Raw genomic sequence first — 205,382 nt, 5'->3', positions numbered from 1 at the left:
TTCTCATAGCACCAAGCAACATTTTTTATTTCCACCATCCAACAACAAAAACACCAAGCCAACCCTGGCCTTCTCTCCACAGATAACAACCACCTCCTGGTTAATTAATAAGGACTTCAAAGGGTTCATTAGGGCTTTTCCGCCAACAAAAAGAACACTATCCTCAAGGGACAGGCTCTTGGATTTTATAATTTGCTCCCTGTAGAAAGAGGAGAGAATGAAGTTCTGACCTGGCCTGACCGCCCTTTGGGAGTGTGGGCATGGGGAGCCCCAGTCCCATGCACTTGGAAATGCAGGGGACTCAAGCGAGCGCGGGGCGCGCCTTAATTTCATCCCAAGAATAGATTGAAATCATCCTGTGTAAACCAGTCTAACTGCCTAAAAGAATGGGCATAACAGGGGCCTGCGTGCGGAGGAGCCACACCTCGGCCCCGGGCCCCTCTCGGGCTCGCTTGCCCCGCCGAGTGCCACATCAGCGCGCGCGCAGCACTTCCAGGTTCCTTAAGAGGATGGAACGAGCTGGCCCGGCGGGCGGAGGCGGGCCCCAGGCCGGCCGGAATGGCGGGCGGACCGGCCAATAGGCGACAGGTGAGGAACCGCGGCCACCAATGAGCTGGAGCTTCGGGTAGCCGCGGCGGCTGAGATTCGTGCGGGGCGAGGGAACCAGATGAGGCACATCTGGACAGCTGCGCTGAGGAACTGGGCAGCCCCTTTGCGGGGGCCCAACGTCAGCTGAGCACGTCTCCCACGTCCTCTCCTTCTGGCCACTTATTATTTATTCATTTTCCCAAAGAAGCAACCAAGGATCCAAGTGTAAAACTTTCCCCCCTCTAATGCGAGACGGGGCCAGATCCCATCCAACACATAGGTTCATTTTCATGGGGCTCTGAGATCAAAAGAACAGAAAGAACAACAACAAAAGCCGAGCCGCTGTCTGACTTAAACTGGCAAAGTGGAAAAAATAAAGTGTTGAGTAAACAGACCGAGTTGGGTAAGTTTTGGAGACGTGCTGGGTGTCTTGTTTCTCCCGCTGTGATCTCTATTCTGAGGCTTTCTGCTGTTCTCACTAGTCTCTTCATCAGGGAAAGGAAAAATACTGCTCGCTGCTACAAACGGCTCAGAGCCTTGGCTTCCTTTTCTTCTACTTTGCTGAGATTTTTATTTAATTTAACTTTTTGGTCATCTGTACGCTATTTTTAAATTTCCTGGGAACAAACATTAAATTGGTACCCTGTTGTAAATCTCTCCTAACTTCAAAAGCTGAACCTACTGATAAATTTATTTTTCTACTTGCTTTCTGTGAAAACAGACTATACATTTGTAAAGCCGAATTCTTTATACATCCTCCTCTCTCTGACTGTCTTGATAGAAGATTGAGAAAATTACCTGGCTTATTCAGATTAACAAAACTTTTGCTTCATGAACGGGATGTTTAATATTAGATTATTTAAAACATCAATTATACAGGTAATTGCTATTTCACTTACATTTGAATGTAATTGTAACTGAAATGTGTCTTTTCTATATTCTCCTATCCATAGTGGGAGGCCCAAATTCCTTTATGATTGTCAAAAAAAATCTTAAACATATGACAGACAACTGTGTTTATCAGTAACCTTGTGCTATAATTGTATATTAATCCTTTAAGTCTATCAAAATAATATGCAGAATGATCACTAGATGTGTATGCTTGCAGACTGTTCTGGTATATATTTCAGGATGGAAATGATGGCAAATATTGAGCTAGGTAAGTGGCTGAGGTCCATTCCATAAGAAACAGCTATAATTCTCTCTGTTTAAACAATGTTTCAGATTTGAGACCTTGTCATACATTATTTACTATCATGGCAGATCTGACCAGAATTGATCTTTAATTTCTGGCTTAAAAAAACAGTAGGTGGGAATTTGGTGTCATAATTGCAAGCTGCAGAGCATGTTTTTGATTCAAAAGGGCAATGCATACACTGGGTGGAACAGTTGAAGTGGTTTTCAGGGATGCAGGGTTAGAAGGAACAGTGTTGCGGAGAAACAATATAAAGAGACAGCTGGCTTGGTTCAATCCACAACCCCACTGGTGGATCTTGGGCAAGTTAGCCAGCCCCTTTGTGCCGTAGTTTCTGCCTCTGTAATGTGGAGACAGTAGTGCTTACTTCATGAGGTTGTCTTGAGGACTGAGTTAAGATATGTTAAATACTTAGAACAGTTCTGGCACGTAGTCTTTGCTGTTGTAGTGACTCTTTATTGCCTTCCTTCCCAGCTCCCCCTGCTGCACACCAGTTTTCCCAGCCACCATTCTGACCTCTGTGCTAGCAACTAGTATGCTGACCACTTGTTAGCAATGCACTGTAGAAGGCTGTACAGGAGAGTCGAGAGGGGAGTGAGGTAGAATTTATCAAGTGCTTTAGAAAGATCTAGAAAGGTCTGGGAGTGCAGAGGATGGAAAGATGACTTCTTATTATAGGATGGCATTCATGGAAAGGTTGGCATTTCTGGGGGAAAATTTTGCCCAACAGTTTTAATGGAGAGGAAACAGATCATAGAACAAGAGCAGGGGGCAGGCATTTTAGGAGGAAGAGAAAGTCTGGGCAAAGCACTGAGGCTGGAAGATGTGGCTCTATATGGAGACTGAATTGAAACGCAGGACAATCTGAGGGGTTAGTGAGCGGAAAGGTTGGAAAGGTGGGAGAGGTGGAGGATGGCATGGAGAGCCTGCTGGGGAAGGAGAGGCGTGGGAGGTAGATTGGTGGGGGATGGCAAGCTGCACTGGCAAAAGTGGAAGTATTTCTGGAATGACCCATCTCTGGAGTCTGGTCTCTACCTTTTGCCCAGCATACCCTCCCTGTCTGCTCTGTTGCTTCTGTGACCTGCCTTCAGGGCCTGCAGGCAATGGGGTAGGATGGATCAGTGAGTCTGGACCCCACTTTTTGGATTCCCTCTGTAGTGGCTGTCTTGGAGCTCTGCTGAAGTGGTCTGGCCTCCTGGGCTATTACAAGGGCGACTTCTCAGAAACAGGGCATGCTCTAAAGTCTTTGACATGGATTATTGTTGCACCTCTCCCTCCCCCCCCCCCCCCCCCATACACTGTGTGCAGAATAGCTCTTTCTCCACCCACTGACAGGATTGTCTAGTCACATGTTAATATGCATCCTTTTATAATGTACAATTATTGAAGTAGCTGAGACTTGTAATATGCACCTAGGTAGAGAGTCAGTTTGGAGATCTCTTGCTTTCTCTTCCTCCAGAGCTTATGTCAGAGTGAACCCGAGTCTGGCCCTGGTGCTGCTGCTGACCACCTGTGTGACCCCAAGCATGACATTGAGCCATTATGGTCCTCTCTGGGCCATCATCAGCAATATGACCTCTAAGTTCCCTTCTCCCTTGGATGCTCTTTCATTCTTCTCCCCCACCATCCCGGGGACAGTCTGTTGTTTGCAGATGGCTATTTGATGCATCCATGGCTAACATTTTCTCACCACTAATACATGACAGGTATTATTCTAAATGCTTTACTTGTCTCAGTTTATGTAAGCCTCTCAAGAACCCTGTGAGGGTTGGTATTTATTAGCTGAGAAGACAGAGGCACAGGCAGATTAAGACACTTGCCCAAAGTCACACAGTGAACAAATGGCAAATGCAGACTCAGTGTAACACCACAGCACAAGCCTTTAAAAAAAATCTTTATTGTTCAAAGTATTACATAGGTCCTTCTTTTCCCCCCATTTACCTCTTGCAGCCCGCTCCCGCCTCCCCGCCCGCCCCCCCCCCCCCCCCCCCCCGCCGACTCCCCAGGCCCTCACCACCGCATTGTCTGTGTCCACGGGTTATACATATATGCATACAAGTTCGTTGGGTGATCTCTTTCCACCCACCCTCCCCTCTGAGGTTCAACAGTCTCTTCATGCTTCTATGTCTCTGGGTCTATTTTTGGTCACTAGTTTATTTGGTTCATTAGATTCCACATATGAGTGAGATCATGTGATATTTATTTTTCTCTGACTGGCTTATTTCACTCAGCATAATACTCTCCAGATCCATCCATGCTGTTGCAAATGGTAAGAGTTCTTTCTTTTATATTGCCATGTAGTATTCCATTGTGTAGATGCACCACAGTATTTTTGTCCACTCATCTGTTGATGGGCACTTAGGCTGTGTCCAAATCTTAGCTGTGGCAAATTGCATGCTATGAACATAGGGGTGCACATATCCTTTCTGATGAGTGTTTTGGGCACAGCCCAAGCCTTAACCACAGTGGGGCTGCTCTTTGTGGGGGTGGTAGTCAAGAAGTCCATGGAAGAAGGATCATTGAAGGAGCAGGAAACATTCGGAGAATCACGTTGGTAAAATTTCCCTGGAGGGGCCAGAATACCATCACGAGTCTTGCTTGTGGGATGTGCTGCACATGGGGACAGGAGGCGTTTTATTTGTTTATTACTCGGAGCTCATTGTTTGTTACTCCGTTTTTCCAACTTGTTTCTACAGAACCACCATAGTCCTGGACTTACACATTGAATAGAGGTCAGTTGGATGATTATCTTCTTTGAAAAACCAAAACAGTGTATAAAAGTCAAAAGTAATGGTTTCCCCTTTATTTACTTGCGTTCTTCCCATTCCACCATTCTCTCCAGAGGTAACCTTTGTTAATAGTTTGGTCAGTATCCTTCCAGTCCTTCTCTAAGTGTCCACTCACAGGTATAGACCTAAACATAAATATAATTTTAAAATATAAATGGGACTGCAGTATTTTTATTTTTTTAAAATAGGGAAACTATGAAATGTTCCAAGGCTTATGGAAAAATGGGGCAATTCCAGGTACATATTCTATCCCAATTTCTTGGGCATTCTGGCTTCTTGTCTGATTTCTGGAGATGCTGTGGTTTTGGAATAAGAACTTCATGATGAAAGTCAATATAGGGCAATTTTAGGTGTCCTGTTACTAATCATACCCAGTCTGGATTTCACATCATTTTGGGTTGAAAAGTATTGTAATTTGCTTTTTATCTCATTCCCTTAATGTAGTCACTCTTTTATTATAACACACTGACTAAGCACCTAGACTGGAGTCAGACTGTGAGGGTTCCAATCCCAGATCTGCTTCTTACTAGTGCAGTGCACTTGGAGCAAGTCACTTTTTCTAGGAGGCTTTCTTATCTGCAAAATGGGGTTATCAATAGGCATTAAATGAGAAAATCAATTTAACTCATTTAGCGTAGTGTCTTAATCTTAGTAAAGCCTATACTAGTACATGTAAGCACTTCATTTTTTAAAATTGTGGTAAAATATGACATAACATTTGCCATTTTAACAATATCTAATTGTATAGTTCAGTGGTATTAAGTACATTCATATTGTTGTGCAACCATCACCACTTTCCATCTTCATAACTTTTTCATCAAACTGAAATTCCATGCCCATTAAATAACCGTCTATTACCCTTGCTGTCAGCCTCTGATAATCACCATCCTACTTTCTATCTCTATGAATTTGACTACTCGAGGTCCCTCATATAACTGGAGTTATACAATATTTGCCCCTTTACAATGCTCATTTCACTTAGCATAATGTTTTCAAGATTCATCTATATTGTATTGTATGCCAGAATTTCATTAGTCATGTGTTGCTTCATGATGGGGATACATTTCGAGAAATGCATCCTTAGGCAATTCCGTCCTTGTGCAAACATCACAGAGTGCACCTACACAAACCTGGATGGTAGCCTACTGCTCACCTAGGCTGTATGGTGTAGCCTATTGCTCTTAGGCTGCAAGTCTGTACAGCATGCTACTGTACTCAATACTATAGGCAACTGTAACACAAAGATAAGTATTCGTGTATCTACATGGAGACAAGGTATGGTACAAAATACGCTGCAAAAGATAAAGTGTGTGTGAGCATGCCGATGCGGGGAGGGCAGGAGGAAGGCGGTGGAGGGAGGTCCCTCTGAGGGGGAGTAGAGCTCAAAAGGAGGGATGGAGGATGTGAGAGAGAAGGAAGAGAAGGGGAGGAAAGTGAGATCAGAGATCAGAAGAGGACCAGAAAAATAAAGCTTGAGACAAGAGATAATAAAGGGAAAGGGGGAGGAGAGAAACCGAGAGAAGGAGGGAGAGAACAGGCCTGGAAGGAGAGAGGGATGAGAAACTGAGGAAGGGAAGTGAGTTTGTTAGCCTTCTCCTCTTGCTCCCTCACCAACTCTAGGCCACAGCCTCCAGTGGGGCACAGGGCAGACAGACTACATGCTGAGCCTCCTCATCTATTTAAACCACCCAGTGCTAGCAGTAAGCTCAACAGCTTAGTTGGGTCTAGCCTTTTCTTTCAACATCACAAATAAGCTTTTTGTTTATAACCCACTTAATCCTTCTGGGACCACTGTCATACATGCAGTTCCTCGTTGACAGAAACGTCATTAGGTAGCGCTTGACTGTACTTTTTAAGGCCAAATGATATCCTATTGTATGCATATACCACATTTTATTTGTCCTTTAATCTGCTGATGGACAGTTGGGTTGTTTCCATCTGTGATGGTTAATTCTTTGTGTCAGTTTGGCTAGGCCACGGTACCTAGACATTTGGTCAAATATTCTAAATATTTCTGTGACGGTATTTTTTTTTTTGATGAGATTAAAATTTAGATTACTAGACTTTGAGTAAAGCAAATTACTCTCCATACTGTGGGTGGGCCTCATCCAATTATTTGAAAGCCTTAATAGAAAAAGACTGATCGCTCTTGAAGAGGGAATTCTGCCAGCAGACTGCCTTGGGACTTGGACTGCAGCACGAGCTCTTCCCTGGGTTTCCCGCCAGCTGGCTTTCCATGAAGATTTTGAACTTGCCAGATTCTTACAGTCACGTGAGCTAATTCATAAAATCAGTCTCTATCTATCTATCTATCTATCTATCTATCTATCTATCTATCTATCATCTATCTATCTATCATCCATCCATCCATCCATCCATCCATCCATCCATCCTATGGTTCTCTGGAGAACCCTGACTAATGCGTTATCTTTTGGCTATTGTGAATAATGCTGCTGCGAACACTCGTGTACAAATGTCTGTTGGAATTCCTGCTCTCACTTCTTTTGGATATAGACCCAGAAGCAGAGTTCAGGATCACAAAGTAATTCAATTTTTTTATTTTTTGAAGAACCGCCATAGCAGCTGCATCAGTTTACATTCCCTCCAGCAATGCACAAGGGTTCCAATTTTTCCATATCCTTGCCAACACTTATTCTGTGTGTGTGTGTGTTTTAAATAATTGCTATCCTTATGAGTGTGAAGTGATATCTCATTGTGGTTGTGATTTGCATTTCCCTAATGATTAGTGACCTTGAGCATCTCTTGCATATCTTCTTTGGGGCAATGTCTACTCGAGTTCTTTGCTCATTCTTAAGTCAGGTTGTTTATTTTGTTTTTGGTTTTAGTTATGGAGTTGTAGGAGCTATTTATATATTCTCAATATTAACTACTTACTAGGTATATGATTTGTAGATATTTTCTTCCATTACCTGGGTTGCCTTTTCAGTCTGTTGATTGTGTTTTTTGATGCTCAAAGGTTTTTATTTTGATGCCATCCAATTTATTTTTTCTTTTGTTGCTTATATTTTGGTGTTACACATTTAAGAAATCTTTGCCAAATCAAATATCATGAAGATTTTCTTCTAAGAGCTTTTAGTTTCAGTTCTGACATTTAGATTTTTTATATATTTTGAGTTAATTTTTGAATATGATGGAGATAAGGGTCCAATTTTATTCTTTTGCGTGTGGATATCTAAGCCATTCACTTATCAATCATTATAATGTTCATCTTTATAAACACCATTAGCATAGGTATAGCCATAGTATAAAAACATTGATTCATTCTTGACATTTAAAAAAATTATGTCTTGCCGAACCGGTTTGGCTCAGTGGATAGAGCATCAGCCTGTGGACTCAAGGGTCCCGGGTTCGATTCCGGTCAAGGGCATGTACCCTGGTTGCGGGCACATCCCCAGTGGGGGGTGTGCAGGAGGCAGCTGATCGATCTCTCTCATTGATGTTTCTAACTCTCTCTCCCTCTCCTTTCTTCTCTGTAAAAAATCAATAAAATAAATAAAAAAAAATAGTATTAAAAAAATTATGTCTAAAGTGCTAATTTTTTCCTCATAGAATTACTCAAAATTTCTACTTTTTGTAACTTTTCATGTTTCCAAGGAAGAAAGATTATTTCTGTGTTGAAAGGGCATTAATTGTTGATAGCTTTCCTTCTTTCCTTCCTTCCTTCCTTCCTTCCTTCCTTCCTTCCTTCCTTCCTTCCTTCCTTCTTTCCTTCCTTCCCCCTTTTTATCTTCCTTTGGCTTTTAGAATTGAAAAAGTAATAATTTATGTTTGTTTAAAAAATTGAAACAAAGTATATAGAGTCAAAGGTAATGGTTTCCCCTTTATTTACCTGCTTTCTTCCATCCCACTACTCTCCCCAGAGGTAACCTTTGTTAATAGTTTGGCCTATATTCTTCTACACCTTCTCTAAGAGGTCACTCACAGGTATAGATCTAAACATAAACATAATTTTAAAATATAAATGAACCATATTATACTCACTGTTCTGCCTTTGCTTTTTAAAATTTGACAATATCTATGCACATACAAATACATACACATATACATGTGTAATATGCATACCACAACTTGTCAGTGGAAACAGGCAGATCTTTGTGAGCATATTTTGTCAAGGAGAACAGACAGTGGAGCTCAAATGGAAGCATGTTCTTTTTCTACAGAAGACCAAGTCACTTAAAGTACCAGTAGCATTGGGCTCAGATCCTCAAGCCAGGCTTGTTTGCACTGTTCCCTCTCTATGGACTGTTGGCATCTCCCTGTGAGCCATCTGACTGTTACCATTCTTCTCTGGCTTCCAGAGCTCCCAGGAGGACTCTGACACTCAGCTGCCACAGTGAAACCTTGGAAGATGAATCCTTTTTCATGTACCTGCCACCACTCTGACCAGCTTGGGCCTCGCTGGTGCCATCAACTCTCCTAGAGTGGCAAAAGGTCTGGAGGCAACTGCCTCCTTTCTTCCTTGTTGTCTAGAGCCATGCTGGCGGGCCAATTATTTGATTCTTGCTTGCCCTCTTCCTGCAAGCCAGGCATAATTCAGACTAATGGTATGGAAAATTGTTAAAGAAAGAGAGGAGCCCGGCCTCTCAGTGGTTGAGCATCGACCTATGAACCAGGAGGCCACTGGTTCGATTCAAGGTCAGGGCACATGCCTAGGTTACGGGCTTGATCCCTAGAAGGGGGCGTGCAGGAGGCAGCTGGTCAATGATTCTCTCTCATCCTTGATGTTTCTATTTCTCCCTCTCTCTTCCTCTTTGAAATCAATAAAATATATACTTAAAGAAAAAGAAAGAGAGAAAAAGGCAAAATAGAGAGATATATAGTATTAAGAAGCACATTTAGGATAGTTTAGGAGCCTGCATATCTACTAAATAATGAAAATTCAGTAATACTAAAAATGTCAGTGAAGAAGAAAAAAATCATAAAAAATTGCTTACAGCAAAAATCATAACACAGCTGACACTTGGAGATAAATGCCAGAAGATGAGAGGGTAACAAGGGGGAGGAAAAAAGGTTGTGTCGTGGAAGAATGGGGGGAACTGGGTCTGAGCTCTAGAAGCCCCGTACCTTTAAGCACATACTCAGGTGAACTGGCACCCAGTTTCTCCATCAACGGCATTGATCTTCCTCCTTCCGCTCAGCCCTCAGTCTGTGTGTACTAAGGGCATAAGGACAGACTGTGGAAGAGCAGGGTGATCTTGTTTTTTCTCCTTACTGCTTCTATGACTTCTTGGACAGCTAATTTCCAATGCACAGAGCAGACAGATGAATCAAAATCTCATCCTCCTGGGACAAATTTGGGATCCTCCTAATAGACATTTTCCTCATCAGAAAATTCCTACTTCTAAGAGAGGATTAATGAAGTAATGTATGTGGGGGCTTTGTAAACTGTAGTGTGCTCCACGGAGGTGTGGGGCTGTGTTACCATGATCATGCCTTAAAGCTCATTCTTCACAGAAAGATACAGGAACAACGGTCAGGTGTCAGCCTCTTCTCAGGGTTCTTTGCATTTCATTTTCATGGACACTTCATGCGGTAGAGGCAGGCTAACATTTTCCCCACAATATAGATGAGGTAACTGAGACCTAGAGAGGTTAAGTAACTTGTCCAAGGTCACACAGTGGTGAAGTCAGGATTTAAACACAGAGTAACTTCACTCTAGTGTCTGAAGTCTTAGCATTTATGTCCCATGTACATTCACCTCAGGGGTGAAGCAACTGTTGTTGGTTGCCACTTTTCAGAGGGTTGGTAAGTATTTGAGTCTAGTGCAGGTCAGCAGAGGTAGTGGTATCTTTGTACACACCGACCTGCTTATGCAGCATGTTTTCATATGTCTCTTGGCTTTCTGAATGTCCTCTTTTGAAAAGTGTCTATTTAGGTCCTTTGCCCATTTTTTTATTGGAATGTTTATCTTCCTTTTAAGTTGTATGAATTCCCTATAAATGTTGGAGATTAAGCCCTTATCGGTGATAACATTGGCAAATATGTTCTCCCATACAGTGGGCTTTTTTGTTGTTTTGTTGATGGTTTCTTTTGCTGTGCAGAAGCTTTTTATTTTGATGTAGTCCCATTTGTTTATTTTCTCTTTAGTTTCCAATGCCCTAGGAGCTGTATCGGTGAAGAAATTGCTTCGGTATATGTCTGAGATTTAGTTGCCTTTAGATTCTTCTAGTATTTTTATGGTTTCCCGTCATACATTTAAGTCCTTTATCCATTTTGAGTTTATTTTTGTGTATGGTGTAAGTTGGTGGTCTAGTTTCATTTTCTTGCATGTATCTGTCCAATTTTCCCAACACCATTTATTGAAGAGACTATCTTGACTCCATTGTATGTTCTTGCCTCCTTTGTCAAATATTAATTGAGCGTATTGGTTCGGACCAATTTCTGGGCTCTCTATTCTATTCCATTGATCTATATGTCTGTTCTTGTGCCAGTACCAGGCAGTTTTGAGAACAGTGGCTTTGTAATACAGCTTGATATCTGGTATTGAGATCCCACCTACTTTGTTCTTTCTCAGGATTGCTGCAGCTATTCGGGGTCTTTTTTTTATTCCAGATGAATTTTTGGAGAGTTCGTTCGAGGCCTGTGAAATATGCCATTGGTATTTTAATGGGATGTGCATTGAATTTATAGATTGCTTTGGGCAGTATGGACATTTTAATGATGTTGATTCTACCAATCCAAGAAAATGCTATGTTCTTCCATCTGTTTATGTCTTCCTCTATCTCTTTTTTCAATGTCCTGTAGTTTTCTGAGTAGAGGTCTTTTACCTCCTTAGTTAAGTTTATTCCTAGGTAGCTTAATTTTTTTGGTGCGATGGTAAATGGGATTGTTTTTTTAGTCTCTCTTTCTGTAAGTTCTCTATTGGTGTATAGAAATGCCATAGATTTCTTGGCATTAATTTTGTATCCTGCTACATTGCCAAATTCATTTATTAAATCTAATAGTTTTTTGATGGAGTCCTTAGGGTTTTTTATGTATAATATCATGTCATCTGCAAATAAGGACAGTTTTACTTTTTCTTTTCCAATTTAGATGCCTTTTATTTCTTCTTCTTATCTAATTGCAATGGCTAATACTTCCAGGACTATATCGAACAGGAGTGGTGAGAGTGGGCATCCCTGTCTTGTTCCTGTTCTTAGGGGAAATGGTGTTAGTTTTTGTCCATTGAGTATGATGTTGGCTGTGGGCCTGTCATATATGGCTTATATTATGTTGAGGTATGATCCTTCTATTCCCACCTTGCTGAGAGTTTTTATCAAAAATGGGTGTTGGATTTTGTTGAATGCTTTTTCTGCATCAATTGATATGACCATGTGGTTTTTTTCTTTCAATTTGTTTATGTGATGTATCACGTTTATTGATTTACAGATGTTGTACCATCCTTGCATCCCTGGGATAAATCCTACTTGGTCATGGTGTATGATCCTTCTGATGTACTGCTGGATCCGATTTGCTAAGATTTTGTTGAGGATTTTGGCATCTATGTTCATGAGGGATATTGGCCTGTAATTTTCTTTCATTGTGTTGTCTTTACCTGGTTTTGTTATTAGGGTGATGCTGGCTTCATAGAATGAGCTTGGAAGTGTTCCTTCCTCTTGAATTTTTTGTAGTAGTCTGAGGAGGATAGGTTTTAGTTCTTCCTTGAAAGTTTGGTAAAACTCCCCTGAGAAGCCGTCTGGTCCTGGGCTTTTGTTTGCTGGAAGCTTTTTGATGACTGCTTCAATTTCTTCCATAGTTATTGGCCTATTGAGATTTTTAGATTCTTCCTGATTGAGTTTTGGAATGTTGTATTTTTCTAGGAATATGTCCATTTCTTCCAGGTTGTCTAATTTGTTGGAGTAGAGTTGTCCATAGTATTGTTTAACAATCATTTGTATTTCTGTGGGGTCTGTTGTTATTTTGCCTCTATCATTTCTAATTTTGTTTATTTGGGTCCTCTCTCTTTGCTTCTTGGTGAGCCTGGCTAGAGGTTTGTCAATCTTGTTTATCCTTTCAAAGAACCAGCTCTTGGTTTCATTGATTTTCTGTATATTTTTTTGGTCTCTATGTCATTTATTTCTGCTCTAATCTTTATTATCTCCTTCCTTCTGCTCACTCTGGGGTTTTCTTGTTGCTCTCTTTCTAGTTCTTTGAGATGTAGAGTTAGATGATTTACTACCATTTTTTCTTGTTTTTTGAGATAGGCCTGTAGAGCTATAAACTTCCCTCTCAGGACTGCTTTCATTGTGTCCCATAGGTTTTGGATTGTTGTGTTTCATTGTCATTAGTTTCCAGGATGTTTTTAATTTCTTCTTTGATCTCATTGGTAACCCAATCAATATTTAATAACATGCTATTCAGCTTCTAAGTGTTTGAGTAAAGTCGTTTTAATATTGGTATTGGGTACAATGTTGACTAAATTTTAAAGAAGTTCTGTGTGTCCAAGATGGAGTAACCGGGCTGGATTTACCTTTTCCCTGAAATAAAAAAATATCAGATAAAATATGTGAAACAATGATTTTTGAAACATTGGCCTGCAGGCAATGAAGAGCAATGATCTCTAAGATACTGGAAACAAAAGAGATGAGCTCTAGGAATACTCCAGTTTACTGAGTGGAGAGTTTTCAGGTTGAGACCTAGGAAGGGCAGCCCAGGTGGAAATCAGAATGCCTGAGTAGAGGAGATGGTGCTAAGAGCCAAGGAAAAATAGGGGCGCTTGAGTTCATAGAACAGAGTACCAGCAATGAGAGAGTGGTGTTGGGAGAGGGGCCCACAGGTCTGCAGAATGTTCTTGTAAGTAATCAGCAAAGTACTGGTCAGCACATGTGTGTGAGGAGACTACTGGGAAGTTGGGGGATGGGGTGAGGGGAGACTATGGGGTGAGATGGAGGGGAGATAGGGAGGCTCAAGGAGGGAGGAAGCGGGAAAGGAGTGGAAAACAATGCCCTCCACTCACAGAGGGCCCAGAATATTGTCTGTTCTGTCCAACCAGACTGGAAAACTCACAATTCATGTGGTATTGGGTAGAACCATTGATGCCGAAGGAATTCAAGGGCCAGACTTCCCAGACACAAGCGGGAGTTGAGGCTCTTGTGATGTTTTCAGAAAATGAACTTTCTAAGACTTGAATGGGAGGATGGACTGTGGAAGAAGGTGTTAATGTAAAGACATTCAAACCTATAAAGAATTTTTGTGAGTTTATTTGAGCCAAACTATCGACAATTGCCAGGAAGCAGTATCTCAATGGATTAGGATAATGCTCCAGAGAATGGCGGGTTTCCATTTATTTTTATACATTGTAATCAAAGGAGGGGATGTAGGTGAGTTACAATGATGATAGGTTAGAGAGGTGGGAGAAAGCAAAGCCTGGGGTTGCGGGGGGGGGGGGGGGGACCGCTGGGATTGAATAAAAAATAAAATGATAGACACATGCAGGATAGCCAACAGTCAACAATGAACATGATAACAGTGAAAGAATTTGTGGTATCTGTCCTGGTGCCCAGGCATATTAGGTTGTGTCCCAAGGGGTCCAGAAAAGGAAAGTTACAAGTTATTCAGACATTTCAAGGGTATGTTATTGTAAATACAAAAAGACAATAGGCTCAGTTTAGGTAAAAATTGACCTCATTAGGAAAAATACCAGCCTAGGACATGACTATCCACCATAACTGCTTATAGTTAAAGTTTTAATTTCAGGCCATCCTTTGTGGTTACTTTAGGTCTTTAAGTTTGCAAGACTGCCATGCAGGCCTTCCCTGAGCTTGTCAGGTTAGCATGTGGCCTTTCCCCGTCCCCCTGGCCCCCCCATCCACAAAGGCTTTATTGGCAAGGAGTTACATTTCTTTGGTTTCAAAACTCCCTGCCCCTTAAGCCAGTCCTGGAGGAGGGCAGCTGGGAGTTCAGCAGTCAGAAACAGAGCCAATGTCCAGAGTTCCCATTCCTTGTTGTGGCCAGGTGTGGTTCAGTATTTAGGCCAGATTAAATTCTATTAGTTACCTGCTTCTAGGTGTGATTGATGGGCAATTAGCCTTTTACATTACTCAGACTTTATTGGACATGTATCTAAATTGCCTTTGTCTGGTCCCTTCCTCCATCAATCAATGGGGAGTAGACTTGGAGAATGTTAAATACAGCTTTTTGGCAAAGCTGTGTAATTAGTACATACTACCTGGTCTCCTTATTCACTCCCTTCCTGTTAAATAATAACCAGATTATTACAACAGTATCATAATTAGGAAGGTCTTGCCTCAGAAGTGGAGAATAATTAGGCCTACACTGAGCTCTGCTCCCGACATGTCTAACAAATCATTAAAAAAAAAATACCAAAAAGGATTAAACTGCATCCAAGTTACTTACTTATCCTAGAACACAGCTCAAGAATATTTATAGTGATAAAAAAAAATCCAGTGCCCAACAAGGCAAAATTCACAATGTCTGGTACTCTAAAATAGTCAGATCATTGTGTCTAAAATAGAAATACACTATTCTTGACTGTTCTGGAGATGTACTTCCATGCACATTTTGTACTGTTAAAAAGTCAAAACAGTCAAGGCTGTCAATGTAAGAACCTATAGAGCAGTGGTTCTCAACCTGTGGGTCGCAGCCCCTTTGGGGGTCGAATGACCCTCTCACAGGGGTCGCCTAAGACCATCGGAAAACACATATGTAATTACATATTGTTTTTGTGATTAATCACTATGCTTTAATTATGTTCAATTTGTAACAATGAAATTGGGGACAACATGAGGAAATGTATTAAAGGGTCACGGCATTAGGAAGGTTGAGAACCACTGCAGAATTTTAGTGAGTTTATTTGAGCCAAACTATCTACAATTGCCAGAAAGTAAAATCTTAACGGACTGAGACCATGCTCTGGAGAATGGCAGTTTTGCACCTTATTTATACATTATAATCAAAAGAGGAGCCATAACTGTGTTATGTAAAATCCATTGGAGATAGATTAGGGAGGTAGGAGAAAGCAAAGTGGGGGAAATCTCTGGGATTGGATGAAAAGTAAAATGACAGATACATACATCTTATATAGGTGTGTATAGGATAATTAGAAGTCAACAATTGACATGATAACAATAACAATGAGAGGATTTATGATCTCCACCTGGTGCATTGGTTGTGCCTGAGGAGTCTGGAAGAAGGGGCATTATCCTGATATTGCACAGGTATGTTATCTTAGATGCAAAAAACAATAGACTGGCTTAGTCAAGATAAAGATTGACTTTTGTCAGGGAACATTTTAGCTTATGCCATGACTACCTGCCATAAATAGCTTTTAGTTAAAAAAGTTTTAATTTCAGACCATCCTTTGTGGTTATATTAGGTCTTTGAGTTTGCCATTCAGGCCTTCCCCTAGCTTGCCAGGTTAGCATGTGGCCCCTTTTTAATCCACAAGGCCTTCAGTGTAACATTTTGTACATAACAAGCCAGAGTTGGCCAAACCAGGGTTTGTGTTGATACTTACCTTGGCTTTTGAGATAGCAGTCCCCCTTGGATGTCTATTATTGGCTTATTAAAATACTTTTCCTATTTTTGATCATTCCAACCTCCTCATTGGATTATGGTAAGAGAAACTCAGCTAAGAGTAATGTTGGCCAAGGACATCATGTATGCTAAGGATTTGAGCAAGGAGTAGGGGGTCATGGGTGGAACGTGAGTGGGTCTAATATTCTGAAGCCAATAGATGTCTCAGAATCAAAGGTCTGAGAGAGCAGTAGGCTTAAACCAAGGAGGCCAAGATCTGCTGACAGGTGTAAGCGGGAGTGGGCTAAGCCTTTGAAACCCAACTGGAACATTCAAGGAAGCAAGTCAGAAAGACACAGGTGGAAGAGTCAGAGCTTGATTTCACTACCAGAAGTTCAAGGTTGGGCCAGGGAGGGGTGCTCTGGGGTTATACATAGGCTTAGAGCTCTGGAGGTCCATAACTGAGCTCCAAGCTTTGAGCCCAGGCCATCTAATGTCCCTCTGAGGATGGGACAGGTTTTAATTTGGTCACCACGCATGTTTCTCTGCAGCATCACCACCCTGAAGTCCAGTCTGACACCCTGTCTTCTGAATATCTCTAGATGTTTTGCTGCTAGAACCCAAGTTTTCTTCAGTCTGGTTAGTGCTAAGCATTTTGACATTCGTTCTCACTCTGCCTGTGCAAATATATGGCTTTTCTTTATGTAACTTATACATCTCTTGGATGCTGGAAAACTATCTGTTTCTGGAAATGTTATAGCCCAGAACAGTTCTTGGGGGAAGCGCCTACTTGAAGATAATCAGATATCATTACTATCATTTGGCAGAGATTTTACTTTCTTTGGGGCATTGGGACTAAAGGATCAGTCTTTGGGAAATTGGAAGTCAGTTTGTCTTTTAAAAGAGGGGTCTTAAAATCACTTATTTTCACCTGAAAAGGAGGCTTTTGATCAGACCTCTTGGAAAACTTTGCTTTTATTCCCAATGATAATCATACTGTGGATTGGGTAACAATACCTGGAATATAGAAATGGATGCTGCCCTGACTGGTTTGGCTCAGTGGATAGAGCGTTGGCCTGTGAAATGAAGGGTCCCAGGTTCGATTCTGGTCAAGGGCATGTACCTTGGTTGCAGGCACATCCCCAGTGGGGGGTTTGCAGGAGGCAGCTGATCCATGTTTCTTTCTCATCGATGTTTCTAACTCTCTATTCCTCTCCCTTCCTCTCTGTAAAAAAATCAATAAAATATATTTTTTAAAAAAGAAATGGATGCTGGTCAGTATTCTCATAGTCACCAGGGTGTTCCCCATGGCAGATTCACTTGCAGTATTTAATAGTAATAATAATAATAATAAACAGCAAGACTAGATGGTAGATGGAGTTAAGATTACACTTTAATTTCCTTCAAATTAGCATTGATTGGAGGAGGTTCTATTCCTTTCTGGTGTTTTCCAATAAAAAAGAGAGAGAGAGGGAAACAGACAGACAGACAGACACCTGAGAGACCAGGAAAGCTTGGGTGAGAGCTTTCTGCCTCTATCTGACGAGCTCAGGACTGCCTTCTGTACTCCCCACATATCAGGGCCCATCAGCCTACCAGGGAGATGCAATCAAGACAAAGATGATGGTTTCTGGAGAGAAACACACAGATCACTTGATATTATCTAATTGTCTTGTTAACTGTGATAGGTGTTGCTGTTTTTGCCTTTCGTGTTATTTAAAGTTATTTATGCTTTATGATGGTGATGAGTGAGAGAGGGTGGGGTGAGTGGATGCACCCTGATAAATGGTCACATTCTGATTGGTTCTCTAATGGGAGTTGATTTTTTCTGCAAGAAGAGAATCAGCTTGACTATGTGAAACTGGAAGGGGCCCAGCCTTTCACTTGGTCTCAGTTTCAGTCTCATTTCCATTTCCCCACTTTTGTCTCTGTTCTTTCCTTTCATTCCACTTCCCCCCCAAGCCCAGGATTGCCCTTCTGTCAGCTACTTTCTCTAGGACCTCATCTACACAGAAAGTGCACAGGCTTCAGAAGAGGCTATGATGCGCTATCCCCCGCCCCCCTCTTTTCTGTGGGTCTCATTTTTGGGTTGGAAGTAGAATTTATGTACTACTCTAGTGATCTTTCTCCCATTGAAAAATTAACCCAGTTTTTGTAAGTTCTGAAAAAGTTAGGAATGGAAAGAGTCAATGGAGGGGATGTTTTGATTTTGAGGTATCCTTACACTGGCATGAAATTAGTTCTTGTGAAAACAAAAGGTTGGGGCTATCACTGAAAAAGTACCACTCCTACCCTCAGACATACGCCCCTACATTTTATGGAAGGCAGCATTACTCTCACAGTGAGCTCAGTTTAAGCCTCTGAATTTTCCTTTTAGTGCATTATCAATCACAGGAGGTGCTGAATCATCAGGCATATTGTTAAATTTGGGGATAGAATATTATTAATTGGGAACTTGGCAAGGCCTGGAAAGTAAATTCTCAGAAAAGTTTCAGGCTCGAAGTGTACCATTGCCCCCTCCTTGTTTGGCATATCATTACTTTACTTCTCCATGTTTTAGTTATGCTAAAAGGTAAGCGGAGGCATATTGCCCTGGCCAGTGTGGCTCAGTTGGAGTGTCCCCATACGCCAAAAGGTGGCGGGTTTGGTTCCAGGTACGTGACTGGGCTGTGTGTTCGATTCTGTCGGGGCCCGTACAGGAGGCAGTGATCCATGTTTCTCTCTCACATTGATGTTTTCTCTCAATCTCTCTCTCTCATTCTCACTTACACGCTCTCTAAAAAAAAAAAAAAAGCATATTCTCAGGTGAGGGGGGAAAAAGATAAACTGAGGCATATTAAAATTTTGAACAGTTTGAGCAAATTTTTATTCAAATTGAGTGGCATCCAATCTAGCAGATAGAAAAGAGTTGTGAGGAGCTTTACAAAATGAAATACTTTTATAGGCAGAAGAGAATGAGAAAAGGGAGTTATTATACTAGACAAGAATATGGTTGGTTATTATAAAATACTTTTCTTTATGGGATGGAAGGGGTCTTATTATAAAATTCTTTTCTTTATGGGATGGAAGGGGTCTATCAGGCTGATGACCTAACTAGTGCTGATCAGGCAATTCCTGATTAACTGGTTTAAGATTCTGTTTCCGGAAGAGACAAAACTGTAATTAAGTCTCGGTTTGGTGACATGGGGCTTAGTGTGAGCAAGTCCATTTTGGAACTGTTGCCTTGTTTTTTAAATAGTTAACAAATGATATATAGAAATATCTTCTCCTCCACTATCCCCAAACCAAAGTTCATCTGTTTGCTTTTTCCTCTGGGTATAATTTGAGAAACAATTAACTTGAGTCCACATTGAATAAAAAAAGCAATAAAAGTGAACAAGTAATTTTTCTGTGGTCTAAGTCCAGTTGGAGAAATGATGAGCAAGTTAGCGTACGTTAGCTGAGCATTTTATTCTTATGGAAAGTGCTATCATACTAGTAATTGGAGAAAGCAGTTGTTTACGTGGCGCCCTTTGAGGGAAGATTCTGTGGTTTAAATGAGCTTCTCTATTGGTCATCATTAACCTACATTTCTAAAATTAATTTGTTAGAGGAACCGTCTGGTTCATAGGATAAGTGGATTTTGATGGGAGGTAGTGGTGGGTGGAAAGGGTAGAGACTACTGGTTATTCCACTAAGACCCTGAACAGCACAAAGGGGAAAGGCCAATTAAGAATAGAAAGGGACACCCTAGCTGGGTAGCTCTGTTGGTTGGAGCGTTGTCCCAATATGCCAAGGTTGCGGGTTCAAAAAAGGGCACAAAAAAGAAGCAACCAATGAATGGGTAAATAAGTGGAACAACCAATCTCTCTCTCTCTCTCTCTCTCTCTCTCTCTCTCTCTCTCAAATCAATCAATAAAAAACAAAAGAGAAGAGGAAGAAGAAAGGGGAGGGGAAGAAGTGACTGAGCCAATCTTCTCAACACATTTTGTTGGAAGCCTGCTTGAAGACTGATTTACTCCCCTTAGCCATAGAGTTGAGTCTTACATTTTTTGTAACTAGTTCTTAAATAATCCATCCATTACTAAGTTGATGACCAAAGAAGTCTCTTCCAACTTGATAGGGTAGAGAAATCTCTTCTCTAACCAAAATTATAGAACAATTTCTGCCACCAAGCACTCAGATTTTAAAAGAAAATATTTTTATTGATTTCAGAGAGGAAGGGAGAGAGAGAGAGAAACATCAATGATGAGAGCAAATCATTGATCAGCTGCCTCTTGCACACCCCCAACTGGGGATCAAGCCTGCAACCTGGGTATGTGCCCTTGACTGGAATCGAACTTGGGACCCTTCAGGACGCAGGCCGATGCTTTATCTACTGAGCTAAACCAGCTAAGGCAGCACTCATATTTCTTACTGGATCTACCCCTGCAAGATTTATCTTTCTTGATTAATTCAGTTGGTTAGGCTAATTTTTGCCCAATCTTAAATACTAGTAAATACATAAATACATACATACATACATACACACATACTAATACATACATACTAATTACAGGGGCAGAAAGCTTTTGAGTCTCCTGGGGGAACAGGAATGTTCATGGAAGTTCAGTTCAGGATTATATCAGATGAGAGAAATTACTCTTCTCCCCAAGTGATACCTGCATGGAGTGACCCTTCATAGAGTCACAGCTTTTCAGGGCATGCTACCCAGGATGAATGAGAGAGCATGTCATTTCACATAGTTCCCCTCCAGGTGTCTGTCAACTACGCAGGGGACACATTCCCTATCTGCAGGGCCAGGCTCGTGGGTCTGCAACCTGTACAGTTGCCAGAGCCCAGTTCTGAAAGGGCCCATGCTTGGTTTAATGCTCTGATGTTTGAAATTCTCAACAATTTATAAACTAGGTGCCCCACGTTTTAATTTTGCTCTGGGCTCTACAAATCATGTGGCTGGTTCTGCCTCCACTCTTTTGGGATCCCTCAAGTGGAACAAGAATGAGAAAATAAAATTTAGGGTCTGTTTCACCACCTTCCTCCACATTTATGTATCCAGGTGAGCACCTAATGAAACTGCTGCCCATGTTCTTGTCTTAATTGATTTAATGTTTAAGCATTTTTAATAAGAGGCTTTCAGAGGCCTCTTTCCCCTCCTAGCACAATTTCCTATAATTAAAAGGGAATTGGGGTCTTGTCAACATGTGGTACTTCTGTCCTTTTGGGGAAGCATTTGCTAAATCTCCTTGGTTTGCTTTGTTTTCTGGCACCCAGATAGCACAACCTCTCATTCCAGAGGTGCACACCATACACACTCCAGTAGGTCTTATTTTTTAAAGCAAGAACTAACCAATATTCTTATTAGCTGATGAGTCCAAATGCCGAAACCAGCAGTATTGATGGAGAATATTTATCCCTGAGTTTTCTTAGTCTTATAGGTGCAGCTCAAGTGAGGGGTGCAGACTGGAGCATTTACCTATTCTCCTAGGGTGGGAGTGGGTGGGATCTGGTTGACTTGGTAGGTTGGCCCAGGCAAGAGAAGAAAAGTAATTGGTGGGCCCATTCCCTGTGGGAACCTCCTAATTTTACTGCTCTTGCACACGGGGCACCTCAGTTGGTTGGTGGAACAATTTTTAGAAATTACTAATCAGGAGGTAGACTTGGTGAGAGGGGGAATAAAGGAGTGTGAGTACTTTGTAGGTGTTAGAAAAACACTTGTGGACAGGGACTCAGTAGTCCCTCCCTGATTGCAAAGGACGGTGTCTTCTGTCTGGTAAGCATCCCAAGTGTGACAATCAGATTTACATGTCTCATGACATTAATTGCAGGGTTGTTGTGGGCCAGGTTTCTGTAAGTTGGGTGGAGGTGGAGGCCATTGGCAGGAAGAAACATGTGAGTGGGAGGAAGAAAAGAGATTTCTCTGGGGCTGTTGCAGGCCGATGCTGGTGCAATATGCTTGTGTTTCTTGAGCATTAAGCAGCATCTGCCAAGATTGTCAGCCACCAAGCAGCACGTCTTTGGGACTCGTGACCCATGATAGGTTTCTGTGAAGGCAAAAGTGTGGTGAGTTTTAATATTGTTTTTACGTATTGGCTGCTTTTGGTGTGCATATGGGTGTGTGTATATAGTAAAACTGACTGAAAGGTGTCGGCTTTCAGCCTTTTGATTTTTTTATTCTGTTGGATAATTTTCAGCTTAACTGAAAAACAAAGGCTCAGTTTTAGTTTCCTTTTTTTTCTTATCCCTTCTGCCCCAATTCTAGGTTCTTGATCTGCTGAAACCAAGACTGAAGAATGACTAGGAAGGGAGTCCAAGGTTAGTTCATCATTTCTAGAGTAACCTTTAGTGTGGAAAGAGCAAGAATTGTTTTATTCATACAGACCTATTTTGAATTCTGGCTCCACTGTGTATTTGTGATTGTGCAAATAACGCAATCTCTCTGAATTTCAGTGTTTTAATTTGTGAAATAGTGGTAACAAGGATTTAATGAGATAGTGTTAGCAAAGAGCATAGTTCAGTGTCTATCAGATGACAAAACTCAATGACAGTTGGCTACCTTTAGTTTGTCAACTCTTCCTCTAGTCCAGTGGTTCTCAACCTTCTGGCCCTTTAAATACAGTTCCTCATGTTGTGATCCAACCATACAATTATTTTCATTGCTAATTCATAACTGTAATGTTGCTACTGTTATGACTCATCATGTAAATATCTGATATGCAGGATGGTCTTAGGCGACCCCTGTGAAAGGGTCGTTCGACCACCAAAGGGGTCTCGACCCACAGGTTGAGAACCGCTGCTCTAGTCCCTTTCCCTACCATTGGAGTCATGGCCTGCCATTCTCGACTCCTATAATCATGAGTGTCCCCAGCCTGCTTATTTGATTGAGGCACAGCTAAGACTAGCCTAATTCTAATGATTCTGTGGACATTTCATTTTATATTAGGATCTAGCATTGCAGTTAAATAGGCAGAGTAGATGTGGGAAGTTATGTGTCTTTAATGCTGAATTCTACTTCACTTGATTTGTGACCTTTTCCTCCTCTGGGACCTTTAGGAATCTGGCAGTTGAAGCATAAGTTTTGCCATTCATTCTTTCCCTCCCTCCCTCCCTCTCTCCTTCCCTCCCTCCCTCTCTCCTTCCCTCCCTCCCTCTCTCCTTCCTTCCCTCCCTCCCTCCCTCCCTCCCTCCAGCACTTAGGTACTGAACCATTTACTATATGCCAGGCAGTTTTAAAAGCCAGAGATTAAGCAGTAAAGAAAAATAGAAAAAAACAAAAAAACCCTGCACTCATAGAACTTTCATTCTAATGGGGGGGGGGGGGCGATACAATGAACAAAATAAGTCAGTAAATTATATAGTGTATTAGAAAGGGATGTATTGTGGGGAAAATAAAGCAGAAAAGGGGGGTGGGGTGTTGAGGCAGTTTGCAGTTTAAATAGGGTGATCAGAAAAGGCCTCATTGAGAAAATATTTGAGCAAGGGCTTGCAGCGGTTCTCAACTTGTGGGTCGCAGCCATCGGAAAACACATATAGCATATCAGATATTTACGTTACGATTCATAACAGTAGCAAAATTACAGTTATGAAATAGCAACGAAAATAATTTTATGGTTGGGGGTCACCACAACATGAAGAACTGTATTAAAGGGTCGCGGCATTAGGAAGGTTGAGAACCACCGGTAGAGGATGTAAGGGGGAAGTGAATTTCAACGGAGTACAAAGGCCCAAAGGTGGAAGGGAACCTGGTATGTTCAAGAAAAAGCAGGGAGGGCAAGGTGGCTGGTAGGGAGTGTTGAGAGGAGAGGATGAGGAAGAAACGCTGGGCACATGCCAGGGGCTGCATCATGTAGGGCCATGTAGGCCCTGCTGAGAACTTTGTTCTGACAGATTTCAACAGGTTCATACTAGCTCCTGTATTGAGAATCGTCTGAAAGGGGCAAAGGCAGAAACAGGGAGTCTAGTTAGGAGACCATTGTAATAACGCAGGCTTGTACCAAAGTGGTGGTGGGTGTGGGGTAGAGGTTGGTGAGAAGGGATCAGACCCTGGGCGTGTTTCAGAGGTAGAGCCAGTAAGATTTCTGATGGATTGGATGTGGGAAGTGAGCGAAAGAGAGGAGTCAGGACAACTCTAAAATTTTTAATGTGAATAACAGGGAGGATGTTGTCATTAAATGGGGAAAACTGTGGGTAGAGCATATCTAGTCTAGGATGTCAGGAGTTTTGGACAGTTTTGAATTTGAGATGTTAGATATCTGAGTGGAGATGCTAAGCGGGCAGTTGGATATAGGAGTCTAGAGTGTAGGGGAGAAGTTTGGGCTAACGGTGAAATTTTGGGAGTAGTGAGCATGTGGCATAGTATTTAACACCATGAAACAAAATGAGATCTCCCAGTGGGGAGGGTAGATAGAAAACGGTTCTAAAAACTGAACTCTAGGACATTCCAATTTTAAGAAACTGAGAGATTAGAAGTCATCAGAGAAAGAAGGAAGAGCCAGTGAAGAGGAAAAACAAGGTGTGTGTATGTGTGTGTGTGTGTGTGGGGGGGGGGGCGGGTGCATATTTTCCGTATTTTCCAGGGAGGAGACAGTGCTCGGTTCTGTGAAATGGCGCTAGTGGTTTCGGTAAGATTAGGAACAGATTGGCCATCAAATTCAGCAATGTGGGGATCTTTGGTTTCTTTAATAAGAGAGCTGGAATCACAGAGAACCAGTAAAGGAGGGAAAGAACGTGGGGGAAGGATGAAGTTAGAGATCGTTAAATTGTTGTCCATCTTTCCCCACTCCCAACTCAGAAGATCCTAGCTCCTCAACTTTCCATTGTTCTCATTCCTCTTTATTTTATGTTGTCAACTCTGTTAATGTGTGTAGGCAACTTTAAAATATGTTGGAATGGGATGACATGCAAACAAGATGGGATGGTCCCCCAGATAGGTTTGTCTCCAGCCTCTGTTGGGGTACAGAGCCCGTTATAACTTCCCTCTCCATCTGGTGGTGAAAATGTGACCACATGCCTGGCCCTGAGGGTGTGAGCTCCCAGGCACAGGTGTGTTCATTGCCTCGGCTTGGGAGACCGGCCCTTCCAGGGGGATGTTCTTTGGGGGAAAAATGAAGCTTCTTTTTGTCTCCTGTAGGCAAGGCCCCAAGAATAACTGTGTCTTAGAACATGTCTTATTACAGAGGAGGGCAAATAAAACTCTGGAAATTGGGATATACTGGAGAGATTTCAGAGGAGAGCAACAGAGTGAACAACATGATGGTGCAACAAGAAACAAATCAGGGCATCTGAGGAAGCCTCTACAGTCCTGCACAGGGTGACCTACATCTCACAAGTGACTGGAATTTGGCAGGTATTTCAGGGAGGCTCTTTGCTGGGCTGGAGCCAGAGCATGGCTCAGCTGGTTTGGACATAGTTGGCTTCCATTAAGGTATAAAGAGAGCTCCCCTGCAGTGAACTGAACACAATTTCCAGACAGTGCCACTTGTTATTACCGAGAAGTGCCTGCTGCCTCCTCACCTCCCTCTTGTTGATTCACTGGGGCCTCACTACTTTTGGCTCATGAAAGCAAGACTTGTTTGGGAGCACAGAATATGACTTTTGGGTTTTCCGTTAGGGCCATGTTAAAATGTTTGTTGATGGTTTCCTTGGCTTTTTAGTTTGATGTTGTCCCCTTGTTTATTTCTGATTTTGTTGCTTATGCTTTTGGTGTCAAATTTAAAAAAATCATTGCCAAGGTGTCAAGGAGCTTGCTACTGATTTTTTCTTTTAGGAGTTCTATGGTTTCAGGTTTTATGGTCACATCTTTAATCCATTCGGAGTTGATTTTTTTGCGTGTATGGTGTAAAATACTAGTTCAGTTTCATTCTTTTGCAGGTATCTGTCTAATTTTCCCAATACCATTTCTTGAATAGACTGTCTTTACCCCACTCATTGTATGTTTTTGTTTGATTTGTCATATATTAATTGACCATATAGGAGTGGGTTTATTTCTGGGCTCTCTATTTTGTTTCATTGACCTATATGTCTATTTTTATGCCAATACCATACTCTTTTAATTACTATAGCTTTGTAAAATAGTTTGAAATTAGTGAGTATGATGCGTATAGCTTTGTTTTTTTTTTCTCAAGTCTGCTTTGGTTATTCATGGTCTTTTGTGATTCCATATGAATTTTAGGATTATTTGTTCTATTTCTGTGAAAAATGCCATTGGAAGTTCAACAGGGAGAGCATTGAATCTGTAGATTGCTTTGGATAGTACAAAAATATTAACAACATTAATTCTTTCAGTCCATAAGCATGAAGTATCTTTCCATGTATTTGTGACTTCAATTTCTTTCTTTTTTCTTATTGTTGAGTTTTAAGAGTTCTTTGTATATTTTGGATAACAGTCCTTTATCAGACATATCTTTTGCAAATATTTTCTCCATTGTCTTCTATTTCTTTTGACAGGGTCTTTTATAGAGCAAAAGTTTTTAGTTGTAATAAATCCAAGTTATCAATTATTTCTCTCATAAATTATGCCTTTGCTGTTGTATCTATAAAGTCACCTAGATTGTTTTCTAGTTTCGCATTGCACATTTAGGTCTATGATACATGTTTAGTTAACTTTTGTGAAGGATATAAAGTTTGTGTTTAGATTAATTATTTTTTTTTGCAGTGGATGTCTAGTTGTTCCCAAACCATTTGTTGAAAAGACTATCTTTTCTTCATTGTATTGCCATTGCTCCTTTGTCAAAGATGAGTTGATTATATTTATAGGGGTGTATTTCTGGACCCTCTATTCTGTTCCACTGTTCTATGTTTATGTATCACACTGTCTTAATTACTGTAGCTTTATAGTAAATCTTGAAGTTGGGTAGTGCCAGTCCTCTGATTTTTTTCTTTCAATATTGCCTTGGCTATTCTGGGTCTTTTCCCTTCCATATATACTTTAGAATTAATTTGTTGATATCTACAAAAATATCTTGCTGGGATTTTGATTGGGATTGCATTGAATCTATAGATCAAGTTGGGAAGAAAAGATATTTTGACAATATTGAGTCTTTCTATCCATGAACTTGTATATCTCTCCATTTATTTAGTTCTTTGATTTCTTTCATCAGTGTTTTGTAGTTTTCCCATAGATTTTGGAATATTTTATTAGATTTTTTATCTAAGTACTTCATTATTTTTTGGTGCTTATGTAAATGCTATTGTGTTTTAAATTTCAAATTGTACTTGTTCATTGCTGGTATATAAGAAAATGCTGGGCTTTTTCACACTATCTATGTATAATGAAATCTTGCTATAATCACTTAATAGTTCCAGAAGTGTTTTTGTTGATTTTTTTTACACAGATGATTATATCATCTATGAATAAAGATAGTTTTATTTATTTCTTACCAAATATTTACCTCCCCCCCCCTTCCTTGTCTTATTATATTAGTTAAGACTTCAAGTCCAATGTTGAAAAAGAGTGGTGAGAGGGAATATCTTTGCCTTTGTCTGACCTTAGCAGGAAAGCTTCTAATTTCTCACTATCAAGTATGATGTTGCCCTGTTTCCTTTATTATTCCTTTAATGTTCACGGGATCTTTATCAAATTTGTGGGTGCAGTGTTTCCTTTATTAACCATATTGTCCAGTGGTTAGAGCATTGGCCTGTGCACTGAAGGGCTGGGGGTTCAAGTCCCAATCAAGGATATGTACCTGAGTTGCAGGTTTGATACCCAGCCCTGGTTGGGGCATGTGCAGGAGGCATCCAATTGATGTGTGTGTGTCTCTCCCCCTTCCTCCCTACGCTCTCTAAAAATATCAATGTAAAAAAATACCCTCGGGTGAGGATTAACAACAACAACAACAACAACAACAAAAGTATGATGTTAACTTTAGAGTTTTGTAGATATTCTTTATAAAGTTGAGTAAGTTCTCTTATATTCTTAGTTTGCTGAGAGATTTTTTTATCATTTAAAATTTTAATTACAGTTGACATACATTATTATTCTAGTTTCAGGTGTACACCCCAGTTATTAGACATTACATAACTTAAGTGATCATCCCAATAAATCTCACACCCACCTGACACCATACATAGTTTCTATATTATTATTATCATTTAAAAAATTTTTTTATTTTATTATTGACAGTATTATAGATGCTGTAGAATATTAGTGAATATATTCCCTATGCTGTATTCCCCATGACTATTCTGGAACAACAAATTTGTACTACTTAATCCCTTCACCTTTTTCACTCATCCCCCCAACCTCTTTCCCATTTGGCAACCAACATAACATGCTCTGTATCTCTGAGTCTGTTTCTGCTCTGCTTGTTTGTTTATTTTATTTTTAGATTTAACTGTTGATAGATATATATTACTGCCATTTTATTGTTCATATTTTTGATCTTCTTCTTAAAGAAGACCCTTTAACATTTCATGTAATACTGATTTGGTGATGATGAACTCCTTTAATTTTTTCTTGTCTGGGAAGCTCTTTATCTATCCTTCAATTCTTTAAATGATAGCTTTGCAGGGTAGAGTAATCTTGATTGTAGGTGAATTGTTTTTTTAATCATGAATGGGTGTTGGATTTCATCAAATGCTTTTTCTATATCTATTGACATGATTTGGTGATTTTTCTCTTTTAGTCTGTTGTGATGGATTACACTAATTGGTTTTCAAATATTGGATCAGCTTTGCACACTTGTGATAAATCCCACTTTGTTGTGGTATATAATTATTTTTATACTTCGTTGTATTTTATTTGCTAATAATTTGCTGAGAAATTGTGTATCTGTGTTCATAAGATGTATTGGTCTGTAGTTTTATTTTTCAGAAATATCTGATATTGATTTGGGGGTAATGCTAGCTTCATAGAATAAATTAGGAAGTAGTCCCTTTGCTTCTATCTTCTGAAAGAGATTGCAGAGAATTGGTATAATTTCTTTATTAATTGTTTGGTAGAATTCACCAGTGAACCCACCTGAGCCTGGTGCTTTCTGTTTTGGAAGATTATTCATTACTTATTTAATTTATTTAATAGATATAGTCCTATTCAAATTGTTGTGTGTGAGTTTGGTAGATTGTGTCTTTTAAGAAATCAGTCCATCTTATCTAGGTTATCAAATTTGTGGGTACAGAGTTTCCTTTATTATTCCTTTAATATTCACAGGATCTTTAATAATATCCCCTCTTTCACTTCATCTAGTAATTTGTGTCTTCTTTCTTTTTTCCTTAGTGAGCCTGGCTAGTGGTTTATCAATTTTATTGATTTTTTTCAAAGAACCAGCTTTTGTTTTGTTTTTTGATTTTCTATATTGATTTCCTGTTTTCAGCTTTACTAATTTCTGTCATGTCTTATTATTTATTTTTTCTGCTTACTTTGGATTTAATTTGCTCTCTTTTTTCTAGTTTCCTAGGGTGGAAGCATAGATTATTCATTTTAGAACTTTCTTCTTTTTTAATATATGCATTCAATGCCATATATTTTCTACTAAGCCCTGTTTTTGCTGCAATCCACAAGTTTTGATAAGTTGTATTTTTATTTAACCAAAAATATTTCAGAATTTTAAGATTTTTTCTTTGTCCCATTTGTTATTTAGAATTATGCTGTTTAATCTCCATGTAATTTTGGGGTGTTCTAGCTATCTCTCTGTTATTGATTTCTAGTTTAATTCCATATATGGCCTGAGAGCATATATTGTAAAGTTCTATTCTTTTAAATGTGTTTAGGTGTGTTTAATGATCCCAAATGCGGTCTATCTTGATGAATGTTTCATGTGAGCTTGAGTAGAATGTGTATTCCGCAGTTGTTACATGAGTTAATCTATTGATGTCAATTTCATCTAGTTGATGGATGGTGCTATTGAGTTCAACTATGACCTTATTGATATTCTGCCTGCTGGGTCTGTCCATTTCTGGTAGAGGGTGTTTAAGTCTCCAACTAGAATAATGGATTCATCTGTTTCTCCTTGCATTTGTATCAGTTTTTGCCTCATGTATTCTGATGCTCTGTTATTGGGAGTATACATATTTAAGTTTTTTTTACATCTTCTTGGAGAATTGACCCCTTTATTATTATGCAGTGTCCTTCTTTATTCCCAATAATGTTCCTTGCTCTAAGGTCTGCTCTCTCTGAAATTAACATAGCTACTGCTACTTTTTAAATTAGGGTTAGCATAATATATCTTTCTTCATCCCTTAATCTATATGTATCTTTATATTTAAAGTGAGTTTCTTGTAGACAATATATAGTTGGATCTTTTTTAAAAATCCACTCTGACAAACTTGTATTTTAATTGATGCATGTAGGCCATTGACATCGAAAGTGATTATTGACAGTATTTTAAAAATCTGTGTTTATTACTGTTTTCTATTCATTGCCCTTGTTTTTGGTTCCTATTTTTGTCTTCTGCTCTTTTTCTGCCTTTTGTGGTTTTACTTGCAAAGCATTTTTTATAACCACCTGCCCCAAGACATACACACTCCATAGGGTCCTTCAAATCTGTGCAGCTTGATATGAGCCATTGTGGGGCTGGCCCTCTGGTGCTAGTCTTTTCTCTGCATTACACGGAGAAGCAAGCACACGGCGGTTGTCAACTGAATTTCATACCTTTGGACAATAGCAGCCTCTGCTTTCACCATTTCCTGTCCCTAAGACAATGGGACCAGAGTATTTCATCACCAAGAAATGCTTCTCACTTTTCCTGACTTGGTCTCGGAAGCAGAAGAATAATGGGAGGCAAAAATGTCGAGGTCATCATGGTGTCACTGCCAGCGTGGGACCTGGATGCAAACTTGGCAGTATCAGGGTGGGGTTCACATCAAAGAGACTCCCTAATTCTTCCTTGGCCCATGGCGGATGAGTGGTGAACATTTTGTTAGCTTTAGGAAAGGAAGATATTTATTTTCCAATCATCTCCAAATGATTGGAAGCTGAGAGCAAAGTTTAGAGAGTGTATCTCTGTGAAGGCCTTGGGTGACTTTTAATTTGGGATTTAGTAGAGCTTAAATTCCTCTGGCACCTGCTCAGCTACCCACTGGCAGTGTTGGACAGATGAAGTGCAGGTGACATCTGCATCTCTAGCTGAGGTTGTGTGTGGTGGGAATTAGCTTTAGTTTCCCCTTTTTGGTGTCTGCTGCACCCTGGCAGGGCTTATTTACATCTCAAATGTTAGCTTCTCCTTGGTAGCGCTCTTGTCGTGCAACGCTAACCTCAGCACATACACACACTCTTGTGCCAAATGGATCTGGTCGTCTGCCTACTCAGATCACATGAGAGTGACGCCAGCCAGAGCCACTCTGACCGGTGGAACTAGTCTTGCACCTGTCTGGACGAGAGCATCCTTGCCACATTAGCTCCTGCCTTCTTTCTGCACCCTGGCTCCAGTACAGCTCTGGGCCCCTTTGCTGTGACTGTGAAGTATATTTCTGAGCATCTTAGTAATGTCAGGAGAGGTGTTGGCTTTTGTTTATTGTTTCCAGATGAGTGGAAGTTTGATAGAAGCCATGACTTCCTAATTCTTGTAGATCTCTCTCAGGTAGCAACATGGTTCTCTGGTTATGTGCCTGCCCACCTCTGTCCAACCCTGAGTTCAGATCTCTGCTTAAAAAGCCAATGGAATTAGTGGCAAGAGAGTAAATGTTGGGCATGGTGGTAATGAGCCCAGCTTCACTGACAGTCACAGCCTCTTCCCTTTCACTTTCCACCTCGTCTATGAGGCTATAATGATGGAGAAATTCCATGAGAGTTTCTAATTTCTAGGGACTAATTCCTCCTTGGGCCAGACCCTGCCAGGAAGGGGCATAGGGAGGTGCCAGGCAGTGGCTGTAGGGCTGACTCTGGCCCCTGACCTGCCTCTCAGGATCAGGAAGTATGGGCTGTTTGGAGGATGAAGTATCACTTGCCTTGATTTTTTTTTTTCCAGGAGTGTGCCTTTGTTAAGGACATGGGCCTTACTCTTGTGGATTATTTTTACTTATTTTTAATGGTACAATATTAAAGTGCACTATCTTCTATCTGAATTTACAGAAACATATACAAATAGGCTGGCCTTGGTCTGTACTTGTGTTTCATTGTGTGTGTGTTTTTTAAAAATATTTTTATTGATTTCACAGAGGAAGGGAGAGGGAGAGAGACAGAAACATCAACGACGAGAGAGAATCATTGATCAGCTGTCTCCTGCATGCCCCTACTGGGGATCAAGCCCGCAACCTGGGCATGTTACCTTGACTGGAATCAAAGCCGGGAGCCTTCAGTACACAGGCTGACACTCTATCCACTGAGCCAAACCAGCTAGGGCTCATTGTGTGTTTCTTTTCTTTTTTTTTTTTTTCAAGATTTTAAAATTGATTTTTAGAGAGAGAGGTAGGGAAGCGGGGAGAGAGAAATATCAATGCGAGAATGAAACATTGATCAGCTGCCTCCTGCATGCCCCCTACCAGGGATTGAGCTCACAAACCAGGCATGTGCCCTGACTAAGAATCGAGCAACCTTTTTAGCATATGGGATGATGCCCAACCAACTGAGCCACACCAGCCAAGGGCAATACTTAATGTTTGAGAGCTCTCAGTCCCGAGAGGCTGTTGGGCCAGATCCTTGTTACTGTCATATCTATTACCCTCTACCCACTTGGCTCTATCAAGACAAAATCTTTTTGTTAAAAGGTGCTGCTCATTCATCTCATGTTGTAGCTTTCCAACATTTTTCATGTCATAGTATATATAGAACATGACACTCTGTAGATATATGAGGCAATAGGCCAGAGGTGTAGTATCAGCAGAGCATTCATTCCTAGGCATTAGGCCAGGGGTGTCTGTCTGTCTTCCGCAGGCCTTGGCCCCTCCACCCCCCCCTTCTACTCATCTGGCTGTTCTTTGGATGAGGGAATTTTTATTTTCTTCTGGCACACCTGTACCCTCCAGAAGTACTCCAGTGTGCTGCATCAGAGGTTAGAAGCTCTGGCCTAAGACCTAATACAGACCACAATTTCAGGGTGCAGCCAAGAGTCCCATCTATAAACATGTCTCAAGGTATCCCCATCGGGTGAACGTGCTTGCCCAGGGTGTTGTGAGTTAGGGAAACTAAGCTCCTGTGGTCCCTTCAGTGCTGTCACCACCATCTGCCATTCTTCCGGGGGTAAACGGATCCCAACACTGCATGTTCTCTGTCCCCTCCAGATCAGTGTGTCTGGGCTCCTTGGCTCTGTGGCCACATTCTGATGCTTAGCATGCTTCTTCCTACCCACCACATTCCTACTTATTTTACAACTAATGTGGTGGGAGCTAAAGTGAGGGCAAGTTCCAACTTCACTACCTTTTCTGCACAGGTTAGAACACTGCTTCTTAGGAAATGGTTGGAGGAACCACGGGGTACTCTGCTGATACTACCTGCTCATGTCATTGTAATCATAGCTTTGACAACTGAGTGGGGTGCAGATATTGCAAGAGTACTCTCGCTCTCTTTTAACTCTTGGGACTGTGCGGTACCAGGTATTGCTTCTTATGCTTAAACAGGGCTATGAGTATGCTCATCCATCCATCCATTCATTTATGTACTTATTTAACAACCCATTCAGTAAATTCTGGGCAGTGGGGATGTAACGATAAAAGACATAGCGCTTGCTTTCCAGAAGCTTACAAGCCAGTGAGGATGAGATGTGTTGTGATGGCATGCATGAAAAGTCCATGAGAAGCAGTGCCTTGGAAAACACAGAAAAGGGGACCCTCACGCTTGGACAGAGGGTCAGGGAGATTCCGTGGCTGAAATGAGATGACTGCTGGATTGAGTCTTTCCCCCCATCTCTTTCTTCCTTCCTTTTTTCTTGAACTGAGTCATGTGTGTTAATCAGTTGAGAGAGGGAAAGGTTCCAGACAGCAGGAAAACTATACAGAACTAAGAAAGCATAGCATATGCTTAGAGAGCTTAGCATATTTGGGGAACTTCAAATGTCACCATTGTGTATGTGTGCGCGCGCGTGTGTGAGAGCAGAGCCTTAATGGACAGCAGCAAATGAGATAATGATCCCTCTAAAATCATTATCTGGAGGAGGAAGTGGAGACTCCCGTGTTAGCCTGCAATGATCATACTTTTAAAATGGGTGTGTCTGTGAGATTCTTATAGGAGCCCTGGGATTTTTACTTTTTCATGAATCAAGTTTTTATTAAGGAAACAATACATGTGAAGCATCCTACAAAGATCTATAGTGTTCATTATGGTAGCCACTAACTACATGTGTCTATGGAATACTTGACATGTGGCTAGTCCCAATTGGGATATGCTAGAAATATAAAACACAGAAGTTTAAGACAGTACAAAGAAAAAGGAATGTAAACTATTTAATGAATAATTTTTTTCTATAGATCACATGTTTATTAGTAAATAACATTTTGGATGTATTTGATTAAATAAAATGTGGTATTAAAATTAATGTCACCTGTTTCTCCTTATTTTATTTATTTATTTATCCTCATCTGAGGATATCTTTCCATTGATTTTCAGAGAGAGCGTGGAAGGGATGGGGAGAGACAGAGAGAGAGAGAAACATCAATGTGAGAGAAACACATCCATTGGTTACCTCCTGCATGGGCCCAGGACCAGGGCCCAGGATCGAGCCTGCAACCGAGGCACACGCCTTTGACCGGAATTGAACCTGGGACCCTTCAGTCTGAGGTCTGATGTTCTTTCTATCCACTGAGCCGAACTGGCTAGGGCTCTCCTTATTTTTAAAGATGTGGCTACTGGAAATTTAAAATTACATATGTGGCTTATATTTTATTACTACGGGACATCCATGTGCTAGCTTTTGAGGACTCAGTGAAAAGAAAAACCAATGAGGGAAGACAGAAAACCACAACCAACAGTAAAAGGAAATAAGAAATAAATTAAAAAAGAAACAAATTTAAATAAACATTGTAATAAATACTGTGAAGAAATATTTCTATGGCGGAGAAAGCTAGGGGGCCTAATTTAGATTGACTGGTCACAGAGGCCTCTCATGTTATTGCTGGGACTGCAAGGAGGCCTTTCTAAATGGAGTTTCCAGGTGAAAGTGGGAATGGAGCATTCCAGGCCAAGGAAACAGACGGCCAGTCAATATTTACCGAGTCTACCAGACACCCTGGGAATGCAGAAAAGCTGTGGGGCTGCCAGACACCAGAAGGTTCTCAGACTCCTTGGAGCTTGTGGTCTGGTGAGGAGAGAGAAGAGGCAGGTCCCTGAGTGTGCAGGGTTGGGGCAAATACCGGCTCTGGGAGTGTCCTTCCTCCTCTTCTCTCCCCCTAAGACCATTATGGACCACAGTCTTGGCTATGCAGGTCCTCATGTTGTATCGCAAATCAGCGAGCTGGACAAGACACCTTAATCAGCCAATTAGTTAGGAGTCATCTTTATTGAGCGCAGGTTTAGAGCAGATTGCCTCTGTCAAATTCTGAACACCCAAAGGAGGAAGCATTCTCTTTTTATATCTTTTTTAGGTCCTTGTGTCAGTTATTTTTGTAGACAGCTTGTAACCTTGAGTACATATCATATCTAGAAAACACCTGTCATATCTATACAGACAACTTGTAACCTTGAGTATCGTATCATATCTATCCAGACACCTGCAACCTTGGGTACATATCTATCCAGACATCTGGCATCAGTAACATCATATCAGTCTCTTACGTTAGATGGCTGGCTTGCAAGGTCAGACAATTAAGCTTATCTCTTCTATTATTCAAGCTAAAAAACAAAGTTATTTTACAGTCTAAAAATAACAGAGAATTTCAAAACAGCAGAGAATTCTAAAACAGCAGTTTTCCCTAAGGAGGGATCATTACCATGCTTCACCCAGGGGCCGTCAGTTCTTCCTTAGTGTCCGGTAATGCTCATATTTGTTCCTTTTCCCTGTTCTCACTACTCTGCTCTGGCACAGACTCATCATCTCAGAAATGAGTGTCTGCATTTGCCTCTTAACCATTTTTCTTGCCTCCAGCTTCTTGCTCTCTTTAGTATCTTCTGTACACGGCTGCCAAATTAATCTTCCTGAAATACCATTCAGACCATGTAACTTCTTTGCTTCAAAGCTTTCCTCACTTCCGGATACTGGCAGAGGATCTGTTTGCCAGGAGCTGCTGCATTTCTCTCTTCCTTTTCATCCTTATGACTGTTCCTGGCGAAGCTCTGCCTACAGCAGTATTGGCAATGTCTTCAGCTGATCTTGAATAGTCTTTGACCTTCACTTCCAAACTTCTTCCCTTATTTCCCCTCCTGCCCTGCATCATCCTCTGGGCCAAGCATGCTGGAATTCTCATTGTTCTTCAAACAGGGAGTTGCACTGCCTCCCAGGGAAAAACAAGAGCCTATTAGTAGGAGCATGGGTTCCAGAGTCAGCCAGACCATGTTCAAATCCCAGCTCCACCATTTCACTAGGTGTGAGAAGTCTTTCAAAAGTTATTTATCTTTTCTAAGCCTTAGTTTTCTCCTCTGTTAATACCAAAAGACTAAGAGTAATTCGTATCCCTTGGGATGGGCAGATAAGATAACACACTAAAGGTAAAGCATTTGTAGGTGCTTAGTCCATATTAAGTCCTTAATTCATTGGCATTGTTTAAGTGAATGGTAAGCCATACTAGTGCTGATTAACAGAGATAGATACCTCCAGAAACCTATGGCCCTGCTTTCATTTTCCATCCCTAGTGCCAGGTAGCAGCCTCCTTATATCCGATGATTTTTTTTTTTTCTCTCTCTCCCTTTGATGCTGGCCAGAAACACTAGAGGGGGACACTGAATAGTGGTGTCAAGGAGCTGGATAGGGCCTCAAAGACAATCTAGTGTAGGACCTCTGAGCTCCCTCAGTGTGTCCAAGTAGATCCTGTAGAGTTAGTGGAAAAACTCCTGTCAGCCTTTGTGGGGCTTGCTGTTTTTCTCCCCTCCTCCCCCACATCTTTATTGTTGAAAGAATTACATATATCATCCCTTTTTCCCCCCATTGACCTCTTCTAGCCTGCCCCCGCCCCAGGCCTTCACCACCCTATTGTCTGTGTCTTTGGGTTTGGTTGATCTCTTCCCACCCACCCACCCACCCCTCCTTCCCTCTGAGATTCCACAGTCTTTTCCATGCTTCTACATTTCTGGATCTATTTTGTTCACCAGTTTATTTTGTTCATTAGATTCCACATATGAGTGAGATCATGTGATACTTATCTTTCTCTGACTGGCTTATTTTGCTTAGCATAATACTCTCCAGGTCCATCCATTCTGTTGCAAATGGGAAGAGTTCTTTCTTTTTTACAGTTGCATAGTATTCCATTGTGTAAATGTACCACAACTTTTTTATCCACTGGGTTTGTTATTTTACTTGCACAGCAATCTCTCTAGTTATTTTGTTTTCCCCACCAAATTGCTGATTTATCAGTTAATTAGATGTCTTTTTTGACTTCTGTCAGTGCAAAAGAGTGAAAAAGGCTTGAAGCTGGGGATATAGGAGACTGGGCCTCAACTGTGAACCTTGCATGTGTAATAGCCTCACTTCTTCCTGTGTTCCTAATCACATTTCTAGGGTCCTCCATGGAATTAATCAGATCATGTACTTTGAAGGTTAAAAGTCTCACACAATTTTAAGGTGTTATTACACAGTCTTTCTTCACTTTTTTCCCCTGAGACTTGGTGTAAGCTTAGTCCACTGTTAAAATGAGGAGGCACTTTGAGGTTCTCTCATTGGGAATATTTTCTAAGACAGTAATGCAGGTAGACTTAAGGCAAATTAGCCATAAACAACTCTGTTATTGTAAATAGAAAAAAAAAAAAGAAATTGTCTTTTGCCCAGCCGGTGTAGTTCAGTAGTTGAGCATCGACCTATGAACCAGGAGGTCATGGTTTGATTCCCAGTCAGGGCATATGCTTGGGCTGTGGGCTCGATCCCCAGTGTGGAGTGTGCAGGAGGCAGCCAATCAATGATTCTCCCTCATCATTGATGTTTCTATCTCTCTCCCTTCTTCTCTGAAATCAATAAAATATGTTTTTTAAAAAAGAAAGAAATCATCTTTCCAAACAGTTTTAGATTTTTGTTTTGTGTTTTGTAAGGTTTTTTTTAAAAAAATAAACATTAGTTTTGGATTGCAACAGACTGGTCATAACTCAAAAAAATTAAATTACAAAGAACACACTGTGCCACAGAGTCCCCTAAGTAATTAAGCAGGATCTTTTTCAAACTAGGAAGCTTTAAGTGGAAGAAGGCTTTGGTTCAAGATTGACTTTTATATTTTCAAACAAAGGCAGAAAGTGAGTTAATGTGGCTAGAATAATGTTTCTCAATTGTTTTCACACTAAGACATGGAAATTCTGTATCATCTGTTAATGTCAGTATTTTAAAATAGGTATTTAAAATATCTATATTATAAAAGGCCAGTGGCTATAATGCGTAATGACCAAACGACCGGTCATCAGGTGCTCCATGCACCTCTCGGGCCCTCCCCTGCCCCAGGATGCCGGCAGGCAGCGTCAGCAGAGCGTCAAGGGGCGCCGGCAGCATCTGCGGAGCGTGCAAGGCCTCGCGGGGCAGCGGACATGGCCCTAGATTGCAGGCGAGGCCTAGGGGACCCTACACGTGCACGATTTAATCATGCACTGGGCCACTAGTATAAATATAATTTAAAATTATATATATATATATGCTTTTGGGGGCATCATCTACATTAGAAATCACTGAACGAGAAACTTTGTCTTCCTTTTCATTTATATCTTTGGAAGATGCAGTATGCAGTAGATTGTCAACAAGAGAGAAATATAATAACTGGTCTAGAGTTAGTGCAGCATAAATACAGGGTGAAGCAAAATTAGGTTTGCAGTTGTTTGAGTGGAAAACAATACAATATTTAAAAAATAATAATGCAAGAGTAAACTCTGTTTCATGTACTCAAAACTGTGAACCTACTTTTGCCTCACCCTGTATTTGTAAAGTGAGAATAAGTGAAAGCAAGTAAAAAAGTAACTTTGCAACACCTCTTTTATGGAGATCAAAATGTCTATTAATTATCCCATTACTGTAAATTACTGTAGTATTAAAGACTTAGATGTTAGAACTGAAACTACAAAATTCCTAGATGACAATATCATCAGTAAGCTCTTTGACATTGTTCTCAGAAATATCTTTTGGGCTACATCTCCTTGAAACAAGGATAACAAAGGAAAAAATAAACATCAAACTAAAAAGTTTTTGCACGGTGAAAGAAACCATCAATAAAATGAAGACAACCAACTGAGTGGGAGAAAATATTTGCAAATGACACATCCAATAAGGAGTTAACATCAACATTATATAAATAACTCACACAACACCAAAAACAAAACTAAATAATTCAATTAAAAGATAGGCAGAGGACTTGAATAGACAGTTCTCTCAAGAGGACATACGGGTGGCCGAAAGACATATAAAAAGATGGTCAACATCACTAATCACCAGGGAAATTCAAATTAAAATCACATGAGGTATCACTTCATACTTGTCAGAATGGCTGTCATCAATAAATTAACAAATAACAAGTGCTGAAGAGGATGTGGAGAAAAGGGAACCCACTTTTGGTGGGATTGTAAATTGGTGCAGACACTATAGAAAACAGTATGGAGATTCCTCAAAAAATTAAAAATAGAACTGTAGTAGAACTAGCCAGCAATTCCACTTCTGGGTATTCATCCAAAGAAAACAAAAACACTAATTCCAAAAGATACATGCAGCCCTATGTTCTTTGCAGCACTACTAGTAATAGCCAAGATACGGAAGCAACTGAGATGTCCATCAGCAGATGAATGGACAAAGAAGATGTGATATGGACCTAGAGGATACCATGCTAAGTGAAATAAGTCATACAGAGAAATACAAATACCATATGATCTCACTTATATGTGGACTCTAAAAAAAACAAAATAAATAACAAAACAGAGGAGAAACAGACCCACAGATATAGAGAACAATCTGATGGTTGCCAAAGGAGAGGAGGTGAAGGAATAGAAAGAAGAAAATTAAAAAACATAAATTCTTGCTCACGGTAGGGCACGGATAATACATAAAGCAGCAAAATATATAGTATGGCAGATGGTGGGATGTGCTGAGAAGAGTACTGGGGGCGAAGAAATGTTTTGAGTTTTAAGTATGGTAATAAAATAAGGAGGGCTGTTATGGCTCAGTTGGTTGAGTGTTGTCCCGTGCACCAAAAAGTTGCTGGTTCAATTCCTGGTTAGGGCACATACCCAGGTTCAATCCCTGGTTGGGGTGCATATGGAGGCCACCAATCTATATTTCTCTTTATCCTCTTCCTTTCTCTCTTAAATCAATTAAAAAACATATTAAAATAAGGAGAGCTTCACTGAAAGCTAACATTTAAAAAAAAAGTAATTTACTGTGGCATTTGACTACAGGAAAAAGAACAAAACACCAACAGGTCCTCCTGTACACGAGGTCCTCAATCTGTATTTGTTAAATCTGTCTTAAGGAACAAGACTAATACAGTGGGGCCTTGACTTACGAGTTTAATTCATTCCGAGACCGAGCTCGTTAAGGAGCTCGTTAACTCAAATTACTCTGTCAACTCAATGCAAAACATCAGCCGAGAGACAGCTGGTATCTCAAAAAACTCGTTAGTCGGGACACTCATAAGTCAGGGCTCCACTGTATAGTGCCCATCACACTTGTCCACCCTTATGGCAGTCCTTACTTTGAGCCCCAAGATTTTCCTCTCTTGTTTTACTTGCTCAGAACCAGTTTTCAGAAGAACCAGTAAAGAACCGATGATTCAGTAGCTCTGGTGTCCGAATGCTAGGAATCCTGAAAAGGTAAAAGAAGCATTGGAAATTGCCCTAGACCAATGATTCTAAACTTATCAAATAAGAAAATGACCCATTTTTAACATCAGAGAATTTCCAGCTTCCCTCCCCACTGCATCCTACAATTTGATTGTGCTATACTTTTAGTATCTGTTGATTAAAAGAAAAAGACATAACCATACCAATCCAGGTGGCCTCTTACAATGGAACCTTGGCCCAAGTATCTTCAGCTTACCTGAGGAGGCCACCACCATTTTAGATGAAATTTCTTGTTGCATAAATGAGGCACAGGAGCATTAGTGATTAAGAAATAACCAATGTGCAATCCAGAAAAGCATAGGATGTTTAAATAGAGATTTGAAAATATTCAGAAGTCACAACCAAGTCGACCTGAGATCTCTTGCTCAAAGAAACATGCCAACCCCTGATTAATAGATTTGATTCTTGGGGAGGTAGAAATATTTTTTTAAAATTTATTTTTGTTTAAAACTTTTATTTTTCCATTACAATTTACATTCAATATTATTTTGTTTTAGTTTCAGATGTACAACATAGTGGTTAGATAATCATATACTTTACAAAAGTGATCCACCCAATAGAGATACAAATATTCTTGTTTATTTTCCTTATTATTTTCATGTGGCACTTTAGTGTTAATTTCATCACTAGCTTCATGGGTATTGTTGAGAAATCTCCACTCTGAGCACTTGCAATGCTCTTTACCCCAGGGAAATGCCTTCATGGGCTGCCAGATGAAACACAGGATGCCTAGTGAAATTTGAATTTCAAATAATGCATGCAATATATAGGGCATACTTCTGTTAAAAATCATTTGTTTACCTGACATTCAAATTTCACTAATATTCTGTACTTTTGTCGTCATTGTGGCTAAATGTGGCAAGTCTACCTCCACACGTTCAAAGTGGTACCAAGTACTGAAAGGGAGGAACCGAGAATGTGGGTGACATTTTTGCACAGATGTCAACAGTGGTTCCTGACGCATTTTCTGGTGATCTTTCAGGTTTCTGTCAAAGGGAGGCTCGTGTATAGTTTTCTCAGGGAGTCTTGCTGTTCTTCATGGACACACAACCCAGCTCAGACACTGGCAGCCCAGCCAGCAGTTACTCATCCTCCTTATTCCCTCAGCTCATTCTCATCCACATCCATATATCTGACCTTCTGGGGAGGGTGTGGGGACGGGTGTGTGTGTGTGTGGGGGGGGGGGGGGGGCAGGGGTGGAGGGGAGACAAGCGAAGGTAAAGATTTCTTTGGGATCAAGTAATGACTTTAAGGGTCAAATCAGGGGAGAGGGGAGAGGGCAGGTAGGAAGGAGACTTCCACTCACTCAGACCCCGCATTTCCCTGTATAGGAATCAGGGCATTTCCTGTGCAGACAGTGAGCTGTAAAACACTCCAGTTTCTCTTCTCTGAACTTGAATTTAAAGGAGGTTGGAGTTTAGATGCCTTTATCTAATTTTTTCTCACAGGTTCTCTCTCCCTTTATAAGTTAGATTCAAAAGAAAAGTTGACATTGGATCCTAATCTTTTTTTTTTCATTTTTAAAAAATGTATAAGATGGGGTATTTTAGGATTTTTTTCTCACTTCAATTATAAAATCAACAAATTTATTCCAAAAAACATGCAAAATCCTCTTTGAGGAAGACGTGGTTGCTGCAGTGCAGCTCCGTCCGCTGGCTCCGGACTCACCGGTGTTCGTTCTCCGGAGAACAAGTGGGTCAGGAAGCCGCGCCGCATACCGCATACCGGGAAGACAGCCCTGGAACCAGAGGTGGTGATTCACCGAATTAGAATCACGCTAAGCAGCCCCCACGCCAAGTCCCTGGGGAAGGTGTGTGCTGACTTGATCAGAGGCGCAAAGGAAAAGAATCTCAAAGTGAAAGGGCCAGTCCCGATGCCCACCAAGACTCTGGGAATCACTACAAGGACGACCCCCTGTGGGGAGGGGTCTAAGACTTGGGATGGGTTTCAGGTGAGGATCCACAGGCGGCTCACCGACTTGCACAGCCCTTCTGAGATTGTCAAGCAGATGACTTCCATCAGCAGTGAGCCGGGAGTGGAGGTTGAAGTCGCCAGGCTTTTTAAACCAGGCTTTTTAATAAATTGGCTATCAGGTGTTAAAAACAAAACACATGCAGAATACTACGACAAAGGCAAAGACACAGATGGTTTAAATGACTATTCACATTGAAATTCTGTCACCTCAAGGCAGACCTGTGTAACAGAATAACTTTTCATAACATGTTCTAGGGGTCAGAGTGTTTTTCTGTCTATGAGGTTTGGGGGAAAAAGCACTAAAAATTAGATTTCTTGTTGGATAGGATTTTGTTTCCTGCCCAGAAATGGGATTTTGAAGGTTCGTTTTATGAAGTTCTGTGATGGTGAATGCTAGTGTCTGCCCTCTCCTCCCCAAGTGAGACCTCAAATGTCTGGTTGGTGGGGGGGGGGGGGGGGGGGGGGGAGGGGAATATTTGAAATCAGAGGACATAAACTTAAAAATGGAGCAGTTAGTGGTAGGCTGTAACAACTAATAGAAGACAATAAGTGCTATAAGGCCGTAGCCTATGAGTTGGCATAATAGCAGCATTGCTTTGCTTCATTCAGGAAATATTTTTTAGTGCAAGCTTGGTGCTTTGGTCAGTAAGGAGCTCCTGGCTGCTGAGATGGGACTGAGTGTAACAGTGGGAGAGAAGGGCTATGGTAAAGATGTGCAGGTGCTGTGGGGCCAGGGAGGGTGCAGTCCAATGAGACTGGAAGTTCAAGATCAAGGGAAGAGTCACCTCCATGGCAAGGTCTTTCCAGCTTTAACTTCTTCCCTGTGAGTCTTGGGGTCACAGCCTTGGTTTCTCAGGACAGTTTGATTTCTGTTCTATCATCAGACCTCGTGACAAAACAAACAAATTTCTTCGGTTTGTGGGTGGGAAACAGGCTCTTCCACGGGATCTCGAGAAAAACATTTCACGGACCCACGCACGGGAGACTGTGATGTGGCATGGTTCATTTGTGATGAGGTATCAGAAGAGTCCTTCTCCTGGCTTGTGTTGGTTTTGTAGTTTTGCTTATATTTAATTTATAAATTGCTTTTATTTTTATAGTTGTCCAAATATGTATTTTTACTATTTAAGAAAATTTATAATTAAAACAACTTAAGTCAACACACTGGCTCTGAAAGAACTTTTTCTTTTTCTTAAAAGGTCTACTTATAGCTCAGGTTTGAGAAACACTGTTTTGTCCCATTCTGGCTTGCATAGAGCTTTGAGCCAACCCCACAGTCAGTGCACTTTGCCTTAAGAAGTGACCTCCTGGGGAGGGTATTTGGCATCTAATGGAGTGTGCCTGGGGACCAGGAACACTCAAAGATAAAGAGCTGTATTGGGGAAAAGGTGTTTGTGGGCCTCGTGCCCTCCCTGACGTCGTCCTAAACCACAACTGCCCTCTGTGTACCTTTCACTGGTGCCTTGTGAGCTCTGGTCAACGGAGAATGTTAGGTCATACCTACACATTACCAAAACGACTCTTTGTTAAAATAAAAGGCAAAACAAAAGCGATGCAAAGCAGTCTTCTCCGATTTTAATGGGCTGAGTCCCCTAGGGATTGTTAAAATGCAGATTCTGACTCACATGATAGAAGATGGGGACTGAGGCCCCGGCTGGTATGGCTCAGTGGGTGGAGCGTCAGCCTGCGGACTGAAGGGTCTCAGGTTCTATTTTGGTCAAGGGCACATGCCAGGGTTTCGGGCTCGGTCCCCAGTGGGGAGCATGCAGGAGGCAGCCAATCAATGATTCTTCTTCATCATTGATGTTTCTCTCTCTCTCTTCCTCTCCCTTCCTCTCTGAAATGAATTTTTTTTAAAAAAGAAGAAGAAGGGGCCTGAGAAGTGGCATTTCTATCCCTCCTAGGTGGGTAACTCCTTTGTGTTTATGTCACAGTCATCTTTCTTGACCTTTCTTAGATAATGCATAGAAAGCCCTTAGTAGAGTGTTTGATACAGAGTCAGCATTCAATAAATGTTCATGATTCTCGTAATGATAGTTACAATTAGCTTTTGAGGCACAGAGAAGGGTGGATGTAATGGGGAAGAGGACGGGGGTATAGAGGTAGACAGACTTGAGTCAGGATCCTGCTATTGCTATTTACAAGCTCTTTGACCTGGGCAAGTTAGCCTGTCAAGTCTCTGTCCGTTAATGTAAAATGGAGAGGAACATACTCTCTCATAGAATTGACAGGACTCTATACACTCCTAGAGTGGTGGATGCCCAACAGATGTCATTTTTCCTCCCTTTTGAACATAGACTTGGGGTTGAGTCTTGGTTCTTTCATGACACTATTGTGAATTTTGTTGTAATCTTTTTTTCAAGTTAAACCCTTTATTGTTTAAAGTATTACATGTGTCTCCTTTTTTTCCCCATTGACCTCACCCTGGCCGCTCCCACCCCTCAGCACATGCCCTCACCCTTCTGCTGTCTGTGTTCATTGGTCCTGCTCATATGCATGCATACAAGTCCTTTGGTTGATCTCTTATCCCCTCTCCCCTGCCTTCCCTCTGAGTTTTGATGGTCTGTTTTATGCTTCTCTGTCTCTGGATCTATTTTTGTTCATCAGTTCATGTTGTTCATTATATTCCACAAATGAGTGAGATCATGTGATATTTATCTTTCTCCGACTGGCTTATTTTGCTTAGCATAATGCTCTCCAGGTCCATCCATGCTGTTGAAAGTGGTAAGAATTCCTTCCTTTTTACAGCAGCATAATATTCCATTGTGTAGATGTACCACCATTTTTTAATCCACTCATCTGCTGATGAGCACTTAGGCTGTTTCCAAATCTTAGCTATTATAAATTGTGCTGCTATGAACATGGGGTGCATATATCCTTTCTGATTGGTGTTTCTGATTTTTTGGGATATATTCCTAGAAGTGGGATTACTGGGTCAAATGGAAGTTCCATTTTTAATTTCTTGAGGAAACTCCATACTATTTTTTCATTGTGGCTGTACCAGTCTGCATTCCCACCAGCAGTGCACAAGGGTTCCCTTTTCTCCACATCGTTGGCAGCACTTGTCATTTGTTGATTTGTTGATGATAGCCCTTTCGACAGGTGTGAGATGGTACCTCATTGTTGTTTTGATTTGCATCTCTCAGATGACTAGTTACTTTGAGCATGTTTTTATGTGTCTCTTGGCCTTCTGTATGTCCTCTTTTGAAAAGTGTCTATTTAGGACCTTTGCCCATTTTTTTAATTGGAATGTTTATCTTTCTTTTGTTAAGTTGTATGAGTTCCCTGTAAATTTTGGAGATTAAACCCTTATTGGAGATAACATTGGCAAATATGTTCTCCCATGCAAGAAAGAAATGGGCTTTCTTGTTTTGTTGATGGTTTCTTTTGCAGTGCAGAAACTTTTTATTTTCATGTAGTCCCATTTGTTTATTTTCTCTTTAGTTTCCATTGTCCTAGGAGCTGTATCAGTAAAGATATTGCAACAACATATGTCTGATATTTTGCTGCCTACGGATTCTTCAATGGTTTTTTATGGTTTCCCATATTATATTGAAGTCTTTATCTATTTTGAGTTTATTTATTTACCTATTTATTTATTGTTTTTTCTTATTTTTTTTGAGTTTGTTTTTGTGTATGGTGTAAGCTGGTGGTCTAGTTTCATTTTTTTTGGCATGTATCTGTCCAGTTTTCCCAACACCATTTATTGAACAGACTGTCTTGACTCCATTGTATGTTCTTGCCTCCTTTGTCAAATATTAATTGAACATAATGGTGTGGGTCGATTTCTGGGTTCTCTGTTATGTTCCACTAGTCTATATGTCTGTTCTTGTGCCAGTACCAGGCAGTTTTGAGGACAGTGGTTTTGTAATATAGCCTGATACCTGGTATTGAGATCCCTCCTACTTTGTTCTTCTTTCTCATTGCTGTGGCTATTCAGGGTCTTTTTTATTCCATATGAAATTTTGGACAGTTTGTTCTAGGTTTGTGAAATATGCCGTTGGTATTTTAATGGGATTGCATTGAATCTATAGAATGCTTTGGGTTGTATGGACATTTTAATGATGTTGATTCTACCATCCATGAACACGGTATATTCTTCCATTTGTTAATGTCTTCCTCTATCTCTTTTTTCAACGTCCTGTAGTTTTCTGAGTAGAGGTCTTATACCTCCTTAGTTAACTTTATTCCTAGGTATCTTAAATTTTTTTGTTGCAATAGTAAATGGGATTATTTTTAGTTTCTCTCTGTGAGTTCATTATTGGTGTATACAAAAGCCATAGATTTCTGGGTGTTAATTTTGTATCCCGCTATATTGCCAAATTTATTTATTATGTCTAGTAGTTTTTTAATGGAGTCTTTAGGGTTTTCTATGTACAATATCATGTCATCTGTGAATAATGACAGTTTTACTTCTTATTTTCCAGTTTGGGTTTCTTTTATGTCTTCTTCTTGTCTGATAGCTCTGGCTAGAACTTCCAGTACTATGTCGAACAGGAGTGGTGAGAGTGCGCATCCCTGTATTGTTCCTGTTCTTAAGGGAAATGGTTTTAGTTTTTACCCATTGAGTATGATGATGGCTGTGGGTTTGTCAGATAAGGCTTTTATTATATTGAGGTATGAACCCTCTATTCCCATTTTGCTGAGAGTTTTTATCAAGAAAGGGTGTTGGATTTTGTAAAATGCTTTTCTGCATCAATGGATATGCTTATGTGATTTTTGTCTCTCAATTAGTTTATGTGATGTATCACATTTATTGATTTGTGGATATTGTACCATCCTTGCATCCCCGGAATAAATCCCACTTGGTCATGGAGTATGATCTTTCTAATGTAATGCTGGATCCGATTTGCTAGAGTTTTGAGTATTTTAGCATTTATATTCATTATGGATATTGGCCTGTAATTCTCTTTCTTTGTAGTGTCTTTATCTGGTTTTTGATTTAGGTCAATGCTGGCTTCAAAGAAAGAGGTGGGAAGTGTGCTTCCTCTTGAATTTTTTTTGGAATAATCCGAGAAGGATAGGTTGTATTTCTTCTTTGAATGTTTGATAAAACTCCACTGTGAAGCCATCTGGACGGGGGCCTTTGTTTGCTGGTAGTGTTTTGATTACTGCTTCAATTTCTTCCATAGTTATTGGCCTATTCAGGTTTTTTGATTCTTCCTGATTGAGTTTTGGAAGCTTGTATTTTATTAGGAATGTCCATTTGGTCTAGGTTGTCCAGTTTGTTGGAGTAGAGTTGTTTGTAGTATGTATGTGTGTGTGTGTGTGTGTGTGTGTATATATATATATATATATATATATATATCTACACTAATAAAAGAGAAACATGGTAATTAGGGTACGACCGCTACCCTTTTCATTGGCTAATCAGTGAGTATATGCAAATTAACTGTCAGCCAAGATGGCGGCCGGCAGCCAGGCAGCTGGAAGCAAACATGAGGCTTGCTTGCTTCAGTGAAGGAGGACTCCAATGTTCCCCGCCTGCGCTGTTGGCCTCTGAGCTGGCAGTTTGAAACTTTGTAACAAATATAGAAGCTAAACAAAACCCCGGGATCTCAGAGCTGGAGTTATACATTGTTTCAATTATAGAATGCAAACAAACCAGCGGAAGCCTCAGAGCTAGAGCCAGAGCTAAAGCTGGCCCAGAATAAAATTAAAGAAAGAGAAAAAAAAGGAGCGGTTGGGAGCTTCAGTCAACAACTGCCAGCCTGAAAGCAGCCCTCAGCCCCTCACCCAGACTGGCCAGGCACCCCAATGGGGACCTCCACCCTGAAGGGTGTGTGACCAGCTGCAAACAGCCATCATCCCCTCATCCAGGCTGGCCAGGCACCCCAGTGGGGACCCCCACCCTGATCCAGGACACCCTTCAGGGCAAACCAGCCGGCCCCCCAGGCCTCTATCCTATATAGTAAAAGGGTAATATGCCTCCCAGCACCGGGATCAGCGGAGCCTCGAGGCCTCCTGGCACCGGATCAGCGTGACAGGGGGCAGCGCCCAAACCCCCTGATCGCCCTGCAGCTCTGTGTGTAACAGGGTGCGGCGCCCCAACCCCCTGATCGGCCCTGCTCTGTGACAGGGTGCGGCGCCCCAAACCCCCCCCCCCCCCCCCACACACACACAGGCCCTGCTCTGAGTGTGACAGGGTAGAGCCATAACCTCCCCATCGGCCCTGCCCTGAGTGTGACAGTGGCGGTGCCCCAACCCCCTGATCGGCCCTGCTCTGTGGGTGATAGAGGGCAGTGCCCCAACCTCCCCCCCCCCCCCCCACAGGCTCTGCTCTGTGTGTGACAGGGTAGAGCCATAACCTCCCCATCGGCCCTGCCCTGAGCATGACAGTGGCTGCGCCCCAACCCCCTGATCAGCCCTGCTCTGTGTGTGACAGGGGACGGTGCCCTAACTCCCCTATCAACCCTACTCTGTGTGTGACAGGGGGGAGCTCCCCAGCCCCCTGATCGGCCCTGCTCTGTGCGTGACAGGGAATGGTGCTGCAACCTCCCCATCGACCCTGCCTTGAGTGTGACAGGGGGCGGTGCCCCAACCCCCCAATCGGCCCTACCCTGAGCGTGAGTGAGGGTGGCATCACAACCTCCCAATCCGCCCTGCTCTGTGCATGACAGGGGGCGGCGCCCCAACTCCCCAATCAGCCCTGCTCTGAGCCCGACCAGGGGCTGCACCTAGGGATTGGGCCTGCCCTCTGCCACCCAGGAGCAGGCCTAAGCCAGCAGGTCGTTATCTCCTGAGGGGTCCCAGACTGTGAGAGGGCATAGGCCGGGCTGAGGGACCCCCCCCCCCCTTCCCCCCCGAGTGCACAAATTTTTGTGCACCAGGCCTCTAGTGTATATATATATATATATATATATATATATATATATATATATATATAATCCTTTGTATGTTTGTGGGGTCACTTGTTACTTCACCTCTTTCATTTCTTATTTTGTTTATTTGGGTCTTTTCTCTTTGTTTCTTGGTGAGCCTGGCTAGATGTTCATCAATCTTGTTTATCCTTTAAAAAAACCAGCCCTTGGTCTTATTGATCTTTTGTATTATATTTTTGGTCTCTATGTTGTTTATTTCCACTGTGATCTTTATTACTTCCTTCCTTCTGCGTATGCTTGGCTCTTCTTGTTGCTTTCTTTTTAATTCTTTAAGTTGTAGGGTAAGATAATTGATTACCATTTTTTTTCTTGTTTTTTAGAGGTAGGCCTGTGGAGTTATGAACTTCCCTCTCAGGACTACTTTCACTGTGTCCCATAGATTTTGGGTTGTTGTATTTTCTTTTCTTTTCTTTTTTTAATTAAATCTTTATTGTTCCTGCCCCACCCTCTGCCCTCACTCCCCACCCACTGTCCTCATCCATAGGTGCACGATTTTTGTCCAGTCTCTTCCCGCATCTCCCATTCCCCTTTCCCCCGCAAGAATAGTCAGTCCATTCCCTTTCTATGTCCCTGATTCATTATAATCACCAGTTCATTCTGTACATCAGATTATTTATTCACTTGATTCTTAGATTCACTTGTTGATAGATGCATGTTTGTTGTTCATAATTTGTATCTTTACCTTTTTCTTCTTCCTCTTCTTAAAGGATACCTTTCAGCATTTCGTATAATACTGGTTTAGTGGTGATGAACTCCTTTAGCTTTTCCTTATCTGTGAAGCTCTTTATCTGACCTTCAATTCTGAATGATAGCTTTGCTGGATAAAGTAATCTTGGTTGTAGGTTCTTGGTATTGATCACTTTGAATATTTCTTGCCATTCCCTTCTGGCCTGCAAAATTTCTGTTGAGAAATCAGCTGACAGTCGTATGGGTACTCCCTTGTAGGTAACTGACTGTCTTTCTCTTGCTGCTTTTAAGATTCTCTCTTTGTCTTTTGCTCTTGGCATTTTAATTATGATGTGTCTTGGTGTGGTCCTCTTTGGATTCCTTTTGTTTGGGGTTCTCTGCGCTTCTTGGACCTGTAAGTCCATTTCTTTCACCAGGTGGGGGAAGTTTTCTGCCATTATTTCTTCAAGTAGGTTTTCAATATCTTGCTGTCTCTCATCTTCTGGTACCCCTATAATTCTGATGTTGGTGCGTTTGAAACTGTCCCAGAGGCTCCTTACACTATCTTCGTATTTTTGGATTCTTTTTTCATTTTGCTTTTCCGGTTGGGTGCTTTTTGCTTCTTCGCATTTCAAATCTTTGACTTGATTCTTGCGCTCCTCTGTTCTGCTATTGGGTGTCTGTATAATATTCTTTATTTCAGTCAGTGTATGCTTAATTTCTAGTTGGTTCTTTATCACAACATCGAGGGTCTCATTAGATTTCGTGAGGCTCTCATCAAGTTTAGTGGCAGCTTCTAGCACATTATTGAAAGCCCTCAAAAGTGTGTTTTTTAGCTCTATATCCTCCATTTCTGTCATGTTTTTTTTTTGTCTCCGCATTTTTTATGCTTTCTTGGTGCACCCCCTTGTGGTCTTTGTGCGCAGTCTTGTTCTAGTTAACCCTTGATTGTTGTAGTTAATACTAGAGGGATTTGACCACCAGGCCGACTGGCTGTGAGAATCAGCTGTGTCTGCCACGGGAAAACTTATTTCCTCTGGAGAGGTGCTAACCTAGCCTTTGCCTGAGGCTATCCGGCTAATGGCTCTGCGCAGGGCTTGGGCGGGGCAGGATCAACAGGACAGGCGGAGGGAGCGGTTATGGCTGCTCTCAGTCCCATTCCCAGAGGCTCTGCTTCTCAGAACCCAGCAACCGCTGCAAACCTCGGAGAGAAAGCTGCCCTCACGTTCCAACTGATGCCAGACAATCCCGCTTCTCCCGTTTGAGTCTGAGTCCCTAGAGACTCGCCCAGATCTGGAGCTCAGAGTCTGAGACTCCCTCCTGATTGAAAACGACAACCACGCCCTCAGCCACCAGCCCGCTTTGTGCGTGCACCACCGTACCTTTATATTTTCCATACTGTGCCTCTTCTGAGCCTCGGTATGCTGTTGTCTTTCCTTCTAGTTGAAGAGTCTCTCCTCAGCCAGCCTTCCTGTGGTTCTGGGTGATGTCCGTTCCGCTTTTAGTTGTATTTTTGAAGTGGTTGTTTGCGGCAGCAATCTCCGGTGTTTACCTATGCCTCCATCTTGGTTTCTCCGGGTTGTTGTGTTTTCATTGTCATTTGTTTCCAGGATGCTTTTCATTTCTTCTTTGATCTCTTTGGTAACCCAATCATTGTTTAATAGCATGCTATTTAGTCTCCAAGTGTTTGAATTTTTTGGATTGTTTTTATTGTAGTTGATTTCTAATTTTATGCCATTGTGGTTTGAGAAGATGCTTGATATGATTTCAATCTTCTTGCATTTGAAGAGACTGTACCTGTGCCCCAAAATGCGGTCTATCTTTGAAAATGTCCCGTGTGCACTTGAGAAGAATCTGTATTCTGTAGCTTTGGAGTGAAATGTTCTGAAGATGTCAATTAATTCCATCTGATCTAGTGAGTCATTTAGGATTGCTGTTTCTTTGCTGATTTTTTGTCTAGAGGATTTATCTAGTGGTGTTAATGGGGTATTAAAGTCCTCTACTATGATTGTATTGCTGCTGATATCTCCCTTGATATCTTCCAGAAGTTTTTTTATGTATTTGGGTGCTCCTGTTTTGGGTGCATATATGTTTACTAGAGTTATATCCTCTTGTTTAATTGCTCCCTTTAGTATTATGAAGTGGCCTTTCTCATCTCTTGTTATGGCCTTCACATTGAGGTCTATATTGTCAAGTATAAGTATTGCTACCCCAGCTTTTTTTCCATTTCCATTTGCCTGAAAAAATTTTCCATTCCTTCACTATCAGTCTGTGTGAGTCCTTTGTTCTGAGGTGGGTCTCTTGTAGACAGCAAATATATGGGTCATGTTTTCTTATCCATTCAGCTACCCTATGTCTTTTGATTAGAACATTTAATCCATTTATGTTTAAGGTTATTATTGATAGGTACTTGTTTGTTGCTATTTTTATTCTTTATGCCTGTGTTCCTTCTTCCCTTTCTATTTCTCCTTTTTACAGCAGTCCCTCCAGCATTCCTTGCATTGCTGGCTTGGTGTTAATAAACTTCCTTAACACTTTTATGTCTGTGAATCTCCTGATTTCACCTTCAATTTTGAATGGTAGCTTTGCTGGGGATAGTATTCTTGGATTCTATCCCTTGCTTTGCATGACTTTGTATATTTAATTGTATTCCCTTCTGGCCTGATGTATTTCTGTTGAGAAATCAGTTAATAGTCTAATGGGAGATCCCTTGTAGGTAAATTTCTCTCTCTCGCAGCTTTTAAGATTCTTACTTTGTTGTTGATATTTGCCAATTTAATTATGATGTGTCTTGGTGTCTGTCTTTTTGGGTTCATCTTCTTTTGGACTCTGTGTGCATCTTGGGCTTGTCTAGATTTTTTTCTTCTCAACATCAGGGAAGTTTTCTATCATTATTTCTTCAAACAGGTTTCCTATTCCTTGCTTCACTTCTTCTTCTTCTAACACTCCTAGTATGCAGATGTTGTTTTGTTTTATGTTGTTCCAAAGCTCTCTTGGCTCTCCTCCTGCTTTTTTAAGTTTTCTTGCCAGTTGTTGCTGTGCTTGGGTGGTTTTTCTACTTTGTCTTTTAACTTGCTGGTGCAGCCCTCAGCTTCTCTTAGTCTATTGTTGAAACTTTTTTTTTTTTTTAAATATATTTTATTGATTTTTTACAGAGAGGAAGGGAGAGAGATAGAGAGTTAGAAACATCGATGAGAGAGAAACATCGACCAGCTGCCTCCTGCACATCTCCCACTGGGGATGTGCCCGCAACCCAGGTACATGCCCTTGACCGGAATCGAACCCGGGACCCCTCAGTCCGCAGGCCGACGCTCTATCCACTGAGCCAAACCGGTTTCGGCTATTGTTGAAACTTTCTACTGTGTTCTTTTTTTTTTTTCCTAAAAAAATTTATGCAGACATTTCATTTGTACACAATTCTTAACATATGTAACAAAAAATGTAAAGTCATGTAGTTGTGATTCTTTTCTAAACAGTTATTCCAGTGACTTGCCAGCTTAAAATTTAGAGGCTAACTTTACTTAATAGAGTATCAAGTACCATTATCTCCAAATGTTGATATGCTGTTACATCAAAGTCCCACTGATTCACAATTTAATATCATGTATACTACACAATCAAATTTTCAATCTTTCACAGCACATTGACAAAGTTACTAGGAAAACTGGACTACCACATCAAAGATGTTACGGATGCACAAAATTCTGACAGGAAGAGCCAAGATCAAGGAGTAGTTTTCGTTAAGAAATAATTCTACCAAAAACATGTGAATAGAAGTAATTTAAAATACTCAAGACATAGCAAATGCACAACTGACTCCAAATTGCCATTTAGTATGCTTTGTATTATAGGATATAAACACTACCCCCATCTATGGAATATGAAGCTGAAACCCAAGACAATCAAAGTCTCCCATATTCAATATCCCACTATTTTCTGGTTGTACCAAAAAACAAACAACCAGCAAATGATTTCACCTCTTAAAAAAAGCATTTACACTTTTAAAAAAATGAGATAAGGTGGAATTCCCTCCTTTTAAAAAATGTTTCTAGAGCTACTAAAAAACTTGCATTTACAAAATAGTTGATAAAAAGATTCCTCTGGATTGTACACGAAGGGAGACAGGGACCACTGATAAGACATGGAATATGACATTGTTCAGACTTGGCTTCTTTTCCTCCTGCTTCATCTGAGGTTGGACTCTCCTCATTTTTAGTTTCTCTGTTTTCACAGGTAGATCTTCTTTAGGTTCCTGGTCAGCCACTTCAGCCTGCTTTCCCTTTGCTCCCTTTTTCCTTTCATTTGCACTTTTTTGTCTGCACATTTATCCTTTCCTGCCGCCTTTTTGGGTTTCGTTTCCACTTTGCAGGAGCAGGTTTGGCTGACAACCTGGCTAACCTCCTATTGGGCTCCTCCTTGGCCACCTCCTCCACAGAGCTGACCTTCCTCTTGGGTATTGTGGTGGCAGGCCAGGCACATGCTGGGTGCCTGAGGGCAGTGGGGTGCCTAGTGGCTTGGCAAACCTGGGCTGCCTGGCTGCTGCTTTGTCTCCCAAGCCGCTCGGACCCCTCCACTGTGTTCTTTATTGCATCTATGTCATTCTTCATTTCCTCTTGATTCTTATACATGTTGTTGAATTTGTCTTCCACCCTTTTCAGTGTCCTTATAACCATTGCTCTGAATTATTTCTCTGACAAATTGCTTGCCTCCATTTTGTTTATTTCCTTTTCTATTAATTCCTCCTTTTCTTTCGAATAGGGGTTGTTTCTTTGTCTCCCCATTTTTACTGTTCCTTTGTGATTGTTTCTATGTATTAGATCAAACTGCTATGCCACCCAGATTTTTTGAATTTGTCTTTGATAGTAGATGTTTTGTGGGATCCAGTGGTGCAATATCTCTGGTCTTCTGGGATGGGTATTTTGTGATGCCCCCTATTTGGGATATTTGGGTTCTTTTGGTGTAGTTGGGTCTTGAGTGTTATTGTCTAGTTTGTGGATGAAGTCTCCTCTCTGGTGTCTGGTTATGTGGCTCTCTCTCTCTACCATTTTCACTGAACAGCACAAAATACAACTCGGCAAGGCACAACACAAAGGGAACAAAACATGAATGTACTCACGACACCGATAACCCCAATATAAGTGACCACCACTGAAAAGAGACTTGGGAGAGAGAAAAGAGCAAAAATGATATTGAGAAAGGAAAAAAGATAAGAGAGAACAGAAAAATTAGAAAAAGGAAGAAAACACATATATGTGGAGAAAACACCACAAAACAAACTGATAAACCAAAAAATGCAAATAGCCCTGACCAGTTTGGCTCAGTGGATAGAGCGTCGGCCTGCGAACTGAAGGATACCAGGTTTGATTCCAGTCAAGGGCATGTACCTTGGTTGCAGGCACATCCCCAGTAGGGGGTGTGCAGGAGGCAGCTGATCGATGTTTCTCTTCGATGTTTCTAACTCTCTATCCCTCTCCCTTTCTCTCTGTAAAAAAAAATCAATAAAATATATTTTTTAAAAATGCAAACAATGAACACTCAGAAAAAAGGGGGAGGGGCAGAACCTGTAGAGGCAGAGCTTATATACAGAAAGTAAGGTTAAGGAATTGAATGAATAGGGGAAGGTCCTTGATTCAGTATAGACGAGGTAGAAAGAGAATGAGTGGATAAGAAGAGAAAAAAATTTACAAAATTAAAAAATAAATAAAGAATAAGAAAAAAAAACAAAAAAATATTTTTTAAATTTATCTGTTCATGTATTTATCCATTTTCGAAAAAGAAGAATAGAGAAGAGAGCAGGTAAGCTTGCGTTTAGTGAGTCAGACTAATTAAACAATTAGAAGAAGAGAGCAAGAGAGGAGAGGAAACACAAGCATGAAAAAATTGACTAGCAAAGAAAGAGAAAGGAGAAGGGTGCGTGGACTTGGAGCATGGGAGAGGAAATTAGATATATGAGTAAGCCAACAGAGACTATAGTAATAATAGCACATCAATAAAGCAGATAAAGAAGATCAATTTTAACAAGGGGTAAAAAGAAAGGAAAGAGAAACTATAGCAGGAACAAGAGAAGAGAAAACAAGGATGAAAGAGGGAAAAGTGAGGAAGAAAAGGGTGGGAAAAAAAGAAAAAATAAGGTAAAATAAAATAACAATAAAAAATAAAAATAGAATGAAGAAAAATATGAAAAAAATATAAAATAAAAAAACAAAAAAATTTAAGTAAAAGATAAAATATAAAATAATAATAAAATAAAAAAGTGAAGTGTCATTCATTTCAGCTTGGTTTTAATGCCCCATGGGGGCTGGTTTAAGACCCCACTCTTCTGTTCTGTCTGCCACTTCTTACTTTCCTGTTAGGTAGTCAGCACCATGTTGAAATTCCAAGCAATCAACCAGTCCTCTGTTTGTGTCTATCTCCACAGCCTTGGCTGCAAGTAGGAGGGACCAATCTGCCCATTTTGTCTGTCTGCCTGCTGTCAATCTTAATCTCTCAAGCATCTGTTTCTGACAGGGCTATAGGTGGTGAGGGTGCTATATCACTTTCTGGTACTGAACGGCCTCTCTTCAACCCAGTCCCTGAGGACTCTTTGGGACTATTTAGAGCAGTGGTTCTCAACCTTCCTAATGCAGCAACCCTTTAATACACTTCCTCATGTTGTGGTGACCCCCAACCATAAAATTATTTTCGTTGCTACTTCATAACTGTAATTTTGCTACTGTTATGAATCATAATGTAAATATCCGATATGCAGGATGTATTTTCATTGTTACAAATTGAACATAATTAAAGCATAGTGATTAATCACAAAAACAATATGTAATTATATATGTGTTTTCCGATGGTCTTAGGCGACCCCTGTGAAAGGGTCGTTCGACCCCCAAAGGGGTCTCGACCCACAGGTTGAGAACCGCTGACTTAGAGTTTTTGTGTCCTTTATACAGCTCAGGGTGTAGGCTGGGTGTGGCTGTGTTTGCTGTCTTGAGGCTCCTGGGAGGGCTGGCTCTTCAGGAGAAAAGTCACTGCTTAGGTCTGGAGGGTCAGGAATGTCTCAGTACTAGATTCCTGGTCACCTCTCCCTGACCCACTCTTCTCCACAGCCTCTCCCCAGACTCCACAAGTCTGCACCTCCACCTGCACTGCAGCCACGGGTGAGTGTTTGTATTTGAAAGGTTCTATGAACTGGGTTTAGCAAATAAAAGCAAAGACAAAACAGAGGCAAAACAACCACATGACTGCTAGTTTCTACCCTCTCCCCCATCCCCCTCTCCCCACCACTCCCCACCCAGCACTGCATGGCTTGGGCAGCTCTTCTGGCTGCCTTTCTTGGCTCAGCCTCCCATGGCTGTGGACTTAGATCAATACTTCCCTGCTGCCAGAAGCCCTGTGGACTTCCTTTCCACAGTCAGATATTACACCTGTCCTCAAGGGACATGGACTTGGTGCCATGTAGCTTCCTTCTGATCCTCTCTGCTCGATGGTCTTGTGACTCTCTCCTGCCCAGATCCCCGATCCTACCATTCTGTAGGCGTCCTCTGCCCTTCCTGGCTGCGAATTGTCTCACCAGCTGTGTCTACTTCGCCAATTCCAGGTGGATGTTATTCGATTTAGATGCTCCTTCTATCTGCTCTGGGATAAGGCTTGAGACACATCTGCCTATTCAGCTGCCATTTTCCCCTCCCACCTGTTATAATCTTTATGAAATGCACTTCATCATTACTTTTTGAAATGAGGATAATAACTATGAGGATTAAATTAATTGGTACATGTAAAATGTGTTGGCACTATTTGATGGCTCTTAGCATCCCTCCCATTTAATAGCCTAGCACATTTTTTCTGCCCCCAGATTCAGCCTTTCAATTTATTTTTACTCACTCATCTAATGTTTTTATGTACTCCATCCAGCATGAGGAGTATATAAAAAGCAGCCCTAACTGTGCTCCTAATGATGCCCTTCCCTTGGCACATTGGGGTGGACACTTCTGGAGCCCATCACAACCGGCAGGGCACAAGAGATTGTGCTTAGTTGCCTACTGATCCCATTCTTCACGTCCTAGATACACAGAAATCACTTTGAGTTCCCGCCTGTCTTGGAATAAGTCACCCTTCCTGAGAGCTTTGAGGCATTTAAAGCAAAAACAACTTGTAACATTTATGCAGGGTCTATTAAGTGGCAGGAACTTATATTATGTCAGCTTATCCTCAGCTTAATAAGGTAGTTCTATAAATATCATTACTCTCATTTTATAGAAGGAGAAACTGAGGCAACATTAAATAATGTTCCTCAGGTCAAGCCTACAGTGGTGGAGCTTGCCTTTGTATGCAAATAATCTGATTCCAGACTCAGGGCTCTTATTCCCGGAGGGGGAATTTTAAAATGTTGATACCTGGGCTTACCCAGACTAATGGAAGCAGAATCTCCAGGAATGGGGTTCTGGCATTGATTGCTTTTTTATGAGCTCTTCAAGGGATGCTCTGGTGCAGCCCGGATTGAGAAGTAGACAACGCTATGCTCTTGAGTCTCCCTCAGTGGCTTGGGACCTGAGAGTCTGTGGAAGGCGACTTCTGTTCCTGCCCTCTTCTTCCCCTCTGCCTGTTGGTGATATTTTTTAATACTATTATTTTGTTGTTGTTGTTAATCTTCATCTAGGATATTTTCCATTGATTTTTAGAGAGAGTGAAAGGGAGGGGTAGAGACAGAGAAAGAGAGAAAAACACCGATGTGATAGAGACACATCAATTGGTTGCCTCCCCCTCACGCCCTGACTGGGGCTGGGGAATGAGCCAGCAAGCGAGGTACATGCCCTTGACCGGAATTGAATCTGTGACCTGTCAGTCCCAGGGCCGACACTCTATCCATTGAGCCAAACTGGCCAGGGCTGTTGGTGCTTTTAAAAAATATATATTTTTGTTGATTTCAGAGAGGAAGGGAGAGGGAGAGAGAGAGAGAGAGATAGAAACACCAGTGATGAGAGAGAATCACTGATTGCCTGCCTCCTGCCTGTATGCCACCTTCTGGGAATGGAGCCCGCAACCAGGCATGTGTCCTTGACTGGAATCCAACCTGGACCCTTCAGTTCCCAGGCCGACACTTTATCCACTGAGCAAAACTGGCTAGGGCCTGTTGGTGATTTTTAAAAGTTTGTATTTTTATAATTGTCAGAGGTCCTCTTTCTGACTAGCATTCCTAAGGAGGAATGGTAGGCTGAATAAGGGTCCCCCAAAGATGCCCATATCCTAATCTCCAGAAACCAAAGAACAGTCATTTTGTAGGAAAGCAGTTTTAGGGTTTCAAGAGCAGCACACCGGGGGAAGGTAAATACATGGGAGGGAGCTAACGGAGTAAGTTTTGCTTATAGATTCCTCTGATGCTGTCTCTGGGAGGAAGCGTGTAAGTGATCTTTTTTAAAGAAGAAATTCAGGGACATGTCTGTCCATTATTATACATTTAAAGCAATTACTATTTGAGATATTCTTTTCCTAAGTGTAAGACAGTCAATGAAAAAATATATATATTTGTGAAGGGGGCCTGAAATATGAGAAGCCTGGAGCTGATGGGGTCTGGTTATAGCTTAAGAAACAATTAAACAGCCTTGATGTATGTTCTTGGGACCTTGTTAAAGCTAATTTTTATGTACCAGTAGGACGTTTGTGTAGAATAAGAGCTCTCTTAAAAAATCCTTTTAGACACAAGAGTTCAAATCTTTAAAGGTATATCCATTTTAATGGATAAGCCTCTTTATGGCTTAAACCCAATCAAATAAGCCTTTATGGCTTAATCATGGACACAAGAGGTGTTTCCCAAAGAGCGAAAGATGCAGTCTCCTCAAGAGCCAAAGTTTCTCCCAAAGATACTCTAAGGCGGTAAAGACCTTCACAGTTACAGGTGGGAAGACAGCTCTGGCCTCCCACAGAGATGCCTGAGAGCACAGACCTGCTGCTCTGTGTCACTGGATGAGTTATTCTGGAAATCCTCCCAGCACAGATGACACAAAGAAAGGAGAGCTGACATTTTACGGCTTCCTTAGGTCAAATGCACAAAAGACAGAGACAAGGAAAATGAAGACTATTTCTGAGAGGCTATATGTAGCCCCAAATCAAATCCACAGAGTCACAATTTTAAAGAACGAAGTTTCACAAATTTTTTTTAGAAAAACATTTGGAAAGGAAATTTGGAAAGGGAGCGATAAGAAAAAAGTTTACCTTCCTTTCTCGGCTGGGCACTGCAAACAGAGATCCCAGATTGCTGACTTCGGTAAGAATTCTTACCTATCACTCACTGGCATTTTGTCAGTTTCCCCAGGATTCCATCTGCCAGCTTTGGAGCTGGTAGGTCATCCCTGCTGGTCTGCAGAAACAGGGGAGGCGAAACTTGACCCATCTTAGATTTTTAGCCAGGACTCTTTAACAAAAAGGCAGACTAACAAGAGAAAAACAGTATCTATCTATCTATCTATCTATCTATCTATCTATCTATCTATGTATGTATCTATCTATCTATCTATCTATCTATCATCTATCTATCATCATTTATCTATCTATCATCTATCAATCATCTATCTATCTATTATCATCTATCCATCCATTTATTCATTTATTTATTTATTTAAAGAGAGGTCTTTTACTTTTGTGTATTCTTACATATTTACTAGAGGCCCGGTGCATGAAATTTGTGCACTGGGGGGGGGGGGGGGGGGAGGTGTCCTTTAGCCCAGCCTACACCCTCTCCAATCTGGTACCCCACGGGGATGTCCGACTGCCGGTTTAAGCCCGATCCCACAATCCGAGACTGCTGGTTCCCAACCACTCGCCTGCCTGCCTGCCTAATTGCCCTAACTGATTCTGCCTGCCAGGCTGATTACTCCCTAACCACTCCCCTGCCAGCCTGATCAACGCCTAAGTGCTCTCCTGCTGGCCTGATCGCCCCCAACTGCTCTTCCCTACTGGCCTGGTTGCCCCTAACTGTCCTCTCCTGCCAGCCTGGTTGCTTCTAACTGCCCTCCCCTGCAGGCTTGGTCCCCTGCAACTGCCTTCCCCTGCTGGCCTGATTGCCCACAATTGCCCTCCCCTGCCGGCCATCTTGTGGCTGTGGGTGCCACCATCTTTGAGGGCGTGGCAGTCAATTAGCATATTCCCTTCTTATTGGCTGTGGGCACTGCCATCTTTGTGATGATGTGAGGGTCAATTAGCATATTCCCTCTTTATTAGCACTACGGTGTCGGGTGAATTTCCCGCCAAAATATAAGATGGCGCGGGCAATTATTTAGGTTTCCCGCGCAAAATCAGGGATTTTTATGATACCTATTACCCCAATGGGTATGAAACGGTTCGCATACGCAGGTAGGTATCTTTGTGAACGGCAAACAAACAAATATTTGGTAATACGCAGTTACAATCGGCCCGAGTTTACACGTTTCCCGCACTCCACCGCAAATCTATATGAACCGAGTTAAGACGGCTCCCGCGGAGTACGCGCAATTCACGCGAGCCGACTTAACTCGTTTCCCGCACTCCAAGTGTTAGAAAGGATTCTTAATTTATTTACATGTATTGCTTTTATAATTCAAAAAAGCAGTCAACATAACTGTGTAATGAGAGACAATTGATGAGGAAAGAAAAATTTAATGCATTAATTTCAGTTCAGTAAAAAATGAATGTTTATATGTCAGCACACATAAGGAGACTCTCTCCATGTATGCATCGCAGTTTAAAAATATTATTTTATTTTTTTATTACAGTTTGTAGTTAACACTTTTCTGCATTAGTTTCAGGTGTATAGTTCAGCAGATAGACATTCATAAAGGTTACAAAGTGTTCCTGAGGTAATACCCTCCTGGTTCCATACAGAGTTATTATATTGTTCACTATATTCCCTATTCTTTACCTCACATCCCCATGACTATTCTGTATCTAACAATTAGTACTCTTATTCCCATCACTTTTTTCACCCCATTCCCAACATGGCTCCCCTGGTATCCATCAGTCTGTTCTCTGTATCTAGAAGTCTGTTTTGTTTGTTTGTTTATTTTGTTCTCTAGATTCCACGTATAAGTTACATCATGTCTTTGTCTGACTTACTTCACTTAGCATAATACCCTGTAGATCTATCCATGCTGTCACAAATGGTAAGATTTTATTGTTTTTTAATGTGCCACAGCTTTTTTTATCCACTAGTCTATTGATGAGCATTTGGGTTGCTTCCACATCTTGACTATCCTTTTATATAATAAAGAGGTAATATGCAAATTGACCATCACTCCAACACACAAGATGGCCGCCCCATGTGGACACAAGATGGCCTGCAGGGGAGGACAGTTGTGGACGATCAGGCCAGCAGGGGAGGGCAGTTGGGAGGCACCCAGGCCTGCAGGGGAGGGCAATTGGGGCGACCAGGCCTGCAGGGGAGGGGGGTTGGGGTGACCAGGCCAGCAGGGGAGGGCAGTTAGGGGCAACCAGGCCTGCAGGAGAGGGCAGTTGGGGAGGACCAGAGCAGCAGGGGAGGGCAGTTGGGGGTGACCAGGCCAGCGGGGGAGAGCAGTTAAGGGCAACCAGGCCTACAGGAGAGGGCAGTTGGGAGGGAAAGGCCTGCAGGGGAGGGCAGTTGGGGGCAACCAGGCCTGCCGGGGAGGGCAGTTAGGGGCAACCAGGCTGGCAAGGGAAGGCAGTTAGGGGTGACCATGCTGGCAAGGGAGGGCAGTTAGGGGTGACCAGGCCAGCAGGGGAGGGAAGTTGGGGGCAATCAGGCCAGCAGCAGAGCAGTTAGGTGTCGATCAGGCTGGCAGTGGAGTGGTTAGGGGGTGATCTGGTTGGCAGGCAGGTGAGCGGTGGGATTGGGTCTAAAGAGGCAGTCGGACATTCCTCGAGGGGTCCCAGATTGGAGAGCGTGCAGGCTGGGCTGAGAGACACCCTCCTCCCAATGCATGAATTTTGTGTACCGGGCCTCTAGTTGTATATAATGCTGCAATAGACATGGGGGTGCATATATCTTTTCAAATTGGTGTTTTGGGTTTCTTTGGATATATACCCAGAAGTGGAATCACTGGGTCATAAGGCTGTTTTTAATTTTTTGAGGAACCTCCAAACTGAGAAAAAAAAACAGTTTATTAATGCATGCAGTGCATATCACAGGGAGAAAAAACCTGAGTGAAAAGTAACTCCAGGTGGTGGCTTAAAATTCCAGTTTATACAGCATCTTCAGCAAAGAACAAAAAATTTGTAAGGAAATGACAGGAAAGAAAAAGCAGTTTTAGGAGGCAAACTGTGAGAAGGTAGACATATGGAAGCAACTAATGAAGTAAAGTTTGTTTGCAGATTCCTCTGGTGCCATCTTTGAGCCAAGAATCTATTTTCTGTGAAAGAAGGATTTATAACCTCCCTTTAGGCAGAAAGGGGAGGGGAGTAGAGAGAGCTTTCCCTGCATTTGCTGTTTCTTAATTGCCTTCAGCTCAAAATAATTTTTATATCAAAGAGGGATATTTTAGTGTGAGGTATTCTGGTTTCTTGCATATGGTAAAAGGGATTTTGGAGATTTGATTAAGTGAAGGATTTTGGGATGGGAAGATTACTATGGGTCATCTGAGTTGCCCAATGCAATTACATGGGTCTTGGGTCATCAGAGAGAGATTTGAAGATACTGTGCTCCTGACCTTGAGGATGGAAGAAGGAGCCAGGAGCCAGGAATGTGAAAAGTCTTTAGAAGTTGGGAAAAGCAAGGAAATAAATTCTCTCCTAGAGCCTCTAGCAGGGGTGGGGAATATCTGGCCTGTGGGCTGTATGAGGCCCGAGAAATAATTTGGTCTGGCCCTGCCAAGGCATTAGGGGTGAGTTAATTAAATGTTTGACCAAATATAGCAGGCTAATTTTTTTAATGGCATTTTAAAATTTTTATTTTTTGGCAAATTAAGTTTAATACACAGATACAAAACAAGATTCACAGCTTTTACAAATCATTCAAATAGCATTGTAAATAATTTTTTTAAAGCAGGCTAATTTTTAAGTTGATAACTTTGTATGGCCCACGAATGATATAAATATCCAAATGGCCCTTGGCAGAAAAATGGTTCCTTACCCCTGCTAGGGTCTAGAGGGTGTGTGGCCCTGCTAACACTTTGATTTTACTCCAGGGAGATCCATGTCAGACTTCTGACCTTCAGAGCTGTATGCTATTAAACTCGTGCTGTACTTTTGTGGTAATTTGTTAGAGCAGCACCAGGACACTAATACAGGGGTGTTTGCTATAGAAGGAACGCTGTCCACCAGTACCCCAGATATTTGGGTTCTTCTTCTCCCTTCTACCATTTACTGACGGGACATTCAGGCAAAACATGAAATGTCTCAAGCTCAGCTGCCTCTTCTCTGAAATGGGATCAATACAACCAATGCATTCGAGGGCAACACTGGGCTGATGGCCTCGTCCACTTCACAGAGACAATCCCTGCCACAGCTTGATCCTCCGGCTCAGCTCAGCTCAGCCTGGCTCAGCGCTTCGAAGTGGAACCACTTCCCCCACTCCTCCAAGCTGAGCCTGAAATCTTGGGTTAGTTTATCAATAGCCGAAATTATGTTGTTTCTTTACTTGTCATAGTTACCGTCCAAAATCAGGAATCATTATTTCTTAGATTGGGATTTAAAAAATAACAATTACACTAAACAGTGAGACATAAATTTCCCAACACCAAGAGTCTGAGAGACAAAAGAATTTTTCTGCTGATGATTCCTCCTCTACTCCAGTCAAAATTGCACAGTGCTCAGCTATCACCATACTGTTTCAGCCTCTGCTTATGTGATTTATTTTTTCATAAGCTAGATTGGAACATGTCATCTTGTCATCACTTTCATTGTGTGATGGACACAGATTATTGTGCCTTCGTTGGTCATCTGTTTCAAAATGGGGAGATATAGACCTTTATATGATTGCACCTAGGACAAATGTATTTGGCAGTGATGACATCCAGTGGCAAGTCCTTGACTTCATGTATTTCATATTTAATGCCCTGCCCCTCTTTGTCCTTAGTAGTAATATGAAATGGCAAACTTGAAAGATGTTTATGTAGAAGGTCATGGGAATTTTGCAAACATCATTTTTCCAAATGATGTTTTGTTTGTTTTATTAGTTGCAATAGTGTGTACATTATCTTTCTGAAAAAGGTGCACATAATCTTGGATGGGCTTACTTCGATACAATAGTTAACAGCTAAATTTGTTACATTTCTTTTTTTCCCAAGAGAAAAGGAAAAATTCTTTTTATGTTAAGGGGATTTGACAAAGGGCCTTCTAACTAGTACTTTTAAAACAATTATTAAATTTATTGGGGTGACATCCTATGTAATAAAGAGCTAATATACAAATTGGCCATCATGCCCTTGCACAAGATGGCCGCCCCCATGTGGTCACAAGATGGTCACCACAAGATGGCCGGCAGGGAAGAGCAGTTGTGGGCAATAAGGCCAGCAGGGGAGGGCAGTTGGGGGTGACCAGGCCTGCAGGGGATGGTAGTTGGAGGTGACCGGGCCTGCAGGGAGGGCAGTTGGGGGTGATCAGGCTGGCAGGGGAGCAGTTAGGCGTCAATCAGGCCAGCAGGGGATTGGTTAGGGAGTGACCAGGCTGGCAGTCAGAAGCGGTTAGGGGCAATCAGGCAGGCGAGTGGCTGTGAGCTAACAGTCCTGGATTGTGAGAGGGATGTCCAACTGTCGGTTTAGGCCCGATCCCACAGGCAGTCGGACATTCCCCAAAGGGTCCCAGATTGGAGAGGGTGCAGGCCTGCTGAGGGACACCCCTCCTCTGTGCAAGAATTTTGTGTACCGGGCCTCTAGTTCTATATCTATAAAAGGCTAAGTTGACTCGCACATGCATGATACACATAAAGCTCTCACTGGTGCCAGTCGCACACATGTGTTTCAATTTGTCATTGTCAATTGTGAATTTGGTTGACATTTCTATTATAGAGAAAGGGCGAATGGTGATATTAAAATATTTCTTCTAATTAATTTTCCTTCAATGTGCATGAATTTGTCCACCTGGCCACTAATTGCTTAATAAAGTTATATGGGTTTCATAAATTTGAATGCTGTATAGCAATAAAAATGAATGAACTACAGGCAACAGGATATAGTCTCACAAACAGTTATATGGAATATATAAAACACATATAAAAATTACTGTAAAATATATATTAAGTTTAAAACTGGGTAAAACTAATATATAGAAATTAAAATCAGGATAGTGCTTAATTTGGTGAGAAGTATTGGTAACTGGGAGAGATCTCAAAAAGAAATTTTGGTTTTCTTGTAATATTTAATTTATTAAAGTTTTCGATATGCATGTTATATTTTAATAACAAGAAATTAAAATATAAGATTATATAGATTTCAAGTGTATCATTCTATAATGCATCGTCTGTCATTGTGTGTTTACTATCCAAAGTCAGGTCTCCATCTTCACCATTTATTTGACCCCCTTTACTCTCTTTTACTGCTTTCCACCCCCCTTTCCCTCTGGTAACCACCATGCTGTTGTTTATGTCTTTGAGTTTTTATTTGTTTGTCTTGTTTGTTAATTTGTTGCTTTCAGTTTTATATCGCACATATGCCTAACATCATATGTTCTTGACATTTTCCATCTGAGTTATTTCACTTAGGATGATATTTTCAACACCCATCCATGTGTTGTAAATGCCAGTATTTTGTCTTTTCTTTATGGCTGAGTAATATTCCATTGTATATATGTACCATATCTTTATCCAATCATCTATTGAAAGACACTTTGACCACTGTGAATAATGCTGCAATGAACATAGGGATACATATATTTTGAATAAATGTTTTCAAAATTTTCAGGTAGGTTGCTGGTTCATATAGTAACTCTATTCTTAGTTTTCTGAGGAACCTCCATACTGTTTTCCATAGTGGCTGCACCCATTTACATTCCCACCAGCTATGTCTGAGGGTTCCTTTTTCTTCACCTCTCCAGCACTTATTTCTTTTCTTGTTGATGACAGCCATTCAAACAGGTGTGAGGTGGTATTTCTTTTTTTTTTTATTTTATATTTTAATAATTTTTATTTCTTAAAGTATTACAAAGAGTATTACATATGTCTCCTTTTTTCCCCCCCTTGACATTCCCCTGGCCCCTACCCCCCGCCCTCCCCGCCCCGTGTATTGTGTCCATTGGTTAATTTTTTTTTTTTTTTTTTTTGTGTTTTTTTTTTTTTTTTTTAATTAAATCTTTATTGTTCAGATTATTACATTTGTTCCTCTTTTTTCCCCCCATAACTCCCCTCCTTCCAGCTCCCACCCCACCCTCCACCCTCACTCCCCACCCACTGTGTTCATCCATAGGTGCATGATTTTTGTCCAGTCACTTCCCGCATCTCCCACACCCCTTTTTCCCCCAAGAATAGTCAGTCCATTCCCTTTCTATGTCCCTGATTCTATTATAATCACCAGTTCATTCTGTACATCAGGTTATTTATTCACTTGATTCTTAGATTCATTTGTTGATAGATGCATGTTTGTTGTTCATAATTTGTATCTTTACCTTTTTCTTCTTCTTCCTCTTCTTAAAGGATACCTTTCAGCATTTCATATAATACTGGTTTGGCGGTGATGAACTCCTTTAGCTTTTCCTTATCTGTGAAGCTCTTTATCTGACCTTCAATTCTGAATGATAGCTTTGCTGGATAAAGTAATCTTGGTTGTAGGTTCTTGGTATTCAGCACTTTGAAAATTTCTTGCCATTCCCTTCTGGCCTGCAAAGTTTCTGTTGAGAAATCAGCTGACAGTCGTATGGGTATTCCCTTGTAGGTAATTGAGCCTCTTTCTCTTGCTGCTTTTAAGATTTTCTCTTTGTCTTTTGCTCTTGGCATTTTAATGATGATGTGTCTTGGTGTGGTCCTCTTTGGATTCCTTTTGTTTGGGGTTCTCTGCGCTTCTTGGACCTGTAAGTCCATTTCTTTCACCAGGTGGGGGAAGTTTTCTGCCATTATTTCTTGAAATAGGTTTTCAATATCTTGCTGTCTCTCATCTTCTGGCACTCCAATGACTCTGATATTAGACCGCTTAAAGCTGTCCCAGAGGCTCCTTACACTATCTTCACACTTTCGGATTCTTTTTTCATTTTGCTTTTCCAATTGGGTGTTTTTTGTCGAATCTTTGGTTTGATTATTGTACTCCTCTGGTCTGCTATTGGGTATAATATTCTTTATTTCAGTCCGTGTATGCTTACTTTCTAATTTCTTTATCGTAGCATCGAGGGTCTCATTAGTTTTCGTGAGGTTCTGCACAAATTTATGGCAAGCCCTCAAAATTGCGATTCTTAGCTCCATATCCTCCATTTCTGTCATGTTTTTTTGTCTCCGCATCTTTTATGCTTTCTTGGTGCACCCCCTTGTGGTCTCTGTGCGCAGTCTTGTTCTAGCCAAGCCTTAATTGTTGTAGTTAACACTAGGGGGATTTGACCCTCAGGCCGGCTGGCTATAGTAATCAGCTGTGCGGAAAACTCTGTCTTCTGGGGAGGCGCTAATCCAGCCTTTGCCTGAGGCGATCAGCAAATGGCTGTGCGCAGGCTTTGGGCGGGGCGGGATCAACAGGGCGGGCGGAGGGAGCAGTTATGGCCACGCTCAGTCCCGTTCCCAGAGGCTCTGCTTCTCAGAACCCCGGCAGCCGCTGCAAACCTCGGAGAGAAAGCTGCCCTCAGGTTCCAACTGATGCCGGGTAATCCCGCTTCTCCCGTTTGAGTCTGGGTCCCTAGAGACTCGCCCGGATCTGGAGCCCAGAGTCTGAGACTCAGTCCCGACAGAAAACGACAACCGCGCCCTCAGCCACCAGCCCGCTTTCGCGCGCACCTCGGTACCTTTGTATTTTCCACACTGCGCCGCCTCTGAGCCTCGATTTGCTGTTCTCTTTCCTTCTAGTTGTAGAGTCTCTCTTCAGCCAGCCTTCCTGTGGTTCTGGGTGATGTCCGTTCAGTCTTTTAGTTGTATTTTTGAAATGGTTGTTTGCGGCAGCGGTCTCCGGTGTTTACCTACGCCGCCATCTTGGTCGACTCCTAATTTTTTTTTTTTTTTTTAAATCTTTATTGTTCAGATTATTACATTTGTTCCTCTTTTTTCCCCCCATAACTCCCCTCCTTCCAGCTCCCACCCCACCCTCCACCCTCACTCCCCACCCACTGTGTTCATCCATAGGTGCATGATTTTTGTCCAGTCACTTCCCGCATCTCCCACACCCCTTTTCCCCTCAAGAATAGTTAGTCCATTCCCTTTCTATGTCCCTGATTCTATTATAATCACCAGTTCATTCTGTACATCAGGTTATTTATTCACTTGATTCTTAGATTCATTTGTTGATAGATGCATATTTGTTGTTCATAATTTGTATCTTTACCTTTTTCTTCTTCTTCCTCTTCTTAAAGGATACCTTTCAGCATTTCATATAATACTGGTTTGGCGGTGGTGAACTCCTTTAGCTTTTCCTTATCTGTGAAGCTCTTTATCTGACCTTCAATTCTGAATGATAGCTTTGCTGGATAAAGTAATCTTGGTTGTAGGTTCTTGGTATTCAGCACTTTGAATATTTCTTGCCATTCCCTTCTGGCCTGCAAAGTTTCTGTTGAGAAATCAGCTGACAGTCGTATGGGTATTCCCTTGTAGGTAATTGAGTCTCTTTCTCTTGCTGCTTTTAAGATTTTCTCTTTGTCTTTTGCTCTTGGCATTTTAATGATGATGTGTCTTGGTGTGGTCCTCTTTGGATTCCTTTTGTTTGGGGTTCTCTGCGCTTCTTGAACCTGTAAGTCCATTTCTTTCTCCAGGTGGGGGAAGTTTTCTGCCATTATTTCTTGAAATAGGTTTTCAATATCTTGCTGTCTCTCATCTTCTGGCACTCCAATAATTCTGATATTAGACTGCTTAAAGCTGTCCCAGAGGCTCCTTACACTATCTTCACACTTTCGGATTCTTTTTTCATTTTGCTTTTCCAATTGGGTGTTTTTTGTCGAATCTTTGGTTTGATTCTTGAGCTCCTCTGGTCTGCTATTGGGTATAATATTCGTTATTTCAGTCCGTGTATGCTTACTTTCTAATTTCTTTATCGTAGCATCGAGGGTCTCATTAGTTTTCGTGAGGCTCTGCACAAATTTATGGCAAGCCCTCAAAATTGCGATTCTTAGCTCCATATCCTCCATTTCTGTCATGTTTTTTTGTCTCCGCATCTTTTATGCTTTCTTGGTGCACCCCCTTGTGGTCTCTGTGCACAGTCTTGTTCTAGCCAAGCCTTAATTGTTGTAGTTAACACTAGAGGGATTTGACCACCAGGCCGACTGGCTGTTGGAATCAGCTGTGCGGAAAACGTCTGTCTTCTGGGGCGGCGCTAATCCAGCCTTTGCCTGAGGCGATCGGCAAATGGCTGTGCGCAGAGCTTGGGCGGGCGGGATCAACAGGGCGGGGGGAGGGAGCCGCTATGGCCGCTCTCAGTCCGTCCCCAGGGGTTCTGCCTCTCTGTCCCAGCAACCGCTGCAAACCTCGGAGGGGCCGTAGCCAGACAGTCCCGCTTGTCCCGTTTGAGTCTGGGTCCCTAGAGACTCGCCCGGATCTGTAGCCCAGAGTCTGAGACTCACTCCTGATTGAAAACGACAACCGCGCCCTCAGCCGCCAGCCCGCTTTGCGCACGCACCACCTCACCACCGCACCACCGTACCTTTAAATTTTCCACACTACGCCTCCTCTGAGCGTCGGAATGCTGTTGTTTTTGCTTCTAGTTGAAGAGTCTCTCCTCAGCCAGCCTTCCTGTGGTTCTGGGTGATGTCCGTTCCGACTTTTAGTTGTATTTTTGAAGTGGTTGTTTACGGCGGCAATCTCCGGTGTTTACCTATGCCGCCATCTTCGATCCATTCCCTGTGAGGTGGTATTTCATTGTGGTTTTCCTTTGCATTCACTAAAGTAGCACTTCCTAACTGGGGAAGGAAATGTGATTTTTCTCCTTGGGATGTTTATTAATATCTGTAGATATTTTTGATCATTACAACTGGAGGAAAGTGCTGCCAGAATCTAGTATGTGGAGGCCAGACATGTTGCTAAACTTCTTGGCACAGATAGCCCCATGTAACAAAGAATTCTTGGGCCTGAGATGTCAATAGTGCTTGAGAAATTCTGCCCTTGACCAGTGTTTCTCAAACTTTAATGTGCATATGAATCACCTGGGCTCTGGTTAAAATGAGGATTCTAACTTGATCTCATGTCCCTAATGGACAGAACTATACCTGGCACATCATGATTGTTTCATAAATATTTGTTGAAAACATGGATAAATAGTTAGAGAAATGAGGGAATGAATGATACAACAGGCAGCCAAGAGCACTTGCTGTCATTCCCATACATATCTCTGAATAATCTTAGAGGCACTTACTCCAAAGAAAACTGAATTTCCTCTCAACAAGCCAGAAACTTGTCAAAAGCTTTTCTCAGGGAATCACAGCTGTCCTCAGGTAAAAAATGACTTCCTTTCTCTGACATTTCACACTGTTCCCTCTGACACAGGGTGAGGGTTCAATGATGAGTTATTTTGGGTGGTTGCCAAGGCTGGATGTATGTTAGATGGATATAGTGAAAAACAAACAAACATGGAGGCCCTAAACCTGGCCCCACACCTGAGCCTTCCCCAAAGGAAAAGGACTCAAATAAAATAAAATTGATGTGTGTTGGTGGCAGGAAGGAAGGAGGAAGTAGAGAACCAGAATAGGTTTTCAGAGGAAAGTCAGATCAGAATGAATTTCACCAAGTAGCCTGCTGGGGAAAAGACATCCACCCATAGGCAATATGAAGCTGACGGGTCGGGGAACTGGATGCTTATGTAGTTTGTAAGTCTATGAGTTTCAGACATCAGAGATTTATTAGCTCTAGTTGGAAAATCATTTCTTTTCTCCTTATTCTTGACTCTATGGGCTTCTATCAATAATCTTCTGTCTACCACCCCTTCCACACACAGATATCCAAGCCAAGCCTAAATTTGGAATTTGATCCAGCAGTGTCTTTCTTTCCCAAGTTAGACCTCATGCTCTTGGAAGCCATTTGCTTAGAATCCTGATGCTTCTCTACTGCCTACTGAGAATGGGTTGTGGCAGGCAGAAGGGAGAAAAGGAAGGGGGAGGAGCAGTATGCAAGAAAGTGGGTAAAGAGAGGTGAGTCAGCCAAGGCCATGAGAACTGGGCTACAGAAGTTCTCTGTAGCTAGGACAAGGATTTATCCAGATGCCATTGTAAATAGAGCTCCTGACAACAGCACTCCCCTGTTAGAAGGTGTGATGTAAATGAATGTGTCAACACTGTTGATTCAGGTGCGTTCACTGCATTTTGGCCATACATTGCGTAGTAAGCTAGTGTGGGCCGCTGGGTGCCTGTGCCCCAAACCTGGACCACAATTACACAGCTTTCTCCTCTGACCAGAGAGTGGGGACTGAGTTTGGGAGTCATGTCTCTAAGGAAACAGTTCATCAAGAATGATAAATATTCTGCGTCTTCCCTGGGACCTCCAAGGAATTCAAGTTTGCTGTGAGGCTAACAGAGTGATGTCTGTATGTCACCAGATCGGTTACTAAGAGGTCGGAGGAGTTCCCTTTTCTGGACATCTTTAAATAGAAACTAGATTTTTGTATTATGGAATGGTTTTAAGGGTTCTGATACATATCTCTATTGTATCTCTTCTTTGCTCAAAACATTCAGTTGCTTTTTATTGTCCATAGAATAAAGTTTAAACTTCTTAACTTGGCATTTAAGTCCTCTATTATCTGGCTCTAAACTACCTTCCTAGGTTTTGTTTGAAAAGAAATTAAAAAGAATTCAAAAAGCAAACTAGAAATAGAATGAAACTTCCTCCATTTGATAAAGAATAGCTACACAAAACCTACAGCTAACATTGTACTTAATGATAAGAAACTAGATGATTTCTCCTTAAGATTGGGAACAAGGCCAGTATGTCTCCTTTAGCCATTCCTATTTAACATTATACTATAAGTCCTAGCTAATGCAGGAAGATAAGAAAAAGAAATATAAAGTATACAGCTAGAGAAAGAAGAAATAAAACTGTCCTTGTTTGCAGATAACATAATTGTCTATGTAGGAAACTCAAAGAATCAACAACAGCAAAAAAAAACCCAAACTACTGTTGCCCATAAGCTATTATAGCAAGGTTGCAGGTTACAAGGTCAATATATAAAAGTCAACTGTTCTTCTGCATATCAGCAATGAACAGTTGGAATTTGAAATAAAAAACATAACACTGTATTAGCACCTTCCCAAAAAAGAAAAGGAGAGAAAAGAAATATTTAGGTATAAGTTTAACAAAATAGGTACAAGATCTATATAAGGAAAGCTACAAACCTTTAATGAGAGAAATCAAAAAAGATCTACATGAATGAGGAGAGGGTCCATGTTTATGGATAGGAAGAATTGATATTGTTAGGATGTCAGTGTTTTCCATAACCTGATGTACAGACTCGATGCAATCCCAATCAAAATCCCAGCATAGTGTGTGTGTGTGTGTGTGTGTGTGTGTGTACAAACTGATTTTAATGTTTATATGGAAAGGCAAAGACTCAGATAGCGAACACAATAAATATTGACGAACAAAATCGGAGGACTGACACTACTCAGTTTCAAGAATTACTATAAAGCTACAGTACTCAGGACAGTTTGGCATTAGGGAAAGAAAAGACATTCATTTAGATCAGTGAAACAGAATAAGGAATCCATAAATGGACCCACATAAATATAGTCAAGCGATATTTGACAAAGGGGCAAAAGCAAATCTGTATAGAGAAAGGATAACCTTTTCAACAAATGATGCTGAAACAACTGTATATTCACATGTAAAATGAATGAATTAGACACAGTCCTTCTATCAATATTTTCACAAAAATTAAGTTAAAATGGATCACAGACCTAAATGTAAAATACAAAAGCTATAACATGTCTAGACGATAACATAGAAGAAAATTAGGGTGACCTTGGGTATAATGATGAGTTTTTAGATAAAACATCAAGTACACAATCTATGAAAGAAGAAAATGTATGTTAGACTACATTATAATTAAAAACTGCTATGTGAAAGACACTTTTAAGAGAATGAAAAGACAAGCTACAGTCTGGGGGAAAATATTTGCAAATTTTATCTGACAAAGGACTGACATCCAAACTATACAAAGAACTCTTAAAATTCAACAATAAGAAAGCAAATATAACCGAATTGAAAAGTGAGCAAAAGATCTGAACAGATACCTCACCAAAGACGATAAATAGATAAAAAAATTATCATATGTCAATCAGGGAACATCAAATTAAAACAATCAGTGAGAAGTCACTGCACACACATTAGAATGGTGAGAATCCTGAACACTGACAACACCAAATGCGTGAGAGGATTTGGAACAATTAGAACTCTCTCTTATTCACTGCTGGCAGGAATGCAAAATGGTACAGCCTTTTTGGAAGACACTTTGGCAGCTTCTTACAAAATTATTCATTCTCTTATTATATGATCCAGGCTTGTGCTCTTAGGCATTTATTCAAATGAGTTGGGAACTTACATACATGTAAAAACCTGCATATGAATATTAATAGAAGTCTTATTCATAATTGCCAAATCTTGGAAGCAACTAAGATGTTATTCAAGCCCTGGCCAGTGTAACTCAGTGGATTGAGTGTTGGCCCATGCACCAAAGGGCCACAGGTTGATTATCAGTCAAGGGCATGTGCCTGGGTTGCAGGTTCAATCCCTGGGCCATATGCGAGAGGCAACCAATCCATGTGTCTCTCAAATCAATGCCTCTCTTTCTCTCTCTTTCTCTCTCTCTCTCTTCCTTGCCTTCCCCCTTTCCACTCTCTCTAAAAATCAATGGAAAAATATCCAAAACAAACAAACGGTTCACTTTTTCCCTATCCTTGCTAATACTTGATACTGTCAGTCTTCTAAAATTTTGCCATTCTAGTGAATGTGCATTGGTATTTGTTATTTTAATTAACATCTCCCAAATAACTAATTATGTTGAGCATCTTTTCCTATGCTTCCTTGCTATTCATGTATAAAAGTTTTAATTTTTGATGTGCTCAAATTTATCAGTTCTTTTTTTCATTATTTTGCTTTTTGTATCTTGTTTAAAAAATCTTTCCTATCCCAAGGTCAATAGGAACTTTTCAATATTTTCTTTTAAAAAGTTTTAAAGTTTGATTTCTCACAATTAGGTTTTTAATTCACCAAAAATTTAATCTAGAATCTGGTGTGAGGTAGAGGTCTGCTTTAATTTTTATCTATAACTAGAGATTTAATTGCAAAAGCACTTTTTTCCATTGAGTGGTTATTTGTATTGTTATTTCTGACACCAACTTCTCCAAAATGTTGGGATTCCAGCTGTATTTTCTTTAGTCTCCTACTCCTGTGGTAGAAATGACTTCAACATCTCCTGTGTGTTTCTGCCACCATGAGTTTAATTCATGCTGTTCCTTATGTCTGGAGTGCTGTTCTCTTTTACCTCCACCTTTCAAAATCCTATTAATTCTTCAAGGTCCCGCTCAAATGGCCCTTCTAGTCTTCCAAGATCCTATCATATGTCTCTCTCCTGCCCCTAAATTAAAAGAAGGGGCTCAACACATAAAAACATTATTTCTATTAAACTTATTTAAGTGACATTGGTCAACATGATGATATAAGTTTCAGGTGTGGGTTTCTGTGTTACAAGATCTGTATATTGCACCATGTGCCCACCACCCAAAGCCAAATGCACTGTCACCATATATTAGGATCCCCTTCTCCCCTCACTCCCTTCCCTCTTGCAACCACCATACTTTTGTTTGTGTTCATGAGCTTTAGTTTTATATTCCACATATGAGTGAAATCATATGGTTCTTAGCTTTTTATGACTGATTTATTTCATTTAGCATAATATTTTCAAGGTTCATCCATGTTGTTGCAAATGGCAGTAAGTCATCCTTTCTTATGGTTGAGTAGTATTCCATTGTGTAGATGTACCACATCTTTGTCCAATCCTTTATTGCAGATCGCTTTGGTTGTTTCCATGTCTTGGCCACTGTGAATAATGCTGCAATGAGCATAGGGGTGCATATATCTTTGCAGACACATGATTTTGAGGTTTTCAGGTATATACCCAGGAGAGGGATTGCCGGGTTGTATGGTTAGCTCTATTCTTAATTTTTTGAGGAATCGCCAGATTGCTTTCCATAGTGGTTGTACTGATCTACATTCCCACCAGCAGGGAATGAGCACACCTCTAGTATTTTATTCCTTTATTATAAATCTTAGTTCATCTCTTTGGTATCACAGTCCTATGTGTTTGTCTTCTTTATCTGGACACACTGTTAAACCTTACATGTTGCAATGGTAGACAGAATAATGTCCCATTCTACCTGCCATGTTTAATTTTTAGAACTTGTGATGTATTACCTTACATGGCAAAAGGGATTATTTTGCAGAAGTGGTTAAGTTAATCACCTATTCCCTCAAAATTGGAGAACATTTTCCAGCTGAGTTACAGAAGCAATAGAAAATGAATATACTTGCTCACCATGGAGTCCCCAATAACTCGAAGCAGATCCTTAGATATATATGAAATACTCAATCATTGTTCATTGACTTGAACTTGTAAAGCAGTATAAAGTGGAACTATAGAATGACTTCTTTAGATTCTTACCACATCACTGATACTCATATCTAGCCTCTAGACCAGCGGTTCTCAACTTGTGGGTCGCGACCCCTTTGGGTTCGAATGACCTTTACACAGGGGATGCCTAAGACCATCGGAAAACACATATATAATTACATATTGTTTTTGTGATTAAGCACTATGCTTTAATTATGTTCAATTTGTAACAATGAAAATACATCCTGCATATCAGATATTTACATTACAATTCATAACAGTAGCAAAAGTACAGTTATGAAGTAGCAACAAAAATAATTTTATGGTTGGGGGTCACCACAACATGAGGAACTGTATTAAAGGGTCGCGGCATTAGGAAGGTTGAGAACCACTGTTCTAGACTGTTGTCAAATGAAGACCTTGCCGACGACTCAGCTCAGCTTTCCCGTTTTTTGGCAGCCCGGTCCACTCTGCCTTTGCTCATAGCCTGGTAAATACATGCTCAGGCTACACACAAAGCTTCCCCTCCTTTACATGTGCTGACGACTCCATGGCAGAGAGTCCCAGCAGGAGAAGCCCTTTCAGTGTTTAACCTATTCAAAGGTTATTGATAAAAATTGTTGGATGGGCTAATCACAGATGTTTCCTAGTGTTTGCCCTTACCTAGGGGAACGGTATGAGATTTGGAATCAGATATATAAGGGTTTTGGAATCTTAGCTCTGGTCTATACTAACTCTGTGACTTAGAGTAGGTTAGTAAATCTCTTGGCATCTCAGCTTCCACATACCTACGGTGGAAATGATACTCTCTTGAGTTGTCTCAAAGATAGGATAACTGAAAAGTTATTAGCACATACCAGATGTTCAATGAATGCTAGCTTCCTTCCCATCTCAGGTTCCACACTACTAACAGAAACAGTCCAGGCTCCTATTTACATTGAAGAGTTGGTTACAGGCAGGTGATGCCACATAGCATTTGTTCTTACTTTCCGTTTGCCTCGCCATCCATCATATTTTCAAGTTTATAGTTCTGTTTGTCATTCTGGATGTTTGGTTAAGAATTGTCCATGTGACGTAGATGGTTTTAGTTATTTAAAGATTGAGATGGGTATGGGAATAAAAGGCAGGATGTAGAAGAGATCAAAATAAAATAAGACCTTAGTAATATCTGATAAAATAAAATAACTAGAACGGTGGCACTCTAGCATGGTTATTGTCTTGTGACAGAGTCATATTATTACTCTGGCCTCAGGAGCAGCTGTTGAGCCACCCACCTCTATCCAAAATGAGCAAACACATCAGGTGCCAGGGTTCATGACACTTGACAGTTGACAAATTTCCTCTGGGGTATGGTGGTGGGGAGGTCACATTTAAATTTTTCTGTCATAGTGCCACTCTGCTTGTTTTCATATACTCTAACACTTTGGTTCTCAAAACTCAAGAATACATAAAAATTAACTGGTGAGTGCTTGTTGCAATGTAGATTCCTGGGCCTCCCCCTGCTGATGGATTCAGTAGATCTGAAGGGGGCCCAGGAATCTGCATTTAAATAACACTACAGCTGTTTTTGATACTGGTCGCCACCCAAGTCAGTGTTTTAGGGAGGTCAGGTCCATGCAGGAGCTCATTACACACTGGCTAGTTATTGAGTACTAACTAGGCGCAAAACATTATATGGGCGGGGCCATGGCCCTAGCTCACCAAGCATTTACCAGAGAGGATAACAGCTGCCTACTCTCAAGGTTAGTCATATTGTTCCTTTCTTCTTATTCCCATTCATGTTGTGCAAACCTCACATTGGTTTAGAATAATTTGTTCACTTATCTCTCTACCAGATTGTATATTCCTTGGGAGCAAGTAAACTTTATTATTGACGTATCACAATTTTTTCCCATCATCTTTTGCTATTCCTATAACTTTGGTTTTGGTCGTGACTCCAGCCCTGGCACCTGTGATAATCTCTTGCTTGAGGTACTGTACGTTAGGAAATGGACTGTCTTTATAGGACTTGTCTAACAGGCTCTATTATGTTACCACGGCCATAACCATTTCCTTTGTCTTATGTTCATCTTGATGGCCTGGAGAGAGAGAGCAACGATCACACATGCCCCACTGGCTTTGGTTCTCATAGCAGGTGGTACATGCCTGAAACTAGTGGTCATGTGGGCGGGGTAATAAGGTGAGCCTCATTGGGAAATACTCTATTGCACAAGTTTAGACAGAGAGGTATGATGCTCAAAAGGGTGTGGTCCCTAGATCCAGATTTATGCAGGAATTGTGACATTCTGAAGGCTCATCTGCTCAACTTCATTCCTGGAGACATGAGCACATTGGTTTAATCTCCAAGGAAGAACAGCTTTAGATTGAGAACACTCAGTACCTGCTTTTCCTTCTTGAGAACAGAACCATTATAAATTCTGGGAAGAAGAAAATTGAGTTGAACTTGACATTGAGGAAAGTGTGAAGGTAAGAAGAGTTTAACTAAGAAAACCTCCAAACAGTTGAAATTTGGGAAAGTGCTTGTATGAAATGCTTTGAGAATCAAAAATATTTAAAGTTACATATGCTTACGTAATACTTTGCTTTGAGTGTTAAGGCAAATAGTCAAGTGAAGTTTAAGAAGTAGTTCAAATTGTTTTGGTGTATTAGAATTTACAGATGTGTTTTGGAATATGAGTCATTAATTAAGATTTAGGAATACTTTATTTTAGTGGTGGCTCAAGGTGAAATTTTGGTTTAAGTTTTTCTCCATGGTATTCATTTTCTATTGACGTTAGCTATTTGGTTAATTTCACCAAGAAAATTGTAGAATATTTTTTTCGGATCTAGTTTCCTCTTTCTGTGCACAGGCCTACTCTGAACTTTATGTGACTGTAATACTGAGAATTAGCACCTAACACCCAATTTAGATCTTGGAAATTTAACCAATATTATCTCTAAGTGCCAGAGTTTTAAAATATTTCCCCTTTTGGGTATTGAATGAGTGTGTGTGTGTGTGTGTGTGTGTGTGTGTGTGTGTTGGAGGGGGGCAGTCAGAAGAAAAGGGGCCAATACGGGTGTCGGGAGTTGTATCTCATCTTTAACCCAGAGGATGATGTTTGGTGTCATTAGGAGCAATGGGGTTTTTGGATGGGGAAGGAGTATGCATTTTCAGGATGAACTGCAGTTAGGAGTCAGGGATTGAATCTTGTGGGCCTGGAAGAACCGTTTTCCCTTTGTGAGATTATAAGTGGTGAGATCAGGCAGGGAGGATGTTGAAAAAGTACACTTTTGTTTCCTTGCCTGGAGATTTCCCCTGGGGTTTCTGCTGGCTGTCCGGCAGGTATGTTCTGCTTTGTGGGCGAGGCATGCCCTCTGTTCTCCAAGGGGAAAGTGTCTGTTCTTTGGATTAAGATCTAATCAAACTCTGGAGTACTTGGATTTTACAAGTAATAAGTTTTGTCTACAGGGAATATTAAAGCAGGGAGCAAAAAATAGATCTATGGGTAATGGTGTCATCTAGGAGATGACACATAAGTGATATTTGAGGAGTTAAGCAACTTTTTCTTTCCACATTGAAAATGAAGTAAAAAAAAAAAAAAAAAAGAAGTAAAATGAATGTCATTTGCGGTGCCAGGAGCAACTGGTTTTGTTGGGTCAAGCAAATATAGCAAACCTGTTTATACACACACACACACACACACACACACACACACACACATATTATTGCTTTCAGAGAGGAAGGGAGAGGAAGAGATAGATAGAAGCATCAGTGATAAGAGAGAATCATTGGTCAGCTGCTTCCTGCATGCCCCACATTAGGAATCAAGCCTGCAACCCAGGCATGTGCCCTTGACTGGAATCGAACCTGAGACCCTTCAGTTCGCAGGTCGATGGTCTATCCACTGAGCAACACCAACTAGGGCTAGCAAACCTGTTTTGACTTCATTTTGTTTGGGTCATTTAAACAGAAAATGATTGGAACCATCAGATTGTTTTAGATCAGCGGTTCTCAACCTGTGGGTCGCGACCCCTTTGGGGGTCGAATGACCCTTTCACAGGGGTCTCCTAAGACCATTGGAAAACACATATATAATTACATATTGTTTTTGTGATTAATCACTATGCTTTAATTATGTTCAATTTGTAACAATGAAATTGGGGGTCACCACAACATGAGGAACTGTATTAAAGAGTCGCGGCATTAGGAAGGTTGAGAACCACTGTTTTAGATTTAAAGGTTAAAGATACATTTTATAACTGAAGTAGAAATAGGAACTAATTTTCCCTCTCACTCCGGCCACTTCCTATCCCTCTTAAAAAACCATCAACTACTTACTCCCCATTCCCTCCCTATCACATCCTAATGGCTGTGTTGAGATAGACTGGTTTGCTTATTAAAGTGAGAACTGGGTACCTTGATAGGTATAAGAGAGCCTCTCTCCTATCTGGGCCATCAGGGAGGATCCCCCAAGTGGATACAATTGAAGGGGCTACGGGAAGTCAGCCAAATTTTGGGTAGGGGATGGTAAAGCAGTAGAGGCAATAGGTCTCAATAACTAATTCATTTTCAGGGATATAGGTGGACTCTATGGTGATTTTCATATTTTGAATCTGAGCAAGTGTATGAATGGTGGTGTTAACCAAAATGGCTAACTGGGGAAAAAATGATTTTCTGGCAGCGGGTGAGTGGATATTATGATCAGTTCAAATTTGTGGTATGTTGAGTACAAGTGCGCTTTGAAACATCAGAGTAGGAATATTTTTTAAATAAATGACCCACTATCCAGGTCCAATGAGGGAGTAGAAAGAATAGATTTCAGAAACATATTCTGTAATTGCAATCAAGAAATTAAATAGCCACAGAAAATTCCAGTAACCCTCTAAGATAACAGCTGAAGAAATGTTATAGATTGTACATGAATAACAACCAAGAGAATTTTATGGTTGCTTCTTGCTTTTCAGCAGTTAGTATCCAAGTAAAATTTTTCATCTGGGTTTACTTTTGTTTTACTTAGGTAGTTTGAGGTGGGTTGAGAATAATATGAGCTTGTTTTAATAATACTGTGGCTTAGTTGCATTAGAGTAACTCATTTTAATTTTACTAGGTAGGTACTGTTATTCGTCCAATGTTACAGAAGAAAACACTGAGGCACTTAGAGGTTAAATAACTTGCCCAAAGTCATGTAGCTAGTAAATGATAAAGTTGGGATTCATCTCTAGTCAGTCTGAATCCAAAGCCTCTTCTCAGTTTTAAAAAAAAATCCTATATCTATCTATAACTATATCTCCTGTTATGTAAGTTATTTGAAAACTTTATTTAATGATAAAATTGTTTAATCATTCTCCTAATTGTAGACATAAATATTGTGTTTAATTTGGTGCCTACATCTCCAGTTATATTTTTAGGATACATTTCTAGAAGTGGGTTCCTCTGAGGCTCCTTAAAACATATCCCCAGAAGAGCTCAAATAATTTACAAGCTGCATGTATTTTTTAAAATTTCACATAGAAGTATTTTTCAGTCCCATAGTGTTGCCTAAACCAAGACAAACAGGAGAACTCAGGAACATTATGAGGAAGACGGTGGTTAGGATAATGAATCATAGAGTGTTAGAGCAGGAAGGAACTCCAGGTTTTACCTAGCCCATCTTTTCTTTTATTAATTAAGAACTAAGGCCCAAGAGGTTAAGGACATGCCCTGAACCACAGCACTAATTAGAGTCAGAGTTAGGAGAAGAACCCGCACTATGCGATCTACTGAGCTGGAGTCCCTTGGATGGTTCACATGGTTCAGGATGTGATGAAATGTCCATTTGGGATGTTGAGTAGATATTCAAGAGAATTTTATCATCTGAGTCAGTTTCACAGCCTCCTTTGAAACATCACAGTTGTGTCAGGGGGATGTGGAAGTAACCCCAAATGGTCTGCCCTGAACTAAAAGGCCCACTATCCACCCAGGGAGATAAAGAACTCTGCCGGGCCAGGGGAACACCAAAGTCCCCTTTCATGGTAAGATCTACAAGGCTGATTCTGAACTTTCTCTTCCTTATTCCATAGATGGCATCATACATTTGAACAAAGGGCTGCTCACATAATTCAAAACTTGCACAATTCAAGACTGATTTTCTATAGCGCTGACCAAGAATGGGGAACATTTCTGTTTATTATTGCTTCAACATGCAGCAATTTACAATGGCTTTGCCTTGGTATCTATCTGGGTTAACAGCTGGGTTAATCTGTTAAGCCTCAAAGTTTCAATGACTTGGCACAATCAAGGGTTGAACAAAATCTGAAGCGGGCTGGTTAGCCACCCTCTATGTTGCAGACATGCCATGTCAAGGTTGCCAAGTCAGGGGAAGAGGTAAAGGAGTCAGGTAGGCTCTTACGTGACTCAGCCTGAAGGAATAAATGCCACAGACCATTGGCCAGAACTCGAAACATGGTTCTGATTGAACTGGAGGAAGGCTGGGAAAAGTGTGGAGGAGCACACAGATATTTGATACACACTAATGGTCTCTTCCACACATTTGATTTTTGATACTTTGAAGTTACCGACTTTAAAAAATTTGTAGGCAATTTTATATCATTTCAAGTTTTAAACATAAAAGTAAAACTTTCATATTACTTTCTTTCACATATACTTAAGAAATCCTTTTGGGCTTCCTGTTAAAAACCACAAAATTTTTGCTTAATAGTTGTGAGATTTGGGTAAGTCTTTTAACTTCTCTAAACCTGTATCCCATTTTTTTTAAAGTAAAAGAAATTTTATTTTGAATAATATACATATCATTAATTTTATTTATTTTTCATAGTGCATAGTGTATGTAAATATATAAGGAAAAATAAACATTAGGGATACCTATGGATTGAAGTATATGGGTGAAGAGGACTTTCAATATACCCATGAACAGGCTTAGAAGCATCACAGGACAGTATCCATTAGAAAAGAATAGAAACCATGCAAAAATATATCCAAATCATGGTGAGTAAGTGCAGTCAGTACAAATTATAGTTTCTTAGGTATAAAAAGTTTATATGTTCTTTGGATTGAAAAAATAATATATAAATATGTGGCATGGATAATCTGTCATTCATAGGCATGTTGTAAATATTAGGTGAGGTTATCATGTAAAACACTTGGCACAAGGCCTAGAACAAGGTAAGTGTCCAAAGACTGAGAATTTTTTCTTCTTACTGGTATTATTGATGTTTCAGTGGATTTACTACTGTTGACAGTAATATCATTTCCTTGGAATCAATGGTGTGTCCATAATCATCAGAAGATAAGGAATAAGCCATGTTTTGTCTAAGTTCTGGAAATAAAAGGTTTTCATCTTCTATATGTTCTTATCTCAGTAATTATGGGGAGTTTCAAGGGCCATGCCCTCCCTGGAACCTTCTTCATCATCATGGGTATTTGGTGGACTCTGAAGTGCATTCTGAAGTATGTCTGCAGAAAGCACAAGCGGACTTCCTATTTTGGCTCCAAAGCAGTATTCTATCGAATAGATATTGTGGAGGGAATCGTAATAATCTGCATGGCTGTAATTGGTGAGTGGACTATTTCAGTATTCTGTTTTCTCCTTTTGGCTATTTTCATATGCAAAGAGAAGATTTAACATCAAATCGAGAAATTGCTAACAGTGAATTTTTACTTTAAAAATATCTCTGAACATATATTCTAATTGTTATTTCTATCTTATATAATTGTTAGAAGGTGATACTTCATATTTATACAAAGGTTTATTCCTTAATAAGTTAGTCATGGTAATTAACTTTCCTGCCCACTCAGGGTTAATTTCCTTTATAGAATTAGCTGGAGCCTCTGAAATAATTTTATACCAAGTATTCTGATGCCTGAAAGAATAAACTTCATCAGAAAGCATTTTTCAAAATGACATCAAAATAATCAAGGGCTGCTCTAGCTGGTGTTGCCCAGTGGATAGAGCGTCGGCCTGCGGACTGAAGGGTCCCGGGTTCGATTCCAGTCAAGAGCACATGCCGGGGCTGTGGGCTCAATCCCCAGTGGGGGGCGTGCAAGAGGCAGCTGATCCATGGTTCTCTCTCATCATTGATGTTTCTGTCTCCCTCTCCCTCTCCCTTCCTTTCTGACATCAATAAAAATATATATTTAAAAAAAATAATCAAGGGCTCATGGGAGAGCTTCAGGAATACCATTGTTAATAGTATGTACAAAGGGATAGGCTGAAGAAGACTTGGCTCATGCACTCATTCTTTTTGTGTGATTTCTAAATTGGAGAGGGAGGCTAGGTCTGATGACTTCTAAGGCCTTTCCATTGACTATATGATTCTGTAAAAATGTTCTATGTTTTTAGAATTTTACTTCAGTTTCTCCTCTATGAAGGGCAAAACCTCTTAATATTCCTTTGGTTTTCTTCATGCTTAATTCATGGCCATAGCGCTTTGCTATGGCCATCAAATTCCAGAACAACCATTTCCCAAGAGAGAAATTTCAATGTCAAATTCTTTAGGTTAAGAAATAAAACAGCATTTTTAAGAAAATGCAACTATGTAGCTGGCTTGACCATATGCCATGTCTGACTGTGTTTTCTCAGTTTTCCTTAACTGGGGAAAAGCTGAACCTTAGCATTTTTATGCTGAACCAAGCACAACTCCCTACTTTGTGGCAGCTACCCAGAGATACAGCGGGTAAGAAGGAAGTAATCAGCCTCTGGGGGACTGATCTTACAAATAGAATCCCAAAGCATTTGGGGTTTATTTAGTTATTAGATTAAAGTAGGGACTAAAATCATCAGTGGAGCTGATCATGAAACTAAGTAGAACTAAAATCTTTAGCATTAAAAGTCTGAAATAGCTGTTTGACTGAATTGACTATCTTTGATTAAAAGTGATTATCCCAGTGGTCGGCAAACTGCGGCTCGCGAGCCACATGCGGCTCTTTGGCCCCTTGAGTGTGGCTCTGCCACAAAATACCACGTGTGGGCGCGCACGTACAGTGCGATGGAAACTTTGTGGCCCGTGCGCAGAAGTCGGTATTTTGTGGAAGAGCCACACTCAAGGGGCCAAAGAGCCGCATGTGGCTCGTGAGCCGCAGTTTGCTGACCACTGATCCAAGCCAATATTTGAACCTCTGAAACAAGCCTAAACCACCAGTGCTCAGCTCTTAGGCAACAGCCCAGAAATAGGAATTCATGTCATTTAAAAGGTCACTAGATTGGACTAAGCAGTGGGCTATTCCTCCTGCATCTTCCTGCTTTCTTGGTCACGTTATGAAGAGACTTACTAAAACTTTAATATGTTCTTCTACAGGTATGCTTGGGGAACAGTTTATTCCTGGAGGGCCCCACCTGTCCTTGTATAACTACAAAGAAGGCCAGTGGGTCCAACTCCTGGGTTGGCATCACACTACCATGTACTTCTTCTTTGGGCTGACGGGCGTGATGAACATCCTATGTTCCACCATCCGTTCACTTCCTACCTCTTTAAGCAAGTTAATGTTGTCAAATGCCTTATTTGTGGAGGGTAAGTAAGAGTGAGTATTTTCTTGTACCTTTAACTACTTTTGGACATTTGTCTAGCCCTTTATAATAATATTCCTTTAGTGACTTGGTGCAGCCTTGGTCCACAGGATTACCAATTTGGGCCATGGTGAGCTATTTGATGCCCTAGGTGGGATGTCAAAGATTCTCCCTCCCTACTGACTCATTTAGTAAAGCTGAACAAGCAACAATCATTCAAAGTGCTTTATCCACATTTCACACCTGTCTTAAAGAACCATCTGCCATAGTTATCCCTGGGTTATCCTAGAGATTATCATTATTTTGGCTTTTAAAGGTGAAACTGAGCTCGATGTAATGAAACACGAATATCCTAAAATGAGGAGACACAGCAGAGTAGCTTCCATCACCTACTAACCAGCCTTTTTTATATTGAGATAGTAACAGTCCACCATTACATGATAAGTAGGGTCCAACAAACTCAGTCACATAAAAATATGAGGTCCTGTTTTTGATAGATGAATGAACAACATTTTTTGTTCAGTTGGTCACCCTGTTACTGTATGGGGAAACACTGCAAACAAGTGTTTAGTGATTTGTTTTCATTTATTGTTATTTGTAAAGAATGACTTGACTGTAGAACTAAAAAAGCCCCAAATTATCAGGAGGCAGTCATTTCCCAACTCCCGACCTTGCCTGCTACATGTGAAGATAAGAACTTCGGTCAATCCCTCTTTGAGAACAAGGGCTAGATAAAAGGTGGGCACCAACAACCTGAGTCTTATTATCTCGGGGTGTTGTGATGTTTTTAAGAAACATCTTTTCTTCTTCATCAAAATGGAAAAAGGATGATGAAGCTCATCGTTCCATGGGATTAAACAATGTAATTAGCTACTAATTCTTGGGAGCTTCCAGAGCATCTAGTGATTTATGTATATACTAGAGGCCTGGTGCATGAAATTCGTGCACTAGGGGGTGGGATTCCCTCAGCCCAGTCTGCCCCTCTCACAGTCTGGGAGCCCTCAGTGGATGTCCTACTGACGGCCACAGTCTGGTAGCAGAGGCTCGGAGTAGGCGTCCTGTGTGTGTGTGTGTGTGTGTGTGTGTATGTGTGTGTCTGCTGAGGCCTGCCCCCAGCCACGCCATGTAGGCTCGGAGCAGTTGCTGTGTGTGTGTGTGTGTGTGTGTCCCCGCTGGAGGCCCGCCCCCAGCCACACCGTGGAGGCTTGGAGCAGGCGCCCCTCTGTGTTGATCTCTCAGGCTCCTGGCCTCCACTGTGTGTTGTACTCTCCCTTGAGCTGTGGCCAGGGTGGGGTGCTGCTTGCAGGCCGAGCTTTCCTGCTCACGGATCGCCGGATTGTCTCGGAGACCCGGGGACAGGCTGCACTTTCCTGCTCTGGGATCACCATGGCGACCCAGGAGCAGGCCCACCTGGGGGCTGCCTGCAGGCCACACTTTCCTGCTCTGGGATCGCCATGGCGACTCAGGAGCAGGCCCACCTGGGGGCTGCCTGACATCTGCACTTTCCTGCTCTGGGATCGCCATGGCGACCCAGGAGCAGGCCCACCTGGGTGCTGCCTGTGGGCAGCACTTTCCTGCTCCCTGATCGCCATGGGGTTCTGGCTGGCAGCGGGGCTTAGGTGGCACATGGGGGTCCTGGCTGGGGGCGGGGCTGCACACGGGGCTTGGATGGCGGCTCTCGCTGTCCCGCCCTGCCTGCAGTATGCAAATTAGCTGCCATCTTTGTTGGCTGCTAATTTGCATATTGCGCTGATTAGCCAGTGGGAGGTGTAGCGAAGGTACAGTCAATTACCATCTTTGTCTATTATTAGATAGGATTTGCTTCCTCCAATAGACTGAATTCCTTAAGGCTTTGTCTTGTTCAGCTGTGCACTCACCCTAATTTCTGCTGCCCACACTCAGCATGGTTATTATTCTTCCTCCTGCATTGAAGATGCTTTGAGATATAGTTAGTTGAAAATGTCATGCTGTGTTAGAGGAGAGAATAAAGGCTGGGGGAAAGGAAAGGAGTGTTAAATTTAAAAAATTCCATTCTAGAGGTAGCGATGACTCCTAAAATGCCATTATTGTGGGAAGCTGGGAAGCAGTGGGCACCAGATATTTGGAACAAATGTGTATACGTGTAAAATTCTGTGGTGGGAAAGAGGGGAGAGAGAAACTGGTTTCATTAAAAAAGACAAACAATTTCCCCCTCTCTATCAGCTTTTATTTTCTACAACCACACCCATGGCCGGGAAATACTGGACATCTTTGTGCACCAGCTGTTGGTCTTGGTCATCTTTTTGGCAGGCCTGGCTGCCTTCATGGAGCTCTTCTTACGCGGCAATCTAACCGTGGAGCTTCTCCGTACGAGCTTTATTCTGCTTCAGGGGAGCTGGTTCTGGCAGGTGAGTTAATGTACCGGTGTCTCCACTTGTGACCTCCTCTCTTTGTTTGGCGGGGCATGTTGCTCTAGAACCCAGAGACTTCCTCCTGTGTGTTGCTGCAGTGAGAATGCGGGCTCCAAGAGCAGCCCAGGTGGGAGCAATGACAGAGCAGTGGGGAAGGAAGTGGGGGGCGCCCGTCTTCATCACACACCTGAATATGCATGATGTAGGAACTCTGAGCTGGTGCTTTTAGTTGGAAGCAATTCCTTGATGCTAAAGCAACTTACTAATGGGTAGTAAGCTCAAGAAAAATATGAAAGGCCTGAAACAATTATTTATTGAGAAACAACTAAGGGCCAGCCACTGTACAGGACATCCACACACAGTGTTTCATTATGTCCTTACAAGGACTTGTAAGTTAAGTATTATCATTCCCAACGTAATCTGATAAGGAAGACTCAAAGAGACCAAGTCACTTTCCCAGGATCACAAAATAATGAAACTGGAATCTAAATGTGGGTGTCTGACGCCAAATCTCAGGTTCTTTCCATTTTACTCTGTCAAACCCCTAACCTTGGTGTGTTGTTGAAAAATTGTATTCCAGTCAGTGAACATATATTTTATAGAGAATGAGACATCATAACCCAATATCTATATAGGGATGAAAAGAAAGTCTGGAATGAAAGGCAAATGTAGTTTAATTAGGAAAGTCTTCTTAGAAGTGATTTTAATCACCAAAGAGCAGGGATTTGGGACCATGAGGTTATTTCAGGAACTTGAATTTCCCACAAGGAATGAGAAAAAGGCACCACAGGCAAGGAGAGTGGAACATCCTGGTCAACACAGGGAGTAGGAAAGATGTGATAGTTAAGCATGTGGAGGAGTAGAAAGGCTGTTTGAGCAGAAGTTAGCAAAGAGAGGCTACATTTAAATGTTATTTTGAAGAAAGAACTATATAGGAAAAGTAACAAATGTCCTATAATGTGATAAAATTGATAATTGGTGAATTTAACAAGCTTATATACAGAAGTTTGTTTGTTTTTTAAGATTATTTATCACCTGTTGGGAATCTAAATAGAATGAAATATAAAGCATTTTAAATCTTCTGGATGGACTGTTGTACCATGTGCATATATTATTACCTATTTACAAATAAAAATAAATTAAAACAATTTTTTAAATCCTCAACTGAGGATATTTTTCCATTGATTTTTAGAGAGAGTGGAAGGGGGAGAGAGAGAGAGAGAGAGAGAGAGAGAGAGAGAGAGAGAGAGAGAGAGAGAAATATCGATTGGTTGCCTTAGAACACATCCTCAGGACCGAGGTATGTGCCTTTGGCTGGAATCGAACCCAGAACCCTCCAGTATACAGGCTGACGCTCTTTTCACTGTGCCAAACCAGCTAGGGCTAAAAAAAAGTTTTAAAGAGATAACTTCTGGTCAAGATGACACAGTGAGTTTATACGTCAATGTATCTTCTCTGTTCCAAATAAATAACAATGACAGATACAGTATCAAAACTACTTATAAAATACAAAAGAAATTAAAAGAAGAAAATAAACAAACAAAAATAAGAAAGTGAAAAAACATCCAGCTGCAATTAAATAGTATGAACAAAAACAGAGCAAGCTCCTTGTGGACCAGACACAGAACAGCACTGCACAGCAGAAGTGCTGGGCTGCAGGCCTCTACCACACAGTGATGGCTGGTGGTTTGGTTCCAGTGGAACTAAAATAAAACAAAAGGATTCCTCTTGAGGTAAGGAATAAAGTCAGGCTTTTAGAACTCTTTGTGTTGTTAATACCTCAGCCAATATCATACTCATTGGTGAAAAACTGAAGCTTTTCCCCTAAGATCAGGAACAAGACAAGGATGCCCACTCTCAGCACTCTTACTTAACATAGTGCTGGAAGTCCTAGCCAGAGCAATCAGGCAAGAGAAAGAAATGAAAGGCACCTGAATAGAAAAGGAAGAAATAAAAGTGTCACATTTTGTAGATGACATGATTCTGTATATAGAAAATCTTGAAGACTCCACCAAAAAACTACTAGAAACAATAAACAAAAACAGTAAAGTTGCAGGGTACAAAATCCATGTACAAAAGTCCACTGCTTCCTGTATACTGTCAATGAAATTTCTGAAAAAGAAATTAAAAAAACACAATTTCTTTTGCAATTGCAACAGAAAAAATAAAATACCAAGAAATAAACTTAACAAAGGATGTGAAGGATTTATATTTTGAAAATGACAAAGCATTATTCAAAGAGATTGAAAAAGACACAATGAAATAGAAAAATATTCTGTGTTCATGGATTGCAAGAATCAACAGTTATAATGGTCATATTACCCAAAGCAACACACAGTTTTAATGTAATCCCCATAAAAATCCCAATGTTATTTAAATATATATATATATATTTTGAATTAATATATGTCATCTGTGAATATAAAAAAATATATATTGATTTCAGAGAGAAAGGAAGAGGGAGAGAGAGATAGAAACATCAATGATGAGAGAGAATCATAGATGGGCTGCCTCCTGCACAACCCCTGCTGGGCATCTAGCCCACAACCCAGGCATGAGCCCTGACCGGAAATTTAATTGTGACCTCCTGGATCATAGTTCGATGCTCAACCACTGAGCCACACTGACTGGGTCCAATGTCATTTTTTAAAGAAATAGAACAAAAATCATCAGATTTGTGTGGAACCACTAAAAACCCCAAATAGCCAAAGCAATCCTGGAAAAAAAAGAACAAAGCTAGAGGCATCACACTCCCTGACTTCAAACTATACTATCTATACTAATAATAGAGGAATATTCAAATTGTCTGGGACCCCATCACAGTAACAGTAACGACTGAACAGCAGGCTGTGTGGGGCGACCAGGCCGGCAGGGGAGTTAGTGAGGGACAACCAAACAACTGAACAGCAGGCTGCATGGGGCAACCAGGCCAGCAAGGGGGGCAGGGGTGACCAGGTCGGCGGGGGTGGGGGCAGTTGGGGGTGACTAGGCTGGCAGGGGGGGCAGGCAGGGGCAATCAGGCAGGCAGGCAGGTGAGCAGTTAGGAGCCAGCAGTCCCGGATTGTGAGAGGGATGTCTAACTGCCGTTTAGGCCTGATGTGGGGATCCCCGAGGGGTCCCTGATTGGAGAGGGTGCAGGCTGGGCTGAGGGGAGTCCCCCCCCCTTGTGTATGAATTTCATGCACCAGACCTCTAGTAAAGCTATAATAATCAAAACAGTATGGTACTGGCAAAACACAGACCAATGGAACAGAATTGAGAGTCCAGAAGTAATACATTTTGAAATCAGTAAGCAGAACTCTTACAACTTTTTTTCCCCAAAGTTGTTTTAACTGTTCTTGGTCTTGTGCAATTCCATATGAGTTTTAGGATCAGCTTTCTATTTCTGCAAAAAAGGCTATTGGGGTTTTCTTTGTGTATTATTGCCATCTTAACAATGTTAAATCTTCCAGTCCATGAACATGAGATGTATTCCCATTTATTTAGATCTTCTTTGATTTCTTTCAATGATGTTTTATAGTTTTCAGTCTATAAGTTTTGAACCTCTTTCATTAAATTTACTTCTGTACAGTATTTTTTTTCTTTTCAATGCTATTCCAAGTGGCTGGAACTGTTTTTTTTCCCCATTTAATTTTGGGTTGCTCATTGCATATGGAAAATACATCTGACTTTTGTACGTTGATTTTGTAAACCTGCAAATATGCTGAATTAATTTAGTAGCTCTAACAGTTTTTCTTGGTGTGGATTCTTTAGAGTTTTTAATATTTATATATGTCATCTGTGAATATAGACAATTTTACTTCTCCCTTTGCAATCTATATGTGATTTATTTATTTTTCTTGCCTAATTGTTCTGATAGAATTTCTAGTATAATGTTGAAAAGAAGTGGTGAAATCAGACATCTTGTCTTGTTTTGATCTTAGGGGAAAAGCTTTCAGCCTTTCATCATTAAACATAGTGTTAGCTGTGGGCATTTGTTTATTTTAAAACATTTCTGTACTCTAATTTTGAAGTAACCAAGTGAAACTGCACAATTCAGAAACCTAAGCACATTCTCTGAATGTCCACCAATCCCCAGAGATGATTACTATGCATATCTTGAAATTGATCTTTAAATGTCCTTAAATTTTTTTTCAAAAATATGACCTACTAGTACTGTCTGTATTACTAAAACAGACATAAAACCTGAGTCTTCTCTGTATAGTTCAGATAATAGGAGTTGTCTTGGTTACCATTCCTCTTGGAACCAAGCATTTTGAAATGTGGCTGATTATTTTAATGTGTGCTTTTGTTTTACATTGCAGATTGGTTTTGTCCTTTATCCCCCCAGTGGAGGTCCTGCATGGGATCTACTGGATCATGACAACATTAAGTTTCTCACCATATGCTTCTGTTGGCATTATGCATTCTCCTTTATCATCATTGGAGTGCTTTATGCTTTTGTTATCTGGTAAGTTAGTGACTTTTGTTCATGGGAGTTCTATTTCTTGATATATGATCAACAAGACTTGATAGTATGAACTTAAAATTATAGGGAATTTTATTCCTTAGCATTCCACCAGACAGGGTAATATAGAAAATTATCTGCCAACACGGAAATTTCCAATAGAAAGAATAAATGTTGGCTTAAAGTTAGAATAGCTCAGCAGTATCTCTGCTGTGCCTCTGACCTATGACTCACCCTTCAACACACTCTTCTGTGCCTCCGTGCATTTTCATATGCTCTTTCCTCTTATAAATGGCCCTTCCCACACCTGCAGTGACTGAGCCCTTCGTTTGCCCAGCTGTACATCAATTATAGCACTTCCCAAGCTTGATGTCAATTTTTAAAAAATATATATTTTTATTGATTTCAAAGAGGAAGGGAGAAGGAGAGATAGAAGCATCAATGATGGGAATCATCAATGGGCTGCCTCCTGCACACTCCCTATTGGGGATCGAGCCCGCAACTGAGGCATGTGCCCTGCCTGAGTTCATAGGTTGATGCTCAACCACTGAGCCACACTGGCTGGGCTAAATTTTTTTTTTTAATGAATAGTTTGTTGATATTCAGAGAGAGAGGGAAAGAGTGAAACATTGATGAGAGAGAAACATTGATTGGCTGCCTCCTGCATGCCCCCTTCTGGAGATTGAGCCTATAACCAGGCACGTGCCTTCGACTGGGAATTGAAATGGAAACCCTTTGGTGCACTGGATGATGCCCAACCAATAACACACACTGGCCAGGGCTGGTATCATTTTTTGACCAACATGTTTGTCTCCCATTAAATTTGAGTTCCTGATTAATTTGACATTTATTCTAATACTAGAGGCCCGGTGCATGAAAATTCATGCATTGGAGGGGGGGGTCCCTCAGCCAGTCCTGCTCCTTCTCACAGTCCAGGAACCCTCAGGGGTGAGAGGCGACCCGGCCATCAGGGGAAGGTGTCGCCCCCCTCACACCTCTGCTGCTGCCACTGCTGGCAGTGCAAGCCTCAGCCGGCCCTGGCTACCTGAGCCTCGGGCAGCCCTGGGTGGCTGGGCAGCTGCCATTCGAGGCTTGCCTGCACCTCAGGCTGACCCTGGGCAGCTGGGAGGCTGAGGGCGGGTCTGGCCGCACCACACGCCTGCCACCCCCTCTCCCCTGGCAGGGCTGAAAGGACTGGGGGACTCCGGCAGGGCTGAGGGGACTGGGCGCTGCCATCTTTGTGATGGTGTGATGGTCAATTTGCATATTTCCTCTTTATTAGATAAGATTTCTAAAAGTAAGATTCTGTACATGTTTTTACAAGGACCCTGGTACAATGTTTTATGATGGGTGAGGAGCAATAGAGCCAATTGATAAAAACACATATTCCTAGTTCTGTTGTTATCTGTCTGACTTTGGGCAGATTATTTAGCTATAATAAGTCTCAGTTTTTTTGTTCACAAAATGGGGATAATTGTAGTACCTAAATAAGATCATGCATTTAAACTGCTCAGGCCATAATAATGGCTCAATGAAAGTTATTCTTGTTGTTCTTGTTCTTTTTGCTATTCTTCTTATTCTTGTTCTTCTCCTATATAAAAAATGCATAAGTATAGACTCTATAGGGAGAGGCAGATAATTGAAGTACAGTGCAATAAGTGGAAATAGTAGAGAAGAAAGCACGATTGGAACTCAGAGGCGGCCTCCTCACAATTGAGAATTAAGCTGGAGTTTGGAGGATGAGTAGGAACAGAAAGGGGTGAACATGGGTCATCTCTCCAAGGTAGCTAATGCCAAACCACAAATGGCCTGGCTGATCCTAGCTACTAGGCATGCAGCCAGCAATACCTAATCCTTTGTACCTCAGCACTGATCGAAATGTTCTTTATCTGCAGCCTTCATTATGGTAGCCATGAGCTACATGTGATTATTGAGCATGTTGACATGTTCCTAGTGTCACATTAATTTTAATTAATTTAAATATCCATATTCATAGTGGCTACCATATTGGACAGTACACATCTAGCAGGTTCCCTAGATTCCTAAAATTCAGCAGCTGCTTTTGGCCCAGTGGAGTCTCAGCCTTGCCTCCTATCTTTCTACTCTCAGACTCCTAGCTATCTACTCTTCTCTCTAGACGTGCCCTCTCCATCCCCACCCCTGTCACCTCTCCTGCTCTATGCTTCTTTGAGTTTCTGAAGTGCTGGTTCTCTGAGTAAAGAAACCATTAAAAAATGTCTCCCAGATGTCTCTGCTAGGCTTTGGGTCAGCCCACTTTGATCCGTAGTTGCCTCTTTAAGTGCTTTGGGTGCTGGGAAATTTTATCTTCTCATTGATTAATTTCTATGAGTCCTATCCAATTCCCCCAAAGATTGTGCATGAGCAGGTTGTTAAGGCTAGCTCTGCTTTTGAGTGAAACTTGGCTTCTTCCTCTGTTGTTCTAGGCTGACATGTGGGCCTCATCTCCTTAGGGGCTGGGCAGCCTCCAAGACCAATGCCAACATTCAGGGAACCTCTCTACTGCATGTCAGCTCCCTTTCAGAGCCCAAAGAAGACTACTGTCTTTTCCTGTTTCAGAAACCTTCAGACCCTTAATAATTTTCATATCCACTTACAGTTCTCTAGGAATGCCATGTTTATTTTTCAACCTCTGCCTCCCCTCCCTTTAACCTTTTGACCTTGTAGTTCCCTCTACCTGCATATCAAATCAAATGCCGATCTCTTCTACAAAAACTACTGTGATTATCCTAGCCCTTGCTTATCCCCTTCATGAGTTTTATATCGCTTTAGTCTCTACCAAACATTTGAACAATTGTGATCTATCTTGTGTGATGTTTGTGCTTAGCTCATGTTAGTTTTAACAGTTAGATTGTGTTGCCTTGATGAAAATATCTTTTTCATATTTCTCACAGTTCTTGACACACTGTCAAACATATAGTGGATGCTCAATAAACACTTACTCTGTTTTAATAGATCTGTTTCAGAGTTATTTGAATACAGGCTTCATTTGTTTGGAAATCATGTTTTATACGCTTTTCAGTTTTGTTCTCATATTGCTCTTGAAAATATAAGAGTGGGAGCTCATGTTCTGACATTTTGATATAAACTTAAGCAATAGCTTAAAAAAAATCATGAAGAGTCAGTACTGACTTTTAGTGAGGTCACATGGCAGGGTAATTCAGTCCTATAATCATAAGGCTCTTTGAAAGTCTCATTGTCAGGGTTTGACTGTGGAATAGTTTATCACTCCATGACAGGTGATAGATTTTCAGGACATTGTATGTTTGACATAGCACAAAGATTACCATGGCAGCAAAATGGATTTATGGAACCCCCAACTCTCTCCCCCACCCCCCCTCAACCCCCCGTCCAAGTCTCTGAAAAATGAAGCTATACTTCCCAGTTTCCCAAGACAAATGGTTCAAAGATTGCTTCATCCAGTCCCATGCCTGCAGTCTTGATCAGGACAGCTCACAGGAGAAACCTATCTGTTTGGAAATCTTATTACATGTTTTACTAATTTTCATATTTATTTTTAAAAATATGTTTTTATTGATTTAGAGAGAGAGGGAGAGGGATAGAGAGAAACATCAATGATAGAGAAACATCAATTGGCTGCCTCCTGCACACCCCCTATTGGGGATTGAGCCCACAACCCTGGCTTGTGCCTTCACTGGGAATCGAACTAGGAACCTTCTGATTCACAGGTTGACGTTCAACGGCTGAGCCATGCCAGCTGAGTTAACTGTCATATTTAAACACCCCTGTTCCACAGAACTATTTCAAAAGCCCTTCTCTATGGGTTGAGAAATATTGCCCATTTTTGAAACCAGACAACCAATGAGTCTGGGCTGCCTGTCACTACTTGAGCCAATTAAGCACAGACAGGGTTGAATCATATATGAGCGTTTATTCCAATACTGATGGCAGTATGGGAAAGCAGCAGGTCATCCACAAAAATCTGCTCTCCAATCCCCTATAAGCCAGCTGCTCATATTGGTAAGGACAAAGATTACATAGGAAAGTAGGAATTACAGGCATGGAGAAGTAGGTAATGGGGGTTTGGGTGAGACTCCATTTTTTTGGCAACAAGGTTGTTAATCTTTCCATGATATTATGAAGCTCTTGAATGAGAATGGACTGCATTCCCAGGTTGACACCCAGGTCCAAGGCTGATTGCCAGGTCCAAGGTTGACTCTCATGTCCCAGGGGTGTGCAACTCCCAGCCAGGTTAGAATGTCCTTTCTTCAATCAGAACAAAGTAATCATGGTTAATAAAGCATGATTAATATTCTATTTTTGACCCTAACATTTTCAGGTTGGTTTTCCAAGCAATGATTCATGTGAGCTATTTTGAAGAACAAAATATAGATGACACAATTCCAGGTATATGATAATTTGACTTCTGGAAGTTTGATTTCCAAATAGATTCTGGAAGTACAACCAGAGTCTCAGCTCTGTTCTTCCTCATGTTAATCCAGAGGAACATATGCAAACAAAAGCCCAGACACACCTTGACTGTATTTCCCTGAATTTGCCTCATTCCAGGAACTAGTAATTATTTGCACTTCATCTTCTTTCGCCATCCCTCAGTCTGTCCCCAGTGGCCATTTCTGCATGTGCCAATATCTAGAGCTACAAGGTGCAGATAGAGCCTATTTCAAGTATCTGTATATTCATCCTCACGCTTGAAGCAATAGCAGATACAATCCAGAGAGGAAGAAGGGGAAACAGGAAAAATCACTAGGATCTGTGTTAGCAATTAATTTGTAGTAAGTAGCTGTGTCTTTGTTTTATTTTCTACAAAGGTTATCAGGAATGAACCTGAGAATAAATTAACTAATTAATGCATTTCATTTAGCATGCATTGAAGTTGTACCGTGTGGAAATAACTGTGTGGGTTTTTTAAAATGACGCAAACGTTGTCCCAGATGTTAAGACGATTAGCCTTTCATGAGAACAATGCCTTGAGGAGTTGAGGATATTGGAAGCAGCATCAATTGTCAATTAATAATCAAGACAAGTGATTTTGAGTTTTCTTTGGCTCTTGATGAGTCAACAGATGTTACTAAATACTGCTCAGTTGTTGTTATGTATTGGAGGAATTAGTGTTGAATTGGAGTTGACTGAAGAATTATGAATTATCTATGAATAGGTGAGTGATATGAATTCCTGGAAGATTGCTTCAAAGACCATTGATTTATCAAATGTGTGTTGAGCCACCATATGTGCCAGACACTGTTCTAGACTCTGGTTGGGATTAGGACAGCAAATAAGATGAGGTCTCTGCTCTTATAAACCTCATATTCTAGTGCCGTGGTCGGCAAACTTCGGCTCGCGAGCCACATTCGGCTCTTTGGCCGCTTGAGTATGGCTCTTCCTAAGCCTTAGGAGTACCCTAATTAAGTTAATAACAATGTACTACCTGTATAGTTTAAGTTTAAAAAATTTGGCTTTCAAAAGAAATTTCAATCGTTGCACTGTTGATATTTGGCTCTGTTGACTAATAAGTTTGCCGACCACTGTAGGATGCAGAGCACAATGCATATTGATAGGGGCAGGCCAGACCTTCACAAGAAGAAAAAGAAAGGCAGATAATAAGGGTAAAGATGCAGACAGGCTGGGGAACTTTTTCATAAAATCAGAATGATTTTGATGATTTGGTTTATCAAGTTTGCTTATATATTCACATGTATTTCTGGAAGTTCAATATGTTTTATTGATATGGTCACAGTGCAATGTCTTTACAAATAATCCTGCACAGAGAAAACCTTTTTCTAGATCTTAATACATCAGAGAAGGGGAGAGCCTGCTGAATTTCTGCTCTTAAAAAGCTTAGTACCTTCCAATGTCAAAAATTATAACTGCTGTTTCCCCTAATCCTACAGATTCTCTTAATCTGTGAAAACAAGGGTGGGGTGCACTTCTAACTTGAACCACCATGTGCAGTGGGCAGCCTGTGGCCTGCACAAAAGCACCTCTCTGAAGGCTCCAGTAGGGGCTGCAATAAAGCCCAGATTTGACATGGGGAAGGAGATACCCTTATGCACTTCCTTTCAGAAGAGGGCTCCTACTTATTATACACAGCTGGGTGCAGACTTGGAAAAGCTTGGCTGAGCTTGGTTTCATAAGGATTCCTACAACCCAGAGATTGTCTTGTTTTAGAAATGATAAAAGTTCTGAATAATTAGGCATCTTCTGATGCGTAATCAAATAATCAGGCTGTGCATTCAGAAGCTACCTTAGATCTGTTTGCTTATTATACCTTACTTTAATAATAACAATAAAATCACCACACGATATTTAACTGATGAACTGAGTGGATCTAGAGACATGGAAGCATGGAACAGAATGCGGAATCTCAGAGGGAAGATGGGGGAAGGTGGGTGGGTGGGAGGTAATCAACCAAGGACATTGTATGCACATATCCATGGCCCTTGGACACAAACAATGGGGTGGTGAGGGCCTGGGGTGGGGGAGGGGGGCGGCCTGGAGGGGGGTCAATGGGGGAGAAAGGGGGACAAATGCAATACTTTCAACAATAAATAATTATTTAAAAACAATAAAAACAATAAAATTTTCAGGTATGTCCAAAACCAAATAAAAGTGATTTTCTCTTTTGGGGTGCCTCTTCCATTTGCACAAATAATTTGGAGTTTGTTATAAGTATGTATGGCTCTGGGTTTTTAATCTTAAACAACATAATGTGAAATGCCTCTCATTCTTCTCAGGTTGGTTAAATCTCGACTTAATAGAACCTGCCCCTCAGAAGTTGGACTCCTGAAAAATGTTGAACGAGAACAAGAATCAGAAGAAGAGATGTGATTTTGATGGGCATCTAGTCTTTTTGGATGAACTTTTCCTTTTCTTTTTTTTTTTTTTTTGCATTGTTTTTGTTCATGGTTTTGTTTCTTGATCCTTTGTTTAGCTAAGGATGATTCCTGGTGTACTGGTTGTATTTTGAATTTTGTTAAAGTATTTGAATATTAATGTTTTATTTTAGGTTTGAAATTACTTTAGATGATACGTTCATTTTGCACATCAGCCTTGGTATTCAGGGCCTGGAGTGATTCTTCCAAGGTCATCTAAAGTTTGATGCCCATGAGATGACAAACATTTGTTTTACTAGTATTTGCCTTATACACATGCTTAAGATTCTCGGGATTGCTACCATTTGTACTTGTTAAAAATGGGATTACACTTGTTTGTTTTGTTGCAATGAGAAATAAATGAATACCTCAAATCTTTATTTTTGTTATTCACCTGCACCACCTTTATATCATGAAGAAAAAGCTGTGTGACACTGAAATTCCCTTTTTGATGAGACTTGTTTTTCTGTAACACCTGACTTCTCCTCTAGGAAAAGTGAGCCAGAGTCTTTCTGAGTTGTGCACTCTTTGGGAAAAGATAAAAGGGATGATCCCTGGAACATATGGTTGCAAAGCCATAGAGACTGGGAAAGGAGAGTCATGATATTATCTACAGAGTAAAAAGTCATCAATAGCATAGTGTGGCCACCATACCTCCCCTCTGCTGAAATAGTTGAGGGGATAAGACAAGGAATAGCCTTTTATGGAAAATCTGGGTAAAAAGTCAGAGCCCTTGCATAGTCTGTGGGCTAAGTAGACCTCAGTGGAGAGTCAAGAAATCTTGTTTCTAATTCTGGCTCTCCCATTAACCGGCCTCTGGGGCTAGAGCAATCACCATGTCCTTCTCTCTAAAGTAAGGGAATTGAGTTGGATGAATCATGGGGCTCTTTCTGAATGTCACATGTTATAAATCTAGAGTCTCTGAGACAAAACTGAAGCATGGAGATAGCTAATTTTGTACAATCTCTGTCATGTCAATCTGTCATGTTACCTTTTCTGTCATGTCAATCTCTGCCATGACAGAAAAGGTAAGGAGGGCTTCCGGAATCCTTGAGAGATGACTCACATATGGAGGAAAAGAGGCAGCCTCGTGGGCAGCTGAAGGTGAAATGTGGGCAGTTAAATCCTGCAGGCTCTCTGGCATTCCAGAAGCGCTGACAAATCTAGGGGGCTGGCCCAGTGTGGTATGATCACAGTGACACTGAAGAGGAAAGTGAGTGGATTGTTTAGACCAAAGAACTGGACACATTCATTTTTTTAAAGATTAATTTGATTCAGTCATTTTTTAATTTTCCTTTTCAACTAGCAAATGTTTCTTTCTGCTTAAATTATTAGTTTATAAAAGTGATTAGAAAGGTGTGCTATCTTTGTCCCCCAGGCAAGCATTTAGGAAGGTCTACGTAGTACAATATAGAGGGTTATCATCTATAGCTCACTGTTCTTATATGCCAGTGGTTCTCAACCTTCCTAATGCCTCGACCCTTTAATACACTTCCTCATGTTGTGGTGACCCCCAACCATAAAATTATTTTCGTTGCTACTTCATAACTGTAATTTTGCTACTGTTATGAATCGTAATGTAAATATCTGATATGCAGGACGTGTTTTCATTGTTACAAATTGAACATAATTAAAGCATAGTGATTAATCACAAAAACAATATGTAATTATTTATGTGTTTTCCGATGGTCTTAGGCGACCCCTGTGAAAGGGTCGTTCGACCCCCAAAGGGGTCGCAACCCACAGGTTGAGAACCACTGTTATATGCTCTTGCTCTGAGTGTGTTAATGAAAGAACTGAAGACATAAAGATTATTAAATAAATGAATAACTAATTTCAGATATTTGGTATTCCTTCTCTACACATTAGCTTTTCTATTCACCAGTTTTCAGATACATTTATTTTCTTAATGTAATGGTTGAAAACAATTGATGTGGGTCCTTAAAGGTTGATCTTGAACAATGCAATAAAACCTCCTACATTTCTGGCATCTGAGAGGCCCACACGTCATGGTCCTCAGGAGATCATGGCCTTCTGCCCCACGTGTGTCCTCCATCTCAGGGGTCTCTTCTAGTCTGCCAAATTTGTATGACTTTGGCAACTCTGTGTTTCAAAAGAGCAAGCCATCAGAATGATGATAGGATTAAAAAGTACAAATTCGTAGTTACGGAACAGTCACAGTGATGTAAAGTACAGCATAGGGAATGTAGCCAAATAATATTGTAATAACTGTGTATGGTGTCAGATGGGTTTATTGAGGTGACCACTTCAAAAGTTATAGAAATGTCTAATCATGGGTTTATACACCTGAAACATATAATATTGTATGTCAACTGGAATTTAAAAATAAAGAGAAAAAGGAAAAACAAGAGTAAGCCATCAGCTGAAGTTACATGAAAATGGCATTGCTGGTATCTAGACCTGAGCAGGAACTCTAGGAATAATTATCATGAACCAGATTAAGGCTGGAATATTGAAAACTGATAAATGCAAATATTCCAACAGTCTTTATGAAAAAGCAGAAATGTCCATTCCTCCAGGCTCGGATGGAGAGAATATGAATGAGATGCAACCCAGTGAGCTCTCAGAGGTTCAGTTCTAAGTCCACAGTCTGGGGCTTTCTGCCTCTAGTCTGCCTGAAATCAGCAGTATTTGAACACCATTATTATAATTTTATGGAAGCCTTCACAAAGGAAGCAGTTGAGGGAGGGTGCCTTCACTTACTTTTATTTGTATTTGATCTCAACTCTTTCAAAAATCTGAGGTCTCAATTCCCAAGCTTTTTGTAACCCTACCTTTGAGGGTATTTCACACTTCATTTACTTGTATTTGATTGTGTTTAAAGAAACTCTTTATATATTCAGTGCAAAATCAACATTGGCTGTTGATGTGATACCAATTCCTCAGTGATTTCTGTAACCTCCAATCTCTTTTGCTTGGGAAACTCCAGCCTCTGATTGCATTAACTTCTAGCTCCTTGTTGAAATGGGAGGTTGGGCCATGGCCATTCTTATCCTCATTTTGTCACAATAGGGCTCATTAATCAAGGCTGTATTTGCAATAAGATAGTGCAAGAGTCACTGTGGACGACAGGAACAATCAATAAAAGCCGTGAAGTGAGGAGTTCTTCCAAAATGCAAGAAGCCAATAGATAAAAAATATAAAAGAGAAGTTCTTACACATAGAGAATAGATCCAGAAATTCTATATTCTCATTAATGTGAATTCCAGATGGAGAAAATTGAGAGAATAGAGGACAAGTATGAAGTAAGAGAAAAGAAGTTTCCCTAAATAAATAACAATAAAGAAAGATTTTTGCTTTAAGCTTGGACAGACATGCTATGAATAGAATGACTGGGTTTCTGGGCTAAACTAGTAAAAATGAAAAAAAAAATAACAAACTTAACCTTTCTATTAACAGCTCTGAGATTGGATGCCAGTATTTCTCAGCCTTTAAGGCATTAGTCTTAAAGCAAAAATGACAAATCTTTGTTCATTGTGTGTATGTGGGAGAAATTAGTGTTTCAGGACTCTTAGAATCTATTCCGAGAAGTGGGATCACTGGGTCAAAAGGCAGATCCATTTTTTAATTTTTGAGGTAACTGCATACTACTTCCCACAGTGGCTGCACTAATCTGCATTATCACCAACATGCATGAGAGTTCCCTTATCTCCACATCTTTGCAATACTTTTTTGTTGATTTATTAATGATATAAATTCTATTGGCCATCTGTATAAACTCTTTGGAGAAGTGTCCATTCAGATCCCAAGGGAAGTGCTGGAGGGGAGATGCCATCCAAGGCCCCCCCTCCAAACACCCCCCCCACCCCCCCACCCCCCCCCACCCCCGACTCCAGAGGAGGCAGACCTTACTCCACCTTATAATTCCTCCTGGGTCCTGCCGCCTCAGCCTTCCCCACAACTTCCCCGATCACAGAGGGAGGGAAATCCCCAGACTCCAGCACAGGGGGAGCGGTCTCTTTCATTCTCACCTCCGGCCACTCAAACAGAACCGCACCCAGGCAAGGGAGGGCAGCGTGGGAGACCCTCCACCCAAGGGATCTCTCCTACCCCTAAGCAGGTTTTCCTTGGACACTTTTCACCCTGTTCTCCTATCAGGCATGAAGGCAGCAGCCTGGAAGCCTACAAATCTGGTCTCAGGCATTCACTTGTGGAAGGTCGGCCCAGAAGGCCAAGTTAATTGCCCTTATTCAGGCTCTCCCATGGGCAAGAGAAAAATCAGTAATGATTTATACTGATAGTAGGTACGCATTTGCAACAGCTCATGTACACAATGCTATTTACAAGGACGGAGACTTTTAACTTCAGCCGGGAAGGACATCAAAAATAAGGAAGAGATTCTGGCTCTACTAGAAGCCATCTGGTTACCCAAGGTAGTGGCATTGGTCCACTGTAAGGGGCACCAGAAAGGACACTCTCTAGAACAGTGGTTCTCAACCTTCTGGCCCTTTAAATACAGTTCCTCATGTTGTGACCCAACCATAAATTATTTTCTTTGCTACTTCATAACTGTAATGTTGCTACTGTTATGAATCGTAATGGAAATATCTGATATGCAGGATGGTCTTAGGCGACCCCTGTGAAAGGGTCGTTCGACTGCCAAAGGGGTCGCGACCCACAGGTTGAGAACAGCTGCTCTAGAAGCAAGAGGGAACCAGGCCACAGATGAAGTGGCCCGGGGGGCTGGCCTAAAACCAGTGGGGCAACTACAGATTCTAGTGAGGCTTCCAGAGCCTGACCTACCCACCTCACCAGCCTACACGGAGAAGGAGGAGAAACTAGCCACACAGAAGCAGGCCTCCGGTAACCTGGAAGGATGATGGACTTTACTGGATGGCCAACTTTTGGTTCCCAAGGCTCTAGGTCAGCAAACTGAGGCTCTCGAGCCACAAGCAGCTCTTTGGCCCCTTGAGTGTGGCTCTTCCACAAAATACCACGTGCGGGCGCGCATGTACAGTGCTATTGAAACTTCGTGGCCCATGCACAGAAGTCGGTATTTTGTGGAAAAGCCGGTATTTTGTGGAAGAGCCATACTCAAGGGGCCAAAGAGCTGCATGTGGCTTGTGAGCCGCGGTTTGCCAAGCCACATTTGCCGACCACTGACCTAGGCCATACCAAGCTTACAGAATTCCTAAAGGATAGATACTATATCCCAACCTAGATAGTATAATAGACAGCATTGTTTCCCAATGCATTACCTGTGCTCAAGTGAATGCCAAACAGGGTAAAAGACTCCCGACAGGAATCTGGGCTGAGGGAAATTCCCAGGGAGAACACTGGGAAACAGAGTTCACAGAAGTCAGGCCTGTGGCAGCAGGGTATAAATATCTCTTAGTTTACATAGACACTGTCTCAGGATGGGTTAAAACTTACCCGACTAGGACAAAAACTGCCACCATTGTAGCTAAAAAGCTACTCCAGGAAATAGTTCCCAGAGTTGGCTTACCTGTAACTTTAGGATCGGGCAATGAACCTGCTTTTATAGCCAAAAATTTCATAGGACATAGCAAAGACATTGAATATTAATTGGAAACTACATTGCGCCTACCGGCCCCAAAGCCCTGGGCAGGTAGAACGCATGAATAGGACCTTAAAGGAGGGCCTCACCAAATTTACCTCAGAAACCGGTGAAAATTGGGCCACCTTCCTCCCCTTTGCCCTACTTAGGGCAAGGTACACTCCATACCAAGTGGGGTTCTCCCCATATGAAATTATGTTTGAGAGACCCCCTCCCATACTCCCAAAACTTCGAGGAGAAATAAAAGCTGAAATCCATAACCAATCTTTACTCAAGTCCTTACAGGCTTTACAGTCCACTCAGAAGGCAGTCCAGAAGCACGTCTGAGATGTTCTGCTTGTACCAATTTCTAATCTGGTCCATCCCTTCCAACCTGGTGACTCTGTTTGGGAAAAGAAATTTACCACCCAAGGACTGACTCCTACCTTGAAAGTACCACACACCATCATTTTGATCATCTCCATGGCAGTCAAGATTGACGGAATCCCAATGTGGCTTCATCACACTCAGTTTAAGGCAGCACAGGCAGAATAGAGTCCAGGACTCAAACTCTTCAGACCCACTAAGCTAAGACTTTCATGTGTATTGCTGTCTTAACCTCCTCCCCAACAATGACCCACAAGAGTCAATGATTTGACTCATATACATAAAACCAGTGGAAAATGAAGCATAGTAACCTCTATTTTGTAATAACTGCTGTTTGAATTTCCACTAAGCATAGATAGTCCTTTGTTCTGTGAATTAACTCTGCTATTCTTGGCTTCTGTAAACACGCTTGCTTGAATAATAGGGAAAATAAGCTCAACTATCTGACCTTGCAAGACGCTCTGCTGCCATCCCTAACTCCTCCCATGCCAGGTGCCCTCCAGTTATCTGAAATGTACTATGCTCAAGGCTACTGAGTTGTGCTGTGCTCAAGGTTACAAGCTGCCTGCAAAATATCTACATAGGACTCTTTGTAAAGCCTGCAAAGGTCTGGAAACTCCATATTTAGGAGACAAAGGGACTAGAGGGGTATAAAGGGAAAACTTCCTCCATGTTGCTTTGCTCAGACTTTGAGAGACAACTTCTCTGAGACCGCTAGTGTAATAAAGGCTCCACAATTCAGCTTACTGATTGATTGATTAATCCTCTGTTTAGCGTGCTGATTTACAACATAACAATATCAGAAAAAATATTGCTACAAGAGATGTCTGAGATTTTACTACCTATATTTTCTTCTAGGATTTTTGTGGTTCTGAGCCTTACATTTAAATTTTTAATCCATTTTGAGTTTATTCTTGTGTATGGTGTAAGAAGGTAGTCTAATATTTTTGGGCATGTATCTGTCTAATTTTCCCAACACCATTTATTGAATAGAGTATCTTTATCCCATTGTATATTCTTAACTCCTTTGTTGAATATTAATAAAAGCATGGGCTTATTTCTGGACTTTCTTTTCTGTTCTATTGGTCTTTATGTCTGTTTTTTGTTTTGTTTTTTTTAAATATATTTTTATTGATTTTAGAGAGGAAGGGAGAGGGAGAGAGAGAGAGATAGAAACATCAATGATGAGAGAATCATTGATTGGCTGCCTCCTGCACGCCCCCTTCTGGGGATCCAGCCTGCAACCCGGGCATGTGCCCTTGACCAGAGTTGAACCTGGGACCCTTCGGTCTGCAGGCTGATGCTCTATCCACTGAGCCAAACCGGCTAGGGCTATATGTCTATTTTTTTATGCCAGTACCATGCTGTTTTGAATATTATGGTCTTCTAGTATCGTTTGATATCAGGTAGCATGATTCCTCCAATTTTCTTCTTTTTCAAGATTGCTATGACTATTTGAAGTCTTTTGTGGTTTCATATGAATTTTTGGAATATTTGTTCTAGTTCTGTGAAATACTCCTTTGGTATTTTGATAGGAATTACATTGAATGTATAGATTGCTTTAGGTAGTATGGACATTTTAATGATGTTAATTCTTCCAATCTATGAACATGGTATATGCTTTCACTTGTTTATATCTTCTTCAATTACTTCTTTAGTATCTTAATTTTCTGAGTACAGGTCTTCTAAATTGTTGGTTAAATTTATTCCCAGGTATTTTATTTTTTGATGTAATTGTAAATGGGTTTTTTTGTTTGTTTTGTTTTAGTTTCCCTTTCTGATAGTTTATTATTGGCATACAAAAATGCAACTGATTTCTGGATATTTATTTTGTATCCTGATACTTTACTAATTCACTTATCAGTTCTAGTATTTTTTTTGTGTGTGTAATCTTTAGTATCATGTAATCTACATAAATGACAGTTTTATTTCATTCTTTCCAATTTGGATGCTTTTTATTTTTCCTTCATGTCTGATTGCTGTGGCTAGGATTTTCAGTATTATGTTGAATAGGAGTATCAGTGAAAACAGACATCCCTGTCTTTTTAAAAAAATATATTTTTATTGATTTCAAAGAGGAAGAGAGAGAGAGACATCAATGATGAGAGAGAATCATTGATCGGCTGCTTCCTGCACACCTCCTACTGGAGATTGAGCCTGCAACCCAGGCATGTGCCCTTGACCAGAATTGAACCCGGGAGCCTTCAATTCACAGGCCAGGCCCTCTATCCACTGAGCCAAACCAACTAGGGTCAGACATCCCTGTCTTTTTCCTGGTCTTAAGGGAAACACTTTTAGTTTTTGCCCATTGACTGTGATGTTGGCTATGGGTTTGTCATATATGGCTTTTATTACATTGAGGCATGTTCCCTCTATTCCCACTTTGCTGAGAGTTTTTTTTATCATAAACTAGAGGCCTGGTTCATGAAATTTGTGCATGGGGGGGGCCCTCAGCCCAGCCTGCACCCTCTCTAATCCGGGACATCCCTCTCACAATCCAGGACCACTGGCTCATAACTGCTCACCTGCCTGCCTGCCTGATCCCCTGTAACTGCCCCCTCACCAGCCTGATCACCCCTAACCACCTCTGCCTACTGGCCTGATTGCCTCTAACTGCCAGCCCCACCAGCCTGGTTGCCCCCAACTGCCCCCCCAGCCGGCCTAGTTGCCCCAAACTGCCCCTCATGATGGCCTGGTTGCTCCAAACTGCCCCCCTCCCCCCGCTTGCCTGGTCACCCCCCCACCGGCTTGGTTGCCCCTAACTGTCCCCCTCCCCGACAGCCTGGTCGCCCCTTACTGCCCTCCCCTGCTGGCCTGGTTGCCCCAACTGCCCCCTCCTGCTGGCCTGGTCGTCTCCAACTGCCCTCCCCCCCCCACCAGCCTGGTCACCCCTTACTGCCCCCCCGCCGGCCTGGTCGCCCCATGCAGCCTGCTGTTCAGTCGTTACTGTTACTGTGACAGCATCCTGGACAATTTGTATATTCCTCTATTATTAGTATGGTTGGGTGCTGGGTTTTATCAAATGCCTTTGCATCTATTGATATGATCATGTGATTTTTATCCTTCATTTTGTTTATGTGGTGTATCATGTTTATTGATTTGTAGGTACTGGTCTTATACCCCCAGAATAAACCCCACATGATCATGGTATGTGATTTTTTAATGTATTCCTGGATTGGCTTGTTAATATTTTATTGAAGATTTTGCCATCTATGTTTATCAGTGATATTTTCTTTGTTGTTTCTTTATCTGGTTTTGGAATTAGAATAATGCTGGCTTCAAAAAATGAACTTGAGAGTCTTCCTTCCTCTTGAACTTTTTGGAATAGTTTGAGACGGATAGGTATTAGTTCTTCTTTGAATGTTTGGTAAAATTTACCTGTGAAGCCGTCTGGTCCAGGACTTTTGTTTGCTGGGATTTTTTTGTGTTTTATTTTTTTAAATTATTGCTTCAATTTCATTAGTTGTTAATCAATCTATTCAGATTTTCTGATTCTTCCTGGTTCAGTTTTGGAAGATTTTATGTTTGTAGGAATGTATTCCTTTTGTCTAGATTTTCCAATTTGTTGGCATTTACTTACAATCCCTTGTATTTCTGTGGAGTCATTTGTTACTTCTTTTCTTTCATTTCTGATTTTATTTATTTGTGTTCTCTTTTTTCTTAATGAGTCTGATTAAAGGTTTGTCAATCTTGTTTATCTTTCAAATAGCCAACTGTTGGTTTCACTGATCTTTTGTATTGTTTTTTATACTCGACTATATTTATTTCTGCTCTTATCTTTATTATTTCCTTTCTTCTACTCATTTTGGGCTTTGTTTGTTGTTGTTTTTTTCTAGTTCCTTTAAGTGTAAAGTTAGGTTGTTTATTTGAGATTTTTCTTGTTTCTTGAGGTAGGTCTGTAATGCCATGAATTTTCTTTCAGGATTTCTTTCACTGTGCCCCATGGATTTTAGGTTGTTATGTTCTTGTTTTCATTGTGTATCTTTTTATTTTTTCCTTGACCTCATTGTTAACCCATTCATTGTACAATAACATATTATTTACTTTCCATGTCTTTGTGTGTGTTTTAGTTTTTTCTTGTGATTGATTTCTAGTTTCATACCACTATTATCAGAGAACATGTGGGATATGATTTCAATCTTCTTAAATTTATTGAAACTTCTTTTGTGTTCTAACATGTGGTGATTAGAGGTTCAACATAAAAATTTTGAGGGGACACAAACATTCAGTCCATAGCAGAGATACAAGAGAAGTATCACCAAGACAGAGATGACCAAGTCACACCATTCTTCCCAGCATATGATATCTTTTCTACTCTCCAACCCCAAGAAATGTGTCTGAATTTATTTCACATCTGATGTGCCTACATTATGAATGACTGAGTACTGAAGATCCTGTATATTAGGCTTAACAACCGAAAAAACCGACAGCAATGATGCTTCCCTCTAGTGGCAAAACATGGAAACACAACTCAAGCCGAAGCACCAGGTTCACATAAAGAAGCTTCTGTAACCCAAGCAACAAGTTAGACCACAATGTTACAGGTGGAGTTTTGGGTTATTACTATTTTTAAGTCTTAGATTCTAATTGATTATTGTTATAATACATTGCGCTCCAACCCTACATTCATAAGTTGAAGTCCTAATCTCCAATAGCTCAGATTGTGATCTTATTTGAAAATAAAGTTGTTTGTTGTAGATAGAATTAGTTTAGTTAAGATGAGGTCATACTAAAGTAGGGTGGGCCCTAATGCAATATAGATGGTGTCCTTATATAAATGGGAAATTTGAACACTGGCACACACTCAGGGTGAGTGTCATGTGAACACAAAGGCACAGAGTAGGGTGCTGTCTACAAGTCAAAGAGGGCCAAAGGTGCCAGCAAACCATCAGAAGCTAAGTGAGGGGCTGGAGCTGTCTTCCCTAGCACCTTCAGAGGAAGCATGGCCCCACTGATTAGTCGATCTTGAACTTCTAGTCTCCAGAATTGTAAGGCATTCAATTTCTGGTTATTTTGCCTTAGCCGATTTGGCTCAATGGATAGAGCGTCAGCCTGTGGACTGAAAAGTCCCAGGTTCAATTTCAGTCAAGGGCACATGCCTGGGTTGTGGGCTTGATCCCCAGTAGGGGGTGTGCAGGAGGCAGCCAATCCATGATTCTCCATTATCATTGATGTTTTTCTTCCTCTCTCACTCTCCCTTCCTCTCTGAAATCAATAAATACATATTTTTAAAATTTTTCTGTTTTTTAAGCCAGTCAGTTTGTGGTATTTAGCAATCATAGAAAACTGATGCATCCATTAGACTTCAAAATACAGCCTGTGTTTGAGCTAAATGTGAGGCATGAAGATATCTCCCAAGTTTTATTATCAACCATAAAGTGTATTATCACTGTGCAGCCTGTTGACAACTTGGCGTGGTTACACCATTATGCTGTTTTATGGCCTCATCCAGGTTGGCAAGTTTTCTTAACTGGGTAATTCCAACATTCCTCAGGTAGACACTTGCAGAGTAAACCATTTATCGACTGGTGACTTCTGCATTATCTGTGGTGTGTTCTAACTTTTTATATGCCTGCCCTCTCAATAAATCACAAAATCCTTGAGGATCACACACTATTATTAAGCTTTCTGGGGATTAGGAACCTTATCTGGAAAATGCGTGGTTTGTGGTGCAAAATGGTCACTGTATTGGTCAGGATTCTCCAGAAACACAGCCAAGGGGATAGATCAGTGATGGCGAACCTTTTGAGCTCAGCGTGTCAGCATTTTGAAAAACCCTAACTTAACTCTGGTGCTGTGTCACATATAGAAATTTTTTTATATTTGAAACCATAGTAAAACAAAGATTTATATTTTGATATTTATTTTATATATTTAAATGCCATTTAACAAAGAAAGTCAACCAAAAAAATGAGTTCTCGTGTCACCTCTGACACACGTGTCATAGGTTCGCCATCACTGGGATAGATAAATAAAGATGTATTTTAAAAAATTGGCTCATGTGATTGTAGAAGTTAGCAAGTCCCAAATCTGCAGGGTAAGTTCTTAGGCTCTTAAGAAGGCAGGCTAAAAAAGTTGATGCTGCAGTCTGAGTCCAAGACAGTCAGCTGGCAGAATTCCACCTTCTTCGGTCTTTTTTATTAAGGCCTTCAACTACTTGGATGAGGGTAATTTGCTTTATTCAAACTCTACAGGTTTAAATATTCATCTCATTAAAAAGATACCTTCACAGAAACATCTAGAATAATGTTTGACCAATAACTAGGTACTATGGCCTAGCCAAATGACACATGAAATGAAACATCATAGACCCCAATAAATTCTGCCTCCTTAAATTCATCCATTTTTATAACCCCCTTTAACATTGTATTTGGACTGGCCTTGTGATTTTCTTTGATCAATAGCATGTGGTAAAAGTGATACTGAGTAAATTATGCTCCCAAGTCTTAATAAGTCTTACAGCTTGCACTGCTGGAACCCAGCCTCCCTGTGAAGAAGGCTATTGTGTTGGAAAGGCTTCAAGGAGGAGGTGGCCTTGGAGGAGAAAAAACCATGAGGTAGAGAGAGGTTCAGCCAAGTTGGCTTTCTATTCACCTCAGCTGAGACCCTGGACATGTGAGAAATGCCATCTCAGATCCTTGATGCTCCAGTAGAACTTCCGGATGACTTGGCTAAATGATCATGTGGAACAAAGCCATCTCTGCTGAGTCTTGTCCGAACTACCTGATCTTGAGCAAATAGATGGTGCTGTGTTTTAAGTCACTAAATTTTGGAGGGGTCTGTTATGTAACAATAGATCATTGGTATTTGCACCAACGATTTCTGTCAAATATTCTAAATGGAGAGATTTAGGATTCAGAATATTATCTTGTTAAGGTATAAATAATAATGCTAATTTGTGCAGGACATTGAAAATATCAACTCATCTTGCCTCAGATAAGATGTTATGATTTGATGTTACTATTTTCAGGAGTACTAGTGCTTACATGGGACTCGTGTCTCTTGACTGAAGCTCTTGTCTAGTTACTATAAATTCTGGATTTGCTTTTCACCTGAATCAAACTTTCTAGAAGGAAAGGAAGAAAATAAAATTACTTCCTGCACTGTACTTCTTAACCTAACCATATTGACAATTTTCTCTTTCAGTCTTGACCATATACTAATCCCATCAGCTCAGATTTGGGGGATGTTAAAGGGAAGAAATAAAAGGAAAAGGTAGGATAAGAAAGATATAAGAAGCAAGTCAGAAGAGATGAAGAGAGAAATTGAGGTTCTCTGGAGCAAGATGCAGAAGTAAATTTAAAACTAAAAGAAGAATTTGAGGGTTCCTTTTTTTCATCTTCTGGGGTACTGAGAGGTTAATTCAAGGTTACATTAATCAGAGTTTAATGGGTACATATTATAGTTTCATAGCAACAGACTTCTGCTAGTATTAAGTGAGTCATTTTTTCACAAACAGATGCTAATTTTCCTTCCATGAAGCAATCAGCCCTGGAGATCCTATCTGGAACACCTGGCTCAGGGGAGCGTAGGCGGCATCTGAAGAACAAAGGCATGTGGGGTGAAGTGGGAAGGCACAAAAAAGGTCAGTAACCTGGTTAAGAAAAGCTTTTTTGATACCTTTCTCCCTGCCCTTCATTGGCAACCAGGTGGAAAAGAGGGTGGTTTGGTTGTACAAATATACAAATAGGTGAGTTAAAGGTTTCTGAGTTCTCAATAATGAATGAGTAGCAAATGCTACTGGGAGGTTTTCCAATGGAGAAATTCAGAGGCTCATTTGGAAGGTACAACAGGTGGGGAAGTTGAGATTGGCTTTTGTCTTCAATGTTATGGGAGGTAAGGTAAGCAGGTTTCTGTGTACTTAACTCTCCACCGGGGTCACAGTCCAGACGGTAGGGAAATACAGGCATATCTATAAGATATTAAGGGTTCCATTCCAGACTACTCTATTAAAGCCAGTATAGTAATAAAGCAAGTTGTAATCCTTTTGCTGGGAAAGGGTCTTGCCTTTGGTTTATAAAAAAATGCTGCATCTATAAAGTGCTATACAGTGAAGTGCAATAAAATAAGGTGTGCCTTTAAAGGGACTTCAGAACTTCTTAACATTTCTGAGTATAAACCCATAAAAAATCTGGTTACATGAAGGAATAAGGTAAATAAAAGAATAGTAGTGTCACAGATATGTGACAAAGATATGTGTCTTAGCATACTTATCTGAATATCTGGCAATCTTTAAAGCCATGAAATTTCCCATAAACATTAACAAAGGAAATTCCTATTGCACAAAAAAGCAATTTATCTCTTGCTATTCGCTAGTTTACTGCAAACTTGATTCACTCTCTTGAGAGAATTTCCCGAAACAATGGGTTACCAAACTGCAGTGGGCATCACGTTGGAGGACTATTTAAAACACAGATTGCTGGGCCCACCTCCAGAGTTTCAGACTCAGTAGATTTCCTATTTTACTTAATGGATTATAATCTGTTATAAAATTATTTATTCTGATGTTCAAATTGTCCTTCATTTGACAATGGAGAGTCACTTCATGCTGGATTCTGTGTCCATTTGATATGTACCCATCATTCCTTGAATATGTCCTTGCTTTATGGCATAAAATATTCTAGACTCATTTTGGATTTTCTATGCCCTAGTCTTGGAATTAGCCATTGCCCCTAGGAGCCCTCTTACTTTAGTGGAAAATTATTTTTAGAAATCAAGATTCAGGCTTCAGGTGTGCTCGTTGCTAATGGATTGTCATTGCTTCCTGACCTTATGAATGACCAGAACTAGAGAATGTATCTATGCTTGTGATATATGTCATAAACATGCACGTATATAATTTTTTGTGTATTAACACACTTCTGCATCTATGTTTACTTCTGTATTGTTTATATACAAGGTGGGACAAAAGTAGGTTTACAGTTGTGTGTATGCAAAACAGTTTATTATTGTATTATTTATTAATTATTGTATTATTTTCAATATGAACAACTGTAAACCTACTTTTGCCCCACCCTGCATATAAATATATTTATTGAGTGCATATTGAAATATATATCTCTCTACATATATGGATTGGAATTGGATGTATGCATAAATACAAACTCATGGTTTTATATATATCTATATCTATCTATCTATCTATCTATCCATACATAATACAAACTCATATATATTTGGCATATATCCCATTCCAATCCAACACTACAGGTGTTTTTTTTAGGCACAATGGAAATTATTAGTTCAAGTATTAGAAATAAGGAGTAATATCACATTCCTTCCTTTGAAATACTCACCTTTTGAATAAGAAGTTTATAACTGACTTATACATTCCTCTGACAACCATCTTCCCTTCAGAATCAACTGCATACAGCTTTTCTCTCTTCATATTTCTGATTTTTTTCAAATTCTTATGGCATTCAAGTTCTCTTCCTTTCCATATTTGTAACTCCCTTCTCCAAGAGTAAAGAACTTGGCTCCAATTATTCTTATATGTTTACCTGTTGATTGATCACCAGGAATGTAATCAATCTCTGATCTTCACCCCCATTCCTATCCAAGTGTTGACACCCTTCTCTTCCTTCTTGTGGTCTGACTCCCTATTTTAGATTGCCACTGAGAAAGAGAGAGAGAGAATTGTGAGAGAGACACATGAATTGATTGCTTCCCACACAGGCCTGGACCAGGGTCAGGGATCAAACCTGCAACCTTGACAGGGAATTGAACACGTGACCCTTAGGTTCCCAGGCAGTTGCTCTAACCACTGAGGGACACCTACCAGGGCCTCTCTAGGTTCCTTTTGTTTTGTTCCCTTCCCCACCATCTTGCTTGTCAGGACCTTTACCCTTTGACTCTGTTAGTTATTCCCTCCCCTTCTTCTTTATTGCCCTGAGTTCTCTTCCCTTTTCCATACTCCAATCACTTTTTTCGTGTTCTCACTCAGTGAAGATGAGGAAATTGCAAGCAGAGTATGTACTTTCCATTCCATGATTCGAACTGCATTCTCCCTGATTACCCTAAAAATATCCTTAAGAATGAAGCTATCTGCCTGAAAGGTCACTAAAAGAAAAAAAATCATTTTTATTTTTTAGATTAGTTTCTGATTAAACTCCTTGGCTTGAGAAGAAAAGAAGCTAGTTATTTTTCACCCAGGAGTGGATTTGTGGCTTGGCTTCCCCATGGCTTCCTGCCGTGTGTGTGACCTGAGGACGCTGTTGGCCATCGTGGTTGGGCTGCTGACCGCTACCGTTTTGGGACTGGGCATCTGGAGGGCTGTGGTCAGGATCCAGAGAGGTAATGTCGTCTTACTATGTTTAACTTCGAGCGAGAGAAGGCGTGGAGCCTCTGTCCCTGCACCTGCCACAGTACTGAAAAGTGCCATGTCTGGGCTGGGGCTCCCGCCTCAATTGGCCCTTGTCTTTTATGAAATATAGAAGACAAGGGCCAGTTGATGTCTGGAATATGGTTGTGTGTACATGACTGCGTGTGTGTGAGTGGGCAAGGTGATGGATGACATGGTTGAATTGGCCTCTTTATGCTCTTTCAACTCCTGATTGAATGGAGAGGAGCGTAAGAATTAAAACCATTAATAACACATGTTTAGATTTCTTTAGCTAAATCTAAGAAAGAAAAATAGTTATGGACACACACATACACACATAATCAAACATACATAGAATAAAGTTTCATCTCAGGAAGGAAGTTTAAGAATGTTTTCTCTAGGATTGTAAATAATGATAATATGGTTTGCACACAAAGTTCTCCCTTCTGAGGTATAGAAAACTACTAAAAAATTAATGTAATTTAGAAAACAATTTTCCTGGTTATTCAACAGATATTTTGCAAGTCACCTGCTATGTGCTAGAGCTGACCCAGGGAAAGGGGGTGGGGAGGTCCATGATGTGTAAAACAATGATGTTAAAGGAAAGCCCTAGAAACTCTCAACAAAAGCTTTCTGCAATCCCTAGGGCTGTGTAGGTTTTCTATGAGGGACTCAAAGCTGGGTGTGCTCAGCACTTCCCTTTTGTAAGAAGTTTCTAATGAAACAGAGTAAATAAGTGTAAATAGCGTCAGTCAGGAGAGGGCCGAAGGACAGGCGTCCCTCTGAGAGGGCAGCTGTGCAGGACAGGAGCACAACATGTGGTTGTAAAGATCCTCTGCAGAGACAAAAGGCGTCAGACACATTGGCTGCTGATGCCGTGGTAGCTGAGAATAGATCTGCTTTTCCCTTTCCCACCAAAGAACAATATTTCTAGACTACTGTATTCGTAGGATTTAGAAAATTAGCATGAGAAAATGTACCAGAAAAAAACCCCAGTAAAATTTAAACTTGGGGAAAATGTTTTTGTTTATGTGTTTAAAGTTTATAAAGTAGTTTAGTTGAAGTTTAAAAAATTTATAAAATCCTAGAGTTTGCTCCATTAAGGCTCCTAAATTTGTAAGACCTCATTTAAAGGTATGCTTTTAAGAAGTTTTTCCTCCTTCCCTCCTCCCTCCCCCCTTCCTTCCTTTTTTCTTCCTATCTTTATGTGGCATCTACTTAAAAAATTTACATTAATTTTTTAAATTTAAACTTTTTATTGTTAACACTTTTCCAGATGTCTTCCATTTTCACTCCCTTTGCCCGCCTCCACCCAGCCCCCTTATCCCCTCGCTTGTTCCTCACCACACTGTTGTCTGTGTCCATGGGCTATGCATATAACGACATCTACTTTTAAAGGGAAATTTGTGGTGACTTATAAAGGACACAGATACAACAGAACCATTCAAACAAGGACCAAAGTACAAAAACATCTTAAGGAAGAGGACAGGGTGGGGAAATATGAAAGTCAAAGGCTAGAGGGAGTTGCTCAAAATAAATACAGAACAAATCCCCGAGCTTCCTGACCACTGAGCCCCAAACAAAGCATCCCAGCTCCTCAGGAAAGACAAATGTTCCCTTGCTCTAAGCAGAATTTTGAATTAGCTCTTTATATAAGGACAGCCCTCAGTTTTTTTGGTAAACCAGGTTGAACATGAGGGGGTTACTGCTATCATTTAAAGAGAAAGATTGAAAGACTGATACTGTTCACTGCTATATTTTGCCTTGTGCATTTTATTCAGATTTTGTTTTAGTTGGTAGATTTGGGTCCACTCCCTTCCACTCATTCCATTCCATTCTACTCCATCTCTTTCCACCTCATCTCATTCTCCCATCTTACTAATTATTGAATGGTCTCCCTTTGGTCCTTTACTGGGAATACAAAGGATTTTTTTAAATTTACCTTTTTAAGGGGAGAGTCATGAATATTTCATTATTCCATATTATAAAATTGACAATTTGAAAAATTCTTACTATATTCTAGGAACTATGCTAAAATATTCACATACCTTATTTCATTTAATCCTGACAACCACTTTTTGAGGCAGATATTGTATCCGTGTTACAGATGGGGAAACTGAGGCTCATAGAATGTTTTAATGTTTATGTAGTTGGAAAGTGTTAGGTCTGGATTTGATTCTAATTATTCTGACTTCATTATCTGTGCTCATTATTCCTACACTATTCTGCCTAATTAGAAACAACACGATGGTAACCCAATCAATTAATTCATCCTGGTTATTGCCTTTAAATAGAAAGATTTCTCACATTCACACAGTCCCAATATCTACTAGCCATCAAGTAAACCACAAATGAGCTCATTTCTGTCTAATTATTCTGAATAAGTTTATCTTTTTTTAAAATGAATCATTGGTTTAAATATCAAGCAAGTGCTTCAAGACATGGCCTTTAGAAAGTCAATGATCTTCTGTGATATATAGAAAAAAATTTTATCATGCTCCTATATCTTTTTTTTTAAAAAATATATTTTATTGATTTTTTACAGAGAGGAAGGGAGAGAGATAGAGAGTTAGAAACATCGATGAGAGAGAGACATCGATCAGCTGCCTCCTGCACATCTCCTACTGGGGATGTGCCCGCAACCCAGGTACATGCCCTTGACCGGAATCGAACCCGGGACCCTTCAGTCCGCAGGCCGATGCTCTATCCACTGAGCCAAACCGGTTTTGGCAATGCTCCTATATCTTGACAAGACCTCTCGGGAAAGATCATGGTTCAGGGCTCTGGTCCTGATGAAATTGACAGTATTTCATGTGAGTAGATGAGACTTCTTTTAAGATTGCTAGAATAGTCTTTGGTATTCTTACAAGCTGCTGCTGAAAACATTATAATAATAATGACCTATTTTTCACCTAGACATCATGACATTTTTGAAATAATATATATATATTTGAATATATATTAAATAAATATACCTATATACATATAAATAATATAGAAGTAAACACAGATACAAAGGTGTATTAATCCATAAAAATATTGCCAAGTATACTACTTTCTCTATTTATGCTCCCAGGAATAAGATGTCCTATGCATTTGAAGTTTTGTTTGGTAAAATTTCTTTCAAAACTATTGGTAACTTTTGTAATTTCCAAATGAAACTCAAGGCTTGGAGTTCTTCTTTAATAATATCAGGTTGCCTGAAACTCTTCATTTAGGGCAGTGGTCGGCAAACTGCGGCCCCTTGAGTGTGACTCTTCCACAAAATACCATGTGCAGGCGCGCATGTACAGTCCGATTGAAACTTCGTGGCCACACTTAAGGGGCCAAAGAGCCGCATGTGGCTCGCGAGCCACAGTTTGAAGACCACTGATTTAGGGTTTTGCATGGCTGTCTCCTTCTTTGAAGTTTAGATTTTAGGTTAAAGGTCACCTCCTCAAAGAGACCTTTCTTATCCACCTAGTCTAAGGTTATCACTCCATTCACTCTTTCACACATATTTTTTCATAGATTTTTATCACTTCATAATTTACTTATTTGTTTGCTGGTTGCTGTCTCCCATTTTTAGAATGAAAGGTCCTAGGTTATACATATATTCATATGTGTTCTTTGTTTAATCTCTTTCCATCTCCTCCACTCCTCTCTCCTTTGAGATCTGTCATTCTGTTTGTGCATTCATGCCTAAAGTCACTTTCTTAAATTAAGAGCCTAGGAGCTTGGCTTAGTGGATTTTTCCTTGATTTCAAGGTATTAGATATTTTTACTTGGAATTCTGAATACAACTAACACCCAAGGGTCTTTGGTAAATCATGTTATTGAAGATCTACTATAGAATATGGTGGTGAAGAGTGTATACATTAGAGTTAGGGGGGGAAAGTATAAGACTAAGGGGGAAAAGGCTCTGGAGCCAGACTATTTGGGTCCAAATTCAGTGCCAGCACTTACTAGCTGAGTAAATTTGAGCACATTCCTTAATAATTCTGCCTCAATTTTCCTATTATGGGAATAATAATAAACCCTACCTTTATAGGACTTGTTTGAGGACTAAATGAGTTAATATATTTACAGGTTTAAGATGATGTCTAGTACACTGTGATCACTCAATAAAAGCTTGCTATTATTTTGAGTTATGAATTTTTAAATAATTTAGTGCACAGTTTTCTCCCCTCCCTGAATTATTCCTTGAATAGTTGCCATGGACCTAGATTGGACCTTTGGATTGAAGCAATTTATTAAACTGAAGATCTACAATAGGTTTAATCATGAAGTTCAATTGACTAGCTCAAAACAGAAACAGTCCTAAGAACTGCCATATCTTCCTGCATTTGTTTTTAAAAATATTTATATTACATTATATCATTGAGGAAAATTTTATTAAAATATTAAGCAGGATATATGCACCCCTATGTTCATAGCAGCACAATTCACCATAGCTAAGATCTTGAAACAGCCTAAGTGCCCATCAGTAGATGAATGGATTAGAAAACTGTGGTACACCTACACGATGGAATACTATGCTGCTGTAAAAAAGAAGGAACTCTTACCATTTGCAACAGCATGGATGGAACTGGAGAGCATTATGCTAAGTGAAATAAGCCAGTCAATGAAAGAAAAATACCACATGATCTCACTCATTTATGGATAATAAAGACCATTATAAACTTATGAACAAAAAAAATATTAACCAGTTTATTGAAATATGTAAGTAGTTAATATTGAACACCCTTTACCTTCAGTAAAGATTACACTTTATGTATATTATTTGTTCAAATTTTTTTCCACAGTAGATTAAACTTTCCTAAACATTGTTCTTTCATTTAAGAGTAAACTTTATCCTCACCCAAACACTCTAAATTTTTGGCCTTGGACAAATAACAGATGACTGGGTTTAAAACCTCTAAAGACTCTGAACCAGACACTAGAGTTTCCTGATGGAAAGATATTTTTATTCCTCCACTTAATCAAACTAGACTTTTCAAAAGGGATTCCAATTTTGTGTAGTTAAGGAAAAGAAATGAAATTCATGTTTTCCATTTGAAAACTTTAAAAAAATATTTTATGTTACTTTCTCAAGCTGTATCATGTCACATATGTTCTGCATTCAATTTTCCATAATGTGTGGTGAAAGTGTTGAAATTAGAGCTACTATTTCTGGAAATCTTACTTATTACAATTTGAAAGAATGTAGGGAAATGTTATTAACATACAAATTTTATAAAAGAAAAATGCAACTAATAAATGTGTTCCAGTATATGGGTTCTCAAGTAAAAGGAAGCTGATGCTCACCTGTTCTCCCTGTGGAAAAGGCAAGCACTGTGAAGAGGGAGCAGGAGTCCTTGATTAGTAACCAAGAGATCTGAATTCTAGTCCCCACGCAGCTATCAATTAATTATTGATCTGAAACAAGTTGCTGTTTATGTAAAATGTTCTCTGTGTGTATTCTATATAGAAGAAGGAAGTTGAGCTAATGAATAGCTGAAGTCACTTTTATGAGTCCATAATTCTAAAAACTAGTTATCTATACTAATAAAAGGGTAATATGCGGACAAAGCCACAGCGGCTGTGAGGCCCAGGGCACACGGCAGCCATGGGCTCAGGCAGCTGCGAGGCCTGAGGCTCACGGCAGATGTGAGCCCTGGTGGCTATGAGGCCTGGGGCTCAGGCCTCAGAGCCGCTACTGCTGGCAGTGGCAGCAGCAGTAGGGTGATGGGGGCGGCACCTTCTCCTGATCAGCCCGGTTGCCTCCCGCAGAGGGAGGCCAGACTGTAGGACATTCCCTGAGGGCTCCCAGACTGTGAGAGGGGGCAGGCTGGGCTGAGGGGACCCCCCCCCCCCCAGGGCATGAATTTTCATGCACTGGGACTGTAGTATGATATAAACAAGACACTCAATCTTTCTGGATCTGACCTTCTTCTTAAATCATTTTTTTATTTTTCAGTTACAATTAATGTACAATATCATATTACTTTCAGGTGTACACCCCAGTGATTAAACTAAGTTATCATCCTGATAAATCTCACACCCATCTGATACCATACAGAGTTAATAGGATACCAGTGGCCCAGTGCATGAATTTTGTGCACCAAGGGGAGGGGGTTGTCCCTCAGCCCAGCCTGCACCCTCTCCAGTCTGGGACCCCACAAGGATCAGGCCTAAACTGGCAGTCAGACATCCTCTCACAATCTGGGACCACTGGCTCCTAACTGCTCACCTGCCTGCCTGATCACCCCTAACCATTCTGCCTGCCAGCCTGCTTGCCCCCAACTGCCCCTCTGCTGGCCTGCTCACCCCCAAATTCAGCCCCCCCGCTGGCCTGATCACCCCCAATTTCCCTCCCCTCCTGGCCTGATCACCCCTAACCCCTCTGCCTCAGCCCCGACACCATGGCTTTGTCTGGAAGGACGTCCAGGAAGGTCTCCCGGAAGGTCTCCCAGTCTAAATTACCATATTACCCTTTTATTAGTGTAGACTAGAGGCTCGTTGCATGAAGATTCGCGCAATAGGCCTTCCTTCCCCTGGCTGCCGGCTCCGGTTTTCCTCTAGCACCCGGGACCCAGGCCTTTGGTTCAGCCGCAGCAGTGAGGCTAGGCTTCTCTGCTCCGGTTGCAGCGAGGCTTGGCTTCTCTGCTCCAGCTGCAGCAGAGAAGCCAAGCCTCTTCAGTCTTCAGTTGTCTTCAGTCTTTGCTCTGCACCTGCATATGCAAATTAACCACCATTTTGTTGGGTTAATTTGCATACTCATCCTGATTGGCTTGTGGGCATGGCAGAGTGACACCAATTTGCATCTTTCTCTTTTATTAGTGTAGATAGTATAGAGGCCTGGTGCACAGGTGGTCTGCCCTGAAGGTGTTTTCGGATCAGGGTGGGGGGTCCCCTTTGGGGGTGGGGCTGGCCTGGGTGAGGGGCCTGGGGTGGTTTGCAAGCCGGCCATGGCTTCATTGGGGTGGGGGTCTCTGCTGGGGGGTATGGCCAGCCTGGGTGAGGGGCTGAGGGCCGTTTGCAGGCTGGCCACACCCCCATCAGGATGAGGGTCCCCGCTGGGGTGTGGTGGACCTGGGTGAGGGGCTGAGGGCTGTTTGCAGGCTGGCCACACCCCCATCGGGGTGAGGGTCCCCACGGGGGTGTGTGGCCAGCCTGGGCGAGGGTCTGAGGGCCATTTGGGCATGGTTTTCAGGCCAGCCAAGCCCCTGGCTTTGTCCGGAAGAACATCTAGAAGGTCTCCGGAAGGTCTCCCAGTATAATAGCATATTACTCTTTTATTAGTATAGATCATTGACTATATATTCCCTATGCTGTATTTTACATCCCCATGACTATTCTGTAAATTCCAATTTGTACTTCTAAATCCCTTCACCGTTTTCACCCATTTCCCCAACCCCCTCCCATTTGGCAATAGTCAAAATGTTATCTATATCTATGAGTCTGTGTCTGTTCTGCTTGTTTGTTTATTTATTATTGTTAATCCTCCCCTGAAGATATTTTTTCCATTGATTTTTAAAGAGAATGGAAGAAGAGGGAGAGAGAGAAAGAAAGAGAGTGAGAGATTGGTTGCCTCCTGCACATACCCCAACCAGGGCTAGGGATTGAACCTGCAAACTAGGTATGTGTCTTTGACTGGGAATTGGACATCTGACCCTTCAGTGCTTGGGCCAATGCTCTAACCACTGAGAACACTGGCCAGGGCTTGTTTGTTTACTTTAATTTTTAGATTCAATTGTTGATAGTTATGAATTTAATGCCATTTTATTGTTCATATTTTTAATATATTTTCTTCTTCTTAAAGAAGACCTTTTAACATTTCATGTAATACTGGTTTGTTGTGATGAACTCCTTTATTTTTTCTTGCCTGGGAAGCTCTTTATCTGTCCTTCAATTCTAAATGATAGCTTTTCTGGGTAGAGTAATCTTGGTTGGTTGTAAGATCCTCACTTTGTATCACTTTTAATATTTCTTGCCACTCCCTTCTGACCTGCAAAATTTTTGTTGAGAAATCATCTGACAGTCTTATGGGAGCTCCCTTGTAGGTAACTAACTGCTTTTCTCTTGCTGCTTTTACAATTCTCTTTTTGTCTATTACCTTTTGCATTTTAATCATGATGTATCTTGGTATGAGCCTCTTTGGCTTCATCTTATTTGGGACTCTTTGCACTTCCTAGACTTATATGTCTATTTCCTTTACCAGGTTAGGAAAGTTTTCTATCATTATTATTTTTTTTAAAAAAATATTTTATTTATTCTTTACAGGGAGGAAGGGAGAGGGATCGAGAGTTAGAAACATCGATGAGAGAGAAACATCGATCAGCTGCCTCCTGCACACTCCCCACTGGTATGTGCCCATAACCAAGGTACATGCCCTTGACCGGAATTAAACCCAGGATCCCTTAGTCTGCAGGCCAATGCTCTATCCACTGAGCCAAACCAGTTAGGGCCTATCATTATTTTTTCAAATAGAGTTTCAATTTCGTGCTCTCTCTCTCTTCTCCCTCCACCACCACCACCATGTGAATGTTGTTATGCTTGAAGTTTTCCCAGAGGCTCCTTACACTATCCTCATTTTTGTACTCTTTTTCCTTTTTTCTGTTCTGATTGGGTGTTTTTTGCTTCATTATATTCTAAATTGTTGATTTGATTTTGTGTCATCTACTCTACTGTTGATTCCCTATAAATTATTCTTTATTTCAGTTAGTGTATCCTTCATTTCTGACTGGTTCTTTTTTATGTTTTCTATGTACTTTTTCAGGCTGTTGAAGTTTTAGGTTCCTTGAGCATCCTTATAACCATTGTTTTGAACTCTGTATCTGGTAGTTCGCTTGCATTCATTACATTTAGTACTCTTTCTGGAGATTTCTCCTGTTCTTTCATTTGAGACCTATTTCTTTGTCTTCACATTTTGGCTGCTTCCCTGTGTTTGTTTCTATGTATTAGGTAAAGCTGCTATGTCTCCTGGACTTGGTAGAGTGGTCTTGTGTAGTAGGTGTCCTGTAGGGCCTAGTGGTTCAGCCTTCCCAGTATCCTGAGCTGGGTGCTCCAAGTATGCCCCTGTGTGGGCTGTGTAGTTGTACTACAGCACTGTGCTGTAGTAGTTGAGCCTTGATCACTGTTGTCATCACTGGAAGGGATTTACCCCCAGGCCAATTGTCTGCGATCACCAGATGCAACTACAACAGAGGAGCTGCTGTGTAGGAGTTGACTCTATGGAGCAAGACTTACTTCAGTGGGGCTTTGGTGTTCTCCAAGTTTGTCTCTTGAGTGTATCACTCATGGAGGTAATAGGGCTGTAGTCTGGAGCTACTTAACAAAAGGCAGGGGGTATGCAGAGGCTAAATACTGCTTTAGGAAAATCTAAAACATGAGGCAAGAGAGGCTAGTTGTATGATAAAGCCATTAGAAATGGCTTGTATGGGGCCTACAAGTTGGGTGGGGTGGTGGTCTTAGGGAGTCACCATAGTGGGGCAAAAAGTGTGATCCAGGTTAATGGAGATTTAGATATGGTGTCTGCCTGTCAACCCTGTGTGTGACAGGGGGAGGTAGTATCAGAAAAGGAACAACATTATAATGGAAATCCCAGCTAATTCAATAAAACAAGATAAAGAAATAAAAGGTATTCAGTCTAGAAGGAATAAAATAAAACTGTCTTTGTTCAGAGATTACATAATTGTCTATGTAGACAATCCCAAAGATTCAGGTTCTTTATTAATATAGACCTATTAGTATTATTTATTTCCCCTTGTGTGAATTTGGTAGATTGTATGCTTAGAAGAAGTGGTCCATTTCATCTAAGTTATCAAATATGTGAACATAGTTATTCATAATCCTTTATTATTCTTTTAAAGTTCATGGGATCAATAGTGATGATCCTTTTTTCTTATCTAATTTTAATAACTTGTGACTGCTCTCTTTTTTTCACAGTTATACAGGCTAGAGATTTGTCAGCTTTAATGATCTTTTCAAATAACTAACTTTTGGTTTCATTGATTTTCTGTTAATTTTCAGTTTTCAACTTCCCTGATTTCTGCCTTAATATTTTATTATTTGTTTTCTTTTTTCCCTTTAGACTAAATTTGATCTTCTCTCTAGTTCCTAAGGGGAAAACTTAGATAATCAATCTGATATTTTTCTTCTTTTCTAATACACACATTCAATGCTATAAATTTGCCTGTAAGCATTGCTTTTGCTGCATCTCACTTTCTTTTAGTTTAGTTCAAAATATTTTAAAATTTTTCTTGAGAATTCTCTAACCCACATACCATTTAGAAATATGTTGTTTAATTTTCAAATGTTTGTGGAATTTTCCAGCCGTTTTTCTGTTATTGATTTTTAGTATAATTCCATTTTGGCTAAAGAGATACTTTGTATGATTTCTATCCTTTAAAAAAATATTTATTTATTTAAATTTAAAAAGTTTTAAAAATATTTGTTAAGGTGTATTTTATGGCCCAGGATGTAGTCTGTCTGGGTGAGCTTAAGAAGACTATATATTCTGATATCATTAGATGAAATCTATAATAATAAAAGCTTAATATGCTAATTAGACTGGATGTCCTTCTGGACGACCTTCTGGATGAAGCTGGGGCTGCGAGGGAAGCCCGGGTCCCTGGTGCCTGGCAGCTGCCGGAAGGAAGCCAGTGCCAGCAGCTGGCAGAAGAAAGGTCTACTCTTGCATGAATTTCGTGCATCGGGCCTCTCGTATACTATAAATGTCAATTAGATCTAGTTGATTGATGGTGCTATTCAGTTCAACTGTATCTACTGATTTTCTTATTGCTGGACCAATCAATTACTAATTGAGGGGTGTTTAAGTTTCCAACTGTAGTAGCAGATTTGTCTATTTTTCTTATAGTTTTATCAGTTTTGCCTCACTTATTTTGACTGACTTTCATAGGCTCATACATATTCAGATTGGTAGTTCTTCTTGAAGAATTAACCCCTTTATTATTATACATGTCACTCTTTATTATCCCTGATAATATTTCCCTCTGAAGTCTACTTTGTCTGAAATCAATATAGCTTCTCCAACTTTCCCTTGATTTCCCATCACCTTACTTTTAATGTATTTGTGTCTTTTATTTAAAATAATTTTTTTATTTTTTAGTTAGGTCTTATTTTTTATTTATTCTTTTTTTAATTAAAACATTTTTTAAATCCTCACCTGAAGACATTTTATTTTATTTTTTGTTTTTAGAGAGAGCGTAAGGGAGAGAGAGAGAGAGAGAGAGAGAGAGAGAGAAACATTAATGTGAGAGAGAAACATCAATCAGTTGCTGTCCCTGACCTGAAATCAAACCTGCAACTTTTTTGGTGTACTTGACAATGCTCCAACCAATGGAGCCATCTGGCCAGGGCTTTTATTCATTCTTATAGTATCTGCCTTATAATTAGTATATTCAGACCATGCTGTTTTAAAGTGATTATTGATATATTGGATTAATATCTATTATATTTGTAACTTTTTTATTGTTTTCTTTGTTTCTTCCACTGCCATTGTCTTTTTCTGCCTTCTCTGATTTTAACTGAGCATTTTAAGTGATTCCATTTTGTCTTCACTCTTAACATATAAATTTATACTTAAAAAACATTTTAATGGCTGTCCTAGAGTTTGCAATATATATTTACAACTAATCTAAGTCCACTTTCTAACTATATATAGCCTCATAGGTATTGCCAATACCTTATAACAGAGTATTCCCTATCCTCCTTCTCTTCCCTTATAACATTTTTGTCATTCGTTCTATTTACCATAAGCTGTAATCACTTGATACATCATTGCTATTATTATTTTGAACAAATTATCTGTTAAATCAATTTAGAATAAAAAACTAAAAGATTTTATTTTACTTGCATTTATTTTTTCTCTAATTCTTTTCTTATGTTGATCTAAGTTTCTGGCCTGTATTATTTCCTTTCTAAACAACTTCTTTTAGCATTTTTGTTTTTGCACAGTAGATCTACTGCTGACAAGCTCCCTCAATTTTTGTCTCCATGAGTAGGTCTTTATTTCTTTTTTACGTTTAAAGGATAATTCTTTGGATACAGAATTTTTTGTGGTGGTTTTCTTCCTTTATTCCACTCTTATTGCTTGCATGGTTTCTGAGGAGAATTCCAAAATAATTCTTGTAGATGTTTCTCTATAGGGAAGTTCCCCCCTTCTTGCTTCTTTCAAAAATTTCTTTGTCTTTTTACTTTCTATACTTGGAATAATATATGCTGAAGAATAGTTTTTTATTTGCTTGTTTTTGACATTTATCCTGGTTGGCATTCTTTGAAATTCTTGGTTTTGTGTCTGCCATTTATTTTGGGATACCCTTTCTTCTCCTTCTGGTATGTATACATTATATCTTTTGTCCTCCAGTTCTTGGACATTTGGTTACATATTTTATTCTTTTTTTTCTTTGCTATATAGTTTGGGAAGTTTCTACTAACATTTTTTCAAGCTCATCAATTCTTTTCTTGATCATGTCCAGTCTATTGATGAACCCATCAAAGGCATTCTTCATTTCTATTATAGTACTTTTGGTTTTTAGTATTTCTTTTTATTCTTTCTTAGAATTTTAATCTCTCTGCTTATATAACCCACTTGTTCTTACATACTGTCCATATTTTTTATTAAGTTTTTTAGCACCTATCCTATCTAATAATAGACAAAGATGGTAATTGACCGTACCTTCATTATGCCTCCCATTGGCTAATCAGCGTGATATGCAAATTAGCCACCAACAAAGATGGCAGCTAATTTGCATATTGCAGGCAGGGCGGGACAGTGCAAGCCGCCATCCGGGCCCTGTGTGCAGCCCTGGGCGGCGGGGCTTAAGCAGCGCAATCATGCCGCCTAAGCCCCGTCCCCAGCCAGGGACCCCCGTGTGCCACCTAAGCCCCGTGCCGCCTAAGCCCTGCCCCCAGCCAGGACGCCATGGTGATTAGAGAGCAGGAAAGTGCCGCCCACAGGGAGCACCCAGCAGGGCCTGACCCTGGGTGCCCTGGCGATCCAGCGATCGGTGAGCAGGAAAGTGCAGCCTGCAGGCAGCCCCCGTGTGCACCTGCTCCTGGGTCGCCATGGTGATCCAGGAGCAGGAAAGGGCAGCCTGCAGTCAGCACCCCACCCTGGCCACAGCTCAAGGGAGAGTACAACACGCAGTGGAGGCCAGGAGACTGAGAGATCAACATAGAGGGGCACCTGCTCCAAGCCTCCACAGTGTGGCTGGGGGCAGGCCACCAGCAGACAAACACACACACACACACACACACACACACACACAGCCTACTCTGAGCCTCCAATGTAGCTGGGGGCAGACCCCCAGTGGGGACACACACACACACACACACAGACACATACACACATGGGACACCTGCTCCGAGCCTCTGCTGCCAGACTGTGGCCATCAGTAGGACATCCACTGAGGGCTCCCGGACTGAGGGGCAGGCTGGGCTGAGGGAACCCCACCCCCCACTGCACGAATTTCATGCACCGGGCCTCTAGTCCTATCTAATAATAGACAAACATGGTAATTAACTGTACCTCCGACACACTTCCCATTGGCTAATCAGGGTGATATGCAAATTAACTGCCAACCAAGATGGCGGCCTGCAGCCAGGCAGCTGAAGCGAACAGGAGGCTTGCTTGCTCCTGTGATGGAGAAAGCCAAGGTTCCCCGCCTGCTGCCACCCAGCTCTGAGCTGCACTCTAAGCAACTATGTTGCAATTATAGAAGCTAAACAATCCCCAGAAACCTGCTTTCAGCCAACTGGGCCTCAGAGCTGGAGTTGCAACAGTGTTTCAATTATAGAAGCCAAACAAAGTCCAGATACTTGCTTTCAGCAGCCAAGGCCTCAGAGCTGGAGCCGAGCCTCAGAGCTAAAGCCAGCTCTCAGTTCCAATGATAGCCATAGAAGGTAAATAAATCTCAGAATTAAAAACAAAGAAAAAAAGGAGAGGTTGGGAGCTTCAGTCACCCGCCAGCCTGAAAACGGCCCTTAGCCCCTCACCCAGACTGGCCAGGCACTCCAGTGGGGACCCCCACCCTGAAGAGGGTGTGACCAGCTGCAAACAGCCATCATCCCCTCATCCAGGCTGGCCAGGCACCCCAGTGGGGACCCCCACCCTGAAGCAACAAGATGGCGGCTAATTTGCATACTGAAGGTGTTCAGCAGTGGGCAAGGCTGTCCGCAGTCTGGGACCTGGATCCGTGACCCTGCCGGGCGGGGGGCACCATGGGAGGCTGTCCGCCTCTATATATACTAGAGGCCCAGTGCACGAAATTCATGCATTTGGGGTGGGGGAGGGGTCCACCAGCCTGGCCTGTGCCCTCTCACAGTTCAGTGGCCCCATGATCAATCGCCCCAAAGAAATAGGCCCCGCCCACCCATCCGGGGCTCCTTGATGGATTGCCCCAAAGAGGTAGGCTGGAGCCGAGGGTCTTGCGCGCGTGCTGTGGGAAGCCTGCCTCCACTGTGCGCGCAGCCATCTTGTGACAGCATGAGGGCATCATGCGTGAGGGTGTGATGACTACTTAGCCTTTTATTAGTAAGGATGTAATTTTCTCCTGCTCTGTGACTTATATTTTTATTTTCTTAATAGTGCCTTTTCATGAGTAGTAGTATTTAGTATTTTTTAAATATATTTTTATTGATTTCAGAGACAAGGGGAGAGGGAGAGAAAGATAGAAACATCAATGATGAGAATCATTGATCGGCTGCCTCCTGCACAAGCCCTACTGGGGATTGAGCCCACAATCCAAGCATATGCCCTTAGCTGGAATTGAACCCAGGACCCTAAGTCCACAGGTTGATGCTCTATCCACTTAGCCAAACCAGCTAAGGCTGGGTTGTTGTTCTTTTTTTTTTAGACTCTAAAATTGATTTATTTAATAAAAATTTAAGTAAATATATACAATATACCTTTTTCTTCTGAATTTATCTTTATTGTTGAAAGTACTATAGATGTTCCCTCCTTTTTTCCCCCATTGACCCTTTTCACCCTGCACCTGCCCTTCCCAGGCCTTCACCACACTATTGTCTGTGTCCATGGGCTGTGTATATAATTTATATTCCTGGGTTAATCTCTCTCCACCTAACCCTACTCCCGCCCTCCCTCTGAGAATAGTATTTAGTTTTTAGATTAAGTTGAATGCATCAATTTTTTTCTTTTATGTCTAGTGCTTTTGTGTGCTCTTTAAAAAAAACTTTGTCTTTCTCAAAGTTGCAAAGATATACTCCTATATTTTCTTAGACAAGCTTTATAGTTTTAGCTTTTGCTATTAGGACTATGATCCATCTCAAATTGTGTCTTAAGTGTGGTATGTTTACCCAGTTAGTTCAGCACCATTTATTGAAAAACATTTCCTTTTCTAATTGAATTACCTTGGCATGTTTTTTAAATCAACTGACTAATTATGTTTAATCTATTTCTAAACTCTTTATTCTATTTCATTGATATACTGTCTTTTTAAAATGTTTTTTAAAAAATTTTTTAGAGAGAGAGAGGGGAAAAGAGAGAGAGAGAACTATCAACATGAGAAACTTTAATCCGTTTTCTCCCAAATGTGCCCCTACTAGGGATCAAACCTGCAACCTAGGTATAGGTTCTGATGGGGAATAGAACCAGCAACCTTTAGGTGTATAGGATGTATAGGATAATGCTCCAACCAACTGAGCCACCAGTCAGGGCTGATAGACTGCCTTGATTGCTATGTCTGTATAGTAAGTCATAAAATTAGTAATGTGAATCATTCAAATCAGTTCCTCTTTTAAAAGTTTGTTTTGGCCCTTCAGGTTTTCTATATTGCCATAAGATTTTTAAGTCAGTTTGTAAATTTCTACATGAAAAGGTCTTCTGTTTTTGGATTTTAAGTGTATCACTTTAGGGAAAATGGACACCTTAACAACTTTGACTTTTTCATACATACATGATATATGTCTCCATTTATTTAGATCTTTAAGATTTTCCCTCAATGAATTATTGCACATATTTTGTTAAATTTATTTCCAAAAATTTTATTCTAATTTAAATATAAATTATTTTACAATATTGTTTTCAAATTGCTAATATATGTAAATAATTGATTTTTTGTATATGTGTTGCATCATGCTACCTTGCTAAATTCACTTATCAATTCAAGTAGCTCTTTTTGAGACACATTTAAACATATTTGATGATATCTGCAACAAAAGATAATTCTATTTCTTCCTTTCTTCACTTTGCATTTTTTATTTCCTTTTCTTGCTTATAGCACTGGATAACATCTTCAATACAATATTGAATAAAAGTGCTTATTTCTGTCAATCTTGGTGGGGAAAGCATTCACCATTACACTATTAAGTATATATTATTGGAAGGATCTTCACAGGTGAATCTTATCAGTTTGAAGACATTCCCTTCTATTCCTTGTTTGCTGAAAGTTAAAAAAAAAAAAAGACAGATACTTTTTTACCCCCAGCAATTATTGAAATAATCGTATGGTTTCCCCTACTTATTCTGTCACATGATGAATTAAACGAATTGATTTTCTATTGTTAAACCAACCTTGCACTCCTGGTATAAATCTCACTTGATCATGATGCATCACAGATTTTATATATTGCTGGATTTAATTTACTACTATTTTTGAAGGATTTTTGTATCTATATAAATGAGGTTAATTGGTATGTAATTTCATTTACTTGTTATGTCTGTCATATTTTAGTATCAGAATTATCCTAGGATTATGAAATATTTGGAAACTTTATTCCTTTTTTTATTTTCTGAAAGGGTATATATAAGAATGGCATTATTTATTCCCTAATTCACCAGTAAAATTGTCCAGGTCAGTAGTTGGTTGCTTTCAGGATTTTCTCCTACCTCTGAGTTTTAGCAGTTTGATCATGATGTGTCTAAGTGTGGATTTCCTTGTATTTATTTTGTTTGTGCTTAACTGAATTTCTTGGATCTATAAGTTAAAGTTCTTAGGCAAATTTGAAAAATTTTGACCATTATTACTTCAGATATTTTATCTACCCAATTCCATCTCTTCTCCTCTCTGCGACTCCGATTGCATATATATATTGCAAATATTTGTGCACTTGGGGAGGGGGGGGGGTCCCTCAGCCCAGCCTGTGCCCTCTTGCAGTCTGAGACCCCTTGGGGGATGTCCACCTGCTGGCTTAGGCCTGCTCCCTGGGGGATTGGGCCTAAGCTGGCAGTCAGACATCCCTCTGGCAGCCCGGGAGTCCTCAGGGGATGTCCACTTGCCAGCAGGGAGCAGGCCTAAGCTGCAGTCGGACATCCTTAGCACTGCTGAGGAGGCTGGAGAGGCTCCCACTACCGCTGTAATGGCAGCCATCAGCCTGGCTTGTGGCTGAGCAGAGCTCCCCCTGTGGGAGCACACTGACCACAAGGGGGCAGCTCCTGCATTGAGCGTCTGCCCCCGGGTGGTCAGTGTGTGTCATAGTGACCAGTCATTCCAGTCGTTCTGCTGTTAGGGTCAATTTGCATATTACCCTTTTATTATATAAGATAGAGGCCTGGTACATGGGTGGGAGCCAGCTGGCTTGCCCTGAAGAGTGTCCCAGATCAGGGTGGGGGTCCCACTGGGGTGCCTGGCCAGGCTGGGTGAGGGGCTGATTGCTGTTTGCAGGCTGGCCAAGCCCCCCAGTGGGGACTCTCACCTCTTGAGGGTGTGGCGAGCCTGGGTGAGGAGCTGATGGCTGTTTGCAGGCTGACCAAGGCCCCCAGTGGGGACCCTCACCCCATGAGGGTGTGGCGAGCCTGGGTGAGGGGCTGATGGCTGATTGCAGGCTGGCCACAGCCCCTTCAGGGTGGGGGCCCCCTGGGGTGCCGGCCCCCTGGGGTGCCGGCCAGCCTGGGTGAGGAGTAGATGGCTGTTTGCAGGCTGGACATGGCCCCCAGCCACCCAAGCTCCCAGTGGGGCTGGCTGGAAGCAGGTATCTGGGATTTATTTATCTTCTATAATTGAAACTTTGTTGCCTTTAGCAGAGGCCACAGCTGGCCAGGCAGGAGGGAAGCTTGGCTTCCTCCATTGCCGGGGCAACCAAGCCTCCTGCTTGTTCCAGCTCCATGGCTGCTGGCCGCCATCTTGGTTGCATTAATTTGCATATAGTCACTGTGATTGGCTGGTAGGCGTGGCTTGGATAGTAGTGAAGTTATGGTCAATTTGCATGTTTCTCTTTTAATATACATATATATATCTGCTTGACATTGTCGCATAGTCCCTGAAGAGCTCTTTATTTTTTAAGACTTTTTCCTCCCTAGAGTTGAGGGAAATTCACACATACACTTTGAGCCTTTCTTCTATATGGCTTCCTTAATTCTAGACCAGGGGTGGGCAAACTTTTTGACTTGAGGGCCACAATGGGTTCTTAAACTGGACCGGAGGGCCGGAACAAAAGCATGGATGGAGTGTTTGTGTGAACTAATATAAATTCAAAGTAAACATCATTACATAAAAGGGTACGGTCTTTTTTTTTTTTTTTTTAGTTTTATTCATTTCAAACGGGCCGGATCCGGCCTGTGGGCCATAGTTTGCCCACGACTGTTCTAGACTATCTCCCTTCAATTTCCAATTTTTATGGTAACCCCAAACAGGTTCCTTTCACACCTCAATCCATTACGACTAGCTTTCTGCTGGATTTTCAGCCACTCCTGCTGTATTGACTGGGCATAGTCCTTAGTGGGAAGACTGTGTAAACTTGGAATACTGTTCAGTTTTTGTCTGCTTTTCATTTTTTTTTTAAATTAAATTTTTATTGTTCAGATTACATTTGTTCCTCTCCCCCCCCCCCATAACTCCCCTCCTCCCAGTTCCCGCCCCACCCTCCGCCCTCACTCCCCACCCACTGTCCTCATCCATAGGTGCACGATTTTTGTCCAGTCTCTTCCCGAATCTCCCATTCCCCTTTCCCCCCCAAGAATAGTCAGTCCATTCCCTTTCTATGTCCCTGATTCATTATAATCACCAGTTCATTCTGTACATCAGATTATTTATTCACTTGATTCTTAGATTCACTTGTTGATAGATGCATGTTTGTTGTTCACAATTTAATCTTTACCTTTTTCTTCTTCCTCTTCTTAAAGGATACCTTTCAGTATTTCATATAATACTGGTTTAGTGGTGATGAACTCCTTTAGCTTTTCCTTATCTGTAAAGCTCTTTATCTGACCTTCAATTCTGAATGATAGCTTTGCTGGATAAAGCAATCTTGGTTGTAGGTTCTTGGTATTCAGCACTTTGAATATTTCTTGCCATTCCCTTCTGGCCTGCAAAGTTTCTGTTGAGAAATCAGCTGACAGTCGTATGGCTATTCCCTTGTAGGTAATTGAGTCTCTTTCTCTTGCTGCTTTTAAGATTCTCTCTTTGTCTTTTGCTCTTGGCATTTTAATTATGATGTGTCTTGGTGTGGTCCTCTTTGGATTCCTTTTGTTTGGGGTTCTCTGCGCTTCTTGGACCTGTAAGTCCATTTCTTTCACCAAGTGGGGGAAGTTTTCTGCCATTATTTCTTCAAATAGGTTTTCAATATCTTGCTGTCTCTCATCTTCTGGCACTCCTATAATTCTGATATTAGTCCGCTTGTAGCTGTCCCAGAGGCTCCTTACACTATCTTCACACTTTCGGATTCTTTTTTCATTTTGCTTTTCCAGTTGGGTGTTTTTTGCTTCTTTGAATTTCAAATCTTTGGTTTGATTCTTGTGATCCTCTGGTCTGCTATTGGGTATAATATTCTTTATTTCAGTCCGTGTATGCTTACTTTCTAATTTCTTTATCGTAGCATCGAGGGTCTCATTAGTTTTCGTGAGGCTCTGCTCAAGTTTATAGCAAGCCCTCAAAATTGCGATTTTTAGCTCCATATCCTCCATTTCTGTCATGTTTTTTTGTCTCCGCATCTTTTATGCTTTCTTGGTGCACCCCCTTGTGGTCTTTGTGCTCAGTCTTGTTCTAGTTAAGCCTTAATTGTTGTAGTTAATACTAGAGGGATTTGACCACCAGGCCGACTGGCTGTGAGAATTAGCTGTGTGGAAAACTTCTGTCCTCTGGGGAGGTGCTAATCTAGCCTTTGCCTGAGGCGATCGGCGAATGGCTCTGCGCAGGGCTTGGGCGGGGCGGGATCAACAGGGCGGGGGGAGGGAGCAGCTATGGCTGCTCTCAGTCCGTCCCCAGGGGCTCTGCCTCTCTGTCCCAGCAACCGCTGCAAACCTTGGAGGGACCGTAGCCAGACAGTCCCGCTTCTCCCGTTTGAGTCTGGGTCCCTAGAGATTCGCCCGGATCTGTAGCCCAGAGTCTGAGACTCCCTCCTGATTGAAAAGGACAACTGCGCCCTCAGCCACCAGCCCGCTTTGCGCGCGCACCACCGCACCACCGTACCTTTAAATTTTCCACACTGCGCCTTCTCTGAGCCTCGTAATGCTGTTGTTTTTCCTTCTAGTTGAAGAGTCTCTCCTCAGCCAGCCTTCCTGTGGTTCTGGTTGATGTCCGTTCCGTCTTTTAGTTGTATTTTTGAAGTGGTTGTTTGTGGCAGCAGTCTCCGGTGTTTACCTATGCCGCCATCTTCGATTCTCCTCAAATCTGATCTTTTTGTCTGCTTTTCATTGTTATCCCATGTCCTCTAGTAATTTGTTGGTTTTACTTTTGTCCAGAGTTTAAAATGGTTATCTGTGGGAGGGTTAATATGGTATAATCTACTCTATCTTATTGGAAGTGGAACTCCTCCTTCCTGTATTCTTAAGCTTAGTTAATTTGTTCATCATCCTTGTCTTCAAATTTAAAGACCCCAGTTTCCCCAACCCAAACTAACCAGTCAGTAGATCATAATAATCCTATCTCAGGTATGCTTCCTGAATCTCTTGACACATAACCTCCGTAGAGCTACTGCTTTAGATTAAGTCCTCATTTAACTGGTCTTACTTGCCTCAGTCACTTCCCATATTGCTTGAGTTATCGTCCTAAAAAGCATTCCTCATTATGTTGCTCTCTTGTTTCAAGTTCTCTCTAAACTTCTGTAGGATTAAATCCACTTGGCTTGGTCTACAAAACCACTCATAATCCAATCTATGTCCTGCTATTGCTCCACATAGAACCTGTGCTCCTGATAAATTAAGTTTTTCTCTGTTCCTTGGACATATCAGAACTTTCCTTGTTTTTGTATTTTGTACTTTGCATCCCGCCTTCTTGGGCTATCCATTTGCATTTGGCTTTTCTAGATTTAGTTTTAAAATTCAATTCAAATAACACCTCTTCTGAAAAGTCTTCCTTGGGTAGGTTACCTCTGTCCTCAACATCTCTCTTCTATATTCCTACAGATCTTAGAAATTTGAGTGTCAAGTTGGTTGGTCTGCCTACCTAATTTTATCATCCATCTATCTATCATCTCTCTATCTATCATCTATCTGTCATCTATCTATCATTTATTTAGCTAGCTATCATTTATCTGTCATCTATATAATGTTTCCCTAAGTAGATTCTTATCTTCTCAGTCAAGGTGTTGTGTCTTTCAAATATGTTTTTTTTCCATATCTATGATGTCTAGTTAGCATTCTTTACCCTATAATGATATTACAAAGAATATATCTCAGCAATGCTACTCAAAGCAATAATTTTACATATGGAAATTAAAGGTCACAAAACCAAAGGGAGATACTAATCAGCCACTTTATATATTATTCTGTTATTTATTGTTTTTAAGCACCACGTCCCTCCCCACCAAACACTTCTAAAGACTACTGCAAGAATGGTGGAACCTGGGACAATGGCAAATGCCAGTGTCCAGAAGAGTGGAAAGGATTAAGATGTACAATAGGTAAGTTTTTTGGGGATAATACTAAGGTGTGAGGTTTAGGTGACTGTTGTGTTAATTAAGACAGCAGCAAAGTTTTTCAAAGCTTCTGTTAATGATTATAGTAACAGTGAGCATAATGATGATGGCTTTAAGATGTATTTGTTAGCTGGATAGCAAAAGTTGAGTTTTCTTCTTGGGCTATTTCCCTGTATGTTCAATACACCTTGTCCGTTTCCCAACTATCAAGTTTCTCTGTAAACTCGACACTGCTTTTCCTTCTGGATGCAGTGTCCAGCACAGAGTAATGGGTGAAGTTGTTTTCACAGGTCCTTCAACTGGTGATAAGCCATATCATCATTTTAAATATCACAATTCTAACACATTTAACTTTTCTAAAATCATGATGCATCTTTCTAGCTAAGTATATACTTGGATGCAGTTTTTGTCTTTTCTTCCTTTCTCTTAAAGAGATGTTATTAATTTAGTGGTTTGACTTTTTGACTTCAATCAAAGGTATCTCAGGATTGAAGTTCAACATCACTTGTTGATCTGCAGTGCACTTCTCAGCACTCTGCACACTTCATGCTGCCTGCTTAGGATCCAGAATTCCAGGAACACACTCCTACCATTTGTTACACTCCTACCAGTTAGCATATTCCACATACTCACAACTTTGGCTTTTATGCTTTGACCACATCCTCATGTTGCTCTTTGCCATTCTAGGTTTTCAAGATTTCAACTAATTTGATACATTATTCTTGCTGATGTGTTAATGATCATATCCCACCTCTGGCAAGTTATATATTGTGCACATTTTAACTGGAATCTGTTATCTAGCATACTAGTTATCTTAATGGAAATAACCAGATAAGAAAGTATGAAGTTCTTGCCCAGCCAGTGTTGCTCAGTGGTTGAGCATAGACCTATGAACCAAGAGTTCATCAGATTCCCCGTCAGGGCACAAGCCCGGGTTATAGGTGTGCAGGGGGCAGAAGAGGAAACTTATTTTTATATGATTCTTCTAGTTGCCAGGCATGCTTCATATCTCAATGGTTCTCTCTCATCGATGTTTCTATCTATCTGTCCCTCTCGCTTCCTCTCTCTCTCAAATTAATAAAAACTTGTGTGTTTTTTTTTCAAAAAGAAAGAAAGTATTAAGTTCTTGGTGGGTCAATGAGCCCTATAAGCTTTCTATTACCCTTTAAATTATACTGGCTAGGTTTTGAATTTTGACTTTTGTCTGGTTTGAAATTTCAAAAGAAAAGTATAATTTAAAATGAAAAAAATTTCTTTTAATTATAGTTAATTTCTGTGAAAACAGTACCGATGGGAGTTTTACTTTTGGCAAAATTGCAGTGGGAAGATATGGACCTTCCTTGGAAGTATGTGGCAAGGACACTCCAAATGGTATGTGTTTTTTTAAAACATCTTCCTTGTTTAGGCATACAAACCACTATACTGGGTTACATCTACCATCCCTCCAACTAGTATTAGGTTCCTGGAAGAGGCATCAAGGAAGGCTTTGTAGAGGGTTTGGTTCCCTTTTATGATGCCAATGTTCAAAGTTTAGGGTGTTACCTCACATAATCCTAATTTTCCTGAAAAACCTTACTATGGATCAGTTGTACTTCTTCAATTGGTTTATTTTTCCAGCTTATTCTGTCTCCTGGAGTGTGATCAGGTTCCCATCTGCTTCTTAAGTTATATAATTTGTCTCAATGTAAACAATTAGCTAAACTATTGACTTATACCATATCTGTGAAGGGACACATATACAGGAGCATGTAGTTGCTGTGGCCATCTTTGCAAACACTCTCTTTTTCTTTTTGTTAAAGCGGGCACGCCAAGAGCAACCCGGCTATGCAATGTCACTGAAGATGGAGAGATAGAATTACAAAATGCGACATTAGGAAATTGCAATATAAATCTGGACATCCTGAAAGACCAGGTATGTCCTATGGCCCATGTGATAGGCAACCGGAAAGAAACCTGTTGGTCAAATCAATGCTTTTTAAAACTTTCAAATTAGAAATAACAAAAACTAGTAACTAAACCTTTGTTGTTGTTGTTGTTAATCCTCACCTGAGGATAATTTTTTCATTGATTTTTAGAGAGAGTAGAAGGGAAGGAGAAGGAAGGGGAGAGTGTGTGTGAGAGAGAAACATTGATGTGAGAGAGATACATCCTTTGGTTGCCCCCCACACTCACCCCTACCAGGGCTGGGAATGAACCTGCAACCCAGGTATGTGCCCTTGACTAGAAATTGAATCCGAGACCCTTCAGTGTGCTGGCCGATGCTCTAACCACTGAACACACAGACAGGGCTAAAGCTTTTATTTTTTTAAATTGACATCTATTTGTAAAAAAGACTAGCTGAATATGTTGGTTCTGCAAATTTCAGCAAATGATAATCTATAGCACATTTATTAACGGCCTCATCATTTTTAAGTCAGTGCAGTTTTGACCAAAATAGATCTGACATTGGAGACCAAAAACGAAGGTATTTTGCTTGGCCAGTGTTGCTCAGTGGTTGAGCATTGACTCATGAATCAGGTCAGGGCACATGCCCAGGTTTTGGGCTTAATCTCCAGTAGGGGGAATGCAGAAGGCAGCTGATCAATGATTCTCTCTCATCATTGATGCTTCTATCTCTCTCTCCTTTTCTCTGAAATAAATAAAAACATATTTTTAAAAAGGGAAGGTATTTTAAGGGTCTACTGGACCAGAACACTGAGGAAAAACTATGAGGCCTTTTGAGACAGGAAACTCCAGAAGCTGATGAGAGTCTCAGGGCTGTATCCATGAGCGGGTGGAATGGGAAGTACATCTAAGTAAATATTTTTTCATGCAAATTAAATTATTTTGACTAAGGAGATACCCAAACACAAATGCATGGAATTGCTAACACCTGGGGCCAAATAAGGGACAGAAGAGGAAACTTATCTTTATGTGGTTCTTCTAGGTGCCAGGCATGCTATATATTATCTCATTTAGTTTTTATAGAACCTCTGAGAGCTAGGTGTTATTCCCATATTATAGATAATTACAGCTGATAACACTTACTCATTATTGAGCACTGACTGCATGCTAAGTGCTATGCTGAACATTTTACACATGCTGTTTTATCACATTTAATTCCTGTAACACCCCAATAGGTACGTATGAATGTACTCTTTTTATAGATGAGAAAACTTTGTTTCTGAGAAGTGCAGTATTTTGCCTGATAAGTCACAGCCCAAAGCGATGGTGCTGCTTTTTATTTTACAGTCCACACTGAACCATATTGGCTCCCTAATTATACATGGGCAGGGGTGAAGGTGGGAGTAGGAGTGGTAGGAGGATGTGGAGGTGGTGTCAACCACGTAGGTAGTGCCAGCCACACAGATTGTGGGAACGACTTCATGCTCTGGAATCTGACAAAACAGTGTTTGACTATTAGCTCTGCCACTTCTAAGCTGCATGAACTTTGGGTGAGCTCCTTACCCTCTCCAAGGCTTTAAATAGGGATGAGAATGCTCAACTCAGTGTTGTTTTGCGGATTAAATGTAGTAACACCTGTAAAACATTTAGCAGTGCCTAGATCGCAGCAGGAACCTGGATATGGAATGAGAGCATTGTTACTGTCTACTGATGGGATATTGCTTCCAACTCTTTCCCAAGCTTGAATAGCCTGTGACTTTGGTTTGGTTTTTGAAACGATGCTGCCATCTAGTGAAAAACTGAGAGAGATAGGGAGAGAGAGAGAGAGAGAGAGAGAGAGAGAGAGATTGACCTCCAGCCCCACTAGTGACAGGATTAACATGTTGTAAGTGCACAGCAGAGCCCGGGGGCCAGTTGGTACCTGAGGTTGTCTAGGTCAGTGCTGCCCACACTATCTGTGCTGAAAAGCTAGTTTTAGAATTTCCAACCCATTGTAGGCCAATAATCATGTACAATACAATAAAAATGAATAACTTGGAAAATGAAATGAAAAAGACATAAAATACAAATCCATTTAAAAATTATTATATGCAACAGCATAGAATTGTTATATGAGATTAGAATTGTTATATAAGTTATACAAGAAAAGAAACAGATAATGAAAAACTAAGTGGAGATTGAGGAGACTGAGATTCAACTAAATTTCAGCTCATTCATATGTAGTTGTTTGAAGTGTTTCGATGTAGTTGTAAAAAGTTAGGTTTGCTTCTTTTTTTAAAACAGATACATAATTCATCAAAAAATCCTTTAATTATTTCTGAAGAAGTCCAGGTTTTAACATCTAATATCAGTAATTTAAATTCTGAGAGCATCGCTTCTGCTACTGATGTGGTTGGACAGATCTTCAACTCATCCAGAAATGCATCACTTGAGGTAAAACTCACAAGGTTTTTTAAAAAGGGAGGGGAAGAAAGAAAAGAAACTCATCCCAAACTTTACCCCTTATTCCAGGATATGGACTTGGGCATGATTTAGGTTGCTTAGAACCATTTTGCAGAGTACTCTTTCTGAGAGAAGCTCAAAGAAATAAAGGGCTCTTTGTCCAAATATTCTCTTTGAGGGTAGTCACAATGATCATTACCATGTTAAATCCGGAAAGCCTATAACAAACAACTCTGTTTCATCTTATTAATATGTTTACCAACTGCATTTGGCCTCAGCATCCCTATTCAATTCCAAGTAACTGATGAAATGGTCTTCCAAGGAACTCACTTTGGAACATGATGTTTTAAACCGATCTCTTCCTGTTAAGCATATTTGCATTTTAGCTTTAGCTTTTAAAAAACTTTGGCCTACTTTACATTTCTGATACTATAAACTGCTAAACTCTGGTACCTGAAGACAAGAACTATAGTCAACATTTATCAGTTGGCACAGCTTGGGTACTGGTCAAACAGGCTATAAGCCACCAAAATGGACTGACCCAGTTTACCAGTTGAATATCGGCATGACCTGAAAATATCTATTCCTTTCTTCTCTTCTCTTTAAATGTTTTATTTCAAAAAATTATTTTATGTTATCCTAGCTCCTTTGGAAATTAAGGGAGATTAAAATCACAAGTTAATAAAAATGGAATTGAAAAATAATGACCACCAAATGTAGAATTTGTGGAAGGATTAGCCAGTAAAGACAGAAGGATATTAATAACCCAGAAGAGGTCAGTTAAACAGTAACCAAATGTACAGAGATCCTTTCAATGTACTTCTGATGTTTTAATTGTAAGAAAACTAGAAATAATTTTACTAACTCTAATAGTTACACTAGGTGTAACTAGTAAGTTATATTAAATATTGTAAGCTGTGATGTTCTGACAATTAAAGCCCTGCACTCTTCTTAGTTTGTTTCTGCATTTGTATCCGAGCATCGGCTTTTGTGTTCCTGGGGATGAGGTGGAGGTTCTGTGAAGACCTTGCTTTGAGGTCAAATTCAGAGACCTAAGCCTTCTAGTTGACTGCCTTAATTTATATTTTCACTGTGCCTTATCTTTATTCTCTCTGCCATCTTCTGTAGATAAAACACTAAGCCTTCAGTTCCACTTGATATCATAATAATCCATGATAATGAAGGTCATGATGATGCCCTTATGATGACTGGTGTCTTCTTCCTGGCAGGCAAAAAGAGTTGCTGTTACAACAGTGAGTCAACTTCTAAATGCCAGTGAAGAGTATTTTAAAGAAGCTGTTGCTGGAGATAGAAAGGCCTTTTCAACGTAAGCACAATTCCAATTTGGAAAGAAAAACCTGACAAAGTGCTGTTTACTTTCCTAGGATAACGCATTAATAGAAATGTCTTTATTTCTCTCATGGATGCGCTCACTGGCTGATTCCTAGGGGATGCAGACTAAAACCTTGGCCTTCTACTGATCATCCGTGACTAGATGGAGTTAGCTCCTGGTTCCAGGTGTGGCCATGGATAGAGAGTAACTGGGATGATTTAGAACTTGTTTTACTAGCCTTAGTTTGGTATGCCCAGCTGGCAGCCAGCATGCACAGCAGGAGCTCCTCATGCTCTTTTCTCAGTTTACACAGCTGCAAGTAACAGCATAACTTTGTAAGACACATTGGTAGCCTCCCACCCACAACTCAGCTCTCCCCAAGTTCCTGGTGTATTTTGATTAAACGTTCCCATGGTTACAATGAACAACAAAAGGGATCCAACTCTACCTGTTTTCTTTCTTCTTGACTCCTATGTTCTGGGTTTCTTTTGGGTGTATATTTAAACTAAAACTCATGTACTTTATTCATAGAGGCCTCCCATTAGGATTCACTGTGTGTGTTTTTATCTTATATATAGTCTTCTTAACTCTTTTAAAATTTAAGTAAATATGCATGCTCATTATGAAAAAATAAAAAATATATAGATGAGAAAATTTTAAAAAATCATTCTGCCTTTATTAACCTGTTGGTATATATTCTTTTTTTAAAAAAAATAATTTTTATTTTTTGAAGTATTACAAAGAGTATCACATATGTCTCCTCCCCCACCCCCACTTGACATTCCCCCGGCCCCTACCCGCTAGTGTTTTGTGTCCATTGGTTATTCTTGTATGCATGCATATAAGTCCTTCGGTTGATCTCTTAACCCGCCCCCCCCAAACCCTCCCCAGGCTTCCCACTGTAGTTTGACAGTCTGTTCAATGCTGCTCTGCCCCTGCATCTACCCCTGTTCATCAGTCTATACTGGTCCCAATTATCTGTCCAAACCTCACTAGAGCCGTCCCAACTTCACTGGGGCCTTTACGGCCTCACCAGGGCCGTCTTGACCTCACCAGGGCCTTCCCGACCTCACCGGGGCCATCCCGACCTCACTGGGGCCATCCCTACCTCACTGGGGCTATCCCTACCTCACCGGGGCCGTTTCAACCTCACCGGGGCCGTCCTGGCCTCACCGGGGCAGTCTCAACCCTGCCAGTGCTGTACATCGCCAGGGTCGTTTCGGCCTCACTGGGGCTGTCCCAACCTCACTAGGGCTGTTTCAACCTCACCGGGGCCGTCCCAACCTCACTGGGGCTGTTTCAACCTCACCGGGGCCGTCCCAACCTCACTGGGACTGTTTCAACCTCACCGGGGCCGTCCCAGCCTCACTGGGGCTGTTTCAACATCACCGGGCTGTCCCTACCTCACCGGGGCCGTCCCGACCTCACTGGGGCCATTTCAACCTCACTGGAGCCGTCCCAACCTCACCGGGGCCATTCTGACCTCACCTGGGCCATTTCGGCCTCACCGGGGCCGTCTCAACCTCACCGGGGTAGTCCCAACCTCACTGGCACCGTCCCGACCTCACCGGGGCAGTGTCAACCTCACCGGGGCCATCCCGACCTCACCAGGGCCATCCTGACCTCACTGGGGCTGTCTCGACCTTTCCGGGGGCATCCTAACCTCACTGGGGCTGTCCCGGCCTCACTGGGACCGTTTCAGCCTCACTGGGGCCGTCCTGACCTCACTAGGGCCGTCCCGACCTCTCCGGGGCTGTATCAGCCTCACTGGGACCACCCTGACCTCACCGGGGCCATCCCAGCCTCACTGGAGAAACACAAATTTGGCACTCTGACCCCTGCCAGGTGGCTCCGCACCAGACAAAATCTCCAGGCGTTCCTGGTGGCTGAACATCCAGTACGCCTGCTCGGCCTTCGCCCTCCACCAACTGCACAGACTGCCTGTCTGCTGTCCCCCAGCGTCCCACCAGAGACTGGAACTGATGGGCGTGCTTGTGTGCCTGCTGGTACCAAGGTTCCACATTGCCGGCCCAGCCGGGCCCAGTCCCGGCCTGTCCCGAACCCGACTCCGCCCCCCTAGAGCGTCCCTCCCGGATGCGAGGAGCCGAAATCTGCAGCCTGCTGGGTTGGGCTCTGTACTTGGTGCCTCTGCACATCCTACTCAGTCTCAATGCTCTTCTTTCTATGCGAGGAGTTGAAATCTGCAGTTTGTTGGGTTGGGCTCTGTACTTGGTGTCTCTGCACATCCTACTCAGTCTCCATGCTCTTCTTTCTTTCCTTCCAGTTGTAGAGCCTCCACTGGGCCAACTTTCCCATGGTTCCGTATGATAGCTGTTTGTCCCACAGTTGGTAGCCTCGATGTTGTTGTGGGAGGCAGCACACACAGGTCTCTTCCTTACACCGCCATCCTGGTTCTACTGGGTCTGCTTCTTGAGCGCGTCTCCCATGGGTGTGAGGAGTTGAAGTCTGCAATTTGTTGGGCTAGGCTGCAAAAGCACAGGTGGGTCTTTTTGTGCACCTGGCACAGCTTGGATGGGGATGTAAATTGATTAGGGCTGGGTCTCAGGGAGTTGCCAGGGCAGAGCAAATAACAATGGTGGCATCTCCACGGCCCCTCGCCTCTCCAGGACACCGGGGTTTTGCGTCCCCCAGTGCCGTCGAGCAGCTGTGTGACAGAGCCTCCCTCGCTTTCTGACCGCTGCAAGGCTGTGCCGCCTCTCCCCGTAGGGTCTGGTGGCTCATGATCCCGCCCGAACCAGCTCAGTGGATTTGAGAGTTTGTAAAAGCGCAGGCGTGTCCTCTTGTGCCTCTGGCACAGCTTGGATGGGAATGTAAATTGAGTAGGGCGGGGTCTCAGGAAGCCGCCAGGGCGGGGCAAACAGCAATGGCAGTGTTTCCGCAGCTCCTAGCCTCACCAAGACACCGGGGCTTTGCGTCCCCCAGTGCCGGCAAGCAGCTGTGCGCCAGAGCCTCCCCCACTTTCCTACCGCTGCAAGGCTGTGCCGCCTCTCCCCGTGGGATCTGGGGCCTCAGAGACCCGCCCAAGCAAGCCAAAAAGCCACGCATCCAGTTGCAGCCCGCCTGGCGCGAGACTGTGTACCTCTGTTTTTGGCACCTCTGTAGCTCCTACTGTCTCACTGCGCTTCTTTCTTTCCTTTCAGTTGTAGAGCTCCCACTGGGCCATCTTCCCCATGGTTCTGAATGGTGGTTGTTTGTCTTATAGTTGGTAGTTTCAATGATATTGTGGGAGGTAGCATGCACAGGTCTACTCCCTACGCCGTCATCTTGGTTCTTGTCGGTATATATTCTTATAAATTTTTTTCTCTGTATGTGCATTACATTACATAATCTATTGATTTAAAACTTGTTTTTTGTCACTTAATAATAGTATATAAACATTTTATATAAATATCTATACATCCACATCATAAATTTTAGATTATTGCATAAATGAGTGAATTTTTATTTAAGAAGTTCTCTGCCACTGGACATTTAGATTCCTTTAAGTGTTTTAATATTTTGAACAATCAACATTCTTGTACATAATCTTTGTTTGCATGAGACATTATTTTGTTGGAAGAAATTCTTACAAATAATTCTCAATTTTCTCATTATTATAACCAGTACTTGTGTTACAGAAGACCAAAGAAATACCAAGCACACTTCCTAGAGAAAGGGAGGGACCCCGTTTATTAACACTAGTGCAGTGGTCGGCAAACTCATTAGTCAACAGAGCCAAATATCAACAGTACAACGATTGAAATTTCTTTTGAGAGCCAAATTTTTTAAACTTAAACTATAGAGGTAGGTCCATTGTTATTAACTTAATTAGGGTACTCCTAAGCTGGCCTTTGCTAAAATCGTCCTCAGTCTGATTGAGGTACTTTCACTGACGTCGACCCCTTCCAACTCTCCCATCCACACTCGTCTTGTATACTTGTTTCATCTATCTCCTTTCGTTCATCCTCTCTATATGTCCAAACCACTTCAACATACCTTTCTCAGTCCTCGACACTACATCTTCTTTCACTCCACAACATTCCCTAAAATTAACTTAATAAACTTTACTTAGAGTTTTAAGTCTTAGTTAAACTATTGGTACGTTGAATAAAACTTGGTATCATACTTAATAATGATATTATTTATTGATAAAATTAAATTCCTTACAATTTACCTTACAATATCCATAAAATTAAATCATGACAATGACTGACAACCACTAATGTGAACAATGGCCTTGCATCTCCTTGGAAAGTTTGGATAAGTCAGGTTTGTATGTTGTTGTTTTTAATTTTAGGCATGATTCCAGGTTCTCATCAATAAGATGACTTTTCAATTTACTCTTGATAAGGTTCATGCTTAAATATGATTGTTCGCTTAAATATGTAGACCCGAATAAGGAAAGAACAACAAACGCTAGTTTTTTCAGTTGATTATATGAGTCAGGAATACTATTCCAGGTGTTAAAAATCAACATATCTTCCTTCTCCAGGTCTTTCAAATCAGACCACTTGTGCTGTGACCTAAGTTCACATTTGTTTTTCTCCAATATTTCTATATCAGCACAAAGACGTTCTGTTATGGGTTGGCTCAACGAGATAGACCACCGACTCAGAATTTAAATTTAAAAGCCTTTTATTAAACTGGCCAGCTGACCACAGCACCTATCTTCCCCTCTGGAAGATTCGGAGCATGTGGCCCCGACCAAGTGTGCAGCAAGATCTTTTATTGCCAACTACCCAGTGTTAGAAAAAAAGAAAAAACCAACTACAAAGCGGTTCATTAGCCGTTCCTGGTACTGTCAGGGTAAAAAGTTTACATAAAATTTACGAGCAGGGTCATACCTGGCTGGGTTCAATCATAACACATTGCTTTTTTAGCGAGATAATTAGCAATTTTTCTCTCCCATGGTCCCTGCCCTTGACACAATCAGTAACTTTTTCCAGGCCGCAGTCCCTCCCCCCAACACATTTAGTAAGTTTCTCATGTTTCATTTCCTCCCGCTAGCACAGTTCAAATTTTGAACTCCACAGTTCTTTGGTTTTTAAATCCAGCAATTGCATTTCAAAGTTGCCAATGTCAATATTAAAGGGAGAAAAATTTAATTCTGTTACAGAAGCATTGAGAGGTTTTTTTAACAAAGGTAACGTCGCTTTGCTGTTTCTGAATTCCTGAAACCTGTTGAGAAAAGCTTCCCTCATATTTAAAATACTGCACGTGGTATTTTGTGGAAGAGCCACACTCAAGGGGCCAAAGAGCTGCATGTGGTTCCTGAGCTGCTGTTTGCCGACCACTGCACTAGTGGACTCCGGGAATAATTTCCAAATCAGAGTGAAGAAACATGCAGAGAGCCTGTCTATATATATCCCGCTGGGGTCTTTGTCTTGCAGATATGCCCCCTGCCCCCTTCGTGGCCCTGCAGGAAGGCCCCCAGGTGTCAGGCCAAATCAGATGATCTGTCCTGGGGTCAGCGATAACAACCCCCCCCCCCCCCCCCCCCCCCGCAGGGCAGTGCATTGTTCACAGTTTTTATGGCCTGACACCGTGCAAGACCAGTTTCCTCCTCACCTGTTGAGTCTTTAAAGTAGAAAGAGCACAAAAGCATGAAATAGAACATTCAAAATATTATAATTCTGAGAGAGGATGGTAAAGGTTGTGCAAAGAGTTTAACTGGTGTGTTGTATGACTTCAAATTTCTAGGAGTGTGGTTACTCCCTTTTTTAAAAAAAATCCTTACCTGAGGATATTTTTCCATTGATTTTTAGAGAGAGTAGAAGCAAGAGAGAGAGAGAGAGAGAGAGAGAGAAACAAACAGAGAGACAGAGAAACATTGATGTGAGAGAGATACAATGATTGGTTGCCTTTGCACACAGCCCAAACGGGGCCGGGGATTAAGCCTGCAACTGAGGTACATGCCCTTGACTGGAATCAAACCCAGGACCCTTCAGTCCACGGGCCAATGCTCTATCCACTGAGCAAAACCAGCTAGAGCCACTCCCTTTTTTTTGAAGCTGGAGAAGGAAGTGGCCAGGGGGTCCAGGTCTATGTTGAGGGAACATGGAGACTGAGAGCCAGAGTCCCTTCAGAGCTGAGGCTCTGTGTTTGCAGCCTTGCTAGAGGGGGGAAGGGGAGTAGTGGACGCTTTTGGTGAGAAAGCTAAGGAAAGAGATGTAGGACTTGGCTGAGAAAGTCAGATCATGATGCAGATGAGAAACTTAACAATAAATAATTATGAATTTTACTGGCTTAAGACATGGAGAAAAAAAGAATTTTGTGTGTAATATCCAAATGGCTACAAAGAAAGTGGTTAGAGGATAAACGACCATTTTAAATATAGAACACATTGAAATATGAAATAAGATAACCACACTCAGTTCCTCCTTCCTCCCACTCTAGATTTCTAGTTTGTCTTTCTAATCATGGTCTATCAGTTACCTTCTCCCTTGTGATCTTTATGTAAGTCCTGTGGATTCAGTTCCTTCATTTCATCTCAGTCTCCAGTCTCAAGGCCAGGTCACCAACCCCTTAGCCCTCCTGAGGAGAATGTTCCTGATGAGCTGCCATCAGAGGTCATGTCTCACTTTCCTCTCTCCCCAGGAAAGGAAACTAATCGCTGCCTGGAGCAACTCTTCTTTTCCAAACTCCTTCCCCCGAGTCTCCTCACAGGCACCAGGCCTCAGTCTTCCATCTCACTTTGTTTTCTTCATTTATAGTTTCTTCTTTGTATCCTTAAGCTGCTGAACTCCCTTTCTACACTCAGTGAGAAAAGTGTAGAGGGTGAGAGTACAAAAGAAGAGAGTGTCAGGGAAGAAAGAATCCATTTCAGCTTTATTGTAAAGAGGCATGTGGACTCTCCTGGGAATCTAAGAACAGAATTATAATGGAGCCTGCAGGTGGTAAGGCCTCAAGGCAGCTTTGAAGGTCTCAGAGGAATCTGTGAGTCTTCCCTCTGGAACAATAGCCTTTGGAGTCAGACAATCTTGGGTTCATATCTTAGTGTTGTTATTCATTGATTTTGGCCGAATTACTTCATATCTCTTTGAAGAGCCTTGAAAGGGCGAGGGCTACGCCCTCCATCTTGCCTCAGGTTAAGGGCTACGTCCTTTCTCCTCCCCTTACTCCAACCCCCCCCCCCTATAAAGCCCGTCTCTACTCCAACCCCCCCCCCCCCCCCCTTATAAAGCCCGTCTCTACGCGGGGGTTCCCTCTCTCAGCCACTTGGTTTGCCGTTGTGTCGGTGAGTCTGGTGGATGGGGAGCTCAAGCTAGCTTGAAATACAGATTCTTATGCTTTTGCATCGGATTGGCTGGCTCCCTGATGTGGTTTCTTGGGGATCTTGAAATCTGGGCATAACAAGCCTCAGATTCAATGTGATATGGGAGTAATTCTGAATTTTACTTCAGTAAGGTTTTTGTGAAGCTCAAATGAGATGATGTATGTAAATCACTAGCATAATACCTACATACATATAAGTCTTAAAAAAAAAAGGTCGCCCTAACTGGTTTGGCTCAGTGGATAGAGCATCGGCCTGCAGACTGAAGGGTCCCAAGTTCTATTCCGGTCAAGAGCATATACCTTGGTTGCGGGCGCATCCTCAGTAGGGAGTGTGCAGGAGGCAGCTGAATTGATGTTTCTCATCAATGTTTCTAACTCCCTATCCCTCTCCCTTTCTCTCTGTAAAAATCAATAAAATATATTTAAAAAAAGTTCATGTCTTTATAATGAACACGACTCAATAAACATATTTACTTCATATCTTTACTCCTAGTTTCCGCTTTCTAATAATTTAATCCTGTTCATGATGTTGGGGAAACAGAAAAAAAATATTGTCCCGAGGTCGACCAAGATGGCGGCGTAGGTAAACACCGGAGACCGCTGCCGCAAACAACCATTTCAAAAATACAACTAAAAGACTGAACGGACATCACCCAGAACCACAGGAAGGCTGGCTGAAGAGAGACTCTACAACTAGAAGGAAAGAGAACAGCAAATCGAGGCTCAGAGGCGGCGCAGTGTGGAAAATACAAAGGTACCGAGGTGCGCGCGAAAGCGGGCTGGTGGCTGAGGGCGCGGTTGTCGTTTTCTGCCGGGAGTGAGTCTCAGACTCTGGGCTCCAGATCCGGGCGAGTCTCTAGGGACCCAGACTCAAACGGGAGAAGCGGGATTACCCGGCATCAGTTGGAACCTGAGGGCAGCTTTCTCTCCGAGGTTTGCAGCGGCTGCCGGGGTTCTGAGAAGCAGAGCCTCTGGGAACGGGACTGAGCGTGGCCATAACTGCTCCCTCCGCCCGCCCTGTTGATCCCGCCCCGCCCAAAGCCTGCGCACAGCCATTTGCCGATCGCCTCAGGCAAAGGCTGGATTAGCGCCTCCCCAGAAGACAGACGTTTTCCGCACAGCTGATTCCTATAGCCAGTCGGCCTGAGGGTCAAATCCCCCTAGTGTTAACTACAACAATTAAGGCTTGGCTAGAACAAGACTGCGCACAGAGACCACAAGGGGGTGCACCAAGAAAGCATAAAAGATGCGGAGACAAAAAAACATGACAGAAATGGAGGATATGGAGCTAAGAATCGCAATTTTGAGGGCTTGCCATAAATTTGTGCAGAACCTCACGAAAACTAATGAGACCCTCGATGCTACGATAAAGAAATTAGAAAGTAAGCATACACGGACTGAAATAAAGAATATTATACCCAATAGCAGACCAGAGGAGTACAATAATCAAACCAAAGATTCGACAAAAAGCACCCAATTGGAAAAGCAAAATGAAAAAAGAATCCGAAAGTGTGAAGATAGTGTAAGGAGCCTCTGGGACAGCTTTAAGCGGTCTAATATCAGAGTCATTGGAGTGCCAGAAGATGAGAGACAGCAAGATATTGAAAACCTATTTCAAGAAATAATGGCAGAAAACTTCCCTCACCTGGTGAAAGAAATGGACTTACAGGTCCAAGAAGCGCAGAGAACCCCAAACAAAAGGAATCCAAAGAGGACCACACCAAGACACATCATCATTAAAATGCCAAGAGCAAAAGACAAAGAGAAAATCTTAAAAGCAGCAAGAGAAAGAGGCTCAATTACCTACAAGGGAATACCCATACGACTGTCAGCTGATTTCTCAACAGAAACTTTGCAGGCCAGAAGGGAATGGCAAGAAATTTTCAAAGTGCTGAATACCAAGAACCTACAACCAAGATTACTTTATCCAGCAAAGCTATCATTCAGAATTGAAGGTCAGATAAAGAGCTTCACAGATAAGGAAAAGCTAAAGGAGTTCATCACCACCAAACCAGTATTATATGAAATGCTGAAAGGTATCCTTTAAGAAGAGGAAGAAGAAGAAAAAGGTAAAGATACAAATTATGAACAACAAACATGCATCTATCAACAAATGAATCTAAGAATCAAGTGAATAAATAACCTGATGTACAGAATGAACTGGTGATTATAATAGAATCAGGGACATAGAAAGGGAATAGACTGACTATTCTTGGGGGAAAAAGGGGTGTGGGAGATGCGGGAAGTGACTGGACAAAAATCATGCACCTATGGATGAACACAGTGGGTGGGGAGTGAGGGTGGAGGGTGGGGTGGGAGCTGGAAGGAGGGGAGTTATGGGGGGAAAAAAGAGGAACAAATGTAATAATCTGAACAATAAAGATTTAATTTAAAAAAAAAAAAAAAAAAAATATTGTCCCAACCCAGAAATGCTCTCTATAAAGGTAGTAGAGAAAGAAAACACTTATATTATTGAATAAACACTAAACCAGTGTGTGACACACACCACAGGAAAACCTCTAAGACAGGGGTCTTCAAACTACAGCCTGCGGGCCACATGCAAATACAAATATTGTATTTGTTCCCGTTTTGTTTTTTTACTTCAAAATAAGATATGTGCAGTGTGCATAGGAATTTGTTCATAGTTTTTTTTTTAAACTATAGTCCGGCCCTCCAACGGTCTGAGGGACAGTGAACTGGCCCCCTGTTTAAAAAGTTTGAGGACCCCTGCTAAGAGCTTGCAAAAACAGACAAGAATCTCACCTCTTTTATATAAACTGACAGATATAACCCAGTACATACATGTTTTCAGATAGACAATGACTAGTCCTCAATTAAGAGAAGTTGACAGCACTATTTGTCAGACATAGGATATCGTAACATTACCTGGTAAGTGAGGTGACCATTTGTGGGAGCTAACTGACTTTATCCAGAGGCAATACAAACTTCTCATATCCTTATTACAGGAGGTAGTTTTGTAAGTTGGAGCAAAATGTCCAATCAAGGAAGTTAGGCCCCCATTCTCCCACAGAAACTGGGAAATAGGGGTACTATCTGTCTTAATGTTTACATTTCAAAGAGATGGCTTTCATGTCCTTGAGAAGACATTCCTAGGTCAAAGCTGACAAAATGTCAATGTAGTCTTCAAAAGAATTTATTTATATTTCAAAGAGAGGAGAAAGTATTTGCAACATTTCTAAAATAAAATGTTCAAGGAAAAAGGAGGGGAGGACAATTTCTTCCCGTATTTTCAGCAGGAAGAATTAAACCTCTTCTTCTTAATTTGTATTTGTCCTTACAAATGATATAATGCTCTCTCTGGTCCCCCTCTAAACCATGACTTTCCTGGTATATCTGCTGTACGAAATAGAAAATTCCTAAGTGAAAAAATCTGTTTTTTTCTACTCCTTTGTATCAAGTTGATGACCAGCTTCCAGATTGGGTATTCTGAGGCAGGCACCCATCTGTAATCCAATTAGTTATGGCAAGAGGAAGAAAGAATCAAATAGAGGTGGCTGTGACTAGAGCTACCCTTTGAAAGTGGTTCTGAACATGGATGGCAAACACCACCCTCCCCCCGCCACCCTCACCCCCGGCCATATATTTAGTATGTCTTTCCCTTTGTCCTTCAAATGCCCGAATGAGCTCCTCTTAGTATTCCCAGTGTTTTCTGGAACACTAACTCCTTAGTAGGTATTCAATGGATATTGTTGGTTAAATAACTACATGAATTATGTTCTTAGCAGGTTGGAGTCTTGTCAGGTTGAAAGCAACTCTGGAGTAAGATTGTTATTTATTAAGTGGGCAATACATAGTGGTAAATTTCTGGAAATTACAGGAAATGTTGTTATGAATGTAAAACCTTTGAAACAGAGAAGCCAACTTGAATGTTTCCATATGAATGATTATTACATCCTCTTTATAAGGTGTTTTATTTTAAAATTTCTCTTTTTTATCTCTCTTGGGGAAGGGAAAAGATATTTTAGTGGCAGATATAAAGATTTAAAATTTTGAGCGATTATGTTTTCATGAAATTCTTCAGTTTCTGGCAAAACTAGATTGAACCAGTTATGGTATATATAGAGACTTTGTTTTGTCAAGTACAGAAATAATGCAAATATTTCTTATAGGAAACAAACTGACAGGTTCCCTTCACTCCCTCCCACTTTCCATTTAATGTATTTTTGAACTTATCCAAGATAGAAAAGAACATTGTGAAAACCTGCAATATTTGGTTATGGGTCAATGAGTTCAAAGTTCTGTTGTTCCATAGTTCCGTATGAACTGTCACCTCAGGAATGAACAATTTTCAAGAGATGATTTGTATCCCAAAGGCTTTGGGTGAGAGGAGGGAGTTGAATAAGTAGAAATTGAGTCTTACCACTGGAGAAACAAGAATCTCATGCCTGGCCAATGGTGGGTGGCAACACCATCCTTCTATGTGAAGAGCAGCATGATAAAGTTTATTTCTATTGGGAAATTTGTCAATCCAGTGTTCCAGTCTTCTGGCATCAATGTAGAAGGTACCCTTCAGTGGAGATAGTCCACCAGAGCTTTTAAAAAAGGTGTATATAACAAAGGATGAGTCTGCTAAAGAAATCAGTTATTTTTAGGTCATTGTGTTGATGAGTTCTGTGGTCATACCTTTCTACTGGAACATGGGAGAGAACATACACACACCTCTGATTTTACAATGAATCTCTTGACTATCATATTGTTATGTTTTATTCTATGCAGGCTTATTACCGAAATGGAGAATTATTCCCTGTCTTTGGGCAATAATTCAGTGGTGGACCCTAATATAGCAGTACAGTCTGTCACTTTAGATCCGGAAGACACTGGGGGGTCTACAGGTGTTCTCTTCACTGTGCAGAAAGGTGAGCTATTCGTTTTCTGTGCTTGTAATATCAGAGAGCATTCTGCTACCAATCATAAATAATGATTTATTCATGAAAATGTAGACTTTTAAAATATACTTTTTCCCCCCTCTCATAGGAGCTAGCGATTCTCTTCTTTCTGGTACCACATGTGTAAAAACAAAAGAGGACGGTCTTCATCCAGATACAATGACTGAACTTCAGATCTGGCTCAATACATCAACAAGTAGGTCTCAAACTTTGTTATATTTTTAAAAATGCACCCAAATTCATGGAATTAATAATTTTAAAATCACTGAGTGCAAAATAATGTTTACATCGTTTCACACTGAATAATTTGCATTTGAGTATGTTAGAGCTCTTCCAGATTACAGTAATCTCTACAATTCTAGGTCATAGAGATGATTACTTTTCTTCTGTCTTCCTTTTCAAAAATATTTTGGAGGATAGTAGAATTGAAATGCCCTGGCCATGGACACAAATCTGTTTTCTAATAAAAATCTAGCTAATGTGGCTCATTAAAAAAATACATTTAAAAAATATTCAGTCACAAGCTCTGTCCATGGCACTCACCTACTAGGATTCATCCTATAACACCTGTGCTGGGATATTTTAGGTAATTGACCCAGGCATCACTTACTAGTACCAATTTTCAGTTATTTCCACTAATATGGTGCCAAGCATGGCCTCTCTATTCTCTTGCACATGGCCCTGCAGAAATTCTTATGTCTAACTTGAAATGTTTGTAATTTACAAAGTCTAAAAAAGGTGTTTTTTTTTTATTGCTAAAAGTATTACAAAGGGTATTACATATGTGTACTTCCCCCCGCCCCCCCCCCCCCCCCCCCCCCCGCCGCCCTTGACAATCCCCTGGCCTCCCTTACCCCCCAGTGTCTTATGTCCATTAGTTATGCTTATATGCATGCATACAAGTCCTTCGGTTGATCTCTTACCCCCCTCCCTCCTGCCCCCCAACCCTCCCTGGCCTTCCCACTGCAGTTTGACAATCAGTTTGAGGCAGCTCTGCCTCTGTATCTATTATTGTTCAAAAGTTTGTAATGGTCTTTATTATCCATGAATGAGTGAGATCATGTGGTATTTTTTCTTCATTGACTGGCTTATTTCACTTAGCATAATGCTCTCTAGTTCCATCCATGCTGTCGCAAATGATAAGAGTTCCTTCTTTTTTACAGCAGCATAGTATTCCATCGTGTAGATGTACCACAGTTTTCTAATCCATTCATCTACTGATGGGCACTTAGGCTGTTTCCAGATCTTAGCTATGGTGAATTGTGCTGCTATGAACATCGGGGTGCATATATCCTTTCTGATTGGTGTTTCTGGTTTCTTGGGATATATTCCTAGAAGTAGGATCACAGGGTCAAATGGGAGTTCCATTTCCAATTTTTTGAGGAAACTCCATACTGTCTTCCATAGTGGCTGCACCAGTCTGCATTCCCACCAGCAGTGCACAAGTGTTCCTTTTTCTCCACATCCTCTCCAGCACTTGTCGTTTGTTGATTTGTTGATGATAGCCAGTGTGACAGGTGTGAGATGGTACCTCATTGTTGTTTTGATTTGCATCTCTCGGATGATTAGTGACTTTGAGCATGTTTTCATATGTCTCTTGGCTTTCTGAATGTCCTCTTTTGAAAGGTGTCTATTTAGATCCTTTGCCCATTTTTTGATTGGATTGTTTATCTTCTTTTTGTTAAGTTGTATGAGTTCCCTATAAATTTTGGAGACTAGGCCCTTATCAGATGACGTTGGCAAATATGTTTTCCCACGCAGTGGGTTTTCTTGTTGTTTTGTTGATGGTTTCTTTTGCTGTGCAGAAGCTTTTTATTTTGATGTAGTCCCATTTGTTCATTCTCTCTTTAGTTTCAACTGCCCTAGGAGCTGTATCAGTGAAGTAATTGCTTCGGCATATGTCTGAGATTGTGTTGCCTTTGGATTCTTCTAGAATTTTTATGGATTTCTGTCGTACATTTAATTCCTTTATCCATTTTGAGTTTATTCTTGTGTATGGTGTAAGTTGGTGGTCTAGTTTCATTTTTTTGCATATATCTGTCCAATTTTCCCAACACCATTTATTGAAGAGACTATCTTGGCTCCATTGTATGTTCTTGCCTCTTTTGTCAAATATTAATTGAGCATATTGGTTCGGGCTAATTTCTGGACTCTCTATTCTATTCCATTGATCTATATGTCTGTTCTTGTGCCAGTACCAGGCAGTATTGAGAACAGCGGCTTTGTAATACAGCTTGATATCTGGCATTGAGATCCCACCTACTTTGTTCTTTCTCAGGATCGCTGCAGCTATTCGGGGTCTTTTTTTATTCCAGATGAATTTTTGGAGAGTTCATTCTAGATCTTTGAAGTAGGCCATTGGTATTTTAATGGGAAGTGAGTTGAATTTATAGATTGCTTTGGGTAGTATGGACATTTTAATGATGTTGATTCTACCAATCCAAGAAAATGCTATGTTCTTCCATCTCTTTATGTCTTCCTCTATCTCTTTTTTCAATGTCCTGTAGTTTTCTGAGTAGAGGTCTTTTACCTCTTTAGTTAAGTTTATTCCTAGGTAGCTTAATTTTTTTGGTGCGATGGCAAATGGGATTGATTTTATAATCTCTCTTTCTGCAAGTTCACTATTGATGTATAGAAATGCCTCAGATTTCTTGGTGTTAATTTTGTATCCTGCTACATTGCCAAATTCATGTATTAAGTCTAGTAGTTTTTTGATGGAGTCTCTAGGGTTTTGTATGTATAATATCATGTCGTCTGCAAATAAGGACAGTTTTACTTCCTCTTTTCCAATTTGGATGCCTTTTATTTCTTCTTCTTGTCTAATTGAAATGGCTAATACTTCCAGGACTATGTTGAACAGGAGTGGTGAGAGTGGGCATCCCTGTCTTGTTCCTGTTCTTAGGGGAAATGGTGTTAGTTTTTGTCCATTGAGTATGATGTTGGCTGTGGGCCTGTCATATATGGCTTTTATTATGTTGAGGTATGATCCTTCTATTCCCACCTTGCTGAGAGTTTTTATCAAAAATGGGTGTTGGATTTTGTTGAATGCTTTTTCTGCATCAATTGATATGACCATGTGGTTTTTTTCTTTCAATTTGTTTATGTGATATATCACGTTTATTGATTTACGGATGTTGTACCATCCTTGCATCCCTGGGATAAATCCTACTTGGTCATGGTGTATGATCCTTCTGATGTACTGCTGGATCCGATTTGCTAAGATTTTGTTGAGGATTTTGGCATCTATGTTCATGAGGGATATTGGCCTGTAATTCTCTTTCATTGTGTTGTCTTTACCTGGTTTTGGTATTAGGGTGATGCTGGCTTCATAGAATGAGCTTGGAAGTGTTCCTTCCTCTTGAATTTTTTGTAGTAGTCTGAGGAGGATAGGTGTTAGTTCTTCCTTGAAAGTTTGGTAAAACTCCCCTGAGAAGCCGTCTGGTCCTGGGCTTTTGTTTGCTGGAAGCTTTTTGATGACTGCTTCAATTTCTTCCATAGTTATTGGCCTATTGAGATTTTTAGATTCTTCCTGATTGAGTTTTGGAATGTTGTACTTTTCTAGGAATTTGTCCATTTCCTCCAGGTTGTCTAGTTTGTTGGAGTAGAGTTGCCCGTAGTATTGTTTAACAATCATTTGTATTTCTGTGGGGTCTGTTGTTATTTCGCCTCTATCGTTTCTGATTTGGTTTATTTGGGTTCTCTCTCTTTGCTTCTGGTGAGCCTGGCTAGAGGTTTGTCAACCTTGTTTATCCTTTCAAAGAACCAGCTCTTGGTTTCATTGATTTTCTGTATATTTTTTTGGTCTCTATGTAATTTATTTCTGCTCTAATCTTTATTATCTCCTTCCTTCTGCTCCCTCTGGGGTTTTCTTGTTGCTCTCTTTCTAATTCTTTGAGTTGATGAGTTAGATGATTTACTACCATTTTTTCTTGTTTTATGAGATAGGTCTGTAGAGCTATAAACTTCCCTCTCAGGACTGCTTTCATTGTGTCCCATAGGTTTTGGATTGTTGTGTTTTCATTGTCATTAGTGTCCAGAATGTTTTTAATTTCTTCTTTGATCTCATTGGTAACCCAATCAATATTTAATAACATGCTATTCAGCTTCCAAGTGTTTGAGTATTTTGGGTTGTTTTTATTGTAGTTTATTTCTAACATTATGCCATCGTGGTCTGAGAAGATGCTTTTTATGATTTCAATCTTCTTGAATTTGTGGAGACTTTGCTTGTGACCCAATATGTGGTCTATTTTTGAATATGTCCCATGAGCACCTGAGAGGAATGTATATTCCATGGCTTTGGGGTGAAGTGTTTTGAAGATGTCAATTAAGTCCATCTGATCTAGTGAGTCATTTAGGATTGCTGTTTCTTTGCTGATTGTTTGTCTAGAGGATTTATCCAGTGATGTCAGTGGTATATTAAAGTCCCTTACTATGATTGTATTGTTGTCGATCTCTCCTTTGATATCTTCCAGGAGTTTTTTTATGAATTTGGGTGCTCCTGCATTGGGTGCATATATGTTTACCAGGGTTATATCTTCTTGTTGTATTGATCCCTTTAGTATTATGAAGTGGCCTTCCTTATCTTTTGTTATGGCCTTCACTTTGAGATGTATTTTGTCCGATATAAGTATTGCTACCCCAGCTTTCTTTTCCTTTCCATTTGCCTGAAAGATATTTTTCCATCCCTTCACTTTCAGTCTGTGTGAGTCCCTTCTAATGAGGTGGGTCTCTTGTAGACAGCAGATGTATGGGTCATGTTTTTTTTATCCATTCAGCCACTCGATGTCTTTTGGTTGGAGTATTTAGTCCTTTTACGTTTAAAGTTATTATTGAAAGGTACTTGTTTGTAGCCATTTATTTTTTTGTGTGTGGCTGTTTTCTTTCTGAGCTTTTTATTTCTTCTTTTTACACCAGTCCCTTTAGGATTTCTTGCATAGCTGGCTTGGTGGTGATAAACTCCCTTAGTGTTTTTTTGTCTGTGAAGCTTCTTATTTCCCTTTCAATTTTGAATGATAGCCTTGCTGGATAGAGTATTCTTAGATTCAGTCCTTTGCTTTGCATCACTTTGTAGATTTCCATCCATTCTTTTCTGGCCTGATGTGTTTCTGTTGAGAAATCATTTGATAATCTAATGGGAGATCCCTTGTATGTAACTTTCCGTCTCTCTCTTGCAGCCTTTAAGATTCTCTCTTTGTCCTGAACATTTGCCATGGTAATTATGATGTGTCTTGGTGTGGGTCTTTTCGGGTTCACCTTGTTTGGGACTCTCTGGGCTTGTGTGACTTTTTTCTTCCCCACCTCAGGGAAGTTTTCTGATATTATTTCTTTGAATAGGTTTTCTAAAACTTGTTCATCTTTCTGTTGTTCTGGCACCCCTATTATTTGTATTTTGTTTCATTTCATGTTGTCCCAAAGCTTCCTTAGGCTCTCCTCCTGTCTTTTAATTTTTTTCTCCAATTGCAGTACAGTTTGAGTGTGTTTTGCTTCCTTGTCTTCTAACTCACTAATTCAGTCCTCTGCTTCTTCCAGTCTACTTTTCAATGGTGTTTTTTATTGCAGCTATGTCGCTTTTCATTTCTTCTTGGGACTTACTTAAGTTCTTGATTTTTTCATCTGTTTCTTCTAGCTTCTTGCATATGGTATTGATTTTTTCCTCCGTCCGGTGCATGCACTCTAGGACCCTTATTCTGAATTCTTTTTCCATCATGTTGCATGCCTCTGTCTCACTTAGCTGCTTTTCTGACGAGTCCTCCTTTTCTTTACTTTGGGGGTTTCTTTGTCTACCCATGTTTGATCTCACTGACATGACTAGTTGTTGAGTCATTCAGTGGCTGCTCCCTGGGTGGCAGTGGCTCCTCGGGCTGTGGTTGCTCCTTGGGCGGTTGTGGTAGCAGCTGCTCCTCCGTTGGTAGCAGGGCCTCTGGTGGGTGCTGTTCACAGCTGTGGTGGCTCTTCTGGCTGGTGGAGGGAGGCTTCACACACAGTAACTGTTCCCCAGACAGAGCATATGGTAATCAGGAGGCTGCTTTTGCTTGAATCTGCTGCGTTGATTTAAAGGCACAAAATACAACAAAACAAGGCACAACGTACCAGGCACTGAACATGAATGTATTTATGATATTAATAACCCCAAATAAAGGTGGCCACCCGAGCTAAGAGAGTTAGGAGATAAGGAAGAAAGAAGAGAAAAAGATAGAAGAGAAAAAAGAAAGAAAAAAAAAGGAGTGCAAAAATGAAATTGGAAGAAGGGTGGGGAAAAAAGAAGAAGAAGAAAAAAAGTAAGAGAGAAAAGAGAATGAAGTAGAAGAGGGGAGGAGACTATTTACATGAGGAGAAAACTCCTATAGAACCGCCACTAATCCCAACAAATTACAGCAACAGATTCCTGGAGATGAATACAAACTACAAACAACCAATAATATCAAGCGACGCAAGGGAAAATAGAACCACAGAAATAAGCGGGGGGGTTGGGGGGGCAGAAAAATAAAAAGAATAAGCAGAATAACCTCACAAACAATCCTAAAAAAAACCCCAATATACCTGACAATCAAGCAAACAACAATAAAACAATAGAGAGAGAAAAGAAGAAGAAGAAAAAAAAATTTGGATAGTGAAGGAAGATAAGGGAAAGGTGTATAAGGATTTAGAGTAGGGGATTGGATATAGGATATATAAGTAGGGTGAAATTTTGACAGGGGGCAAAAAGAATAGGGAAAATCTAAAGCTGGAGTAGGGTAAGAGAAACAGGACAACAAAAGGGAAAAAGTGGGGAAGAGGGTTTTAGCACAGAGGCAAAATTGAGGTAGAGAAAAATGTTGCTAAAGGAACGGTGAAAATAGAATGGAGAACATTAGTCCCAAAATAAAATAAAGACAAAATAAAATGACACTTTAAAAAATGATAAAATGGTAGCAGTAATAATACTAGTTAAAAATAAAAATGTAGTAATTGAAAGGGTAAAATCAGGTGATGGGGAAAAAAAAGAAAAAAATGGTTTCTTAGTTAAAAGGTGAAAAAATAATTTAAAAAAATAATAATAAAAATGTGCAGTAATGAAGGTGCTTCAGATCTTCTACTCTTCTTTTTGGCATGCCCAGAATTCAGGAGAATGTTGAATTTCCCTCTGATACACTGTTCCTCCGTGTTGTAAGCCACAGTCCTGATTTTAAGGCAGGCCATATTGGTTCCCCATACTGCCTTTATCTTTATTTACAGAAGAGTCAGTTTGTGGCTCTGCCTCTGGGTGGCAGTGTGTCTGGATTGACCTCCGAGGCTATAGGTCCTCTCTGGCCAGGAGTTCTCTATTGTACCTGACCCAGTCGCCACTCTCAGCTCTGTTTCCCAGGCTCCCCCAAAACAATCTTCCCCTACAGGCTCTGCTAGCGACCCCAACTGGGTAATCCCATTCACTGGGTTCAACAATCAAACTCACAGATTTAAGAGGAAGTGTGCAAACACGAGCCTGGGAAGCTGTGCAAACTCGCAGGGCTCCACCTTCCAGATCTGCACGGAGTCTCTGGGTGTGCTCTGGCCCCTGGCACCAAGTAGCCGGCTGGCTGGCAAAATCTGAGGCTGCCCCTTTGCATCCAGTCCAACTATGGGCTTATTTATAGTGTTCCCTTCTGACAGCAGCCCTGTGGGAGCCCTTCCCCACTTGCGGGTCACGCTGGCCTCAACGGGCACGGACTTTGTGGGGCGCAGATTTCCCCCCTGTGCACGCGCACGTTCCTCGCTCCAACCTGAATTGCAAACTGCACCTTTGGGGGAAGTCTAACCTTTCTGTGGGGGGGGAGCAGGTCTCCTCTGAGTTCATGTAGTCGCGCTGCTTGAGAGCCGTTGCCTCTGGGTTAGTAGCCGATCTCTGGATGCGGATAACAGCCACTCAAGATGGCGTGGTCTCACGGCTGAGCCGGCGCCCTGGGGGAGGTTTCAGCCTCAATCTCTAACCATCCCCATTTTCTAGGAGTTCTCTGTCTTTCCTGGCTGCAGACTGTCTCTCAGCTGAATCTCCTCTGCTTATTCGGGCTGTATGTTACCCGTTTCAGCTGCTCGCCCTTATCTGCTCCGGGACAAAGCACCGACACGTCCGTCTAAACCTCGCCATTTTTCCTCCCAAGTCTAAAAAAGTTTGACTGATTCTTTTACAATAATAATAAGCAAGCCACACACACACATTTACACTTATTTTCTCCCTAAAAAAAAAAAAAAAGAAAGAAAAGAAAAGAAAAAGAAAAAAGAAACACAATGCTAGAATGAACTTATTTTGAAAAGACTAAGTTTATATTTCTCATTGGTTATATAATTCTAATTGGTTAATAAATGTTTTTGGTCACAAAAGTTGCAAATATCTTCCCTCCAGTCTGTAGTTATCTTTTGCTTGTTTTTTTTTTTTTTAAAGTTTATATTGTGTTTATTTATAAAATCTAATTTCACAGTTATTAACAGAGTTAATATGTTAAAGTGAATTAAGTATGAGAATAAAATTTTTTTTCTCTTGCTTGTTTTTAACATCTTCTGTCATACCCAAATTTTAACTTGCACTGTATCAATCTTTTCCTCTATAATTGGCACTTTTTAAGAGAAATCCTTCCTTGTGCTAAAGTCACAATGATAGTCTCCTATATTTTCTTCTGGGTTTTTTAGTGTTTACATTTAGGTCTCAGTACACCCAGAATTTATGTTGTGTTTGGTGGAAGATAGGGTCTAATTTTTTCTTCCATATAAACTATTAATATAGTTGAGTGGGTTAAAAAAACACAGTCTTAAAAAAAAACCACTCAGAATGGACTGAAAGGGGTGTATTTTTTATATTGATTTTTAAAATGCTTCCAAATTTATCTATATTTTAATTATTTGTTCCTTTAAAAACACATCACTCAAATGTATGGGCAAAAATTATTGGAAATACTTTTGTAAGGAGAGAAATTAGGGCAACTATCCCAGAAATTGAAGATCAAGTAGACAAAATATACCTAATAAACTTGACCTTTATATACACTTATGTGTGTGTAATTTTGTTTGTAGACAGAAGATGCATAGTAAAAATTCTTTTCAAATATCAATGGAGTGCTTTAAAAACCACCCCTTTATTAGGCCACTTTGAAAAGTTATATATATTATAAAATAAAAGTCACAAGGATATATATAGTTACTGGTCATTTAATAAAAGTATGTATGTACCACAAAAGAATAGCCAAAATTTATCCAATTAGAAATTTTAAAGCACCATTATTAGAAAGGAAATTAAAGTGCAAATGACAAATTACTTGAAAATTAATGGCAATGAGAACATCATAGATCAAAACCTGTGGGATGTGGATGAAGATGAATTTAAAGGAAAATATATATGCTTAATAAATTTATTAGAAAATAAAAGAATGTGTTAAAAATAAACAAAGCATTCAGCAAAGAGGCATAAAATAAAATAAATGTCAAGAGAGCTATAAGGAAGGGATTAATAAGTACAGGGGTAGAACTTAATAAAAATAAAAATTAACAAATGCTAGACTTAATCAACAAAATGAAAAATTGTTGAAAAGACGAATGAAATACATAAGTTTCTAACAAATTTGATGAAGAAAAGAAAGGAGAGAATATAAATAAAGAAACATGAAGGAGGTATATCTAGAGATATGGAGATTGTTTAAAATTATAAGATAGTGGTAAATACAATTTATTCTAATGAATCTGAATATTTAGATGAGATAATGATTTTCTAATAAATGACCAAGATACTTTAGGAATGAGGAGAGGAGTGAACAGGGCCTAATATATATATATATATATATATATATATATATATATATATATATATATATATATTGGTTGATGAGAGAGAGAGAGAGAGGAGAGAGAGAAAGATTTGTTGTTCCACTTATTTATGCATTCATTGGTTGATTCTTATATGTGCCCTGACAAGGGATCAAACCCACAACCTTTGTGTATTAGGATGAGGCGCTAATCAACTGAACTTCCCAGCAGGGCCATCTTTTAATCAATATACTTCTATGGATTTGAACTTTATATCAAGCATGCCATTCTTTTATAAAAATAAGAGGAAGGCTTATTGCATTTTTAGGTTAACTTTCTCCTCTAGTGTCCAGAAGGAACAATTTCAATGTGCCATGAAAAAGTCCTAGAGTCCTGGCCTGGTGATTCAGTTGGTTGGAGCATTCTCCTGTAGACCAAAATGTTGCGGGTTCAATTTCCAGTTACCAGTCAGGCATATGGGAGGCAACCAATGGATGTTTCTCTCTCACATCAATGTTTCTTTATCTCTCTCTCCCCCATGCTCTCTCTCTAAAAATCAATAAAACATATCCTCAGGTGAGGATTAAAAAAAACACAGTGTCTTTATTTTTATGTTGAGGCTAGAGCAACCCCATTGCTCTAGCCTGTGGAGGGCATTTGATGGGCTGTCAGGATCTTGCCTGCTGATTTCTCAAGTTGCATGACTGAATGTATAGACTGACCTAACTGCCACTTTTTTAGTTTTCCATGTATCACTTGTAAAAGAGAGCACAGTTTAGGAAATTAATTTAGTTAAAAAGTATACTTACTGTTTGTGCTTCTATTATTTAAAATATGGCCAACAGCTGTATGAAGTGTTAGGAGATATTCCTTAGGTAGTTCTGTTTGACCACTGCCCTGGCCAGCCTCACTGTAAAACCCTTGGCTGTGGCCATGTTCTTCTAGGATTGCTAAGGAACAGTTAAGCACCTTTTCAAATGTCCTAAAGGTATGTGTCACAATTGTCTTCTAGCTCTGGGAAAGCTTGTAATTTTCATGAAATGGCAGAGACCAATAAATAGTTCAAGAAATGATGGGAGAACTATAAAGATTCCACCAAAACACTACTAGAATTGATAAATGAATTTAGCAAAGTAGCATGATACAATATAAATATCCAGAATTTTATTTTTTAATTTTTAAAAGATATGTTTTTATTGATTTCAGAGAAGAAGGGAGAGGGAGAGGGAGAAAAAGAGAGAAACATCAATGATGAGAGAGAATCACTGATTGGCTGTCTCCTGCACTCCCCTTCCTGCAACCCGGAATCAAACCCAGGACTCTTTAGTCTGTAGGCCGATGCTCTGTCCACTGAGCCAAACCAGCTAGGGCAGAAATTAGTTGCATTTTATACACCAATAATGAACTACCAGAAAGGGAAACTGGAAAAACAATCCCATTTACAATTGCTTCAAAGAGAATAAGATACTAGGAATACATGTAATCAGGATGTAAAAGACCTGTACTCAGAAAATTATAAGACAGAAGAAAGAAGTTGAAGAAGATGCAAATAAGTGGAAGCAGATACTGTGTTCATGGATAGGAAGAATTAACTTCATTAAAATGTCCATACCACCGAAAGCAATCTACAGATTCAATACAATTCCTATGAAAATACCAAAGACCTATTTCACATAATTAGAAGAAATATTCCAAAAATCCATATGGGACCACAAAAGACCCGAATAGCCACAGCAATCCTGAGAGAGAAAAACAAAGTTGGAGGAATCACACTACCTAGTATCAAACTATATCACAATGCATAATAATCAAAACAGCATGGTACTGGGCCCTAGCTGGTTTGGCTCAGTGGATAGAGCATCGGCCTGTGGATGGAAGTATCCCAGGTTTGATTCTGGTCAAGGGCACATGCCTGGGTTGCAGGCTTGATGCCCAGTAGTGAGTGTGCAGGAGGCAGCCGATCAGTGATTCTCTCTCATCATTGATGTTTCTATTTCTCTCTCCCTCTCCCTCTCCTTCCTCCCTTCCTCTCTGAAATAAATAAAAATATAAAAACAAACAACAAAAGAAACACAACATGGTATTGGCATAAAAACAGACACATAAATCAATGAAACAGAGTAGAGAGTCCAGAAATAAACCCAGGTCTTTATAGTCAACTAGAGGCCTGGTGCACAAAATTCGTGCACTCGGGGGGGGGGGGGGGGGGGCGGGGGTTGGTCCCTCAGCCCGGCCTGCACCCTCTCGCAGTCTGGGAGCCCTCGGGGGATGTCTGACTGATGGCTTAGGCCTGCTCCCAGGGAGAATGGGCCTAAGCTGGCAGTCGGACATCCTGAGCACTGCCATGAAGGTGGGAGAGGCTCTCGCCATTGCTGCTGTGCTCACCAGCCATAAGCCCAGCTCAGGGCTTCTGGCTGAGCTGCGCTCCCCCTGTGGGAGCACACTGACCACCAGGCGGCAGCTCCTGCATTGAGCATCTGAACCCTGATGGTCAGTGTGCATTATAGCAACTGGTAGTTCCGCTGTTCGGTCAATTTGCATATTAGCCTTTTATTATATAGGATTACTATTTGACAAAGGAGTCAAAAACACAAAATGGCCTAAAGATAGTCTATTCAATAAATGGTGCTGGGAAAATTAAACAGATAACATGCAAAAAATGTAACTAGACCACTTTCTTACAACATACACAAGAATAAACTCCAAGTAGATTAAAGACTTAAATGTTAGGTTAGAAAACATAAAAATCCTAGAAAACATAGGCAGTAAAATATTGGACATTTCTTTATATTTCTTTATTTTTTTATTGATTTCACAAAGAGCAAGGGAGAGGGAGAGAGAGATAGAAACATCAATGATTGGCTGCCTTCTGCACACCCACACTGGGGATCTTGCCCACAACTTGGGCATGTGCCCTGACTGGGAAACAAACAGTGACCTCCTGGTTCATAGGTCAACCCTCAACCACTGAGCCATGCCAGCTGGGCATTGGGTATATCTTGTAGCAATATTTTTTTTCTGATATATGTCCTCTGGCAGGGGAAACAAACAAACAAAATAAACAAATGGAACTACATCAACCTAAAAATCTTTTGTACAGCAAAGGAAACCATCAACAAAATGAAAAGATAACCCACTGAATGGGAGAACAGATTTCCCAATACACCTGATAAGGGCTTAAAATTCAAAACTTATAAAGAACTTATAAAACTCAACACCAAAAAGCAAGCAATCCAATTTAAAAATGGGCAAAGGTCCTAAACAGACACTTTTCCAAAGAAGATATACTGATGGCCAATAGGCATATGAAAAGATGCTCAACATCACTAATAAGAAAATGCACATTAAAACCACAATGAGATATTACCTTACACCTGTGAGAATGGCTATCATCAATAAATCAACAAACAACAAGTGTTAAGAAAGATGTAGAGAAAAGGGGATCCATGTACACTGCTGGTGGGAATACAGATTGGTGCAGCCACTGTGGAAAGCAGTATGGAGTTGCCTCAAAAAAATAAAAATGGAACTGCCTTATAACCCAGCAATTTCACTTCTGGGAATATATTTGAAGAAACTCAAAACACTAATTGGACAGAATATATGCACCCCTATGCTCATTGCAGCATTATTTACAATAGCCAAGATTTGGAAGTGGCCCAAGTGTCCATCAGTAGATGAGTGGCTAAAAAAGTTGTGCTACATTTACACAATAGAATACTGCCCAGTTGTAAAGAAGAAGAAGAAGAAGAAGAAGAAGAAGAAGAAGAAGAAGAAGAAGAAGAAGAAGAAGAAAGAGAAAGAGAAAGAGAAGGAGAAGGAGAAGGAGGAGAAGGAGGAGAAGGAGGAGGAGGAGGAGGAGGAGGAGGAGGAGGAGGAGGAGGAGGAGAAGGATAAGGAGAAGAAGAAGAAGAAGAAGAAGAAGAAGAAGAAGAAGAAGAAGAAGAAGAAGAGGAAGAAGAAGAAGAAGAAGAAGAAAAGATCTCTTACCCATTGTGACAGCATGGATGTACCTGGAGAGCATTATGCTAAGTGAAATAAGCCAGTCAGAGCAAGACAATTACCATATGATTTCACTCATATATTGAATCTAGTGAACAGAATGAACTTAGAAGCAAAATAGAGACAGACTTATAGATAGATAGCAGGCTGACAGCTGTTGGGGAAGTGGGGGACTGGTTAAGAGGGGGAGGGATTGAGAAAAAAAGAAAATAAAAGAGAAAGAACTCATTGATGCGGACAGCAATCTGGTGATTGTGGGGGGGGGGGCAGAGTTAGGGGGTGGAGGTTGAAGAAGGTATAGGGGGGATAAATGGTGATGGGTAAAAAACATGAAAGAAAAAGATCAGTGTTTGCAAATTATACGATCATTTAAAAAAAGAAAAAAAGAGATGATGGAAAGAACCTGGCTCCATTGAAAGAGTCCCTGATATGAACAATTTGAACTCCTGGCTCTGTGACTTAATAGACTGGTCCCTGCTCAGTCCCTTTGAACAGGAGGCAGACCTCACAGAACACTTCTCTAGGCACAGCTGTCCTGATATTCACCCTGTGCTCTTTCCTGTCCCATATCTTATCAGTGTGGGAAGCAAATAGGCTTGACCTACCTGCAATCATGTTGACTCTGACTTGCTGTTTAGAAAGCAAGATGTTTACTTTATTACTTTATAAATGAGATCTTTGCAATACCTCTTTGAGGTGCATTAGGCAGGAATTATTGTTCCCATTTAGAAGGTAAGAAATCTGAACCTCAGGAAAAATATTTAATATGGGCGGAATGGCCAACCAAAGATTATATATGTTAACTAGAGGCCTGGTGCACAACATTCATGCACTGGAGGGGTGTCCCTCAGCCTGGCCTGTGCCCTCTCACAGTCTGGGACCCTGAGGTATCCTTAGGGCTGCCACAGAGGTGGGAGAGGCTTGCGCCACCACCATTACAATCACCAGCTACCAGCTGTGAGCCCAGCTCCTGGCTGAGCGGAGCTCCCCTTGTGGCAGCTCACTGACCACGAGGGGGCAGCTCCTGCATTGAGTGTCTGCTCCCTGGTGGTCAGTGTGCATCATAGTGACTGATCGTTCTGCTGTTTGGACAATTTGCATATTAGGGTTTTATTATATAGGACTAGAGGCCTGGTGCACAACATTCGTGCACTGGAGGGGGGTCCCTCAACCTGGCCTGTGTCCTCTTGCAGTCTGGGACCTCTCGGGAGATAGCAACCTGCTGGCTTAGGCCTGCTCCCAGGTGGCAGAGGGCAGGCCCAATCCCTAGGTGCAGCCCCTGGTCGGGCTCAGAGCAGGGCTGATTGGGGAGTTGGGGCATCGCCCCTTGTCATGCACAGAGCAGGGCGGATCGGGAGGCTGCGATGCCACCCCTAGTCATGCTCAGGGTAGGGCTGACTGGGGGGTTGGGGCACCGCCCCCTGTCACACTCAAGGCAGGGTTGATGGGGAGGTTGCGGTGCCACCCCCTGTCATGCACAGAGCAGGGCCCATCAGAGGGTTGAGGAGCTCCCCCCTGTCACTCACAGAGTAGGGCCGATAGGGGAGTTGGGGCACCGCCCCCTGTCACACACAGAGCAGGGCCGATCAAGGGGTTGCGGTGCCACCACTGTCACACTCAGGGCAGGGCTGATGGGGAGGTTATGGCTCTACCCCATCACACACAGAGCAGGGCCCATGGGGGTGGGGGAGTTGGGGCGCCGCACCCTGTCACACACAGAGCCGGGCTGATCAGGGGGTTGGGGTGCCTTCCCCTGTCACGAACAGAGCAGGGCAGATAGGGAGGTTCTAGCCCCACCCCCTGTCACACACAGAGCTGCAGGGCAATCAGGGGGTTTGGGCGCTTTCCCCCTGTCACGCTGATCCCGGTGCCAGGAGGCCTCTCGGCTCCGCTGATTCTGGTGCTGGGAGGCATATTACCCTTTTACTATATAGGATAGAGGCCTGGTGCACGGGTGGGGGCCAGCTGGTTTGCCCTGAAGGGTGTCCTGGATCAGGGTGGGGGGTCCCCACTGGGGTGCCTGGCCAGCCTGGATGAGGGGATGATGGCTGTTTGCATCTGGTCACACCCCCTTCAGGGTGGGGGTCCCTACTGGGGTGCCTGGCCAGTCTGGGTGAGGCGATGAGGGCCGTTTTCAGGCTGGCGGGTGACTGAAGCTCCCAACCACTCCTTTTTTTCTTTTTTTTTTTTATTCTGGGCCAGCTTTAGCTCTGGCTCCAGCTCTGAGGCCTCTGCTGCTGAGAGCAGGTATCTGGTTTGTTTGGGTTCTATAATCAAAACACTGTTTCAACTCCAGCTCTGAGATCCTGGCTGGCTGAAAAGCAGGTTTCTGGGGTTTTGTTTAGCTTCTATATTTGTAACAATGTTTCAAACTGCCAGCTCAGAGGCCGGCAAGGCAGGCGGGGAACGTTGGAGTCCTCCGTCACTGAAGCAAGCAAGCCTCATGTTTGCTTCAAGCTGCCTGGCTGCCGGCCGCCATCTTGGCTGGCAGTTAATTTGCATATCACCCTGACTAGCCAATGGGAAGGGTAGAGGATGTACGGCTAATTACCATGTTTCTCTTTTATTAGATAGGATTACATACTTCAATTAAGTAGAGGTTCAGTCAGCAAACCATTTTTACTGTGCTTTAATCAATGTTAAACAGCTGTGCAGTTCACCAATGACATGGGACTTTGTTTCTTGTTTACTCTGTAGTTCATTTATTGATTTTTATCTCTTTTTTTCCTTCACAGGTAATGCCATGTCATATGGCTTTATAGTGTATCAAAACAGAAAGTTTTTCCAATCAAAAACTTTTGAAAGTCAATTAGATATTAATAAAAGAGTTATCTCAAGCAAAACTAATAACACTGGGAACAATCAGAGTGTTTCTGTTAAAATGGCCCTTCGTCGACAGGTGAGTGTTCCCATTAACAAATTAATAATTTAGCCAACTCTTATTACAAAAGCAGGGATAGTTTGGGCAATAGAAATTTACAGAAAAACTCTTTGAGAGTCTTTTTTTTAAAGTATTCACTTAAACCTTCCATATTTTTTTGTCAGACTAACTAAATGCAAAATTGACTAATCTGAATTTTTTAACTTTTCCCCCTTAATCTATAATGAAGATGTTATGCTTAGTACATATCTGATTTCTCATATGATTATCTTATTCTTTTTTATTTTTTCTACCAAGTTAAGCATTTAAAAATCAGTTGCAATTGTCTTATCAATTCACAGTACGAAAAAAATGGATTCAAGTTCAATTCCTTTGCCTGTGTCTATTGGAATTTTAAAAAGCAGGATTGGGACACAGACGGCTGTTTCAAAGATGGAGAAAGGGATGGGTTGCTGCACTGCCGCTGTAACCACACTACGAATTTTGCTGTGTTAATGGTAAGGATGTACAGCGTAATCTCTTTCCAGACAGGAATTTTGCTTACACACAATTCTGGTATGTGCTAATTGAAGTTAACTTTGGAGTTTGGTTTACTCAAATCAGATTAAATGGGAAAAAGGGAATGGGATGATAAGACTAAAAAGGGAAAGGCAAGTAGAATAGATTCAATTTGTCCCTTAGTTCCTGTACATATTTCTTAAATCTTTTAACTCCAAAGCTACCTTGTATAAATAGCTGATAACATTTAACTTCAGTGTGCAGCTTTATTTCACCTCTGGAAGTTCTTGGGCTGACCCTTTTAAGAAGAGGGGCTTCTGTTTGTTTCATTTCCAGAAAACTATTATTTTGGTGACACCAAAAATGTTAATGTATATTCTTGATGCAATGTGTGTCCTACCCGTAATTAAGGTATTACTAATGCTGTGAATCTCCCAAAGAGAAGCTGAAGTTTTCTTTCCCTAGTAACCATGATGTATTTGGGAAGCCAGTGGAGATCAGAATTCACTGGAATAGCAGAGACTATCGAATTAGAAAACATTGCTCTTTCAATGTTTTTGAGATAACTATAGTTTTCTTATTTTAATTATAAAATCTTAGTTGATTTTGATTGTTTTCTAACTGGTATTACACAAAGATCTTCTTTCTCAATCAGAACATAATAAAGATAAAATTTTAACTTTTTTGGTAGCTGAGACTGCTATACATAGTAAATGATACAGAGTGCATTGCCATAGTTCTTTTTTCTTTTCTTTCTTTTTTTTTTTTTTTGAGGTTAGGCTTTCAACTATTTCTTCTAATATCTGCATCTGCCTCAATGACTACCTACTCATATTTACAATTAGTTTTGGGTTGCAGCATTTAAAAAAAGGCGAATTAGAATTGTATGTAGTGTGTGGGAGCTGAGTGAATAGATTATTTCTATGATTTGAAGATCTATGTAGTCTGATTCTTTGCCATCATAAAATTTTGTTTATTATTATTTAAAGTGAAGTTCATTTTTGTTTTTACTTCTACAAAAGAAACACATATTCACTGCATAAAGTATGAAAGCTTATCTACTGCACAGAAATACACTGATATGGGAAATCTTTATGAGATTTTAAATAGTAATTCAAGAATAATTCTATTATGTTAATAAACCCCTATATATTTGTGCAAAAGATATAGTAATATTTATAAGCACATCAAAAAAGGTCACTTTTGGAGAAGAGACAGGATTTCAAGAGGTAGGTTATGATATGGGGTAGTTAACAGTAAAGAGAAACATGTTTTTAAAATTATGTTTCTGCTAGAGGCCCAGTGCATGAAATTCATGCACGGGAAAGTGGGGGGGGGGGGGGGGGGAGGGACCCTCAGCCTAGCCTGCACCCTTTCCAATCCGGGACCTCTTGGGGGATGTCCGACTGCCGGTTTAGGCGCAATCCTGGGGATTGGGCTTAAACCGGCAGTCGGACATACCTCTCACAATCTGGGACTGCTGGCTCCTAACCGCTTGCCTGCCTGCCTGCCTGCCTACATGATCGCCCCTAACTGCCTCCCCCAACCAGCCTGATCACCCCTAACCACCACTGCCTGCCGACTGATCGCTCCCAACTGTGTCCCCATGCCAGCCTGGCCATCCCCAACTGCCCCCCCTGCTGACCTGATTGCCCCCCCCCCCCCACTGGCTGGGCTGCCCCTAATTGACCCCCTCGCTGACCTGGTCACTCCACACAGCCTGCTCGTCAGTCCTTTGGTTGTCCCTCGCTAACCCCCCTGCCAGCCTGGTTGCCCCACACAGCCTGCTGTTCAGTCATTCAGTCATCCCTTGCTAACCCCCCTTCTGGCCTGGTCACTCCACGCAGCCTGCTGTTAGGTCGTTCAGTTGTCCCTCGCTAACCCCCCTGCTGGCGTGGTTGCCCCATGCAGCCTGCTGGTCAGTCGTTTGGTTGTCCCTCGATAACCCCCCTGCCAGCCTGGTCGCCCCATGCAGCCTGCTGGTCAGTCGTTTGGTCGTCCCTCACTAACCCCCCTGCCAGCCTGGTCGCCCCATGCAGCCTGCTGGTCAGTCATTTGGTCATCCCTCACTAACCCCCCTGCCTGCCTGGTCGCCCATGCAGCCTGCTGGTCAGTCATTTGGTCATCCCTCACTAACCCCCCTGCCTGCCTGGTCGCCCATGCAGCCTGCTGGTCAGTCGTTTGGTCGTCCCTCACTAACCCCCCCTGCCTGCCTGGTCGCCCATGCAGCTGCTGTGTGGTTGTTACTGTTACTGTTCGGTCATTCTGTCTGGTCGTGATGGGCCTAGGCCAGTGGTCAGCAAACTGCGGCTTGCGAGCCACATGTGGCTCTTTGACCCCTTGAGTGTGGCTACGAAGTTTCAATCGCACTGTACGTGTGTGCCCGCACGTGGTATTTTGTGGAAGAGCCACACTCAAGGGGCCGCAGTTTGCCAACCACTGGCCTAGGCTATTATTAGTATGGATATGACTTTTATGTTTTATAAATAAGCATATATGGCTTTTTAAATTTTAACAATTAAAAATATTGGAAAGTATAGGAAATCAAAAATAATTATATATATCCTACCCTCTCAGTGACCACTATTATTACCTCTCTAGATTTCTAAGAATACTACTTACATGAAATGTACTTTTCATGGATATATACTAAAATACTGGAATAGAGATATCTACACTAATAAAAGATAAAGATGCTAATTGACCATACCTTTGCTATGCCCATCAGCCAATCAGAAGAATATGCAAATTAACCCAACAAAGATGGCCATTCAATTTGCATACTGCAGGCTGGGCAGGACAGTGCAATCCGCCACCCCGCCTCCATCCAGGCCTACCATGTGCGAACCGGGGTGGCGGGGCAGGTGGCAGCGCAATCCGCCGCCGGCCCAGCTGCCATCCCGGCCTGCCATCTGCGACCCAGCGCGGGATCCTGGGCTGCCATCTGCGACTTGGGGAGCCGGGCAGGCACCACAGGATCGGGCCTGCCATCTGCCACCTGGTGAACAGGCCTAAACCAGCAGGTGGTTATCTCCTGAGGGGTCCCAGACTGTGAGAGGGCACAGGTCAGGCTGAGGGATGGGATCCCCCGCCCCCTGCGCCAGTGCACAAATTTTTGTGCACCGGACCTCTAGATCTATATAATGAAAGCCCAGTGACCTCATGGCAGGATGACCAGAACAACCATGGCCCCTTGCCCCAGCAGGCCCCCCCACCCCAATTGGGGGCAGAGTCTGCTGTCAAACTGCCTGTGGCCCCTCACTCTGGCCAGCCAGGTCCCAATGGCCCCCATTGGAGTGGGCTGGCCTGCTCCCACCTGTGCGCTGGGCCTCTATCTTATATAATAATAGAGAAACATGGTAATTAGCCGTACATCCGCTACCCTTCCCATTGGCTAATCAGGGCGATATGCAAATTAACTGCCAGCCATGATGGAGGCTGGCAGCCAGGGAGCTTGAAGCGAACATGAGGCTTGCTTGCTTCAGTGACGGAGGAAGCCAACATTCCCCGCCTGCCTTGCCGACCTCTGAGCTTGCAGTTTAAGAAACAGTGTTACAAATATAGAAGCTAAACAAAACCTCAGAAACCTGCTTTCAGCCAGCCGGGCTTCAGCCAGCAGGATTGCAACATTGTTTCAATTATAGAACAAACACAGACCCCTGCTTTCAGCCAGCCAGGATCTCAGAGCTGGAGTGAGCAGGACCGCAACAGTATTACAATTATAGAACCCAAACAAACCAGATACCTGCTTTCAGCAGCTGAGGGCTCAGAGCTGGAGCCAAGCCTCAGAGCTAAAGCTGACCCAGAATAAAAAAAAAGAAAAAAAGGACAGGTTGGGAGCTTCAGTCACCTGCCAGCTTGAAAAGAGCCCTCAGCCCCTCACCCAGACTGGTCAGGGACCCCAGTGGGGACCCCCACCCTGAAGGGGGTGTGACCAGCTGCAAACAGCCATCATCCCCTCACCCAGGCTGGCCAGGCACCCCAGTGGGGACCCCGACCCTGAAGAGGGTGTGACCAGCTGCAAACAGCCATCATCCTCTCATCCAGGCTGGCCAAGCACCCCAGTGGGGACCCCTACCCTGATCCAGGACACCCTTGAGGGCAAACCAGCCGGTCCCCACCCATGCACCAGGCCTCTATCCTATAGAGTAAAAGGGTAATATGCCTCCCAGCACTGGGATCAGCATGACAGGGGGCAGCAACCAAACCCCCTGATTGCCCTGCGGCTCTGTGTGTGACAGTGGGCGGGGCCACAACCTCCCTATCCGCCCTGCTCTGTTCATGACAGGGGAAGGCGCCCCAACCCCCTGATCAGCCCTGCTCTGTGCCTGATAGGCGGGAGCTCCCAAACCCCCTGATAGCCCTGCGGCTCTGTGTGTGACAGGGTGCGGTGCCCCAACCCCCCCCCTCCCCCCCCCCCCATGGGCCCTGCTCTGTGTGTGACGGGGTAGAGCCATAACCTCCCCATCGGCCCTGCCTTGAGTGTGACAGTGGCGGCACCCCAACCCCCTGATCAGCCCTGCTCTGTGGGTGATAGAGGGCGGCACCACAATCCCCTGATGGGCCCTGCTCTGTGCGTGACAGGATGGAGCTCCCCAACCCCCTGATTGGCCCTGCTCTGTGCATGACAGGGTACGGAGCCCCAACTCCCCTGATGGGCCCTGCTCTGTGAGTGACAGGGGGGAACTCCTCAACCCCCTGATCAGCCCTGCTCTGTGCATGACAGGGTACGGAGCCCCAACCCCCTGATTGGCCCTGCTCTGTGCGTGACAAGGGGTGACACTGCAAACTCCCCATCGACCCTTCCTTGAGTGTGACAGGGGTCGGTGCCCCAACCCCCAATAGGCCCTACCCTGAGCGTGACTAGGGGTGGCATCACAACCTCCCGATCCGCCCTGCTCTGTGCATGACAAGGGGTGACGCCCCAACTCCCCAATTGGCCCTGCTCTGAGTCCTACCAGGGGCTGCATCTAGGGATTGGGCCTGCCCTCTGCCACCTGGGAGCAGGCCTAAGCCAGCAGGTCGTTATCTCCCGAGGGGTCCCAGACTGTGAGAGGGTACAGGCCAGGCTGGGGGACCCCCCCCCCCCCCCGAGTGCACAAATTTTTGTGCACTGGGCCTCTAGTTAATTAATAACAATGTACCTACCTATATAGTTTAAGTTTAAAAAATATGGCTCTCAAAATAAATTTCAATCATTGGACTGTTGATATTTGGCTCTGTTGACTAATGAGTTTGCCGACCACTGTAAGGCCCCTCGAGCCATTTCGAACCTCAGCCACCAGCGCTCCTCTCCTGCAGGTGGCATAGCCAGGGTTCAGAGAGGTTAGGGCACTCACCCTAAGCAGCACAGCAGGCCAGGGCCGCCACTCTCCAGAGCTGCAGCAGGGGATTCAGGATTTGGGCTTCGCTCAAAATCAGAAGGTGTGCGGGGACCTGAGAGGGAACGCCTCCAGGTCCTCCTCTCTCTATCTGGCCTCCTAGCCCTTGGTGACCCTGGTCCTGCGTACTCAGTCCATTGCCCACCACATCCTTCCAGCCCTTTCCCTGAGGCCAGTTCAGCCATGTCTACGCTAAATGGAACCAGAGCGCAGAGGAGAGCAAGCTCAGCCCAGGGGCCTTAGGGATCAGCCTGCCTGAAGCAGGATTTCTCAGCACACTCGCTCTGCCCTTAGGGCTGAGACCCTCCCTGAGCCTTCCTGGGTTCTCCGAGTCTGTCTGTCTCGCCCAGTGCATCTCTCTCCCTGTTCCTTGCTCTCTGATCCTGTTTACTCATTCCCCATGTCTCACTGGGCCTTTTGTCTTTGTCTCTCATCTGATCTCTGTCCATGGAGAACCCCTCTGCCGCCCCCCGCAAAGGAACACACACCAGCAGAATCCGCCCTTTCAATAAAAAACGACAAGTGGGAAACAGAGTGAATTAAAAGCATTAACTTAAAAACAATCCATGCGTCTGCAAATGCGTTCCCAATGGCAGCACTTTGGCTTCGGTGGGGGTGGCTGGGGCGGGGCATGTTGGCCACATGTTCTGGAGCCTCAGACACAAAGTGTAGGGAGCTCAGCGCCTCCCTATGGACCCCTCCCACTAGCCACCTGGGATGGCAGGGTCTGGGGAAAGGACTTAGTTTATACCAGCCGTGGGCAAACTACGACCTGCGGGCCAGATCCTGCCCGTTTGAAATGAATAAAACTAAAAAAAAAAAAAAAAAAGACTGTACCCTTTTATGTAATGATGTTTACTTTGAATTTATATTAGTTCACACAAACACTCCATCCATGCTTTTGTTCCGGCCCTCCGGTCCAGTTTAAGAACCCATTGTGGCCCTCGAGTCAAAAAGTTTGCCCACCCCTGGTCTATACTCACCCTCGCGGACCCCACCTGATTCCGTAGACCCTTTCCCCTGTTCTGGCATCTGCTGGTCCTTCTTATGCCCCCAGTACCTCCAAACCTTCCTATGCTGACCCCAATTCTCCTTCTGCACCAGCCCTCACCCGCCCACACACACAGATTTCACCCTCTCCCTCCCCCACCTCCTAGTCTTCTGCCCCATACTTTTTCCTGCCCTGCCCTCTCCTGCCCCACCTCCATTCAGCCCTCCTGCCCCAGACCACCCAGCAGCCCTGGCTCCAGGAGAAATGGTTAGAACAAAGCTTTCCTTGGCCAGAAGAGACTCTCCAGGGAGCTGCATGCAGAAAGGTGCTCCCAGTCCTGTACCTGCAATTGCTCTGTCCTGCCAGATGCCAATCAGAAATTGTGTCTCTGGAGACAGAGGGTAGCAGAAGTAGGCTGCTGTCCTTTGAAGCCCCTCATCAGGAGGAAACTCCCCCCCTCCAAAAAAATAAAAGTTCACCCTGCTGCCCCCCTTCTCACTTTCAGCAATCCTCCTTTGTCCCTTTCCCTGGAAGTGGGAGGATTGGAGCACATCTGTATATATACCTAAGCAACCAAATGACCAGTCGACCAATTGCTATGACGTGCACTGACCATCAGAGGGCAGATGCTCAATGCAGGAGCTGCCCCCTGGTGGTTAGTGCACTCCCACGGGGGAGCGCCGCTCAGCCAGAAGCCAGGCTCACAGGCTCATCACTCATGGTTAGCGAGTGCAGGGGAGGGGGTGTGTGCGGTGGTGGGGGCCTCTCCTGCCTCCATGGCAGAGCTAAGGAGCAGCGAGCCCAGTGGTAAGGAGCAGTGCGCAGGTGGGCAGTAAGGAGCAAGGGGTCCCAGACTGTGAGAAGGATGTATGCCAAGGGCTCCTGGACTGTGAGAGGGCGCAGGTCAGGCTGAGGGAGCCCTCCCAACCCCCGCCCCCAGTGCACCGGGCCTCTAGTATTACATAAAAATTAGACCTTTAAAAAATGACAGGATAATATGAACAAGTTTCCATATCCTTAAAAATATTTCTGCAACTTTATTTTTAGGGCATCAGCTTAGATATGCTGATTTCCCCTTGGATTAAAGTTACACATAAAAATAATGTAAAGGGCCCTGGCTGGTTTGGCTCAGTGGATAGAGCATTGGCCTGCGGACTGGAAGGTCCCAGGTTCGATTCTGGTCAAGGAAATGTACCTTGGTTGTGGACACATCCCCAGTAGTGGGTGTGCAGAAGTCAGCTGACCGATGTTTCTGTCTCATCGATTTTTCTAACTCTCTATCCCTCTCTCTTCCTCTCTGTAAAAAATCAATAAAATATATATTTTAAAAAATAATGTAATGGATAAATGAAGTAAATCTAGCCAGTTGAGATCTCACCCAACAACTTTGATTTTAGACAGTGAGGAGCAGTATATATGTTTTCCCTAACTGAATTAGTTAAAAAAACAAACAAAAACACAACTGCTGTCAAGTCCTACTTCCTGTAAACTGCTTAGCAATAAGGGGTCATTAATTTATTTCCTTTTAAAATATATCAACAGTTATAAAATGTACACATATGTGGCAACTCTCTGGTTATTTTGACCAATGTAACTTTTCATGATTTTGTAGGCATTTCATTAATGGTTACTTTAAAATAGTAATCTTGTCTTATTTTCCAGAGTTATAAAAAGGACTATAAATATTCTGACCTAGACGTATTATCCACCGTTGGATGTGCGCTGTCCATTACTGGTCTGGTTCTCACAATTATATTTCAGATTGTCACCAGGTAAGAAGGGAAGTTGGCTCTTCTCATGAGAGAAATTGCTGTCCTTTTTATTTCCTCTGAGCATTTTGCCCATTTTTAGTTTACTTGTGTGCTGTCTGTTTTCCCCATCAGCATGTAAATTGATGAGAACAGTGACCTCCTCTGACTTTGTTGTTGCTGTCGTTTGTTTTGTTTTGTTTTCACCACCATATCCGCAAGGCTGACCACAGTAGAGACATGGACTCATAGTAGAGGAATACCTGTAAAATAAATGGGTCTATTGTGTACTCTCATGCTCAAGATAACTTGAATTCATCTTTCCTTCAGAATTATTTCTCTCTACTTAATTCCTTCACAACTGTTTTCTCAGATGGGTAGAGGAGAGAGAGAGAGAGAGAGAGAGAGAGAGAGAGAGAGAGAGAGGATCCTTACTGGAATATATTATTACATTGATGGTTGGGAATAATAATTTTCTAACCTATCATTCTATATTTAGTCACTATATTCCTTCATAAAAAGTGTACCCTCCACCCTGTTCGCTGTGGCTCAGTTGGTTGGGCACTGTCTCATGCACCAAGAAGTCACCAGTTTGATTCTCTCTCAGGGCACATGCCCCAGTTTTAGGCTCTATCCCTTGTAGGAGGCAGCTGATGGCTGTTTCTCTCTCATTGAATTTCTCTCTCTCTCTCCCTCTCCCTTCCTCTCTCTAAAAAAATACCAAAAAAAAAAAAAATGTACTCTCCAATGTAACCAGAGGGAGTCCTTTGATGTTATTTTGTCATGTTCCTATCAGTCTATAAGCACTTCCTTACTTCAGGCACAGCAAGATGACAAAGGCACATCTATCACTTTCTTTGCCCTGTACTTAGAATCAGCCATATTTCCAAAGCGCCAGAATTCTTTTATATTTTCTTTCTTTTTTTATCTTTCACACTCAATGAGTCTCTTGCCATTCATTTAAAATTCTTATACTGAGTGCTTACTATGGGCCAACCACCCATATGAACAAGACAGATAAGCTCTCATCTCTCATGGTGTTTACATTTCCAGGGGGAAGACAAATGTTATACAAATATATACAGAAGTCTATATATATAAAAGCTTAAGTGACCGGCTGATTGGCTGGTAGCATGTAATGCACTGACCACCAGGGGGCAGACGCTTAACACAGGATTGGAAACCACAGGCATGGAAACATGGAACAGACTGATGAATCTCAGAGGAAAGGGTGGGAAGAGATTAACGAAAGATCTTATGTGCATACTAGAGGCCCCTCAGCCAGGCCTGTAGGGATTGGGCTGAAACCAGCTCTTCAACATTCCCTGAGGAAGGAAAATAACATGCTATGCAATTACAAATCAGTCATACAAAAAGAAATGGCTCTTATATTTGTCTTTTCTAGAAAAATCTTAGGTAAATATGAGATGAAGAAAAAAACATTTAAAGAGCACTTGGTTCTACATCCAGAATTATATCTTCCAATGAAAGGACAGTCCGCGGGCATGTTTGACATTAAAAAGCCCATTCAAAACATCTTGACCATTTGACTATCAGCAAGTATTTCCTAAAGTGTGGTCCCTGAAACTCTAGTCATTGGGAAATACTCCATAGAAAAAGGGCTCTGAGATGTCTTATAGAGAAGACACATGTGAAATGTTGTTGAGTATAAGCCATTTAGAGGGATGGTAATCATCAGTCTTTTCAAGTTATGAAGAATATCATTAGAACAATAGGCTGTTAAACAAATTTTAAATATTTTCTCTTAATTTAAAATGTTTACTCTTTAAATGTAATGTAAGCTAAACCTAATAACATTTTGTTAGTTTAAAACATTTTGTTAGTTTAAAGGTAATGAATTTAATATTACTTAAAATTATACAGTTAAAGTTTATATCTGGCCTTATTCTTTTAAAATTTATACATGACTTTTAAAATAAAATACTTTTAAAAACTCAAGAGGCTTTCACACATGGGTTCATGTAGAATGTGCAATAATTTCCTATTTTGAAAATCTGAAAAATCCTTTTAGAACCTTTCTACAGATAGCCTTTGTATGTCCTTGCAAATCTATAGAAGTTATGGTCTACTGCAGTATAAAAAGGCCGCCCTAGAACTTACTGTCTTGAAAGAACAATTTATTATCTCGAATGATTCTGTGACTTGATTAGGCTCAGCTGGACGTTCTACTAAAGGTCTCACTTAGTGTCCCATGAGACTGCAGTCACCTGGTGGCTGGGGCTGGATCATCGGGAGGCTCAGCTGGGATGCCGCAGCAGCCTGGTGTCTCTCTTCACATAGTCTCAGAGCATTTCCATGAGGTTCCTTTGCAGGGTAGCTGGAATTTTACATCGTGGCTCAGAACTCACAGGAGCACAAAAGGAAAGTTTGTTATGACTTTCATGTGTCCTAGGCACTTTTACCTTTGTGAGACTGCCCTCCATAATAAAAGGATAAAAATTATGTTTTATGAAAGCATTGGTATAAAGATGAATGTATTAATATTATATGCTACATTTTTTTAAATGTGAAAGTTCATTTTTGTTTGTTTGTTTGTTTGTTTTGGATTGAAACATTTCTGTGGGCCACAAATGTATTGGGGACCCTAAACACTCCTGAATCTAATGGACAAGTTGGCCCTGGCTCCCAGGCCTTCTGCTGCACTCTGTTAATTAAAACAAGTCACAGGCCAGCGCTGGAGGTGAACATGCCGGACATACATAATGGGAAGTAGAATTCATTTGGGCCATCTCTGGAGAATAGCTATCACCTTTGATTAGAACACAGTTTCAAGAAAGGATGTATTAGCCTGTTTTTTCTAACTCACTTCCTTGTGGAAATGAGATAAGAGGGGAGTATGGTTTTCTGATGTAGTAGGGAAGGTAGGTTTACCAGCTGGCCCACTAGGCTATGCACTGGATTTACATTGGATAATAATATTCTGTTGTTTATTTATTTAATTACATTTACCAATTTATTTTCAGGAAAGTCAGAAAAACCTCAGTAACCTGGGTGTTGGTCAGTTTGTGCACATCAATGTTGATTTTCAATCTCCTCTTTGTGTTTGGAATTGAAAATTCCAATAAGGATGTTCCTCCTAAAGAAAATACAGATGATCCTAAAGAAAATACAATTCCCAAAGGAGAAATTATTAAGGAGCCTTCAAATCGCCGGTGCACGGCGGTTGCTGCCTTGCTGCACTATTTCCTGTTAGTGATGTTTACCTGGACTGCAGTCAGTGCAGTGCAGCTCTACTTCCTTCTGATTAGGACCATGAAGCCTCTTCCTCAACGGTTCACTCTTTACATTTCTTTAATTGGATGGGGTAAGTGTTTGCTTCTCTACCTACTCAGGAGTTTAGTTTTGTTGAAATTATTTATTTATTTTGCGATTATCTTTATTTATTGGGGTGAGATTGGTTATACAGGTTTCAGGTGTACAATTCTATACTTCATCTGTATATTGTATTGTGTGTTCATCACAGCAAGTCAAGTGTCCTCCTATCACTATTCATCCCCCTTTTACCCTCTTCAACCTTCCCCCACTTCTCTTCCTCTCTGGTAAACATCATGTTGTTGTCCATGACTTTTGGGGTTTTCTTTTGCTTAATCCCTTTACTTTGTCACCCAGCCCCACAAGCCCCCTCCCCTCTGACAGTTGTCAGGCTGTTCTATATCTATGAGTCTGTTTCTATTTTGTTTGTTAGTTTATTTTGTTCACTAGATTCCACATATGAGTGAAATCATACGGTACTTGTCTTACTCTGACAGGCTTATTTCACTTAGCATAATGCTCTCCAGCTCCATCCATGCTGTCACAAAGGGTAGGGTTTCCTTCTCTTTTGCAGCTGTGTAGTATGCCATTGTGTAAATGTACCACAGCTTTTTCATCCACTCATCTACTGATGGGTACTTGGGCTGCTTCCAAATCTTGACTGTTGTAAATAATGCTGCAATGAACATAGGGGTGCATATATTCTTTCGAATTAGTGTTTCAGGTTTCTTCGGATAAATTCCCAGAAATGGAATTGCTGGGTCATAAGGCAGATCCATGTTTAATTTTTTTGAGGAAACTCCATACTGCTTTCCACAGTGGCTGCACCAGTCTGCATTCCCACCAACAGTGTACCCGGGTGCCCTTTTCTCCACATCTTTGCCAACACTTGCTTGTTGATTTATTGATGATAGCCATTCTGACAGTTGTGGGGTAACATATTATTGTGGTTTTAATTTGCATTTCTTTAATGGAAATAATTTAATTTAAGCAAATGCCTATTGAAGACCTAATTGTATGACAACCTAATTGTAGGGGAGATGGAAAACTCAGAAGTGCCTCCCACCTAGTAGCTCCCAGTTCTGTGGAGGGAGATGGACCAAGGCAGATCTGCTAAATATGTCATAAGCTAACTTCAAGGTGTTAATTTCCTTTAACATCTCTATTCATTTGACTGGAGATTTAGACCAGAAAAACTTTTTAGCTACTTTAAAAAAAATTTTTAAGAAAGAAAATGAGAGTGACTCTTTAAGAAAAATAATTTCAAAACTGTCGACCTACAGCTATAGGATCATTTAGTACATTGTCTATAGTGGAAATGACAGTACATCTTGAAAAGGATCAATTGTATAATGCATTCATGATCTTTTATAATTAATACCAGTCTTGGGTAAATTATTAATTCTATTCTTCTCTTTATTACCTAGGAGTCCCAGCTGTCATTGTAGCTATGACAGTGGGAATTATTTATTCTCGCAATCCTTCAGGATGGGAGCTAGTCTACCGGGAAGAAAACATGTGAGTTATATATTTTAAAATGTCCACTTCTTTGATATGAGTGCAACTATTCAGTGATATTGAGTCCAAGCCTCACTGTATATATGCATCTCACTTTATAATTGTCATATTCTAAGTGGGTATTTAAAATTCTCAAAGAAGACATTATATTTTAAATATGGTGAAATGAAAGTTTCCTATGATAAATCCTTCAGTAAAGCAAGTATTTCCCTTCTAAATTTATATATTTAAACTTTCTTGTGTTAAATTGAATTTTTTATTAAGTCTGAAAAATTATAGGACAGAACAGATGTGATCCTTAGTAACATCTTATCTTAGTTTTCTCATCTAGATAACAGGAATGATAATAATACTACTACCTGCTCAGAGGTTACTGTGAGGGGTGAAACAAATGTGAAAGCATTTCATAACTTAAAGGGTACCATCTATACTTATGAACCAATTTTGTTTATATGATTATAATGAATACTAGAGGCCCGGTGCACGAAATTCATCCGGGAGCCGGGGGGGGGGGGGGGGGGCGGAGGGAGGGGGAGGTGGGTGTCCTCAGCCTAGCCTGCACCCTCTCCAATCTGGGATCCCTCTCACAATCCAGGACTGCTGGCTCCCAACTGCTCGCCTGTGTGCCTGCCTGATTGCCCCTAACCACTTCTGCCTGCCAGCCTGATCACCCCCTAACCACTCCCCTGCCAGCCTGATCAACACCTAACTGCTCCCCTGCTGACCAGATCGCCCCCAACTGCCCTGCCCTGCAGGCCTGGTCATCCCCAACTGCCCTCCCCTGCTGGCCTGGTCGCCCCTAACTGCCCTTCCCTGCTGGCCATCTTTGACCACATGGGGGCAGCCATCTTGTGTGTTGGAGTGATGGTCAATTTGCATATTAACTCTTTATTATATAGAATTTCATGATGATTTATTACACTTAACAAATTCTCCCTCTGACTTCAGCCTGAATAACTAACTGTTAATAATGGAAGTACCTGACTTTATGGTGGTTTCTTTTTATGTGGAGAGGAAGAGAAGAAAGCTAAGCTGAACTTTCTACGTCTATTTCTGCTACAGAACAACTGCTTTTTAATTGATCCTCCCTTCTCATCTTATAATCCAACTAGTGGCCTGGTGCATGAATTTTATACACATTAAAAGGGAATTAATTAGAGAGTCAAGTCCTCACACACCTGTGCAGGCCTCAAAAATCTCTTGAGACCCCAACACAGCTTACCCCATCCCCACTGGGCAAGACCCAGACCTGGCTGGCTGCACACCCATCAAGCCTGGCCCCCCTGCAGCGTCTCATCAGCACTGGGTGGGGACGCACGCAGACAGCATCATGTCCCAGGCCAGGGATACACGTAGGCAGTGTCACGTACCCTGCTGGGGACACACACAGACAGTGCCACATCCCAGGCCGGTTTGCATGTAGGCAACTTCACGTCTCAGGCTGGGGACACACATAGGCAGCTTTACTTCAGCGCTGGGGTTGGGGGGGGGGGGTGCAGCACCACGTCCCAGGTCAGGGACACAGGCAGGCAGACAGTGTCATGTCCCAGGTCAGGCATACAGGCAGACAGTGTCATGTCCCTGGCCAGGGATGCAGCCAGGCAGCTTCACCTCAGTGCTGGGTAGGATGTTAGCACTGGGCAGGCCTGGGTGTGCCTCTGCTGGGGGCAGAAGTCCCTGCCCCTGATCCCACCACCCAGCTCCTGTGCATGTGCAACCAGTTGACTGGTTGTGACTCAGACACTGCAATGGACAAATCAGCATAATCCCTATTTATTATATAGGATCATTCATATCCCCAGATTCCACCTTAAGACCAAGATCAACTCAAATAAAAATAAAACTTTTGCAAATGTGCAATACACCCAAGGGAAGGCTGTGGTGTTAGGGTGCTTACCTATTTTGAGGGCTAACCATGTCCAGCTGTGGAACAGGAGGCTATCAGCCTGGTTTGAATTTAGGAGCCAAGCACTTCAGGTATTATTTTCTCCATTTAATTAGGGTTAAGTATCTTTCAATGAGTTTTACATTTTGAATTATGAAATTAGAGATTGGGATAAGATGCTCATATCTCCTGGGAGAGGTAATTTACTTCAAATTGCATTTTTAATTTCCAACTCGAATCCAGGCACAAGGCTAAACCTATTTCTATAAAAGCCTTTAGGAGAAAGAAGACTACTATCTTACATTTATTCTCACTGGGCTATAAATAATGGAGAGCAAATTCTTTCCTGATTCTTTCCTGAGTACAGTATTGGATGTTAGGGGAGACACGAGGTGACTGATAATAAGAGAAGTTGGGAAGAGAGGAAAGGATGTGTAACATCTGCCTCCTCTTGAACTATTATCCCCCACATTCCACCCTACACACAGGCATCAAGGGTCACATTCCTTCAGGATTTATTTAGAAAGTGGAGGGACTTTTTTGGTTTTCCTCCCAGTTGTTGAACCTCAATATCCTATTCCCCCCCCCCCACCCCCCCACCCCCCCGTGCTCTGCCAGTGATACCTGAAACTCCTAACCCAGTTCCCCTGATGTACTGCTATCTTCGTAAGAAGGACCCAATTAAGAGGTAAATGCAAGGCAGGCCACATTTCTTCTTAATGCTTAATACTCTATCCTCTACTTATCTGTACCACCATCATATAGGCTATTTTCAGACTTTCCTGAAGGGTTGAGGTAATCATGATAAATTATAATGCATGAAGGGGGAAATTATTCAACTGTATGCTGTGTATCCTAAAGCAGTGATGGCGAACCTTTTGAGCTCAGCGTGTCAGCATTTTGAAAAACCCTAACTTAACTCTGGTGCCGTGTCACATATAGAAATTTTTTGATATTTGCAACCATAGTAAGACAAAGATTTATATTTTTGATATTTATTTTATACTAGAGGCCCGGTGCACAAAAATTTGTGCACTCGGGGGGGGGGGGGCGAGGGGGGGTCCCTCAGGCCGGCCTGTGCCCTCTTGCAGTCTGGGACCCCTCAGGAGATAACGACCTGCTGGCTTAGGCCTGCTCCCAGGTGGCAGAGGGCAGGCCCAGTCCCTAGGAGCAGCCCCTGGTGGGGCTCAGAGCAGGGCTGATTGGGGAGTTGGGGTGCCACCCCCTGTCATGCACAGAGCAGGGCAGATTGGGAGGTTGCAATGCCACCCTCAGTCACGCTCAGGGTGGGGCCAATTGGGGGGTTGGGGCACCGCCCCCTGTCACACTCAAGGCAGGGTCGATGGGGAGGTTGTGGCGCCACCCCCTGTCACGCACAGAGCAGGGCTGATAGGGGAGTTAGGGCACCACCCCCTGTCACACTCAAGGCAGGGTTGATGGGGAGGTTGCGGCGCCACCCCCTGTCACCCACAGAGCAGGGCCAATCAGGGGGTTGGGGCGCCGCCACTGTCACACTCGGTAGGGCCGATGGGGAGGTTATGGCTCTACCCCGTCACACACAGAGCAGGGCCCATCAGGGGGTTGGGGCGCCTTCCCCTGTCAGGAACAGAGCAGGGCAGATAGGGAGGTTGTGGTCCTGCCCCCTGTCACACACAGAGCTGCAGGGCGATCAGGGGGTTTGGGCGCTGCCCCCTGTCACACTGATCCGGTGCCAGGAGGCCTCGAGGCTCCGCTGATCCCGGTACTGGGAGGCATATTACCCTTTTACTATATAGGATAGAGGCCTGGGGACTGGCTGGTTTGCCCTGAAGGGTGTCCTGGATCAGGGTGGGGGTCCCCACTGGGGTGCCTGGCCAGCCTGGATGAGGGGATGATGGCTGTTTGCAGCTGGTCACACACCCTTCAGGGTGGGGCTCCCCACTGGGGTGCCTGGCCAGTCTGGGTGAGGGGCTGAGGGCCGTTTTCAGGCTGGTGGTTATTGACTGAAGCTCCCAACTGCTCCTTTTTTTTCTCTTTTTTTATTTTATTCTGGGCCAGCTTTAGCTCTGGCTCTAACTCTGAGGCTTCGTATCTGGTTTGTTTGCCGTTCTATAATCGAAACAATGTATAACTTCAGCTCTGAGATCCCGGCAGGCTGAAAGCTGGTTTCTGGGGTTTTTTTTAGCTTCTACATTTGCAACATAGTACATAGTTGCTTAGAGTTGCAACTCAGAGGCCGGCAAGTGAGTCGGGGAACGTTGGAGTCCGCAGCAAGCAAGCCTCATGCTCGCTTCAGTGCCTGGCTGCCGGCCGCCATCTTGGCTGACAGTTAATTTGCATATACTCACTGCTTAGCCAATGAAAAGGGTAGCGGTCGTACGCTAATTACCATGTTTCTCTTTTATTAGTGTAGATATTTAAATGCCATTTAACAAAGAAAAATCAACCAAAAAAATGAGTTCACGTGCCACCTCTGACACGCGTGTCATAGGTTCGCCATCACTGTCCTAAAGCTTCCTTCATGGTGTGCTGCATGGAAAAATCACCAAGCAATTAAATACTTCATCTGAAGTCTACTTATGATGCTCTCCAGACCTCGGGTCCACAGCTGTTTATAAATTCATCCTCGACCATGTGACTCTCCAATCTCCACCCTAGAAATCTTGCTCCATGCTTACAAGGGTTATTCTCACTGTAGGATCCATCTCTCTCCTCGGCAGTTTATTTATCAAAATCCTAGTTATTAAATTAGGGATAACAAAGGGAAAGGCTGTTGTGAGAACAAGTTCAGCATAATTATCTCTCCAAGCAATATAATTTTAAAGGGGGTGAGAAGTCCCCTCCTGGTGCACACTTCCTAATGACCATGGGTATCCAAGCCTCTTTCCCTCCAGGTCCCCATCCATGTGAGTTAATTGAGGACTCTTACAGACATTTGCACACACACACAACACACACACACACACATCTATAGTACAAATATTAATTCTCAGAAATTGTATCGTCTAAAGTTTAAACAACTCAAGATTCATACAGAAAGGATTAATACTTGTCTATTTGTTTCATAATTTGCAAGTCTCCTTTATCGAGTAGAGTTGAATTGTTCATTTTCTTTCTTGATCTTTTCCTCTCCCTTTAAACTGTGTTTCTTTAGGCTTCCTGGGTAAGAAATGTGTTCATCTTTTCCATTTCAAACTTTTGATGGCCACTTGCTTACTCACTAAAGAAGCTTCTTGAAAGGACTTCCCACCAGGATTTCATTAAATTCTTAGCCACACTCCCTCATTTCTTCTGCGTAGGGAATTGTGAGATGAAGGATGAAAGGAGAGTTATTCTCCAGTTCAGAGGAAAACAAAGGGAAACCAGGAGTCCTGAAGATAAACAGAAGCCAGAGTCCTAAAGAAAAACGTGCTCACTCTCACCATTTTATTTAAGGACTAGAGGCCCGATGCACAAAATTTGTGCAAGGGGCTCGTTCCCCATAGCCTCGGCAGCTGCCTCTGCCTTAGCCCTCAAAGCCATGGCTTCATCCACAAGGTCATCTGGAAGGTCCTCTGGTCTAATTAGCATATTATGCTTTTATTATTATAGACTAGAGGCCCGGTGCACAAAAATTTGTGCACTTGTGGGGGAGGGGGGTCCCTCAGCCCGGCCTGTGCCCTCTCGCAGTCTGGGACCCCTCGGGAGATAACGACCTGCTGGCTTAGGCCTGCTCCCAGGAGGCAGAGGGCAGGCCCAATCCCTAGGTGCAGCCCCTGGTCGGGCTCAGAGCAGGGCTGACTGGGGAGTTGGGGCACAGCCCCCTGTCATGCACAGAGCAGGGTGGATTGGGAGGTTGCGATGCCACCCTCAGTCACGCTCAGGGTAGGGCTGATTGGGGGGTTGCGGCACTGCCCCCTGTCACACTCAAGGCAGGGTCGATGGGGAGGTTGCAGCGCCACCCCCTGTCACGCACAGAGCAGGGCCAATCAGGGGGTTGGGGCGCTGCCCCCTGTCACTCACAGAGCAGGGCCAATCAGGGGGTTGGGGCACCGCAGCCTGTCACACACAGAGCCGCAGGGCGATCAGGGGGTTGGGGAGCTCCCCCCTATCAGGCACAGAGTAGGGCTGATAGGGGAGTTAGGGCACCGCCCCCTGTCACACACAGAGCAGGGCCAATCAGGGGGTTGGGGCACCGCAGCCTGTCACACACAGAGCCGCAGGGCGATCAGGGGGTTGGGGAGCTCCCCCCTATCAGGCACAGAGCAGGGCTGATCATGGGGTTGGGGCGCCTTCCCCTGTCACGAACAGAGAAGGGCGGATAGGGAGGTTGTGGCCCCGCCTCTTGTCACACACAGAGCTGCAAGGTGATCAGGAGATTTGGGCGCTGCCCCCTGTCATGCTGATCCTGGTGCTGGGAGGCATATTACCCTTTTACTATATAGGATAGAGGCCTGGTGCACGGGTGGGGGCCGGCTGGTTTGCCCTGAAGGGTGTCCTGGATCAGGGTGGGGGTCCCCACTGGGGTGCCTGGCCAGCCTGGATGAGGGGATGATGGCTGTTTGCAGCTGGTCACACACCCTTCAGGGTGGGGCTCCCCACTGGGGTGCCTGGCCAGTCTGGGTGAGGGGCTGAGGGCTCTTTTCAGGCTGGCGGGTGACTGAAGCTCCCAACCACTCCTTTTTTCTTTTTTTTCTTTTTTTTATTCTGGGCCAGCTTTAGCTCTGAGGCTTGGCTCCAGCTCTTAGGCCTCGGCTGCTGAAAGCTGGTATCTGGTTTGTTTGGGTTCTATAATCGAAACACTGTTTCAACTCCAGCTCTGAGATCCCGGCTGGCTGAAAGCAGGTTTCTGGAGTTTTGTTTAGTTTCTATATTTGTAACAATGTTTCAAACTGCAAGCTCAGAGGCCCGCAAGGCAGGCAGGGAATGTTGGAGTCCTCCGTCACTGAAGCAAGCAAGCCTCATGTTCGCTTCAAGCTGCCAGCCGCCATCTTGGCTGGCAGTTAATTTGCATATCGCCCTGATTAGCCAATGGGAAGGGTAGCGGACGTACGGCTAATTACCATGTTTCTCTTTTATTAGATAGGATGGTCTATTCTTTGTATTATGATTTGAAATGATTTAAATTATAACAATAGTCCAAAGAAAAACAATTTAGACATCCTTTAACATGTATAATAATGGTGTTTTACCTACAGAAGAAGAAAACATGCATTAATTGAATGCCAACTATATGCTAGGGCTTCTCACATTAATACCCAAATGCCTATTTGACACCTCCACTTGGCTGTCTAATAAGACATCCCATGGTCTTCCCTCAGAAACCTGCTCTTCCCATCATCTTCCATATTTTAGCTAATGGTAATCCCACTCTTCCAGATACTCAGGCCAAAGACTTGGGAGTCATCCTTAATTCTCCTACATCTCATATTCAACCTGTCAATAAGATAAATCATTTTGCTTTTTTTATAAATACATCTGGAACCAGAATATTCCCCCCCCCCTTTTTAATAGAATTTGTTGGGGTGACATCCTACATAATAAAAGGCTAATATGCAAATAGACCAAACAACAGAACAACCAAATAACCAGTCGCTATGATGTGCGCTGACCACCAGGGGGTGTGCGCGGAACATGGCTGGTGTCTGCTTTGGTGGGATGGTGGAGCAGGTGAGCTGGAGCGCCAGACCAAGGCTGGGCGCCGGTTGCTGTCATCACGGCGAGCCTCTGGTGGTTACTGAAAATTCTTTGCTCCCGTGCACCTTAGTCCCGCCTGGTGCTTGCACCTGCTGCTGGTGCTGGCCCCGCTGGCACCCGCTGCCAGTCCCAGAGCCGCTGCTTGCACTTGCTGATGGTGTTGGCCCCACTCACACCCGCTGCTGGCTCTGGACCCAATTGCTCTACGCTGTTAGCAGGTATGAGCGGGGCCGGCACCGTCAACTCGTGGGAGTGATTGCGGCAGGAGTGGGACTGCTGGCAGACAAGAAACCGGGGGCATCGCGGGAGGGGCCAGGCAGAGGCACAGAGGATGGGCGGAGACCTGCCCCTCTGCCCACAGCAGCCTCTGCAGCCCACAGTTCCTTTCAAGGTGCATGAATTTGTGCAGTGGGCCCCTAGTTGGTTAATAAAATTAAATAGGTTTCAGGTGTACAATTCTATAATACATCATCTGTATATTGCATTGTGTATTCACCACTCCAAGTCAAGTCCCCTTCCATCACCATTTATCCCCTCTATACCCACTTCTGCCTCTCCCCACCTCCTTACCCCCATGCTGTTATCTATATTTATAAGGTTTTATTTTTCTTAATCTCTTTACCTTTTCACCCAGCCCCACAACCCCCTCCCCTCTGACAGCTGTCAACCTGCTCTCTATGGATTAATCTATTTTGTTTGCTAGTTTATTTTGTTCATTAGATTCCACATATGAGTTAAGTCATATGGTGTTTATCTTGCTCTGACTGGCTTATTTCACTTCGCATACTGCTCTTGAGGTCTATGCATGCTATCACAAAGGGTAAAATTTCCTTCTTTTTTATGGCCGAGTAGTATTCCATTGTGTAGCTGTACCACAGCTTTTTATCCACTCATCTGCTGATGGGCACTTAGGCTGCTTCCAAATCTTGGCTATTGTAAATAACGCTGCAATGAACAAAGGGGTGCATATATTCTTTTGCATTAGTTGGAACCAGACTATTTCTTAGCATTTCTTCTCTTTGTCCAAGCCACCTGATTATTGTAATAAACTCCTAGCAGATTTCCTGCTTTTGCATGTGTTTTTTTCTTATCTTTGCACCTAGCTAGAGTAATTCTTTTAAAAGTCAAGACATTATATCAAGTGTCTGTTTCTTGCCAAGAGTGAATACAATCACCTATAAGACTCTGACATAATTTACATCTTTTAACTAATCCCATCTACTTACTCTATTCTAGCCATTCTAGCCTCTGCTCTTCCATAAACTCTCAACTCAAGGCCTTTGTACTTACTGTTTCCATTGCCTGGAATTTCCTTGCTCCTCATCTATTTCAAATCCTTGCTCAAATAAGGCTTTTTCTGATCACTGTATTAAAATGAACCCCAACCCCCCATAGTAATACCCACCCTGCTTTATTTTTTCCCCACAGCATTTGTCACCATCTGACACATATATAATTTATTTGTTAGTTTTACCAATTTCTCTGTGTTAGAATAAATTCACTAAAGAAGGGTTTTTTATTTACTGCTCATATCTTGGTATCTAGAATGGTATCTGGCACATAACATACTCTGTAAATACTTATTAAATGAACAAATTAATTCTTACAACAATGTCAGGAGATGATTACTAGACCTCACAGATGAGAAGGAAACACCACCAAACTACCACCACAAATAGCAACAACAACAAAAAAAGCCCCAAAACTAACCCAAGGAGGTTAAATTAAACATTAAACCTTAAAAATGCCAATTAATAAGAGACTGTTTAAATAGTTTATGGTGTGCCCTGGCCAGTGTTGCTAAGTGGTTAGAGTGTCAGCCCATGCATCAAAGTGTCTCTGGATTGATTCCTGGTCCAGGGCATGTACCTGGGTTGCAGGTTCATTCCCAGCTCCCGTAAAGGGTGTGTACAGGAGGCAACCAAATTGATGTGTCTCTCTCACATCAATGTTACTCTCTCTCCCCCTCCATCCCTTCCTTCCACTGTCTCTAAAAAAATCAATGGAAAAAATATCCTCGGGTGAGGATTAACAATAAATAAATAAACAAACAGATAGATAAATAATTTATGATATAACAAAATAATGGAATAATATGTACCTCTAAAAAGTGATTAAGACAATCTTTATATTCTGATATAGGATTATATCCAAGATAAGTTGTTAAGTAAGGTATGGAAGTATCATATATTATCATTTGCTTAAACATCAGGAAAAATAGGCACATTTGCCGATATATGTATAGCCTAAATCAGGAAGACTATACAAGAAGCACTGATTACCACTGGAGATAGAGACTAGTAATTATGGATAATTTTAGGTCAATCTTGTCTTTCTATGAGTGTTTGCACCATTTAAATTTTGAGCCACCTAGGTGTGCTATATATTAAAAAATAAAATTAAATGATAATTTGCCTAAAGTCAGACACCTAGTTAGTGACAGAGAATGACATTTAAATTTGAGATTGCCTGACTCAAAAGTCCATTTTCTGTCTATTAGCCTATACTGTCTCATAGAGGAATATGCAGAGCCAATGCATTTCATTTTTTTATTATGTTGAATTCTTGAAAGTCATCTCAAATATATAGGATGCAAAGGGATATTCTCTTTCAGCCGAGTGAACATCAGTAATGATAACAGCATGGAGAATTAGTATGTATAGCTTTCTTAGTCTTCTGAAAGCATTTATTTTCTCTCCACAGCTGCTGGTTGGCAGGTCCAAAAAACGATGATGATAAAACAAGCCCATTATATTGGTCATTCATTCTCCCTATGACCATTATCCTCACCAGCAATGTTGCTCTATTTATTGTCATTATAGTGAAAGTGGTGTGGAAGGATAACCAGAATCTGACAAGGTAAGATTCCCAGCAAATGGGAAGCTGCCAGGCATGACTCGGTGAGCACATGATAGAGCACCCTCATATATCTGCACCTCCTAGAAGAGTTTTCAGACTCTGGGACAATGGCCTAATTGCAAATTCAGTTATATTTTCTTTATACAAAACATATGATTTTGGCCTCAGACAACCAAATTTATACTTCTAAATTTTGGCTGATAGCACTTGTTCTTAAATTGGCTTAGTTACAATGAAAAGCAGGTTACAATTTAATTGTTTAACAAGTTATCTTTCATGTATCAGTTAGCTTTTGCTGCATAACAAACCACCCCAAAACTTAATGGCTTAGAATGACAAATGTTTATTATTTGTCATAAATTTGAGCGTTGGTTGGGCAGTTGTCCTGGTTCTGGCTTGAATGTAGGTGAATTATCTAGGGCAGTGGTTCTCAACCTGTGGGTTGTGACCCCTTTGGGGGTTGAACAACCGTTTCACAGGAGTCGCCTAAATACATCCTGCATATCAGATATTTACATTACGATTCATAACAGTAGCAAAATTACCGTTATGAATTAGCAACGAAAATAATTTTATGGTTGTGGTCACCACAACATGAGAAACTGTATTAAAGGGTCGTGGCATTAGGAATGTTGAGAACCACCGGTCTAGGGTGACTCACTTTCATGCCTCGTAGGTAGTAGTGGTCTGGTCTTTAATGGTAGCTATTCAGTGGGGAAAAATCATCTCTCCTCCATGTGGTTTCTCATCTTGTGTCAAACCAGTCCAGGCTTCTTAACATAGTGGGCTCAGGATCCCAAAGAGCAATAAAGAGAAGGCAAATTCTAATTTTAAAAAATGCTTTTCAGCCTCTGCTTGTGGAACAATTGCTGATGTCTCGCCAGTCAAAGTTAAATATTAGCAATTATCTCACCATCAAGGGAAGAAGATCACTCTGCATTTTAACAACCTTTCATTCTGTATCAGCCTACACCAGTGGTCGGCAAACTGTGGCTCGCGAGCCACATGCGGCTCTTTGGCCCCTTGAATGTGGCTTTTCCACAAAATACCAACTTCTGCACATGGGCCACGAAGTTTCAATTGCACTGTATGTGCATACCTGCACGTGGTATTTTGTGGAAGAGCCGCAGTTTGCCGACCACTGGCCTACACCGTGGGAAGGTTCCAGATGCCTCCATAACAATTAATCACTAGCTGATCCAATAGTAATAATAGCTAAAATAAAATTCTCTTCCAAAGAAAGAATTGATTCTTTGTGAAATTTGCCTGTAAGGAATTGTTTATGCCAGATACAGTTATCATTGTATTTCTTTTTTAAAAAAGTATATTTTATTGATTTTCTACAGAGAAGAAGGGAGAGGGACAGAGAGTTAGAAACATTGATGAGAGAGAAACATCGATCAGCTGCCTCCTGCACACCCCCCACTGGGGATGTGCCTGCAACCAAGGTACATGCCCTTGACTGGAATCGAACCCGGGACCCTTGAGTTCGCAGGCCGATGCTCCATCCACTGAGCCAAACCAGTTAGGGCTATCACTGTATTTCTTAATAAAGCTTGCTAAATCAGATTCTATCCAGCATGGCATAGGTCTAGCATAATTTTTCCACTGGAGGCATAATATTGTTAAATGAACAGTATATATGGGCAGCTGAATATATATTCTTAACAGTAGGGTAACAATGATATTAATCTTAAAAAAAGTACCAAATTAACCATATTTTCTTTCTTGCTTTCATTTACTTAGCACAAAAAAGGTTTCATCGCTAAAGAAGGTTTTTAGCACGTTATCTATTGCAGTCATATTTGGAATTACCTGGATCCTGGGATACTTTATGCTAATAATAGATGATGAAAATACCAGCAAAATCTCCAGCTACCTTTTCTGCATTTTCAACACTACTCAGGTATGGCGTGGATTAGTCTGAAAGTAGCAGACTGTGCAGTGGTGGAGGTGATATCTCCGTGGAGCAAAGTTTTCTCCTTTTAAAACTCCCTGAAGGTCATTGTTTAGTACCTTTAGGAGATTCTATTTTAATATCCTTTGAGGGAAGACAAAGGAAAGCTCTTTATGACTATATGTTCTTTCCTGCACTGAATACAAATTTTCAGATAGTTTTTTCTGTATCTGTGAAAAATGCCAATGGAATTTTGGTAGGGATTACATTTAATCTATATTGTTTTGAGTTGTATGAACATTTTCACAGTATTTATTTGCTTAATCTAAGAACTCGGGCTATCTTTCCATTTATTTGTGTCTTTTTCAATGTCTTTCATCAATGTCTTATTTTTTCCCCCATCAATAACATATTGTTTTAGGTCTTTTACTTTCTTGGGTTAAATTTATTACAAATTATGTCTTTCTTTTATGCTATTATAAATAGGATTCTTTTCTTACTTTTATTTCAGCTAGTTTGTTTTTAGTGTATAAAAATGCAACTAGTTTCCATGTGTTGATTTTGTATCCTGCAACTTTATGGGATTCATTTTTTTAGTTCTAACTAGTTTTTGGTGGAATCTTTTGGCTTTTCTATATATAAAATCCTGCAAGAGAGTTGATTTGTTAGAATCAGAACCTTATGAAGTTTTTTTGTGTGTGACATAATTATACATAGGACTGAAGATGCTTTTATTCCTGAGTCTTATCTCAATGATACATTTAATCATAATTTTAAAGAACATTCTATTCATACCTTATCTTAAAGTTTGACTGAAGATTTATATGTGTTTTTATTTGGAAACCATTCTATTAACATATTGGAAGCATCTCCTATAAGAAACTAAACATATAGAGGAAATATAATGGTCATCTAATTTTCATTATGGCAAAAATACTGGTATAGATGAACCAAAATGGTAGATTAAAAATAAAAATAATTTTGTTTGATCTCAGATGATTTTTGTTTTCATATGTTTGTATTTGTGTATATGCATAGGGAATGTAAAGACTTTAAGATAACACAAGGATTCATTATTGAAAGACTTATCTTGAAATCAGAATTTTTTTCCATGGTTTTTATTCTATGCCTCCTCCTGTGGCGAACATTGTCTTTTGCTCTGATGAAAAATATTACAAGGACTTTTCTGTCTCTATAATTGATCTTATGTTTCCTGAGCTGGCAGAGTGAATTATACTTCAATATAATAAAAGTACCTTTTAAAAATATATATATTTTATTGATTTTTTACAGAGAGGAAGGGAGAGGGATAGAGTTAGAAACATCGATGAGAGAGAAACATTGATCAGCTGCCTCCTGCACACTCCCTACTGGGTATGTGCCTGGGACCAAGGTACATGCCCTTGACCGGAATCGAACCTGGGACCCTTCAGTCCGCAAGCCGACGCTCTGTCCACTGAGCCAAACCAGTCAGGCAATAAAAATACCTTTCTTTTATTTTTATTTAAAAATATTTTTATTGATTTCAGAGAGGAAGGGAGAGGGAGAGAGAGAGAGAAATGTCAGTGATGAGAGAGAATCATAGGTTGACTTTCAACCAGTGAGCCATGCTGACTGGGTTGAGGTGATGATTTTAATTCTAGTTATATTAATACTAGAGGCCCAGCACACAAAAATTTGTGCACTCAGGGGTAGGGGGTCCCTCAGCCCGGCCTCTGCCCTCTTGCAATCTAGGACCCCTCGGGGGTGACCACTTGCTGGCTTAGGCCTGCTCCCCGGGAGATTGGGCCTAAGCTGGCAATCAGACAACCCTCTGGCAGCCCGGCATCCCAGCAGCCCTCGGTGGATGCCCACTTGCCAGCAGGGAGCAGACCTAAGCTGCAGTCAGACATCCTTAGCGCTGCTGAGGAGGCAGGAGAGGCTCCCACCACCACCGCTGTACTGGCAGCCATCAGCCTGGCTTATGGCTGAGAAGAGCTCCCCGCTGTGAGAGTGACTGACCACCAGAGGGCAGCTCCTGCATTGAGCGTCTGCCCCCTGGTGGTCAGTGTGTGTCATAGTGACCAGTCATTCCCAGTCTTTCTGCTGTTAGGGTGAGTTTGCATATTACCCTTTTTCTATATAGGATAGAGGCCTGGTGCACGGGTGGGGGCCAGCTGGCTTGCCCTGAAGGATGATCCAGATCAGGATGGGGGTCACACTTGGGTGCCTGGCCACCCTAGATGATGGGCTGATGGCTGTTTGCAGCTGGTCACACCCCCTTCAGGGTGAAGGTCCCCACTGGGGTTCCTGGCCAGCCTGGGTGAGGGGCTGAGGGCCTTTTTCAGGCTGGCGGGTGACTGAAGCTCCCAGCCTCTTTTTTTTTCTTTTTTTTTTTATCCTGGGATTTATTTACCTTCTATAGCTGTCACTGGAGCTGAGAGCCGGCTCCAGCTCTGAGGCTGTGGCTGGCTGAAAGCAGGTATCTGGGTTTGTTTAGCTTCTATAATTGAAACTCTGTTGCCATCACTGGCGCTCTAAGCTCTGAGCCCGCGGATGGCTGAAAGCAGGTTTCTAGGTTTGTTTAGCTTCTATAACGTTGTTGCATCTGGAGCTCAGAGCTGGGCTGGGTCAGGTGGGGAACCTTGGCTTCCTCCGTCACTGGAGCAAGCAAGCCTCCTGCTCGCTTCAGCTGCGTGGCTGCCGGCTCCCATCTTAGTTGGCAGCTAATTTGTATATCTCATTGATTAGCCAATGGGAAGGGTAGCGAAGTTGCAGTTAATTACCATGTTTCTCTATTATTAGATAGGAGAACTCAAGTAAAATAGAAGGATTGTAGTTTTATAAGTTCACTTGTCCCATTTCTTCTTGTACTCAAAAATTAACTTTTTTTTACATAGAAGTCTCATCTCCTCAACTAGGTTATTAGTTCTCTAGCCAAGTAATATGCTTGTGTATATCTTTTGCAGTAGCTATCAGGATGGGCTGTACTTCTCTAATATTTTGTGAAGTAAACTGCAGTGTTTGGTGATTGTCTCATTAAGTTGCTGAGAATAGTATCCATTGTGTGTAGTTGATATTGGTTGTTTCTGGCTCTGATCAAATATCACTGAGGAGGGAAATCTTTGATACAAAATAGAAATCATTGGGTAGGGAATTAGATAAATTTGTCTTGGCCACAAATGATGAGGAGTTTGTTTAGTGAAGTGTGGAGAGCTGCTTATCTGTATGAATTGCTAACATCACATTTAATACTTGTAAGCTCCTCACTGTCTATCCCAGAGAGCCCTCTTCAGTGCCTTTTATGAATTATTCCCTTAAACAATGGATGTGTGCCTGGTGCTAAGTTTAAATAGATATAAGGCAGTTCTTTACTGATGGCAACTCCCAATGGAATCTCTCCAGAAGGGCAATAAATAGGGTAAGCTTAGTCTGGGATTGCCAATTGGCCATGGACTTGTTGCCTAAAGCTACCAGTAATTTAGAAAAGTATCTTTAAAAAGGTATGGTCAAGGATATTCTCTTCTGCATGCATAGGAGAGGCACATTACAAAATAGAGGCCCATTACAAAATGTTCATACTACATGGTAAAATTGAGGGTGGCCATGGGGCAAGAGCCCCACGCACTAAAAGTCAGGAGACTTTGGCTGTCTTTCAAGTTTAATATTGACTCATGATTTTAGGTAAGTCACCTCTCTGAGTGAGGCATGTAAAATATAAAATGGAAGAGGATGTTAAAATTGACACAGTGCTTTTCGAAGTGGTTCTGAATATTGCCTACATCAGAGTGTACACAGTGTGTTAAAATGCTGATTTCTGGGCAACTTCACCCCTCACCCTACTGAATCAGAGTCTATAGGGTAAGAGCTGGGAATCTCCACTTTAAAGTAGGGCCCAGGTGACTTTAATGTACCTTAAAGTGTAGGAATGACTAGACTAATTCACATGTAAGCTCCTTCTAGTTGTAGAATGCTATAAGGCTAATACATATTTATTTGCTAAGTGCTACAGATATTACTTAAAAGACACAATTTAATCTTTGTGCTAGTGATAATTAGTTTGATGCCTACATTTTGTTTTTTCAAATAACATCTTTGGGATTTTAGGGGGCACAAAAATGTTGGGATTCCACTGACTTCCACAGGACAGTGTCTTCATGAATTCTCCATGGTCTACATCTTTTCCTAACTATTGTACAACCAGAAATTATATTTAGTATTATCTTTTTTTTTTTAAAGTACGCATTCTTTTTTTATATTTTATTAATTTTTTACAGAGAGGAAGGGAGAGAGATAGAGAGTTAGAAACATCGATGAGAGAGAAACATCGATCAGCTGCCTCCTGCACACTTCCTTCTGGGGATGTGCCCGCAACCCAGGTACATGCCCTTGACCGGGATCGAACCTGGGACCTTTCAGTCCGCAGGCTGATGCTCTATCCACTGAGCCAAACCGGTTTTGGCAGAAATTATATTTAGTATTATCTTTGACTTAGAATTTAGATTCTGGAAAAGCCAGATGAAATAGTATACCCCACAAAAAAAGGAGCTTTTCTAGAGACCAGATTTCTCCAAAATGAATTTCTCTCCCTTGAACAATCAGGAAGGCTAATGACCATGTTTGTCCTTCCGAAACCCCATGCACACTTCCTTGTGTCATCCAGGCCTTTTTCAGATGTGTTAGATACCACCTGTTGGTTAACAATCAAGTTAATCTTCCTGCTTTTGTCCAGTGAACTGGTCTATCTCTTGCTAATAAGTATCAATTCTATTAGTCAAACTCAGAATCTTTGGATTATCTTACCACATCAGAAGTCTCCTAAACAGTATCTATGGAATATATTAATTATAGAAATAAATTCTTTTTAAAATGTTTTTATTCATTTTAGAGAGAGAGAAAGGGAGATGGCGAGAGAAACATTGATGTGAGAGAAAAACATCCATCAGTTGCCTCCCCTATACACCCCACTGGAGACCAAATCTGACCTGGGCATATGCCCTGATCAGGAATCCAACCGGCCACCTTTTGGTCTATGGAAGGATGCTTAACTGAGTCACATTGGCCAGGGCTAGAAATAAATTCTTACAAAATTTGGGGTCATATAGATGCCAATCTGGGAGACATCCATGGATATTTACTTTTAATAACTTTTTATTTTGAGATAGTTGACTATAAGAAGTTGCAAAAACAGTAGAGTTCCATGTACTCTTTGCCCAGCTTTCCCTAATAATAATGCCTTGTATAACACTACTGTGTTGTCAAAATAAAGAAGTAAACATTGGCACAACACTATGAACTCAGTTACTGGTGTTATTTAATATATATTTAAAAAATATTTTTATTGATTTCAGAGAGGAATGGAGAGGGAGAGATAGAAAACATTAATGAGGAGAGAGAATCATCTATCCGTTGTCTCTTGCATGCCCCCTACTGGGGATCAAGCCCGAAAGTTGGGCATGTGCCCTGACGGGGAATTGAACCCTGACCTCCTGGTTCATAGGTCCATGCTCAACCACTGAGTGCCATAGGCTGGGCCAGATGTTATTAATTTAAGTTGGGGAGTTGTGTGAATGATGAGAAAAGGGTAGGTGACAAGGTGAAATAAAATCCCTTCCCTGGTTCTGTATCGCAGCGCTTATCTAATATTAAGCTTTTATTCTATCTGCCAGGGATTGCAAATTTTTGTCTTCTACACTGTCAGAACAAAAATCTTCCAGAATGAAGCTTCCAAATTGTTGAAGTCGCTATCGTCATCTGCTGGGAGAGTGAAGTTGCTGCCATCAGCAACCCGGATGAGGCTGCGTGTAAGGATGTATAACATGCTCAGGTCATTCCCAGCCCTAAATGAACGCTTTAGGCTGCTGGAGCCAATTGTGGTTACCGAGGAAACGACACTCTCTGAAAGTGACCAAGCAAGCATAAGCACCTCCAGTGGTTCTCAACCTTCCTAATGCTGTGACCCTTTAGTACAGTTCCTCATGTTGTGGTGACCCCCTACCATAAAATTATTTTCGTTGCTACTTCATAACGGTAATTTTGCTATTGTTATGAATCGTAATGTAAATATCTGATATGCAGGATGTATTTTCATTGTTTGCGACCCACAGGTTGAGAACCTCTGATCTAGACAGTAAAGCTGTTGCCTTTTGTAGTCTCTCTTATTCAACTTATGTGAGTTTTGCTTTTTCTATTTCTTTCCTTTGTTACCCAGTCCTTCAGAAAATTCTTCCTCAATATATTTGGCTCAAGGTTAAAAATCAGGTACAACCTGTGGTTTATTATCATCAGGGATACTGGATTTGGTAGTTTTTTCTATTATTCAACAGATTCTTACCTGAACGAAGTGAAGAATCCCATCCAGCATTCAAAATAATTCAAGATTATCATTGCTCTGTGTATATCATAAAGTCTGTGACTTCGGTAAAAATGTAGAACCTAAACAAAGTCTTTTACGATTTACTACAAAGGACACAAGGAGAAAAATTTACCATCTAGAAAATGATTTCTGATGAACACTGCAAAGAATTGCTTTTATGTATCAGACTTTTGATCTGTGAATACTTAAAATTTGTATGTGCTTATACTTTCCTGTTACTGAGAACCAGAATAAATCAAGCAATGCTCAGAGAGTTTGGAGTCACACTTTATTCACCGCAGTGGGCTTAGAGAAAATGAATTCAAATTCTAAGCAGAGCTACAAGCAGAACTTCCCTTTTTATGAAAGAGCCAGCCCTATGTGTGCTCAGTGGTTATCTCGCTGGTAGCCTTGAAAACTACACAGTTCTATCCAATTAAAAAATGCACCTGGCATGGCATTGAGAGTATAGGCGTATCTAGTCTCTGGCCTACAAGGTCAGACAGCTAAGTTTATCTTCCTCATTATTCAAACAGGCTAAAGCAGGCTAGAAAGCAAAGTTATTTTTTTTTAGAATAAGAGGCCCTCTAAAAAATAGCAGAGAATTCCAAACAGTAGTTTTTACAAAACAGGGGTTAGCCTTCTCATTCCAATTAAGAATTTTGTATT

General features: G+C 41.5%; 3 protein-coding genes and 1 pseudogene across 5 annotated transcripts; 3 read left to right on the top strand and 1 right to left on the bottom strand.

Annotated features, from left to right (window-relative positions):
• The first annotated feature begins 767 nt into the window (after positions 1 to 767).
• TMEM45A (transmembrane protein 45A) lies at positions 768 to 102,018 on the top strand. 3 transcript variants are annotated; one of them, XM_070406078.1, is made up of 7 exons: positions 22,009 to 22,086; positions 22,286 to 22,338; positions 84,330 to 84,524; positions 86,265 to 86,477; positions 88,676 to 88,860; positions 93,168 to 93,313; positions 100,042 to 102,018. In XM_070406078.1, the coding sequence occupies exons 2-7, from the start codon at positions 22,317 to 22,319 to the stop codon at positions 100,133 to 100,135; spliced, it is 855 nt and encodes a 284-aa protein (XP_070262179.1). In that variant the 5' UTR covers positions 22,009 to 22,086; positions 22,286 to 22,316; the 3' UTR covers positions 100,136 to 102,018. The 3 variants fall into 3 exon arrangements, with proteins under 3 accessions (XP_070262181.1, XP_070262179.1, XP_070262180.1); XM_070406080.1 differs by lacking the exons at positions 22,009 to 22,086; positions 22,286 to 22,338 and adding an exon at positions 768 to 991; XM_070406079.1 differs by lacking the exons at positions 22,009 to 22,086; positions 22,286 to 22,338 and adding an exon at positions 79,303 to 79,457.
• Positions 40,788 to 47,805, top strand: LOC139004428 (small ribosomal subunit protein uS10-like). The gene is made up of 4 exons (XM_070407332.1): positions 40,788 to 40,807; positions 42,476 to 42,884; positions 46,130 to 46,138; positions 47,758 to 47,805. Exons 1-4 carry the CDS (start codon positions 40,788 to 40,790, stop codon positions 47,803 to 47,805), a joined length of 486 nt encoding a protein of 161 aa, XP_070263433.1.
• Positions 54,230 to 54,986, bottom strand: LOC139004426 (non-histone chromosomal protein HMG-14 pseudogene; annotated as a pseudogene).
• A 14,204-nt stretch (positions 102,019 to 116,222) lies between the features above and the next one.
• On the top strand, positions 116,223 to 204,987 carry ADGRG7 (adhesion G protein-coupled receptor G7). The gene is made up of 16 exons (XM_070403512.1): positions 116,223 to 116,377; positions 138,072 to 138,185; positions 139,467 to 139,571; positions 140,000 to 140,112; positions 142,368 to 142,517; positions 143,756 to 143,853; positions 155,872 to 156,011; positions 156,130 to 156,237; positions 172,529 to 172,692; positions 173,016 to 173,171; positions 181,207 to 181,316; positions 184,277 to 184,617; positions 185,993 to 186,083; positions 196,327 to 196,482; positions 198,229 to 198,388; positions 204,028 to 204,987. The coding sequence occupies exons 1-16, from the start codon at positions 116,263 to 116,265 to the stop codon at positions 204,307 to 204,309; spliced, it is 2,403 nt and encodes an 800-aa protein (XP_070259613.1). The 5' UTR covers positions 116,223 to 116,262; the 3' UTR covers positions 204,310 to 204,987.
• Positions 204,988 to 205,382: the final 395 nt, after the last annotated feature.

This window comes from Myotis yumanensis, unplaced genomic scaffold (genome assembly GCF_028538775.1).
Source record: "Myotis yumanensis isolate MYYU_CA2020_CCGP unplaced genomic scaffold, mMyoYum1.0.hap1 SCAF_2, whole genome shotgun sequence".
NCBI lineage: Eukaryota > Metazoa > Chordata > Mammalia > Chiroptera > Vespertilionidae > Myotis > Myotis yumanensis.
Note: the sequence above shows the minus strand (reverse complement) of the source record. Positions and strands in the feature narration are given on the sequence as shown.

What these genes read in the sequence shown, in the direction of transcription:
- TMEM45A (XM_070406078.1), top strand. Translation starts at nt 22,317, where the DNA reads ATGACTAGGAAGGGAGTCCAAG. An exon ending in AATCTGCATGGCTGTAATTG is followed by an intron (nt 84,525 to 86,264) that starts GTGAGTGGACTA and finishes GTTCTTCTACAG; the next exon opens with GTATGCTTGGGGAACAGTTT. An exon ending in CTTTATGCTTTTGTTATCTG is followed by an intron (nt 93,314 to 100,041) that starts GTAAGTTAGTGA and finishes CATTCTTCTCAG; the next exon opens with GTTGGTTAAATCTCGACTTA.
- LOC139004428 (XM_070407332.1), top strand. Translation starts at nt 40,788, where the DNA reads ATGCTAGGAATCCTGAAAAG. An exon ending in ATGCTAGGAATCCTGAAAAG is followed by an intron (nt 40,808 to 42,475) that starts GTAAAAGAAGCA and finishes TGGTTGCTGCAG; the next exon opens with TGCAGCTCCGTCCGCTGGCT.
- ADGRG7 (XM_070403512.1), top strand. Translation starts at nt 116,263, where the DNA reads ATGGCTTCCTGCCGTGTGTGTGACCTGAGGACGCTGTTGGCCATCGTG. An exon ending in CGAATTTTGCTGTGTTAATG is followed by an intron (nt 173,172 to 181,206) that starts GTAAGGATGTAC and finishes CTTATTTTCCAG; the next exon opens with AGTTATAAAAAGGACTATAA. An exon ending in GCATTTTCAACACTACTCAG is followed by an intron (nt 198,389 to 204,027) that starts GTATGGCGTGGA and finishes TCTATCTGCCAG; the next exon opens with GGATTGCAAATTTTTGTCTT.